This window comes from Zootoca vivipara, chromosome 1, assembly GCF_965207765.1.
Source record: "Zootoca vivipara chromosome 1, rZooViv2.hap1.1, whole genome shotgun sequence".
Classification (NCBI taxonomy): domain Eukaryota; kingdom Metazoa; phylum Chordata; class Lepidosauria; order Squamata; family Lacertidae; genus Zootoca; species Zootoca vivipara.
Window position 1 is genome coordinate 65,314,303 of NC_142582.1, and position 288,358 is coordinate 65,602,660.

Consider the following 288,358-nt stretch of genomic DNA (forward strand, 5'->3'; position numbering starts at 1 on the left):
CTGGTTATATAAATTGCATTTGCACTTATGACCATCATTGTCTTTACAAGAACTTGAGAGGTAAGTATCATGCATTCATTTCTAATGCACTTTACATTATCATGAAAGCACATAATGTCTGTGTTACTGAACCCTGTGACTGGATACCGTGCAGTGATTTAATGACTTCACATAAGCTATAGCACATGATGGAAGAAGACATGTTTTTAGCTCCTTTTCCATTATAGGTGATCTGCCTGGAGCAACTGAAAGTGTAACTCTTGAAAAACTGTAAACTAAATGTCCTGCTCACACTAAGCAAGGCCTTGTGCAGACATAACTCTTAGCCATTGGGGCTGGTGGGGCAGAAGGCAAGGAGCCTAGCAGTAGGTAGAGCAGAACCAACTAATTATATGTTCCCCCCCCCCACAACCTCCGCCCTGCTGAGTTCTACAAGGACAACCCGGTCACAAAGAAGAAGGAAGATGGCAGGCAGTGCCAGCCCAAGGCCGGTTGTAACAAAGGAAAAGGAAAGCTGGCTGAGAGCAGATTGAGTTTGATGTGTCAATGCCCCATTTGTCCTAATGGACCAGCCTCCACTGCTCTTAGCCCTGGTTAGCGCTAGCCATGGTTTGGTGCCTATACACTGGTTAAGATCCACAATGTTCAGTGAAACCATTATTCACCTGGTCAAGTAAGTTTTTGTTTCCTTGGAGGGCTTGCATTAGGGATGTACATACGCCAGCTCTTTCTTGGGGCCAAATAATGAAGCAGATCAGGGTGATTCATTAGTTTCCTCACCCTGAACTGAATCATAACATCAATAATCTTCTGATGAATCAGATTGGGTCCCCTGCAAAGCTCTGTTTCTGTTCTTTTTAGTGCCAATATAGTTATGTGTTTTCCTATGTAATATCTCTATGTTTCTCTAGATCCATGGGCTTTCCAAGAAGTGAGGCTGCCCAAAGGTTGCCCGCAGAGCACTGAACAGTTATGGATTGTTTTTTAATTAAAACACAGCAGTAGATGATTTTTTTAAAAAGTTAAAAGCTTCATTTAATTTCCCCCCCCACTCCAATGTTGCTTTGGTTTAATAACAAACAAACTCCAGTGCTCTTCAGAACTCCATGGGCAGCATTCTAGATACACTCGCATTGCAAGTCCTGTCAGGTGCCTGTAAATCCTTTGGAGCACACAAACCGCCACCGGAAAGAAAAGCTGATGTGAAGCTCCAAGGTTTGAAAAAATAGAAGTAAAAATACACATGAATCAGCAACCTCTTAATTATTCTAAAACAAGAGACAATTAGGCTTTGCCAGACCTACCCATTTGGCCTGTGAGGCTGTTCTGACCAAGTGTCACCCACCTGTCACACATAATGGGACAAGGGTGGTGCTGTGGTCTAAACCACTGTTCCTCTTGGGCTTGCCGATTGGAAGGTCAGCAGTTTGAATCCCCGCGACGGGGTGAGCTCCTGTTGCTCTGTCCCAGCTCCTGCCAACCTAGCAGTTCGGAAGCATGCCAGTGCAAGTAGATAAATAGGTACCACTGCGGCGGGAAGGTAAACGGCGTTTCCATGTGCTCTGGCACTCGTCACGGTCCTCCGGGTGCCAGTAGCTGTTTAGTCATGCTGGCCACATGACCCAGAAAACTGTCTTTGGACAAACGCCGGCTCCCTTGGCCTGAAAGCGAGATAAGCACTGCAATCCCATAGTTGCCTTTGACTGGACTTAACTGTCCGGGGGTCCTTTTACCTTTACCTTTCACCTTTACTCCCATGTAAGTATGGATAGGATTACAGCCTATATTCTATACAATTCTATACATGTCTATTCAAAAGAAAGCTTCATTTAGTTCAATGAAGCTCTATATAGGATTGCTGCCTAAAAGCACAACTATTAGTCATGGCAATGTGACCAAAAAATGCAGGTATAGCAGCAAGAACATAATATTATTACAGAACAATCCCACCTTTTCCATTCATATATCACCTACCCCGGTGGTATGCACCAGTAGCTATTGCCTTATCTCCTTGTTTTTAATATATTAGGCTTAGGAAGCAAACATATACCCCACACTTTCTAGAGTGTCAGGTGGGTGGAATAACCCATGGGAATCCGACAATAACTAAGTAGGGTTTTGAACATTGGTGCCAGCTGTTCCTTGCCAAAGGATACATGCTGTGATTCTAAACAAGATGCATTTCTTCCACATCTGGCTAGGAAAAAGCTCTGCGGTGGTTGGGGGGGGTTTGACATTATCAACCTTTTTAGTATGCAACAAAATATTTTAAGCATCTGACTTTTAATAAGTTAATCCATTCATTGTTTGGAGCTGTGCAAAGTGACATAAAAGCACAATGAAGCCTAATTAGACTTGTTCTGTGAAAGTTAATTTGTCAAACCCAGAAGCATAGTTCAGAGATAAATGCTAATATTTGAAAGTCAAATTAAAGTTGAAAAGGTTTGTAATAACAGTTAATTAACTCTTGTTTTGTTTTTGTCTCAAAAAACTTGAACCAACTGAAATACCGCTCGGTTCATCTTTAACATTTTGGATCACAAAGATAAAAATTCAAAGCTTTGAGAGAAGCCTTTGATGTCGGTATTCTCCACAGATTAGATATTATTTTAAGATCTCTTTGTTTAAAAATTCATTTTTATTATCCCTGCATGAAATGCATGGCAATTCCCCAAATAACTAACCATCAGGGCAATTAACATCTTCGATCGACACCATATTCCTGATAATTAATACAGACTTTGTACCTCCCCTGTGATAGCTGCAAGGGTTTGATTTTTCAGAGCAACTGTTCATTTACAGCATCAGCTTCATCCTAATGAAAATGGATTGTGAAACTTTAATGAACAAGACTTTGCTGTCATTATAATAAAGACTTTGAAACAACACGAAGACCTACATAGCAAGCATCTGACGACATGCATGCTGCTACTGTATATCAAGCCAATTAAGCCATACAATGAATATTTACACCGGTGTGCAGTCTTCTCTCACAATGTGACATAAGATAAACTCATAAAAGTGAGCGTTCCATTCCACCCCGACAGTATCTGACATTAGGGTTTAATAAACTAGCGTCTGTAGAGCGATGGGACTTGATCTGCCCTTCTTTCTGAGGTAAACAATTTCCTTTCTTTTTTTTAGCCAGAAAATCCAATTTACATACTGTACGTATGTTGCTTGTTATGAGAGGTTGGGGGGGGGAGGAGGAGCTCGACAACAATGGAGCGCTCTACATCTACTGTTCAATGTCTGCCTCGAGTAGCAGGTATTTATAAAATCAAGTAATTACAAAAGACATCTGCCAAGGTTCATAAGCTTGTTACCAAAAGGGGTATTTATCCATTGGCATGGTGTAAAGTAAATAATTGATTTGTTCTGAGGCAGACAACTCCAGTGGGAAAGGCTTTGTTTTGTCAGCACTTCTGCACAAGCTGGCTGCAGAAAGTGGTTCTTTAAGCCCCGACTTCACAATGTCTTCGAGATATTTTGGTGGTGATATCATCAGAAAATAACGCTCAAGAATCTCTTCCCACAATAAATGCTGCACTACAGCCAGCTTAATTCCTTTAAAGATCTGAATCAGAGCATTTGGGGGCGGGGCAGGACAGTGTGAAGACTCTAGGCCAGGCATCCCCAAACTTCAGCCCTCCAGATGTTTTGGACTACAATTCCCATCATCCCTGACCACTGGTCCTCTTAGCTAGGGATCATGGGAGTTGTAGGCCAAAACATCTGGAGGGCCACAATTTGGGGATGCCTGCTCTAGGCCCATCTCCTCTTACTTACTTTTTTGATACAAATATCTTTAAGCCTCTCATTCACATAAAATATCAAGGCAATGTACAACAGTAATATGCACAGGTGCAATAAAAAGGTAAAGTGACCCCTGACCATTAGGTCCAGTCGTGACCGACTCTGGGGTTGCACGCTCATCTTGCATTATTGGCCGAGGGAGCCAGCGTATAGCTTCCAGGTCATGTGGCCAGCATGACAAAGCCGCTTCTGGCGAACCAGAGCAGCACATGGAAACACCGTTTACCTTCCCGCTGTAGCGGTTCCTATTTATCTACTTGCACTTTGACATGCTTTCGAACTGCTAGGTTGGCAGGAGCTGGGACCAAGCAACGGGAGCTCACCCCGTCACAGGGATTCGAACCACGACCTTCTGATCAGCAAGCCCTAGGCTTTGTGGTTTAACCACAGCGCCACCTGGGTCCCTGCACAGGTGCAATAAAGCACCATAAAACCGATACAAAATCATTGTTAAAATGACCGGCTCAAAAAAATTAAGCAATTGCATAGAGCCTGTCAGCACAAAAAATGTCTTGCTGGAAGTTAATAGTGAGGATGTCTGCTGAATCTCTGCTGGAAGATTATTACACAGTATGGGACCAGTGACACTAAATGCCTGACTTCTAGTTGAAGGCAATCGGGATTCTGAAACACTGAGACACGGGAGCAAATAACAGGGCTCCTCCAGATGATCTCAGTGACCAAGCTGGGATAGAAAGGCTCAGGCGATCCTTAAGATATCCTGGACCCAAGTTTTTCAGTGATCTATACAATACCTTGAACCTGGCCCAGTAGCGTATGGGCAGTCAGTGCAGATGTTTCAGCGGAGGTGACACATGCTGTTGACCATCTTCCTCTATCAGCAGTCTAACCACTGCATTCTGCACCACTTAGACCTTCTAGACCAGGCCCAATGGCAGCCACACACAAAGCAGCAGTCCAGCATGGATTACAGTGGCCATATTCCTGATCCGAATATGGCTGCTAGTGGCACACCAAACGAAGCTGGTAAAAAGCAATCCATTCAGCCAGCAGGATTCTCCACACAAGGATATACCAAAGAGAAGTGTGAGAAGTGTTAATTTACTTAATTAATTAACAAATTGTATACCACTTAAAACATTTAAGTTACTTCACTGATTTCTTCATATCAGTGGGACCTTGGGATCCATTCCAACTCTAGAATTCTACGATTCCTTGATTCTGTGAAACGCACGTTACCGCTGTATGTTTGCCTTTCAGCAAACATTGTTTGGATAACAGCATCGCAAAATTCGAAGAAGTGCGAAATTTGAAAGATTGTTGTGTTTCAGTTCTCGTATTGTTTCAGAATTGAGAGATTCAGTCTTAAACGTGAACTGGAATTCTGTCCTATCCCTGGTCTGCATATCAGAGAAGAAACAAATGCAAGTCAGGGTTTGAGCAGGAAGTATTCAGTTTCCTCCTGCATTTCTTCCTCCCCCCTTCTCCTTTTTGTTGAAAAATGCCCCCTTTTCTTTAATTTTTTTTTTTTAAGTGTGGCACTTCCTCTGTACAGATTTCAAGTTGTTTCCCTAGAAGGTCTCCACCATAGTAATAATAATAATAATAAATTTTCATTTATACTCCGCCTTCCCCAGTCAAAACCAGGCTCAGGGTGGCTAACACTAATAAAATTACAATAAGACATAAAAGAAAAGAAAATAATTAATTAAAATACAGATTAAAATAGAATATTAAAATTTAAAATTTAAAATGCCGCCTCATTTTAAGTCGTCCATAAATCCAAACCATGAGGGAGGAAAACACAGGGGTCAGACTGAATACAACCCAAAGGCCAGGTGGAACAGCTCTGTCTTGCAGGCACCACGGAAAGATGACAAATCCCCCAGGGCCCTGGTCTCCTGTGAAAGAGCATTCCACCAAGTTGGGGCCAATACTGAAAAGGCCCTGTCCCTAGTTGAGGCCAATCTAGCCACCTTATGGCTTGGGATCTCCAGAATATTGTTGTTTGTGGACCTTAAGGTCCTCCACGGGGCATAGCAGGAGAGGAGGTCCCGTAGGTACGAGGGTCCCAAGCCGCATAGGGCTTTAAAGGTCAAAACCAGCACCTTAAACCTGATCCTGTACTCCATCGGGAGCCAGTGCAGCTGGTAAAGCACTGGATGAATGTGATCCCGCGGCTGGGACCCCATAAGGAGCCTTGCCGCGGCATTCTGCACCCTCTGGAGTTTCTGGGTCAGCTTCAAGGGCAGCCCCGCGTAGAGCGAGTTACAATGATCAAGCCTGGAGGTGACCGTCGCATGGATCACTGTGGCCAGATCAGGGTGGTACATGTTAGCCTATAAGGTAAAAGGTAAAGGTAAAGGTAAAGGACCCCTGGACGGTTCGGTCCAGTCAAAGGTGACTATGGGGTTGTGGGGCTCATCTTGCTTCCAGGCCGAGGGAACCGGCATTTGTCCACAGACAGCTTTCCAGGTCATGTGGCCAGCATGACTAAACCACTTCTGGAGCAATGGCACACCAGAGCACACGGAATGCCGTTTACCTTCCCACCACAGTTTATCTGTTTATCTACTTGCACTTTTGTGCTTTCAAACTGCTAGGTTGACAGTAGCTGGGACAGAGCAACAGGAGCTCACCCCGTCGCAGGGATCTGAACCGCCAACCTTTTGATCGGCAAGCCCAAAAGTCTCATTGGTTTAGACCACAGTGCCACCCATGTCCCCTATACACCCAATCAGTTTATACAAGGTGGGGAAGCTCAAAGTGTGGTCACTACGGAAGACATTTCAATGCTCCTTTGATGTCCTGACTCTGTGGCTGTTGGTACTGGGTCTTCTGACATGCTCAGCAGTTTTTCCTTCAGCATTTATTTTTATTAAGTTATTCAATTTCTATACTGCCCTTCATGCAAAGATCAAGGGGCAGTTTACTATATAAAAACACAAAAATAAATTCATTCAGTAAAAGTTTGCTTACTTCATAGGCTGCAATAAGGTTGTCCATGGCGTGTGAAAACACAGAACACTGAGTTGTTATCCAGACAGATTTTGGGCAGGTTGTACTGAATAAATATATAAGCATGTTCACTCTAATCCCAGTCCCTAAACCACTGACATAAATGTTTAATAGATTTGTACCAAGGGTAGACTCTTGTACATGATTGAAGTGGCATGTATTAAGCTGCTAGGAGTCACACAGTTTGCAGTCCTCCAACTACTTACTCTCAAATAACCACATTGGCCTTATTCACAATACAGACACACCAAGTGTTAGCCAATGAGTTTACTTTGGCACCAACATTGCCCGTGAAATTTATGTTTAACAGATGCATAAAGTCCATTATACACATATTTTGGAACTGACATCAGCTTAGCCAGTGAGACTGGCTGACTCCCTGAAAATACAATTACATAATAAAAGAGTTCAGAATTTTGCTGATTGTATTTGCCATTTCTAGGAAATTACTGTGTGCCTAATAGAGTTTGTTGCCTCTGTTATTTAACATTTCATTTTGTTAATGTTATTAAAGTGTGCAAGTTAAACTATTAGAAAATGAGAACAATTTCCTTTCAGATTACAGCCAATGTTATGGCAAGCACCATAATGGACTGGGGTGCTGTCAGATCAACACAGCTAAACATTCCACCTGCAAAAATGAGCTCATTGTCTGTGGGTTGCAATCCTCCCCACCCTTCACCAGACCAAGAAACCAGACGCCGGGGCTAGTCTCGAACCTGCTGGCTGCACTTCTGCTGCCAAAACTGCAATTTTTAGTTTTGAAAAATTAAAGTGCGAGGAGACTTTCCCTTAATTTTAGAATATATGCAGGATCAAGTCACTGAAAAGTAACTGGACCAAGAGGTTGGTGAAGCAAAAGGAATCAGGGGAATGAAGGAAGCGGTAGCACTCACTTACCTCTTGAGCTATAGCCCGTCTTTGTGGCCTTTCCTAAAGGAGCATCACTAGGGAATTTTGCAAATTGAAAATGCTATATGTCCAGTGTTTTCAGTCTGTTTTGATTGATTGATTGATTGATTGACTTAATTCTGAGTTAGAGATGCAAAGAATTGTGAGGCAGAAGGCCTGTTGAAGTCAATGGGACCTTGAGCACTTTACATTGGCTACACTGTGCTCAGTGTTTCAGCACTGAGAATTACCAGGACTTTATGAAGAAGAGCCAACTTCTCAACATGCAAAGAGAGGGATAATGAGGAATGGAGGCGTGTTGGTGGGTTGGCTTGTGATACTACAAAGGCATTCAGCTCTGCTTCCTTAGACCATATTGCTTGGGGGGGGGGGTATTTCTCTCTCTACAGTCCTTAAGAGAAGACTTTTTGGGAGAGCTCTCGTTGAAACAAAAGGCTGGACAAGTTGCTCAGCAGATGTGCATTGAAACCAGGGCCAGCCCTCCCTGCACCAGGTAGGCTGTAAGCTATCCTGCTGCACTTAGGAACAACAGTGCAGGATGCTGTCTTACTGCCAGTGTCGAAGTAAGATTCAGTTGCCAGTCTCGTCACCTTTTTATTTTACCTGGAATGAGGGTGAGGAGACACCATCTTATCCTTTGCCTCAGGCAGTAAAATGTCTTGGGCCGGCCCTTATTGAAGCATGGCCATAAAGATGGGCCAACAAGTGCTTTATGCAATCCTTTCCTCTTTGGCCCTCTTGCTTCCATCTCCTCACCGTCCCCATTTCAGTATTTCTTCTCTTGGATCAATCCTTAGCTGAATCCTCTGCTTTGGGATGAGAGGGATCAGATAGTTGCCCAGAACATTGTTATCTCACTCTTCTTCATGAAATCAAGTGGGGGTGGGCTGCATCAGCCAGGTCTAACTGGGCAGGATCTGTGTTTTAAAAAGTCTAAGCAGGGTCAGCAAAAAATGTGGGCATCGATCTGTATGAGGATGTATGGGTCTTGGTCCACGTTTTCTGGGCTGTGAACAATCTGTGACAGCCGAAAAGAAGTTAAATGAAATTGATGGGTAGATGGAAAGTGGTTAGCCCTGCAAATTTGAAACACAATGCTGGAATGGCTGGCTGGAGGAACAAAATTAGTTTGCAAGATTAAAACATATTAATACAACTCAGAAAAACTGTCATGTCAGAGATTCTCACTCTAATGCTGAATGACAGCCAAATAATTCCAGTTCTGAACAGAATGTAGTACATCGTGCTTGCAGTCTGCTTCACATCACATCACCCAGAATCCTCCTCTCAGTATATAAAATACTAGAATCGGAATACTTTTTTATTTTTGCAAGACAAAAATGATTGGATGCAAACAAAAAGGCTGGCATAAGTTATTGAACATATATCACTGAACTATTTTTAAGGGTTTCTGGACAATATCATATGACCAGTATGAAGAAGGACCATAGCCAAGTCTTGGGTCATGAGTTTTGCATACAGAAGATCACAGGTACAATTCCTGCGTCTCCAGGTAGGGCTGGAAAACACTCCAATCTGAAGTGCTAGAAAATTGCCCCCAATCCATGTAGAGACTGCAGACAATCGTGAACTAGATGAACCAATGGTCTGACCTGGTATAAGGCAGCTTCCTATGATTGCATGGCAAGGGATTTAAATAGCTATTCCAGAGGGCCAAACATGCAAGGAATACACAAGAGCACAAGATAGCATGGGAGGAGAGATGAAAATGATGATGTGCTTCCTATTCTTTTTCTGCTGAACCCTCTAAAAGTATAGAACTCCATCTTACCATAGGCTAACTAGTGTATTATGCTTCCATGAAGTATATAAATGTATCAAGAAATACATTTCCTCTAACCATCGCTGTATCTTCCTCCTACCTTCCACTCTCCCATCCCTCCATTTAGATCAAAGGTAGTTAACCTGTGGTCCACCAGATGTTGCTGGACTACAGCTCCCATCATGCTTGACCATGCTGGCTGGGGCTGATAAGAGTTTTCATCCAACAACATCTGGAGGGATGCAATTTTGCCAGCCCTGATTCAATAGGCTTGCCTCCTTTACTGCACTTACCACTGCAAGTGCTAATAATAATAATAATAATAATAATAATAATAATAATAATAATAATAATTTATTATTTGTACCCCGCCCATCGGGGCTGGGGCTCCCCAGCCACTCTGGGCAGCTTGCAGCAAAGATTAAAATACAATAAAAGATCACAGATTAAAAACTTCCCTAAACAGGGCTGCCTTCAGATGTTTTCTAAATGTCAGGTAGTTGTTTATCTCTTTGACCTCTGATGGGAGGGCATTCCACAGGGCAGGCACCATTACCAAGAAGGCCCTCTGCCTGGTTCCCTGTAGCTTTGCTTCTCGCAGTGAGGGAACCACCAGAAGCCCTCAGCACTGGACCTCAGTGTCTGGGCAGAACGATGGGAGTGGAGACACTCCTTCAGATATACAGGACCGAGGCCGTTTAGGGCTTTAAAGGTCAGCACCAACACTTTGAATTGTGCTCGGAAACGTACTGGGAGCCAATGTAGGTCTTTCAGGACCGGTGTTATATCATCTCGGCGGCCGCTCCCAGTCACCAGTCTAGCTGCCGCATTCTGGATTAGTTGTAGTTTCCGGGTCACCTTCAAAGGTAGCCCCATGTAGAGTGCATTGCAGTAGTCCAAGCGGGAGATAACTAGAGCATGCACCACTCTGGCAAGACACTCTAGACGGTCCAGAAGGATGTTATGGTCGATGGTGTCAAAAGCTGCTGAGAGATCCAGCAGAACTAGGAAACAGCAAAGATTCCTCAAACTCTAGATGTCAGCCAAAAGACACTGAGCAAGCTGACTTGTAAATGCAAAGTGAAATGTTTTACATTTCCAGTAGATGTCAGTACATCTCCCTCAATGAGCACTTCCCTGCTTACATTGTGAAATTATAATTTTGGATTATTTCTTTTTAAAAGACTGAAGCTGTGCAAATGAAAGCTTTCCTGTTTATCCAGATAAAGCCATTTTTTATAGTTGTCTTTATTGCAGAACAGACTTCTTGAAACAAGGGAAGTGAGTGACCACATTCTCATCTGAGCTCTTTGGAGACCATTAAGTGGAAGACTGGAGTTAACCTGCAGTCTGGGAAGTCCTTCAGCCTCCCTTTACATTTGCAAAAATAGAAGGCTGAAGGAACTACAGTGGTACCTTGGTTCTCAAACGCCTTGGAACTCAAACAACTTGGAACCCAAATACTGCAAACCCGGAAGTTAGTGTTCTGGTTTGTGAACTTTTTAAAGAAGCCAAACATGCTCTGTTTTGAGTGTTACACTTCCAATTTGAGTGCCACACTTCTATGTTGAGTGTTACACTGAGGTCTGTCTGTTTTTGCTATTTATTTTGCGTTTTTGTATTTGCGGTTGTTTTGTTTTTGTGACTGTGTGGAACCCAATTCAGCTACTGATTGATTGATTGTGTGACTACAGTACATTGTTTATTACTTTCATTTTATGGATCAATGGTCTCATTAGATAGTAAAATCCATGTTAAATTGCTGTTTTAGGGATTGTTTTTTAAAGTCTGGAACGGATTAATCCATTTTGTATTACTTTCTATGGGAAAGCGCACCTTGGTTTTGGAAAGCTTTGGTTTTGGAATGGACTTCCGGAACTGATTAAGTTTGAGAACCAAGGTACCACTGTATGCCACAATTAACTGGGTGCACAATAGTGCTTTTTTCCTAGACAAAAAGGTGCTGGTACTGTATAGCGAACAGAGGCCTAGTCCGGCTCTCTCTCTGGCAGGTGCACAGTCCACACAGCAGCCATTATTACCCACCAAAACTGCTTCACTGCTGAGTCCTGGGTGGCGAGAGCCAAAACAAGACTCGGAAGGGAAGGGAGGGGAGAGGAGCAGCTTGTCTTCACAGCATGCCAGCTGCACCCGCCCGGGTTTGAAGTTATGAACATGGCACTAGCTGCCTTGGCAGGGTAGAAGTTGCTGCACCACATGATGCACCTTTGGCTTACCCATCCAAAATGCCCCAATGGGCAGGCAAGCACCAACCTGTCAGGGACTGGGCAGAGGAGGAATGGTGGAGACTGCCTCCCTAGACCCTTCCAAAGAATAAGACAGTTCAGAATTACAACAGTGGGTTGAGGGAGGTCACAGCTCAGAGGCAGGTGAGGGGGAAAGCTGGGAGATAATGGGAGAGGAGGAGGAAGAAGCACCAGAAGGGGGACAGCTGATGGACACAATGTTTTTAGAAAGCATTCCAGACCCCCTTTCTCCCAGAACCCAGTGGCCATTGAAAGTAGGAGAGCAAAGATCTCAAAGGCAGAGGGCACTGCTCAGCACCTGTAGTGATGGCGCATAATAGGAGAGAGGGGGGTGGAGACTCACTCGGAGCAATGCCATTACTCCAAGAGGCGGCATTTCTAAGCTTCTTTCTGTGAATATTGAATAAAAAGCATTAGTAAGAACTTTCCTTGTCTTATCCGTCCTGCCATGGGGGTTGGATCCTCTGACGCCTGACACTACCTGAAGTCCCAACCCACATGAATGAATTACAGCTGGGGACACACACACAAACAAATCCTACACAGCCAGTCCATGACATTTAAGCAGTGCTTTTTTTCTAGAAAAAAAAAGATGCTGGTACCGCATACTGTTGAGTACTGCCAGAAAAAAGCACTGGTGTACATACCCTTGTGTTTGAAGAGTCAATTGATTAAATAAAATCATAGTTCTAATCAAGTGATCAGCACCAATTCATTAATACAATCCTACTCTTGCAATGGGATGCGGGTGGTGCTGTGGTCTAAACCACAGAGCCTAGAGCTTGCCAATCAGAAGGTCGGCAGTTCAAATCCCCACGACGGGGTGAGCTCCCATTGCTCGGTCCCTGCTCCTGCCAACCTAGCAGTTCGAAAGCACATCAAAGTGCAAGTAGATAAATAGGTACTGCTCCGTGCGCTGCTCTGGTGCACCAGAAGCAGCTTAGTCATGCTGGCCACATGACCCGGAAGCTGTACGCCGGCACCCTCAGCCAGTAAAGCAAGATGAGCGCCACAACCCCAGAGTCGTCTGTGACTGGACCTAATGGTCAGGGGTCCCTTTACTCTTGCAAGACTGTTTCTTCAAAATATTCTTAACTTTGTAATATTTGCTAGTACATTCTCCACACACACACACACACACACACACACACACACACACACACACACACCACATTTAGCATGTCCCCATTGTTGGCTTCATCACTGTCTCTGTGTTGGGAAGACAAATGTCTCCAGCGGGGCTGCTTTCTGTGGTCCTTTTTGCTCCATGGAAGCTCAGGTTCTACATCATGCAGGGAGCCTTTGTGAGTAGAAAAGTCTCCCTGCTTCAGAAGTTCAGCTCCCAACATGTGGAAGAAGATGGTGAAGCCATAAAATATAATGGCGTGCGTGCTCCCTGCTCTTCTTCTCACACAATGGGAAACACAGTCAAACAGGGCTATTGTCTGTAGGAATTGCTATGAATATTTCTCCCTATACCATAAATTCTGTGGGTAATGGAAAGCTCCTTCATCCAGTCCCAAAATGGAAAAGGAGCGAGGTCCCAACTAAAGAAGAATGGCAACTTAAGAATATGCACAACTCACAGACTTAACATATAGAATAAGAGAAAAAGAAGAACATGTGTTTAAAGAATATTGGAAACTGTTTATTGAATATATGGGGAATAATTGTGTACAGCTGAAAATGCTGGTGGCATTAAGATAAATTCAACAGTGTAAACAAGTTTTGATGGGAGCAATAATGGAATACTGAATGGTATAGTTTTTGTAAAATACGCAGGGATTTATGATATGGAAAATGGAAGACGGAAAGAGAAGAAGGGAAGTCATTGATATCCGAAGGATGTAAAATGAGTATTTTAAATTGTAAAACAGAAAACCTAATAAGTATTATATACAAAAAAGAAAGAAAGTGCCTTCATCCAATGGAGGCTTCCACCAACAGAATGGTGGATGCCCATTCCTCCTCCCTCAGCAGTCTCCTCCGACCACTTTTCATGCTGTTCTGAAACAGACCCCCAACCCTCTGCAGCAGATACAGAAAGCTGCAGAGAGATAGACAACCAGCAAAAAAAACCCCTCCCTTCCTATTCCACTGATAGAAGCCTCTCTCAGATCAGACACTTCCATCATCACAAGTGACATATTTGGGTACAATCGGCAAACTCTTCCTCTAACTGTGCGGGGCTTCAGATTATTCCATGCATGTTAAGAATGGTGTTCCAACATCCAGAGCTAAATGAGGCAGAAGATTAGCCACATTGCCTTTGAGGTATGGTGTGGATAGAGGCTCAAAGCTTGAAATGGAAGGTCTAGGTTCAAATTCTTTGTCAGCCATGAAACTCGCCTGGCAGCTTGAGGTCAGTCAGTCTCTCAGATAACCTACCTCAAGGGTCTGTCATGAGGTTAAAGTGTGAGGGGAACGATTGTATCCCACTTCAAAGAATAGGATAAAATGTAGCAATAAAATAGGAAGAATCAAGAACAGTTCTGATCAGGGCCACTGTGCTCAAAAGTTCATGTGAAGTAAAATAAAATTTAAAAAGCTTATATCTCAGCACCTTTAAATTAAAAATCATTTTCAAGTGCAGGTACAAAATTAAAGGTTGTTTCCTCCTTGAACTCTCCAGGCAGTTTAAGTTTATTAAATCAACTGAAAGGATGGCACACTGGGGAAACAATGGGAGCAGCCAGCCCTGAGAAAATTGGTTAATTATTCTCTTGAAGGGTTCCCAGAGACATGCATGCAACATAGCTTTTGTTTTTGAAAGAAAGAAGCTAATAACTCCCCTTTACCTGCAACAAGAGGGAAAACCTCAATTCTTTGTCCAGCTTAGCTGCTGTGCTGTGATTTTAAGTAAAGTGTCTACTATGAATAAGCAGAAAGTAAAGAAGATGTCTGTCACAAAGGTCGAAGACACGATGGCTCTGAAATGGGCAAGAGCAGTAAATCGTGCGGAGGAGAAGAGGTATGCCGAGAAGATCAAAGTCCTCCAAAAAGCGGCGTGTCTAAGCTCCTACGAAATGGACCGAGAAAAAGCCACACTTCTGAAGTTTCTGGAAAAAGTTCAGAGGACTACAGGGCACCTAAACAAAGACACTCCCTTATTAAATTCACACGGAGGAGCACAAAACGACCCGTCATCCAAATAACTCCAGACCTACTGGGTACTGCAGCTTCTGCTGAAATTATTTCTTTGGTGATTGGAGAAGTTTCAACCAGATTATTTGCTGTGTAGAAATGCTAGACTGTATTCCTTGAAGAATATGGTCTTAAAGAGATGGTGAATTCTGCCTTGGATGTCAGCACCAATTTAAGTAACTCAGTTTGAATAAACCATGGAACATCCTGGAAAAGGCGAAACATGAACTCTGCTTTAAAAGATTTGCCTGAAATTTGTAGTCTCTGCAGAACTGATGAATCATCTCAGATTCCTGAGCACATCACTAAAATCAGGGCTTTATTTCAACCAGAACTCACCGCAACTCCGTTCCAGCACTTCTTAGGTGGGCGCCATTACCATTATAAGAGAACAAGGGAGGCTTTCACGGTGAGTTCCAGCACCTCTTTTTTTTCTACAAAAATAACACCAACTAAAACCTTTTCAAAACAACACTTCAAGTGCTTGGGGGAGGGGAGAGAGAGAGAGATTTAAAAAGCAAAAGCAACAACAGCATTGTAAGTTTTTCTTTGCCTTTGAGAGTCACTTTGATCCCCCCAACAAGACTGCTGGTAGGATAAGCAAATAAGTTTCCTGTTTCCAGTCGCCAAAATTCAGCAGAAATATTATCAGAATTCCGGATTTCTGGAAGATGACCAGGAAGAATTGGACTATGTGGATTGCACCCATCAGGTGTTTCTTAATACAGAGCTTGCTACCTTCTCAGGCTGTAACCCTATGATCGCTTACTAAGGAGTAAGGCCCATGTAACTCAATGGGACTTACTTCTCAGGATGCTCATACCGTGAAGATATATCAAAGGAGTGTGACCGGGTCAGGAATTTAAAACAAAACTTGTAACTTATACTACTCTTTTCTGATTCAGCCCCTTCTCCTTGCTGTCAATATTCTTAACTATGGATGTTTGGTGTGGGTGGGTGTGGGTAAGGGAAGTTGTTGTTGTTTAGTCATTTAGTCGTGTCCCACTCTTTGTGACCCCATGGACCAGAGCACACCAGGCACTCCTGTCTTCCACTGCCTCCCGCTGTTTGGTCAGACTCATGTTGGTAGCTTCGAGAACACTGTCCAGCCATCTCGTCCTCTGTCGTCCCCTTCTCCTTGTGCCCTCCATCTTTCCCAACATCAGGGTCTTTTCCAGGGAGTCTTCTCTTCTCATGATGTGGCCAAAGTATTGGAACAAGTAGCAAGGTATAAAAACGTTACATTTGACTACAAGCTAAATCAGCAAGACCAAATGTTTGTACCAGATTATCAAAAACTCTCAAAATTCAAAAGCAGTTTTGATAAGTTTTAGAAAACAAAAAACAGGTTTTTACTAGAACTGTATGTATTTTGCCAAGGCATACTAACCTGACAGAAATAGATGTTTACTGCCTTTTTGAAGGGGGTATTATGCTGAGGAAAAGGCAGAAACCTTGCCAAATTTCACCTAGATTTCAGGACAAGGGCAAATTACATTCAAATGCTAAATTATATATAAACCTGTATCCATATCACCTCACAGTATAGCCTTATTGCGTTTTCATGCTTTTTATCTGCAAAAAGGCAGTTTAAAGAATGATGATGATGAAGATGATGATGATAACTAAAACAGTTTGTTAGGATGTGCATGCCACATTTCACTTAGAGAGAGAAAATACTAAGGCAAAACAACTAAAAGTCACCAGCAGTTTAATTTTATTTATTCGGTTTAATTTCATTTTGACCCAAACTGGTATATCTGAACATATGTTTATCTGAGCCAGTTCCTTATGTGGATTCTTTTCATTTTCTTTTCATGACATGTTTCTGCCTTTGGTTCTTAGTTTCATTATTCCAGTTCTATATATAATCAGTTTCTTACATTTTCCTTTTCTAGTCTAATAGAGTTTCCCATCAGTAGAACATAACCTTTTAGTGCCAAACACTTTGAGTGTTACAAAAAGATATAGTTAAAACTGTAGCAATTATTAAGGAGGCATTGAAATACTGAGCCAAAACACAGAGGTCTTGCCAGTAGGAGACATGATACATCATGGAAGAGATAACTACCGGTAGATGGAAGCACAATATTCTCTCTACTGCTATCAAAACATCTTTTAAAATCTCATATCATAGTGCCGTGCCACCCACACCAATTAATATCAAAGGTAAGATGGGTAGGAACCAGAAAGAGATCATCCTTGGTTGCCCTCCCCACCCGCTGCCCACTCCATTTGTGGAATTCACTTCCCAAAGAGGCCTGTCTGGTGACTCCATCAATATCCTTGCAGTGTAGGCAAAGATGCATTTTTGCTGCCAGACTTTTAAATCTACAGTGGTACCTTGGTTTAAGAACAACCCTGTTTACAAACTATTAGGTATAAGAACTCTGCAAAACCGGAAGTAGTGTTCCAGCTAGCGAACCTTACCTCAGTCTACGAACAGAAGCCAAATGGTGGAAGGGCAATGGTGGCAGGAGGCCTCATTAGGGAAAGCGCACCTCAGTTTAAGAATGGTTTCGGTTTAAGAACGGACTTCCAGAACGGATTAAGTTCTCCATGGCTTTTTACTTCTGAGTAGACAGGTATAGGATTGTGCTGCTAATGCATTTGTTTTTGTAATATTTTATCTGTCAATTTCAACTTGTGCTTATAAACCATTCGAGCAGCTTTGCTGACATCACAGAAACACAATCAGTCTCCAGTGACCCTCACCCCAAGGAAACTAAACCCAAGAGATGTGCAAGACCTGTGAAATCTCTCATTACTCAAAGATTGCAGTGCATATATCAATATATTCATTCCCTCTGTATTGTGCATTAATATAATCGAAACAGCTTGGCTCGTGGAATAAAGCTCTTTTAAAACATTGAGACTTGACTCCAGACAAACCTGTTCAGGAACAAGAGAACATTTTACACTTATTTAAACTGTCAGAAGAGAGTCAGAATTGGACTACTGATGTACCATCTCCTTGATTCCACTTTGTATGTTAAAAAAAGATTTACTTCAAATGAGTATTTGACCAAGGATTCTCAATGCAAATCATCTTTAATAATATTGGAGACAAAAACAAATATAAATAGTAGAATTGGTGGATGCAAATATATGTCAGAGCAAATTATTGTTGTTATTATTATTATAATCATTTTTGAAGTAAACATGATTTTACAATTCCCATATTCAACACACATGCCAGTACGTGCAGAAGACTCTCTATCATGCCCGTTTAGGCCAGGCTTGATCAGTGCTTAAATACATGCCTAAAGCATTTCCCATAACGTGACAGGAAATCGCCGATATGAGAATGTTTCTGGCAAGTCTGCCACTCAGAAAACAAGAGCCTAACTAAGTGCCTGGCACTTTGCCACCAATTCTTCTAAACACTGAGGTTGCAATAGTTCTCCCACTTATGCACGCATAATTCCCACTGGCCTCAGAGATGCTGAATACAGGATAGGCATCTAAGGCCCCATCCACTACTTTAAAGCTGTACCAATCATGCCACTTGAAATGATCATGGCTTCCCTCAAACAATCCTGGAAAGTCTAGTCTGTTAAGGATTCTCATATTTGCTGGGAGATCCCCTATTCCTTTCAAAGATCTACAACTCTCAGAGTGGTTTAACCATCAATCCCTTTTCCCAGGGAACTCTGAGAGTATAACTGCGAGGGGAATAGGAATCCTCCTAACAGCTCTCAACATCCTTTAAAAAAAAACTTCCCTTCTCAGGATTATTTGTGGGAAGCCAAGATTGTTTAAAGTGGTATTGTACTGCTTTAACTGTATAGCACAGATGTGGCTTTAGATTCGTAATTTAAGTCTACACACAGTTCTACTGAAGTCAAAGTTTCTTTTCTTATTAAATGATGGGGAATAGGTTGAAAAAGAAGTGGAAGAAATTTTCAGTACAGCACTTGTTCTCGCAAATAACTTTACCAGCATTTAGTCATCACTGCGCTCAAAGAATCACATTTGTATACAGCATGACTGATCCTTCATTTTCTAACGAAATGTATGTTAACATTTACCTTTGGATATAAAGCTTTTCATTTTCCATCATCACATTTTGCAACTGACTTAAATAAGAGCAGGATTGCACCCAATAGCTTGCATTATAGTCTTCTTTGTTTCTATTTCATATGTTAATATAGTTTGATAAATCAGTTAACAATGTAGATATATAAAGTTGTGGTTGTTGTTGTTGTTTTTTAAAAAAGAAATGGTAAACATTTTAACCAGCAGCCACAGATTTTCAACCCAAATGTATTATTGGCAAAGATTCTACTCCAGTCTCAATATTAAAACATCATGATGAATATCTGGTCTGCTGCTTTGCAGTGTTACTCATGTACAGAAACCCCAATTGACATGGTTTTAAATGAAAGGCAACTCTAGAACAGCTCACTTATGAGCAGGTGTGTTATTTAGCCCTTTCTCCTGCTGGTTTCCCCACTCCAAATCCACCCCCATAAACTGCCTGTCATTGCTCAGAGTACATTTCCCCACTTATGAGAATAAACACGCATATTGAACTGGGTGAAGGGGAACATGGTTGGGTGGTAGAAAGAAAAACAGCTACTGTGGGGTAGCGCGGGGGGGGGGAGAGAATCATGACCTCCACTCTCAAAAGCACTCTGCTTTTCATTTTTGGAAGGTGAGGGGAAAGCTGCTGGGGCTTCTTTTCATGATTCTGTGCAATTAGTAGTTTGCCAGTTAGGGAAATATAAAACAGCTACTCACTACACATCAACAACTAACTTATATCCCCCTACATGTGTCTGCATACTTATCCAGCACTATGTGGTCCTACTGTGGGCTAACTTCCCATCCAGCCAAAGTTCAGATCCTTAATAACTTGATGGCTAGGATCCCTTCTGGGAAGAGGAAACTGACTGTGTATTGGAGGCATACACTGACCCCCTATTCTGTGCAATGACCTGCATACTGCTGAACAAATCAAGGGTGTGTGTGAGAGAGAAGAGCACTCTGTATAACTCGATGCTGATCTCCTTCCCTGAGCAGAAATGGCAAAATCATGGAGGATAAGGCTAGTAGCCATGATGGCTATGTATTACCTCCGGTGTAAACTGAAAATGTGCCTGGTACAACCCGTACTTGCCAAGGGGCAATTGGAAGTGCCCTGTAAGGCTCCCCCATTGCTCCTTTGCGACCACACCTTTTCTTGTCCCGTATATGACAGCAGTTGTGGGGCAGGTGAGCAATAAACTTGAGGAAAACAGGTAGTGGGGGGAGGCTAATCTGGTCAACGGCTGCTGATGTAGAAGGTGCAGAAAAGGGCAAGCAAATAATTAAGGAGCTGGAACAACTCCCCTATGACGCAATTCAACATCTGGAGCCTTCTCAGTTGTGTGGGGGGGGGCGGAGGTGAGAAAAGAGAGGCATGATCGGAGTGCATTAAATTATGTGAGGTGTAGAGGAAGTGGATAGAGAGATGTTTCTTTCCCTCTCTCATAATACCTTGGCTTATCCAAGTAATGTGAATGGGGTAGCTGAAGTATGAAATCTGCTCCCACAAGAGGTTAGACAAATTTATGGAACCTAAGGATCTCAGTGGGAACTACCTCTGATATTGGAGGCAGGATGCCTTGGAATACCAGTTTACAAATGGGGAAAGGGCTGTTGTACTTGTGCCTCCTTGCCGGCTTCTCGCAGGCATCTGGTTGGCCACTGCAAGAACAGGATACTGGACTAGACAGATCTTTCGTCTGACCCAGCAGGTCTCTTTTATGTGCCTAATGGCCTCATTTCTTCCCTATGCTCATTTTTAGCACTTGAAATAAATTAATCATAAATAACATTTTAGCTACATTGCCCTATGTAACACTATTTCCTATTATGGGTTATATTTGTGGTTTGTTCATACAAAGCTTTCTTCCATGTTGGTACAGAGCAGGAAGGAATCCACAAGCCTGGGCTTGACCAACTGCTGGAAATCTGACTCTTGAAGGCCATCAGGGCTGATAACAGCAAGTCGCCGCAAGGCTGCCTGAAAGAAAATGTGACAATATGGTTTTAGAATAAAAATCTGGCTTCATGCAATGCTAGAGGAACATCACTTGTTTAGAATGACTATTGAGCTGAGGTTCGGCAGAAATCCCCTTGACTGATTGACTGATTGACACTATCGTAGTGATGTTATTGATTCAATACAGTTACTTATTTGTATACTTGAAAAGCAGTTTGGACTCATATATTGTGTGTGTGTGTGTGTGTGTGTGGCCATATATCTCAAATAGCAAATCAACATTCTAGAATTGATTTACATGTTTGGGTGTACAGGTATCAGAATGGGCAGCGTTATTAAATGACAGCATTCCTGTCGACAAAAGTTTCATCATTTATGTTCCCATATTAGTTTGTGTGTGCCTAATTAAGCTGAAGCTTCCCAATGCTCCCATCCTAAGGATATTTGCAATCTGTAACATTTAGGTTGCGATGTCATGTACTTCTGTGGGAGTAATCCCCGTCAAACTCAGAATAGGCATGTATAGGACTGTGGTATTAAAAACACATACTTTCCCCCTCTTTCTTGTATGTAAAAGCCATGCTTCTGAGATTTCAGCACAGCTGTAATATGGGTGCTTGGAAAGAAAGCTAAGTCTCTGCTAAATTTCTTATTTAAACTAAACTAACTACACTAACCAGGAGTAGACTTTGGTAATATGGTGCCATGAGCAAGGACAAAATTTGTCCAACCCCGCCCCCTCATAATATTTCTTATTTTCTCAATAATTCCTTCAGTTGCTTTCTTAATGGAGCTTCTCAATGGGTTCTCCAGTGCACTATGTCATAGTTGCGGCAACTCACTTGCCCATATGACCGTGGCCTAACTTTGAGTAGGTGCCTGTATGAATATAGGTATCATCATCATCATCATCATCATCATCATTTTGTGCCTGCCTCGGTTCAGTGCCCTGTGTGGGGAGACTGTCCACACTGCCCAAATACGTCGCTGAACCAACCTTGCTAACAAATTGCTTTTGGTGGTGCATGGAACAACATTAGACTAAGTCCCATTCAGGCTTCTATTGAGTGAGGTTGTGCATACTGACCCTGTGTCCCTTGCTTTGATTTTGTGGCTTAATTTTGGTAGGGGAATCTGCTAGTTTCCACCGAATAAACTAAACTGAATCTATGCTTTAAAAGGACTGCTTAAAACCAAGCTCTCGGAAAGCATCCCTTTCTGCAGACCCTGAAATCCCTTTGCTGGCATTCATTTCTATGGGGTTTGTGCCAGTGAAGCACTTTGAGGGTCAGTCTTCATTTTGCTCTCAAGTCCTGCAAAGATTTATAGTGTGACCTCAGGCAAGCCACTTCATCTCCCTACTTAAAACTGTTCAGACTTAAAATTGACATAGGAATTGTCTCTGCCCAGTACTTAGCATACAGCTGCTTCCACCCTGATTGGTGTCTGTAAGCATTACCATTATTTCAAAGAGTAAATCACATGATTTCCAACCATTTGGGGACAGAAATATGAGTGCAAAACTCAGTTGCACAAAGAAATATTGTCCACTTATCAACATTAAAAAAAAAACCAATGTGCCTATTATAGAAATTATTTTTATTGTGTCATCAGATGGGGGGTCACAAAATTCTGAGCATTGCTTATGGCAACCTTATAATCTTTTTATTAAAAAATTCTTATAAGCTAACTGCCTCTGCAAGGAAAATAAAAAATGATTCCAGACTAACAAGCCTTAGTACATTGTAACATTGAAATCCCTTTTTCTGGTAACCTCCTGGATGCAAATTTGTACACAACACAGTGGTACAAGGAACAGAAGATACCTAGATCATAGTAAAGCTTGTATATGCTTGCTTACTGGCAAAACTGGCAAGAGTACCCCTATTAGTGTGTTGTGAGTTGCGGGGGGGGGGGGCAGGCTGCTTGCTGAGACCCTTCTAACCCCTGGGCCTAGCAAATGGTAAAATATAGAGTAGATGTTTGCCTGGGTGATGGGCCATTAAGGAGAACAATTCTTTTAAAAACAATTAAACAGTCCTTAAAAAAAATCATTAAACAGTTCCCATTGCCACTAACCTGCAAAAAGTGCATATTAATAGCATTTAAAATAAATAAATACATACATACATTGCCTAAACTTGGCAGGACGGATCCCTGCAGCAAATCAGTAAACAGACCCCAAAAGCACAAACCCCCAACACCATACAGTTGCCTGCATGGTTCTTTGTTCTTGGGTTTCACAAAGTTCTCATTTCAAGTCAATCAACAGCTACCACGGAGGGGTTCGCAGCATTAACACTCTAAGAGGGTCTTGCTTCTTCCATAGCCACAGCTGTTGGAGTGTTAATGTTTGCTCACTGTTTAAGCACATACTTTGCAAATTAAAATAATAATAATAAAGAGTTTTGTACACCACCCTTTCTCCGTAGATCTCAGCGCCGTTCACCATCACAGGATGGTTCACAAATCTGCAAAGCCAGATTTACTTTATCTCTTACAATGCTATGTGGGTTATCAACTGGGTTCAATGGGACTTACGGTACTCTTTAGTAGTAGCACCCTTTAAAGAAAACTAAATAACCAAACCAGATGATCCCTTAAGGGCACAGGACCTCTGAAGGTCTCCTGCCAAAAGAGGCTTCTCCACTTCAACAGAGGAAGCAACACGTGAAAAGGAAAGTGTGTTCGGGCCTGCCTCTTCCATATACACGAACTGAGGAAAATATATATTTAGAGTTCTATGTATATCAACTCACGGGGTGTGGATTTTGGCATGGAACAAGAGGATTTTGAAGCAATATTTATCTAGAAATTTATACTAACCAGCAACAAAAGGAAGCCTTAATATGCTGTTTAGATATGAGAGAGACTACGAAACACATCCTACTGTGCTGAATATATTTTCAGTGTATAGAAAGCCCATGGGAAAGCTAAAGGAAAATAATTAGATGCACTTACCAAACATGCAACAAGAACAGAATCACTGTTATTTCTTTTGGTAGGAGACCTGCAAAGTTCTATGAGGCGTGGAATACCTATATATTTTGAAAAGAACATTGAAAAGTGAGTAATTTCAAATCACCGCAATTCTCAACGTTGCATCAGTGTGATATACTTTCCAGATTTATCCATTTCGGTGAAAATGATGACGAATTCAGTAAAAAGCGATGTTAGAAAATGAGAAAGGAACTTCCCTTGTGTGTATTATAAAGAGCTGAAATGTGATGTATCAGTTTGACAATGAACTGTAGAAGCATCACTCAGAAAGCACTCACAGTTCTGTTTTCACGACCAGTGAGTCTCTGTAATTTTGGGAATGTCCCCTTAGTTCTCTCTATCATTATTCTATTAGAAAAGGTATAGAATCACCCCACCCCCTGTCCTCCCCATTTTCCCACATCTGGAAGACCCTGCTGGTGTCATTGAATGACTGTAGACCAAGGATGGTAATTTCTGCCTGAGAGTCAAATGTGGCCTCCACCATCTCTATATGGCCCTCAGGACTCTCCATAAACCGCACCCCTCCATAAACCACACCATTATTGGCACCCAGCACCCTCCTCTGGTGGTGGTTTTTTTCCCCCCAGGCCAGAATGTGTCCTTGAACTGAGATATCTCTTGCTTTTCTGGATGGAAGATGGAGAATGGTATGGCCAAACCCACTTTCACAACACCCACCATTGTTTTGCAGCCCCCAGAAGGAAACACGGTCCTCAGGTTGAAAAAGATTTCCCACCTTTCCTGCCTCTAATTGTTTTCTGATAAATACTGTAAAAATAATCACCTGCGTTTTGGAGCACTAACTAAGTCCCATATAAGGTGCACTGTTTGGAAAGCAGAAAATGCTTTAAAAGTAAATGCTGTCATAGTAAGAGATTTAAAAATGAAGAAAAATTGATATATGCACCAGCTGTGATCATGGAAATCATTTAACAGTCGTACACATGTCAAGTCCCTGCTCAGGGCCAATTGAAGATGTGCCACTGTCTGCAGGATTAAGCTTTTTGAACAGTGTTGCAGCCTGTTTCGTTCATTTGGCTTAGCAGGCAAAAAAAACCTAATTCGGCAACAGTTGTGTGAATTGCCCTTCACACACCCAATTGTGCTTCTGCCTTCACAACCAGACTTATTTCCCTGCAAACTAAACATCCATTGAAGTACAGCGGTACCTTGGTTTGCATATGTCTTGATTTGCATACGTTTTGGATTACAAACACCTCAAACTCGGAAGCACGCGTCCCAGTTTGCAACCTTTTGGGGGGGGATTACAGCCCATTTTCTTTGGATTATGAACAAAAAAATTTTGGAGGCCCCACTGGCGAAAGCGCGCCTTGGGTTACAACCTGTTTTGATTTACAAACGCACCTCCAGAACGGATTATGGTTGTAAACCAAGGTACCACTGTAGTCAGGTAAACTGACCCCTCCAGTTGTAATCAATGAGCAACATAGGAGGGGTGATCTGTACAGTACTGTACTGCATACAGGTGGTGTAGACTGGTTCAGAAATGAGTCCATACAGAAGGATGGAAATCCTGTCTGGATGGGGGGGGGGGAGAGAGAGAAGCCTAAACAGTAGCAAATGAACTGGCCCTCTGATGTAGCACAGCTGATAAGAGGGTTTACACAGAGCAGATAAGTGAGACCACTTTGACAATCAAAACAGCTGCTTCCTCACTTTGACGGATGCAGCATTTTGCATATTTTATACAGTGCCAGCATGTTAAGCATTAAAATTCTTACAACTAAGGTTTATGGCTGAATGTGCCACTTCGGGATCACGACTCAGCCGGGCGAGCGTAACCGCGGCTTTTTGCTGAACTCGTTCGCAAGCAGCTACTTCTGGTGAATTCCCAGATGACGATTTCTCAAACAGCATTTCCATTAAAACTTGAACACCTACAAAGGAGTGAAACACTGTTGATAAGCATCCCAGGCTATAGTAAGACTATTCAGGACAAAAAAAAAAAGTGAAATTCAAAAGGGATGCAGCATGGTTTGCATACCATTTCCTTGGATTATTTCTGAGGCACACTGGTCCAGGACAGACATGTTTGCTAATATCGTCACAACCTACATTAAAGAGAAACAACCACTTGAAATATTACATTTCACAACTCTTACCATCACCATGCATTTAAGACATGTCCTTCTAAGCTGCCAATTAAGTATCAGCACCTTCACTTTTCTGAGGTATCTTTTATTGCCACCTTTTCACAGTAGCTCAAGGAAAGCCAGATCATTATTTCCGCCTCCCAACAGTGCTCTGCATTAGCTGAATCTTCCATATCAAACCCCACAGACATTGTAGTAATCCAGCCTTAAAGAAACCAGTGCTTGAACTTTTGTGACCAAGCACTCCAGTTCAAGAAATGGTTGTAGCTGTTGTTGCAGTTGGGAAATGGTTGTCGCAGTTGGGAAAAGATGTTCCCAGCCACTGAGATAACCTGGGCCTCCAGTAACAGAACTGCGTTCAGAAGCACTTCCTGGCTGCAATTCTGCTCTTTCACAGGGAGTGCAACCCCATTCAGGGTAGGCAACTGACCAGCTTCTTGGACATGTGGACCACTCTGTCTTGCCAGGATTCAAGCTCAGCTTGTTCTTCCTCAGCCATCTCACCATTGTTTCTAGGCACTGGTCCAAGGCCTGCACAGCCTGTCCCAATTTAAGTATTATGGAGAAACAGAGCTGAGTGTTATCAGCATACTGATAGCACCTTATACTACATTGTTTTTATACTACATAATGTAGTATAAACACTGACAACTGGGAAACACTGGCCTGTGAGCGCTCCAATTGGCGAACAGCCTTTACTACATCAACTGATGCCTTGCATCACAGATACAGAGCTACAAACCCAACTTTGATCATCACCTCTCGACACTCCCACCGCAAAAGCCCAGCAAGAAAGGAATGTGGCACTTCTGTGTTTTATGCAGTGCACTGCTGCGCTGAAAAAATACCGTAATAATAATGCTAAACTAAGGAGGTGCTTTGCAAACTAGAAAGTGTGAGAATTGTACATAATGAAATGCACAGAAACACAAGAGCATTTGTTGGGGCTCAGGCGATGCTATTGTAGGGCAAATGCACATGTTTGGATAACATAGCTTGAGGCCCTACCCTGTGTATTCAAACAAACAAACCTCACTGATAGAGTCAAGCAAGCCAAGTTGCCATCAATTTGGCTCTCACTAGGTCATTATAGTAACAAAGGATATTTGTTTTGGGTTGTGTGTCACAAAGGTCTCCTGCTTCCTCCAGCAGTGCCACAGTGTCATCTCTCTGAATAAACAGGCCCACTTAGGATGCAAATGACTTGATGAAATGCCAATAGTGACAGGCAGAAAAAAATGGGAACTCAAGACACATCTATGTGTTGATTCAATGTTAATTATTAACAGTGTTTCAGGCATGTGTCCCTTCATTCTAAATGATATCCTGTTAATGAAAATTACTTGCTCCATGGAGAGTCTGCACCCCATGCAGCTTTCTAAGCAAAAGATGAAGAATTCAATTAAGGACAATTTGAATACATGCCAATTATTCCACTCCTTCAAGTTATTTGATTGAATCTTAGAAATGTGTGTGTGTGTGTTTGTATTTGTGTCCTTTGACTGATGAATTTATATCCGCTCAATGACTCAAGTTGCCCCTTATCCAATTATCCCAAACTATTTCCTTATATGTGCAAGACAAGCAGTAACCATCATGGTGCTGGGAGGTGCCACATTTTGTTTAAATTTTAAGAAGACCACCATAATGTACAGATTGGGCAAATTACCCCTACATACATGAGACTTATTCAGTACAAAACCTCATTTAATTAAAACCACAAACTTGAGACTTAGCATATTCAACCAAGCCAGTGGTCCGTAACCCCCAGAATCCTGTGTCCAAACACAACAGTCATGAGTTACCAGGTTGAGGCAATCCTAGACTTGCCTAATATTCATAAAGCCTGGGAATCAGTAACTTGCCACATAGGGTCCAACTTTACAGTCTAATGGTTCCTTAGAATTCCTTATCTGGTCGGAACATTTTCACTGCATTGTGCTTAACAACCATTAGTAGTTCTGCCAGTGACAGCAGACACAGTACATACAGTGAGAAACAGAGGCAGGCAGGGATAAGATAAGATAAAATAAGATAAGAGGCAATACAAACTGGCAGAAAAACAAATAGGCAAGTGCTTTGATTCATCTTCATGGAATGACTTGTAATAATTGCACAATAGTTGTGGGATAAACAGAAGTGCAAAAATTCCAGCAATCTGGTATCCTAGGACAACCATATTATAAAGTCCAGGGTGCGGGACAGTGAAAAGAACAAAATGTTCTTCCTTCCATGCTGCAGCATTTTTTAAAACAACAGCAGCATAGGAAGCTAGTTTATACTGAGCCTCAGACCATCTAGATCAGTATTGTCTACATTGAGTAGCAGCAGCTCTCCAAGGGTCCAGTGGGAATCTCTCCTGGCCCCACCAGAAAATGCTGGGGACTCAACTTGAGACATTCTACATGCAAGGCAGCTGCTCAACCACTACAGTACCTTTACTTGCACTGTGCACATTTAGCTCTCTTTCGTGTTATCTTGGTTAGCATTTTCAGAAAGGGGAGGAGATAGCTGAAGGGGTGGACCTTGGGAATATGCTGTCCTGCGCAGGGCCAATATTTGACGCCCTCCCCCAGACCTCACAGTGCCGGCTTAAACCAGGCTTTGGGAAGGAAGCAAGAGGCTCTGCGATCCTAAATGCACCTATGGGAGCAAGTCCCAATGAACTCAATGGGACTTACATTGAGTAGACATATTGCACTACAATACCATCTCGGAGAGTCTGGGGGGGGAAAGCTTAATTTTGTAGAGAAGAAAATTTGGCAATGACATATAATGGAATTTTCCCCCTCGCTATGCTCTCACCTTTTTAAGAATTAGTGCCCTCGTTTTCTGATGGTCAGCATCTCATACAGCAGAGCTGGGAGTCATTATGCTAATTAAATCTTTAATAGTCATAAGAAAACAGCTTTTCATAAGCTTTATTGCTATCACTAACAAGAATGGGAAAAATGAATCTTAAAACAAAAGTTCCTGTGTTCATTACACTAGGTGGCAAAGCACATAAATATGGAAGTGCTAAAATGAGTGGTTAATTATCATCTAGCTAAGCAAAATTGCTTCCCGCTATGTTTTATTTCACTTCAGTTAATTGCATAAAGTCCAGTTAAGGAAGACTTGCACATGTTTTGTCCAACCTTCCTATCACAGATACGAGGGTTTGGGGAGACTGAGAAAGCAGTTACTGATCCTAACATGTAAATTATAGAAAGACAAAAGGTTCCATCTGAGACAGGAAAAGCTTCTATGCACTATGTGGTCCTTGACTCCAGGTGGTGACCCAATTAAGTCAGCAAAATTAGTTCAGAGGCTTCCTTTATGCAATGTTGATATGCATCCTTCAAAAAACAAATAAATAGGAAAATATATCATAGATTATTAAAAAAAAACTTAATGCATCCTTTTTGCATCATCGTTTGACTTCAATTATCATGTTTGAATAAAATGCAGGATTCTGACAGGGTTTTAGATAGGTTGAGGCTTTTTTTAGCAGACTCTAAAGGGACGCGGGTGGCACTGTGGGTTAAACCACTGAGCCTAGGGCTTTCCGATCAGAAGGTCGGCGGTTCAAATCCCCGCGATGGGGTGAGCTCCCGTTGCTCGGTCCCAGCTCCTGCCAACCTAGCAGTTCGAAAGCAGGTCAAAGTGCAAGTAGATAAATAGGTATCGCTACAGGGGGAAGGTAAACGGCATTTCCGTGTGCTGCTCTGGTTCGCCAGAAGTGGCTTTATCATGCTGGCCACATGACCTGGAAGCTGTACGCTGGCTCCCTTGGCTAATAACGCGAGATGAACGCCGCAACCGCAGAGTTGGTCACAACTGGACCTAATGGTCAGGGGTCCCTTTACCTTTAAAGGGAGCACACTGGAAGCAAAGTAAAGCATTTACTTTACCTGAAAAATGTGTTGAAGATGAAAAACCCTTTTCCCAAGCTTTCTGATACCCTAATCCTATAATTCACTCTGAACAACTCCAAATGTCAGCATGCATGATTTATATTGATTGAACTGTGATTGTAAGTTATTTTTAATGTGCTAGTGTGCCGCTACCTTTTTGGTTTCCTTTATTTCATTACAGGAGGGGAGGGCATTTGTTACCGGGACTGCAGTATGCAGGAAAGCTTATTTCTTCCTTCCCCAGTTGCCATCCGGATGAAAATCCCATTCCCACACCTCCAAGGAACAGACAAAAAGTTCCCAGTGAGGTGTATATCCCCCATGCCAGTAAATTATTAAAGAAAAGTGTATGCTCTGCACATTAAGTGCAACATTTAGCTAGGTCTTCAGAGTGACACTTTTTCTATGCTGCTCCTGCACATCTGGACTAGGGCATTTGATACCATGGGTGTGGGATGGGACACTGGGGCAGACAAGTCACAACAGTTCCTAGAGTGTCCACTAACAGGAACTCACCTGGAGGGACACCTGACTCAGTTCCTGTTCCTCCAGATATGCAGATGAGATGGATTAGCTGGGACAAAATCCCCTAGCCAGCAGTCATTCTCTCTCTTAGCCATTTCTCCTTTGATGGGAACACATCTCCAGAGAATCTCCAGTTAGGATGGTTCTCCCTCTTGGCCTGCAGCCAAGAGAGAGACCAAATGGAGCCTCACTTTACTAAGTAGACTCCAGGTGTATATACTTGTAACTTTTCTACGTAAGCCTGCCTTTCTGAGATTATGCTGTTAACTCAGGATGAAACTGTAAGTAAACTCTATCTTATTTTATAAACACTGTGTTGTGTATTTCTTTTAAGAGGGACAAAGGGGACTTTGCCAGGAAGTATAATATTGTGCAGGTTTTAGCAAACCTGAACGCACATGCTTTGCTGCGCACAAAAGGGGAATGTCACTCTGCTGATATTGGAAGCTTGCTAACACAAGCTTGGATAGGATCTATCTAATAATACCGGTATATCCTAATCCACATCCCTAACATTCCCACAATGGGATCCTCAGAAGGATGGTTCCTCTGCATTGGTTTGTCCTGCATGTTTTGCAGCTGTCTCAAGGTTCTTTCAGAAGTTACTCTCCAGGCATTCCAAGAATGAATGGGAGGAGGAGGAGAGGAGCTACATGCTCTGGCCACGCCAGCCCTACTACCAGACTTTTGTGCACTGAGAAGAAAGTCTGGAGGGGAAATAAACACTTCACCTATCTACCAGGAATTCCAGTTGTGCAGGGTTCTGAATCCCATGGAGGGACCTACATGCATCTCATCAAATCTGTGTAGCCTCCACCTTCAGATCTTCCGCCCCCTATGCCAAGGTCTGTGAGTGGAAGCAACAGGGGAAGGGAAATTGGAACTGGGTCAGCATGTGGAGGGGGGCCTTACCCCACACCCATTCTTAGAGCACAAGAAGAATAACTTCTGCCATTTGTCTCCTGAAAACGCTTAAACTCTTGTAAACAAAACAGGGATGTATATAGCATAGATCAGGCATCCCCAAACTTCGGCCCTCCAGATGTTTTGGACTACAATTCCCATCTTCCCCGACCACTGGTCTTGTTAGCTAGGGATCATGGGAGTTGTAGGCGAAAACATCTGGAGGGCCGCAGTTTGGGGATGCCTGGCATAGATCAACACTTTTATCCAAAATAGGGAAATAAATTATTATGGATTCACAGACAAAAGTCATTAGATAGCTCCACCCTAACTGAGTTGCTAGAGTTCATGAAAGCCCAGCTCCAAAACTCTGCCCTGCTCTTATTTTTATACCCATTACTGGCAATTCTGCCACTTGTTTAATTTCCTAAGTATTTTGAGAAATTTAATTATTGCAATCCATCATATTCAGCTTTGTTAACAGAGACAAAACGATTACCTCACCTCTTGCTATATAAGCAATGCTTCCAAAGTTGTTTTCTAAATGTGTGCTCCGTCACTTCGTAAATGACTGTGCCACACATGCCAGGATGTATTGTGCAAAAGGCTCCAGAGAAACAAAGATGCCTTCAGCCAATAGATATGCTGTGATGTTATAGGCAGAAAAGAAAGAAAAGAAAAAAGAATCTGCTTCTGGTCCCCATTCAAGCTGCTGGTGTGTTGTCCCAGAAAGCCATAAATTGATTGAGCCCTAAATAAATATCAGGTTTGGAACCCACTTTGTAAAGGGGGCCGCTTTGGTTTGGAGCCATGGAACAGCACTGCGTTGCCTCACTTCATTTTCTGACGCTTTGGATGTCTCCCCATTAACTATAATGGAAAACTCAACAAACAGCTATAACTTCTTTTTTTAGTTTTGGCAAGCACCAAGTGCCTATAACTTTCCCAATTCCCCACCACCACCACCACCGCCAAAACTGGATGACGTCTGGGGTGGCAGGAGATGAAGCTTGCCAATTTTCAGATAGATAGGTGCAGCAGGGTGGTTTATGCAAGGACAGCCTTTGAAAGTTTACTTCTTCTTTTTTAAGGAACACCTTCCCTTTCACACCAGTTGCTTGGAATGACAAAAGGTCCTGCCTGTGGGGCTACCCATGGGCATCTGATGGACCAATGGGAGAACAGGATGCTGGACTAGATGGGCTTTGATCTGACGCAACTGGTCTCTTCCTATGTTCTCCCACCCTTTGCTTTTCTGGACAATCTGTTGTGTATTTTTTTGGGGGGGGAGCAGTGCTTGGTGCACACTTTAGCTTGATGCTGGTAAAGCCCCCAGAGAACCAGCACCCCTCTCTTTGGGCAGAAAGGGTGTTTCACTACTATTTGCTCTGTGTTTCAGAGAGAAACTTGGCTCAGACCTGAGACTTTCTTTCAAAGCCATTGTGCTTTGAGCTATCAGCGGCAGTAGGCAACAGCAGCAGTCTTCCACCGGTATAGGTGTCATCCTCCTATTCCACTCTCTGCTCTGAACTGAGGTGCCCAAAGGCACCCAATTCTGACCCTCATTGCTTTCTGGTGGAACGGGTAGAGAATGTGTCCTGCAACCCTTGGCCTACAAGGTAGTTGTCTACCAGCTCCATCTGGTACGCAGGCTGAAACCCTACCTGCCTGTGGACTGTCTTGCCAGAGTGGTGCATGTTCTAGTTATCTCCCGCTTGGACTACTGCAATGCGCTCTACGTGGGGCTACCTTTGAAGGTGACTCAGAAACTGAAATTAATCCAGAATGCGGCAGCTAGACTGGTGACTGGGAGTGGCCACCGAGACCATATAACACCGGTCCTGAAAGAACTTCATTGGCTCCCAGTACGTTTCCGAGCACAATTCAAAGTGTTGGTGCTGACCTTTAAAGCCCTAAACGGCCTCAGTCCTGTATACCTGAAAGAGCGTCTCCATCCCCATCGTTCTGCCCAGACACTGAGGTCCAGCGCTGATGGTTCCTTCGCTGCAGGAAGTGAGGTTACAGGGAACCAGGCAGAGGGCCTTCTCGGTAGTGGCGCCTGCCCTGTGGAACGCCCTCCCAGGAGATGTCAAGGCAATAAGCAACTATTTTACTTTTAAAAGACAACTGAAGGCGGCCCTGTTTAGGGAAGTTTTTAATGTTTGATGCTGTATTGTTTTTAATATTCGGTTGGAAGCCGCCCAGAGGGGCTGGGGAAACCCAGCCAGATGGGCAGGGTATAAATAATAAATTGTTGTTGTTGTTGTTGTTGTTGTTGTTAAGGCACAGGCTGTGAAGCACTAGATTGACCAACCTAGTCCACCCACCACCTGGATGCCTCCTGAAGTGAACAACTTGCATGTGTCAGAGAAAATTATCTTACAAAAGCCAGCAATGATGCCACAAAAAAGAAAGAAAACACAAATTGCAGTACATTTTCTATTAGGAAAATTGCTTTATTTAAATTTATCATCTTTGTAGAAGCCATCATTGCTGTGTTTGAGGAAATACTGGATAACATTTGATCTCAATTAAATTATCTCTCTTCCATTTTTGGCAAGATGACTCACTGGATAAAAACGTCATTTCTATCCATTTGCTCTTTTAATCATTCTAACTTACAATATATTTGGAGCCTGGCATGGCTAATCCATCCATTTTACTGAATGGAGCGATTTGGTCTTTCAAAAAGAACGCTTATTCATATATATATATATATATATATATATATATATATATATATTCACATTCAATAGCAAATAGGGGTCATATAGGTGACATATTTCCTACACCATACTGGAGGACTTTACAGAGAACCCATATAGGTGATCAAATTATTCCAGGACAAGTTCTCGTCCCAAGCTAGCAGGGTTCTTTGAAGGCCAACCAGGCAAGATTTCTCCCATGCAATTAGCAATTGCATGAATAGCTTTAAAAAAAGCAAATAGCAGCTGCAAGACAGGAGCAGTCAAGTCAAATGCTCTAACCCTTTGGCACCTGTTGAGGTTCCACCTTGGATAGGGTGCTGCCCCCTCAACTATTTTAATTGAAAGAAAAGCTCCCATTTGCACCAATGGAAGCAAACGGCAGGTGAGGGGGACAATGATCAGGCCTGCAGCAAAGGACATAGGGTTAAGCCCCTTCTTTTCCTCCCACCAGCATCCCAGTTTGGATTGGGGGCTCTGTGCCTGCTGTGTATTTTTACAAGCCATTCACATACCGGTAGTTGCTACCACATATGTAGTACAATGAGTATTTGCAGCTACCCAGGACCTGACCCCCCAAATTACCTCCTTTTTTGCAAACCACGTCAGCATTGCATAAGAACAAAAGGAGAGCCTGCTGGATCAGGCCAATTGCCCATGTGAAACCTGCAAGCAGGCCCTGATCACCAGAGAATTCTCCCCTCCTGCATTTCTCAGTAACTATTCAGAATCATTACTACCTCCGACCGTCGAGTCGGATCATAGCTATTATGGCTAGTAGCCACTGATAGGCTTATTCTCCACCAATTTCTATAATCCTCTTTTAAAGACATCTAAGTTGGTGGCCATCACTGTCATGAACCACTTGTTAATAACAAAATATCTCTAGATTTCTGTGGCCCTCGAGAAATTCCTAGACTCCAGCTCCCATCTGCCCCAGCCAGCATGGAAACCACCGGGCAGCAGAGTACTCTAATGCTCAGGTCCTACTTATGGGTTTCCCATGGGCATCTGATTGACCACTATGAGAACAGAATGGGCCTGATCCAGCAGACCCTTCTTATACTATGTTCTTATGGCCATTGGTTGGGCATGAAGGCAGTTTCAGGCCAGAACAATCTGAAGGGCCACAGGTTCTCTATCCCTGACCTAAAGGATAGTTTGCACTGTGGTAGTGTAATATTTCACATACAGTGTCATGGAGCTTTATACCAGCAGGGCAGACCACTGTTCAAAAGAAACATGGTTTTACTTTTTCTTAGCTATACAGCCATATACTGTAGAGTAATTTCTCTCATTCCATTTACAGTGCTTCGTTTAAAAAGAAAGAAAGAAGTGGGGCCTTTAAGGAAGAGAATAGTTCAGAGCTGCTGGCTTGATGATTGCCAGCAGAGATTGTAAACTGCTGGCTTCTTGAGCCAGAGTGCAGTGATAGTTGTTAATTAAGCTTCCATAGCATTGACGTCAATGACAGTCATTCATTAAGCTTCAGTGGGGTTTTGAATCAGATTTGTTCAGACTTTTACTCATTTGAGCTACTCTTTAAGCCCAGATCTATATGCTCTAACACAGGTGGATGAGTTGCCAGAACCATTTGCATCAAAACTTTTAAATGATTATAAAGACTTGCAGATAACGAATAACAGGTCAGGAAGAGAGAATTGTATACATCCTAAATATACAAGTTGGAATGGAAGCTTATCCACTCCCAAGCTATCACAGTTTTGCTCCCAAGCTATGCACAGTAGCAAACCCATGTCCCCACTTTTTAAAGAAAGCTGTTTCAATGAGTATTTTTACATGATGTCTGAAATCTTTGCAGAGTTACAGCTGATTGTCACATGTTCTCTAAACCTGCCATGTGGGATGTTATTACACAGAAGTGGGATTTGGTGACGTCCATCAAGGAGTTGCAATACAGTAGACACATCACTTAGCCATGGCCCTGAAAACATTGCTCAGGAAGAAAATGTGAGCCTCGGATTGAAAAAGGTTTCCCCACCCCTGTTCTATAGCGATATATAAATGTGTATTCACTTACCTGATCTCGGGAATAGGGACTATCCACTCTCTGTTTGTCACCACAAGCTGATATGAGAATATTCATTGCATCCAGCTGAAGCAACATCTCACATGCTATTGTATCAAAAAAAGTAATGTTGGCAAGTGCAGCTGAAGCCAGCAGGAAAACCTCTCCAGAGGTGGCCTCTTGGCACAGTTCTGGATATATACAAAACAATGTGATGAAAATATTAAATTAGAACCACTGGATTATCCAAACAAACTTCTACTAATATTTATTAAAGTAGCTAGGAGGGTCAGGTCTGGATTTTGTTTTAGCTTTGCTTTGCATTCCCCTAACCTTTTAGTTTCCACCTCGGTAACCTGATTTACCCTCCAGTGAAACTCAAAGCATGCATATGTGTACAGCTAATCACTTCTCTCAGTTTACTTTGTGTGTTTGAAATTGAAACTGGCTACTCAGCTTTCATGCAACACTGGTAAGGATGAAATCAAGAGAAAGTTAAATCAAAATGCACTTAAATCAGGAGTACCCTAAGTGGTGTTTTCTAGATGTTGCCAGACTAGTGGACTACAACTCCCATCATCCCTGACTGTTGGCCATGCTGGCTGGGCTGATGGAAGTTGTAATTCAATACCATCTAGAGCAGAGTTTCCCAAACTTGGGTCTCCCTCTGTTGTTGGACTACAACTCCCAATATCCCTAGCTAGAAGAACCAGTGGTCAGGGATGATGGGAATTGTAGTCCAAAAACATCTGGAGACCCAAGTTTGGAAACCCTGACCTAGAAGGTACCACATTCACTACCCCTACTTTCAGCAGCAGAGCTTCCCACCACTGGGGGCGGAGAGCAGGCACGCTGCCCCCAGTGACATGGTGTGCATTCTGGGGGCAGGGCGGGCAAGTGTTTGGGGGGCAGGGCGCGCCGTGCACAGTGACGTGGTGTGCGTTTTGGGGCAGGGCGTGTCATACGCAGTGACGTGGCGCACGCAGGGGCGGGGCGTGCGTTTGGGGGGCAGGGCAGGCAGCGGCGATGGCGCCCCTGGAATCGCATTGCTCGGGGCGCACCGCCCCGACCGCCCCTATCTTCCTATGCCCCTGCCTGCTTTAAATGCTTGTCTATGCCTGTAAATTGCACTGGTTTATGTGCAACTTACCTTTACCTGTGGATTGCATCCTTACACTCCAGTCCAATGAGGGTTTCTTTCATGGCTACAGAGTTGCCCTTCAACAATTTACATTTTCTTTTTCAATAGAGAGGGCTGATCTATGTCCACAAAATGTGCAAGCTGATGGAGTCCCCCAATTAAAACAAATGGAAAAAGCCTGAATACTCAGAGAGCTCCATGCTTGTTATCAGAACATGCACCAAACTCTCAAGACATGATTAAGTCTCTTAAGCGCCACAGTCTACTTGTCTACTTTCTCTTCCCCCTACCCATCCCTACCCTAAAATTATCATGATTACTTATATGGAATTTGATTAAAATAAATCACACGCTTGTCCAGCGTTGAAAGCTTTTTGCTCTAAAAAATCTGCCCTGCAGATTTCCTTTTGTTTAACACAACACTTCTCACCAAAAGATTACAACATCACCCCAGAAATCATCCACTACCGTGTTTCTCATATTTTAAGACGTAGCCATAAAATAAGACGTAGCAGGATTTTCAAGCATTTGAGAAAAATAAGCCATACCCCCAAAATAAGCCATAGTGGTGGGCGCCGTTCTGGAGGGCGCCAAGGAAGAGGCGAGGCTGCCCGCACCTATCCGGTCACCTCCGAGCCTCCGGGAGCCAGCAGCGGCAATGCCAGCTGCGGCAGGAGGAGGCGGCTTGCCGGGTCGGCACCCAGCAGCACCATGCGGAGCGCCCCGAGCCTCCAGGACACAGCAGAAGGAGGAGGAGGCTTGTCGGGTCGGCACCCAGAAGCACATGCAGAGCGCCCCAACCCTCCAGGAACCAACGCTCCTGCTGGCTTGGGGCTTGGAGCGTGCAGCGCTGATGGGCGCCGACCCGGCAGGCTGCCTCCGGAGCCCCGACCCGGCGGCAGGACGTGGCAAGAGCCGCAGTGCACGCCGCTCCGAGTGCCAACCCAGCGGGACCCAGCAGCGTGCCCTGCTGTAGCACCGACAAAGTTCCGGGCGCCGAGCCGCGACAGGAAGAGGAGGTAATTTTTTAAAAAAAGTAAGACACCCCCAAAAATAAGCCATAGGCTTATTTTCTTGAGTAAAATAAATATAAGACGGTGTCTTAAATTATGAGAAACATGGTATTTAGCAAACACGTTGCATTATCATTTTCTGAATTGCTTATTAATATTTATTCTAGAAGCATTTCTATTTGTATTGCCAGGAAGATAAATCATGAGCTAAAGTCTCTGTGAGCAGACTTCATTAGTGGCCCTGGGTTACTACACTTAGCAGCCTGCATTGGATGTTGTTCAAGATGATGTTATAATACTAAATAAAATGTGATTGTATGGGCAGATGGGTAAAACTAATTGGTCTGTAAGAGTGTAATTCTGCAATTTATCTTGCTATCGCTGCAGCCATGCATTTGGGATCTAATCCTTTCCCCCACCCTCACTCAAAGTTCTCTTAAAAATGCTGCAGACACAGCTATTGTTATCATAACCTTCTAAGTGCCTTTTAATTCCTGTTACACATTTATTTAACTCACCCAGCAATTGGATTTCACCACAGTTTAAAGATTAAATATATGAGAAAAGTAATTTAATTGTTCAAGCTATAAATATGATAGAGAAATTGGTGATTGATTGGTGGAAATGTTTATCCACCCCACCTCCAGATAAGTTGCAGCCTTTTCTGTCTATCTTGCCTCATCTGTCTAAATCAGGTGTTTCTTGGGTGGGAACAGGGCCGGATGTAGGTTTGATGAGGCCCTAAGCCAGGCATCCCCAAACTGCGGCCCTCCAGATATTTTGGCCTACAACTCCCATGATCCCTAGCTAATGGGACCAGTGGTCGGAGAAGATGGGAATTGTAGTCCTAAACATCTGGAGGGCCGCAGTTTGGGGATGCCTGCCCTAAGCTGATTGTTAACAAACATGGATATATATGCTCAGTGTTTGTTTGTTTTTCTGGGTGGATGCAGGGGTACATTTTGTGAATCTTTGTACTTTTGTCCATTTACTGTATTTATTTTTCCTGATTTGAACTATAAAATGGAGGTTTTCTTGAGTCAAAATGAGAGTGCCCCTAAACATTTTTTTTAAAAAAAACGACTGTATATACTATAATGTTATTGTTTTAGTTAAATAAATTGTTTAAATTGTATTAAGGAAATTATTCTTTTTCTCCTTCCAATACAGTACAGCAGAAAAGTTGTCCAAATATAAACAGTTAACTTATTAAACCTCACAATAATTTCATAATTACCTGTCTATGCATATCTAATAGTATAACCAAATCAGTAACTTTTGATGTAACTGTAAAAACTACTCTGAAACTTTCTTATTCCAAATATGAAACCTTCATTTGGTTGAAAATATTAAAATTATACCAGCAAGAATGATGCTTTCTGTTAAAAAAAAATGATTTCCCAGCACTCTTAACAATCTACAGTTCTCAGGATTCCTTGGGTGGGGGGGGGGGTCTGCTTTAAATGTATGGTGCATACACAACCATACAAATCTAAGAGTGCCCTGTATACACCTAGGAGCATGTCTCATTGGACCTGGTGAGACTTGCTTCTGAGTAGAGGTACAGAGGATTGTGCTGTTAATACAGGGCTGGCCCACTCATGAGGCAGACTGAAGCAGCCGCCTCAGGTGGCAGAATCCCATGGAGCAGCATTCTCTTAGGTGCCCCACCCATCCTTACACCGCTGCAAAATCTCGCCTTGAGATCTCACTGAAAACCATCTCCAGGGACAGCAGACAGGTAGGGGCAGCACCTTCCCATTTTGCCTCTGTTAAGAGCTTAAATTACAAACAGATAAGCCTGCCCTGGCTGGCAGAATAAGCCAGTACTTTCATTCTTTAAAACTGCAGAAGCAGCACGCTAGGAAGCAATAGTTGAGTCAAATCCAAAGGTCTCTATTTTTTCTGGCAGCCTGGACTTGAGGGAGCATTGCTAGCTAGCTCCTACTGAAGACTGGAAAAACTCAAGTAGTCCACATTCCTTAGCCAAAAGCCAAGATTATAGGAATTTGAAACGGATACAATACCAAGCCCTAATTCAAGATACAGTAGCAGGAAGGTGAAACAAAGGGCAATGTGCACCACGGCATCTTCATGGAGGAAAACAGAAAAAGAGCGCTGATGCGTGGTATAACAAAAGATAAAACTGCCACATTTATATGCCTTTCCCACAATTTAACCCTTAACTGCCCAACCCTCCACAAGAATTAAATTCTTATAATCAGTTTCAAAATCAACATCCCTTAAGTTTGCAGCTTTCTTTTCCAAAAAATATTACATTTGATCTCTGACACTCGATTTAGGATTGAAATTACCGAGGCAAATCGTAAAATTGCAAATTGGGTCTATGGAAGCAGGTTCCCTAGTTGCTCATAACCAGCTTGTACAGAATAATGTGAAGCAGTCAGGTATACATACTAAGAAGGGCTGTGACAATCTCTTCCATGTTCTCCAGGAAACTGCTGAGATGATGGGTGATGGTGAGTTGAGGAGATGTAATCTGAGCTATTACTGCTGCTGCCTCTGCATGCGTAGCTTGGGAATGAGTATTGTCCGTAAGGATGTCAGCTAAGCATAATATTCCATCAACCTAGGAAGAGGGAAAGGTAACAAAGCTACTCACAGTATGTTTTAACAACAAAAATAAGTGCCACATTTCTTTGGGGAAAGCCTCCTTCCTTCCTGAAAGCATATGAGCATATGGTGAGATCAGGAATGCCCTTCAAGTCCTATTCAGACATTCAACGCACATGAGGATTGCAGAGATGAGGGTCACACTATGCATGTTGGCAGGCCGCCCCTCTTCCAAACATGCTTGAGAAGGGGCCTGAATGGAATTGGACAGTGGGTGGGTATATAAGTACCATAAGCACAGCCCCACTCTCCTGCTTCAGGTGCTGAACACCTGAATAGGCCTTCAGTTATACGTTTAACTAAAATGGATGAGCTCTTCAAAAGGTTGCTTCACAGTAACTTGAAAATACCTGGGATAATTTATCCTTTTTTGGGGGGGGGGACGATCTCAGATAATTTCTGAGGCCTCTGAAAATATGTACTTATGGTGTCCATCTCCCACATTCTTGGACTTTGCCCCTCTAAAAATCTCACCCCACCCTCGGGGCCATTAGAAAACTCCCATGGTGTGGGAGGGACCTATTCCCCACCCATCCTTAGCAAGCCATGTGCCCCCCTCCCCTTACCCTCAGGGATCCTGCAGGGCTTTCTTTCTGAAGCAAGGTAACAGAGCTGCTTCATGTATTTGAATGGAACCCTGCAGGGATGAAATCCAATAGCCAGCGAGTGGGAACCTGCTTAGTCTTTTGCACCTGAGATTTCACCTCTGCAGTCACCACCCTACCCAAATGCAAACTAATGCCACTCCGTTAAATTTCCCTTGGAATGTGGGGGAGCCATTGATTCAGGTGGTATCAATTCAGATTCTAATCTAATCTAACAGCGGAGAAGAATTTGGGAGATGTCAAAGCTCACGTCTCCTGTGAGGTGGCTTTAACAAGCCCTCAAAAGTTTTGAACTGACTCAGGAAACTTCACCTGCATCTCTATTCTCAACACTGATTTCCCCTCCCCCACCCCCCGCATCTCCATCTTCCTTTGGCACGAAGTTTCATTATGAGCGCTTCATCACACAGCATTCAGTGAGTATGTTCAAAGTGTCTCTTCAGTCCTTGTCAATATTTAATGTTCTGTCATTCATCTCCTTAAATTGTTTGTTTAAAGCGTTTGTTGCTCTCATTTCAGTTATTTATTAATACACAATGACAAGTTATCTTAATTAAATGTCCCTAGCCGGACATAAATTAAAGCATTCGGTTTCTGCTGTCAATAAAAACATGGTATGAGAAACACTATCAGGCTTATGAAAGGAAGTGTGTGTTTTTTCTTAGAGATAGTTATGAATACACAGAAGATAAATATATCACTGGGATATTTATTTTACAGAATACAAATGATGTTCAGCATGGGGTGTTCAGAAATAAAAAAGAAATGTTTCCAGCATTCATTTTTGGAGGGACGAGATTTCAACATCCATCTACTTACCACAAGAGATGTTTCTCTAGTCATGGCAAGACTGGAGGTCAAAGCCAGCCTTTCACATAATTCATTTTGCTCCAATGTATATTTTAAAAAATCTGACATTACAAAATATTGTGTCCTCACAGGCTGATTTATGGTCAGCAAATATACGCACTTAGATACTATAATCACAAAAAGGACCTGGTTTTGTCACCTTGGAGTCCTGAAGTGCCAAAACCGATTCTGGGCCTAAAATGGATGCTCAAGGGTAAGTCAATAACTTGTATTTTTAAAATGGTGCCAAATAAATTGTATTGTTTGTCAATTGGGAAAACTATCGTTGTTGGGTAGTATGCATGTTTCATTAACAAATAAATAATACAACAGCAAAATATAACATGGAACTAAAAATCCTGTTTCAAATCTCAGAGAACTACTCTCAGTCAGTACAAATTGTGACTCTCCAGGCCCCGCAACTCATCCCTCGAGACTTGCCCTAGGCTGCTTCCCTCACCAGCACTGCTCCATTCTCTTCTTGCTTTTGCCTTACGGAAATGTGATAATGACTCTGGCTTTCCTGCTAGAGGATGGAGAAGTGTGTGTATATACTTCCAACTAGAATGTAGCCTACTGTACAAAGGTAAAAGCCATACCTATTGCCCCAGAGACTTTTATCTTGCCCCACCCCTGACATGTGGCCTCCTATGAGGTTTGTCACAAAGGAATCTGGCCCTTGGACTGAAAAGGGTTCACTACTCTGATGTAGACAATCCTGAGCTAGATGGACGAATGCTGTGCCACAGTATAAGGCAACTTCCTTTATTCCTAAGGAAGACATGCCATTGTGGACTAGGACAAATTACATTTGTAGAACTAGGTCAGCCCTGTATAACTTAAGAACCAACAAACTGTAGATCAGTCCACCAGACATGCCTTGCAGCCCACTAGCAACTTGAGAATCTCCTTACTTTTGTAGTTCTAGGCAGATTGCAAATACAGGAGGTCTATTGAAGCCTAGTGGACTACCATACATGCCGGATAGAGACGGATGAGTCAGTTTCTTGATGATCTGGGCCACTTTTGGATGCATTCACCTGTAGATCCATTGTTGCATCTCATTTCTGCATTAGAATGAACCATTTTATGAATATGTGAACCAAAATGGAGCAGAGATGTAGGCAGGGGAGGAGCAAGGCTAAACCAAAGCACCTTGCCACCTGAGGCAGAGCAGCAAACAGCGCTTCCTTCAAACCAAGGTACATAGTACAGGTGTGCAATGACCAGAAGGTTCTGTTCAAACCCCAATTCAGAGTTCAGAAAATAGGCCATCTAAGTTTGAGGCACTTTATACAATTCCTAATTCAGCTCAGGGTCTGTCCAAGGACAAATAATTTCTCTTCTCCCTCCCCTACCCCATTCACTATTGCAAAACCAACCTTTTTCCTTCTGAAGCCTACAGAGATATATATATATATATATATATATATATATATATATATATATATATATATATATATATATATATATAGCTTTTGACAGAAGTGTATGAAATATGCAGACATGCTAACTCCTTGAGTGGTTTACACCTGCCAAATTAGTTCTATTAGCTTTTGTGCTGTGTACCTTAAAAAAGATTCACTTTCTGAGTAAAATTATTCCCTCTGATTGCAAGGTTGTTCTATCAAGAAGTGGTGGAGCTTCCTCTCGCCTTCTCCACACCCTGGTGTTTTGTTTTGTTTTGTTTTGTTTTGTTTGTTTTGTTTTGTTTAAGGAAACATCCATAACTTTTTAATTTTGGAGCAGAAACAGATGGAATCTGCAGGGGAAGTTTTCCCTTCCAAGAGCATGAATTCTTCCACATTTCAGAAGGATCACTGAAGAAGAAGAAGAAGAGGAAGAAGAAGAAGAGTTTGGATTTGATATCCCGCTTTATCACTACCCGAAGGAGTCTCAAAGCGGCCAACAATCTCCTTTCCCCTCCTCCCCCACAACAGACACCCTGTGAGGTGGGTGGGGCTGAGAGACTTCAGAGAAGTGTGACTAGCCCAAGGTCACCCAGCAGCTGCATGTGGAGGAGTGAAGACATGAACCCGGTTCCCCAGATTAGGAGTCTACCGCTCTTAACCACTACACCACACTGGCTCTCTGCAGGGGTTTCCCTGCAAGGGCAGCTGTTGCCCTTTTTGTTGGGTAGGAAAGGGGATCATTTAAGTGTTTTGTGAGCAATTAGTCTGAAAATTGCAGACATCGGGGAGCTTTCCCCAGGTAAGGGACCTGCAACTTTCATTCCCTCTCATTACAAACTTGATGTCTCAGACACAACAGAGCTTTCCCTCTACCTTTCCACTCTGCTGTTTGCTTTCCCTTTCAATACCATCCTACCCTGGCATTATGGAGTTATGATAAGCATAGAGACATTACTTTTGCTTTCAGTACTGTACATGCTTGTCTACAGTATTTTTCAAAATGTCTGGATTGCCAAAGTGCCACAAAGCACTTCAGCGAACCCTGCTTCAACTCGTGCCACTCTTACAGATCTCATGTTGCCTTTGCTAAGCAAAATGTTAGCCCACTTAGCCTTGTGACATTTGTGATCTGATCCAATGTACATTGTACCCAAGGCTAGCCAAGCAATACTGGCATCTGAGGCAGAGAATCCGTCTAGTACCACTGTCCCTCCCTACTTAAATAATTATTAAAATTACTAATAATTTCCTGCCCTTTCACAATACCAAAAACATACTGGGCAACTGCCTCACTCTGCCTAATGGTAGAGATGGTCCTGGCAAGAAGCAACGAGTAGCATCAGGGGCCAACACTTCAAAAGCCCTTGCTGCACTCTTCAGACACAAACTCCTGCCTTTATCTAGTCTGATTCCTCCACCTCAAGATGCTGCCTGCAGGTAGCGTCACCATTGCTGGCCTAGCAATAAGAATAAAGGGGGGAAATAGTAGAGAAATGACAGCACGCCCTTAGAACCAAATGAATCAGTGGCTTGTTCAAATCATGGATGAATAAAGTAGCGCAAAGGCTGCCAAGAAACAAATTAGTCTCACACTAAATGGGTTTATCCTGGATACCCAGGGGATAGTGTTGAATGCTCTGGCTTGCAGGTAAAGAGGCACACTGGGGGAAGTAATCATTTAGGAGAAATGGCTATGTATTCTATGCCATTAAAAATGAAGACAAGAGAAAAGTATCTTTTATGCAGGGGAAACTGATCAAACAACGATTTCACTGGTGATGTTTCAGGATTTTATTGCAGAGGCAAAACCCCTTAATACTTGCTAACATCACCTCTAGGAAGGTCAATGGGGGGGGGGGGCTGGCTGGTCATAGGAACCCTGACTTGAAACATGCACAATTGCTAATGTTGCTAATAGAGCAATGGCAATTCTTATGGTGCTTATTCGTACGATGTCTTATTGTGATCGACAACTGCAAGGAAACCTGATCAAGTAACAGAAGAAAATACATTGGACCCTTCTCCTCCTCCTCTGTCACACACCCCATTTTCAACTTCTGGATATGCTATATCGCAGGTTCACAAAATGGGAAGGCTGATGTGGCACCACATAAGGAGGAGCACTTAAAGCATCACCAGCAATCTTACAACTAGAATACCTCACTACAGACAGAGGAGCTACTAGAATCAGTGAATACCAGCAGCAAGGGGATATATTCACATTCCGGACACTCCAAGAATTTGAGGATGGAAAACACACCTTTATTCAAGGCTGGCTCTGCCATATACTTCCATCATCCATCACAGGGCAACAAGTATTGTACAAATTCTGTGTCCATCTACTGTACCTTTGGCCTCTCTATTATATGTGGAGAAGACCAACTGCGCATGCTGAACAGCTACCTCACACAGCACATAGTTAAAGTAAGGCACTCACTCCCTGTGATGGCTGCCAATTTTGATGGCTTTAAAAGAGGATTCCACAATTTCATGGAGGATCAGGCCATTGGGGCAGTATGTGTCTAAATACCAGTTGCTGGAAACCACAGGAAGAGGGAATGCTCTTGTGTACAGGTCCTGCTTGCAGGTTTTCAGCAGGCATCTGGTCAGTCTGAAAACGGTTCCCCATTCCTGTTATACATCAATAGTAAGATTGAAAGATACACCCCTGAACTACAATTTGGACTCATCATGTACTCCTAGCTATGCCCTACTTCCCGGTGTTATAGATATCACTCCTTCACCAATCATTTCAGACACGTTTTTTATGTTCTTGGGAGTCTAGTTTATTATAAGATTTAGATCTCTTTATTCAACATTCCTGGCTGTTTTACATATCAGTAAGATAAGGGACCCAGGTGGCGCTGTGGTTAAACCACTGAGCCTAGGGTGAGCTCCCGTTGCTTGGTCCCAGCTCCTGCCAACCTAGCAGTTCGAAAGCACGTCAAAATGCAAGTAGATAAATAGGAACCGCTACAGCGGGAAGGTAAACAGCGTTTCCATGTGCTGCTCTGGTTTGCCAGAAGCGGCTTTGTCATGCTGGCCACATGACCTGGAAGCTATACGCCGGCTCCCTCGGCCAATAATGCGAGATGAGCGCGCAACCCCAGAGTCGGTCACGACTGGACCTAATGGTCAGGGGTCCCTTTACCTTTACCTTTAAGATATCAATAACACAGCAATCTCTTTCAGTCATTCAGGGAGATCTCCTTTGCTGACACGCTGCATTTGGAAATTAGGACTTTGTTTAATAGTAAGAATGGATCTAAGAGAATGGACCTTCACTTAGCTACCCAGCAATAAATCAATGCTTCAGGTCCATCCATAACAACTTGCTTTAGGATGCTTTCCCTCTTCCTTATTACAATGATGCAATAAACTAAGGTGTACTTTATACTATTTTGGCCTGATCCTGAAGTGGGGAGGGGGGAGGAACTCTCCTAGGCCACAACCATTTATAAGTGTCCAATAATAAATTTAAAGAGGACAGGAGAACAATCTAATAAAAGCACTTTAACATCCAAAAAGAAATTGCTGTTCAAAGCATTTATATAATTAGCTTTCACACTGAAAGGAACTTTGGACCGCTGCCCTGCTTTCTGTTTAATTCTGGGGAAGTAATCAGCTAAAATGTCAAGCGTGTTCAGTTCTTTGGCAAGACGAGAGAATGGGTCAGCTGGATAATACAAACAAAAGAACTCTATGAATTCAACAGGATGGTACAGAGACTCTGCATTTGAGGAATATGATGTAGGCAAAAACCTTGACTGTAATGCTAGTAATGTTGGTGATTGAGAAAGTACCAAAGGCTTCCATTTAAGAGGGCCCTCTCTGATGCAGTGGGCTGACAGGTACGAGGTTTGGGACATGATCCACCCCACATCAGTCCTGTGTGCCTTTGTCTCCCCAGCATCTCTGACAGAAATGCCGCTCCTGTAGCCACCCAACTTACACCTGTGCTGCTGCAGCTAACCCGGATGCGGATGAGGCCAGGCAGAGTTGATGAGGTCAGGGCTGTAGGCATAGTGACACATGCGATGGGATTGTATTGTAAAGAGGACTGGTGCAGGGTAGGACGGCATTGAGGTTGGGGCTGCTTGGGTACACCAGCAGAGCCAATCTGTCATTCCTACCCGTGTCCCTGCTTATCTGTCACCTAAAAATGAAGTCCTGGCCCATCCCCGCCCAGCTGAGCTTCTGCATTGTCAATTTGAAAACAGGTGTCTGTCTTACATCTTTTGCAATGAAGATATGTGCAAATATCTATCTTTGAGCAGGGGCGGAGGAAGGGGGGTGCGGTGGGAGTGGTTCGCCCCGGGTGTCACCACTGAGGGGGGTGACAAAATGCCGGGCCGCACTCACTGCGGGGCCTGCAGCACAGCCAAGCCACGCGTCTCTCCTGGGAGTGACGTGGTGGCTTGGGCGCCCACAGGCTCCACGCTTCCCCAAACAGTCCACCCACCACCTCCCCCTCAGCTGTAGGGCGGCTGATGGGAGGGAGGCAGGCAGATTCCTCGGAGGCCCCACGGAGTGTCCTGCCCCAGCTTGCCCAGCCCCGTGGCTGGCTCCGCCCCTGGGTGCAGGGCACACACGCTGCCCCAGACACCCAATTGGCTTGCTCTTCCACTGTCAGAGAGAGAGAGAGAGTCTTCCTTATTGTATACTTGCATTACTTTTGCAAAAACTTGCGATCCTTTTTGTTCTCTTCCTTTGGACAAGCCTTCCATTTTTCTGAAGGAAGCTTTTTTGCTTATTATAGCTTCCTTGACTCTGCTCATTAACCATGCTGGCATCATCACGGCCTTGGTGGTATCCTTCCTGTTATGTGGTTTATATTCCAGCTGAGCATCTATTGTTTAGATTATGGAAAAACCTACACACAGACAGGAGAGATTTGAACGTCTTTCCACTCATTTTTGAGAAATTTCCTCTTTAGAAACCTACACACAAACTGGAGAGATTTGAATGCCTTTCCACTCAACCCTTTCCACTCAATTTTTGAGAAATTTCCTCTTTGGAAGGGGCTTAAAATATATTCATGGAAGATAATTCAATCAATGGTAAGTAGAAATGACACCTAGTGGAATCTCCAGGTTCGGAGTCATATGTTCTTCAATAGCAGTTGCTGGAAGGCAAGAGCAGGGACTGTCTTTTGCCTTCATGTACCATGTATCAACCATCCAGAAGCATCTTCCTAGTCACCATAGAACCCGGGATGCTGAGCATTTGATCTAGCCTAGCAAAATATACTTTTGCAGAGCTTTGTATTGTTTTGAAACTTTGCAAACCTTGCTTAACCAAAGTCAACAAATGCCACAAGTGCATATACAGAGCCACACTGGGCTCATGTCACTTTCAACTCTCTTGAGAAACCATTGTCTGACAGCCTCGTGGGTGCTCGATGTACACTGCATTGTCCTGTATTAATATGACAACTTGCTCCCAAATATGTCTAATAGTTAAATCTGTGAGTACCGCATTTGGGATCCTACAGGCTAGAGGGTGTGAGTCTTTTAAAATAATAAATAAGGCTTTGCTTTATATTCCACGTCTGAATTCAAAATATGATGATGCACCACAAATCAACAGAGGAAGCCACAATCAGGAAAAAAAAACCTGTCAGGTAACCCATAATAATGATGGACCTAAAACCTGGGACTCAACAAAAGTCTAACTGTAGCACTACCCACATAGTTCTCATTTTTATTTACCCTGAGGGTTGACAGCCGGGTTAGGCTCATGTATAGCATGGTACCCTTAAAAATGATTTGTGCTCATTAAAAATATATTTTCTGATCTTTTAGTTTTAAATAAATAATGTAACCAACACTCAGTAGCATGAGGCTGTATCATCCAACACCTGGCACTTAAGTCTTTCCAAAGAAGGTTATTGTTTCAATGCAGCTGATTATATTTATTTTGTGAGATTTAACTTTGAAACCCTTTGAGTAAAATATCACATTTCATACTCAAGGAGTGCCTTTTGCTGTGTCCATTGTCAAGAATGGGGGGGGGAATACACACACAAACTAACAGAGGACTCTCTTGGCAAATTATGATTAATGAGACTAGAGAGGAAACCAACTATGCTACAGCTGAAGAAGAAAACATGATCAACAGGTGAAAAAGTGTTTCTATTTGGCACCTGGAGAAAGAAGAAGAAGAAGAAGAAGAAGAAGAAGAAGAAGAAGAAGAAGAAGAAGAAGAAGAAGAAGAAGAAGAAGAAGAAGAAGAAGAGAAGAAGAAGAAGAAGAAGAAGAAGAAGAAGAAGAAGAAGAAGAAGAAGAAGAAGAAGAAGAAGAAGAAGAAGAAGAGTTTGGATTTGCTATCCCGCTTTATTACTACCCGAAGGAGTCTCAAAGCAGCTAACAATCTGCTTTCCCCTCCTCCCCCACAACAAACACTCTGTGAGGTGAGTGAGGCTGAGAGACTTCACAGAAGTGTGACTAGCTCAAGGTCACCCAGCAGCTGCAGGTGGAGGAGCGGAGACGCGAACCCGGTTCCCCAGATTACAAGTCTACTGCTCTTAACCACTACACCACACTGGCTCTCTACATTTTCTCCAGAAACCCAGAACCTAACTTCATTCTTCAGAAACCCAGAACAACATTCCAGATTTTGAGAGTAAAGGTTATGTTTAGATCTGTAACACATAATTTGACCTCTGTGAATTGTTTTCATGTATGGTGACCTGCGGCAGGTGCTTCCCCACTTGTGGGCTGCCCTATACAGTGAGATGTGGCTGTGTTCTCAATATTAACTTTCAGAAGAAAGTTAAAAACATCCCTGTTCAGTGAGGCAGTTAATGGCTGAAATATACTATCCCTGGCAATCTGAAAATTATTAACTGTGAGGATATTATAGATGTCCATTCCTTCTCTTCCCTCCCAACTGCAGTCAAGTAAGTGGGTGGGATGGAGAGGGAGTTGGACAAATTGTGTGCAGTCGTGTGGCTAGTTAGGAGAGAAGGGGAAAGTGAAATTCTTCTCTGGCTCAGATTTTAAAGTGAGTCAGGGGAGAATGTGGAGGTTGCCATATTTACCCTATATTGAGCTGAACATTATTGAACCTCCAAGTCTTGTATTTCCAAGCCAGGAAATATGAGCCTCAACAATCTCTCAAAAGGAGCTAATTCAACTTTAAACCAGGCAGTCATAACACACTCAAAGAATCATGGAAACTGTAGTTTGTTAAAAGTGCTAGAAATTATAGTTCTGTGAAGGGGGAAATACAGTTCTTTGGGGGAAATCATATGCTTTGAATGTACTTCAAATATATAGTGTGATTCTGCACAAAGCTTCTAGTTCTACATTGGTACAGTTTTCGTGCTTAATTGGGGTTTTTTGATGCCACTGCATACAATGGTTAAAGAGAGATTGGTTATTTGTTTATTTTTCACCTGTGTCACTTTTTAGTTTTCAGCTGCATCTCTTGACCATTATCCTACAAATACATCCATTGATCTCTGGATATATATCCCAAACCCTCAACAACTCAGTCTAGTTAAAGGAATTCAATACCCACACATCAATTATGCTAGGTAACAAAGTATTTGATAAGAATTAGTTTCAAAAGAAAACAACCTGAAGTAATTTAGGAAAACAGTTAATACAGTATACTAGACTGTATTCCTACAGCACTTAAATGGCTTGGGTAAACAATACTGACCTATATGAACAAATACTGTAGTCACGCCTAGCATAAAGCAACTCCCTAACAGGCCAAGTCAGATATATATATGAAGAATAGCTGTTGAAGTCCACATATCCACTGGATGTCACTGTTACACAGTCCTGTAATTTGGATGCTACAAGAAATAATTGGCAGGCACAAGATTCTGAATTTTAAGTTGAGGTTTTTCTACTGGATTTTCAATCACTGTTCTGAGAGCTTCATTTCATAGCCCCATCTATTAGCAAGAGTTCCTTGAATGGAATTAAGGCCATTGTGAAATTTGTTACATAGATTTGGTTTGCAACCTTTAGCCTCCTCTGTTCATTTCCCTCCTCCTCCCAGATGTTCTGGTGAGAGGGTGAAAATAATTGGATATACTAGCAGTTTCCCCAGATCCCATCTTACTAGGAGGCTGGTTGGTTTCTTCAGAGACTCCAGATAAGACAGCTTCTCTCATGGATTTAGACATGTGGAAATGTATATTGCAAATGCTTTGACCTCCCTGAACGGATTTAACAGAAAATCCTTAGAGCCGTTTTGGATGTCCCATTGGTTCTCTCTGGTTCTGAAATAGGAATGCTTCCTGTAGCTCTGGGAGACCATTATTTTACTTGAATCAGTGAACTAGAAGAGAGGTGGCCAACATGGGACTCCACAGATGTTGCCAGTCCCCATCACCCACAACCAACATGACCAAGGCTGATGGGACTTGTAGTCCAGTAGTGCAACATCATCTTAAGCAGGCATCCCCAAACTTCGGCCCTCCAGATGTTTTGGACTACAATTCCCATCTTCCCCGACCACTGGTCCTGTTAGCTGGGGATCATGGGAGTTGTAGGCCAAAAGATCTGGAGGGCCACAGTTTGGGGGTGCCTGATCTTAAGGATAACAAATTATCCTGCTCCTGGGCAAGAATTCTAAACATGAAAGTTTCTGCCACATGTAAATATGATATAAATACATTAGAAACAGAGAAACTGCCTAATCTCTGTCTACTGAGGTAGAGGCGTCCTGGCTTTGTAAAACTGTTGCTTTTGTGTCTTGTGGGCTAAACAAATTTTCTATATATTAGTACTGAGGAATTTCTATATTCTACAAATATAGAAAATTTGTTTAGTCCATTTGAAAGTTAAGACATGTACACCCATCTTATGGGCTAAACAAATTTTCTATATATTAGTACTGAGGAATTTCTATATTCTACAAATATAGAAAATTTGTTTAGCCCATAAGATGGGTGTACATGTCTTAACTTTCAAATGGACTTTTGGTTTTGAAAGTATGGAGAGGGTGATGTGTAACAAAAGGGGAGCTAAAATTCCCTAAAGATTTCAGATATTCCTTTACATTGACAATGGCAGCATCCTTTATTTCTTAAAATATTTTTTTATTTAAAAACACACACATGGGGGCTGCTATCTTTCCCCATAGAGGCCACCTCAAAATGATGCTACTTCGCAATGTCACATCATTCCAGCAGCATTATGGGGCAGGGGACGGCAGCCGCAGGAACCTTCCTTATACTGAGTCAGACTACGGGGGTTTCAGAAAGAGTCTTTCCCAGTCCCACCTGGAGATGCCCGAAATTGAACCTAGGATGATGCTCTACCACTGAGTTCTGCCACCGCCTTTCGCAAGCACCAGTGACTGTGTGTAGAATACGCACCGAAGCAAAGCATATGAGAGAAGATCATGCGTGGCCAAAGGGGACACATTTGTGTAAGCTTTTAGGTTTCAGTTGCCCCTCTGTGGCTGAAGATTTTTCTGATAAATCACCAAGTCAGCAGTATGCTTTGTAGTGAGAGACAAAGCCAGCATGTCAGCAAGTCTACTTCATTATAGTAGTGTGTTTGGCTCCAGTACAGAATATGCTTTGGCAAGGATATTTTGTGCCAACTGAGACTGCTTTTTCTTTATGAACTATTTCAATCAGTCCTGAAACACAACGACTGCTATTGGCCAGTGCCTCTAAATGTGAAGAAGCCAGATTCATAAGCCTTCACAAGCTCTGCATACCTTCCTCGTAACCCTGTGTGCAAATGCGTGCACCATTCTTGAGTGCTGCTTAAACCAGCAAGGCAGCTTTGCTTTTACACTCACTGCAGCCCTTTTTGCTCCTTATTAGGCACATCCTGGTGTTAAAAGAATGCACACCTGGCAGGGGTAGCTGGCTCGGCCCACTCACCCTATATGCATTCTATCTCATGTGTGCAACACATAGGGTGGAAATCACCTAACAAACCCTGTCAGTGGAAGCACTATGCAAGGGCTTCTGCTCGCTCAATGGGGCTTTCCACCCTCCTTTTTCTCTGCACCCCCTTAAACTGGCTCAGGGGGGAAGCCCACGGAATGATACATGGAGAGGAGAGGTCAGGTGGTTCCATCTGGTAAGCTGATAATTCTCATGTAGATGCAATGCTTGCAATAGCATGAGGCTGAATTTCATCTGCTACTTGCACACACAGCTGACCCCCCTGGTTTTGCGGAGCTCCCAGTGTCATGGAGAGCTGGGTTGTGCACATAAGAAAGTTGCAGGCATGCAATGGAGTGTATTGCAAGGGGTGACGCTTGCCATAATGCAGCAACCCCTACACACACACCCCATGCAGAGGAGAGCCCACATATATGAAGAGGCAGAGGCAGAGCAGCCCGTATGGACTGGGCATGTGCAGCAGCCTGTATGGTCACCGTGCGCACGCGCAACAGCCCATATGGACAGTGTGAGAGAGCTGCAGCCCGTATGGATGGCACGCAAGCCCTTGGCCGCCCTACAGCTGGGAGGAGGCAGGGGCCATCTTGTCACACACACACCATGGCACCACCCCCTCCACCCCCCACTTCGTATGCCCCCATGAAGAGGGCACCAGTTAGGGTCATGTGTAATGTTGGGGAAGCGGGGTTGGGTGTGTGTGTAGTGCTTAGCCTTATCTTGGGTGCATGTTAAGTTTAAGTCATAGGTATGGATCTTTTAAGTCAGCCAAAAAATTTTTGGTCGAGAGTGTTTTGTGTTCCAGAAGAGTTTGGAAGGCTGATCCACATACCGGTAGTAATCTCAGGATGGCTGCTCTTTGCTTTAAAATACAGTGGTACCTCGGAAGTCGAACGGAATCTGTTCCGGAAGTCCGTTCAACTTCCAAAACGTTCAGAAACCAAAGCGCGGCTTCTGATTGGCTGCAGGAAGCCGTGGAAGCCCCATTCGGCACTCAGGTTCCAAAGAATGTCGCAAACTGGAACACTAACTTCCAGGTTTATGGCGTTCAGGAGCCAAAACATTTGACTCGCAAGGCATTCGGGATCCAAGGTACGACTGTAATAATAATAATAAGTGAGCTGAAATCTTTCAGGCTGTTGAAGGCCATCTGGGGTGTTTTAGGGAGCCATGTTAGTGCTGCTCCACATGCAGAGAAAAAGCACCATGAGCCAAACAACATTGTGTATCTGTGGAGGAATTGCCGGTACATCTGTGGAAAACTCTGCTGGTGTAGATGCCCTATGGGTATGTTGGGGGCAGGTGTGAATCTGCAGGATCCCAAGCTCCCTTGTTCATTTGACTTGTGGACAAAAGTGGCCCCACACTATGTCTGCCCTGGATCAAGCATTGAGTCAACAGGAAACAAAAAGAAAAATTCTGCCCCCACATCTCCTGCCCTGGCCGCAGCAGAGCCATGGATATGGTGGGTAACTTGCTACAAAATCTCTCTCCTCGCCACCTTATCCCCCAATAACAGAAGTGTTCTGCCTATGATACATTCCCCCCCCTTCTTTTTTAGGGTGGCAGGATATAAATATAATAATAAAAATTGTAATTGTTTTGCTGATTACTCTTAGTTGTGATGAATATCCTTAGCGTTATACATATTTTTATTATGAAAAATGTAATGATTCAAACTGAGAGGTGTCTTGTTGAGCTGGGTCTCTCACCTAACTGGCACTAAGAAAAAGAAATGAATATAATATTTTTTAAAAAAAAAATAAAAAAGATCTATTTTCCTTCTTATCTTAATCTCTCTGAGCTTCCAGCACTGTCTGTCTGAAGGGGGAAGGCAGCATTTAAGCCTTGCTTTTCTAAATCTCATCACTGATTTTCATTAAGCACTGCCCTGAGTTTAAAAGCTGAGCAAGCTTTTCCTCTTTCTTCAGAAATGTCAGCTTGCTTGCCAGGGGGGTTTCCCTGAGCTATAATAAAACAAAGTTAGCATTAGTCACATTGGAGATGATTTCTCACATGCTGATTGTGGACCATTTGTCAGTCCTGGTTATTGCCTCCACTTACAAATCCCTAAATAAAATCAAAAGCGTCATCAAATGACCATAGGCTATTTTTCATTCACAATAGTCAATTCTCATTCTCCTGTAATGGTGGGCTTTTCAGCCATAAATCTAGTACTAATATTCCAATTCTTCAAAACGAAATATTTAGCTGAGGTCTAAATGCTAAAGTCTTTCATATAGTACCAGCGGATTTTGGATTCCTTCCCTTCACCATCACCGAAATACAGTTGCCCAAACAGGATTTAGGGAAAACACAGTTCTGCAAAAGATCGCTCCTTAAGACTTTCTTTCTATTCTCTTAAACACAATAGTTCATATTAGAGTTTGTCCCTTCTGCATAGGAACTTCCCATTGGCCTCCAAAAGACACCCCCCCCAAGTAGATCCAGGTCAGGAAAACTTTATTTGTACCTCATTCTTCAAAAAGATTATCAGCTTTCCAGCAAATTTCCATTTCAGAAGGTTGTATTCAAGTTGCAGTAGACCTGGTTTGGATCTTAACATGCTACCTGCCGCACAGTGAATGTAGCCCTTGAGCAACACGATTCAGTCAGGGGCTGACCTTGGTAATATGGCACCGTGAACAAGGACAAAATTTGGTCCGCCCCAACCCCCGCCACCCCATGTCTTATTTTCACCCTGATTCCTTTTGGTACAGTTGCTTTTATATGGATCTTCTCAGTAGGTGCCTGTATAAATTTAGGTATTAGTAGTAGTTGTGGTAGTGGTAGTAATATTTTGTGTCCCCTCAGCTCAGCGCCCTGTGTGGAAGAACTGTCAGCCCTGCCCAAAATCTGGTGCTGATTCTGACCCTGTGAAGAGAATGCTTGGTTTAGACTCAGGAGACAAAGTTAAACAGTACACTCCATTATCTCTTGCTCTCTTTTACTGGTGGTTAATAGATGAGTTTTAGAGAATGTGATCTTTTCAAATGGATTGATTCCGACAGATGCACAAGCCACCAGGCTAGCAGGTAAATGCCTCAAACAAGTTCAAGTTCACCTTGGAGGTGGTACTGACGCCTTTGGATGCTTAAGGATCTCTGTTTTGTCCAGATTCATCCTCAATCCATTAACTGCCATCCATCTTCCAACCACACTCACACAGGACATGCACCACCCACACTGGTTCTGATTTATTGTGCCAAAACACAGCATATTTTCCACTACTAGTTAATTGAAGAAGCCTCTGGGGCCTTTAACATTATCTGATTGTACCACATCATCAAACCTATCCAAGAAGATCAAACCTATCCATTCTTAAGGAAATCAGCCCTGAGTGCGCCCTGGAAGGACAGATCGTGAAGCTGAAGCTCCAATACTTTGGCCACCTCATGAGAAGAGAAGAATCCTTGGAAAAGACCCTGATGTTGGGAAAGATTGAGGGCACTAGGAGAAGGGGACGACAGAGGACGAGATGGTTGGACAGTGTTCTCGAAGGTACGAACATGAGTTTGACCAAACTGCGGGAGGCAGTGCAAGACAGGAGTGCCTGGTGTGCTATGGTCCATGGGGTCCCGAAGAGTCGGACATGACTAAATGACTAAACAACAACCACATCATCCAGTTCTGAAACAAACGGCTTTCAGAAGGAACAAAAACCATAGCCATCATCCTCGAATCTTAAATGCCTCAATATGTTTTGGTCATTTGGGATCCGTCAGTCCCACTCTTCATTTGCAGTTATGACCCATGTAATACTGAACAAAGGAGACTGTGAGATTCGTTCACCAGCTGTAGATGGTAATCAGTGTCTGATGATCAACTAAGATGGCCCAGGTTTGGTTAATGATACCATCATGAAAGAAAATAATGACCTTAGTTGGAATTTAATGGCTATTACATCACCTCTTACTGTTATTTGTAACAGCCCCAGCTTGAATAGTTGATAGTGAGGAAGATCTTCAGTAATTCTATGTGAGGTTGTGTGTAATGACTAATGATCATCAGTACCAACTGTTCAAGCAAAAAAAAAACAGTCAAAGGTGACATTTTACCAAACACACAGAATTTTTAAGAATCACCTATTGATATCTCTTTTGTCTTCAATATTTTGTATGAGTGGAGTTCAATATACTTAGTACAGGAGCAAATGAATTCTGTCTTTCTGACAGCCTTGTGGGAATACAAAGAAAGAGAAATTGATTTTCCTAGCCCAGCTTTATATATTTTCCTGCTATAAAGAGAAGTCTCTTTATTAAGAAGGTTCGTCAGAATAATTCTTATGGCTTTAACTCTCTAACTATCACTGCATACTTTTTCCATCTTAAACCACAACCAACATTTTAAACTGGGAAATATCAAACTACTGGAGCAAATTGCCTCAACTTTTGATATTTTAAACAAAAATGGTATTTAGCAACTTGGGATATTGTCTGTATTCAAAATTGGCTTTTACTTATCCTGAGCATTCAATGGCAGTTACAAAACTTCACAATATAAAAAACCTTCTGTGCCCCGTACTCAAGCTGTGTGTGCTGCTAATGAGTATATAGCAGGCAATCCCAAACTCGGCCCTCCAGCTGTTTTGGGACTACAACTCCCATCATCCCTAGCTAACAGGACCAGTGGTCAGGGATGATGGGAATTGTAGTCCCAAAACATCTGGAGGGCCGAAGTTTGGGGATGCCTGGTATATAGCCACTGAATGCAGTCCAGCATGCTTCTGCCTAGACATATAACCACCCCAAAATGGCCAAACAACCTAAGAATATTCACAGCATTAAAAATTGCTGTTCCTCTTCTCTAATCGCAGTCTGTATTAATCTGAACAGATGCAAGAGCAACTAATGCCATTATCAACCTTTCTGCAGCACACACAATCCCTCCAGTCCATTTCTATACAAATTAATGGGTTCTAGCTATTTGGCTCTTTGTGACATTTTAAAACAAATGTGTTTTGTTTAACAGCAATACCTGCATGGCTATCTGAATAATTATTCCCACGGTGGCATGATGCAGCTTCTTTAATTATTGAAAAGACCATGGCCAGGGGTCAGGGTGATGGGAATTGTAGCCCCAGAAACATCTGTAGGGCGCCATGTTGGCCCTCCCTGGTTGAATCCACTATATTCTGTCCTATAAAGTATAGCTGCTAATTTATATTGCAGCAACTGGTATTCATTACTGGCTTGGTACTGCATTCCTCTTAAACTAATTAGATATTATTTCTGACTTAAGAAATTGTCAGTTAAGCCATACTGGCACCATCCAGGCTCTGTCATGGGTCTATAATGCTCTGGAGAGTTGCCCTAATTTTAGTAATAGGCTTATTGCTTATCTTGATCCCACCTGTCAAAGAGTATTAGAATACCACATCCTTTATTCAAAAATAGCTGCTTTCTTGGAATATGAAAAGGCACGGGACAGGATTCTGTGTGGTAATCAGTTCTTAGCTAATCCATTTAGGGCTGCCTCTGGTGCTCTCCAGTTCAGCACCAAGCTAGAAAACAGGGCAACTTTGCCCAACAGCAATGCAGACATTTGTGGCTTGCTATTCAACCCAAGGCAACCAGTGGCAGCTCCGTGTGGTGTGAGCACATGGCTTAAGGCAGTCCTGAGTGTGGTGAATTAGCATGCTCAAACTATGACTGAAAGAATATGTTAAACATCTCAAGACTGGAATCACCTTCCATATGTATCCACTTTCTACAGGGATTAAAACAATGAGAGCTTCAGTATGGTGAAGTGCAGGGATCCACAAACTGCGGCCCTCCAGATGTTTTGGCCTACAAATCCCATGATCCCTAGCTAACAGGACCAGTGGTCGGGGAAGATGGGAATTGTAGTACAAAACATCTGGAGTGCCGAAGTTTGGGGGTGCCTGGTGTAGTGTATCTACTGTTGATCGTTGACCAGAGACACCCTTGAGGTCGGACTCCGGTTAAACCATGTTTTAGGCACAAACTACATGCAGTGTTGACTATGTGCTTTGCCCAGGTTCTCCCAATAACGGTGAAATCCTTAAGAAGAGCAGGATAATTAAGAGGTCGCTCTCTTGCCATTCTTCCAATTTAAGTTGCTGCTCAATAGCTAACATCTGAATAAGTGTGCATGCACATGAAAGCTCATACCAATGACAAACTTAGTTGGTCTCTAAGGTGCTAAGCAGTTCGAAAGCACGTCAAAGTGCAAGTAGATAAACAGCGGGAAGGTAAATGGCATTTCCGTGTGCTGCTCTGGTTCCTGGAAGCAGCTTTGTCATGCTGGCCACATGACCTGGAAGCTGTACACTGGCTCCCTCGGCCAATAATGCGAGATGAGCGCCGCAACCCCAGAGTCGGTCACGACTGGACCAAATGGTCAGGGGTCCCTTTACCTTTAAGGTGCTACTGGAAGGAATTTTTTAATTTTGTTTCAGCTAACATCCAGTGATGAATACAGGACCAGCATGAGTCCACATTGCCAGCTTTCCATGCTCAGTGCTGGGCTGTCCCCCGAAATTATGCCTGCTATTCCTAGGACAAATCTCACATTTTCAATATGGCCCACAGTGCCCAATTTGCACTGCAGGAAGTTGCAGTCTAGTTACTATCTATTACCTACAGACCAAACTCTTTCATTATGGAAGCATTTCTGTTGGCTCAAGCACACTGGAGTTCTTCCACTTGAGGAACTTGCGCAGGATGTTTCTGTTATCTGTTGAAACTGAGCATTGCAATCTCTTCAGGGAGTGTGCCACTCCAAGTTACCCCAGCACAGCACTAAATATTCCATTAAGTGACGCAGCCTGTTTTATCATTTTGAATGGTCTTGTAGAAACATTAGTGGCTTAGAAAACCAAAAAGGTCATTTTGACCAGCGTGAGCTTAATTTCATTGCTTTGTCCCCAACTCTAATTTCACAAATCTGTTTGCCATTTAAAGTGATGTTTCTGAAGTCTAATGCACCATTAGGTTTCCTATTATGTACTGGGGAACAAATTAACACAGCATAATTATACAAAGGAAAGATACAACAGCTGCCTTTTTAAAAGGTAGGAAGGGAGGTGGCTGCTAATCTCTTCCCGAAAGATGGTCACTTGTATTCAGTTTATGCTTCTGAGAATTTTCACAAGGTTGTTCTACAATGATAGCAGGCCAAAGTGCATTGTATTAGGGGAAACTGCTGTGCGAGAATGTGCATATTAACAGAATTTTACACTAAAATGCTGAAAAATGTTTATGATTAATTTAAAAAAAACACCCACAAACTGATCTGGAATTGAGGATAAATGAACTTTGGTGTTGTCCCTTAAAGCCCTAAACTGTATACCTGAAGGAGCGTTTCCACCCCCACAGTTCAGCCCGGACACTGAGATCCAGCCTTCTGGCGGTTCCCTTACTGTGAGGTTACAGGGAACCAGACAGAGGGCTTTCTCGGTAGCAGCACCCGCCCTGTGGAATGCCCTTCCATCAGATGTCAAGGAAATAAGCAGCTATCCTAATTTTAAAAGACATCTGAAGGCAGCCCTGTTTAGGGAAGCTTTTAATATTTAATGCTGTATTGTTTTAATATTCAATAGGGAGCCACCCAGAGTGGCTGGGGAGACTCAGCCAGATGGGCAGGGTATAAAAAAATAAAATTATTATTATTATTATTATTATTATTATTATTATTATTATACCTGAAAAAATGAGAACTGGAGAGAAAGCAAAACTGGCATATTTGTCTATCCACTACCGGTAATACAGCACAAGACACCATGCCTCTCTTCACCATTTGTATATTTCAACTTTTTGTCTCCTTTACAACATTGCACTTAGATGTGATTCTACACAAAGCAGACACACAAATAGCTCAACACCCCTGTTCTCCCATTTCGTCTTTGAAAAAGAAAAGGTTTGTGGAGTAGGGGAAAGGGTCGTTCTGCCATTATTGCTGCAGAGAGAAAGAGAGACAGCACCAAAGGTTCGTATTGGTTCACCTCAAACAACCTTTCCTGTATGCAAGAATGCAGAAACTACCAATTGCAAACCAAGCCAACCAATTGCAAAAGCACTGATAGAAACCACCTACATGGTTAACACAAGATGCATCTCCATAGGATTCATGCCACGGACACCTCCCTAGCCTTGATAATCTGCTTTTCCAGGGAAATGCTGCTCAAGAAGATCTTATAAATTCCTTCCATTTAAAAATATCGCCATCCTAAGCTTATTACAAACATAGCAGAGAAAGACTTGGGATCTCTTTGCATGAACCCAGCTACAATATGAAAGAAAGAAAAAATATAATCATGGACAGTTCTCACTTACGCTGCAGATGTCCCACCATTATTTGCTTCCTTTCAGGACACTCAATTACAAGGCATGTCATTGTAAAGTACAAATGAAATCATTTATCATTAAGCTGAAGAGGTGCATTATTCAAACGTGCAAGATGTGCTTTATGAAATGTGAAGTATGAGGTCATGATTTAGTGACTGCAATAGTGCTCATTTCCCCAAGTTTAAAAATGGGAAGGGAGGCTATGAGCAATTCAAATCGTAAGTGGTGGCATTTTCATGTTTACTGCAAGGGTTTGCCGAACCTTTGAGAGTTAAAATTAGCCTGTGTAGTACATTGCTGAAAACCTCTTTCAGATCTTCAGCTGTTATATTTGTCTCTGAACCGGTGCTAATTTACCCCTTATGTGTCACCATATCTGAAGTGTTGACAGGAAAAATGACTCGCATCTATTCAGAACTCTCCACATTTCAGTGAATTGGGGGAGGTACTGGGCAGAGCACAAATTTATAAACAAAGTCATATAACCAATTCAGAGAGAATTGCTTCATGTACTTCTTTTCAGGCAAGTCTATATTTACATTCCCTATGTAAAACTGTATATACTTAGGGTTGAATTCAACGTTGCACTAATGCAATTGTCACACAAGCATAAACATTTCTGCTTGCCAAATAGAACAATATCTTCTCTGCTCCTCCTACTGGTTCCCCAGACCATGTTGAGTATTCATAGCAATTTTCATGCATTGTGAGAGCCAGCATTTTGGAGTGCTAAGAACAGCAATGGAGAACATTCAGCCTGCTAGGTCTCTCCTGTCACTGACAGTATTAGAAACTCAGATACCGTGTTTCCCCAAAAATAAGACACTGTCTTATATTTGTTTTTCCTCAAGAAGACACACTATGGCACCCCCAAACTGCGGCCCTCCAGATGTTTTGGCCTACAACTCCCATGATCCCTAGCTAACAGGACTAGTGGTCAGGGATGATGGGAATTGTAGTCCACAACATCTGGAGGGCCAAAGTTTGGGGGTGCCTGCACTATGGCTTATTTTCAGGGGATGTCTTATTTTTAATTACGCGTCCAGCCTCGCCTCTTCCTTGGCGCTCTACAGAACTGCGCCTATCACTACGTTTTATTTTCAGGGTATGGCTTATATTGCGCAAATGCTTGGAAATCCTGCTACGGCTTGTTTTATGGGTATGTCTTATTTTCAGGGAAACAGGGTATATAACCTAGGTGCCATATGGCTCCTTAAACCAGGGTTACAATCACCAAAACGGAATGTCTAGTTGTCATATTGGGGCCAGGCGGCTCAAATGTCATATTTTTCAATACATTTTTTTTTTCGTTCCTGAAATCCATTACGTTTGTGCAGATAATCTATCACAGATAGTGTTGTTAGTGTGTGGAATCGAGCAAGATCCAAGGATCCCCAGGCATGCAGGTCCAGATGGTGGAGACGTCAGACGCCATCCTGGCGAGTGGCCAATAGCACCTGGCAAATTTGAATGCTGGCCATGCTACACTCACTGCCTCTGTAGGCCTATGCTGAGAAAGGAGGTAGAGATGAAATGCAGTGATCTAGGCAATGGGGTGAGTGGATGGGCTTTGCCCCCCCTTTTGATATTGGCCCTGCCTGGGACATTTTCCCTTGAGGGACTGGGGACCAGGGAGATCCATGTTCAAATCTCCACTAGGCCTTGAAGCTCACATCAGGCTAGTCATCACATGCTTATGGCAAGTATGAAATGGGTAGGGAAAGAGCCAACTTATCACCCCTGGGCTCTTTGGAGAAAAGCCAGGAAAAATATATGATTGGTATATATATTATCTTAGCAATTCATGGAACTACTCTGTAAGGTAGATCAGATTCATAATTAGGCAAGAGTTAATCCCAAAGGCTTCCCAATTCACAGCCCAGTTTTGCCTAGATGCTACGCTACAGTGTTCTACTACAAACGAACGAAAGGAAGGAAGTACCCAAAAACATCCAGCAGAGGCTGTTTGCTACTTGCTTTAACTCAGGACTGACTGGCAAAACTGGTCACTTAATAAAAGTGCTATCTGCATCCATTAAAATAAATGGGTGTAATATTTGCAACCAGTACATCGAGCAAAAGTCCCTTTCTGGAAAGAATAAATACTTTCCCTGGCTTGGATTATGCATATAGATACAAAGTCCTAAGGAGAATACTTTCTTCAGCACAGACAGAGTGCTAAGATAATCATACCTTTTCCAGCTGTTCGATTCCTTCCTCCACACAGCAAACAGATGCCAATGTCCTGAGTGTCTGGGGATATAGGCACCTGAAGCAATCTTGACGGCAGATCTTAAAAAGAGCAACAATGCCCCCTTCCTGTTGGGGAAAAAAATCAGGAAACCAGTTGGAATAAATTATCATGCAGTCCAATGCAGTCTTATTTCAGGACCAACTATTACTCTTTTCGTAATTTCTTCTATGCACATACCAGCAGCTCAGCAGAAACAAGCTCCTGTTGAGAACACATATCTTTTAAATTTAAATATGATGCACATATTAGAATTTCCGATTTTTGAGAGCACTATATTCTCCTGAAATATTAAAATGAAAACTGTTCATTTTGCACTTCAACTAAAATTAAGAACACACACACACAAATTATGCATAATTATCCACATTTCTGCTTCCCTGTCTGTAATTACTATTTTCAAATAGGTGTAAATTCTACCCCCCCCCCAAGACAATGTTAGGTTTCTTGAGTGTCTTGAATTAGTTCATTATCAATGTGTTTGCTTTCACAGGCTCCTTGCTAGAATCCAGACCCAAGTTCAGAGGCAATTGCCCCAGGACACAGTATCTAATGGAACAATAAAATGACAGGCCAATGCAAAAATAAACTTAGTTCTGTTTAGCCTTGCTGAAATTCTGGACACCACAAATTTCAATACTGATTCGAGTGAAAATTATCTGCAGATAAGTTTGCTTAAAATCCTCAGCTTGAGTGATTTTGCAGTTTCATGAAATTCTTCCTTTTCCCTATTACATTTGCATTACACAACAATAAGACAATTCAGAAAGCTTTACTGGCAATAGAACAGCCCAAGGAAAGCAAATGAAATTCCATTGATTTATGGAATGAAAATGAAAGGCAAAAGCTGCTCTTGAATAGTCCTATTATCTCCCTGGGAGCTAATGCAGAACAGTGGCACAAGGGTTGCCACCAACCTTTTCTTTGATCCTACATAAAAAGAATATAGTCCAAGAGTTTAATTTAACGTAGAAAAAAAATATTTATTTGTTAAATTTACATTCTGCCTTTTCATCAAGTGGTTCTCCGGTGTTCCACTTAGTAAGTAAATGAATGTGTATTTAACCTGATGGTAAGTAGGAGCTGTATCCACTTTTTCGTAACAAAATCTAACTATATCTTACTGCATTTGCATACCATGGAAAATGCTAATGTTCCAGAAGTGATGCAGACCTCTGCTGCATGCATTTGAATGAGCCTTGCATTCACCATCAGATGTCCTCCTTGAAGGAGGGATCTCTCGGTGGTTGTTCACACACCTTCGGGAAAACTAGCCTGGTACCTGTGGTCTTCCGGGCACCAGATGAAGAATGTTTAGTCACCCAAGGCCAAAGGCACATTGCTATTGCTTGATTTCATTAATAGTATTAATCAATTCTGCTGTGTTCTGCTAACCACAGAGCCTAGGGCTTGCCGATCAGAAGGTCAGCAGTTCAAATCCCCGCAACGGGGTGAGCTCCCGTGGCTCGGTCCCAGCTCCTGTCAACCTAGCAGTTCGAAAGCACGTCAAAGTGCAAGTAGAGAAATAGGAACCGCTACAGCGGGAAGGTAAACGGTGTTTCCATGTGCTGCTCTGGTTCGACAGAGGCGGCTTAGTCTTGCTGGCCACATGACCTGGAAGCTGTACGCTGGCTCCCTCGGCCAATAATGTGAGATGAGCGCTGCAGGGGTCCCTTTACCTTTACTTGAACTTCTCCCTGACATTTCCCAGATTGTTCTTGAGGAGGGGAGGAATCAGCATGCCTAGGTGCTCATCCTACTACACAGGCACTGTGCACCACATCTTGCATCACACAAGGGCTATAGCATCTAGGGCTGGGAAAGACTTCTGCCTGAAACCCTGCAAGTTTATTTAAACTTTCCTTCGCTATTCAAATAGAGCTGGCCATGGAGACTGGCTCTAATCATCCCTCACCATTGGCTGATGTGAGTTGCAATCAAACAACTTCCGGAGGGCCACATGTTAGCCACCCCTGGTTTAAAACATCCTTGGAAGGGAGAAAATTGGCCTCGGAAACACACTTCTTCAGAGGCCCATTCTATCACTCCATCTTCACCTGCAATTTTTAGGCATGTCCCCTGAGTTTCTCAGCTACACTAATACCAGCTTTCCACAAGCAGGAAACCCAAGCTGTGTGTGTCTATGTGTGAAAGCAAAGGAATGAAATATCGGAATGTGACATAGTTTTATAAATGTTTGCACACATGACTAAAAAACAATTACACTGCACTTATCCTAAATCAAAGGCAATATGTACTGTGCAGAGTTTGTCACTGCACGTTTAAAAGCCAGTACAGTTTATCAGTTTACAGAATGGCAGCAGGACCATCAGGCTTTACTGAAGGGCCATCTTTCTTCTCCACAGCCTTATTAAGTGGGAACTTTAAATGGATGACACTGCTCAGTCCCCGCTGACACGAGTGCATTAGCTGGAAACAACTGTGTGACAAAAAGGCTGCATGGCCGCATGCTTTCATCTACCACTGACAGAAACTGAACTATCAGCATACTTTCAGCAAAAAAGCAAAATATATTAACGGCATAATATCATTTGCAGCTTAACACATCCACTGGGAGAGGAGATGCCAGGTTCAGCACCAAATGGTCCCTGCCTCTTCAGTTGCCTTAGTCTGCAAGGGAGACAAGAATGCCTCCGTGGAATAGGAAACATTTAGTTTAGGAAAAAGTAAGGGAGAACATAAGAAAGAGGCGCAAAATTAGGCACAGTGCATAAAGATAATAGACAAAGGTTTTTCTCCCTCTTTCATAATACTAGAACCTGGGGTCATCTAGTGAAGTTGAATGAATTAAATATTTCTTCAGACAGTTCATAGTTAAATTGTAGCATCTACTGCCACATAATGAAGTGATGGCCGCAAATTTGGATGGCTTTAAAAGGGGACTAGACAAATTCTTGGGATATATATATCCACTCTGAGCAGCTCCCAACAGAATATTAAAAACACGATAAAACATCAAACATTAAAAACTTCCCTTAACAGGGTTGCCTTCAGATGTCTTCTAAAAGTCAGATAGTTGTTTATTCCCTTGACATCTGATAGGAGGGCATTCCACAGGGCGGGTGCCACTGCCGAGAAGGCCCTCTGCCTGGTTCCCTGTAACCTCACAGGAAGGGAACCGCCAGAAGGCCCTCGGAGCTGGACCTCAGTGAAAGGGCAGAAGGATGGGAGCGAGACACTCATTCAGGATATCAATGGCTATTAGTCATGAGAGCTACATGACATGAGAGCTACATGACATTGGAGGCAGTATGTCTCTGAGTACCAGTTGATGTGTATCACAAGTGGGAGGCTGCTACTGCACTCATGTCCCACCTGAGAGCTTCCCAGAGGCATCCACTTGGCCACTGTGGGAAAGGAAATGTTGGTCTGGTCCAGTAGTTTGTTATTGTGTTTCAGGAAAAGCATGCAAGCTGATGTGATGTGGAACCTAGGATTAGAATTGACAGCTGGAGCGCTGCACTCTACGGTAATGCCTCTTTGACTTTCATTTCTCTTTCTCTCCCTGATAGAAGGTAAAGCCAGTTGATCGTAAAGCAGTTGGTTCAAATAGAAAGCTATTTGGGTACAGTGGATCGCCATGCAGCTTGGGCAATTTCTTCCATACGTTGCACAGATCACACATTGAATAGGCAGCTGAAGGGGGAGACTGGAAGAGGTTCAAAGGAGACTGGCAATGTGTTTTAAAAAAGAAAGAAAGAAAGAAAGAAAGAAAGAAAGAAAGAAAGAAAGAAAGAAAGAAAGAAAGAAATGTAAAATAAAGGTTGCAGAAGGCAAAGCAGATGGTTTAACAACTTCAAGAAACTGAACATATTTAATCTAAGAGGGAAAGGGTTAAAGGAAGGAGACTGCTGGAGCTTTTCAAACATTCTTGCACCTGAGATTAAATGCTGGACGCAACCCTTTATTTACCACAGGATGAAAAACCTGGTGTGATCGAAGGGCATTCTAAATATCAGAGCTATAGGGCTGAGAAACATTTTAATGGAAATCCACTCAACCTCCTTTATTAAAACAGCATTGATTTTCATGACGTAGCCTGTAATAAAAAAAAAAAAAGGATGAATCTGTTCCGTGGAGGTATGTGCAAGAAAGAGAGATGAGTAAAATGCCTAATTTAAGGTCCCCCTTCTACATCCTCCAGCCATGTGAAAACTGATTTTATATATATATATATATATATATATATATATGCCCTAATAGATATCCAGTTCTTAAGTTTTGACTCCAATGTCACTGGTATGGTGAGCAAGTCGTAAATCATACCCTCACTGCCTCTTTGATGGGCTCAGTAGGTTCCCTTTGGAGAAAACTGTTTACAGGAATCTTAACCATGTTTCTGTGTCTGCCTGTCTTGTCTGCCTGTCTGCCTGTCTGTATTTCTGTCTGTCTGGTCTTGCCTTATTCTTAACTTTGACAAACACTGAAATAATTTAGAAATAATTTGCTTTAATGGAGCCCATTTTCTACAAGTCCAACAAACCATCCTTAAGATGAATAACCCCGCTTAACTGAGGTCTTATTGTGATGGCAAAGCTTTAAAAAGACAGATTGTTTTTGCAAACGCAGTAAGATTTATGGGTCTGGAAGCTGACAGTCCAAAAGGCAGAGCCTAACAGACAAACCATGATAGAGAATTTTCTCTTTAAATCTTCTGGTCAATATGTACGATTTAATGTATTCAAGTACTATATGTATGCCCTGCTTTTTTTTCCCCACACAAAATGAGAGAAATATAAAATACAGATGGGTAAGAGGAGTCCAGTGGAAGGGGCTTTGATTTCCTCTGCAATGTGGCTCTACAGATGAAAGACTAGAACTCTGGGTTATTGAGTAATGGACCAAATGAAGTACTTTGTTACACAACCCACAAGTCACTTAATTATCAGGATACCAGAATGGCCAGGGACTTGCCCTCATGGGTTCCTCGGAGCATTTAGCTGCCTACATGGACAGGAGCACCTTTGGTTTGGGCAGATTATCTCCATGCCTTCATTAACTATGGTTTGTTTCTCTGGTGTGGTTATTTGCTTGGATCATACAGCTTCTATTCATACAAGTACCAATCATTAACATGGAGAGATACCCATCAATTTTGGGATCATAATGGTAGGCACACTTCCAAAGCAGCTTGTCATTTGGATTTTAGGTGAATTTCTTTTTTAGGGTTAGCATAACTTCAGAAAGGATTGTTGTGTCAACAGTTATTAGCCGTAGTAACTTAACAGAAACTCCAGGTTTCTAAAGTATTATATCTGATGTGGATGATGAAGCAGTCAAACAACAAGCAATGGCTCTCAGCATTATGCTTGTGAGCTGGACCCATATCAGAGACAGAATGCTGGGCTAAATGAAATGTTGGCCTAAGCCAATGAGACCATCCTTATGTTTGTAGGCTGAGAACACAATCCTAGAGGCTAAGTAGCTCTTAGCCATTTATTTGCTGCTCTTAAAGCTGCTGCTTATTTTTTTAGTGTTTTTGGCACTCTCTTTTATCTTACTTTGTACTGTATTGATTTTGTGTAAGCTGCCTTGTGTACTTTCTGTAGAAAAGTAGGGTGTGAATTCAGCAACAATTACAAAAATAATATACAAACAATAATTCAAGGAACTCACAGTATTATTCTATGCAAATTTATTTAAATGGAAATTCCACAGTGCTCAGTGGGGCTTATTTTCACATAAATGCACATAGGATTTCAGTCTGTTTCATCTGAAAGAACCACCATAGATTGGCTAATATATTATATTTACTTCTCTTTGTTACCACTCCATGAAATCTTTTATAACTATGAAGAACCCCAACACAATGCCTAAGCATAAAGTTCATTTTTGCATTGAAACCATTCAATCAAGGTGACTGACAGCCCAAACAACTTCTTGTCAACTGACCTTTCGAAATTAAAAAGATGTGAAGAGGCAATCGATTGAAGTAATAGAAAGTTCCCTGAATTCAAATAATTTTTTTTATATTTTTTACAGAAAAAACTTGTTTTGAAAGAACCTTGTATCTCTGTGAAATTAAGACCACATCTTCCGGTGACAAATGTTTCTGCCATTTATTTATTTATTTATTTATTTATTTATACATACATACATACATACATACATACATACATACATACATTACATTTATATCCCATCTTTCCTCTAAGGCAGCCATAGGCAAACTCCGGCCCTCCATATGTTTGGGACTACAATTCCCATCATCCCTAGCTAATAGGACCAGTAGTCAGGGATGGTGGGAATTGTAGTCCCAAACATCTGGAGGGCCAGAGTTTGCTGATGCCTGCTCTAAGGAGCTCAAAGCAGAATACATGACCCATACTTCATTTTGTCCTCACAGCAACCCTATAATGTAGGTTAGGTTGAGAGCTGGCAGTTCTTGCCCATAGAAATCTCATTCTAGAGAAGCCCACCTGACTGCTTCACTGAGTTCATTCTGCAAAGCAGCAATTACCTTCCTCTGCAAGGCAGGATGACGCGTAGTGCCTTGGGCTCCTGCTACTGTTACGGTACGTTGCTAGGCTGGCTTGCTAAACTGCTGCTTTGGTTATTGTGGTTTTAATATTGCAATTGTTTTACAATTGTTTCAACAATATTTATCTTGCCAAATATGAGAGCCCATTTGGACTGACTTGTAGACATTTGTTTAGATAGAGAATGAATAGATAGATAGAGATAGAGCTTACGGAACACTGATTTCCTCTTGGAATACAGAATAGCTTTCATGGTCCTTTCATGTTACAAGACACCATCAAAAGAACACGTTGCCAACAAAGATCCTAAGAAGTTTTCAGATTGCCTGAGTACAAGGGTGGCTTACCTTAGCAATGATGCGGCACAAGTGAGAGCCTTCCTGGGTAAGACTGAACAAGTTGCTGGTAGCTGACTCAGCAGAATACAGATTATCTGATGTGTCTATTTCTCTCACCAGGTTCTGGGCAACAAAGACAAGCATAAATTTCATTTACTTCCACATATATGTTCCACATATATGTCCCAGCTCCTGCCAACCTAGCAGTTCAAAAGCACATCAAAGTGCAAGCAGATAAATAGGTACCGCTCCGGCGGGAAGGTAAACAGCATTTCTGTGCGCTGCTCTGGTTCACCAGAAGCAGCTTAGTCATGCTGGCCACATGACCCGGAAGGTGTACGCCGGCTCCCTCGGCCAATAACACTTTGGTTTTGGAACAGACTTCCGGAACAGACTTTGGAACAGACTTCCGGAACGGATTAAGTTTGAGAACCAAGGTACCACTGTATAAGAGAACAGGGGAGGCATTCACGGTGAGTTCTGGCACCTCCAAACTGCATTTCCAAACCCCAAAAATGAGAACATCAGTGATGAGTCCCAGGAGACTTCAGAGGCTACATGATACATTCATGGGATGAAAACTAAGCAAATATATTAATACTTCCAAACATTTTCCTTATTGTTACATTACATATAGTTAAGAATATTCACTAACCTTTATTTCATGTGTTAAAGCTAGTTCTATCAATTGGCCAAAATACTGTGCAACTGTGGTTAGAGCATCATTAATGCAAGATTTCATAGACTTTAATATCTGCTCATCTTCAATCTGGATGCACCTGAAAGGAAATGTAAGGAAAATAGTGCAATTGTCCCTGTGGTGCTTTAGCCATCATGCGAACAGAAGCTAAGCCTTAATCAAGATGTGAGACCAAACAGTAGCTCTTAATATTAAGGCACCAGTTTAAGATGATGACCCAAAGCGCCAGTTCACTTCTGTTAAGAAGTAGGCTAAAACACAGAAATTCCCCACTATGTAGAACCACCATTCCTCTACTAACAGAAAAAAATATTGTGTGCATCAGAGCCAACAGATTACAAGCACTAATTGAGAGTCTAAAGTGATCCATTTATTTCAAACCAATTATAGCACTCGGCAAAACAAACATTTTATATTACCTTTCAGTAACTGTTGTAAGTTCAGAACATTTTTCCACTAGCATTTTTTCATACTGCAGATGAAAGAGAACAGAGATGTGTTGTTTTAGTGTTATAGTTTGTCTTTGCATTATGGGAAATGATAGAATTGCATTGCTTTAAACAGAACCAAATGATGAATTTTAATTTAAAGTATTTTTTAAAGTAAATTTAATTGATTGTGGCTTAGAGGGGTGATTTAGAGCAGGAAATCAATGGGGAAAGAAGTAGAAGTTTTAAGGACGCTCCTTCCACCAGCCCCCTGTTTCTCTGCTCTAAGCACCCTCGTCTCAAAGTGGCTTTTCTCTAAAACAGGGGTGGGGAATCTGTGGCTTTCTAGATGCTTCTGGAGGGCACCTTCCATCATCCCTGTTCATAGGCCATACTGGTCAAAGCTGATGGGATTTGGAGTCCGACAACATATGGAGGGCCACAGACTTCCCCACCCCTGCTCTCAAAAAAGAGGTTGATTAAGCATGTGCATGTAACATTAGTCTGGCATTTAAAGATGCTAACTTGAGAACAATTCTAGGAGGTGGAAATTAAGCTGTACCCAGTCAGCTGGGTTTTGTTTTGCACATGATTTTTGCGAGACCGTATTATTCAGAGCAGCAGCAGAAAGGGGAGCATACAATTCAGTAGCATAATGAAGAGAGTACATAGAGTGTGTTTTGAATGCAGAAGCTTCCAGGTTCAATCTTTGACATTGCCAATCTGAAACATTCAACTAATGAGCCTTACAAGCAGAAGCCCATGTAACGACTTCGAGTGAACTCAAAGTTGTTGACCTTTTTGGGGGGAGGAAAATCGCTCACCTGTAACAACGATGCAGCGGAAATAACTGCTTTTGTTTCCTGACTCAGGAACATTTGACGCAACGGAGTAATAGAGTGACAGAGGGGGCAGGGCTTTTTGCTCCATTGCTTTTCACTGCTGCCAATCAAGAGGGACTGGTATACAGTAAATATACATTTGGCGCCCCCCAGAATACATTTGCCGCCCCCTGGAATTCGGCACCTGGGTGCAACACACCCCTTGCAACCCCAGGTAAAGACAGCCCTGTTTCCAAAATCCAAGAGGATTAATTGGAAGTTTTAATATGTTTAGAATAAGTTTTATTTTTTTTATAAAAAAAACATGCATGTAAAGTTTTCTATGGGGTCTTTATTTTAAAAAACAAACAACATTTATACCAGCATTCTGGATGCTGTCAATTCACAGTAATCCTACCTGATGCATTTCTTCCCAAGAATTCCTCTTGAATGTATTGTATTCATTTATCATTGAACGGACGTGGCAGTTGACTCTTACTGTCATGCTGTGGACCCTCTGCCACCTGTTCTTCTCTAGTTTTTGAACGATCCTGGTTAGCTCAGTGCTTATAATCCAAGCTCTTTTCAGCAACAACTGCAAGTTATCACAAGCGCTGTGTTCTGATGACAGAGAAAATTCACTTTGGGCATCTTCTTCTAGGCTGATTGGTTTCGACTGAAGAATACACATGCATTCACAATCCGTCATGAGCTTCAAGTCTTCCATCCACCGTTGAACAGAGTCTACCTGGATTAAATGCATACTGAAAAGAAGGGTGGGGGAGACACATGAAAATACTACATATTCGTATACTAGCGCCTATCTAGTAAATCTGGCACAGAGCTTCTACGTTTCAGGCACAAGATTCAGGCACAAAAAGTATATTGACGTTCCATGAGGCATGTGAAAATGAAAACTGGCTGAATGCTAGACATTCCAAGGTTGATTTCATAAGCATTAATTTTCTAGATTCTACTGAATATCCATGCAGGCATACAGTTTCCAACAGTGGACAGGCAGATGTATTGGTGAGTCAAAATTTAGGGTTTGATAGAGACAGCCATTTCCTGTTTTTTGTCCCCAAGATACTATATACTGCCTCCATTTAGAGATTATATTTTATCCATAATCATGGCTAATAGCCATGATTATGGATAAATAGACCATTTATCTCAGTGTGAGAAGAAGGCAACAGAATCTACTTTGTTCCAGCTAATCCACTTTATGAACCACAGCTACACATGGTTTATAATTTGTCTGCATGCATAAACTGCCCAGCAATGTCCATTCCTGCAATAGCTGGCATTTGGCTGAATCGTATGTGCCTGTTTAACACAAAATACCCACAAAATTCCTGAAATTATTCTGCATATTATAGGCACATAAAATATGCACACTAGCCATAGATTTCCCATTCATGGTGGCATATGCATCTCTGCTTAAAGGTTTGGTCTTGAGCACCTGCTCCCCATTCCACTCCCCAGCATGTTAGTAGCTTGTTTTCACTGTGATTATTTAACATGCCAGTCACAATTTTATATAAGCCTGGTGTCAGATTCTAAACATTTGTTTGGATGTTTAGGGAAGCTTTTAATGTTTGACGGACTATTGTATTTTAATATTCTGTTGGAAGCAGCCCAGAGTGGCTGGGGAAACCCAGCCAGATGAGTGGGGTATAAATAATAAATTATTGTTGTTATTATTATATTATTATTATATTACGTCAGTCACACTGATTTAAGTTGATTACAAGTCTAAGTATGTATAACCAGCATTAGAACCCCAGAGCTATTTCATTTCACAATTTCCCATACAACAACTCAAATGGACTTGTTCAGTAATTTGGGGGTGTTGAACTAATCTTGTGAACATTGGACACATGTCCAGACCTTATTGTTTGCAGACAACACAAGAATAAACACACTGCCCCATATGCTCAACTAAGAGATGCTGCATTGTCTTTCACTACAGAGGAGCCATATAGAGAAGTCTACTGACCTTGCTGTGAGGGGATTATTCACAAATTTGATCTGAAGGTACCTTGGATCTGCAAGCCAAAATTATGACTCTAGGAGGATTCCGTGGGGTGTCCAGCAGCTTTCCTGAGCTGACTCCAAAAGTCACAAGAGTTACCTTAAACTCAATCTATGACCAATATTATTCCTTCTCATGGGTTGTAGTTTTCATGTGCTGTAGTCTTCAAAGCTGTAATTTGATTAGTTATGTTTTGTGCCTGTTGCATTTTCATAGTGTAATAGCCTCTTTCACTCATACTCTTGTTCTCAAGATTCTGATTTGTTTTAGTGGATTCACTTATTTTTCCTGGGTTGCCTCCTGGTTAGCTTTGCCTTGGCAGGAAACATTTCAACTTGCACAAGTCATTTTGCCGTTCCCCCTCTAACCAGTTTGACCCTGAGTTGCTCCTGAGGATTACTGGGCCTTCCAGAATATAATGGGGTATGGCCGAGAGGTTGGCAGAATTTGGGTGCCCTGGGGTGCACAAGTAAAAACATTTGCCCCTAAAGCAAAGCCTGATGCAACCCCCTTCTTAGAATACACACACACATACACACACACATATAATCATGGAAAACCACTTCCGCTAACACGGAGGTGGGGTTGTGGGCTTGGCCCGACAGAACTCTCGCGATGGGGGCTGAGAGTCAGCCCTCTCGCGAGGGGGGAATTCCCGCCACGTCACAAGCAGGCTGGCCAATCGGGTCAGCCGGGGCGGGGCTTCCGTCCATTTAAACCAGGACGGGGCGGGAACACGTCCTCTTTCGCCCCGGATCCCAGACCAAGAAGTTCAAGAAGATCCCTCCTCTTGCTCTCCTTTGCTCCCTCTGCCTTCGCTGTCCCCTTGTGTTTGTTCTTGGTTTGATTTGTGTTTTATTTTGCAGCGTTCCAGGTTGCTGCGGAGCGGGACGAGGGATCGTGCAGGAGCTTCCCTGGCTCAGCACTCCGCGATCAGCTGGGAGGCGGCGATCAGCTGGGAGGCGGGGTGTGTGCGGGCGCGTCGGTTCGCTAACCTACCCCGCGGCTTGGGCAAGGATCGTTCAGCCGGCTCGTCGCCCACATCGGCTGCAACAGCAGGAGCGCCGGCTGCAATAGCCACCTTCCGTCGCCCGCACCCCTCGTTCTCTGCCGCACTCCCGGAACTCTCCTGAGGAGCCAGGCTTTTCCGGAGGCGCCTGGGCTTGTTATCGTGCTGGCCACATCGTGCTCCACTTCCTGCTTGCAGTTTCGGGGCCATACCAACCTCTCCAGAGTCGGTTGGGTTGAGGCGGCTGCCTCCCCACGACCAGCCAGCCAGCAGAGCCTGCCTCCCTGTGACCGGCCAGCGGCCCCAGCCTACGTGGAGTATCTAATCGAGGTGGTGAGCTTGCCGCGTGCGCGGCCCCCCCCCCTTTTGCTATTTCAGCATAGGGCTCCCTTGCTAAACAATTCTTCTTTCTCTGCGCCTCCTGTGCTGGGTTATTGTTACTTGTACTGCCTGCACGTTGAATTCTGTCCCCTGCTACTGTGTGGGCCTTGTCCCCACGTGTGCCGGCCTTGGCGGCCATCTTGGGGGTGGCCACGTGGGCCAGCTGAGGCAGCCATTTTGAGTGTCACCAGCAGTGCCATAAAGCCAGGGATCATTTAGTCCTGCTTACTGGTGCCTTACCTGTTTTAACTTCTGTCCGTGGCAAGCTAATTCAACTGCAGAATCGCTTGGTGTGCCATTTTATTTCGCCTAAATTTATTCTTCCCAAAAGTTATTCTTCCCACATTATTTTTGCGCTATCAGGTTTCATATGAACGTTGCTTGGTATTAGTTGTTTATTTGGAATCATCGTGGTAAATTGACTGTGCATCATTCATCTGGGATTTAATCGAGCTTTAGTTGAATCATCTGGCAAATCAATTGCAGTTTGTGATTAACCGGCGCTAGTTCGCAGCGTTACTTTTGCGATTCAGGATTTAATTGGTGAATTAATCAGCAGGGAATTATTTTGCTCTGGTTGAGGCTGGGGGACAATACATAGCAACCCTACTACTTTTGCTTTACATATTTCTCTGGTGAATTTATTCCGCTTGGTTATTTACCTGCGTTTCTGATTGACCCCTTTTAGCTTGGCTTGTTATTACTTAACCGTTACCTACTTCGTCTGGGAAGGTAGTAGCATATTGCGATTTGGTGGTAACTGTGGTTTCGCTCGGGTGGTGCACTTTTGGTTGGCATTACCCTGCTGTGTATTCTTTGTCTTAGCATTGATCCTTGACCCTAGCGTCACTTACATCGGAAGTCTACTGCTTTCAAGGGGTTAGCTCTTGGGGTAGTGCGTCATTATTTACCGCTATTTATACTGCTTTAGTGCTTTAATTCGAACCGCTCGATAGCCTGTAACACCATGGCTGGTCGCAACCTGCGTAACAAATCTAAGGGTGCAGCCCCTCCAGCCAGCACTGACCTTGCGGCTGCAGGCCCTGTCCCGGCTTTCAACCCCGACGCCTTGGCCCAGGTGGCGTCTAATCTGCAGAATATCTGTAATCAGCTTGGTCCACTGTGCAGCACATTGGCGCCATTGTGCGTCTCTCTCGCCTCTGCGAACCGGGTGGCGCAAAACAGTGTTACCGGTTCCCAGGACTGTGTCCTTGAGACTCCGCCAGGAAATAGTCAGGCATCCAGCTCCTCTAATTTCTCCCTTCTAAGTTCACAGACTACCAGCGGGGATGCCCCTGGCCCCTTGCTCACCAGCACGCAGCGGGATGATGCTGGCCGACCGGGCACATCGGTGGCTTTTACGAATAATTTTTCCCTTCTCAGTTCTCAGGCCAGTAGCGTGGGTGCTCCTGGCGCATCTGCCCCTATGTTCCCTGGTCCGCATCAGGACGCAGGATCACGAGCAGGCACCTCTGCCTCCTTCATGCCTAACCCACATCAGGTCCAGGCTTTAGCGCATCCGTCTCAACAGGTTTGTGGACCCTCAGTCATGCCTAATCTGCATCAGGTCCAGGCTTTAGCGCAGCCTTCCCAACAGGTTGGTGGAGCATCGCAGGGTTCATTGGCTTCCTTCATCCATAACTCCCAGCAGGTTACCAACACGGCACAGGCAGTGCAAGCAGGCGTTCAGACCCCCCACCAAGGACCACGTGTCTCCTCGCAGGACGTGGGTTGTGCCCCTCCATCCCCCCTCCTGTCTGCTCAGTCTGTTTCAGATCACCTCAGGTATCAGGCTGCACAGGCGCAGACGCGTCCCGGGCCGCTACCGCTACCGCCGGCTGCGGGATTGCTCTCGGCACCGGAGGCTGTCAGCACAGGGCCTGAGCCCGCCAGTGTGGCCCCAGCCACCGAAGAGGGACATCAAGGTGGAAAAGCGAAGAAGAAGACCGACAAGCGGAAGCGCAGCAGGAAGGACGACTCCGAGGATGAATCAGGTACGTCTTCCGACTCGGACGCGGACATCCCAATGGAGGATTATTGGGGGGTGGCTGAGGACCAAATGGGACTCCTGGCCTGGGTGCATAGGAGGAGGGCTAGCTCCCATCGGAAGTCCTTTAATGGTACGCTGGAATGCCGGGGCGGCGCTGTGGTTCCTGAAGTGAAAGCCTCCACTTGTACTGACACTGACATAGTTCTGGGGTCCCATCTTTCAAACCGAAAGCGGGAAAAGATACTGAACGGGGACTTCATAGATGTCTTCACCCTCCTCCCCTTGTCCCACATGTTAGGAAAAGGGGAGAAGAGGAAGCAGTATGGCAGGCGCAAGTTTAGAACCCCGCGCGCGGAGCGTACTTTTGACAATTGGCACGAGGGCATCCATATTTGGGTGGCCGTGATTTCGGCAGCGTACCCCAAGAGGGCCATGCATTTGTTGGCCTACATAGCGGATGTTAGGTTGGCCTATTCAATGGCGGGGGAGGCGGCGGCACTTAACTATGATGAAGATTTTCGTAGAAACGCCTCTCAAAACAAAAAGACTCGCTGGGACCAGAGGAATCAGCATTTCTGGAGCAACCACGTGGTCCCCTATGTCGAAAAGAAGCAGGCGGAGCCACAAAAGTCTCTCAGGTTGGAACCCAGGAAGGACCCCCGTCGTAGGGTCTGCTGGGAATTTAACAGGGGCCTCTGTCAAAGGCCCAATTGTAAGTACGCGCATGAGTGCGACAAGTGTCTCGGACAGCACGCTGGAGTATCTTGCTTCAAGGGGAGGCAGCCCTTTCGGGGGGGAAGGGGCGGCGGCTCCAACCAGGGTTCCAGGAACACTCAAGGAAGTGCGCAAGGATCAGCCCCTGGCCAGAATAGATACTAACACATCGCTAACGATAGCACGCTCCCCCATAAAGCTCCCCCCCTTGCGTTCACTCCTAGACCTCTACCCCAACACCAGTGCGTCCACCTACATCTGGGACGGTTTCTCTCAAGGCTTCAGAATCCCGGTGCTTTCCCCGCCTTTAACGGGCGACCCGCCCAACCAAAAGTCCCTGCGGGAGAGGCCAGACATAGCGATCAAGAAAATCAAGAAGGAAATAGCTGCTGGTCGGGTGGCGGGCCCCTTCGAAACACCGCCCATCCCCGGACTCCACATTTCCCCTCTAGGAATCGTGCCGAAAAAGGCACCGGGTGAATTCAGACTCATCCACAACCTCTCTTTCCCTATTGGTAAATCAGTAAATGATGGAATCCCGCAGGAGCTTTGTACCGTGAAATACGCTTCCTTTGACCAAGCCGTTAAGTTGGTTAGACAATTCGGAAGAGGGGCCTTGATGGCCAAATGCGATATAGAGTCGGCCTTTCGCCTCCTGCCGGTTCACCCTCAGGACTTCAAATGGTTGGGTTTCAGGTTTGAGGGGGCGTACTTCATAGACAAAGCCATGCCCATGGGCTGTTCGGTTGCGTGCGCAGCTTTTGAGGCTTTCAGCACGTTTCTGGACTGGGCCCTCCGCTTTAGAACAGGATTAGCGGGCGTCACGCATTACCTAGACGATTTTCTCTTCGTGGGTAAGGGGGATAACGCGGACTGCGCTGGCCTTATGCGGGCCTTCGCTGCCCTTACTCAGGAACTTGGGGTGCCCCTGGCGGCCGATAAAACCGAAGGGCCCGTGGTTAGATTAACATACCTAGGGATAGAATTGGACACCGTGGCGCAAACATCGCGCTTACCTATGGATAAGCTCACCGCCCTTAAGGAACTAATCTCGCAGCTCATCCCCCTCAAAAAGGTTACCCTTAAACAAATTCAATCGCTACTTGGCCATCTTAATTTCGCGTGCAGGGTCATTTCACCGGGACGCCCTTTCTGCCGTCGCCTAGCGAGGCTGACTGTAGGTCTCAAGCGGCCATACCATAGAGTCCGCTTGCCCAAGGGAGTAAGAGCTGACCTTGAGGCCTGGCTGACCTTTCTGGATCATTTCAACGGGGTATCACTTTGGCAGGACAGTCTGAGCTTGAGTTCTGATTTCCAGGTGCAGTCGGACGCAGCAGGGTCCCTGGGTTTTGGCGTCTACTTTAAGGGCAGATGGTGTGCTCAGCCTTGGCCAGCAAGCTGGCATGACTCTGACATCACACGTGACCTGACTTTCTTGGAATTTTTCCCAATAGTGGCCGCTTTACACTTGTGGGCCGAGGAATTCAGGAACCGCCGGGTCTGCTTTAGGACCGACAACCAGGCGGTGGTTAGCGTCCTTTCGCGACAATCATCCCGTTCCGACAGGGTCTCCACCCTTCTGCGGGCCTTTGTGCTGCGCAGCCTAGAATTAAACATGCAATTCACGGCAAAGTTCGTTCCAGGGGTAAATAACGATATCGCGGATGCATTATCTCGTTTCCAGATGGACCGCTTCCACTCGTTGGCACCGGAGGCACAGCAGTGGCCAGAGCCGTTCCCGGAGTCCCTATGGAGCCTTGGGAGCGAGAAATCTTGAAGGGAGTATTTGCATCAGTCGCCCCCTCCACGTTTAACTCATATAAGCGCGCGTGGAACGAATTTTTGAGTTTCAGACTTAAGGGTCCCGTTCCCACACCGCTGGACCCCCCCTCAGAAAGGGAGGTGATGCAATATGTGGTTCACCTCAAGGATCTGGGTCGTGCAGCTAAAACTCTCAATTTGCACACAGCGGCTATCTCATTCTTTTGCAAATCACTCTACTCCAGGGACCCCTGTGACAATTTCCATCTACGCAGGGCCATGGAAGGATGGCGCAGGTTGCAGCCGCCGGCTCGTGACCCAAGAAGGCCCATCACGTTCGATCTCCTGTGTCAAATTCACACCCACCTGGGTTCCCTTTGCTGGTCCGACTACGAATCCAGTCTGTTTGCAGCGGCCTTTTCTTTAGCATTTTTTGGGGCCCTAAGGGTAGGAGAAGTGGTGTGTGAGGACCACCCCAATGGTCTCTCCCGGGGGATCAGGATGCAGGATGTGTCCTTATCCAATTCCTTAGCGGTCGTGCACATTCGCCGATCGAAAACTGACCAGCGGGGATTGGGGGCCACCATTCGTCTGCCAGCAACTGGCAGTCACGGCCCATGTCCAGTACGAGATCTAAGGCGTTTTCTTTCCCTGAGGCCGGCTGGCACTGACCCTTTGTTGGTTCACGAAGACAATGCCAAACTCACGCGTACCCAGTTCACCCGAGTTCTTCGTAAAGCGATAGCAGCATGTGGCCTTGAACCCAGCCAATTCTCCGCCCACTCCTTTCGTATTGGAGCAGCCACCTCCGCTATGCACATGGGTTTGTCGTCCGAAAGGATTCAGGAGCTGGGGAGGTGGAAATCGAACGCTTACAAGGGATACCTGCGCCCCACCCCTTAGCCCTCGCCCCCGACTGATCCCCGCCTGTCATCTTCTTCTTTCAGGTGGGCACTCCATCTCGGTGTGGATAGCGGGTCACAGCATCGTCCATTGGGCCCAGAAAAGGGCAGTTGAAACGGGTCTGGGGAACGGTCTCGGCCTCCCAAAAAATGTGAAAGTCTCATGGATTTCCCGGAGGGGAATGCGTTGGAGCGAACTCTTGCCAGCAGTCCAAGCCAGGGCTGCTTCAGTTGGGCCCCCCCACGCGCTGGTCATACAGCTGGGGGAGAATGATTTGGCGTACAGGAACGCCGTGGACTTGAAATTAAGCATCTTTGAGGACTTTGATAAGTTGCTGGCTTCCTTCCCTGGGATGACGCTGCTGTGGTCCTGCCTGTTGCAGAGACGTGTTTGGCGTGACGGGCACTGCCCTAAAGCTTTGAACAAATCCAGGAGGCTTCTGAATTCGTTTGTGATGCGCAGGGTGCTCGACCTTAACGGTCAGATAATCGCTCACCCGGAATTGATACGCACTGAAGCAGCCCTTTATCGCGAGGATGGGGTACATTTATCACCACGGGGAAACGATATTTGGTTGGGGGACCTAGTCAGGGGGTTAGAGCATTGGTTGCGGGTGTGAGGGTATTGGCGGCGAGCCTTTGGGGCTCGATTGGCGGTTAGGCATTGGAAATTTGCATAAGAGAAATGGGGGGGCAGATTGCGTCATCCTCTGCCCGCAATTTGGAGATTTAACCCCGTTAAAGGGGTTCCGGGGGCGGTTGCTTTGTCCTGGGCCTACGGAGGTCAGGGCCTGATGGCACCCCCCAACGGTGGCCACAGGAGGTGTCTCAGTAGATTTACATCACTGGGCTCCTCTCTGGTGGTTAATTTCTCCCAGACTGTAACACACGGGTTACAGTCAGATATAGTCGGTTAGGTTCCAATGCCTAAGCCAATACCGCTCAACATCCGAAACCAATAAAGTTGTGGCCTTTCCGCCCACTTAAATCTATTCACCGTGTCCTGTGTTGTTATTTCCTGGGGAGGGAGGGACATTGCTACACAACATAAAATCCAGCCCTCATAATAGATTTCATAAATGCATTTTGTATTCAGTACAGTGGCACCTTGGGTTATGAACTTAATTTGTTCCGGAGGTCTGTTCTTAACCTGAAACTGTTCTTAACCTGAGGTACCACTTTAGCTAATGGGGCCTCCCACTGCTGCCGCCCAATTTCTGTCCTCATCCTGAGGTAAAGTTCTTAACCCGAGGTACTACTTCCAGGTTAGCGGAGTCTGAAACCCGAAGTGTTTGAAACCCGAGGTGTTTGTAATCTGAGGTACCACTGTATTAGCCTGGCTACATATAAAACAACCTTACTAGCTGTCTTTTATAGTCCAGAGTGGAATCTTAAGAACAGCGGCTACTTTGCCTTTCAAGGTGCACAACATCTCCAAACAAGCTGCAAATATATAGCTCTAAGCATCACTATATTACTTCTTTATTATTCTACATTTATTCCCTGGTTTCAGTTAAAATTAAAATCAATAACTGAACCAGCAGAGAGAAACCTTTACAGGCAGGAAAGCAGCTTAACTGATTTTCCTGAGATTAATAGAAGTATTAGAATGGCAATCATTCTGAGCCCTCACTAACAGCTATAGAAATGGCACTGCACTTACCTTACTGTTCCTCTTGAAGTGTGCATGCACACGAAAGCTCATACCAAAATAAAAACTTAGTTGGTCTTTAAGGTGCTACTGAAGGATTTTTTTTATTTTGTTCCTGTTAGAGATGCTCTTGGTTCAGACCCTATTAGATTTCAGAAATTGATGCTGGGAGTGTTGAAAAAAAGAGGGGGGGGTTGAATGCTTTGGCTATATGTCCGGTAGTGCTAGAACTTGAATGAAAACTATAGTTAAAAGCCATTTGTCTTAAGCTTGAATTGTTGCTGGGCATGCATCTTTCAGCAAATACAGTATAATTATTGTGATCCAAACATCTAAAAGAGTCTCAGGGTACTATAGTAAGAGTTGTGTGTGTCGGAAATAAGAACTGCCTTGAAGAGCAGGGGACAAGAGAATTAGATTGTGAGCATTCACCTTTCACTTACAAGGTTTAATTCATCTAATAGATTTTATCCTGCCTTTCAGTGTATCTCCACTATCCAATCGTCCAAGGCAGTTCATGAATAGAATCCTGGGTTTGAAATACAAGTGCACATTTATGCAAAAATTAGAGCACAAGCTTTGAAAGTAGAAGGTTCTGGGTTTAATGTTCAGCTTTTTCAGATAGGGATGGGAAAGACTCCTGCCTGAAGAGCAATGATATTCAGTACCAAGCGACATGGACCATTGATCAGATTCGGTATAGGACAGCTTCATAAGCTGATATGAATTCACATCTCTTCAATATTATGTTTTCCAATATTCTATAATGCTGTGGGGTTTGCTTCAAAATGTTTCTCTAAAATACATGAAGAGCAGCATTATAAAAAAGCTATGAGAATTATAAATATCTTAGCATTGTAAGTCTTATAGATAGATAGGTGATAGATAGATAGATAGATAGATAGATAGATAGATAGATAGATAGACTATTGTCATTTGTGTAACTGTCTAGAGAGGTGCTCGTTCATGTGTATCAAACCCTGCACAGACCTAACAGCAGGTTGAACATGTCAATCTTTGACAAAACTGATCATCTCTTTAGTGGGAAGAAAAACTTTCAGAAGAGCAGATGGCTGGTGCTATTAAAGCTGACGTTTCGTTGCCGGCAGTGTCAGAAACAATTCTGCTCATCTCCCAGTAGCAAATGCAGAGAGACACCTTTAGCGTGTGCAGTTACTGGTCCAGCCAGGCACACACCATCCTTTCTAGATACAGATGCATTGTATTGTAAAGCCTTCAAAATTTGAGACTTTCCTGTTAATGCCACGCAGTCCAGTCCAAAACACTTGAGATAATAAAGTAAAATACATGGCCATACAAAGTCAGTCACATTTCAGGTGAAGTAAAGTACTATTGATTTTCAATGTGATGAGCTCCTAAGTATTGTTATTTCTTAGAATGATTTAGGCTAAAACTCTGAACTCACATGCTCTTAAAGTATATACAGTAGAGTACAAATGAAATAATGGAGACTAATCCACGTGAATGGCTTGAGGACTTGCATTTTTCTTCTATATCGCTTTTACAGCAATTCAGAAAAATACATGAAAAACATAAACAGAGTCACTATGGATTTAAGGCATCCACAGAAAACCAGCTACTTGATCAAAAGCCAGACAGAAGAGCTAGGGTCTTACAACTCAGGATTAGATTTCAATCATTAATCCAGTTGTGTACACAGTCACACTGAAGGTGACTTGAGCAAATGTAATTAGGTGCACAACATCCATCTTGGACTCATGAAGACCTGATTCATAAACCATAATGCTTGGAATTATGACTGATCTCTTCCATTAAAGACAGCAAGGCTTAGTTGGCTTGTGGGTAATAGCTCAGGTTTAATTGGTATGAATCGTGTGCCATAAATTACTTAGAATATGCATGTGATGCATAAGGCAAAGATGACTCGTCTTCTGTCCTTGGTTACAACCCTACAGTTCTGAAAATCACTTCTCTGAAAAGCTAAGATTCTACATTATTTTGAATGTATCTAAATGCAACATTAGTTGTATTTAGATGTCTCAATAAACCATGGTTATAATGAAGGTTGCAAGCATTGCCTCCCCCGGGTTTGCATTTATTTCTCCTCTTCTGGCTTGTCTACAAGGAATTTGGAAGTTTGGGGTTCCATTTTTCATTAGCATGAGCTTGTCATCTCTTTCCAGTGAAACAAACTATGTTTATTCTCAATATGTTTGAAACAAGCCAACTTCAAACAATGGCTTGTTTCAATGAACCAGAGTTAAGGTTAACCAAAGTTTAAAGTTTGACTGACATGAGAAGTGAAAGTTTCTGATCTCACAACTTTACTAGAGGAGGGTGGGGGAGCATAGTAGCCTGGGAGTGGGGGAGAGGCTAAACTAATTCCCATCACAATAAACCATAATTTATCATGACATCCAAACACAGCCATTCTGTACAGCTAAAGGTGAATCTAGGGTCCTTTCTCAGGTGTGTTCATTCTTTTCAAACCATAATGTTGAGGAATCACAGGGCTCCTGTCCAGCTCATAGAAAAAAGTATGAAAACTTACATAAAGAGAGCTCTGCATACTCTCTCTCCCTCTCTCTGACCTAAATTAACTATGGAGAACTATGAGAAACACACATAGTTCAAAATGAAAAACACTCTGCTCTATTCTTGACGTCTGTTTTTTAAAGCCACAAATATCTGTGACAAACATGGTTTAATCACATTTGACCATATGCCCTAACCAAAATTACATGCTTTCCCAACAGCCTAAAATAATGCTTATTGAGCACTACAGGAGCCAGTGGGAAAGTCTTCCAAATCTGGGGTGAGTAACAGACAGCCCAAACCTACATTAATTCACAGTATGGACCCTCTTAAATGTGCCTACACATTTACCTTTGCATTTTAACTATGCACACACATCAATAATTATTTGCATAGCAGGCAACTAATTAAAGAAATGTAAGAAATTATAGTCATCCTGTCCAGCAGAAATTATAGAAAATGAATTGTCTTGAGACAGGTCATTTAAGCAAAACCAAACAAATCCCTTCTGATTATTCAATCCATTATATATATATATACTGTATATATGCCACCATAAGGCCATTTCAGTTGAGGACCACTTTATGCCACACATCATGCTCTGCTTCATTTGCCTTTTATAACCCATAAGCATCCTATACTGGAGTATTTTGTGAGTAGAATTTATGCAAGTGATCAGAATCTAGCAGGTGCTCACCACCTGCATCCGAACTGTGCTCCCAAAATGTTTGTGTGAGAGCATAGTGGTGCTGTTTTCTTGCTGTAGGATCCTATGATCCAACATAGGATCAGATAAAAGGGGGAAAGCAGCCATTTCGCACCCTAGAAAACAGTGGAGGTCCACAGAGATGGGGCATGCAGCAGTTACTTGTGAGGAAAGCAAATTTACACCATAAACACTGAATCCATTTTCCTACTGCAGGTGAGAGCAGTAGAAATGCCACCGTCCGCAATGACTGTCAACAATGGTAGATCGGTGATCTACAGGTGATATTTAATGCTGTTAGAAGAAGTGTGTGCTAGCTTTGAAAGAATTAGGTCCAAGATGGGTAGATGGACAGAAGCTGTCTCTGAAACACGTATTCTGAGACATTTCAGCTCATCATTACAAACTAGAAGAGAATATGGATTCATTTCAGTGGCACGTTAAATGTCATTTCAGTTGGGGCCATTTTTTACCCAAAAAAATCCATATAAAAGAATGCATAATAAATGAATGAAAATGAGGGCTAATGGATTGTTGCTAGCACTACACAGAAAAGCAATCTTTTTTGAATGAGAAGCACTCGTCAGAGGACATGTTTAACAAGGAGTCATTCTGATAAGTGTTCACGGTGGTTAGACTATGCTTAGTTTTTCTTGAGCGTGCATCCCGATTGGTGTTTGGGGAGGTCACGTGACAAAGATATTTAATGCTGTATTGTTTTAATATTCGATTGGGAGCCGGCCAGAGTAGCTGGGGAGACTCAGTCAGATGGGCGGGGTACAAATACTAAATTATTATTAAAATTATTATTATAAACAGCACTCATCCCAATCTGCAATGTTTATACATTTCCCCGCCAAAATAATTTCTTCATCCCACACTTTTCAGTACAGATTGGTGCAGTGTAGATCAGGGTGGGCTTTTTTCAGCTGATGCTCCAGTACCTCTCAGGTAGGCGCCATTGCCATTCCAAGAGAAGAAGGGAGAAGTTCATTGTGAACTCCAGCACCTCTTTTTCTAGAAAAATAGCACTGGTGTAGATGTACTGGCAAAACCAATCCAGCAGTCCAGTCAGTGCATCTGCACCATGTCATTCTCCACATCGACTTGCCCCTCTTGTCCCACAAGCAGCAGCAGCAACACACCTGCCACAAAGCCAGTGTTGGGGCCCCGCTCCACTTCTGGAGATATGGGGACAAAGAGCTGGGAAGGGAGGGCAAAGCCATGGAAGGCTTTGAAGGTAAATGCGAGGAGTCTGTGCTCCATTCAGGATCAGGCAGGAAACTAATGTGGGGATTTCAGGAAGGGTGCCGTCGACTGTGTGATGAGAATGGTAAGGCATTAACCTTGGAGCTTTTTCAGTTTGCGCTAATTCTATTAAAAGCACAACACATTAAAGTTACCACTGTTAAAAACTCAGAATATATACAACAGTATGGCATATTGACAAAAAGGCCATTTATGCCGACGTAACAATGGGGGGGGAAATAGCTACATATAAAAGCAGCAGTAAAAATTATTCAGGAGAAAAGCACATATACTTCTGCCGGCCAAAGGTATTCTAGCTTAGGTAATTGAAAAGATATATATCTGCCCGTACCTATGAATAACTGTGACTGGCCATACAGTAGCTTGTGGCTGCACCCTTTGCCAAGCCAGCTTTGCGATGGGTGTTTTCTGCAATCCTGATTTTAAAAATCAACTAAATATTAAGTGCATGGATGGAATAATGCCCATGAATTAATGTCACCAGCAGCAACAAATGCTAAATTGGTTGTGCTAAGTTGCATCAAAAGAGTGTTTTTCACTAACCCACTTTGTGCTCAGCCTCAGATGCTCAGCCGTTGGTACAACAATGATTCCTTTGGAAGCCTACTATAACCTACAGTACAGTTTTCAGTCACAGCAGCATCCTACCCACCCAGCTGATCTGGAGCAATGCAGGATTACGTAGCTGACAGCAGAGCAAATTTGGGTTCCCGTTCCTAAATTGGTTGAAGGATGAAAGTTCCACACACAGAGAGGCACACACCTCTTCTGCACTATTATATTAACTGGCTTCAAGATGGGCTTCATATAACTTGACTTTTTTCACTCTGTATGAGTTAGGTCACAACAGACAGATTCTGACTGTGTAAGTTACAAAAGAGCAATGGTAGGGAGCCTCTGACCTGCAGGCCTAATTAGGCTTTGCCAGACCTACCCATTTGGCCTGTGAGGCTGTTCTGACCAAGAGTCACCCACCTGGGACATGGATGGCGCTGTGGTCTAAACCACTGAGCGTTGTTGATTGGAAGGTCAGCCGTTTGAATCCCCGCGATGGGGTGAGCTCCCGTTGCTATGTCCCACCTCCTGCCAACCTAGCAGTTCAAAAACAAGTCAGTGCAAGTAGATAAATAGGTACCACTGTGGCGGGAAGATAAATGGCATTTCCGTGCACTCTGGTTTCCGTCATGTTGTTCCGTTGCGCCAGAAGCAGTTTAGTCATGCTGGCCCCATGACCCAGAAAGCTGTCTGTGGACAAACGTCGGCTCCCTCAGCCCGAAAGCAAGATGAGCGTCACACCCCATAGTCACCTTTGACTGGACTTAACCATCCAGGGGTCCTTTACCTTTTTTCTGACCAAGCCTCACCCACCTGCCACACACACACTGCAGGTGTGGTGCAGGTAAAGGTGTGGCGGTGCCAGAAAGGCAAGACATGGAGGACAGCGGTGAACATTTTGAGGGACTGCAGTTGTGAGGGGATTGTTACTCAAGCCAACCTACTCAGGTTGGTGGCCTAGGGATCTCCTCTTTGGCCTAATTGCCTCTTTTCTTCTTTCCAGGGTGTGAGGTGCCCAATGGCTCTGTGGTGGTAAAAATGGCATTTGACTCCAGAAACTCACCTATATTTCCAAAAATGTTACTAGTGTGTCTGTAAATTTATGCAAAAGGTTAGCTGATGGCATTGGGTCATTTCTCTCAGTGTCTCGTTTTTCCAGTCTTCAGTTCAATAGTATCACTGAGAGCCAGTGTGGTGTAGTGGTTAAGAGTGGTAGACTTGTAATCTGGGGAACCGGGTTCGCGTCTCCGCTCCTCCACATGCAGCTGCTGGGTGACCTTGGGCTAGTCACACTTCTCTGAAGTCTCTCAGCCCCACCCACCTCACAGGGTGTCTGTTGTGGGGGGGGGGAAGGGGGAAGGAGATTGTTAGCCGCTTTGAGACTCCTTCGGGTAGTGATAAAGCAGGATATCAAATCCAAACTCTCCATCAATTTTTTAAAAAACTGAAAATTAAAATTCATCAGCATTTTAGTGCAAATTTTCCTAAAATTTCACCTGATATACACATTTTAAGCAAATATACCAAATGTATCCACATCCATTTGTATCCACAGTTTTTCGAGAACTATATCAAAAATTTCAGAGTTTTATTGGTGCCTGAAGCACATCATTGTTAAACCTGCAGACGTTAGAAGAAAGAATGTCTGTCTGTGTAATTCCTTATAACTGGCATAGGATGCTATTAAAATTAAGTTTTTTTAGGAAATTATTGTTGATTTCACTCCACTGGCATCAATTGTATTGATCATCACAATTGTACGGATGCATATTAGATGCAGCAGTACAGAGTTAATTTTTCTTGAATAAATCTTCATTGTCACCAGTGGTGACAAATTTATAAGTTATTAGTATGCACTTATTATTACAAAGCCTGGATATCTACAGGGTTAATGAAGTGTTGCACCAACACTTCGGAGTATCTGATGATTAAGAAGTCCAGAGTTGTTGACAGAATATTTATTCAGTTGATTGGTATATCATCTAAAAACACGGTCAAAATAAAAAAGAAGCAATTAAAAGGCATGCATGAGGGGCCCCAATTCCAGAATGAAACCCATCTGGAAGCATCCAAAAGAAAATAAGGTTTAGACTGCATTGTGATTAAAGCAATCATACTCCTGTTGAGTATCTTCTACCTGCTTCCAGTATTTGTGCAATCATACAGAACCATTTCATTCATAGGAGCAATACTTTCACATACTTCCATCATGAATACTTTGTGTAAATGTTGGTGCAGCTATGTTACTGGGATTTCATTCAAAGGAAAAGAATACAAATAGTCTTGCCGTGATACGCTTGTTGCAAACCAATTTTTCTAACCCTGGAGCATAGTTTACAGGAAGAGTCCCGAAGTCTTTTATTTATTTATTTTTTTTAAAGTGTGATTCTTCCAAATCTGCCATGGAGAGGCTTACGTCAGAGAGAAGCTGCAAGTCAGAGTCAGCAGTTCAGCAGGTTCATCTTTGAATTCTTTCAGCACTCTTGGGTGAACGCCAAGCGGTCCTGGTGACTTATTGCTGTTTAATCTATTAGCTACATTGAAACATTTCTTCCACCGAAATGTTAATGTGTGACAGCTTTTCGGATAGGCTACCACAAGACAATAAATAATTCAGGGGTGGGTATTTCTCCAGTATTCTCTGTCCAAGGAGGATAGACAGATGTGGAAAATTCATTAACCTTTTACACAGCAGTTTTCATGATCCAAGAGCTTGCCACTTATAGTGGCCCAGTTATCCTTCAAAATACCTGAGAAGCTTCACTGTCCTTTTACCTAAAATACTGATGTTGCAGTAGCACAACTTGTCTAAACGATTCTTCTGCAAACAAAGCCCTGGACCCCTCCTTTGCGAGGGTAAATTTTCCCTTTACGGTGTCCTTCCTTTGTTTCTTGATGTCACCATTCCCTGGGAATACAAGGTAGAATCCAACAGAAGGCCAGAATTGGGGGGGGGGGGCAGGGGACTATGGGAATGAGGAATAATGAGAGGCCTGAGACATTTTGGCACTGGAGACAAGCCACCAATTGGTCCTCACCCCAATCTCACCCTTCCGGGGAAGAAGGGATGAGTGAATATCTACCTCAGAAACAAGAGAGGAATAAAGATCCACTGTACATTGGGATTTGCTGTCACCTGCCACCTAAGGTGGTCCCCTCATCTAACCTTATAGGTGGGCTGGTCCTTCCCTTTTTGCTGATGGATGCCTTTTTGTCAATGGAACGAAACCCACTGAATTCTACCTACAAGACCATCTTCCACAAAAAAAAACCATCTTCCACAAAAGCTGCTGCTTGCCTTCTATCACTGTGCCATACAGAGCATGCTCGCGTACGGTTTATGTGTGTGGTACAGAAGCTGTACTTCCCAGGACAGAGCAGGGCTGTGTAGAATTATTAAAACAGCAGAGAGCATTATTGGCTGCTCACTCACCACCTTAGAACAAATTTACACCACCAGGTGCCATAAAAAAGCACTAGATATATCAAGAGATCCAGCGCACCCTGGTCACCATTTCTTTCAGCTCCTGCCATCAGGACGGAGATATAGAACAATGCAGGCAAGAACGAGCCGTCTCAGGAACAGTTTCTTCTCTAGAGCGATTTTGGCCTTAAATGGAAAGCCTGGACTTTGAAGTCATCTTATTTTACTTGTTATTTTGTATTATATTTACTGTTTTTAATTAGGTTTTTGTCATTTTGGATTATGCGGAATGCTTTATCGGAGTGGATGTAGCAACCGAGTAATTTCGTTGTTCCCGCAAGGGGACAATGACAATAAAGATATCTTATCTTATCTTAAGACCAATTATAATTATTCCTCTCCAACATCCACTAACCAGGTGCCTTCACTGACTGATATATCCACCTAACTACATACGCAATGTAAGCCATATAACATCAGAGAACTAGTCTCATGAAAGCTTGCAGTTTTACTTCTGCTAACAGTATTCATTTGGCAAGTCACCGGGCTCCACAGCTGGATGAATAAGCTAATCACATAAGTTTTGAAATGCATGAATCAGCTAGAAAAAAACCCACCCCAACCCCACCCAAAACACCAATACTTTGCTAACCCTGATCTTACCAACACTTGCAATTTTATCCAGTCTGTTGTGACATCATGTTTTGAAAGCCTAAATCTCAAAAGGAATTGGAATTATGGAAACTCAGAGAATGAGAGGAGGTGTCTAAACAGGTAGCACCAAATAGATTATTAACTGATTCAAGAATATGAAGTCACCCTTCTTGTCACTGAATGAGAATGAAGCTCACTCACTTCCCAGTGAATTTCTAAATACAAATTAGGCACTCAGTATTCCAAGGCATTAAAAAATGAACAATGTTTTCCAGAAAGAGAACACACAGAACAAAAATAAGCCACTTGTTGCTTTGCGCTCAAATAAAGTTCTGTATTATTATACATGAAAACAACCTTTGGGGTTAGAAAACTGAAACAGCAGTGGATGCTATTGTCTTTGCCACAATAGCAATATCATCCTCTCAGGCTTGAGGATGTAACCCCTGACACTAAATATTAACAAGCAGGTAGCTTTTCTTCAGGAGCCAATTTGCAATAGAAAATAAACATTAGAATAAAAATATTGCTCCAAATATATATGTCTCCCTGTTTTACTCTAAGTAAATACAGTATGCACATTTAAAATATCTAGATTCCCCCCCCCAAGAGTATAACAATTTCTGTATTATCTTGCCCTTTTTGTAGAAACAAAAAGAGAGACTTCCTGGCCCATAAAATTGTAAATTAGAAGTCTACAGGCCTGCAGATAAATAAATAAGCAAATAAACTGGCTGGGGTTACAATTAATGTGTGAAACTCAGGAGCTTTACACCTCAGATGTGAACATAATAGCAGCAAAAACCCAGCCCTTAAAACTCAAAATATCAAACTAAAAACAGCAGCAAAACCAACAATCATCTCTTCATGCTCTGTTTCTTCCTGTAAGATATTATAGTTGGCTAATGTTTTCTAATATTGCTTCCTGTCCTGAACCCTGCGGGGAGAATGCACACACACGGCTGTATTAATGAGTAAAACGATCAAAGCATTTAAAGAGCTTGGAAGAGCTGGTTTTCACATCTAACAATCTGAAAAGTGAACTAGCCCAGCCAGCTTCCAAAAAAGAAAATGTCTGTACTGTTGTCCTTTCTGCTCTCTAGCCCCTTAAGTGAACCAGCTTCCCCTGACCAAGTGACACATTGTACAAGATTTGCTTCCAATTTGTCTAACACCTTCGCTTAAAATGATGGCGGGTCCAAATGTTTAGACTCAAAACCACAGAAGTACATATTCTCATACAGTCACAACATCCTGATATCAGAATATAATACATAGGCTGTCAGGATACACAGAACTGATGGTTTTGCCTGGACTTCAGTGCTTCCTGACAGACTTTTGTCTTGCGAGGGTGTATTTTTAATGAGAGTAGGAAGCTACTTTTGAAAGGTGAGCACCTTCTGGAAAAAAGCAATAAGAAGAATCCAAAAGAACTCAGGACTCCAGACACCTGCCATTTTTTTTTGCACCCTCAGTTTACAAGCAGTTTTACTTTAAGTCTGTGGAAGCAGTGAGAAGGCTGGTATATAGAAAAACTTTGGGGCTTGACTATTGTAACAGGGATTCTCTTCAGCGGCAGAAAAAGAGCAGGAGGAGAGACCTGTCGTTTAGGATCTTCCATGAGTTTTGTTTTGCTGATAATTAGCTCCAGTGAGTTGCTCTAAAGATGATGGGGGTGTTGGTTTGGGATACCTGTCCTCTCAAGTCAATTCCCTGATGTAACACAAGCCCCTACCCTGACACTGAGAAAAACAGCATCAGAGTGTCACACAAACTCAGATAGATTCTGTGTGGTTATAGCAGTGGCAGGGCGGCAAGGTGGGATGGTTAGGCTAGACTCCATTATGTCTTCGTGATCAGAAGTAGAAAGGTTGATGAAATATACTCGGAGTCAAGAGTGAATTTCATGCTCTTTATTCAGCTCATAGTCATCAAGGAGGAGAAGAGAAGACGAATCCTCTTTTCCCCAAACCATCTGCTTATATACATTATTTACACAATGGGCCTTGCGTGATTGGCTACTTCAGGGCTACACCTGTGGGCCAATTATATTGTGGATTGACTTCTGCCTGAAGCCTGATTGGCTGCTCCTACAGGCCAATCAGGTAGCAGATTCACTTCTGCCAGCCGCCTGATTGGCTGCCCCAGCAGGCCAATCAGGTTGAGGATTCACTTCCACCTGGAGTTGGATTGGGTAGCTCCCGCTGATTCTGAATCCTATTGTTCTAGGATTCAGCTCAGTACATAACACCCCTCCCCTCTAAGTTCCAGTCCTGCCCGGGAAGTTGCATTCGTAGTCCCCAAGGTCTGCTGGCCGCCTCCGTGTGCGTTGTGGCCTGGGGTGTTCCTTGGTCAGGGGTTCTGGTTCTGGCTCGTGTTCCGAGGCTGCTGGCTGTGCCAGGGCTGTCTTGTCTGGCGCCACTGAACCACTAGGTTGTAGCTCTGGTTCCGGTGTCCTTCCAGCCTCGGGGCGCCCCTCTGTGCCTACTGCTTCTGCTTCCCCTGCCCACCCCTCTCGCTCTACAGGCCTCACTGCCCTGCTGTCCCCTTGGGACCCCTCTGTCCCACTCTCCTCCCGGGTTCCTCCTGGGAATCGTCGCCGTAGCTGGTCGCAGTGGCGGCGCCAACATTGCCCCCCTTCCGTTAGTACCTCGTACGACACGGGACCGGTCACCTTGGTGACTGTGGCGGGTACCCATGCTGGGCCTGCCCCAAAATTCTTTGCATACACTGGGTCCTGGGCCACAAATGTCCGGGGGTTCCTGCCTTTCCCCACCACTACCTCATCCTGAGCTCTGTCGGGGTGAAGTCGGTCCAGTCTAGTTGCAAGGCGCCGGCCCATTAGTAATTCAGCTGGGCTCCGGCCCGTCGTTGTGCTTGGGGTGCTGTGCTGTGCTAGAAGAAATGCGGCAAGGCGGTATTCCCAGTCCCCTTGTGTCATGCGGCGGAGGCTGTCCTTGGTGGTCCGCACCATGCGCTCTGCTTGGCCATTGGTGGCAGGGTGGAATGGTGCTGAGCGGATGTGGCGGATGGCGTTCTGCGCTGTGAAGGTCTGGAACTCCTCTGACGTGAATGCGGTTCCATTGTCCGAGACGAGGGTGTCAGGGAGCCCGTGGGTCGCAAACAGCTTACGTAGTACCCGGATGGCTGCCGCCGTAGAAGTGGATGGTACCAGTGCGACCTCCAGCCATTTGGTGTAGGAATCCACCACTATGAAGAATGTTTTTCCCTGGAAGGGGCCAGCGAAGTCCACGTGCAAGCGTGACCATGGATGTCGGGCGGACTCCCAGGGCTGGACTGGGGCCCTTGGGGGATCCGGGCGGGATTCTTGGCAGGTCTGGCAGTGTTGGACCCAGGCCTCTATCTCTCTGTCAATCCCCGGCCACCACACATAACTCCTGGCAAGGGCCTTCATCCTCACTACCCCTGGGTGTGTCTCGTGTAGGGCTGTGAGGACCCTTTTGCGGAGGGGCTGGGGAACAACAACCCTGCTTCCCCATAACAGGCACCCCTTGTGGGCCGACAGTTCATGTTTGCGGTTTGTGTAGCCAGCGAATTCTGGCCCGGGGCTGCTGCTGGGCCATCCTCGCCACACCCAGTCCAGGACCCGGGAGATGACCCTATCTTTTGTGGAATGGTACGCAACTTCTTGTGCCTGAATGGGTCGGTCGGGAAGCAGCTCCAGGGTCATAACCTCTTGCGCAGGCGCTGGGTCGGGGCCTGTTTCTGGTAGTGGTAGCCTGCTGAAGGCGTCTGCGTGGCCCATCGCCTTCCCAGGGCGGTGGATTAGTGCATACTGGTAGCCGGCAAGGAAAATTGACCACCTGAGGACACGTGGAGACAACACTTGGGGGGTCTGCTTCTCAGGGGCAAACAGGCCAAGCAACGGCTTGTGATCAGTCACTATGGTAAAGGGCCGCCCGTACAAGAAATCATGGTCACGCTTGCACGTGGACTTCGCTGGCCCCTTCCAGGGAAAAACATTCTTCATAGTGGTGGATTCCTACACCAAATGGCTGGAGGTCGCACTGGTACCATCCACTTCTACGGCGGCAGCCATCCGGGTACTACGTAAGCTGTTTGCGACCCACGGGCTCCCTGATCCCATCCTCGTCGCCAGTGAAATATACTCGGAGTCAAGAGTGAATTTCATGCTCTTTATTCAGCTCATAGTCATCAAGGAGGAGAAGAGAAGACGAATCCTCTTTTCCCCAAACCATCTGCTTATATACATTATTTACACAATGGGCCTTGCGTGATTGGCTACTTCAGGGCTACACCTGTGGGCCAATTATATTGTGGATTGACTTCTGCCTGAAGCCTGATTGGCTGCTCCTACAGGCCAATCAGGTAGCAGATTCACTCTGCCAGCCGCCTGATTGGCTGCCCCAGCAGGCCAATCAGGTTGAGGATTCACTTCCACCTGGAGTTGGATTGGGTAGCTCCCGCTGATTCTGAATCCTATTGTTCTAGGATTCAGCTCAGTACATAACACCTGAGCTTCTGACATTTCAACCTTGATGATAACGGGTAAATCCACAAATGAGTATAACTTTTTACATTGTTGAAGGGAATTTGCTAATTTGCATGCCAAGAGCCCGCAACCCACAGTTCCCTAGTGGCTAACAAACACACGGACACAAGCATTTAGGTTTATGGCTTTAAATAGGCCACAACTTTATTGGTTACAGATGTGAGCGGTTTGGCTTAGGCATTGGGTGAAGCCAGGCTATATCTCGACTCCCACCCATCTGCAGGGAGTCCATCTAAGGGTAAGCCACCAATAGGGGGAGCCCTATGATTTACATCAAATAGGGGCAACCCAAGAGGTCCCCATTAGGGTCATGGCATGGCCCTAGCCCACATCCGGGCATAGGACAGGATCCACACCCATGGATCCCTTTAACAGGATACTCTCAATGAGAGTCAGGAAAACTGTTAGCATGGCAAATGAAAAAAAGTGAACAAAGAAATTTCTCATGGATTCAAATTGCCAACCTTCTGATCGGCAAGCCCAAGATGCTTAGTGGTTTAGACCACGGCGCCACCCACTCCTGGAAAAGAAATTAATATGGCCATGCAGCAAAGTGATTTGAGATTACCTGTTCCATCTCAAGAGAACAGGATATTCAGTGATTATATTTGTAAGTATAAGTATATCAGTACAGTCAAGACAAAATAAAAAAATTCCTTCAAGTAGCATCTTAGAGACCAACTAAGTTTGTCATTGGTATGAGCTTTCGTGTGCATGCACACTTCTTCAGATACACATCTCACCCTTTGCTTTTCCTGTGGGACCAATCGTGAACAGTCGTAAATTCTTCCTGTAAGACCAAATGCAGCCAGAAACAGTCCGGCCCCTCCCCACCCTCTCACTATATGTTGGGATCTGGTGACTTCTGTTTCAGTGTATCTGAAGAAGTGTGCATGCACACGAAAACTCATACCAATGACAAACTTAGTTGGTCTCTAAGGTGCTACTGGAAGGAATTCTTTTATTTTGTTTTGGCTATACCAGACCAACACGGCTACCTACCTTGTAACTATATCAGTACAGGTTTCTCACCTTAAAGGTCTACACCAGGCATACCCAAACTTTGGCCCTCCAGATGTTTTAGACTACAATTCCCATCATCCCTGACCACTGGTCCTGTTAGCTAGGGATCATGGGAGTTGTAGGCCAAAACATCTGGAGGGCCACAGTTTGGGGGTGCCCAAAACAGAAGACAAGAAGCATTTCTTTGTCATTACAAAATCCTATGCATTTCTTGCTACACCACTCCTCTTCATATAGGCTATATACACAACAGAAACGACAATGTAATCTTGTGCCTCATTAATAAGAGAAAACATGCATAGGATCGCAGTCTGAAAGACCGAATAGATACCAAATACTTAACAGACACCAAATAATTTGCTGAGGCAAAAAGAAAATTTAAAAAATGGGTCAATAACATACTAGGCCACTAGCCTGTTTGTCAGAAGCTAAGAGCAAATTCACTGACAGAGCTGTGAAGTCGTTCTGCCAGTTCTCTTTTTATCTTGCTTGTTAGATGTGACTGAACAATTGGTTTTTAAGATCTGCTCCTCCATCTCGAGACAGCAGAGAAGCAAATTAAGGCAATTAAATGAGGAGGTAAATGGGAATGAAGGACAACAAATAAGACAGAAATCTGAGTGTGTGATGACAAGCAGCTTCAGCATGAGTAATTTTCTAGGAAGAAGTTATTTGCAAAGAAAAAGTGCACACATTGAAAATATATATAATATGAACAATTGTCCACTGATTTGACAGATTAACTAGTGAAAAGAAGCTCAGTGAGCTGGCTAGATGATGGGGAGAAGGATGTAGTCAATAATAAGGCATGGATCATGGATTTAAAAGGTCCACACATTATATTTTTCACACTCGGCTCAGATTCTGGTCAGATTCAGCCTCTCTAACTAACTTTGTAAAAAAAAAAAATCAAGAATATTATAAACATTTCAATATATTGTTTATTTATTTCATAAAATCTATACACCGCTAGATTGTAAAAAACAACAAGAAGAAGAACTTCAAAGTGGTTTACAACAAAATGATAAAACAATAGAATTATCAATAATAATAATTAAAAACAATAATTTTAAAATGTTCAAAAAGGGTCAATGCTGAATGCTGCAGGGAGGCAAGGTAGCTCATCTAAAACCATCCAGTGACATAAGCAAATGTACAATTAGATTCCCAAATCCCATTATCAGATTCATAGAAAAACAGTTTCATCAACCCACAAGGCTACCAGCAATATGTAATCAAGGAGTTTCTCTTTAGAGGTAAGCGTCCCATGCACATATAGAAAAAAAATCTAGTCTCATGACGTTTAGATATCAGCTTAAAACATTTCTGGCTACCAGGACACTTAAGGACTACAATTTGTACCAATGTTTTAATGAGGGTGGTAGTTTTAATGTGTATCATTTTAAGCTTTCATCATACACCTCTTTAAGAATCTGTACTGAAAACCAGATAGAGCTCTCTTCAGGAAGTCAATAAGGTACACAGGCGTATAAAAATGCTTCAGGGTTTTAATAGCAAATAAGAAGATGAAGCACAATAGAAGTCTTTGCAAGGGTCATGCTAGAATTTGTATTCATGACCAAACAGTCCCAAACAAAGCATTTAATAGACAACAAAGCCAGAAGCATCTGTGTCAGGTAAGTGCGTCATCATCAATATTCAACACAAACCAATAATGAGAAATCTCACGCAAAGCACAACCCCATGCAAATGGGTTAATAACTCAGTGGCAAAACACTGTTCTTAAAATAGCACTCAGAGGAAGAAAACAAATAAGGGTATTCACATTTAAACACCTGTTCAACTTCCGGAGATTTCCGGAAAGATGTCAACAACCTGAAGCAGACCTGAAAGAAATTTGAAGCGAGGAGAAATTATACGCAACATAAAAATAGTTACCAGGGTCAGTTTGAAACTGATGGGGTGCTTCCAGACAAGGGCTTAATTTGCCAAGAGGTATTGCAAGTGAGTTGTTGACAACGGTGTTGGGTTGGGTTGTTTTTGTATACTGCCGGATCCCCCCCCCAAAAAAAGGGAAATCCAAATTAAATTTGGAGGGGAGAAATACAAGCTGGCATTTTGATGCTAATTATGTTGTGCAAAAACTTACAGGCAGGTAAAAGGTAAAGGACCCCTGGACGGTTAAGTCAAGTCGAATTCCACTATGGGGTGCAGCGCTCATCTCTGCATTCAGGCCGAGGGAGCCAGCATTTACCTTCCCATCGCAGCAGTACGTATGTATCTACCTATTCATATTTTTAGAGAATACGGTTGTCTAAATTACAGATAAATTACTGAAGCTGAGAAACTGTTGCATTAGTCACATCTCATAAAACACAACAAAAGAAGTGTTTAAACTACCTGTGGCAATACTTTTTGGTTGTTTTTGTACGGAAGATCAATCCAGTTAAAACCCAATTAGTTCAATATTAACTGGAATTTAAATAACACTAGATAAAACACGTGACGTAAATAAAACTGGTTAAAAGTATGGTGTAAAGAAGCTTACAAATGATTTAGCCCCCTTTGCTGCTCCCTTTTTGGGACTCCCCGATGATTGCTGACCCTTGCTTCAATTTGTGTCCATTTAAGGAGCCAGTTCCGTTGAAAATATAACTATTTATTATTTGAAGGATTTATCCCCCAGCTCTTGGATAAAATTCTCTGGGCAGCTGAAATGCAATGCAATGAAAATGTAGGGTTAATTCAAGTTCTCGACTTGGCTTCATTGAGTTTTCGGAACCAAAATGTGCATTTGCAGGGTGAGGGGAATATGTCTTTGAAGAACTTGATAAAAAGAAATGTGAAATTATGTACATACAGTATCTGGATAGGTTGTACTAAAACACAGTAAATCATACCAAGTGTTCCATAATCATTTAGGTATCAGGTCTGCTCTGCGCATCTGGTCTGCATCTCTCTTCCTGACAGTCCTGTGTCTGTTTTCCCACTGCATCTGCCTGCCAGCCCACTGTGTCTGTTCTGCTTAGTATGTCTATTCATTCTGTCTGTGTTTCAGTCCAGCGTTCATGCTGCCTGTCTACTTTTGACTGCCCTGTGCCCCCTGCTCTGCATGTTGGTATCTGTCTTCTTGAATCTATCCGATTCTCTGTCTCCCTGTCCAACCTCTTTCCACATGCACTACCCTCACCTGCCCACTCACTCATTCTGCCTATCTGCCTGCACATTGGATGCCTCCTGCCGGGGTTAGACTTTAGAAAAATGGCACCCTGAGAGAGGACAGTATTTGGAGCACATACCCCATTTCTTATTTTCACAGGAATTCCTTTTGGTACACTTGGTACTGATTACCAGGGCCGTCTCAACCATGTCAGGCGCCCGGGCGCTGTGGTGCGGAGATCGCTCCGGCGCCCCTGCTCCGACCCGTTTTTGGCTGATGGGCAGACACAAGGCACAGCATGGCTTCCGCGCGACGCCCCCCTGCCGGGCCAGCGCCCCGCACCACCCAGCCTACCCCTAGAGCCGGCCCTGCTGATTACTGAATACTGCTTTCCGAGCCGCAACTCGCGATGTGCTGCCCCAAGACCCACTTACCAAAGCACCCCGCGGCTCAACGCCCTGTATGGGGGACCTTGACTGCACTGCCCTAAATCTGGCACTGATCCTGCCTGCCTGCCTGCCTGTGCATCCCGCCTGCATGCTGCATTTGTCTGTCCAGTATATCTTACTGAAAACTGTTTCCTTCTTTCTGCAGTTTGGGGTGGTGGGCTGCTTGCACATTGTGGAAAATATGTCTCAGTTGGAGGACTGGAAAAACTGCCTGTGCTGGCATCCTATTCGCTGTGCCTGCCTGTCTCTCTTCTGTCTGCTTATTGCTTCTGTGTAAGTCTGCTAACTGTTCAACATGTCTGTCTGGCCAGTGTCTGTCCTGCACACCTTCCCGCTTCATGCCTTCCATCTTTACCATGTCTTTCCAATCTGCTCTGCGGCAGCCTTCTTATCTATCTGCCTACAGGACTGCTCACTGTTTTTGCCTACTGCCCAAATTGTCCTGAGTCCATCCTGTGCCTGCCTGGTATCTTTCTGCCCTGTGGTCTACCCACTCTGCCTCTGCTGGTTGTGACTGCTCTCCCACAGTATCTGCTTTCCTGCCAGCGCCTGCGTACCATGGTTGGATCTACACTGACCTGTTAAAACGTTATTAGAACGATATTAACAATGGCATACTTGTAAATTTAAGCATTTCTTACCTTTGGTGTTTTTTTTCTGTCAGAATGCTGTCTCCCTACTGAGCTGGTTGAGCCTTCTGGTGTCACATTTTAATAATGCATTATTAACATTAAAAGTGGGGCATTGTGTGTCCTTATATGTTATGAAAACCATGCCTTAACGTCAAAAATCCTGAGTGTAGATCCACCCAATATGTCAGTGCCTGCTCTGCATCCATTGGCTCACATACTGACTGGGTCTACGTCCCTCCTCTGGGTCTGTCTCCCCCTCCCTTGCATTTGCCCATGAAGAGACACCAAATTTCAGTAAGATCAACTTTCACATTAGGCCTTTCTGCGTGTTTAAACAGATGGGGGTGAAGGAGCAAGGCTTTCTAAGTCTTAAGAGGGTTGTGGATTCTCTCCAATGCCTGGTATGTGCAGAACCTATTATTCTAAAGGCAGCCCCGGATACAAAGCAGAAAGGTTCCTTTAGAAAGAAAGGGCATTAGGTGAATTTATTAGTTCATGAAGCCATACAACTGCCAGAAAAAGGCCATACATCTTCCTCACAAACACTAAAAATGTGCAAACATGCACACATGGAAGACACATTGAATCACAAGAGAAGTTTTGTTACCTGCGACAAATGCTGGGGTTTCTTTTCTTTTTTTTAATAAAAAAGAACTATTTCTCTCCCTGCACTAATGAGACTGAATACAGCTTCTGGCCCACGATGACCTCCTTTGCAGCTTTATTTCATTACAGAAAGTGTTGCCATCCATTGCATCAGAAGGGCGTGATACAAGGGGCAAGCTATTCAACCATCTTGGTTCCTTCCTATCTCAAAAGGTCCAATTATATTTGGACCTCTGAAGAATGAAAGGAAGGAGAGCCAAGGCGTGGGAAAGAGAAAGAGCTCCTTTTGAAGAGCTTTGACTGCAAAAAGACAACCTCCCCTGTTCTTTTTATAGATCGACTGTTCCCTGCTAGTTGCAGGTCTATTGTACAGCAGTGCTCCACACCTCTGTCAGGTGGGTGAAGAGCCTTAACTCGGCGCATCTTTCCTGAGACTATGTTATTCCGTGGCCATTGGGTAGCATTTTGTAAATATCTTTGGAGAAGCTTTGAGATTTTCTATAAAGGAACGGTGAAGGCTTCTATTATAGAAACCAGTCAAATATCCCTGTACTGAAAGGGACAGAAGGGTATTGAACTGCTTTGTTGTCTAACACTACGCATGGAGTTCCCTCCATATGGAATGCAGATAGGAAGACACACACCCCATGATTTCAGATGGCCTACATGCTTGGTCCCCTTTATTCAGAGGTTATGTTGCAGACAAATCACAACACACACTTCTGCATATTTCTTGCATGAACTTCTATCTCAGTTTGGAACTCACGTCAGCATTCTGAGTTACATATTAAAGTTCCTGTAACCTGCCCTACCCTTATCCTTTCTCAGGGACAGCCTTCGTTCACCATTAACTATTAAACTACCATTATGCTATACTTCCATCAAACAAAACTTCACACTTCAGAAAAGCTCTGATCTGACCACCCTCAAATGTCTATCCTGCTATTCAGACTTCAACCCAGAGTTACGTGCACTATGCTCTTGTGTATTTTGCTAAGTGTTCCAAGTTTGAGGGCCAGCTCTACTCGACAGACAGCAACCTGCCCTCGGGAAGAACAGAGTTACTGTCAGAAAATGTTCCCTTACAACAGGAATGTGCTGTTCTCCAGAAGCTACTAGGGGCTGCCCAAGGGAGGTAACAGCGGCCATGAAGAGGCCATGGAAAGGCCATGGAATGCTCCCTCACTGCCACTGCTGCTCGGGACAAGCACTGGCTCATCCACCTCCCTAAGCTCAGCAGCAGCAGCAGTGGCAGGGGAAATAGGGACATTCTGGAATCAAATCAGAAGCTGGGTTGGCTTTTGTAATTCTGGGACTCTCCCTGGAAAATCGGGACACTTGGAAGGTATGAGCTACTGTATGTGTGCTAAGCAGACTGGTCTGCACCACTAGCCTGACGCCGTCTGGTGTAGTAGAGGATGACTCTGTCCCATTTCCAATGTTTAAAAAAGATTCGTCTTCCAGTTCAGTTAGTTCTTATATGTGGCATGGAAGAGAGGATGGTGTCATCTTGTCCTTTGCCTCAAGCAGCAAAATGTCTTTGCTTTTAGCATCAATAAGGAAAATAAAAATACATTCAAAGTGTTGTACTCCAAAAGACCCATTACTCTTTACTCCAAGAGCCATACTACAACTGCTATAACATTTGCCAGCAGTAATTTATGCACTTAGATTGAACATTAAACACATTCATGTTTACAGTATAAATCTGAGGTAACAATAAAAACCCAGATGGGCACAAAAAAAGAAATATTAACAGGATCAAGTACTCATTCCTAAAAACAATGTGAAACAATACATAAAGCTTTCAGTATTAGCCCAGAGCTATGGAAGTTTTCTTAAATATGGTTTTCTTAGAACCAGGGGTCAAATAGATGTTAATTTATAGGGCAAAGGGTTTAAACAGCTTCCTTACATAGATAAATTATCAGACCATTCCAAGCAGTATTCTGGAAAGCTGTACCAGGCTATAAATATGCATGAGGTGACCTTATGTGGATTGTTCCTTCTGATAACTTACGGGTTTGGTTGAAGCTAACAAAGTAAAGGAAAACAGTAGAACAAAGGGAGGAAAGATTGCAATGTGTTTAAGGCACACGGAATCAGGAAACGAGCATTTATTTCAGGAATTGAGATAGATTTGCTCTCTAGTTTCTACCAGCTCACAAATAGCCATTGATTTTGAACTTGAAGGACTTCATTCTAGGCTGCAAGACCTATTGTCCTCCAAATATTTTAGGGACTCCAACTTCCATCAGCCTCTGCCAGCAGGCTCATGGGAGTTGTAATCCAGCAATGTCAGGACGGCACCACATTCCCCACCCCTTGACTGGCAGGGGTAGCTCATTAACATTCTCTGATGAGGCCCTTCTCCAGCTTCTTTGGCTTGCTGAGATTCAGGAAGTGGGGAAGAATTGACATTTCTGTGGTGGCATCAGTTTAATGTGGTGACACCCTCCCTAGTTCTGGGTCCCTTGCACCAACACTTAATGCCATTCTGCCCCCAAGTAAAGAAACTTTTTTATTTTCCCAGGCTTTTAATTTAAAACTAGTCTGTTCATATACTCATGCTTTAATATTGCCAATCTTATTTTCTAGTTTTTATTGAAACTTTACCCGGGTCTCTGTTTCTGCTACTGCTGCAGTGGTCTAGCTCCTTCTTAAGTGTGTGGTTGCCTAGAGTGCATATTTCATGCTTTCTTTTTGCCTGCTATTGCCAACATTTTTTTTTAAGGGTAGGCACAAATCTGTTAGATATATAAATAAGGTTAGACAGACACAACCACTGAAATAATACAACTGATTTTGAAGAGTTTGTCTTTTCATGAAAAGTCTTCTAACTATTTAAAAAGCAAAGGTCTGGCTTCATCGAACCTGGCACACTAGCCAAAAGCAAGGCAAGGGCTCCAGCTGGCACAACAGGGAACCCCCCCTCCCCCACCATTGCTTATGTGCCTCCCTCAAACCTACTCTGGTGGGTCAGGAGAACCCAAAAACAGGGCAAGGTGGGGGGGAGGGAGGATTGTTCCATCTGGTGAGCAGACATGTGTGTCCTGATTGAATTATCAAAAGCATGTGATGTTGAATTCCTCCTATAGTCTGGATAGGCTTGGCTCAACGAAAATGTTTTAAGCAAGTGCCAAAAAGAGTACAGTGAAGGTTCATGTCAACAGGCAGGGATTTCCAAAGTGTAGGTGCTGTCATACTACAATACTAATTTCTTACTAATGTGGAATAAGTATTATGTGGCACCTGTTAAAACAGGGCCCCAAATGGTTAAGGGCTTTATCTACTTGAACCTGGCCCTCACTCCTGTCAGCCATCGTGCTGCACCATTCTGCACTAACTGCAGTTTCTGGATCAAGCACAAGGGAAGATCCATTGAGTGCATCAAAGCAAGCCAGTCTTGAAGTCAACAGTGCCTGAACTACAGTGGTCAAACTCTCCTAGAGCAAACAGAATTTTTCCATCCAACTATTCCTTTTGCCAAATCATTCCTGCTTAAGGATGATCTGAAGTCCTCCTGTCTCAACTTTGTTGTTCAATGTGTGCTAACCATATCAACCCAAAAGCAGGACCATATGCTATGCCTTCTAATGATTGTGCGGCCAGATTTTCCAGAAACGTGGAGTCATGGGCAATTGAAACACAACTTCAATGCAACCATCCCATTCTACTTATTTCCCATGGTAGGGAAATATTTTTCCAAAGTCACTCATTTGATAAGGCTGCATATTAAAGTTATTCCACTACAGTACTGAGATAATGGCATCTATCCATTTTTCTTTGTTCACATAAAGATATTTCAAGATTAAATCAGATTTTACAAGAGAGCTCTGCGATCTCATTGTTCCTTACAATCAGGTTGTACAGCGAGACACCACAGATATAATGAAATTACATGGGCTTAAGTATAGCAAAGTGAGCAGCATACATAATAGGGCTCCTGTCATTCAGACCATCCATTATCGGGAATTCCTATTTTTAATTTTAAAGCGGGGGTGGGAGAATCCTAATTTTGATAATTTTTTATGTTCCTCCTGTAGTACAATGTAACTTGTGTTCACACACGTATTTATGGCTGGTACAAAAAACTTATTTCTTGATTGTGTTGTTACAAAGGAGCGCTGTGTCTCTTGTATACTGATTAACATCAACACCAACTGTCAAACTGCAGCTCCAGTCACAGATTCCCCCCCCCCTTTCTGGAAATTCCATAGATTTTCCATTCTGGACAAAAGCCATATTGCAAATTAATCAAGAGTAAAAATAAAGGGAGGGAGTTCATGTGCACTTTCATTTCAAAATGCTTATTGGCCCAGTCACATGTATCACTTGCACTGTTATAAGTCAGAAATGCTAAGTGAGGTTTTGCCACAATACGTTCTTCCCCCGACCCCACCCCTGGCTCACTCGCTCTTTTTTCTTTCAGCCATATGTCAATTACAGTTCATAGGTCTGACAGTACAGTACAAAGCCAGTACCAGGCAGAAATACCCAAGAGACTCCCTGCACAACAGCGTAGAGGGGAAGGGAAAACAGATCCATGATACACAATAAAAACAACAGCTGGTAATTCTTAAGCATGTAAACCATAGCTGTGTTGGGAGAAAGGGCCTTCATCATCTCAGTAACAAAACACACATTTTCCAAGCAAAGGGCCCCTGAGTTCAACCCCTGGCATTCCCAGAAATGATCTTTGATATCTTGGAGAGCCATTGCTAGTCAGTGAACACAACACTTTTATTTTATTTTATTTTACCTTACAGTTTGCAGAATAAAGAGTTATTTCAAATACAATAAAATAGACCAAAGGCCAAATTTATTTTTTTCTAGACAGAGAAGGACATTCTTAGAATTGCTTTTTTGCAAGTTGGCAATCATTATGTGTGGCTGAGGGGAACAGAGGCTAAGTGCAATACAGTGGTACCTCAGGTTAAGAATTTAGTTCATTCCAGAGGTCCGTTCTTAATCTGAAACGGTTCTTAATCTGAAGCACCACTTTAGCTAATGAGGTCTCTCCTGCTGCCGCGGCTGCTGCACTGCCAGAGCACGATTTCTGTTCTCATCTTGAAGCATAGTTCTTAACCTGAGGTACTATTTTTGGGTTAGCGGAGCTTGTAACCTGAAGCGTTTGGAACCCGAGGTACCACTGTAATGGTAATGCCTTATTTTATACTCAGACCCTGAATCAGGAGGAACAAGCATGATTGGATTGTATGAGGATATACTAAATAAATTGGAGTCCTTGGAGAGTTGAGAAAATCAAATGAAAAGATTCCAAGAGCGTATCATGAATGGTACGCTTTGACCTTGAAACTATGAAGCTAGAGCTGATGAAGAATAAACCAAAACAGGGCCTTGTCCTGGATTTCTAAAAACTGGATTGCTACTGGAATTTGTCTTATTATTCTCAACTTAAAACTTTATAAAAAATTAATCTACTACCTGGCCAGAGCTCTTGGAATCTTTTCATTGGATTGTATGAGGTTCAAATGATGGGGAAGGAAGGGGGTCATTCAGTTAGAGCAGGCATAGGCAACCTTGGCTCTCCAGATGTTTTGGAACTACAACTCCCATGATCCCTGACCACTGGCCCTGTTACCTAGGGATCATGGGAGTTGTAGTTCCAAAACATCTGGAGGGCCAAGGTTGCCTATGCCTGAGTTAGAGAGACTGGTGACCTCCAAGTCTCCAGCTATGCAAAATCTGAAGTTTCATTCAGCTTCTGTTCCTTTGTGAAGAGGATCTTCATGACAAATTGCAATGTATGTACATAAAAAGGGGGCTTCTTGCCATGCATAAGCCTTTTAGAAGACACAGGACTCTCCAAATTGCATGTATGTTCTGTTTTGCTAATTCAGCCTTTTCTGACTAATTTGAATAATAGGTGGATCAATCTCTGAATAAGAATGGGGCTTTCTTTTTAATCAGGAACCAACATGACTTTTTTGTGTTAACTTTAGAGAAAACATTACAATTTTTTTCCATCAATGCTATATGACTCTACGCAGACTGAGTAAAATTTTACATCATCTGTGGTGCAAAGTGTTGGAGATGTGGACATTTGAAGGCAGATAGGGAACATATTTGGTGGACCTGACCAATAACTAAAATGTTTTGGGAAGAGGTAGTGAAGATACTATCATTAATAACATCTTACACTTTCCCACACTTGGACCCAGAAATAAAACATGAGGAGTTAATATTGAATTTAATAGTAGCTGCTCGCATGCTTGTTACCCAGAAACAGAAAAAATAGGCCACCACAAACTCTGGAACACACACCCCATAGCGAAGCCACCTTTCAGAAAGATAACTTTTGATACTTGTATCAAATATATTTTTAATATGTAGTACTTACCGCTGAACTGGGTAAGCTAGGAAAGCCATACTCATCTCAGCTCATCTGCATGCTTCTCCACAGACCCAAATCTAAAAAGGAAGGGAAAAATATTTTCTAAAGAAGTTTGAAATCAGGCAAAATTTCTCTAGGAAAAAGTTTTATTTTAGGAATTTCTCAACAAGTTCCCAGGCCACCTTCCAAAAAATTAAAAGTAAATTAATCAAAGATACAGATGTGAATTCAAGAGTAATTTTAAAGAGCTCTCAGGAACCATTTCTGGAACAGCAGAGGACACAGTCCCCCAAATATTTATTCATTTGCAACGCTATAGGAAACCTAATCCGGAGACAAATCATTACCTCTGGAATCCACAGCTATACTATAACAACTTTATATGCCACTTTGTATACTCTAATCCACAAATGCTTGTGCCCCATTAATTTGTTTTCTCTCAGGGGTATCACTGGCTCTTTGTTGCTTTTTGCAACAGTCTATGGGACCAATTACATACCATAGTGGGCAAGTAAATGGTCATAAGACACTTTGATGCCAATTTATAATCTAAAACAAAGGAGGGTAGATGGTGATTTAAGAGAAGGATGGACAGGTTGATGGAAGAAAATAATATCCAATTTATTTATATGGTTATAGGCCTATTGTCACAGTGGCCGGATTGGGGCTACTTCAGAGTAACGACTCTACACCGATCTGCATTTTATCTTTTTATTGGTGCTGCGTATTTACAGTGCTAAAGGTAGAGCTATTTACAGAGACACATCTTCTCAGCTTGAATCAGTACCTCCGAATAGCGTTTGGCGCGTCTTGCGCCAGCATAACAACTTGGGGAGCCCCATCCTCTTCCCCCGACGCTTTCTGCGAAGTTCCGGAGTTGGGGGGATGGGTCTGCCCCCCTTTCTTCCTCCTTCCTGTCCCACCTGGGACGCTGGCTCTTCTACCCTGCCAGAGCCTTGGACCCCACTTCCTGTTTCCCCACTTGAGCTGGAGCTTTCCCTGCTCTCAGTCGAGCTCTGGGCTGGGCTGGAACTCAGGAGGGGAGGGGCTTCGCGATACCCCTTGCCCCTCACACCTATTATAAAATGCAGCTGGAGTAACAGGCCCCAAACATGGAATTTAGAACACAGTATGAAGGATAATACAAACAAAAACATAAACAACTTTCTATCCATCCAAAACTTTTTCTGATATAATCTGAGCTCTCATCTTGACGGCTAAACTTTTAAAAATGTCTACCATTCTAGCAATACACTCATCCTCTCCCTTCATACTGAAGTCTAACCACCGTAGGCACCATCTATGTGGGACCATGGGGGCTGTTGGAGATTCATGCCCCGTGTCTGCTGTCATGGGATTGTTGTCTATCACACGATGGTGTATGTTTTCATTCCACAGAGTCGGACGTGACGGAAACAGGATGTTTGTGTTACTGTGTTTCCTGAAGTGGGACTATTGTCCTTTGTTTATTCTCTTTGCTGCCTAGAGAGAGAGGGAGCCATGTTGCAGTGCTCTGTGTGTGTTTACATGTAAATAAACATAGATTAGCCAAATGCTGAGTTTCTGAGGACTGTTGCACAATTGCGCAAACTCTGCGGATCCCTGAGGAGCTTTTGAAGCTCCTGAACAATCAACCAGGAGGGAGGGAACATGCCAGTCAGGCATGTGTCTCTGCCAGGGTCCTACTCATGAGTAGGCGATTCTAACAGGGGCCTGGGCACTCACAAATTAACAATGAACCCCCCCCCCAGGTTTTACGCCATTGGGCTTGCACACGTCAAAATGCCCCCACAATGTGTGAGAGTGGTGTCAGCACACCGGGGAGCCTGCCAACATCATGTGCGGTGACCCTGGCATGCCCCAGACACGGTCTGTCGCAGGGGCGAGGTGACACACCTGCTAACACGCATCATTCTAGCAGGTGAGTGCTTTTAAAGTGGGAAGATAAAGTCATTCCTAACTTCATTATAATATCTGCAATACAGCAGGCCAGGGTAAAGGTTCTTGATACTCCTCATCAGAAGAACATATTCTTTCTTCCAGTTGAGTATGGCACTCATCACAGTGTTCTATGCACCAGAAGCTGTTTAGTCATGCTGACCACATGACCCGGAAAGCTGTCTGTGGACAAACCCCAGGTCCCTCAGCCTGAAAACGAGATGAACGCCACACCCCATAGTCGCCTTTGATTGGACCTAACCGTCCAGGGGTCCTTTACTTTTAGCTTTATTGCACCAAGATCTCCACCACCTAGCACCTTCCCATTTTGATAACCAGCAGCAACACTTGAAGCTGGGAAACCAGCTGAGCAATGCTGCTCTATTAACCACTACTGTCTCTGGATTTCACTTGAAATGTCTCCTATATTGCTATGATGATTGCCTCTACTTAGGAAACATTGCTTAAGTCCATGTATTTCAGTGGATATGCTCCAAGTATGACTAATGTTGGATATCACCCCTTATCCAGAAAGAAAGACAGAAATGTAGAGACAAGTTGGGTGTATTAATGCTTATGACTGCAGAAACAATGGCTAATTTTCTTCTGAGATGTTGAGAGAAGAGTAATGGGGGTCTTGAAATAGAAATATGCCCCTTGTACTTCTTGACATCATTATAATGGTCACTAGTTTAGACCAGTTTACATTATATAAAGTTGGCATGTGAAATTGCTCCAAATGTGGCCCCCAACACAATGACCTTGTTGTTAATATTTTCCTTCCTTTATTCCAAGGTCTGCATATGAGAACCCACAAATGTTCTCTAAATGTGACCAATCTACTTACTCATTTAGCCACTCATTCATATAATAACATGGTTTGTTTGGAAATGTTCTCTTTTTTCCTGGAAGCAATATGCCTACTTATAAAAGATGCATCTCTAACAAAGAAATAATACTGAAAATTGAATGTAATAGTGCCGTCTGAACAGCTCTTGTGGTTTAAAATTACATCAAAGGACACTTTGCCAGTCAGGAAGTGTCCCATTTCATAGTTCGACATTTCAGAAAGTGTTCAAGTTTTGTCCAGCTATTTTTTTTTAATGATTATTTCTTCTAAAGTCATTTGTTAAGCAGGAAAGTGAAATATCTAAATTATGAAATTGCTAGGAGAAGTGGACATCTCATTCTGCATAATTAACCACAAAGTAGCAAATTGCACAAGTAGCAAACAGCTTGCTTTTAAAACACAGGAACTTGGGATAATCATGGGATAATCAAGGAAAGTAGTACCATCACTGCGTTTTACAAACTGCAACGTAAACATGAATGTATATTAAGCATTATGGATTGACAAAAAACTATGACTGTGTAGAAAACGAAACACATTTTCTGAATGCCATGCTCCCTCTTCCAATACATCATCACATTCTCCACATGGAGGGAGCTAATAGTTTACCCATCTACGTTCCAGGCCTCCTAATACCTGGAAGTGGTTTCCCACTTTGGCTGTCCTAATCGCACGTTTACAATGTCATCGCTTACGGTCCCCAGAAATGTGTGGTGCTGATATGCAGGCTGTCCACTTAGCTTGAGGTCATCACTGAGGTGGCTGGGGAAACTCAGCCAGATGGGTGGGGTATAAATAATAAATTATTATTATTATTATTATTATTATTATTACTATATGAGGTAAGTAGATTACAAGTATCATGCACACACACACACACACACACACACACACACACACACACACACACATACTTACTTTCTCAGTGCCTCCAATGTAATGTAATGTTTGTCTCATTAAAACTGGGGCTTGCAGTGATAATTTGGTATTAACCGAGCTAGAGCTATATAAATGCATTACTGTCTATATCTATCTATCTATCATCTATCTACACACACACACACACACACACACACACACACACACACACAACTATACTTTGTTCAGCATTCTTAAAAACAACCCCCTAACTAGTCAGCATCCTCTAAAAAACTCATGTTATATGTTTGTTCAGGGCTTTTTGAAAGAGGTGATAAGTGCTAGTTCAGTTCAATGCACAGCTTGCAGATACTGGAAACATCTCAAAGTGTGTCCCAATAAACAATGGTGGCATTTCACATTATTTTCAAGCTGTCACTAGTATTTCTCATCCCACAGATGATTAAACCTGATTACTGCTTTTGACATTAACCTGAATATTTCAAATCCAGCACTGAAGTGATCAGAAAACATCTTTACTGCTGAAAAAAGTAGCATGGGAAAACAGACAAATGGAAAAGTCTTAGAGCAATTATCTCTCACAAAAGAGTAAACAGGATGGGGTTTATTATTATTATTCCGTAATAATCTTGCATGATCTTTGCTTTTATTTTCTCATGCTCTTTCCCCTGAAGAAGAAAGTAGGAGAACATAGCCAATGGGCAATACTTTTACATTAACAAGGAAAAGACTTATGCAATAGGTGGAGAAAATCACATACCTCTACTAGCTATTAAACATCTGAGCTTAATACAAAGGAGCCACCATTCAGGGAAGCAGATTTAATGACAAGTTCAGGACAGCTTTACCAAGGAGCCCCAGTGAGAGCCTGGGGCTCTCTCCAAGTGAGAGACTCACAATCTCAAAACCCTACTCCATTTCCTAGAAAGTGAAAAATAACATCTCTCATTGTTGGAGTGGCATACCAAGGATGAACAAAATCTGTGATGATTGATTGGGCTAAAGATGTAGGGCATAATATAATGATAGAAGATTGGGAAAGGTTCTGGAAGAATATGAAGTTTACCGCTTGTAATGCATTGAAAGAAAATATGATGAAGATGATGTATAGATGGTATCTTACACCAGTAAAGTTAGCTAAGATTTATCATAAACAGGATAATAAATCTAAGCTAAGATTTATCATAAACAGGATAATAAATGTTGGAAATGTAAGAATGTGGAAGGAACCTTTTACCATATGCGGTGGACATGTCCCCAAGTAAAGAGCTTCTGGGATAAGATTTATAATGAATTGAAGAAAGTGTTGAAAAACACGTTTGTTAAGAAACCAGAAGCTTTTTTACTTGGGATGACCAGAGAGGAATTACCCAAGAAAGATATTACGTTTTTTCTGTATGCCAAAAAAAGCAAGAATTGTATTAGCAAAGAATTGGAAAACTGAAGATATACCCACGGTGGACGACTGGCAGATGAAGCTGATAGAATTCATGGAACTGTCCGAGCTGACTGGGAGACTCCAGGACCAGGGGGAAGAATCGGTGGAAGAAGATTGGAAGAAATTTAAAGTTTATTTAGAAAAGAATTGTAAGTTAGTAGTTCTTAGCAAAAGATTTGGAAGTAAAAGGAGGGTGTAGAAGAGTGATAGTTAAGTTTATTTGGTATTAAGATTTAGTTAAGTGCCATTATTGTATGGAATTTTAAGATTTACTAGTAGAGAATTATATTTGAAGATAAGTATAAGAGATGTATAGTATTGATAAGTCATTAAGAGTGATAATAAGATTGTAAATTAAGATTTAGAAAGTATTAAAGAAGATAGTGAAGTGTAGTGGGAGCGAATGGAGGAAGTCGATTAAGAATGGTGATATAAGATTGATTTGATTTTTTCTTTTATTGTAATGTTGGTGTTTTGTTTTTCTATGTATATTCTATGTTCTTTTTTCTTTGTTTTCTATGTTGTGTTTTTATAAAATCAATAAATATATTTTTTTTAAAAAAAAAATAACATCTCTCCTCACCAGCAGTTTTCCCATCTGCCAATCCTTTATGAGAGCTTATCACATGTTATTAAAATGTACTTCAGAGACACAGAGGAGGGTTGTGAAATCTCTTCTCTGCATCCTTTATGTTAACTTGAGATCTCACATCAAGTAATCTCTGCTATGTGATTCCTTAAAGCAACCCCTGATCTCTTGTTGATTCCTCACAAATTCTCATAAAAGCAGTCCTGGAAGCTGCTGCCATCACTTTTAGTCTCTTTTAGGGTTGTCAATCACATCATCAACCAATCAAAGAATGTCTAGCTGATAAACCAATGACTGGTTCATTTAAAAAAAAAACAAGCGTGGCTGTTGTGGTTGTTTAAACTCAGTACAAATGCCATCTTCAAATACTGAAGAGAACCAAAATTGTTAGAAGGAAAGCCCAACATTTGTTTTCTTTTCCACTCCTTAAAGCAACACACCTCAACTTAAATAACCTCAAATTATAAAGCAAGTGTGTTCTTAAATTGTGTTCCATCAATTAAAATTGGCACCAACCAACTACAATGTATTTTGTTTCTGGAATACATTTCTATTCTACCCTTCATTGAAACAGATTTCAGAGCAGGGTACAATGTTATGGATTATAAATTAATTAAAACCTACTGCAATGCAATAAAGTACTAAGATTAGCAATTATAACAAGAGACAGTAGACAAAATAGTAAAACAGACTAATTATACAAATTAAAATGCTTTAAGCTAAATAAAAATGTCTTAACTTTAGGTTATTGGTACAGTAATGTGTGGCAGGTAGCTTTCTTGGATAAAGTTTCTCACAAACTAAAGATCGAAAGAGTCAGTGGATTAGATCACACCTCAAAATTGCCAGATAAATGACCCTCTCTCTCAGCTGTCTAAATGTTGCTAAATAGCATATGATTTCATGCAGGATTCTAGAGTAAAGCTATGATTATATACATCCCAGTTAACATCTGTGGCCCCATGTTTAAGCACCAGAATGAAACTTCTGGGGTAGAAAAAGAAAAAGAAGCTGTGATTATATATATATATATATATATATATAGAGAGAGAGAGAGAGAGAGAGAGAGAGAGAGAGAGAGAGAGAGAGAGAGAGAGAGAGAGAGATCACTACTGGTACCACTAACAAGCTGCTACAATATAAAATGGACAGGTTTAGGGGGGGGGGATCAGTAGTTTTATTATCTATCTCTGCATAGATAACTTCATATTCTTGCTCCAAGGCATGCAGAACTCCCAAAGTCTTGTCCTGGTCAAGGTACTTGGGATGTGCAATTGTAGAGCGCCAGCTACTCAGGCAAGGCTTTTCACAATGCAGCTACAAGTATGCTCAAAGCCTGGAGAAGGCAGGGCAGGGAAGAGGCAACACTCATGCCCTGCACAGATGACCAATAATAATAATAATTATAATAATAATAATAATTTATTATTTATACCCCGCCCATCTGGCCGGGTTCCTCCAGCCACTCTGGGCGGCTTCCAACAAAACAGTAAAATACAGAAATCCATCAAACATTAAAAGCTTCCCTAAAAAGGGCTGCCTTGAGATGCCTTCTAAAGGTCTGGTAATTGTTGTTCTTCTTGACCTCTAGTGGGAGGGCATTCCACAGGGTGGGTGCCACTACTGAGAAGGCCCTCTGCCTGGTTCCCTGTAACAATCTGTGTGTGATCAACATGGGGTGACAGATGATCAGTGTAGGCCAAAGGTGTTTTGCTGCCTGAAGCAAAGCCCAAACAGCTCCCACATTCTTGCTAGGACCAACACTGTCAAATGTATTCCTGCATCATATACACACCTACTCCCGACCATATAGGTAAAGGTAAAAGTAAAGGACCCCTGGACGGTTAAGTCCGGTCAAAGGCGACTAAGGGGTTGCAGCGCTCATCTCGCTTTTAGACCGAGGGAGCCGGCGTTTGTCCACAGACAGTTTTCCGGGTTATGTGGCCAGCATGACTAAACCGCTTCTGCCGCAATAGAACACAGTGACAGAAACCAGAGCGCACAGAAACAGTGTTTACCTTCCTGCCACAGCAGTACCTATTTATCTACTTGCACTGGTGTGCTTTCGAACTGCTAGGTTGGCAGGAGCTGGGACAGAGCAATGGGAGCTCACTCTATCGTGGGGATTCAAACCGCTGACCTTCCAATCATCAAGCCCAAGAGGCTCAGTGGTTTAGACCACAGTGCCACCCACGTCCTGACCATATATCCTGATTGCAATTAGGGGAGCCTTAGCCAACTCACTTTCATTTATAACTGTTACTGTGAAACAATCTGCTTTGCTACTTCAAACCATGCCACCTATCCTATGATGATCCTTTTCCAACGATGCTACAAAGTTATTCCAACCAACAAAGTCATTCTAGCTACTTGGAGCCTCTGCAGCTTGACTTACACAGTAATTCGTATAAAAGCAGTCACCAGACTTTTTCTACTCCCGAAGAGGGGCAACCAAAATCTAGCATTTAATTTTTGTGTTTTAGTATTAGATCAATAGCATCCAAATTGTTGTTGTTTTCTATGCAAAGAAATTGCTTAGCATTTTATTGTGTTCCGGGGGGGTGGGGGGTGGGAGTGATGGCTGCAAGAGAAGCAGGCTGTGTCCTTACTGCAGTGATAAATATAAATCAGTTGAAATACGCAGCCACCTAGCTGTCCATTAAGACAGCAGAAAACGAGAAAATTCTTCCTTTAATTAAAATGTCCAGAGAACATAAGAAAATAGTAAGCATTACTCATGGTAGAACTTCAGGACTGACTCATCCAATCAATGCAAGAGCAGCATATATGAAGAATCTCAAAAGTTTTAAAGGACAAATAAAATTCATCCAGAGTCTTGAATTTCAGGGCATCTCTTGACCATATTATATTTCATTTTCAGTCATATTGCATTTCCCTTTTGTGCACCCACAATCTTGCTACAAGTAGCCATGTATCTTATATCTAGATTTATTACCTTTCTGCATTTACTCCATTAATTCATCATTTTTTATTTTAAAAAGAGTTCATTTTAATACTTGCGCAGAGTCTGATATTTAGTAGATGTTTCTGCATCTCGGTGACGCTAGAAATACATGAACAACTGTTCTCAATAAATTTTTACATAGGAGGTTTTTCTTTTAAGAATGAATCAATACCGAGGCAGTTCAGACTTCTAAGCAGCCATTTGCCTTATGGCGAGAAAAAATAATATTCAGGCAACTGAAAGCCTTTTTTCCCAGGGCACAAAGGTAGATACAGACAACTTAACAGGTTAAGGGAGGCTACTAAAAATATTTGTAGATTTTACCTGCTGATACACTGTGCTCCTCTTTTGGCAGATACATGAGCATTAGCCCGACTTGTAGGAGGTGGATGGTCTAAGCCACGAGTAGCAAATGTGGTGTCATAAAGATGTGTGGGACTACAGGTCTCATATTTCTTGCCCAACGACCATATTGGCTAGCATGGATGCAACCCCAGTCCACAACATCCCAAGGGCCCCACGTTGACTACCCCTCTTATAAGCAGTAGTCCCAGTTATTGTCACCTGATTGCTCAGCTGTGCCCATAGAATTCAAGCAGGGTCAAAAACATTCTCCATCTCAAGCCTAGAATTACATCTCTCTAGAATTACAGCTATATGGAAGCCAAAAGGAAGCCTTTGGAGAGATGTTAGCAGGTACTGAATGATGTCCTCAATGGAAAACCATTTCACACTGAGTGTCCCTTTAAATCTACTTCTGGAGGTGGTGAACGAGAAGCTTTTTATTTATTTACCTAAGCCTTGAGCTGAGCTTCCAAGGAGAAGTTTCCTTGGTCCCAAACTGTGCTTGCAATTTTGAAAAGGTAAGTAAATTGGCTAGTGCTTTGCGCTGAGCTAATATATAAGCCTTAGTTAATACAAGGCAGCCTCTCTGCCATATACAAATGCAGGCCGAAATTGGGCAATTTAGCAAGGCCAGATGTCCAGGCTATTTTATTACCTGCTCATCTCCACTTTCCCCCCCAGAGAATTCAGCCAATATTACTCAGCACAAGCACTGCTTGCAGGCACTCCAGGGAGGGCTGGCTAATTAAATGAGGGGGATCCGAAACACAGCTACACCTATCAATTGTATTATTATATTCATTAAAAACAAAGCTTGGGATAGAAATGCCATATTTTATGTGAATTCTTGATTCTTTTTTCCCCCCTTGCAGACTGAATATGTAATTTACAAGAAAAGGGACTTGAAGCCTTAAGTGCTTATGGGCTTTATTCAGCTTGCTGTATTGATGGTCCCATTAAGATGATTCCATTTTAGACCCTCAAACGCATTAAAGCCATGACTTACTCACATCCATTTGGCTAATGATACCCTACTCCTCTGAAAGTAAATGACAGCTATTTACAGTAAATTATTCAATTAGATAGGGAGAGAAGTGCTGTGTTCATTTTATATTGTTTGACGTGGCAAAAATAGAAGTGTGCAAGTATGCAGGTGGGGCGTTTTAATCTTACAGAATCAATTGTTTAATCTACAGCCAGAGAGTAAATAAAGACACTTCCACGTGTGGCTGTCGGCATCCAATTACCATAGCAAATATTGCGTTAGATGCTGAAGTGTTATAGGGTCCGTTTGTTTGTCCTTTAATTCTAACCACGCAACCCCACAACATGGCAAAAATAAAGTAAAAGAGGTTTTCATAGCTTCCGCCAGCTACTACTTAATTAAAAGCACATTTTCAAGTCCTGTAGCGCATGTCAAATGAAAAGGCCAGGGCACGTTGGAGAAAACGGTAGAAGTTTTATTTGGCTCGTGAACCAGAGATCAGAGAAAGTTATTCCAAAGCCATTAGATCAAGGTAGGAAAGTCGTGGAGGAAGGGGTTAGAATCAAATTACAAGAGTGATTCTTTAAACTGCGGCCTGCTGAAGATCACAGGTCATGGCTTGCTTTCAGAAAGAGCACAAATCAAGATAAGGGGGAAATGCTGAAGTAACAGGTCTCCTTAGTAGGTAATATGATATTGGGTGAAATTAAAGCTTCAGAACTCAGCCCACAAACCAAATCTATGGCGGTATTATAAATACCAAGTCCACCATCAGTTATATGCTCATAGGCATCCATAATCAAGTTAAATGTTACAGGTAGGTAGCCGTGTTGGTCTGAGTGGAAGCAAAATAAAAAAATTCCTTCAGTAGCACCTTAAAGACCAACTAAGTTTTTATTTGGGTATGAGCTTTCGTGTGCATGCACACTTCTTCAGATACACTGGAAACGGAAGTGTCAGGCCCTTATATATATATATATACAGAGGGTGGTGGGGGTGGGTGGGGATGGGTGATGGGCTGATGGGAGTGGTAAACCTGTGGATGGCTGTTAACGGCTGCTGATGGCTGCAATTAGTCCTGGGGGGGGACAAGGGCTGAGGTGCTAAAGAAAGCTTGATCATGCATAATGAGATAGGAATCCGATGTCTCTATTCATCCCAGGTGGCTCCATGGTTTTAAGCTTGGTAATTAGTTCCAATTCAGCAACTTCTCTTTCCAGAGAAAGAGGAAGACCTTTCATTGCCTACAGACAGCCACCCAATCTTAAACAACTCCTCACCCACAATAATACAACCACCAGACTTAACATGGACACTGGTACCAGAGCCTGCGATAAACCCAGATGCCAACTTTGCTGCCACATACACCCGGACAACATCATTACTGGCCCCAACAACATCCAACATACCATCTCAGGACTATTCAATTGCTCATCTTCTAACATTGTGTATGCCATCAAATGCCAACAGTGCCCTTCAGCTCTCTATATTGGACAAACAGGCCTAACCCTAGGCCAAAGGATAAATGGACATAAATCTGACATCAGGAACCATAAGACAGAGAAACCAGTAGGAGAACACTTCAATCTCCCAGGACATTCTATACAAGATCTCAAAGCAGCTGTTTTATTACAGAGAAATTTCAGGAATAGACTGGAAAGAGAAGTTGCTGAATTGGAACTAATTACCAAGCTTAAAACCATGGAGCCACCTGGGATGAATAGAGACATCGGATTCTTATCTCATTATGCATGATCAAGCTTTCTTTAGCACCTCAGCCCTTGTTTTTCCCCCCAGGACTAATTGCAGCCATCAGCAGCCGTTAACAGCCATCCACAGGTTTACCACTCCCATCAGCCCATCACCCATCCCCACCCACCCCCACCACCCTCTGTATATATATATATATAAGGGTCTGACACTTCCGTTTCCAGTGTATCTGAAGAAGTGTGCATGCACACGAAAGCTCATACCAAAATAAAAACTTAGTTGGTCTTTAAGGTGCTACTGAAGGAATTTTTCAAGTTAAATGTGGGATACCAATGACTTTCTGATGGAATTACAACCATCCTAGTTACCATGGGTGTTGAACCATGGCTCTCTGCACTAACATTCTCCACAAGAAGGTGGACCTCAAGCCATTAGGGGTATATGAGCCCAACAGCAGATCTAGTCACATTTTTTGTCACTTTGTACTTATCCACAAGACATTAGGAGGTTCAGTGTTACCAGTTGTGAACTCAGTTGGGACAAAGGATGTTTATGATGCTATGTGCATTAATTGGCTCACCAATGCCAGAATATCTGTATTCTCATGAGCAACTGAAATGCTGCTGGCAATAATGCTGCTGATGATGATGTTTGTTTGTTTGTTTGTTTGTTTGCTTGTTTCTACCCTGTCCATCTGACTGGGTTTCCCCAGCCACTCTGGGCGGCTTCCAACAAAAGATTAAAAATACATTAAAACATCAGTCATTAAATTAACTATCTGTACTTGCAGTATTTCATATCTCCCTGACCTCACTGCTAACAACCCCACTCAAAGAAACCGTGTGTGTGTGTGTGTGTGTTATTTGTGACTCAGGATAAGACTTCATGCATGCAAAAGAGTAAACTCTAGTCCGTGAAAGCTTATGCCATAATAAATTTCTTAGTCTTCAAGGTGACACAAAATCTTCATTTGTTTTGGTGAAACAGAGTAACGTAGCTAAACCTCTGTAAAATGATACTATTGTCACACTTGAGCCTCTCTTTATTGGTTTCACACTGGTTTAACCAGCATGCATTTCCCTAGGCAATCCTAGGAACTGTGAATTTTACAAAGTCATTGACAATTTTTAGAGCTCACACCAACACCCCCTTCTCAGAACTCCCAGCTAATGTTGTCTGGACAGAAGGAAATGCTTCTAAACCAATTCAGGTCTATACTGTATGTTGTGAGCAGTTGTACCTGGTGCTGATGCTAAGGAAGGAGCAGTTATAGCCTAGGAAGTCCTTCTTTCTGCTATCTGGCATATGCTTCATTTTGTAGACATATAACTAAATATTGTGAAGACATATCTTTTTGTCCCAGCTTTCACTGAGCACCTTGTTATTTCTGATATCCCATTTTTACCTGCCCCCCTCTATATATAATAATTCTCTCTCTCTCTCTCTCTCTCTCTCTCTCTCTCTCTCTCTCTCTCTGATAATTCAGGGGTGTTTTTTTGTTTTTATACCACTTACAGACATTTAAATACTAAATGGTTGAGAAATGTTTTTAAATAAATAAATATCTCAATGTATTCAGCCTTGGGACACTTTCTCAATGGGCTGGGTCATTTCAATGCTCCACTGCTTTCAGATATTTGCTAAGAATCTAGCCCTTTTCCAAAGAAGTTTAAGAAGTAAACTTTCTTGTTTCAAGAGTAATTTGACTAGACCTTTGTGGAATGGACTGTTTTCTTTCAGTCTCTTTAAAACAGATTTTCCCCTCAGCTTTTCTCTTCGTACAATATCTTCCTTGTTCTCTTTACCGTCATCAGATTAACCATATCCAATATCTGCTGACCTTTCTCTAGCTTAGTAGGAAGTGGCTCACTGTTAGCTTTCTGATATTTGATGATCTTCTAAAACTCCCTTCAGCTTACATTTTACATCAAGCTACCTGCCAGCAAAAAAATGCATTGGCTCTAGACCAAATTAGAAAACCACTCTACATCTAGTAGCATTTTCACATCAATGAATGTGTTTGGAGTGCTATAGAGGAAACGCTAACTGGGATGGGTGGAATGACTAAATGAAATTCAGACCGGTACTCACTCTCATATTTCATTAATTTAAAATGCACCAAACAATTGGCATCTTGTATTTAAATCATGACATTAAAATGAGAGCTACTGAGGACAACATAAGATCTATTCAACACCACAGGCTTAGAGCTCAGCCAGTGCACATTTAAGTTACGTTGCTTTCCTCAAAGAATCCTGGGAACTGTAGTTCATTCAGGGTGCTGGGAATGGCAGTTTTGTGGGGAGAATACTAATTCCTAAGATTCATTGGAGGAAGTGAGTTGGATGTGCTTCGAATGTATGGTGGGGACTGGCATATAATATTTGCTTCTGCTGAAATAGAATCCTAGGGTTGGCTTTGTACATTACACACGACATATACGAAAGAGCCTTGGCAAAACTAGGGGTGTTTAGATAAAAAGTGGGACCAAGCTTTGATAGTTCTGTAGAAGGGAGGATTTCTGCAGATATAATCTGACATGCAAGCTACACCTGCTGAAATTCCCTCTTCTGCACACCCATTAAAAGTGCAGACATCCTGAGTTTCTGGAACATATTCTCGCTCTGTCATTCCAAAGAACACAGGTGTGGCTCTGTGAAAAGGGATTAAGAGCCTGCCTTAAGTTTGGACTTTATTGAGTGTGAATCTGCTATTGTCCCTTTAAGAGAAGTCAAAGCAAACTCTGAGGAAAGGAGAAGAGCACAGGTTCCAGGATTTGTTACGAGTTCAGAAAGCGTGTGGCAGCTTGTGTAGGCCTTTTCTTGAGTTTGAGAACATTTTCAACATTAAAAGTTCGATTTTCTCCATCTCTTTGCTCTGGAGTGTAGCGCAATATGTACACGTCGCAAGTTTACTGGACTCTGTAAAATCCTCTGCATGCATCCATAAAAATGTAAAGTCTATAAAGCCTTAAGAAGAGTGCTTTTTCCTCAGCTAATTTAAGATCCTTCCAAGGCTGAAAACTTCCATTATACCTATGCTCGGCAGTTTCCACTTCTCCATGGTGAGATTAGTTTTTTCGCAATAGCTTATCAACTTCTACATCAGACAGTTCTAAAGTATAAATAGATATTTTAACAAACATACTCAAAAAGTGTAGAAGATTGGGGGGGAATCCTAAACACACACTTAAGTTGCATTAAACACACTGGGACTTGCATCTTCGTAAGCATGCAGAGGATTTTCATTGTCACTTTCTATATCACCTTTAAAAATGTCTGAAAGGCTCTATTCCTGCTCAAGATTTCTCAGAAATCGCATTGTTCCAATATCATTCTCTTCTGAGATTATCCCTGGTGGCAAGATAAAGGAATTTTCCAGCCTCGTAGGATATCAATGGCATGAGGTTTCTTCCACGTATTGAAACAGTATGAATCTGGTATAAGAGAGTAGACTTTACCTGTAACAATCACAGAGATGCTTACTAAGAAGAGCAACAAAGTCATTTATTAGAGGAAGTACATAACTTAGACAAGTTTCAAGTTCTAAACTAAACTAAGCTGGAGAAAGCAAAGGTGGCCTTTTGTTCTTTTGGAGGTGTCTCAAGAAGTCCTCACTGCTCTGAAAGAGAAGTGTGGAAGGGAGGCAGAAGTTGGAAAGAGGTTGCAGCCTGACAATCAGTTTAAGATCAAAGGATATACAGAGGCAAGCACAGAGAGCAGATGTACAGAGGTAGTCTAGGGCAGCGTTTCTCAACCGCTGTTCCGCGGCACACTAGTGTGCCGCGAGACGCTGGCTGGTGTGCCGCGACGTGCGGCGACGAGAAGGGCGATTTGCATTGTCACGTGCCTGGCGGCCGCCAATAAACAACACTAACCCGCCGGAAAGGAAGCCGGCCGGGTCACGACACGGAGCGAGCGCAGCTCTCAACAGCCACCACCACGGGAGGGTGGTTTTAGACAAACTTAAAGAAGCTGGCTGGATGAGCTCAACCTGAAACTTGCTGAGCAAAGGATTGTGCTGGCAGAGAAATCAGCGGCTTGTGAAGCCTTATTACAGGAGATTGCAACCAACACAGCAATTGGCAAGTGTTTCTTACAGTCATAATTATATAGTCAATATAGGGCGGCACAGAGTTAAATTTTTTAACTTTTTTAATGGTGGTGTGCCTCGTGATTTTTTTCATGGAACAAGTGTGCCTTGGCCCAAAAAAGGTTGAGAAACACTGGTCTAGGGGATCCAGTGATCCCTTACTCTATCTGTTCTAACCCATGCAAACCCCTTTCTGCAAGCTGAGTTGCACCCAAACTTCCAAACCCACAGTGTTTCTTTTATTTTTAAAAAACATATTTTTTGCTGCAAGCAAGTGGTGATGTATAAAATATATACCTTTACCTCTTTTTTTGTTACTGCAGTCAAAATATTTACAAGTAGTCAGGGTGTGTGATCTTCCCTTATTACATAACATTACTTAGAATGGATCTCATCCTTGGACATTTCTGCTTGGACCTTGGACGTGTCCATCCTTGGACATTTCCTCTGTCCTGAATTAGTCGGGACTCTGCCGCAGATAACATCATATGACTACTCTCTTACAGAAAGCTTCACCCCGTGCAGCACCGGGAGAAAAATATAGGTTTCTAATTTATAAACAGACTTCACTCATTGGAGCTTTAGGAGCCAAACTAATAATTTCATTAGCTGTGTTTCTGTGCCTTCAAGTGCAGTGACTTCTTTTTTAAAACAAAACAAAAAACATAAATTGCCAAAAAGGGGGAATGCTATATGGGTTGCCGCGCGCACAACCCACTGCCCCTACAATTTTCATTAGAAAAAAAACTTCCTTTTGTTTCATTGTTTCCCTCCAATCTAGATTGGGACCATCAATGGGGGGGGGAGTTTAAACACCCTTACTAAGACTAGAATACCAATCAGGATTGGAGTCCGCACACTAGCAGTTTGTGTGGTCTTTTTTCTTTTTAAGACAAACACAAAAATCCCTGCACTTAAAAGCAGTCAATGTAACATCTAGTTTGGCCCCAAGTCTTTTTCCTGTTGTTGAATGTAGTTTAAGTTTAAAGTTTTGTTTTTCATGAGGCATTAATAAATTGTTTCTTTGCAGTGAATTAATGGAGGGGGGGAAATGGCAAGGTTCCTATTTCTACATAGTGAGAGGTCCCTGGGCCCATCACACTGACTGTCTCTACTGAGGTCATCACTCTCATTTGCAAAATAGCTCATTTTTGCTGTTCTTGGTTGCCAATAAAATGCAGACAAAATACCATCAATGCGGGGAAGAGAAAGACAAGAAGGAAGAGAATCTGGATACAGAATGGACCAAAACGTAAGTAGCTCTCCTCACTGAAAAGAACACACTTCACAGAGACTTGCTGTCCTCTACACATGTACCTGAGCCACTTTCAGAAACTGGAGTAGTGCCTATAAAGTGCCAGCTACAGCTCCTTAGTAGGCAGCTGACAGCTAGTACAACTAGGCACATTTTGTTTTTTCATTTTACTCTTCTCTCAGAGTGCCGGACAAATATCATTTCCTGATACATAAAACATAGAGCATGCATCAGTGTTTTTATATATGCTGGAAGCCACCCAGAATGGCTGGGGCAACCCAGTCAGATGGGCAGGTTACAAATAAATTATTGTTATTGTTATTGCTTTACTCACAGACATCAACACTCAACCTGGAAGCTGCCAACAATTTCTACACACACTGAAAATTCTGGTCAGTAAGCATGAGGAAATGACAAAGGTGTGGGCGTGTTTATTTTAAAAAATCAGTCAGAGAAGGTCTGATTAATAAGAGAGAGACTGAAATGAGGAAAGATGGAGGAAGAGACTCTAGTCTATACTGTCCTTCGGCTGAAATTACAAAGGTGCTGGGAAAAGTCTCCTTCCTCTTCCCCACATTCTTTGTTTACTGAGTTACTTCCTGGTTTGAAGCAAGCCATAGCTTGCCAATCAATGAGTCTCAACCAACAAGTTACGGTTTGCACTTGTCCTCTAGGATCAAACCCTAGTTTGCAATCTTGGTTTGAGGTTAAGCACCAAACATCATCTGATGGTTTGGATGCGATAACAAACTATGGTTTACCTGCCTCCAAATCAGGTGGTGAGGGCGGGAATCACTAATTCTCAATACACAAGAGGAAGGAGTGTATAAGCATGAGTTCTATTCCAGGCATTTTTACACAGTGGCAAACCATAGTTTGGCACTACATCTGGACCAAGCCTGACTGTTTTTGATCACTAGTTTCTTTAAAATACTGTAAAATAAAAAGAAAGGTAAAGGTAAAGGGGCCCCTGACCATCAGGTCCAGTCGTGTCCGACTCTGGGGTTGCGGCGCTCATCTCGCTCTATAGGCCGAGGGAGCCGGCGTTTGTCCGCAGACAGCTTCCAGGTCATGTGGCCAGCATGACAAAGCTGCTTCTGGCGAACCAGAGCAGCACATGGAAACACCGTTTACCTTCCCGCCGGAGCGGTCCCTATTTATCTACTTGCACTTTGATGTGCTTTCGAACTGCTAGGTGGACAGGAGCTGGGACCAAGCAACAGGAGCTCACCCCATTGCAGGGATTCGAACCGCCAACCTTCTGATCAGCAAGCCCTAGACTCTGTGCTTTAACCCACAGCACCACAAATAAATAAATAAATAAAATAAAAAGAAGCAGTGTGTAAAAAGGTGTTTTTCAAAACCTTTTTAAGCCCGTTAACTTATGAACATTTAAAAACCAGTAATACAAAACTTCAAGAGTTCCAAGAACTAATACTATACAAATATTTCTGAAGGTTAGTTACTTTGTTTTTAACATATACAGTAATTTAACTCTCAATAGGTACATTATACAATCTGAGCTATTCTGACATTTTAGCCAACTCCCTAGAAAGCACCTGCTTCTACCCTTCCTTTCACTGGAACATACATCCTCAGTCTTGTGTACATCCATGAATTCAAGTACAATTGTTTGTATCAGTGACTATTTAGCCAAACAATTACTTTATTACAAAGCAGGGAAGGAAGTTGTGAAGGCTTTCATATGGTTACCATTTCCAAGGAAACCACTTCCTTATACTAAATTGCTCCATGTACTTGTCTAATTTTGCACGGGGAATAGGAAACTGTTAAATGGGCAGAAAGGGAATTGACTCAGATCAGAAGCAAAGCTTCCATATTTATTTATTTATTTTACATTTTTATTTACATGTTAGACGCTACTCCTAAAACCAGGTTTCAAATATATTCCAATGTTTTTTAACACCTGCATGGCAAAAAACATTTAGAAAGTGAAGCTTCTGGGAAAAGCTGCACCTGATATGATGCTATTAAGGTTACAGAGGGAAAGTCCCACATCATACCACTGGAAGATCCAACCTAAGGGGTTTATTATAAAGAACAATTAGGCAGCTTCCTTTTGCATGCCTGGCTGGCCAGTAAATAGAGGAGCACATAGCCAATTGCTAAGAGAATGTTACTGGAAAGAGCTGTGCATGTAAGCATCTTTGGCACATGGTTTTAAGTGCCACAACAGCAGCAGGACCACAGCTGTCGTAAAAAGGGCTTCACGGCCCAGGAACATAATTATGCTGATCAATTTATTCAGAATGATTAAGATTCTTATTATTGCATTTTTTTATGACTGGAGGTTCACTTGCCATAATGGACTGAGCAAGACTGTTCCAGACCTTAAGAAACCATTAAAGTAGGAACATCTTGTCTGCTCAAGAAATCACAAAAGCAAGTGTCCATGTGTGGGTAGGTTTCAACAGCAGTTACGTTTTCTGGTAAAGTTTCATTTCTCTCATTTCAACGTGAGAGAAAATTTGAAACTAGGCATAAGTTCCCAAGGAAAGGAACTGAGTTTTTACATTACACTTAAGAGACAGTTGTGAAAACAAGGACTCTGCAAAGAAGAGTTAACAAAGAGAGAATGATGAAATGGAATGTGATCATCTCAAAGCAATATTGGGCCATGATAATCAGTCAGTAGGTTTCACTCATTTGTGTTAGGGTAAAGGATGTCCCAAACCAGGTCTGATTTATTAATGTAGGAGCTCAGCAAAGAAGTCAATTTCTAGAGACATTTCACATATTGAGAGGTTCAAGAAGGATACTGATAAGCTGGAACGTGTCCAGAAGAGGGCAACCAAAATGGTCAAAGGCCTGGAAATGATGCCTTATGAGGAACGGCTTAGGGAGCTGGGTATGTTTAGCCTGGAGAAGAGAAGGTTAAGGGGTGATATGATAACCATGTTCAAATATATAAAAGGATGTCATATAAAGGAGGGAGAAAGGTTGTTTTCTGCTGCTCCAGAGAAGCGGACACGGAGCAACGGATTCAAACTACAAGAAAGAAAATTCCACCTAAACATTAGGAAGAATTTCCTGACAGTAAGAGCTGTTCGGCAATGGAATTTGCTGCCAAGGAGTGTGGTGGAGTCTCCTTCTTTGGAGGTCTTTAAGCAGAGGCTTGACAGCCATCTGTCAGGAATGCTTTGATGGTGTTTCCTGCTTGGCAGGGGGTTGGACTGGATGGCCCTTGTGGTCTCTTCCAACTCTATGATTCTATGATTCTAGGTGAAGCCTTAGTTATCTGGTCCACGTGTCACATTCAACCAAAACAAAGGAGAATAAAACCCAACCTCCAGAATGCAATACAAGCCATCAATTGCCACACAAGCAAACCAAACAGAAATGGTGTGAGCACTACTGCTAAAATATTATGAAACAATACTATGGCATTTTAAAACAAGGACTGAATTCAAACTGTATGTCCATATACATAAAGTATCAGTAAGCGCATGTGACAAACAATGGTCTACATCACTCCCCACTGAATTATATATAAAATATAAAATATTGTCCAGTAGCACCTTAGAGACCAACTAAGTTTGTTCTGGGTATAAGCTTTCGTGTGCATGCACACTTCTTCAGACGCTCTAAGGGACCCAGGTGGCGCTGTGGGTTAAACCACAGAGTCTAGTCAGGTTGAGTACACAATCCGTTCTGGAATGCCATTCGCACCCCAAAAAGTACGCAACCCACAGCAAACGCAACCCAAGGTATGACTGTGTGTGTGTGTGTCGACTGCGTCAGACCAACATGGCTACCTACCTGAATCTACTCCCCACTGAAGTTTCCCACAAAGTTCAAGAGATAGGAAGGAATTCAACATCACACGTGTTCTGTCACGTCAAGCAGTTTTACTTGCCAGATAGAACAATTCCCCTCTCCTCCCAGCCCCCTCCCACTGTTCCAGGAGTTCTTCCCCCCCCCCAATAATTTCAGGGGATGAAGGAGGGTTAAGAGGGGGCAAGTCCCATTGCACAAGCAGAAGTCCTTGTGAAGGACTTCCATTCATTAGCTGTATGCCCTTGTTTTATTAAGTTTTGTCTTTTAAAAAAAATGCAAAGATGCAGTTGTGGCTGATAAATACTGCAGCAGAAAAAATAGGAAAACTTAATTCTTTCATTCCCTGCTGAGATCCTGGGGAAAACCACTTCTGGGAAGGTGCAGTTTCTATTGGAAGGAAATTCCTCATTGGCACCAACGGAGAATTTCCCTTAAAGTGCCAGCATTCAGGATCTCAGCAGCAGAAAAAATGTTTAACTCCCTTCCACCACCTACATACTGTACTTGCTGCAATTCCAATAGCACATTTTATATCCTATCTAGTTTGGCCCCAATCTGTCATCTGGACTGCTACTGACTTGTGCAAGCTCATCCATCTTTGGTCAGAAGACTGTTATGTCCCACGTGCCAAAAGCTTACACCCAGAACCTTTGCTTCTAGCCTCCCTCTCTGTCATTACAGCTTTATTGTGGGCTGCCTCAAACATGACGATTTCCCTACACAACTACGGTAGCATTTCAGTGCAGTAGAATTTACACTAGGATAATCCTGGGACAATTGCAAATCACAGACATGCTTCCTCACTGCCCACTACACTGAAGTACTGCTCACTTTTCCTAAAACTTCATTCTGTTCATTTTTCATATTGCATTAGGGGGGGGGTGATTCATGACTACAATGAAAAGGGCATATCATTTGCTAAAACACTCCGGAGTGCTCTGTGGATCGACATGGACATTTATGCCTTCCCAGCATCCCAAAAGCAAGCATATGTCAGTCTTGTGTTACAAAGTTACACACCAGCTTTTAACATTTCATCCTCACAGGTCATGTGAATAACAAAGGCCTTCTGAAATATTCATTATGTATGGTGCCTGGCATCCAACATGTAGATCCCTTCTTCAATAATGTATGCCATGAGAAAAGTTTACAAAAGGAATAAAGAGTGGAGGAATAGATTAGACAAATATGACTGGCAACTGCTGACAGGATATAAAAGCACAGCCACATACTTTTCCTGGCACAATTATACATCCTTTATTAAGGTCTGCGGTTTGTCACAACACTCTATTTGAGTACCTATTGTTTCAAAGAAAGAGAATTGGGGGGGGGTGTTCAATGCTAATTGCACTTTCCTTCAGCTCTTGAAGTATGAAGATTGGGTTTTACAGCCAAGTTTAAAACTTGTGTCTTCTGCCTCTCCAATTGATCTTAATCTTAGAACTGCTTTTCAGAATAATACTAGCTACAGCAGCAGCATAACATATATGCATTGCATTTCATATTTTCTGTACGAAAAACACAAGCCAAAGTACCTCATAGAGGAAATGCACATGGGGTACCTCAGGTTAAGAACTTAATTCGTTCCGGAGGTCCGTTCTTAACCTGAAATTGTTCTTAACCTGAAGGACCACTTTAGCTAATGGGGCCTCCTGCTGCCACCATTTCTGTCCTCATCCTGAAGCAAAGTTCTTAACCCGAGGTACTACTTCCCGATTAGCGGAGTCTGTAACCTGAAGCGTCTGTAACCTGAAGCGTCTGTAACCCGAGGTACAACTGTAATGACAATGCTACATTAAAAATTAGAGAGCAACACAATGTGGAGAAACAGAGCAAAGAAAAAATCAATCCCCACACACATTGACAAATCTCAAGAGGAAGGGGATATACAATGCCTACAGCATTCAAAATAATTGAGTGCATCTGACATGTCAGAAAAAATTTCCACCACCTCAACAGGATCAACCCACAGAGAAGAGGAAATGAGAACCTGGCAAGCAAATTGGAACTGTTTTTGGTATGTTGCGTTCTTCTGTTGTTTTCACATGACATATAAAAATACCCACATATTCCCTGGACTTCTCACTAGAAGGAAACAGTTGACAGCAGAGGATTGCAAAAGAGTCTATGTACGAAAGTGTCAGCGTTGTATGAAAAAGTGGTAGTGACACAACAACTAACAAACACTTGCTTGCACATTGCACTGCACAAGACATTGGGGAGAGAGGTTATTTTTTTTCCAGTATACAAGCTGTTTGGCAAACAGGTCTCTTGATAGCTACGTAGGCATAATAGAACTGAGCATGCAAAAAGATGTAATATGTAAAGTATTTATTCCATTTCTTTCTTCCTTGAGCTGTGGGAAGAGGTGGAACAGAAAATTAAGTTAAACCTAATGGCATGCAAGGAATCTGTGCCAGTAGTATATCCTTTAGAGGAGGGGTCGGCAACTGTTTTGGGCCTGGGGGAACATTTGCAAATGGGAGAGGCAGGCATGGCCCCCACATATGCATTGCAGCTCTTCCACCACCACTCCAGAATAGCTCCCACATTACAATTAGGCTTGAAAAAAGCTTAGTATCGGCTAAAGTTGGCTTTCTCCAAGCCTAATTTCAGAAGGAGGTGGGGTAGGTCTGGGATCCCCTGAGCACTAGGGAAGGCCTCTTTGAGTACATGTGTGCCCACCAGCACTATACTGCTGGTCCACTCTTTAGTGGAAGCAGGGGAGGAAAGTATGCATTTTTCTGTGCCAAGGTCACTGATTCCCCTGAGTGGATTTGTCATTTATATGGAAGATAACAGCAGGTGCAAAGTTTATTGCAACTGGAACGGATGGTGGAAATATCCCATCTTCATGTCTAGTCAGCTCAGTACATCATGGACATAGGATAAAGCCAAGCTACTCATCCATTGACCAACTCACGACAGGCTGCTGGAGTTTTGAATGGGCAGGAAGTCCTAGGAGAACCTGGAATGTGTAGCTCCACCTACATTCCAAAGGGGGGGGGGTGTATGGAATGGCATGTTAGAGATATTTCATGGAAACTTTTAAATGGACCTTTTGTAGAAATAAATTCTCTCCATCACAAGAATGTTTTACTACAGAACAGTCTTAAATACTACTTCCAATAAGATAAATGCTACAAAATAATAAAGTAACATTTCAAGCAAGCAAATGCAATGGGGTCCAGTCCTTTATGTAGTTCAGTAAACTTTTCTCTCTCTGGTCCCAAGATCCTAGGCTTGTTCATCACTGAACTTGTATGCTGCTGCTGCTGCTGCTGCTAGCCAGCCAACTCCGAACCTGTCCAAACTGTCAATACCCTCTCTTAACTAAGGAAGATGGGGAGCCTTTTAAATGGCACCCCTGCTCTGAATGTTGGCCTGTGGTTTTTTGTTTTGTTTTTTAAGTCAACCAGAACTAATTACACATTTCACATTAGGCTTCAGCGGCTTTAGGACAGAAGACAAAAACAAACAATTAGCAATGAATAATTTACTTGGAGCTTATCTTTGGTTGTGTATTCCTTCCTTTCAGGTGTTGAGCACCATGGCTCTCAGCTGAGGTTCGAAGAGTGGCTTAGATTGAGGCACTCATTTATACAGGTATATGGCTATTGGTAAGCAAAGGCTCAGTTTTGAAGATACAGTGCATCCTGTCAACATGACCAAGCACTTCCACACACAAAACCACCAACAACCGACCTATTGGTATATCATGAACACTAAAACATTATTGGGGGCAGGGGCATCTTGCCCATAGGAGCTAGTGGCGCAGGGCACCACAGTGCCAAGTTCTGGAGGGCGACAAGGAAGAGGCGAGGCTGGACATGGCGCCTCCTGGCAACAGCTCGCTGCCCTCCTCCATGCCGCGCCGCGCCCGAGGCCTCCTCCCAGACGGAGGAGCCGCCCTCCAGCCTGCCCACCGGGAGGGAAATGGGGGGCAGAAGGGATTTTTGCAGCACAGCGCTGGATACCCTCAAGACGGCCCTGATTGGGGGTGGGGGGATAAAAACTGTTGTAACATCCACATATGATGGAGAACATGCTGCCATTGTTGAAGCATTGGATCCCAGCCTAAAAGCAATTTAAAAGCTTGGTTATGCCCAGTGGGATGTTTGTCCTTTGCTCTTTGAAAGGCACACATGCCATATAACAAACAACTTTTGAAACTTCCCTCTGTTTCAAAACCAACCACCTGTGCGGCTTACAATGGAGGGTTGTGGGGATTACTGTTTGGAAAAAAAACATACACCTAATACAGAGCTAGTTATGTGGTTCTTTGAATCCAAGACATAATAAGTTTCCAATTGACTAAAAACTTTTTCAGTGCAAGCACATTTGTACGTAACACATTTGTGGGAAATGAGATGCTTTATCTTCCTAACAGGACAAACTATTTGACAAGATAGTCCTACTGAGAAGATACAGCACGTTATCTAACACATAGAGGCAGGATCATTAGCTGCTGAAAGTCAACATCTCTCCACCCATTTGACATGCATCAAATGAGTATCTGGTCCCTTATTATGTAATTGCCAAGTTATCATAAATGTGCAAGCATAAGTAGAATCTGTATGACTTACTATATGAGTAACACAAGGTTAATTAAGAGATGCACATGCAGGCAGTAAAAATTGAATCTAATCTAAAAATAGCTGAGCTATTGACATGGAATCACTTTAAATCATCCATTTAAAAAGAGCCTGCTGTGCAAATGCAAAACATGCTTGTATCAGAAAACAGCCAGAAACGCCACAGATCAAGGCCCAGACTGAATACACAGTTCAAGGAAGAAACCAGATGGATGAATCCAAGCAATTATTCTGCTTATTGAAAGTGGACATGGGATCAGCCAGGGTCAGTCAGGATCAAAAGCTGGAATATTAAGTTAGAGCAGAAGAACTCAGGGGTCAAGGATGAAAGATCTAGCACAGAGCAGCTGAGAACAATATACGCAGATGGCATACATGAATTTGCGATACAGCATACTCAATCCGTTTAGTCCAATGCAACAATGCAACAGAACAATCAAAACTAAAGAAAAATATAATTTCAACAAAGGCAATGGATAGTGCCCCTAACATTGGACTCAAATAAAGCATGGGTGGCTATAAAGGCCATTGAAAGTAGTTCTCTTTATGTGGACCTATGCCACTCAGATGCTTGATGCAACATGTGGATTCCAAGGATCTCTAAGATGATTTGGAGAAAGATCCTACAGACCTGCTGGTTTTGAGGAGCACCAGGGAACAAGACCTCCAGCAAGGGATTGAAGACTAAGACTGGAACAAAGTTTGGGGTTGTAACGAGTTATTGTGTCCTCCCTCAAAGAGGGCACATGCTGTCGTGAGACCTGGCAACCAAACCCTGTGTTGTGGGTGGGTACGATCAGATAGCCACAACACTCTATTGGTAGGTCCCTCGATGCAGGGTTCAATCAGGCCAATGGGACGCTGTCTAAACGAATCAAGGGGCTTATATATACCCATGCACATGACCCAGAGCTTCCTCTTTCGGTGTGTGCATCGGAACACCCACCCACTTCTCCCTACTTTTAGGGCTGTGCCCTTGACCTTGCTATGCCATCGTGTATAGTCTGTCATTGGGACAGGGGCACAGCAGGAATTTTCCCCACTTGGCTGATTGGCTGGTGCCATTTGGGTTTTGCCTGCCGCGTAGCAAATCGTCACAACTTGTAAGGTTGTGGATAGGCTCTGGTTCAGGTGATAAGGATGGGGGAACGCTCTCACCATCCCTATGTGACGGGTATTCTGTTAAAGGAATCCAGGGACTCAATGGTTTGGCCAACCCTGTGAGGGGGCTGTGCCCGTGCCTGAGTCCAGGGGGACATCTGGGTGGTGGACATAGCTTGTTCCCTGCTTTCCACCTATCCGGGTATTCACCCTTGGCTGACTTATGCTGGTGCCCTGGGTCATCACTAGCTGCAATGGTGCAGGGATCTAGTCGAACCAGAGCCTGTGCAAGCACTCACTTGCTGTAATCAATAAAGTTGTGGCCTAAATTCTGCCAAAATTTGAGTCTTGTCTGAATTTATTGAAGAAGGAGGTTTAAAGGTCTTAACACGCAAAATATTGCTCTCCACCCATGGACAGGAAATTATGTTAAAAACTGCAGTATATTGTTGGCATTCTGCTCTAGGGAAATTGTCTTACACGTAAAAGAGCCTTCTCTGGTTTTGCCAGCATTGCAGAGCATGCCACAAAGCATTTTAGCACTTTTGATGGAAATGCCCTTGTGTGGTAAGCTTCTAGTAGGAAGTATTCCCAGAAATTAACACTATATATAACTAAACAAGCTGTTTTGCCTAATCCCACCCTTTGACTTTGCTAAATATCTGAAATGAACCCAACAGAAATCTTAAAAGTAAGTAATTCCTTAGTGTCCTTTGGAAAGCAGCAAGCCTTGTAATTGTGCATTTTGGAAAAAATCTTTGAAGGGTCAATGATAGAGATGTGGCACAATAAACTCTGGTTTTTTGTCATCTCTGAAAACACAACACATGAGGTTCAGCTAGCTAACAGGCAAACCTAATAAGACCCATTCTATGGTGAATGTATAGGTTTTACTATGTATGTAAACCACAAAGACACAGGAAGAACAGCCCTGACAAAATATTTGAAACTTGTGAAACACTAGAAAGTCCCCTCCTCCCTTTTTCTCCCACTTGTGCATCTTTCGTACTAAAGAAAACACTTAAATGACGCGATTTTCTTAAATGTACAATGTAGTATTGTTCTGTCATTGTATAATTTGAGTTATGTTGAGACTTATGGGCATGTCTACCATTCCCTCTGTTTTTTTAAAAAAATAAAATAAAATTTAGGTCCATATATTTAATTACACAAGCTCTAACCTCATTTGCCTATGTTGTAAATGCTGGTTTCAAAACACCAATATAAATGTAACCTGATCCAAGACTCAAAAATCTATTTTATCAATGCTTTTTAAGCCATCTATATTTTAAAAAAAAAATGCATTGCAAAATTCAAATTGGAATCTTACTGCTAAAGTTAATGTATAGTCTCTACTGTGGCCTAAAAATCTTTCCGAATACCACAAAAAAAAACCTTTGCCTCCAGTTACTGAGAATGGAAGAGAGTTGTTTGTCAAAATTATTCTTGACTTTAAGGGATATAGCCATGAGTGTTTGAGAATCTTGAACTAGCAGTAATGTTATTACCAACAGAATGGCTGAAAGACAAATACTATGTCAGCTGTTGTGAGCCTGTATAAGGTTAAGCAAACTGATGAGAGATTGAGAAAGACAAGTTATTATTAGCAAAGCTGAACTTTATAATCAAGAGTGGAAGAGAAAATTACTTCTAAGCACACATCATACACATAGCAGATTGGTGGGGAGGGCTTGTTGCTAAACCATATTTAACAAAAGAGGCAACATGGGCTTTAAAATCAGCCTTCCCCCTCCTCTAACATCAAAGCTCAAGAAATACTCTTGTGCCCTTCCTTGCACAACTGCCTAGTAGAGTAGGCCAGCTGTATCTTAACTAACCAGTTTCTCCTGCCACAACTTCCCTCCCCAAAGATCACTGCACTAATACTCCAACAGTGTGAACCCAAGCGACCAAGGAATACGAGAGATTTCAAGAATCGGTGAGATTGGCAAACACACACTTCAGACCCCAGTAACCAAATTAAGGCATTTTATTAAGAATAGAAGGAAGAAGGCAAATGGACAGAGCAGGTTGGGAATAAAAAGAGCTTTCTGGGCCAAGTCTATCAGCTCTTAAGCTATTTACTTACAACAAAGCATTTAAAAATAAAGCTGCAAGGATGGTCAGTTGTAGGTTTTCTGCTGTTCAGAAAAGGATGAAAGGAACCTGGGGGTGGGTGGGACAGGTAAAAAGGCTGCATACAGCAGCTCACTTTTAAGGGCTCCCTCTCCCATGTTGGTTTGAGTGACACCAAGCTCCTTTGGACCAATCAAAGTCCAGAACTTGTTTGGCAGGTAAAGGAGATTGACACCTTTTGGGGAGTGGGTTGATGCTAGATCAGGCATCCCCAAACTGCAGCCCTCCAGATGTTTTGGCCTACAACTCCCATGATCACTAGCTAACAGGACCAGTGGTCGGGGAAGATGGGAATTGTAGTCCAAAACATCTGGAGGGCCAAAGTTTGGGGATGCCTGTGCTAGATGCTTGGTGGAAAAACTGGGAGTTTTCCAGAATGCACCTTTCCTGTGGTTTGTGGCTTCAGGCACTGACTGAGTACACGTCAGCCTCATTCAATGAAAATGGAGGGCAAGAAAACATGCTTTTTTATTACAAGGCTTACAATGCACACTGAAATACACATCCACACATGACATGACCAGGAAAAAAATCAGCGTCCATTTTTCTATCAACTCTTATTAAATCTACTTGTCTTAAAATCCCCATGGTTCATAGAGTCATCATCTTCCCCAGGTGCCTTCTCACAAAGATTGATGTGACTTCTGTACATTCCTTTCTAAATCTCTTGGCAAAGGGCACAGGGATTTGCAAACCCCTGGACATTTTATGTGACATCTATGTTTTGTTCCAGGTCTCCCACACCTAAATCCATCTGTAAATATCCCAAGTTCTCCGCTGTACAGAAACCGCTAGAAAAATAGCATGTCAAAAGCCAAAGGATGGCAAAGCACCTTACTTTGTATTCTAAGCACCATATGCAGATTGCTTGCTGTTTAAGAAATTAAAGAGCAAAGCCGTGACCTAATGAAAAGGAAGGGATTATTCTTCAAATGCTTTCAGGTGCCAGCATTTTTGCAATTTTATGCTTTGCAAGTTCCATGAAGTCATGCTGTGGATGGAGAGGGCAGTCGCGAAACAGAACACGACACAATCATGCATCTTGTCGATATTGTGCAAAAGGAGAGTTACCACAAGTAAGCCCAATTTGGGGGGGGTTAAGCCTGCTCTCGCGAGGCATGTGGAGAAGAGGAGGGGTGAAAGGCGAGATGGGAGAGTTTGCCATTTTTTGAGTTGCTGGCAGGGCAAACGCAGACCTCAGCAGAGCTCTGAACTGTGACTCTGATGAATGATCATTATGTGCTAATGACCAGTTGTAAATACTGTAAATAAAGGCATTTTAAAAAAGTCAGGAGACTCTCATGGTGATTGTGTGAAGAGAGGAAGCCCATCAGCCCTGACATTCAGCACTTGTCTTTTAACAGAATTTTCATCTAGACTGCAGATCTCATAGTTCCTCATTTGCATTGTTAAGAACGTGTGGTGTTTTGTGTTTTTTTATTATTTTAGAGCCCTGAACTTTAATCTTTTCCAAAAATCGTATTAGGTTTGAACGGAAGAGCAGGATATCTTATTCTCACTTATTTCGATGCCTCTTTAGTCCCAGATAATTGAAGAGTGGATCTGAGGTGGAAAATAGTTTTGTGGAGTTTAAAACTAGAAAGTGTTGTGTGCTCATAAAACCCCTTTCATCTATGTGATTACATAAATAGATGCTCAAATCCACAATGATGCAGAACAATTTATTTATATAGTGTCAATTGCTTCATCCCCCTGCCACTGCCAGTGCCGCCACCATGAATATAGATTAAAGAAACCCAGTGTTTCTATTTTCAAATGAAGTTGGCTGGAGTCTACCTTTGCTAAACAGTACATCAATGCAAGGGCTAATACTTATATTATTTTAACTCTGTAGGCTGTTACTTTGCCACACAGTTTATGAACCTGGCTTTTAAATGCCGATTCAACCTAACAAGAGATTTGTGGAGAAAGGAAAATAATCCAGAGGCATCTGATTGGCCACTGTGAGAACAGGATGCTGGACTTGATGGGCCAAAGCTCTTATGATTAGAATAAATGAATTCTAGAAGCACACTTGCTAGTCAGGTAGCAAGTAATAATAATAATAATAATTTATTATTTATACCCCGCCCATCTGACCAGGTTCCCCCAGCCACTCTGGGCGGCTTCCAACAAAATAGTAAAATACAGAAATCCATCAAACATTAAAAGCTTCCCTAAACAGGGCTGCCTTGAGATGCCTTCTAAAGGTCTGGTAATTGTTATTCTCTTTGACCTCTGGTGGAAGGGCATTCCAGAGGGTGGGTGTCACTACCGAGAAGGCTCTCTGCCTGGTCCCCTGTAACTTGGCTTCTCGTAACGAGGGAACCGCCAGAAGGCCCTCGGCGCTGGACCTCTCCACCTTTGTCTCTAGCCCGCTGGAGATCATCGACCAGTGCGCCCAAGGCAGTTTCAGTCCCATGATGAGGCCTGAATCCTGAATGGAAGGGATCCAAATGGTCCGCTTCTTCCAGGCGTGCCTGGAGTTGTTCAGCAACCACAATCAGTATTGAGAGCTGATGCTTCTCATGGATGCCTTAGGAACATAGGAAGTGGTCATATGACTGAGTCAGACCATTTGTTCAGTACTATGCACTTACTGATGTTGGTTCTTTGAGGTGTCATAGTGGGCTCTTCCCACTTCCTCCACATAATGGATGCCTGGCTCTTTAGTTAGACTTACACATCTTACAAACCTAGAAATCAATTATATGTTTCATTTTGCTAGAGCAAGTAATATCAATACATAAACTTTGAATTTATTTCACCAGTGTTTCTATTACATTTAATGTTTATGAATATCTTGAAAGAAATTGCTTTGATGCTACAGTTATCAATGCAAAGGAGATCTATTGCATAGTGTATTAGGAAATGTAGCTATTTTCACTTAAAATCAGGCTAAAAAGCAATAGTTTCCTAGAGAGAATTGAACAGTATTGAGCATAATGAATAAGCTATCTTCCAGAGACTCGCATGCATATTACGAATTGAGCCACTTTTTCATTTGACATGTTCCAGGATCCATCAGAACTAGCATTCTGCTGACTCCTTTTGCTTGAAGTTACTCATCATTAGAAGAATTGCATCTAGATACAGTTAATTGCCAAATCAACATAATATAATTGAATCAAATTTACTAAAGCATTCCAAAGATATGTTGACTACCCAAGCAGCCAAGGTTAGATTGGATTCTTCTAGTTAAAAACTAAATTTAACCTTAATCCAGTACAGATTTAACCAAAGGGCTTAATTGTTGAAGAAAGGGTACAGAAATTTATTCCATAATTTTATATTGCATTCCTTATTTTTTCTCCAGATCACAGTATCTACTTTTTTGTATCCAGGATACAACATGCATCCCAAAAACTCTTTTCAAGAGGAGCCACAGCTCAATGGTAGAGCAATAAATTCGTATACAGAAGGTGGACCATTGGTCCAACTCAATACAAGGCAGCTTTCCATTTCCTAGCTGCAAAGAATCATCTGACTCTATTCTTAGATGTAATGAAGTCCCATTGATGTGCAAGACTATATTCATACTACCTCTAGCATATCTCCCTAATCTAGCCTATTTGCATGGTTTGGTAGCTTATTGACAAATTCAGAAGGTTGTGCTTTATTATATTCCCACTAAATCCTTGATTCAAATTTTCACAAATTTTATTTTAAATCCTGTACCAAATAAGAGAGGGTAGGTGGAAGACCACACACACACACACACACACACACACACACACACCCTTCATCTTTTAAATCATATGCAATTGTTTCTCAGAAGCACCTATGTCTCTGATTATTAAGGTATAAGGAAAGTAATGACAAGAAATGGTCTTGGTACATCCTGCCTTTTGGCCATTTATTTTAGAACAGTATATCACTTTGCCCCTCCTATACTGAAACTGACACCCTGTTTATACCATGGGGGGGTTAGGGGGAGGAGAGGGGGGAAATCACAGGGATAAGCCGGGGTGGGGAGAAAAGGTGGCATTATAGGTCATGGATCAGGACAGAGTTGGGGGATTCACAGGGATGAGGGAGGGGGATGAGGGGGCAATCAGTGATAAGCCGGGGGGGGTGAGGGGAGGAGTGGGGGAATCACAGGGATACATCATGGATCAGCACAGGGTAGGGGAAATCACACAAATAACCCACAGCAACGCGTGGCAGGGCCAGCTAGTACTTTATAATCATGAAAAAGAACGTTTAACTAAGTGAAACCAGTGAAATGTAGTCAGATGTATGAAGCACATTAAAAAATAAGAAATACACAGAAACACAAACAGAAACCACTAATGTCTGCCGGCACTGTTGCCAGTTAAACACAATGCATCAAATAGCAGTATTGAGCCTCAGACTAACAAAGAGAAGAACCGAGACCTAAATAAACAAACAGTCTGGAGTTACATGTTCTTGCATTGTTCATAACATGCTATTTTCCCCCCAGGACTTAAATTCACAGCCAGCTTCTTATATGCTGCAGTCAAGGTCTTATAGCTCTAAGAATTTCACAGCCTGCAACAGGCATTTCAAGTGGACCATGCAGTGTTCATCTGATCACATTTCAGTGCAAACAGCTAAATAAAGAATGAGAAGTCTTATATAAGTCAGTGTTCACCGAAGACACTTACGTCCATAGCTTTGAATCCATTTTATCTGCTCTCAGTCGCATCAAAGCAAAAAATACTTTTCTATTGTCCTCACTCTTCGGGGGGGGGGACATTTTCTATTTGCCAATTTAACAGATGAAACATTTATTTTCCAGTTGGTGTAAAGTAACAGCAAGCTTATTAGACCCGATACTGATCCTCCCTGGAGGGTTCCAGTGAGCCAGTCACAAAAGGCACAGGTCAGAGAAATGAAGGAATTAAAAGACGGCAGGCAGGAAAGAGAAAGTAGTTAAACCAAACCACACACGCTTATCCTTTTGTTTGATGGGCTTGTAAAGGGAAAACATCAGTGGTTCTTATTGATTCCTTCCCCAGTTTTTAGCTGTTTTGTACAAATTTATTATGTGCACATCTGAAGGCACATATTGCAAACCACATAAGCTCTTGCAAGTTTACATCTTCCTAATTTCTGAAAGTGATTTATAAGAAGAAATAAACGGTATGTGTTGTTGTATGTGTTGTTATCTTTTGTTGAAATAGGGGTGAAACATCTTATTTGCCATTTTTCTTTTATTCTTTCCTATTCACACAATTTGGAGACCTTCACAGACTGCTTGGGTTTTCATCATCCTGAATACTAAGATGTCCTCTGCAAACTTGGGCACCCCACTCCTGATTGTGTGGCAATGACCCTCCCTCCATGTGAAATAAGACACGAGACACAATGAATAAATTTAAGTGGGTGAAAAAGGCCACAACTTTACTGGTTAAGAATGATGAGCGGTATTGGCTTAGGCATTGGAACCTATCCGGCTATATCAGACTGTAACCCGTGTGTTACAGTCTGGGAGAAATTAACCACCAGAAAGGAGCCCGGTGATGTACATCTACTGGGACACCTCCTGTGGCCACCGTTGGGGGGTGCCATAAGGCCCTGACCTCCAAAGGCCCAGGACAAAGCTACCGCCCCCGGAACCCCTTTAACGGAATTACTTCTCCAATTTCTGGGCAGAGGATGACGCAATCTGCCCCCCTTCTTTTATGCAAATTTCCAATGCCTAACCGCCACACGAACCTCTTGAGGCGCGCCGCCAATACCCTCACATCCACAACCAATCGGGTTGGGAGCCGGGGCAGGAAAGGCTGAGTTCCCGCCTCCGGTCGGTTTAAAATACGTGGAGCCCCACCTCCCGGCCGCCCCTATTGGGCGGCCCGGGTCTGACGGAGGCGGGAACTCCCACTTCGCTCGGGGCCCGCCCACAACACCACCTCCGTGGAGATGCGGAAGTGGTTTTCCAATTCGTTATTGAACAGATCTTTGGGAGACTTCACTGCTTATCACCCAGCATTAAAAGGTGTATGATGGGCATATTTATAAAATTTAGGCTACAATCCTTTATCCATGACAGTAAGCTTCATTGAACTAAGAGGACCTTACATCTAAGTACACATGTAAGAACATAAGAATATAAGATCTAGCTGAGCATCCTCTTCTCACAATGGCCAACCAGGTTCCTGTAAGCTGGGCATGAACCCAACAGCACTCTGCCCACCTGAAAGTCCCAGAAACTGGTATTCCGAGGCATGATACCTCTGACAATGGAGACAGAATATAGCCATTGTGGCTAGTATCCATTGAATTTGTTGAATCCTTTTTAAAAGTCGATTCAAGTTGGTGGCTCTCACTGTCTCCTGTGGGAGTGAGCCTTAGGTTTTATTAAATTACTTAGTTACTTACATCTCTTCAGTGGTCAAGCCCAGGATATGGTACATGTTGTTCCTGGCTGGTCACTCATCTAGGCACTAACTAGGTCAGGGGTCAGCAAACTTTTTCAGCAGGGGGCCGGTCCACTGTCCCTCAGATCTTGTGGGGGGCTGGACTATATTTGGAGGGGGAATGAACAAATTCCTGTGCCCCACAAACAACCCAGAGATGCATTTTAAATAAAAGCACACATTCTACTCATGTAAAAACACCAGGCAGGTCCCACAAATAACCCAGAGATGCATTTTAAATAAAAGGACACATTCTACTCATGTAAAAACACATTGATTCCTGGACCGTCTGTGGGCCAGATTTAGAAGGCAATTGGGCCAGATCCAGCCCCCGGGCCTTTGTTTGCCTACCCATGAACTAGATTGTGCTATTACAGTAGAGCTTCCTCCCAGGTAAGCATGGCTGGGAACAGCTCACCTTTTTATCCTCTGGCAAGGCAGTTCAATAATCTGCTTGCTTTCCAGTCTGTCACAGTGTGTCTGCGCCACAGTAATTTGAGGGGAGAAGTGAAAAGGTCAACCAGAAAGGAAGGGTCAGGTCAGAATAGACAGCAGAGGAAGGATGCTTGCATCTTGTGGAATCTAGAGCAAAGGTCACTCAAAGCAGGCAAGCCATAATTCACAATTCAGCTTGCTGCTGACACAACATTGTTCAGGGTCATTAGCACAAAAAAGAACTGTGAGGAGCTTTAAAAGGATCGCTCCAAACTATGGTAGGTAAATGGGCTGTGAAATGGCAAAGGCAATTCAGGGCTGATCCACACTTCCTTCCGCCCTGCCACTTTCCCCTGGGAAAACCCAACAGTTTAGCACTGAATTGGAACAAACAGCAACTGGGTTTTCTGCAGGTTGCCATTTGTTCTGATTTAGCACCAAAGAGCAGATTTTCCAGGAGAAAGCACCAGGACAAAGGCAAAACCACTCAGACTCATGCCTAGAAAATGTGGGGCAGCATGCTCTTCTGTTGTTTAAGGAATTTAAGTGTTGCATATTTCTACCCACAGGGTATACACCACTTACCATTCTTTATTGCTGTAGATTATCTTACATGCTACTACACATTTAGAGTAAAAACTTGCCTTTAAAAGTAAGTCATTCCAAAAAACCACGCTTCATAGCTTTTTTACTTCTTTGTTCCACAGATTCTTGATTTTTCTCTCAATTTTTTTTAATTCCTTGGGGAGAAATGGAGGGAACTCTCCCCACATACTTTCCCAGGTCCCACCCCCCTAGGACTTCATATGTCTTCTTACCTTCAGTTCACATCGATATTCATATCTGACCTGAGGCTTCTATGTGGTGGAGAACTGGCACTCTCCAATCCAACGTACCAATGTACCCTAAAATCTGAGGTGAACTACAAAATGGCACCTCCCTCCCTGCCAGGGGGAAAGGGATGGATGAAGATCTACATCAGGGGCATAAATATCTACATTGGGATTGGCTGCCCGTGAGGTTTCTGCCGTGTGAGGTGGTTACCTCACCTTACCACATAGGTGGGCCAGCCCTGACTGGCGACCTTCAGACAAGTGTCTGATCATGTGGAGACCTGTTCATGTGATATCCCTCTGAAAGAGAGGGAAGGAATTGCTAATGGGTCCTTTGTGGTACTAGCTATTCTGTGAAGACTAGCTCATACGTCATTATATCAAGGCCCGGAAACCTGTGGCCCTTCAGATGTTGCTGGACCCCAACTGCCATCAGCCCTGGCCACTGGCACTGCTGGAAATTAAAGTTCTTCGTCCCTGCATTGCATCACCACTGTTCCATTACCACACAAATCCCCTAAGTATCATATGAACAAGGGCTCTGTAAAGACATGGTCTTCACTCAGAGAAGACAGCAAGTCAAGCTCTCAATGACTTTTCTCATTTATGTATCACTCTTTGTTTCTTTCCATAATTATAAGGAACAGAGGGACAGTTTTCCTGAACAGAGGGCAGACTGTATCAATCAGTGCCCATGGCTTGTTATTGTACAGGTTGCCATATGTAGCCATGGAAACATACAATGGAATGTTTTCAGCTCAAATCTCAATTTCACTTTTGTTATCAACAACAAAACTCTCCACACAATTCAACACCAAAGACTCCATTAGGATGTTTTTGTTTACTGCCATATTCAGATTTTCTACCGCGATTCATTTCTATTCTTTTGCAACCTATTCTCTAGGCACTCCAAAACAATACAGTTATTATTTCTCATTTAAATTTGAGCTGTCTAGTAACACATTAAATTATGCACTCATGACAGATGCACATTAAAGTCATGATGGTTTCTAGGTCATAACAAGTCTATGAGGCTCGGAGTTGTTAATTTCAGCATCTGGATCTTATACTGAAGTAGATGTGTTAGTACCACTCACTCTTAAGTGAATAATAAAAAAGTGTTTAATGGAGTTCATTGCCTGCCAAGTGTGCATAGGATTCTTGCACAATGCAAAGGCAGAATGCATCAGTCCTGGGCATGAAAATGTTTAAAGCAGCTGGCCCTCCAGGTGTTGCTGTCCTACAACTCCCATTGTTCCTGGTCACTGGGCATGTTGACTGGGGCTGATGGGAGCTGAAGTCAGGAGGACTACAAGTTCCCCATCCCTGGTTTAAAGCACTAAAGCAGGCATCCCCAAACTTCGGCCCTCCAGATGTTTTGGACTACAATTCCCATCATCCCTGACCACTGGTCCTCTTAGCCAGGGATCATGGGAGTTGTAGGCCAAAACATCTGGAGGGCCGCAGTTTGGGGATGCCTGCACTAAAGCCCTGATGAAGTCTTTGGTGGGCTCCATATAGCCTTGCACCTATCTGCTTCGGAAGAGAGGTCTTCAGCAAACCATCTTGTTTACATCAGGGTGCCAGGAGAGCTTTACTTCAAATTTCAGCTTGGGGAACTGGTAAAATACCTTGGGTAGAATCCAATGCTGAGCTAATAGCAGGTGCAGGTAAGTGGGTGGTGGCCTGCAGTCGAAGGCAAAGCCAGGTGAGTAGAAGACATCAAAGAAGTAAAGTAGCTGTCTTACTACAAAAGAATTTCAGAAATAGACTGGAAAGAGAAGTTGCTGAATTGCAACTTATCACCAAGCTCAAAACCATGGAGGGACCTGGTTTGAACAGAGATATCGGGTTCTTATCTCATTATACATGATAAGCGATCTTCAGCCATCTCAACCCTTGCTTTTTCATGCAAAACCATTTGCAGTCGTTTGCGGTCATCAACAGCTATCAGTCAGTCAATCACCCATTTCCACCACCCTTCTGAGTGATCCCCCCTCCCCATCCCCACGCCTCCCCACCCCTTCTCTACATAAGTGCCTGGAAACTTCCATTTCACTGTATCTGAAGAAGTGTGCATGCACACGAAAGCTCATACCAAAATAAAAACTTAGTTGGTCTTTAAGGTGCTACTGAAGGAATTTTTTTATTTTACTTCGATCCAGACCAACACGGCTACCTACCTGTAACCAGCAAAGAAGGTGTTGGACAAGACTTGTTTTCTTGAAGAGGAGGAGTGCTTATAGGATTAAGGGCCAATGTCAAGGGAGTCCCAGTGATACATTGCATTCCTATGCCTAGATATGCATGCACAATAAGCATGGGCAAATCTGTCGGTTGCGGTTTGTCTCTGCTTCTCATTTTCCCAATCAATTATTTTTCTCCACATCAACTGGCGATTTTTATTTTTTTTTAAGCAAGTCCTCATGGAAAGTCATCAGCATTTTTGGGCAAGTTTCTCCTGCTATTTATAGTCTCCTGCAATTTTGCCTATACACTTTTTTGCGGAGCAATTCTGCCTAATATCACACATGGAGTTATAGTAGATCATGGAGGAGAAGGCTAGCAATGACTATGAGCCATGATGGCTATGCTTTGCCTCCACAATTACAGGCAGTAATGCTTTGAATACCAGTTGCTGAAAACCACAGAGGTGTGTGCTCTTGTGCTTGGATCCTGCTTGTGGGTTTCCCACAGTCATCTGGTTGGCCACTGTGAGAACAGGATGATGGATTAGATGGGACATCAGACTGATTCAGCGGGCTCTTTTTATGTTCTGACATGGTTGCATGCTCTTTTTGCTAATATACATTTTATCTATGTGTATGCATTTTTGTACACATTACCTGGCTGGAGAAATGTTCTACAGAATTTGTGCAAATTGTGAAGGGTCTGTCTTATAATTCACACATAGGTTTTAGAAGTGTGGATTATCTAGTTTCTTGTTAAAACACAAACAACATTGAACTCTCCTCCACCCCACCCCCCATTCCTAATCCACATAGGTAAAAAAAGTTAGGTAGGTAAAAGACCCCTAGAAGGTTCAGTCAAAGGTGCGGCACTCATCTCACTGAGAGACACATTTACAACTTATTCATACTGAGAAGTTATGCTCTGTATAAATTATCTGAACAGCTATAAAGAAATTGTAATGAGGAAGAGACAGAGGTTTTTGAAAGTATGGTAGTGCTTACTGATGGTCCCTAGGCAAACCAAGTAAAGTCACTGGCCCAGATCACATGCAACACTCAAACCATGACTTAACATGAATTCCCAGACATGCAGCTTCCCAGAGAGAGATAAGATCATGGCTGCTTTGCTCCTTCTCCAATCCTGTTGCTGCCACGTTGCTGTGAGATAAAGCCATGGTTTGGCATTACATTTGAACCTGGAGCAAGATAAACCATGAGTTCATACATAAACGATGACTTGGACCACAGCCACATGCAGGTAGTAGGAGAGAGGTGGTAAAACCAGCCATAATCTCTCCAATGACCTGAGCATTTGTTTGCTTGCCCTAGTGTTATATCCAAACTTGGTCTAGCTAACTTTTTATCTGCTAAGAATTCCTCAAAGGAATGGTAGTTATATATGGCCCACCACATGTAGATTCAAAGGGCTCCTCATGCCACTCTGGGCATCTGGTTTGCTGCTAAACTTGGCTAAGGAATAAAGAACTGGAAAGATATAGCACCGCTGTAGATATTACAAAGAGAGCTCCACAAAAATTTATAGATGTGGGTGTTTTGTATTATTTGTAATAACTTTTCTACACAACCATGTCTCAATTTCACACATAGCCATTCAACCACCTTTAACACACACACAAACTGCTCATCCCTCCCAGTCACAAACTACTGGAGCCTATTGCGCGATGGGTGCTCCTTGTGCTTGTACACTTTTTTGTAGCATCAACACCATGTTGTCAGCATCTAAATGCCAGTCCACTTCTCCCCCACCGCCCCATTTTAATTCAGATTTACCCATCCCACAGAAAATCCAATAAGCAAAAAGCACCCCACCTGTTACAAATGACCCATTTGCGATACCTGAATGACCCATCAACAGTAGTAAGGATTATTAATACTATTAGGCCTATTAATAGCAGTAAGGCTTAGTATTAAAGTATTAGCAGTACAAAAAACACCCTGACACACACACTCTTCACAAATATACACACCCCATACACACACGGCTTGTTTAATTCTTTCAGACTACAGAGGAACTGTTTTCTTACCAGTAACATTACACTGAAATAAATGAAGAAGCAACTATACTGTATATGAAAACATCAATATAGATAAATTGCCTAGAAAAGATTTAAGAAACATCATGACCATATATACAAAGATAGACAGGACATAATGCACAACAGCATTCAGAAAAGATTGTCAGAATTAACTACAGTAAACCTATTCGGTAAAATGAAGCAAATTTACCAGAAGGATTGATTTTTATATCCTGGTGGGCATTAATGCAGTCTCACAGGCACATTAGAAGACTATGAATGTTGATGCATCACTGTAATATTCTTTTGTTTTCATTTTTCATTCTATAACTCACCAGTGAACATCATTTATTTATTTTTTTGCTTTGTTATCTTCATTTACCAACTCGTTTTGTAATTCTTCTTATGCATAAAACTTCTGGCTAAAATGCAGGCAGATGCAGAAAGTAAACAGAATCGCTGTAAAGTAGAAGACTCTAGAGAATCCACATTCAAAACTTTTTCATAACTACTTTTTGAGCTTCTTTCTGCTGCTTGGCTGCATATAAAGCAGAGTTATCATTGAAATGGTCTAAAGAACAATTGAGAGGTCTGTTTTTATGACAACTGTTAGAGAGTTAACAATTTTAGTGCCAAGATCACTAGTGGTGTCTGATATTCTATCCAGCTGCATATAAAATAATAACTTTAAGGAACTAAGATAGTCACTCCACTCAAAACCAAAGAAGTAAATACTCACTTGTTCAGATGTGCTCCATGAATATGGGGAAGCCAAGAAGAAAAACTGACCGAATGATGATAAGTCACAGAAAGTTAGACAAAAGGAACAGTAAACATCAGAGGCTAGCCAGTATAAATCCTCTCTTCCTCCCCTTGCTTGTATACTCTTAAAAACTAAATGCAGTGCATTGAAGAAGGGAAACCCACTTTTCAGCAAAGACTACATCCTTCTGTCAGTCAAACACTGCATAGTTTCAACTAGGCATCTATCCAAAAAGACATGGAATTATTCTATTTTTGTCTCCCATTGCAGTAGAAACATTTTTACAGATTTGTGGCAAGGGCTTGAAGTTTTATGGTGGTCAGCTGGAGGAGGAGAAGCATAATTAAAGGCCCTGATGAGGTTAAACTAGCCCAGAGAAAAGGAGCTGAGCACATTCAAAGAGCAAGATAAACATAGATGTTTTTTCCCCCCAGAGCCTTTAATGGAGGAACCATCACACACAAACGAAAACACCAGATGCAGTATACAAGAAAGATCTGTAAATGCAGTTTAATCACAAAAATGTTTAAAAACTGTCAATAGTCTTTTTTTTCCAAAATGAAATTTTGGACTTTTTATATTTAAAAAAAGACATAGCACTAATATATTTACCATCTGGAGAATGTTACAGATGTTTCCTTCAAAAGTAAATCTTATTTTACTCAATCGCTTATGATAACTAAAGCACATCTTTTCGCACTACAGCCCTATACCCACCTTCTAAGGAGTTTCACTGAACACAATGGGACTTATTTCTGAGTAGATATGTATGTTAATAGTCTTCTCCAAATGGTATCATCATGTGAACAAGCGGCATGCTGTCACATCCTGCTGAAAAGTTCCCAGCTCACTCTTCCCTTGCTTCTGCTATTGACCACTGCTCATGGTTTGCTGGGAGAGAAACAAACCATGGGTTTGCAATGTCACACACAGTCAGCCTCCAGATGCTTTCTTCCTCAGCACAGTGGCAGCAGGATTAGCAGAGGAGTTAATTCATAGAACCATCGAGTCTGAAGGGGTCCTGAGGATCATCTAGTCCAACCCCCTGCAGTGTAGGAATATGCAGCTGTCCCATATGGGGATCAAACCTGCAACATTGGCATTATCACAACCAACTGAACTATCCAACTGGGAACTTTTGAAAGCAGTGTACAGATGTGGCTGGACTCCAGCTCTCATCAGACCCAACCAGCATGACCATTGGTCGATGATGGCAGGAGCTGAAGTCCAACAACATTGGCAAGACCACAGGTTCCCCATCCTTTCCTTAAAGCATGGAAGCAGACCCTTAGGCCAGGCATCCCCAAACTGCGGCCCTCCAGATGTTCTGGCCTACAACTCCCATGATCCCTAGCTAAGAGGACCAGTGGTCAGGGGTGATGGGAATTGTAGTCCAAAACATCTGGAGGGCCAAAGTTTGGGGATGCCTGCCTTAGGCGCTTAGAAGGCAAGAAACCAGGTCACAAGCAAAGGAGGGTAACCCATCATCTAAGTTTCTGCTTTTCCAGGGATGGTTCCCATTTTCTGTTCCCTATCCTCCCCCCCCAAAAAAAAACCTTTTATTTCCATTTGGTCTTTTAAACTATTTTCTTTTATTCTAGCCCGGGCATCCCCAAACTTTGGCCCTCCAGATGTTTTGGCCTACAACTCCCATGATCCCTAGCTAAGAGGACCAGTGGTCGGGGAAGATGGGAATTGTAGTCCAAAACATCTGGAGGGCCGAAGTTTGGGGATGCCTGTTCTAGCCCCTCTCTAGAGTATACTTGGTCTACTTGGTTGCTTTTCTGCTAGGGGACGTTGCTTGCACTGTTACTCCTTAGTGTTATTCTACCTCCCTGCTGGGAAATGTCAATGGCCCATCTAGTCCAGCCTCCTGTTCTCACAGGAGCCTACCAGATAACTATGGGAAGACATGAGTGCAACAGCATACTCCATACTTGTGAGTATCAGCCACTAGTATTCAGAGGCTGACTACCTCTGACAGTGCAGACAAAATACAGCCATGGTGGCTAGCCTTATCCCCCATTAATTTGTGCAATCCGCCCAAGCTATTCCAGTTTCTTAGTGGAAGGAATCAGGCCAGTTCTAAGTTCAGCCTAAGTGAGCAGGGAAATGTTTAAGCATCTCCAAAAACAAATGTACATACCATATTTGCTCCATATTCAGCAGCTAAAAAAGCCAATGCTATTCTGGGCTGCATCAATAGGAGTATAGCATCTAGATCAAGGGAAGTAATAGTACCACTGTATTCTGCTCTGGTCAGACCTCACCTGGAGTACTGTGTCCAGTTCTGGGCACCACAGTTCAAGGAGGATACTGACAAGCTGGAACGTGTCCAGAAGAGGGCAACCAAAATGGTCAAAGGCCTGGAAACGATGCCTTATGAGGAACGGCTTAGGGAGCTGGGTATGTTTAGCCTGGAGAAGAGAAGGTTAAGGGGTGATATGATAGCCATGTTCAAATATATAAAAGTATGTCATACAGAGGAGGGAGAAGGGTTGTTTTCTGCTGCTCCAGAGAAGCAGACACAGAGCAATGGATTCAAACTACAAGAAAGAAGATTCCACGTAAACATTAAGAAGAACTTCCTGACAGTAAGAGCTGTTAGGCAGTGGAATTTGCTACCAAGGAGTGTGATGGAGTCTCCTTCTTTGGAGGTCTTTAAGCAGAGGCTTGACAGGCATATGTCAGGAATGCTCTGATGGTGTTTCCTGCTTGGCAGGGGGTTGGACTGGATGGCCCTTGTGGTCTCTTCCAACTCTATGATTCTAAATACTTGGGTTATGCCACCAGGCAACCCAAAGCAAGCCATATGCAGCCACTACTTCCACTGTTCCTTCATACTCCTCCGATACATATAGTTTAGCCCCCATTAATATCCTCTCATTGCACACCATATGAGAAGTATGAAAAGGCAACCTTGGGATACGATCACAATTTGCACTGCGTGTATCTCACTAGACTAGCAGCACTGAAGAGAACATTGTCCGTTGAAAAGAATTGTCAGCAAAAGAGATCATATCTTTTTCAGACAGCAGAGTTTTTCCTCCCCAATTCTTTTCCCCCCTCTTTATTTCTCAGCTCAGATCTTTGCATATCTTTCTTGATGCCCAAGAAAACAGCATAATGGGAAACCCACACAGGAAATATCCCAAAAAATATGCATGCGAGGAAGCCACGAGAAACTGAGGTGCACACTCAACACTCTGCGCTGGAAAGGTGTGCCTCTGTTTCTTTATCTGGAACAAGATTTCTTTTCAATTGGATTCAAAACTACGTTTGTTTTTTGCTACGTTTGAAAGAAGTAAATGATCCCACATGTGGAAATTCTCTGCTTCCAACATGAAATGCAGACAGGGCACACCCAATGTTGGTTTCCCACCCCCCCTAAAAGCAAGAAAAGCCTACGCTTAAGAAAAGTGAACGGTATATATAATTAAGCAAGCCAATACGAATGCATCAAACAGCATTTTCTTTTCTTAGCTTAGTAATTGTCCCTTAAAAACTAAACTCTCTCTCTACAGGATGTTAGTCTGGTAAATTACAGGTTTTGGCTGAAGTCTCTCTATTTCTCAGAGAACAGAAGGATTCATTGCAAGATCCCAGCAAAGATAGAGTAGACTACACAACTGACCTTGCTGCTTAAAGTTTCATCTTTTCAGAAACTCTATATACTTACAGTTTCTCACTTTCTTAGATTTCTGAAGAACAAACTGCTCAGTTATGTTTTCTCTAAACTAGCCTGGGGGAATAAATCACCACTGCAATCCCTTTTGTAACCGCTTGGATCTATTCTTTGTCTCCTCTTTCTCCTCCCCTCACTTGGCTTTCCTACAAACTTCTGCTCTTTCCTGGATGGGAACATTTACTAGAAGTTCATTTAAAGAAACAGTAACCCTAGGCAGAAAGCAAAGGACTTCTTCTTCCATCCACCCCATGCTCAGATTCATTAAAAGAGAATTGGCAGAAAGGCCTCAAGGATCAAGGCAAACAATAAGAGTGATTGATTGAGTGAATGAAGGAGTAAGGAGTACACGGAAGAAGAACAAGTGTCCTTACTTGAATTAAACTGATTTAATTCAGTTTAATTTTCTTTTCTAGAAGCTGGAAATAGGGACTAGACCAGAGAGAGAGAGAGATGGAGAGAGAGAGAGAGAGAGAGAGAGAGAGAGAGAGAGAGAGAGAGAGAGAGAGAGAGAGAGAGAGAGAGAGGAGGGAGGGAGGGAGGGAGGGAGGGAGGGAGGGAGAGGGAGAGAGATCTGTGCTGCAGCAGATTGATTCTTGATCTCTTTTTCACAGAACTATTCCCTGAAGGGATCCTGCAGACAGAATGGAAAATTTCACAAAGAGGAGAGCCTACATAGTGGCATAATTTGCTGCCTCCATTGCATCCTCATTGGGCCATCCAGCAGAACTTTTCTGGGCAATGCAGGGTCTTTTACTGTCTGGCCAGAAGGAGGGGCAGAACTTATAGTATCTCACTGTGACTCCACTGTTACAGCTGATGAATCTCAAGGGGTGTCCAGAACACTGTCTAGTCTTGTTATGTTGGATGAGTTTCCGTTGGTAAGGCTTGAGGACCTATGTGTTCCCTCTTTTCCTATCCTGGGCTGCAGCTCCTTCTCTACATCGTTCATTCTATTATTATCAGGTTAAGCAGTATTTCCCTTTTGGGAGAAAATAGAGGCAAAGTCTGACCAAACTGCAGGAGGCAGTGGAGGACAGGAGTGTCTGGCGTGCTCTGGTCCATGGGGTCATGAAGAGTCGGACTCTTCAACAAGGTGTTGAAGTAGTTCCTCCATCTCTCCGTCACTCAATAGCATGTCTCCACCTTCTCCACACAGAGGACCAACTACCAGTACTTCCTTGTTCTTCCTCTTGCTTTGAACATAGCCAAAGAACCATTTATTATTATTGTTAACCTCCCTTGCAAACCTGAGCTCATTCTCAGCTGGCCTTCTCCATGCAAGTATTGGCTGCTCATTTATACTCTCCCTTTGTGATTTGCCCTTTCTTCCATTTCTTATTCATGCCTCCTTTTAAATCAGAAAGCTCCTTATGCAGCCACCACAGTTTCCCACTTTTCTTCCTTTCTGGAATTGTTTGTGTTTGTGCCTTCAATATCTCTCCTTTAAGAAACTCCCATCCATCATGAACGCCCTACTCTTTGGGTGTTTCTGGCCATGGGATCTCACCCAGTAGTTCATTTTGCTTCTCCCTCACCCAGAAACTACACTGCCTGCTCTATGGTTTGAAGTGCAACAGTTTTTTTGGGGGGGGCTGGAAGTAGCTATAATACGAAGGAGCTTTCTTTCAGGCTCTTTCCTTTTACTTGTAAAAAGAAGGCATTGTTACTGGTGATCATGCTCGTATTTATTTGTCTGAGATACTGATAATGCCTCCAAGGGGTTCTCATAAGTCTAGACATGTGTCTCAGTATGAATGTTGTGCAGGATATTAAGGTTCCGGGGTCCATCCATCTGCTCAAAGATATAATGAACTCTTCACTCAGCAAACTCTGTAATTATTCTCAGGATAGCTCTGAGGGCACCAAGCATGTATCATGAAGAAAAGGTTTCATTATCTCCTTAGCTTGTGAATAGGATCATTTTACGAGCATCCTCTGGGGAACGATTTCTTATATTGTTCATAGCCCCTTGGGGCAATTCATTTAAAAAAAAAACTTTCTCTAGGATTGCAAGCTGACCAAGGCTTGGCCTGCTCCCTGACTTTTCAGCATTATCTATCTGCATTATCTATGGTGATCTATTGATCCATGTGTAAAGATCAAGCTGTTGTCAAAGGCACAGCAGCAGAGGTCTGCAAAAAAAAAGTTGCTAACCTAACCTTTGTTACAAACGCTATAAAGCAGGACTACTAATGACAGCCTCCCTCTCAGAGCACGTGCACAAGAAGTGTTCCAATTGCTGCTACTACCTCTGCTGAGCCTTGGCAGAACAGGCTGAACTATATATATATTGTTTTAAAATGAAGGGCAATATCCAAAGACTTGCGAGGGGTCCGTGCAAGAGATAAGCACTAACCCAGTTATTTTATCTTATGTTGTGTTTGTGCTCTTTCTGCTCTTTTTTCACGCTCTGAAAGTCAGCATATAAAGTATGTGTGCAAGTGTGTCTCATCTAAAGATACATTTTAATGCTTCAGAAGCACTGTGTTATTCAAAATTATGTAGATTTGATAGATTAATTGGTCAAACAATGAAACTAGTATGTTTGATCAATTACTGTTTCTTTAATCGCATGACAGCCCTGCTGTTCATGTGGTAATAATGATATATTATTATTTCTGAAGTGCTTTTTCAAACAAAGCACATTATAATGAATAAAATTAAAGACAAGCCCTCTCAATTTCTAGTCTAATAATTGCTGCATATGAGTGCGCTTGGGAACAGGTAGAGATCTAATGCGATCAGAATATTTTGTATTGCATTACTGTTGCCATCAAGTGTATTCAACAGAACTTATTTCCTAGCCATTACTGCATAATTTAGAAGCAAATGAATTATTCAATAAAACGATACACTATTTAGTCTGGCATTATTTGCTGTCAACATCACACATTAGATTCTGCTGATAGCTTCTCCTTTTCTCACATAAACAATATTTGGACATCATTGCAGCAACTAAGGAGAAGGCTAGGGTTAGGAAGTGCTTCTAATATTAGAACTGAAGTTCAGAAGCTGCCTTTAGCAGCTGTAGACTAGATAGAAATTCATCAGGGGAAGCTTCCCTCCTCCTTGTTTTGCCATATTGGAGAACATGTGATCTTTCAGATGTAGTCAGATCCCATCAGCCTCAGCTAGCAGCACTAATGGTCAGAAATAATAGGAGTTGCCATCAAAAAGCAGCATATATATCCATGCCAGAGAGAAACTAACCTGTTGAATTTCTGAAAACTGCACAGCTTTGAAGGCACAGATTTCTTTTTTAAAAAACCTATGCAAGAGCAGTTAAAATATCCATGCTCATCATGGGATTCCATGTTTTTCTGGTTTATTCCAACAGAAAAATACTCTGCTTGTACAATTTTTTTAAACTTTATCTGGGTATACATTTGCATCTTACTTGCCCAATTTGTACTATGTTTGTGAAGTAAATCTCTATCTCATAGGGGAAATAGTTCTCCTACAATACTGTACATTCACAGAAGAAAGCTGTATCTGATGAAGTGTGCATTCACACGAAAGCTCATACCAAAATAAAAACTTAGTTGGTCTTTAAGGTGCTACTGAAGGAATTTTTTTATTTTGTTTTGACTCAGACCAACACGGCTACCTACCTGCAACTAGAAGAAAGCTGTGTTATCCAAGGGATAAGTAACATCAGTGCTATTTTTCTAGAAAAAGAGATGCCGGAACTCACCATGAACGCCTCCTTTGTTCTCTTAGAATGGCCAATGGTGCCTCTCTGAGAGGTGCTGGAACTGAATTCCAGCTGGGGGGAAAGCCCTGAGGAACATCAGTGCCATGGGATGCATTTAGCCCTCTGGAATTCCATGACTGGTCATCAAAACTCTCCCCAGGCCACACCAATAACGCCCCCTGCTTCTGCACCCTCCTTGAATGCTTTTCACTGGCTGGAATGTGTCATTGAACTCTGACAATGCTTCTGAATTGGGTGGAGGATAGCCCTTAGAACTAAACCAATCAAACATTTCCAGTGTAACAATGAAACAGACCACCAAATGTACACTCTTGAGAAGATCAGTCTGATCAAAAAATGTTTTCCATGAATACTTCCAAGGGCAATTTCCCTCGCCTTCAAAAAAATCCCAAGATCCTAGTTGGCTAGGCTGCTGCACCCTCAATTCCCAGATGGACCTACCTGAGAAGGGAGGAAAATGTCTATTAGACCAGGTGTGGGGAAAGTTTGGCATTCCAGATGTTGCTGAATTAGAGGCTCCCATCCTTGCTGGCCACTGGCCATGCTTGCTAGGACTGATGGGGTTGTATTTCAGCAACATTCAGTGAGCCAAAGTTTCCCACACCTGTATGAGACTAAGAAAAAAACAGGTGACCTGGTCCTTTCTTTCCAAACCTAGAGTGCTTTTTAAAAATGTCCCATGCTAAGGGGTGGGGGGAACAGGTGGATTGCTGTCTGCTTCTCTCCAACTTGCAAGCCTCCTATTTGTCCCTGGACCGTTGCTACTGAAAACCCCATTCAGCCCTGAAAAAAGCAGAACAGATTGGTAGCAACTGCAACCCCCTCCATGCAAGCTATTCCCATTGAGAGAACCCACAGAGGGTGGGGCTTTGTAGGGAAGGGTCATGATGGCTCAGTGGTAGAGCAACTGCTTTGCATGTAGAAAGTCCCATGTTCAATTCCTGGCATCTCCAGGTAGGGCTGGGGGAGACCCTGGTCTGAAATCCTGGAGAGCCGCTGCCAGCCAGTGCAGACAATATTGCACTAAATGGACCAATGGGTTTGACCTAAAGCAAGCTCAGCTGTGAGGCATCCACGCTGGGGCAGAAAAAGGGCACAAGGCAAGATTTGGCATCTTCCTCCTCCAATTGTCCCACTCAAACCCCACATTGTGAATATTTATATGTCTGTACTTGTGGTTTAGAATCTCTATTAGACAGCATCTTAAAAGCAGAGACATCACCTTGCTGACAAAGGTCCATATAGTTAAAGCTATGGTTTTCCCAGTAGTGATGTATGGAAGTGAGAGCTGGACCATAAAGAAGGCTGATCAACAAAGAATTGATGCTTTTGAATTATGGTGCTGGAGGAGACTCTTGAGAGTCCCATGGACTGCAAGAAGATCAAACCTATTGATTCTGAAGGAAATCAGCCCTGAGTGCTCACTGGAAGGACAGATCCTGAAGCCGAGGCTCCAATACTTTGACCACCTCATGAGAAGAGAAGACTCCCTGGAAAAGACCCTGATGTTGGGAAAGATGGAGGGCACAAGGAGAAGGGGATGACGGAGGACAAGATGGTTGGACAGTGTTCTCGAAGCTACCAACATGAGTCTGACTAAACTGTGGGGCGCAGTGGAAGACAGGAATGCCTGGCGTGCTATGGTCTATGGGGTCACGAAGAGTCAGGCACAACTAAATGACTAAACAACAACAATTATATTCATGGACCACATCAAAACATTGCTGCTGCTGCTATTGTCATTACTTTCACCATTTGCATATGGAAAGCTCGTTAAGATTCTGGAAAGGATTTCAATGCCTGCTTCTATGGAAAAGGATATAATCAGTCTGAACAGTGCACTATTGTGTTACAGCATGAATGACGTATTGTATAAGATGAGAAAACGACTGTAAACAGCCATCTCATATTTTTAAGTAAATGCTACACTCGTACATTCCATGTCTCCTATGCCCTCTAGCTTCAAAAACTTGCATTTTTCACTCCTTAACTTGAAAGTGTATACAGTCCTCCACTGCTATTTTTCAGTTTCATGGGATTGTTGTCTGGAGATACAGAGCAGGGCAATTGTCTCACTTTGCTTCCATGTATATAGAACTGCAAGTAATTCAAACATGCATCAGTTGAAGTGGTCCAGTCTTCTCAGGAAATGGTTACCACCTCACTATTGGTCTGGAGGAAGATCAAATGCAAAGTGCCCATGTCAAAAACTCCCTCTGGATGGGAAACTTACGTATCAAGGAAAAACTCCTTTGTTGTATATAAGCATTGTTATAAAGAGGGGGTGGGATAGCTTCCAGTGTAAAATTGGACCATGTCAGCTAGCACAATTTTAAATTAGTTCTATCTCCGATTTACAGTATTGTTTTTATATCTTCCAACTCTTTTTGTCAGGGAGAGACAGCAAGCTAAAAACTAATACTGAGTATTGTTACTCTGAAGGAGTGGGGAACCTGTAGAGTCGAACAACATCTGCAGGGCAAAAGAGTTTGCATACCTGTATTAAAAGAACCAGTAGCACACACCCTCTTAAGGAATAATATTTATTCCTGTAAAACACCACCAGATATGTGTAGAATAGTCACCAAATACACTTCCCCAAGTGTAGGTTTCAGAAGACACAGTTGAATGTCTAGTTTGCAGAACAGATGGGCCAAGAAAAATAAATGAGCCATGCATAGTGGATCTGTTCCGAAGTGAGTCCCATGGAGTCCTGTTGAACTTACTTTCAGGTGCATGTCCATCAGATTGCAAACAAAGCTAACATTCCTAGTACCAGAGGCAATGTGATACACAGAGCAAACTTACCCAGAAAACTAATTTATTCAGAAGTACCTAACATCGAATATGATTTGTGGCATAAGCTATGGAACCGACATATAAAGTTTACAGCGTGTACAATATTAAAAGAAAACATCATGAAAATGATGTACCGCTGGTACCTGACACCAGTCAAGTTGGCAAAGTTTTACAAAAAGAAAAAGAAAAAGTGTTGGAAATGTAACCAAAAAGATGGAGAAATATCTCATATGTGGTGGCAGTGTGAAAAAGTAAAAACATTCTGGGAATCAACTTATAACGAGTTTAAAAAGATGTTAAAATATACATTTCCCAAAAAACCAGAAAACTTTCTATTAGGACTAATGGGAAATGAAATCAAAAAAAGAAGATCAAAGATTATTCATGTATGCCACCACAGCAGCCAGAATGGTGTTGGCTCAAAGATGGAAAACAACAGAAATTTCAACAATTGAGGAGTGGAGGGTCAAAATGATGGAGTATTCAGGGTTAACTAGAATGACAGGAAGGATAAGGGAACAAAAGGACCAGAAGTTCCAAAAAGATTGGAGTAAGTTTGTGGAATACCTAATGCAGTACTGTAAGACTATAAAAACACTAACAGGATTGACATAAAACCTACAACAGAAACAATATAGATATATTCAAAATATGGTAATGTAATTAAGAAAATGACAGAGATATGGATGAAGAAAGTGTGATATATATGATGATAACTTAGAAAACCGAAGTGGTAAAAGGAGGAAGTCGTGTTCGGCAGAACAATAGAATGTATATAGTAAACAGTAATAGAATTGTAATAGCTGAATTCATTTACTGATTATCATTTTTCCTCTCTGTATTTTGCAAGTTTGTGTTTGAGAAAACAATAAAAAAAAATTTTAGAAAATTTATTCAGAAGTACCACATTTGGCATATGACTCCTGCATTCCAAGGGGTTGATGACTACAGAAGATGACCCTTTTGGTTCCTTGCAACTCTACAATACTAGATGATTCTGTGATTCTAAATCCCACAGTGTTCAGTGGGTCTTACTCTAAGGTGAGTGTTCCTAGGAATGGAGCTCCCAGAATGTCCTTTGAATCTTTTAAGACAATTTTCACAATTGGGGAGTTGCTTTGATATTGATTATTAAATGAGAATTTCTTCTATTCTATTCGAATCAATGAATTGTATCTAAGGGAGTCCATGGATCTATGGTCCCTTGTTAAAGTATAATTCACCAACCTTCCACAGTGTAAAGATGAAGTGTGGCACCAAAGTGGGGAAGTGTCTGTGATATATACACAATTTTGTTTGGCTTCTGGGATCAGCAACTGTATAATAGACGTATTAGCTATTTGATTACATGTGATTGGTTTCATGAGTATTTTGTATATTTGAGGTGTTTTTGCAGATGCATACTATGCCCTATGGCACTTGTATTTTATTTATATATTTTATTTAAACTATTTCTATCCCACCTATTAATTTATTAAGTCTGACTAATCCTATTTTTTAATTGTTTTTGCATAGCCATAAAGCCTCCCCCCTCCCGATGAATTAATGAGGCTTAAGTGGATCTATATTGCTTTTTAATCCTATTTTCTGCACTATCTAGAAAAGGGTACATTAAGATACAGTAGTTACATTGCTCCACTAACATTAAAGTTAATGTATTAGTCAGTATTTATAAAGGACATGCATTGCAGAAGGTTTGGAAACAAAACAAAAGATCAGAACCTTATTTAATTTCATTAGGATCCCAATTTCTTCAAAAAGGTTCAAGGCAGATAAGAACTGAGCAACTCTTTGGCATTAAAAAGAAACAAGATAACAATTAAATGTCAATTGCAATCAATCTGGAATAAGACACAAACAATTCAATTTCCCTGCAAATTTGGTTAAAAGAGAAAGATAGGCGCACTACTATCTTCACAGAAATGGAACCTGGGCCAAAAGATTAAACAAGGGCTTGATCAATTTAAACAATTAGGAGCGTCCTTGGTTGAAAATGCTTAATAGTTATATACAATAACTTCACTGTTCGCAAACCATTTTTGTTTGATCACAGGAGATAACAGGAATCCAAATATGCTATGCTGGGGGGGGGGAGATATCGTGAGGGAGGGAAACTGCTTCATGGACCATCATTCACAGAAATATTGAAAAGAAACAACTACCGTAGGTGCATTCAGAATATCTGCTGAGATGCTCAGAAGGTCCACCTCCAGGTTGGTATATGCAACATATGGAAAGAGAAGGGAAGATATGGAGGGCGCAATGGGAGCCACACACCTTCCATCTCTGGCCTCCTCACACTTCCAGGTTCCACCTCCAATGTCCACACATTCAGTGCAGCATCTGAAAGGAAGAAACAGTGCACACAGAGATGGGGGTACATACTCCATCATATGATTGGGAATCCTGCACAATCAGGGTTTCCGGCTACATGGAATACGTATACATAAACAACTGCATTTGTATGAGCTCCCTTTCAGACATCACACCAAATATGCAGAGATGATGATCTGAGGCAAGGCTGAGAGGCATGTGTGCATTAGGGGCTGGGTCACAGGGCTACTTGCCCCTCCACACAGGTTGTGGCCAGAAATCTTCTGAACCTCCATGAAACAGTACTGACCTTAGGGCAGGGAAGCCTATGATACTGAAAGACTAAGCTGATGTCACAGCATGAAACATGTCTGAGCATTCTGAGTTTTCAGGAAGCAAACCCACTTTTGTGAGGGAAGGGAAAGTTGTCAGTTTAGCTGGGATTGAATTTCATACAGGTCATACAGCTTTGTAGGGCAGCCAGAAGGAAAATATCTGATGAGGGAGGGAAGATAATGGGAGGGAAGATAAAATAGAACACCGAGGGTAAGTGAAGAAGGGTTGGGGAAAAGCAGTGCTTTGAGACCATAGATATATCACCAGGCAAAAGGCCTTCTCAGTAGTGGTGCCTGCCCGGTATAATGCCCTTCCATCAGATGTCAAAGAGATAAATAATTATATGACCTTCTGTAGACATCTGAGGGCAGCCCTGTATTGGGAAGCTTTTAATGTGTGATGTTCTGTTGTGATTTTTGTATATTCTGTTAGAAGCCACCCAGAATGATTGGGGCAACCCTGCCAGATGGTGGGCTACAGAAAATAAAACTACTATTATTATTTTTTATTATTATTATTGATTTTGGCAGAAACTGTACTCCACATTTGAGTTCTTTATTCTCCAGTGAGAGCCAGGGCAACAGGCTTCCTTCACATAGTGAAGTGGTGAGTGGGCCACAGCCAGGCATCCTACACTGTCAAGGCATGACTCCTCAGAATCATAGAATTGTAAAGTTGGAAGGGACCCTGTGGATCATCTAGTCCATCCCCCAGCAATGTAGGAATATGGATCTGCCCCATATGGGGATCAACCTGCAACCACACTCTAAACAACTGAGCTATCCTACTTTGCATACCTGCTGGTCCAGCCATGTCTTCTAATAAGCAGAACCCGGATGGAACTTAAGGAATCACGGAGTAATGTGCTATGCGCAGCACACCTCCCTACTCTCTCTCCCCCAGATTGTATTGCCATCAGGGCAGGATGCTGTTTTAATGCCCTCCTAACAAACCAGCCGGGGCACATGCCCTCCCCTTGCCCCCCCCCTCGATCTGGGCCTCGTTTTGCAGAAGTGCTACTAATACTTACAGCTCAAACAAAAATAAATGTGAGCCACTGGAGAGCTGCCTTTCTGAAATCCAGGCTAGTAATATATTCTCAGCAAAATCTGTCACCCTGTAAGTGGAACCCTGACCCCATTAAGGCAACGGCAAAATATCCATGGATTTCAGAGGCTGCGATTTTCACCTTGTGGCCATGGTAATTATCTATGCTCATGCAGGAAGGAATAAAAAGTATACATAGCCTTACATTATCTAAATAGTTTTTTAAAAAAAATAATAATATAATATAAAAATTACCCACTCCGCATGCAGACATTCCATCTGCTAATTATACATGACAGTGTTGGATGTGATCGCTAAAACCAGAATTTACTGCTGTCTGCTAAATTTTGCTTTTGGCAAGGTTCTGTGACAGAAACAATAGCATTAGCCCAGCTTAGTTCTTGCATAGAAAGCTAGGAAGGCTTTCACAAAGATAAGTTCAATTCATCCAATGAGAGATAAGCAGAGAGACGCAAATAATGAGAATTACCAGACAAAGTGGATGAAGGTGGGTCCTTGAGTTAATTATGTGAGCAGCATCATATTGCATAACAGATGCTAGCTTCTCTCCCACATCTGCTTTACCATCAGAGGACCATCTGGTGTGATTCTGTGAGTCAAAACATGCTTAGGTTTCCATCAGTTGTCTTATATAATGAGAGTTGTTTGGGTGCTGCATATTAGAATCACCTAGAACAGCCTTCTTCAACCTGGTGCTGGACTAGATGGGCTGCTGGCCAGATCCATCAGGCTTTTCTTCTGTTGTGTGAAGGTTTACTACACGCATCCCCAAACTTCGGCCCTCCAGATGTTTTGGACTACAATTCCCATCATCCCTGACCACTGGTCCTCTTAGCTAGGGATCATGGGAGTTGTAGGCCAAAACATCTGGAGGGCCGCAGTTTGGGGGTGCCTGGTCTGGAGCATGGAAGAGTATATGGGTAAAAATTGTAGGAGAGGGAAATTGTAGGAGAGGGAAACAACAGTGACCTTATTGTGGGTGTCTGCTGTAGGCCTCCAAGCCAGACGGAAGACTTGGATGATGCCTTCCTACAGCAGATTAGCAAACATTAAAAAGAAAAAAAGAAAGATATAATAGTCATGGGAATCTTCAACTTCCCCAATATCTGTTGGAACATAAACTCTGCCAAGAATGTAAAGTCCAACAAATTCCTCAATTGCCTCGCTGACAATTTCATTTCCCAGAAGGAGGGGGGAAATAAGGGGGTCATCTATCTTGGATCTCACCAACAGGGAGGAACTGACTGATGAAGTGGGAGTACTGGGACCCTTGAGAGGAAGTTATCATGTCTTCCTGGGTTTCATGATACAGAGGCAATGGAATGCTGAGTATAGTTGGACGGGCTCTCTGGTCTTTAAGAAGGCTGATTTCAAAAAACTTAAGGACCATGGTCAGAAATACTCAATGAGAAGTGAGTCCATGATGGATAGGTGTTTCTAAATGGTGAAATATTAAAGGCACAAATGCAGGTGATTGCAACAAGAAATAAAAGTAGGAGGCAAAGTGTGGCTGAATAAGGAGCTTACAGATGAGTGGAGGTTTAGGAAGGGCATGTATAAGAAATGGAAGAAAGGGGAAATTGCAATGGAGGGGTATACACAAGTAGGCAACAGCTGCAGGGAGAAGGTCAGTTGGACCAAAGCTCAGAATGAGCTCAGACTTGCAAAAGAGGTTACAAATAATAATAAAGGTTTCTCCAGCTATGTTCAAAGCAAGAGGACGAACAAAAAAGTAGTAGGGCCTCTGAGTGGAGAAGATGGAGAAATGCTGTTGGGTGACAGAGAGAAGGCTGAACTGTCCAACACCTACTTTCTGGAAAAGGAAAGCAATGCCCAACCTGGTGATAACAGAATAATGGATGTAGGGAGGGAGCTGCAGCCCAAGATAGGAAAAGTGGTAGTAAGGGAACACCCACCCAGCTACTTTAAATGAATTCAAATCTCCAGGGCCTGAGGAGCTGCATCCAAGGGTACTAAAGGACCTTGTGGATGTAATTTGAGAAATCTTGGAGAACAGGCGAGGTTGCTACAGACTGGAGACGGGCAAATGTTGTCCCCATCCTCCAAAGGGGGGGAGAGAAGACCCAGGTAACTAGTGACCAGTGAGCTTGACATCAATACCAGGGAAGGTCCTAGAACAGATAATTAAATGGCTGGTCTATGAGCACTAACAAAATGATGCTTTGATTACTAAGACCAGGGCAGTCTCGAGCAGGTCGGGCGCCCTGGCGCTGAGGCGCGGAGATCGCTCCGGCGCCCCCGCCCTCGCAGCACGGCTTCTGCACGGTTTCGTCGTGCAGTGCCCCGCGCCACCGGGACTATACCTAGAGCCGGCCCTGACTAAGACCCAGCATGGGTTTCTCAAAAACAAAGAAGAGTCTCATGCTGTGGACATAGTGTATCTTGATTTCAGTTGGCATTGGACAAAGCCCCCCCATTATATTCTTGAAGAGAAGCTAGTCAAATGTTGGCTGGACAAGGTACCGTAACTGTTTGGTGCATTTGTAGCTGGTTGACTGAACAAACCCAAGGAGTGCTCACTAATGGTCCCTGACTATCGTGGGGAAAAATGGCAAGGGGGTGCTGCAGGATTCTGTCCTGGGCCTGTTATTTTGTTCAATGTTTTTATAAACAACTCGGATTAAGGAATTGAGAGGATCCTCATCAAATTGGAGGTTTTAAGGAGAGGTTGGGTGGCCATCTGCCATGGATGCTTTAGCTGAGATTCCTGCATTGCAGGGGGTTGGACTAGAGTCACTCGATGACCGTTGAGGCACCTTCCAACTCTACAATTATATGATTCCATAATGGTCTGCCCTGAGTTGACAGAGGTGACTTTAGAATCAGGTTTCATTTGCGGTGAACTAAACAGCATTAATTTGACATTCAGTATTTTTAAAAGCAGGGGGGTTCGTTTTCTTTCTATAAAACACTTTGTTTTAAATATAGCTTTAGCCAAGTTTTCTGGTGATCATTTTCCCAGTTTCCCACTCCTAACCAGAAAACCTCTTTCCAGGAAAAGACTCAAAGTGACAGCCTGGTTAAATTGATTTCAGAGGAGACTGGTATTTCAGAGCCTTACAGTCTGAAATGGCTTCTCTGTGTATTCAGCATCTTTGTTACAGCAGATGCAGAGCTGACCCACCTATGAGGCAAGGTGAGGTTGCTGCCCCTGGCAGCAGGATCCAAAGGGGCAGTGGAATCTGGCCTACAAGGAATGTGTTACCCACTGCTGTTGCCATGCTGGCACTGATGGTTGAGGTGAGCTCTTTAGAGGCCAGACCTGCTGCCTTCTCAACACCTGGATGCCACCTCTACAGCATCCTCTCTGCAAATAGGAGGTGTTGCTGGTTTCCTCCCACCCTTACTCCCAATGTAGATCTTTATCCCCCCCACCCCTCTCTTCCTGATTTAGATCTTCATTCTTTCTTTCTTCCCTGGCTGGGAGGCATCATTTTGGGGTTTGCCTCAGATGCCAGCCCTGAGCAGATGGATGTCTTCTGTTTTGTGCTTCCTTATGATACCCTCGCAGCATGTTTACTCACAAAATCTCTTTTGCCAAGTTCATTGTGTGCTAAGGATTGGAGTTTAAATATCCTTAGAGCTCAGTCCTATACATGGAATTCACTGAATTGAATGGATTTGCATCCTGGTAAGCATGCCTAAGATTGTAGCCTAAAACTACCCAACAGCTAGGAATGTATGTTTTCTGTGATCCTTGATAAGCCGGCAGGTTCTCCATCTACATCAATCAGCCTTTGTGAACCTGGTGCCACCACCCCCAAATTTTGGACTACAGGCTACAGCATGGAGGCTGATGAGGATTGGGCCAAAACATCTAGAAAGCAGCTGACTCAAGAAGGCTGATGTACATCCTCACTCTCAGTAACAAAGGGAAATACTGCATGGAGAGAAAAACATTAATTTCTCCATCTTATCTATAAGAATGTACACACTGACTTGCTGTAACACACAGTGGTCATAGCCATGACTAGGGTTCCATTGGGTTGGGAGCAGACATGGAACCAAAAAAAATTGGCTTTACATATGAGGGTGTCTGCAAACAAAAGGGATTTATTGGTTTTGAACATTCAAATGGTTGCTTTCTGTTAATATTCTCTAGCATCAGACATTAGACAGAACATCCAAGTGCCGTGTTGAAATTTAGCAAAGCTCTGTTGAATCTGATATCCAACAGTGACCACCGCCAAGGGTTTCAAATATCTGCATGGTGAATTAGCAATAAAGAAAATGTTTAAATGAAAGATCAGTTTCTCAATCCATGTGTATCTAAAATACTTTTTTTAATCTTGCATAAATTCACAAATGATACAATATTGTAAGTGTATTTTTTTTAAACATACTGTACAATCATGTCAGTTAACTGTTTTACATCAAGGCACAGCACACCATATCTTACAGATATACCTTGATAGGCAGCAATTTAGTGTAATCCCCGAGATTTGGCAGTATTGCCAAGATAAATAGCATGGGTCATATTTCACAGATATGCTAGAAGATAAATAAGTAAATAAATAGATGCTGTCACATTTTATTTGAAATAGAACTGCATATAAAAAGGATATACAATAATTTAATTTGAATAATTATCTTGAGATATATATATATATCTCATATATATATAACAGAAGTGCTTCAATTTAATTTCAAAACAAAAACATTTCTTCAATATTAGAAGGATGCAAAAATGAGTCTTTTATTCGGCCATCTTGATTTATGGAAGAAAGTTGCTTTCAAGAGAAATTAAAAGGCGTTTGCTGCTCAGTTTCATGGCAATCTGAAAGAAATCAAATTAGATGTTACACATATTTGATAGAGCAATCCTGTGGAGAGGAGGGTGGTCTTTGCTGGAGCTACTTATGCCCAGCAATAAGCTTTACTTTTCCTGCGAATTCTTTGGGGAGGGGTTGGGGGAGGAAATGAGGGGCTTGGGGGTGCACAGCCTTTCTTGTCACACATGCCAAACACCCTGTGCCAGACCCCAATGCCAGTACAGCAACATTGGTGGTTGCATTTTTTTTCCCACTGCATCAGGTAGACCTCTGGCAATGCTGGGAATTCAGGGAAGTCCATGGCATCTTGGCCATCTTCTCAGGGAACATTGGACTGCTTCCCAAAATTTTATATTTCCAGTTGCCTGAGCATTAGATGGAAGGCAGGACAAGCTTATCCATATGTCCCAGAAATGACCCACTGAGTAATTAGGAGACTGGATAACGGATTGCCATGCCTCATACAATGGTTGTTGGGTTCAAAAAAAAAACCCCAAAAAACATCAAAAGGGTTTGTTTTAGGAAGCCTTTGCTTGAAAGGTATTAGGGCAGTTATGATATGCCTAAGGATGACCAGATTCATTTTTCAGCATTTAAATTAGAAAAAAATTCATTAAAAATGTACTATCTCACAAGTCATCTGTTCAGAGTGGTGAGATATTAGAATCTCAGGCAACCTAAATGATGAAGAAAACAAGGTGATCCACTTCTACAATATCTGAGCCATCTCAGGACCATCCTTGACAAAAGTGAGTCAAATGGCCTCTAAGGATGGGAACAAGAACTCAGAACTTGTTTGGGTGGCCTGAGAGTAGCACTGTATTCTTACTACTTTTCTGCACTGATGCCAACTCACCCCATGCTATTATGCTAGAGGAGAATCTTAAGTCAAGGCCAGGGATCTAGAGTGTCCATTCCCCACCCTTCAACTTGGGAGGAAAAGCTGGAAGCATTCCAGGAGAAACACAGCTAGCCAGCAGTGCCAATTCAACATCCATTTCAACCCAGTGGGGCATAGGGTTGCCAGACTCAATAGAGGTCAGGACTTCTGTGCCTTTAATTGCCCTGCTTTCTTTTGAGTCTGGAAATCTTAAAGAGAAACCAGCAGACCCTTTGCTTGGAAATTAAACAAAGGGTCTGCTGGTTTCTCTTTAAGGTTTCCAGACTCAAAAGAGAGCAGGGCAATTAAAGGCACAGAAGTCCTGTCCTCTATTGAGTCTGGCAACCCTAGTGGGGCAATCTCCATGCAGAAACACACAATGCAACATTTTAAACACTGGTTTAGGAAAGCAAATCTAGACATACAGAAGTAACAGGTACTTTCTCTCTTTTCTTAGCTATTGCTTATTTTAATTCATCTTTTGAATGCTTTTATATACTTGTTTTTAACTGTTTTAAGCAAGAATTTTAATGTTCCATATTACCGTATATATATTTTTAAACTGCTTAGAGATTGTTTTAACAACAAAGTGGTATGCACTTGTTGTTAAATAAATAAAACAAAACATGGGGAAAGTGGTGGGAGCTTGAAGCTTTCTCCCAAACCCAACTCTAACTCCAGAGGTATGTGGAAAGACTAGAGTATAGGGAAGTGAGACAAGAGGATGGAGTCTCACCGCCATCTTGACCTCTAAAAGAAAATCCTACTGTTCCCATGACATTTCACACATTTCATTCACTAATCATTAAATGGCAGTACAGTAGTTGGACAGACTGAATGCATGGCAAGTAACACAAGGATTCTATATGAAACCCCAGAATGCTTACATTGCATGTTAAGATGTACATGTCAATAAACAATTCATTCTGTTTTATGATTGGTAATATTTGGCTTCCATGAAGCATCCATTACTTTGCCAATAAATTTCAGTTCTTATAGCTGGACCATTTCAGCTCCAATCCTAACCCCCACTGTACACAGCCTGGGGCTCACTTTTGAATACCGGTAGGAATGCATATGATTGCACTGTTAATCTGTGTACTGTAAATATCAAGCACAACTATAAAGATCTAGTTCTGTTATGTTTATTCCAACTAAATGTTGCCGTAAGTTGGAAAAATGGCCATCTACATACTTCCTCCCTAATATCCTCCATAATTTGTAAAAATAAAAAAACAATTTATTGATGAGAAGGGGTAGTTCTTTTCAAAGAGAGATGGAGAACCTGTAGTCTTTCAGAAGCTGAACTGCAGCTTTGATCATCCCGAGCTAGCATGGCCAATGCTCAAGGGTTACAGGAGTTGGTGACCAACAAAGTTTAGAGGGACACAGGCTTCCCATCCCTGCTTTAAAAATAGCAGGTGAAATCCTGGTTCTTAAGTTGATTTGAGATTTTGCCTTTCATGCTCAATGAGGTCCAGAATTCATATGACATCTAGCCAAGCACTGAAATTTATATAAATCAGTAAGACATTGATATTGCTCAACTATGTCTATAATGCACTTACCATATTCCAGGGGGTCATTCAGCAGATTACATTTGAACATTTCTTCTTCGCCTGCCAAAACCTTTTGATCCAACGTTGGTGGGTACAAAGTTGTTCTTGCCCACTCCTCCTGACCTACTCAGGAAGTCTGCCAAACGATGGGTCACACAGGTGGCTGTGTTGCATGCCCTCTTCTGAGTTGTCACACTGTTTTCCGAATGAAAGAATTCAGATCTGAGAAACAGAGCACGTCTTTCAACAACACCATATTTTATAAACAAATCATGGAAAATGCCTGAGAAGATACAATTGTGCTGGTACTTTATATCCATATTTAAAAAATTTCTATATTCAGTTTGCTCAGGCTTGAAGTAATGGACTTCTGTAGTGCTATAATGACAGACTGCATTTCAAAGAGACCTTGACATTTGCTCTATGGCTTCCCAGATATTTCTAACAATCAGAGATTGTAATCCTCAGCCTGATCGCTCAGAAGTAATGCTTTTGGATTCAACAGATCGTTTCTGTAGTCAGGCGATGCAGTGGGCAGATGACTGCCTCTGAAAATGCAGTTAGACCTACTGAAACAGAAGTGAAGCACATTATCTCAATGCTAACCAGGAAGCAAGTATCGCTAGCCTTGCAGTCCTTATAATGGAATTCTATGCACATCTGTTCAGAAGGAGGCCCCTCTGACTAAAATGAGTCTTACTCCCAAGCAAATGAGTATAAGCTTGCTGCCTTGGTGTACTGGAATTCAGCCAAAAGGCAAATCGTAGCATAGTGGCACAATGGAGCAAATGCCATCTTATGGGAGAGCAAGGGTGAGAGAAAGATGCCTTCATTTCCTGCTTGTGGGCTTCCCAGAGACATCTGATTGGCCACAACAGGAAACTGGATGCTGAACTAGATGGGCTGTTCTTATGTTCTTATCCTTTCAAAAACCAATTACTTTTAAGTTCCATTGATTTCAGTGAAAAATAAGTTCTGCCAGGGCTTAAATTTGTCTGGATTACACTCAGTACGATAACAATACTTGGGGTGTTTAAATTACAAACAGACACACCTTGTAAATCAAGGCAGTCTGTACAATGTAGCCACAAGGGATATAGAAGAAGGCCCCATTCTCCACATGTTGTCAACCAATATAAATTACTCCTGCACCTTACATAGCTTCATGCAAAATCAATAAACAATGAAATAGAAATGAAGTATTAAAGTTCTTACCTGGATGATTTCAATCAGAATATAACTTTGGTAACTGGCTAATATTTCTAATATTTGCAAACTATGTATTTTACTGCTACAAAGAGTATAATGGGTGACCGATATATATAGTCAGTGTGAAGTTTCGCACTGACTTCACTGGAGAAAAATTGTCACCCTGTATATTCATCCTGCACTGAGCAAATACCTTGCATTTTTAAAAGACTTATTTAAACATGAATCTAAAGCAGCCATATTGTGCTACTTCTCTCCTGAGCTGAACACCATTAAAACCATGCCTAGAAAAGCCGTCTTTTTATTTTTATTTTTATTTTTAACTGATTTGCACCTTTCATAATTAGAAAATAGACCTAATCCTTATAGAAAAATAGGTTTATTGAACAGTTGCATGGTCAGGCATGAAAGGAACATTTATTTAATTTTACAATGCGTAGCCAGAAATCAAAGGATTATTATTTGTAAAATAAACATCTAAGAAAATCAGTTGAAAATTCAAGGCAATGCTAGTCCTTACTCATTTTAATTTGGCATATGCTATTCCCCAGTTTTAGCCAAGTCCCATCCCACCCCACCCCAATATATGTGTTATATTCTTAACAGCTGCAACCCTAAGAATGTCTACTCAGAAGTCAGTCCTATTTGACTAAATGGGATTTACTGCCAGGTAAGTGTGTGAGTGTGTGTGTATAGGATTGCAGCCTGAATTTCCTAACTTGAAGTTGTTTCATTCCATATTCTCACTCAAAAATAGATTTAAAAGAACATAGCAAAATTAGCAATCAAGGTTAGATCCACATGCATCAAAAAAGAGGAGGAAAAAATAAAAGAGGAAGAGGAGATGAGAGCCAATCTAGTTGTTTCCGATGGCTTCCTCATAGTTTGCATAGCGTTCGTTTTCCAGATCATTCAGCACATTCCTTTTCTTGCCAGGAGTTCCAGCCCCGACGTCAGTACGAGGGTAAGTTTGCAATTTGTGCAATTCTTGAGACAGTTTGCCCAACACACAAGTGCTCAGGTTGGCACAGCGTTTGGAAATAGGTCTATCCAAGCTGCAGGGGGGAAAAACATGCCGAACAAAGTAACAGAAAACCATGCGCAGTCATCATGCCTTGTTATATCCCATCCCCACCCCTAGCCCAGACTAAACGAAAACCACAGCAGGAGACCAAACGACGAACAAATAGGTACTGTATTTAAAAAACAAGACAATCTCGACGCAGTGCCGCCGCAACAAGGTCCATGCAAAAGGGCTATGTCGGAAGGAGGATCGGGCTGTAGTAAATGGCAAATGATTAATTGCTTGCTTGCTTGGGATGCTGACAGTTAGCGGTCCCGGAGGGACGCGGGGAGGGACAGTTCAAGATCATCCGGCATGCATGGTGAGTCTCATTCATCAGCATGCTTTGCAACCGGAGCTCATTACGGAAGTGCAGGTGTAATAGCAAGACTCGGCCTGGAGAGGGAAGGGGGGCGCTGCGTGCACTGGAAGGCCGCCTCGCCTCTTCTCGACTGCATGCACTGACTCGGGCGAGCGCAGAAGCTGAGTTGTGATGTGCATTTCTAACGGGGGTGGAATAAAACCAAGACGTACCTCTTGCTGCCCCACTTTACTCTAACCCCCTCTCTTTCAACTTGCAAGGCCTCTCTTTTTTTTACGAGAAGAAAAGGTAACTCAAGAGTAAGTAACCCAAAAGAGAGCAAGTTAAAAACCGGAGAAGAGAGCAATCCGATAATCTGATCAGTTAATGGCTATCAGAGTGGAATCATCAGGATGGCGGGACCCGTCTCGCAGGAGCTGGGCCTGCTGCACATCCCAGGGAGGAAAAGATGTCCGACCGCCCATCAGCTGATCTGCCAGGAAAGAGTCCGCACTCCCCGAGAGGAGAATCCCCCGCCCCGATCCCTGCGACCACCCCTTCCTACCTCCCCGTCGACCTGTCGCTCTCCTTACCTGTTCCCTTCGCTCGCCCGCTCCAGCTCTTCCCCCAGGTATTCCTTCACCAGAGCGCTTAACAACCGCCGGGCTTCGTAGTCGCCAAGGCTCCCTCGGTCTGTGACAGGCTCCAAGCCAGGTCTGTGGGGAGGGAGCGAGGGGGGGGGAAGAGAGCTCAAGGTGAGCGTCGCTCTCTCAAAGTGAAGGATGCTCAGGGGGAGGGGGAGGGAGGGTCCTTTTTCCAGCCCAACTAATCGATCTGCTGGGGGGGGCGGAGGGATCACAGCACCGCACACGTGTAACTCGTCCATACATACGAGGTCTCGCTGAGCTTGTTAACTGGGCGTAGATTGCCTTCCCGTGTTCCTCGTTAACGAACACAGACGAGTGTCCCTGTTACACCACGCGCTGAAAGGCGTGGGAGGTGGGGGAAGCCTTTTTCCTTCCCTGCATCACCCCCACCCACCCCACTAGGCTAATCCGTGTCGTGGAATCTTGCCCAAGCGGGCAATCGCGCGCACTCGCGTCCCTCGGCGCCAAGCTTTCCGTTGCCCGCCCCCTCTGCAGAACCAGAACCGGCCGCGTTTCCTTTCCAAAGCCGCCCCAGTCGCTTTTCTGGCGATCGCCAAGCCAAAGAGGCTTTCAAGAGAAGTCTCTGCAGACCCTTGTCCTCCCGTTTGCTGCCTCTTACCTTAGCGGGACTGCCCGGGAGCTGTCCATCAGACACACCACCAAAGCATAGACAGCCAGGAAGGAGCACATCTTCACCATGGCCATAGCGTTGTCTCTGCAAAATCAACAGGACTGGCGTTTAAAGAGGGGCCCTTTCCCACGCTTTGCATCTTTCCGGATCCCATCCGGATCCGAGGAATCCTGCGCAAACTCACTTGGGAAGAAGCCCCCCACTGGATTAAGGCCAGCTCTGCGTTAACATGCCTAATAGGATCAAGGCTCTAAAGGATGCTTTAATTTCCTAGGGTTTTTTAAAAAAAAAAATTAAAAAATGGGAAGGGTCTTGGGGTCGTCTGCTATTTGCATCGAGGTGTTCCCCCCAAAAAAAAAATTGGTAGGATTTGTGTGTGTTTTGTTTTGGAAGTTTAATCTGCAAAGAATGTATACCTCGCCAATGCTCAGGTAGGAGGAAAATTGGGAAGTTTCGCAGAGTTGATATATAGCTGGAGGACGGAAGGCATCCAGGTCAACTTCATCAACAGATGGGGACCAATACTATCAAATCGTTGATAATATTCACGCAATGCTGGGAATCGTGTCGAGCGCGAAAGATCAAGGGAAACGAATAAAATGCGGCCAGATCTGCATTTATAACTGCATATAGAAATTTCGTGTATTTTGTTTTAACTTGAAAAGAAGGTGGGGAGGCATAATCCTTTGCTCTGAAATAAATGATTACTTGAAAAATCTGGGTGGGGGGTTGTCTTCATTTAAATAAATAGCCCTGTTATGAAAATGAGGATTTAAAAATTGTTTCTGAAAAACAAAATCCAGAAATTATATGGAATATAATAAGCCCCGGTCCTCACATTTCCATGGCTTTTCAGAACAGACATTTGCATATGCAATACTTTTGTTTAAAGAGCTCTGTGGCATCTTAAAGAAAACTAATAAATTATGCCAGGAGTTATGTCTCTAGTGTCCAGATGAGTTCATTACGGTGAAATCCTCTATACATAGCTACTCCCATTGAATTCAATGGAGACATCTTCCTAGTAAATGGGTATAGAAATGCAGCCCTACTCATTTTGTAAAACGGTTCCTCTCCCCCTCCCTACCATGCCTCTGTGTCCAACACCTTCCTGCACCTGATGGAAGCAAACGCTTCCCTTTTATTGCTCATACTGCGATAAAATAGTTTGAAGGTGCCACGAGATTCTCCTTTGCTGCAGCAGAGTTACTCTCGGGGGCGGTCGTAGCCAGAGGAGTATTCCCAATTACACGAAATAAGGTTTCTTGAAGACATCTCCCACGTGCCATTTTTGCACGACTCTTATTTAACAGACGTGATAAAATACTCAGAATTAAACGGGCAGTCTCTCTAGTCTACACGAACGAAAGGAGGATTTTCCCCTTGCAGAATGGGAAATGGTTTTAAACGGCCATTCTGCAACATAATACCTGTCAAAACATATCTGGGGGGAAAAGTCGTTCTGCTCAAGAATCCAAGGAGAGAAGCACGAAAACGCCACAAGACCCAGCCTAACATCCTCCAGTGAGACTCCCAACTTGAGGAGTTGCAAGTTCTCCGCCACTGAGAAGCCTTTTCAGCACTCCCTGGACTGGAAAGTCAATAAAAGGAGAAAGCACTTACCTTCAGATGCAAAGCTTGTTGAGGAAAGCGTAGTGCAGGTGGCGGCCTCGGTGTGCGTTTCCCAGTCGTGATGGTCTTCCGTGCCCAACGACCCCCTTTTATATCTACCGCCAGGGCAAAAGTGTGTAGGCGTTCGACGAGCTGCCCGCCAGCCAATCAGCACCTCGGTTATCAACTATAAAACCAATCCACGATTGACCACGAAACCCCAGCTCCCGAATTACGTCATCCTCCAGTCACTGAGTATTCCATTCACAAAAAAATTGCCAGTCATTTAAGCACATCTGATAGGTTTATTTGCATTGAGGTCATCGGACGGAGAGAGAGAGAAGGGGGGACGCGGGGAGGGGGGAGCGGGGCATATCAGACGATTAATGAAATGTAAGGGAAATAGTCTCGAGTCATTAATAATATCTAGGCCACCCCATACTCTCATCCCTACAAAATCTACCGTATCTTTTTAATGAACAAACCCAAAGGGCAGGTTATTTACTTATTAGAGGCGACATCTACTGCAAAAAATGCTGCATTGCAGAAAATGGAAGTTGGCAGCTTTCCTTTTTAAAAACTTCTTTGTATCTTACAATGGCCATTGTGGTGCTAGTGGATGTGTAGAGAATTCGGCCCTTGACGTTTATTACGGAGTTGGCATCCATCCCTGAGTAAGCGCAAGGCTCTCTCTTCCCCCAAACCCAGCCGAGCATTTCTCTGGGGAACACTTTTACAATGCACAGTGACAGTCCCTTTTATTCCACACATTAAACAATGTGCATCTCAATCCTATGCATGTTTACTCGGAAGTAAGTATCTCCGTGCTCAGCGGATCTCACCCCCAGCTAAATATACATAGGATTGCTAACCTTATTTGCAAATGCGATCCGAAGAACAGGGAGGGGATATTTAGGATTACACATAAAGGCCACACCGTTCCTATACCTGTGAGCGTGACAGTGACATATCGCCTATCCTGCTTCGCAGAATACCGTAGCTAGCCTATTACAAAGCCTTTATAAAGGTTGACATCCCATGTGAAGTTACTTGAGAGTAAGACCTCAGTGGTGACTTACTTCCGAGGAAGCATCCTTAGAATCCGACTGCTCCTGTATATTTCCCCGGGACACCGAATTTAACCATAGCTGCCAAGTTTTCCCTTTTCTCACGAGGAAGCCTATTCAGCATAAGGGAAAATCCCTTAAAAAGGGGGATAACTTGGCAGCTATGAATTTAAAGTTGCGTTTCCGGTGTAAAATACTTAAGGTCTGGTCACTTTAGTAAGGGCGGCGGGGGGGGGGGGCTAAGGAAGAAGTCTCCGGGTCGATGGGAGGGATCAGCGAAACTCCATTCAAACACCCAAGTCAGGGGAGTCGCTCGTGTTGCCTTCAGGTTAATTTTTGCACATGCATCAAAGGAAGCTGAGGTGCTGAAACCTTTGAACATCCTGCCCCGGCATCTAAATCACACTAGGCAGAAAACCAGAGGCAGCCTGATGCTCCATAACCCCACTCCAACCATTGAATAAAAGGGGATTGAGTCAATGGGGGAGGGGGTGCCCTGGTGCAAACGCAGACACTTTGCCTGTTTCTCACGGGAAGATAGGGGCTATTCTCCGTATTTTTGAACAAGCATCATGATAGGTGTTTGTATTTAAGATCTCTGCAATGCATTGTGGAGATCCTCCGCCAACACTTCGAGCGCGTTTGCCTTGCTCGCTGCAGCAAGTCCCCCTAGAGAGAGGGGTGCGGTGCGGACGGGAGGCGCGCTACTGCCTAGGCGCCCCTGAGGGCAGCGCTGCTGCGCGCAGGGACGGGCTCAGGGGGCGTCCCGAGCCAGTCAGCCCGGAGTCTGCTGAAGAGGACCGACCGCCGCTCGCCTGCTCTCTCTGCCCAACGCAACCTTGGTGCCAAGAAAGAGCCCCCGGCGGGGCATCGCCTTGGCCAGGGCCCCCCGGGGGGGCGCAGCTCCCCGCGCCTCTTGCTGCAGGAGGTGGCAGCGGACAGGCCTCCGCCCGCCCGCCCGCCGGACCACACGCACACCAACCAACCCCCCGCCCGCCCGTGTGTGTGCCTGTTCCCGGCTTGAAGTGGTCACGTTCCGCCCGGCAGGTCTCCAGCTGCTCGGCGGAGCCTGCGGGCACTTGGAGCGAAAAGCGCCGCGTCCGCAGCGGAGGTGGAGGAGAAGCGGCGGGTGGCGAGGAGCGACAAGGGGCGAATCAATCACTCTCCAGGGGACTCTTAGTCATGGCCTCGCCGCCGCCGAGTCGTGCCTGGCGCGGGGACACCTGCTCCTCCCGGCAGGATGTTTGGGTTCCCGGGAGGCGCTAGACATAGCAATAACAAGCCCCGCGCGCGGACTCCCACCTTCGCAAGGAGGAAGCCGGAGGGGGAGGGTGTGTGTACTTTTTCCCCTTCGAGGGGTGTACTTTTTTTTCTCGAGAGGGGACTCATTCAGGAAATCTCGTAATCCGCGGAAGATCCGTCTCTCATCGGTAGCCGGATAGTTACAGGTCGCCTCGGTTCTTATTTGCGCCTACACAGCAAAGCTTGCGTGGCATCTTCACTTGAGAATTAAACTGCGTTTCCTCCCCCACCCCACCCCCGCTCCCCTGTAGGATTAAGAGGATTCCTAGTTTATCAATCTTCCTTGGCAGCAAGAGAAGCCCCGGCTCCGTCTCGAATTTGCTACTGGCACGTGGGGGCGGGGCCTAAAGAGGGCGGGGGAGGGGAGGTTGTTGGGTAGCTCGCCTCTCCCACCAGCCCGGTTTGTTTGCAATAGCTAAAGTCCAGAGCGCATCCTATTTCTCTCTCCTCTTAAAAGCTTAGCGGGGGCTCCCCGCTGTCCTCGGGGCCAGCGCGAGTCTCTCTCTGCTTGGCGCGAGGATGATCCCACGTGCAGGTGAACCTGGGAGCGGGGGAAAGGCGCGCAGGCGGCTTTGGAAGCGCCAGGGAGGCGGCTTGTGCTCAAACAACCCGGCCTCTGGTAGTCCCCACCGGGGAGATTCCTGAGCTCTAGAAACCTACCTTTCCCTGCCTTTCACGGTTTGCGTTCTCATTTGTGGCTAGGGGAACAGATACAGGCTGGGCAGCAGCAGATAGCTAAGGTGTGGAGCAAGGATCGTCCCTGAGCATCATTCTAAAATAAGGTGGGTGGGGCGGGGGTGGAAAGACTTTCTCCTCAGCCACCCCGGCCTCCTGCCACCTCTCCTCCCAGTCCAGACCTAGCCGGGTAATTTCTTTTCCAGAGGGTGGTGACCAGAAAGACATTCAAAGAGTAATGCTGGATCCGGCCAGCGGCCCATCTAGTTCTGCACCCCCTGGTCTCCCAGTGGCCAAGCTGGATGCGCATGGGAAACCCTTGTGCCGGACCCCTGAACGCTCTCCCCTCCTGGGGGCCAAGGGATGGATGGGGGGAGGTAAGTGACGACCGCGAACCAATCTGTGGCCGCCACAGCCCTGCCAAGGAGGACGTGGAAATGCCCTCCTCCTGGATAAAGCGAAGGGTTGAGCGAGCGCCGGTTCCCTGCTCTGTCGCTATTCAGACGTTTTTCCAAAGCTAGTGCCGCTCTAACAAGAGAGCGAATCCTATTCTCCTGTTAATTTTCTCACCGGCGGTCGAAATGAAACCACCCGTGAAAAAGCAAAGAAAAATTCCCATGGATATTATTTTTAAAAAGAAAAGAATGCTTTTAGGTTCAGAGCAAGATCAGATTGTGGGTGGGAAGGACGAAACATTACACCTGTAACGTTATGGTCCTGAACATTTCCTTCTCTGCAATGTATGGCACAGTCAGAGTAGGCGCTCAGTCCTCTGCTTGGGGAACGAATTAGTGAAGTGGTTTGGCGTTTCTAGCGGAATTGCTAGATGTCCAGCGGTTAGATGGAAGAAGTAGTCCCATTGGATAGCTGGGTTTTGATCGTCGAAGGCTGCGAGTACAATTTCTTGGGAGTTAAGTCCTGCTGAACCGATTGTTGTTGTTGTTGTTTAGTCGTTTAGTCGTGTCCGACTCTTCGTGACCCCATGGGCTGAACCGATTACTGAACCGATTACTGTACAGTATTAGCAACTTCTGAACAAATGCACATAGGATCGCGCTGCCCATTTTGTAGGCGACCACTTGAGGCACGCTTTTTTGACAGAAGTATCAATGAGCACCGAGGTCTACCTCTGAGCAAACATACGGGTTTCCCAATTCAGTGGATTTGGAAACAGGAAGGAAACAAACATTTGGCACCGTGTGCTCAGCATGGAAAGACTAATAAAACAGAAGTCTCCAATTGGCAAAAGGTAAAAAGAGAATATTTTAAAAGCTCTGTATGAGAGCCCCCAATTTCCCCTTACCCTTTCGGGGGCTCCGGTGCCTTTAAAACTTGATTGACAAACAGAAACCCAGCCGGTTAATACTTCCTACCATTTCATGTGCTCAGCTTCAATATGCAAACTTCCCTGGCTGTTTCTGGCCAAAGGAAATCGGTCCTTTGGTCTCTTACGTCACAGCGCAACCCTAGCCCTGTTTACTCAGAAGCTTGTCCTATTGAATCCAGTGCGGAATTACCGCCCAGGGGTGTGGGGTTAGGACTGCAGCCTAAACTGGCAAAGTAAAATATGGTGAAGGATCGTAGCTCAGTGGCACAGCATCTGCTTGGCATGCAGAAGGTCCCAGGTTCAGCCCACAGCGGCAGCCAGGAGACACTCCTCGCCTGAAACGCTGCTGCTTATCCGTGTAGAGAAAACTGGGCTGAATGGACCGTTGTGCTGCTGTGTGGAATCGTCTGACAGTTCCCCCGTTGAAGGTCTGAGGGCTGCAGGCATAGTGAATCACAGGAAACTTTAGCTCACATATATCCCATTCCTCTCTTAAGAGGGGTTTATTTCTTCTTTCATTCATTCATTCATTCATTCATTCATTCATCAGTCTCGTCTGAATCAACAAACGCCCTCTGTTTAGACACGGGATTCAATATCCCTAGAACAAGCAGCAGAAAGTACTGTAGTCTGGTGGTGACCAATCCAGGACTTGCCTGATTTCCTATAATGTTAGTATTTGATTTTCAGGCACCCGGTCGACAGCCTGGACGTGGGTAAAGCTACTGTTTAGAATCCCACTTAAAATGTCCAAAGGAGTGTCAAATTTAATCTCAGGGAGTGGTTGGAAGGTGAAGGAACCCCCTAAATCTCTGACGTGCACAGGGATTGGGTCAAAGCAGTAGTAAGGAGTTGCAGTTGTCTTGGGGGGACACAGGATTGCTGGGTCTGAAAGAAATGTTAAAGCAATCTTGTAGGAAGAGTTAGCTGCCCTTTTCACAGAATCATAGAATTGGAAGGGATCCCCAAGGGTCATCAAGTCCAACCCCAGGAATTTACACACACACACACACACACACACACACACACACACACTTTAAGGAAGGAGGGTGGGGGGAAGAGCAACTTGTGTGCTTGCTATTGAAAGAATCGGTGGGATACTCCTCAAACCAAGATGCTCTTGAGCCACAAGGGTTGAGAACTGTTGGGTCCTTGCGAGGGTGACCAGTCCTCAGAAAGGAGCAACAATGCCTAGTGGTTTAATAGGATGGGGATGTTAAGGATGCCCTGGTAGTGTGGCTAGTTGTTCAGCAAGTGATGGACCTGGGGGCTGCTGTCTAGGGCCTCACAGCCCAGGACAGCCCAAGGGACCACCCAGACAGCGGGGTATGATGGAAGCAGCTGCAAACAGGCCCTGCTCGCCACAGCATCTTTCCTTTTTCCTTTCTCTCTTAAATTTGCAGGGAGGACATGGCCAGCTGGACATGTATGTGGCCCTCATCCAGATGTTGCTGAACTACAAAAACAAATTTAGACAAGACTTATAAAATATATTGAAACAAACAGGGTTTGGAGTCTTTCGAAACTTGGTTCAGAATGTCTCACCAAAAAATGAATTCCCCCATGATTCACAGCCATTAAGAAAATTAGTGTCACTGTGGGCTCATTCTAGCTTAATACCTCTGGGACAAGTGAACTGTTCCTTCAGCCAAAACATTCCCCCTAAAAACTGAAAGAGTTAAAGAAGCCAGCTGTCTTTTATAGCAACTGGCTGCTTTGCAATCAAAATGAGTCAAGGAGCATGCAGATACTCAATTGGGTTAATCCCAATTTCCTGCTCAGCCGCAGCCAACAAATGTTTTGGGCCAACTCTGATGACATCAGTTGGGGCAGATCTACCCCACAAATTTAAAGCATATCTAATGCATATTTAAAGTGCATGCCTTATCCCAAATAAACCTGGTAAGTGTACTGTAGTTTGTTAAGGGCACTGTGAACTGTAGTTATGTGAGTTGGAAACTACAGTTCCCAAGACCCGTGGGGTGGGGTGGGGGTCATGTGCTTTAAATGTATGATGTGGATCTGCCCTTAGTCTGTTGAGATTAGGGGTAGATAGGAAACAGTTCACAAATTGCTGGATTAAAACTCCCATTATTCCTTTCCATTGCACATGCTGGCTGGCGTGGATGGGAACTAGAGTTCAACAGCATCTAGAGGGCCATAGGTTGACCTGATGGAAGAGATTACATATGGACTACATCTCAGGGCATGCCTCTGATCCAAAAGCCCTAGGGTTCCTAGACATATTCAGGTGTGCAGTTTAACCCATCTCATCACTAATGTGACAACTTTTTGCTCTGAGTTATGATTTGTTGACAATGAGTTAGGTTGATGATCTACTCACAAAAGTCCAGGTAAGAGGAGAGGAGAGTTATTTCCGATCTAGGAGTATCATCAAGGTAACAAGCCAGGGAATTCAGATGGGAGAAGTGAGAAGTTTGTTCTGTCTCCTCCCCTTGAGTCACTATGATCCCTTCTGCTATTCTGTTGGACTCACCTGGAGCTCCCTCCACCCACCTCATTTTCTGCATCCATCTTTATTTCCTGACTTCACCACTTAGGTATATAAGAGTTCCTAGAGCAGGTGGAAGTGCCAGGTGGATTTGTGTTTCTAAGAACAAAAAAAATGCATTTCTAGATAAATGTGTTGACTATATTATATCTGTTAAGCAATGAATTATTCTGTCTCTAAGCACAGTAACTGTAAACACAGTAATTTAGCCATGAATGTAGATAAATGCAGGTAGGCATGCTTGTCCATAGGAATAAATCCAACCGTAAAAACAGTGTAGCGCATTTTATTAGGACCAGAACACTGTCACGAAGTAGTGAGCAAGCTTCCCCAGAATCTTCTTCAGTCTGGAAAATGTAATTATAAACATAATAATGACTTATTATGACATGGTAAATTTAAGCAACATGGTTGGTTGAACTGACTCAGCTTACAGGATCATTTCCCTTTCTTTTCTTTTCTTTTCTTTTCCTTGAAAAGGGGTGGTTGTTTTCCCTTTAGTAGCTGAGAAATTTAAGATGAGCAATTTTGATGAGCAATATTTGTTGCATCCTCTTCCCCTTCCTCAATCACTGTGGCTATAGTTAGTGTATCTGTTGCAAACACACACACACACACCTAAAGTTGTGTTCTAAATGCCTCACCTAAATCACCCTGAAATCAACTGAGATATGGCCCAATTATTTAGTTATCCCTTTATTTATTATTACAGTTCTATCCTGCATTTCCTCCAAGGAGCTCAGGTTTGTATACATAGTTCTCCCCTCCCTATTTTATATTCACAACAACCCTGTGAGGTAAGTTAGGCTGAAAGACTATGAATGGCCCAGGATCACTTAGTGACTTTCATGGCTGTCTGGGGATTTGAACCCTAATCTCCTAGGCCACCGTCCAACACTCTAACCACTACACCAAACTGGAACATCTCCTGCTTCTTGTACAATGTGGCCCAGCTGTCACTGTGCCATAAATGCCCTAAACCTACCAACAGCTATTTAGTTTCCTACATTTTTATTCTTCACTTTGCCCAACATTTCCTCCATGGGCCTGTGGACAGTGTTGTGAACACAGTCCCTGACTGATTGCCACAGGCTGTGCTTCTGCTCTTTCTGTCATTTTAATAAGGTTTTTTTCTATTTCTCCCCTCTTGACCTGAGCACATATAGGAAACAGTAGCCATTCTCCTGCTGTAGTGTTGGAGTACCTCCCCACTGGTAGAAGATAGAATATAGAATTGTTCCGTTCAAAAAGTAAACCCTCCTTGAAATATTATCTCATTTAATGTACATTTGGCTCTTTGTTTACTTAATATAAAAGTCACACCATTTTTAAGGATTTGAAAAATTGCTGCCCTGGAATGAGGGGGGTGGACTCATGACAGCACAAGACTCTAGCCAATCAGTGCATTGGGAAGTGCTGTGCAATGGACTCAGACAGGTGGGTGAGACAACCTGTCAATCATCTAATGCAGGCATCCCCAGACTCGGCCCTCCAGCTGTTTTGGGACTACAACTCCCATCATCCCTAGCTAAGAGGACCAGGGCCATCTCAAGCAGGTCGGGTGCCCTGGTGCTGAGGCGCGGAGATCACTCCAGCGCCCCCGCCCTCGCAGCATGCAGCATGGCTTCCTTTGCTGCGCAGCGCCCCCCCCCCCGCCGGCCCCGCGCCACCAGGACTACACCTAGAGTCGGGCCTGAACAGGACAAGTGGTCAGGGATGATGGGAATTGTAGTCCCAAAACAGCTGGAGGGCCGAGTTTGGGGGTGCCTGATCTAATGTCTAAGGAATTGTTCCACCACCTGTCAAAGTTGACCCATGGTGGGGGGAAAGGCCAAAAAGGTCCAACAATGTTTCTTCTTTTATGCTGCTATGTAAAATGGTATAAGGAGGTAATGAATCCAGCTCCATAATCAGTTCCCTGCCACTGGTTGTTCCTGTATAGAACACCATGTCTGTATTTCTTCAGTAGAAATTTATGACCTCACTGAAAATGTGCTAACTTTCCTAACATAAATTTAGATTAGTATCTCATGATACACCCATGAATTCATAGATGCCTTCATAATTTCTCATTTAGATTTATTTGCAGATGGGGGAGGATGTTCCCTTGTTTAAACCATGCTTCACACTACCATGGAAATATTTTTTCATCAGTTATTTTCAAAGCATATAAAAGGATCTGCTGTTTGTAGGTTTGTCTGGGGACACAAATTTAATAAGATGTTAAATGGGGGCTGTGCTTAAATTCAGAAGTATACCCTGTCATGCAGATGTGACATGATTTGGTGAACAGTCAAGCCAGTCTAAACCAGGCATCCCCAAACTGCAGCCCTCCAGATGTTTTGGCCTACAACTCCCATGATCCCTAACTAACAGACCAGTGGTCAGGGATGATGGGGATTGTAGTCCAAAACACCTGGAGGGCCGAAGTTTGGGGATGCCTGGTCTAAACCATACATGAAAGCTGTTCAAATTGTATAGTCCAGGGGTCCCCAGACTACGGCCCGGGGGCCGGATGCGGCCCAATTGGCCTGCCAATCCAGCCCGCGACGGCCCCCGCCGCCCGCCGCCTGCTCTTACGGCACACAGAGGTCATTTCTGGTGCACTTCCGGGTCGGGGGAGGCCCATACGCATGCGCACAACGGATTTTCGGCGCTTTTTCCACCCTGGAAGCGCGCCGCTGCGCCAGTAAGCTCCCGTGCGCATGCGCACGGGCGTGCACTCCCCCGCCCGCCGGCCCACACAGGCGCGCGCTCCCCTGTCCTCCGGCCCACCGCGCGATCGGCGTGGTGGGAACCGGCCCAAACGCCGGTAAGTCTGGGGACACCTGGTATAGTCTTTCAAATTACAGAATCTAGAGTGGAAGCACTGTAAGTGGAGCGCACTGTAAATCATTTGAAAGCACAATGTTCCTACTTTGAACATGAGGCTCAATTATCGTGAGATAGATTTAGATCCCCATATGGGGGAATTCTGCCCCAATATACATTACTTTACATTTGCTTGCATTGAATTGCATTTCCCATTTTACTACCCATTCACCCAATTTGGAGAGGTCCTTTTTTTTAATGATCCTGAAAAAATGGTCCTATCAGAAAACTTGGGACCTCACTGCTCACCCTAACTCCAGAACAGTTATGAACAAGTTAAAAAGCACAGGTTAAAAATAATATACATAAATAATAATAACAAAAGGTTAAAAGGTAATAAAAAGAAAGTATGACAAAAACTGATACCAAGAATTTTGCATGTACTGTTCAGAAATTTCCAAGGGGATTGCCATGTTGCAGCAAAAAGTTCTTGCCACCAAAACATTTTAATTAAGATAATAGTAAGTATTTCTGATAGTATCAACATGACTTATGATTAATCTTCCAGATAAAATCTTCTTGGCACCTCATCTACTAAAAGTCTTATGAAACAGAGTCTCATACTCCAAATGAAAAATTAGCATGCTTATTCAACATGTTTTTCCTTAATGGGAAAAGGAAAAGAAGTTTCTCTAAAGTTTATTTTTTTTAATTGCAGATTTATGTAATATTTTTTATGGCTGTTCTAAACTAACTAGTACTGTGCTGAAAACTGTCCTCCAGTTTCCTGAATGTTTTCTTTCACTATAAAAGAGGCATTTTAATTGATTGATGGGTTGGTTGATTGATTTATTGATTTTGCCTCATTCTCAAGGCACTTGAGTTTTTTTCATTATTCCTTTAGTTTTGTACTTAATTGATTTGTAAAAAAAACCCAAACCAAACCTGGGTGGTGGTGGTGGTAGGAATGCTCTGACGGAATTTATCTTGAAGTTAGCAAAGCTTTTAACAAACTTTTCCAAAATATTTTGATTAGCAAACTGGTTAAGTGTATGCTAATGATGATATTTCTTAAGGAAATCAGCCCTGAGTGCTCACTGGAAGGACAGATCGTGAAGCTGAGGCTCCAATACTTTGGCCACCTCATGAGAAGAGAAGATTCCCTGGAAAAGACCCTGATGTTGGGAAAGATGGAGGGCACAAGGAGAAGGGGACGAAAGAGGACGAGATGGTTGGGCAGTGTTCTCAAAGCCACCAACATGAGTCTGACCGAACTGCAGGAGGCAGTGGAAGACAGGAGTGCCTGGCGTGCTCTGTTCCATGGGGTCACGAAGAGTCGGACACGACTAAATGACTAAACAACAACAACAACAACGATGATGATATCACCTGATGGGTTGATAGTTGGTTAGAAAACTGTACACAAAGAGTGCTCATCAAACTGGAACAAGGTTAGGAGTGAGATGCTGCAAGGCTCTGTCCGAGGACCAGAGCTCTTCAACCTTTTGTATCAATGACTTTGATGAAGGGGTGGAAGAAATCCTTATCAAATTTGTTGATGATGCAAAACTGGGAGGGATAGTAAATGCCTTAGAAGGCAATAACTGTATTCAAAATTACCTGGAGAGCATGGGAAACTGGGCTGATGCCAATAAAGGAAATTCAGCAGAACACCAGGCCTAAAATAAAATAAAATGCATACAGTAGGTATAGGATGAAGGGCCAGCCCCAGATATTGGCGCCTGAGGCAAATAAAAAATTGGCATTCTCCCAACTGTAGATTGTTAAGGGTGCTTTTAAAAATGCAGCCAGGGCTCCTCACCCCCACATCCCAATGCTGATCTTTTCTCTCCCCTTATTTCCCCTCAATGCTGATCTTCATTCGTTGCTTGTTTCTGATCCTAATCTTCACTACTCTGTCTCTGAATGTCCCTCTCCCTGAGAGAGAAAAATGTGGTGGCTGTGAACCAATTCCCTTGAGCACCTTTTCCATCACCCACCCCTCTTGCAGCAGCAGCACACAGGGGGGGGGTTGGCGGGCACAGACCTGCCACCCATCACAGCTCTCCAGAGCAGGCATCCCCAAACTTCGGCCCTCCAGATGTTTTAGACTACAATTCCCATCTTCCCTGACCACTGGTCCTGTTAGCTAGGGATCATGGGAGTTGTAGGCCAAAACATCTGGAGGGCCGCAGTTTGGGGATGCCTGTTCCAGAGTCTGCTACCTAAGGCGGCTGCCTCACCTTGCCTCATGAGCAGGCCGGCCCTGGCTTGGCAATAGCACACATGAAAACAAAACAAAAGCAAGCCAAACATGAGCCAGAGAAGTGTGATGTGGCGAAGAGGAAGAGGAAAAGGAAAAAGTTATTACTGTAATTTAGGTTGTGGCAATAAAGACTTCCAAACAGTAGGAAACAATAGTTCCACTTTACGTTGCTCTAGTCAGACATCATCAGTACTCTCTCCAATTCTGGGTAGACAGCTTAAAATAATTATTTCTGGGTAGACAGAAAGCAGCTTAAAATAATTATTATAACATGAAATCTCACACATTCAAAAATGATTTTCACATTTATTTAGTTATCCGAAAATCAAAATTACCCACATGTAATTATTAAAGCCACTAAAAACAGTTAAGATTAGTTTTGATCATCCCTTGTGACAAATTTTGAAATATGAAAACTTTATATATGAAATGTGTTCAATTATTGTTCAGTTATAGAGGGCAGGGCTAGATCTAATGGGCTTAAGTGTGGGGTATAAATTAATAATAACAATAATTGGGTATAATGGGGTATAAATTAATAATTTATAATTATTAATAATTTTATAATTATAATTATAATTATTATATTTAGCTGTGGGCTAAACCACTGAGCCTAGGGCTTGCTGATCAGAAGGTCGGCGGTTCGAATCCCTGTGACGGGGTGAGCTCCCGTTGCTTGGTCCCAGCTCCTGCCAACCTAGCAGTTCGAAAGCACATCAAAATGCAAGCAGATAAATAGGAACCGCTATAGCGGGAAGGTAAACGGCGTTTCCATGTGCTGCTCTGGTTTGCCAGAAGCGGCTTTGTCATGCTGGTCACATGACCTGGAAGCTATACGCCGACTCCCTCGGCCAATAATGCGAGATGAGCGCGCAACCCCAGAGTCGGTCATGACTGGACCTAATGGTCAGGGGTCCCTTTACCTTTACCTTAAATTATTAATAATAATAATAATAATAATAATCCTGTTGACAGGAAGAGCAGTTGTACAATGGAAGGGCTCTCTCTATGTGTACATTCAGTCAGATGCTGGACAGCCTTCTGTTGGCCACAGGAAGCTGCAGAGGATCGCTGAAAATCAGGCAAAGAAACCTTCATTGATCTTAGGATCCAAGCCAATGTTTTTTGTTGGGGTCTGTTCACACATTCTGTTGTTTATGATCAAGCATACAGTAAACTGAAGTAGTACATTTATATGTGAAACAGCCCTTTTCATACCAACTGGTCTTGGTGCGGATTCTACCACAAGGAAGTAACAACCGTGATTCATGTGGTGAGTCACTACTTGCAAATAACTCACCACATACTGGGAACTGCTTACATGAAATAAGTTAAAATGCTCTCCATGCGACAGCCACGCTTTGTTGTGGCATCAAGTACACACACTGCAAACTGCAAGAACAAGGAGTTTCAGGTTTGACAACTGGAAATGCTACAAATTTTTTTTTTCAAAAAAAGAGCGTAGAAGTGAGTTGTTCTTTTAACCTTTGCTCTGAGGATGGGGCAGCCGGTGGAAAGAGCTTAGCGCTGAAAGGACGAGCTTTTGCCGGGAATTCTCAGGATTTCAGAAACGGGGAAATCCCTTATCCCTGCTTGTTTCCGAATGCCACCCCTGCTGCTGCCCCTGACCTGAATTTGCTATCGTGTGAGCCTTCCCCGCCCCATTCAAATCAGTTTGCAGCAATTGCTGCCTGTTGTGCAAGGAAGAGCCGCTGCTTATGATGAAGCAAGCTTGTGTGGGGAGATAAACGCGAGTCTTTACAGGGTGGGGAAGCTGCGGCGGAAAACGGAGGCGCAGCTGCTCCCATGGGAACTCCCGACCCCCAGCATCCCACTCGCGATCTGTCCCCAGGCGCAACTCCAGAACAAGCGCGGCGCGAGAGGAGAGGCCGGGGGGAAAAGAGCGCGAGGCGGCGCGGAGGCTCCACCAATCAGGCTCGGCTTCGCTTGACGAGCGCCGCCGGCGTCCTATAAGAAGACGCGGCAAGCGGACCGAGGGATGTTGTTGTTTTTGCGTGTTTGGAGAAAGAGGAGAAAGGGAGCGCGAGAGGAGAGCCGGCGGTTGGCTGGGGCCGGCAGGAGCGGGAAATGTGGTCCGGGGTCCCGGGAGTGGGCTCGGCCGCTGCGGCGGCTGTGGGCGCCTGCGTCCTCCTGCTGCTGTTGCTGCCGCTGGTGGTGAGGCAACTGCTGAAGCAGAGGCGGCCGGTGGGCTTCCCGCCCGGCCCGGCGGGGCTGCCTCTCATCGGCAACATCCACTCGCTGGCCTCGGAGCAGCCGCACGTCTACATGAAGAGGCAGAGCCAGCTCTACGGGCAGGTACTGCAGCCCCGGGGGCGGGCGGGGGGGGGGGTCCCGAGGAGAAGGTGTCCCTGGGGAGACCAAGCGCCTCGGCCCTTGCCACTTCCAAGACCCCTCCCTTAAGTTGTAAGACGAGGCTTTTCCGATTCATGTCAATAACTTCAAGCCCGGATCTGAACTCTTTCCACATCTTCACTTTCAGATCCGGGTTCAAGTTTCGCTACCTCTCTGCCCAAGACTGTGCTTTCCTGCCCCTGCAAGACAACCATATCAATGTCTACTCTAGAGTTGGAAGGGGCATGTAATCCCATGGCTGAGACCTTGAGGGTCATCTAGTCCAACCCCCTGCAACGCAGGAATCTCAACCCCAGCGCCATCCCATTTGAAACCATACCGGACCCTGCTTAGCTGTGCTAATGTACTACGGTAGTTGTTTTATTGCTAGAAGTTGTTGAGCCCCATTCAGTTAAATGAGCTTCCTCTCGGCAGGAGAATGCAGTTCTCCACTCTCGTAACCTAGGAGTAAATCCTATTAAGCCTAAAGCTTATTTCTGAGTACTGTAGATGTGTACAGGATTTCACTGTTAGCCTAGTGGCCAACTTGCAAGAGCTGTTGAAGGCAGACCTCAGTTAGGAAAGCACTTTACAAACAAAATAATTATATAAGACTCACCTTGTAAGTGAGGAAGTCATAAAGGCTTTGTTACATTGACCAGCTTTTATGTCAGGAAGGTTTAGGAGGCTATTCTAAGCTTAGTTACTTGGGATTAAGTGTCACGACACTGAAATCAACGGGAATTTATTTTAAAGTCATTTTACGTTTGGGCTGTTGCAAATTTGAACTGCAGTAGCAGGATGTGATTGATTTGCCATTTTGTATTGAGTCTTGTGTTTGGCACAAAATTCTTAAAATATATAAAGTTTGTAGTACAATCATGAGACTTGGTTGCATCATAGTTATTATTAAATACCATTTTGTAAAGGTGTGCACCCACTTTTTACAGAAAGCTGCCTAACTTGTCAACCAAGCATACCAGTGCAGTATGTTGTTAATACTGTCTGTTCATACAGCTCCAAGTTCAACATTTTAAAAAAACAAACTTGCTTTACATAAACCCTGTGAACCCTTGTTAAAGCGGGCTGCACTTTGTGTCTCAACTCTGCTAGATATTTAAGACGCCAGAGGAATATGTGTTTTTATTTTACATGTTGGACTATAGTACCAAACTAACTTCACCTCAAAACTGCTTTGGTTTGAGATGTGAATTAGAGGGCTTTCTTATTTAAATTTCTAAGAGAATGTGGCAACTTTTAAAAAACTGTTATAGAACAGGAGAAGGAAGTCATCAGTAAAATAAACATGTCTTCCCTTCGTGGGGTAACACTGGACTTGGGGCACTCTCAATTTAAGCCTCATCCTGCATGCCATCCAGATTATTAAGTACATCACCAACATACACCATGAAGCTGCAGCCAATGAGGACTCTTAACATTTATTCCTGATGTTTGGGGACTTAAGCCTGTCTGCCTTTCATATTTATCGAGCGGAACACCAGCACAGCCACAACTCAAGAGTTAAATATACGTACAAGAAATGGCAAAGTTGTCACTGCTGCATAGTGATGACATGCTGCTTTATAATACAGAATGGCATCCAACACTGCTGCTCCATTAATGGAACTTTCTCCTCCTTTCCCTGGCAACACCCTGCATGCCCTCAAAATCAACTTTGGAGGGTTGGAAAACTCCACTGATGCTGCTTTGGAGACAACCAATAATCTCCCACCTTTTCGTCTTAAAAAATTTTTTCTCTCCAGGACAGCTAGAAAATCTTGATAAAAAACATTTACAACAAATTAAAATGTATCAACAGCTGCTAGAAGCAAAAACTCAGTTGGAATGTTGACAGTTTACTATCCTACAGGCTCGTTGCCAATTGCTGTAAAGAAAGGACATGTTTTTAGTACTCTTTGGAAGACAGGATGTTTTCTACTGCAGGGATGCAAAGAGGACAGTCACGGTGCCTTGAGTTTCTTGTGAAAAAATATCATTATTCATAGGAACAGGAAAAGGAGTGACCACTAGGACATTTCTCCTTAAAAGTTTCCCTTTAATTGTTTGTTTCTTTAGTGATCATATCAATCATAATGATTCACAAATAGAAACATTTCCCTTTAGCTTATGAAAAGGAACATTTGCTGACAAAAACTGGAGACCGAAATCAGAATTTTAAGCTTTATGCAATTTTTTATTAATTACAAAAATAATTATTCCATTTGATCCGTACAGAAAATGATAAAATATACTTTCTTGTATGGTATACAATTAAACCATGGTTTCCCACTATATGAATAAGCCTGCATAAGTCTTCTCCTTCAAATACCACAGAAGTAACCACAGTTCCCTGTGACATCTTAAGTGTGGCTTGTCTGGACCAGCCAACTTGCCTGGTAACCTTAAGGTAAAGGTAAAGGGACCCCTGACCATTAGGTCCAGTCGTGACTGACTCTGGGGTTGCGACGCTCATCTCGCGTTATTGGCCGAGGGAGCCGGTGTACAGCTTGCAGGTCATGTGGCCAGCATGTCAAAGCCGCTTCTGGCGAACCAGAGCAGTGCACGGAAACGCCATTTACCTTCCCGCTGTAGCGGTACCTATTTATGTACTTGCACTTTGACGTGCTTTCGAACTGCTATGCCTGGTAACCTTAAGTGAGCAGAAATTCCATGAAAGCAAGAGGTCTGGCTCACTCTTAATCTCAGGGTCGTGGGTTTGAGTCTCACACTGGGCAAAATATTCCTGCATTGCAGGGGATTGGACTAGATGACACTCGTGGTCCCTTCTTACTCTACAGATCTGTGATTCTATTATTCTAAGTCTGGCAGAGGCAGCACAGATTGCCCCATGCCTCCTACAATAGTCTACTGCTAGCAATGGAGGAAGGAGCAAGGATCAGTCTGTCCCTTCTGCTTGTAGAAGTAATTTTTTTAAAAGTACTGTAGCTAGTATGGAAATGTGGACTAGGTACACATGCTAGTAATTTCTGGACTTATTTGCAAAACTGTTTTAAACTCTGGTTAGTGAAAGCAAGTTTGGATCAAAATGTGGTTTCAGACCCTTGCTTGCTCACTATAGCTTAAATTGAACAACTGTTTTCTAGTTTGGATGTCTTCTAAAGATAGTGAGGCACCTGTTGCGTAATCTTAACAGTCAGAAGCATGCCTCCTACTGCAGAGTTTCTTTCATCTTCTGCTCAGGGACACTTTGTTTGTGACGTGTCATACCTACTGCCACAGAAACATAATTGCCAATTTATGTTTATCTCTTGTGACAGGTAATGCATTCACTTTAAGAAGGATGCGGACAATGGTCCTCCTGCAAAGGGAAGTAATAAGTAGGAAGCTCATGTGTCTGACAGTAAGCCTAGCCAACATGTTGGACTGGAAATATATATTGATGTTGTATGCAGAGATGAATGAAGGCAAACTGTGATATTGTTATGCAACTGTAATCTTTCTACATAGCCCATGTTGCATATTTGTGAGCATCATGTGGTGTTAGAAGCATACCTGTTGTGCTGCCCATGGACTAATCAAGAACATTTCTGAGGAAAAGAAACTAGTATTTCTCTCTGCCCCTTTCTGCCCCCCCCCAATTCTTGAAAGTGACATGTAATTTTTTTTTAAAGGTATTTAGCCTTGATCTTGGAGGGATATCGACTATTGTCCTGAACGGCTATGATGCTGTAAAAGAATGCCTTGTTCAGCAGAGTGAGATTTTTGCAGACAGGCCATCTCTTCCTTTGTTCAAGAAGCTGACAAAAATGGGAGGTATGTGTTGTTGTTGTTGCTGCTGTTGTTGCTGTTTTAATAGAGGCTTATTAGTGTATTGGGTATATGCTTTAAAAAAAAAAGTTGCCTGCAATTCTGTCTTCTTACTAACTTTAAAGAAACAACCCTGTGAGCATTTTTCATTTGTATGTGCTTTTTGACTTGGTCTGCAAAATTCCACAATCTCTGTTCCAAAGGGCAACGTTGGGAAATCAAACTTGAAGCTGGCTGTTGATGTGCACTGTTGGAAATGTTGTCGTTTAGCCAGGGAGAATAAGATGGCTTCATGCTGCATTTGAACTGCCTCAGCTGCCACCTTTAAGTTTTCACATTGCTACGCTGTTCATACTTAGGCAGGCTATATTTCTGATCATTCCATCCCTTGAAGCCCGCCCCCCTCAAACTCTACCCACCTCATAGGCTCTTTCAGTAAATAGTACAGCAAGAGTACAATTTAAATTGACAGGACTTTATAAAAGTGCTTAAGTGCCTGACTTGTGCCCTAGACTTGTCCCTCTCTGCCCCCACTCACCGCCTGCAGAATTTGGAGCACATTGATAATCTCATGGGTTGTTTTTTCTTTCATTTTTCATTTGTACATTCCTTAAATGTTCCTTAAAAGATATTGCTGAATTGCATTTAATACCTTTTATAAATGCCTTTCATCAATTAAAAACAAACCTATTCTGTAAAGTTTATGCAACAGTGATTTGCAGTTGAATTAAGCTAGTAATATCAAAATGGGTGGGCTCAAATTTGTGTGGCACCCAAGTAAACTGTCATCCAGAACCCCATGTTGGAAAACACAGATGATATTGAGCAGAAAAACTAAAGGGGAGAGTTTTCTTCCATGACACTTCTCCACTTAGAATTCTATCTTCCTAAGACTGCTTATTAGCTTATGACACTCTGTTTATTGGCATGTTTAGTGTACCCTGCAAACTAGATTGGGAGACCAAGATACATAGCTAAGTAATACTCTGATGACAAAGAAGTACCTTCATGTGGTAGCATGCAGTTATGGCAGTTGTGTTTGAAAATCATTGCTTGTACATGTTCAGTGCTGTAGACAGTTAAGAGCTGAAAACATACCCTTCAAGAAGTAAAAATGAAATATATCTTCGACACTAAAATGAAAAGCATCCCAAATTACTAAGTGCTTGAAACACTTCAAGGTGATGAAAGCTCCAGAGATTGAGTTTAGTTTCTTTTGGGCATGAGAGCATTGGGGAATTAATGTGTCCTTGTAAAACCTTATTTACAATCATAGAGTTGGAAGGGACCCTGAGGATCATCTAGTCCAAACCCTTGCAAAGCAGGAACATGCAGCTCTCTCTTATGGGGATCGAACTTGCAACCTTGGCGTTGTTAGCACCACACTCTAACCAACTGAGCTATCCAGCTAGCAGGCAACTTAGTCACTAGTCCTGCATCAAGTTCTCAAAGATCCTAACTGCACCCTAAGGGATACATAAGTTTTAGACAACCCTATATATATATATATATATATATATATATATATATATATATAAGATTTTGGAAGATTTAAAAAATTGTATGTAAGTCTATTTATCTGCCTTCTGTAATTTTACAGCAATTCAGAGTTCCTCAAGCATAATCTAAATTAAAAATGTCTTTAAACAAGCTTTGTCACTCTAGTCTAACTCAATCTGCTTTTTTAAGTCACACTGTTTCAAAAGCTGTTTACCTTGTGGGATAGGTGGGAAGGTATACTGGTTTGCTGTTAAGAAACACTCTCCTCCCACACACACACACACAAAATATTGAATGTACAGAAATAGTTGGTTGATCTTTATATCTTTGCCTAGCACTGCCTGTCTTGGTGCCTGCCTTCCCCCCCTGCTTGACTTTTTGTATTTGTAAATAAGCATCTATTGCATAAATCACCAGTATACACTTTACAAGGAAACTGGCTTAGCAAAAGGTTACCTCGAAACGTCAGAGAAGTGGAAAAGACAAATTGGCATTAAAACAACATTTTTACACATGCAGTTCCCAAAGTGCTATAAGCAGGTTGCATTTGAGTAGGTATAATGTTGCATGCACTTAAAAACATAGGACATAATTCTGAAGTCATTAACTCTAGAAAGATAACAGTAAAACTAATTCACTATGATGAATTGAGGATACTCTTTTTGTTTGTACGTGTGTGTAACTACAGTATGTGTGTGTAGTTGCAAATCAAAGAAAGAAAGAGGAAGTAAGATCCTGGGCTAAGCATATTGACGCTCATATATTTCAGGTTTATTGAACTCAAGTTATGGCAGAGGTTGGACAGAGCATCGCAAGCTGGCTGTAACAAGCTTTCGTATTTTTGGTTATGGTCAAAAGTCCTTCGAGAGCAAAATATCAGAAGAATCAGTCATTTTCCTTGAGGCCATTGATACCTATAAGGGCAAGCCTTTTGATCTGAAATACTTGATAACAAATGCAGTTTCAAATATTACTAACTTGATTCTTTTTGGAGAACGGTTTACATACGAAGACACTGAATTTCAGCATATGATGGACATATTTAGTGAAAACATTGAACTGGCAGCTAGTTCTTCTGCATTTTTGTACAATGCTTTTCCATGGATTGGTGCCTTGCCCTTTGGAAAGCATCAGCAACTCTTTAAAAATGCATCTGAAGTCTATACTTTTCTACTCCACCTTATTCAGCGTTTCTCGCAAAATAGGAAACCTCAGTCACCAAGACATTTTATAGATGCATATTTTGATGAGATGGACAAAAATAAAAATGACCCCGAGTCTACATTTACAACAGAAAACTTAATTTTCTCTGCTGGAGAAATTATAATTGCTGGAACAGAAACTACAACAAATGTTCTAAGATGGGCAGTGTTGTTCATGGCTCTTTATCCTAATATTCAAGGTAAGTTATGCCATATGCCATGATGTGTTTTGTCTTTTTGATTAAGAATGTGCATTCCAAACAGGCTATTAACAGCACTTGTTAAATCTTTACCCGATCTGAATACCTTAGGTTGAAACTAGAGTTTGGTCCCACTGGAAGTTGTATCCCTTGAGCAGAGTTTGTTCATGATGTGTCTGCTAGTGGGAAAGGGGCATATTTCCCAACTTATCCTTCCCTGTTACTGACTCCATGCTGTTCTAGAGAGTTCCGCAAGACTCCAGAGTAGATTTTAGCAGGGAAAGTAGGGGAAGGAAACTGACAAAAAAAAGTGCTGCATCATCTAGCTAGCTAGCTAGCTGTATTGGAGTACAGTCGTACCTTGGAAGTCGAATGGAATCCATTCCAGAAATCCATTCCATTTCCAAAACGTTCGAAAACCAAAGCCAATCAGAAGCCACGGGAGACCCGTCGGACGTTTGGGTTCCAAAAGAACATTAAAAAACCGGAACAATCACCTTAGGGTTTGTGATGTTCAAGAGCCAAAATGTCCGAGTTCCAGGGCATTCAGGATCCAAGGTACGACTGTATTTGGTTCAAAGGTCACATCTGACACCATAAAGTATTCCTATACCACTTCAACAGTCATGATTTCCCCCCAAATAATCCTGGGAATTGCAGTTACCCTTCACAGACCTACAGTTCACAGCACCCTTAACAAACTACAATTTCCAGGATTCTCCATGACTAGTGGATGTGGCTAATGTACACAAAATCGGAGGGGCTACAAATATATTTAAAGGTTTCATAGTTAAATGTACTGTAGAATGAACATGTCTACTTATTTTTGCCAGACCTTTACTTAATAAACTCAAAGCTTTTTCTCCCAACAGGGCAAGTTCATAAAGAAATTGATTTAATTATTGGGCCGAACAGAACACCTTGCCTAGAAGAAAAGTGTAAAATGCCATACACTGAGGCAGTACTACATGAAATTTTAAGATTCTGTAACGTAGCTCCACTAGGTATTTTCCATGCAACTTCCAAGGATACAGTTGTACGTGGCTATTCTATCCCTCAAGGCACTACAGTCATCACAAATCTCTACTCTGTACACTTTGATGAAAAGTACTGGAGTAACCCTGAAATGTTTTGTCCTGAGAGGTTTTTGGACAGCTCTGGACAATTTGTCAAGAAAGAAGCATTTGTTCCATTTTCACTAGGTAAGTGTATGTACTTAACCAAAAATCTAGAAGCAACAAATTTGTTACTAGAGGCAAAATGGTTAGCATGCTCTATCTACCAACCAAATATTCCAAAGACACTGACTTCATAGACTAATTCATTTTAAATTTCAGTTGTTAATCATCAACTAAACCAACTATTTTAATACAAAGGTTGTCATGAAACCAAGGCAGCGAAATCGTGAGCTTAGACTCGGGTTTAGCAGTGTCATAACAGTTCTTGTCTGATTACTGTACATGAAACAACCCACTTCCAGTTTAGAAAGATTTTTAAAAATGGTATAAGCTAGTGGAATCTTGGCAACAGCAGCCTTATCAGGCTCTAAAGATTTCACTATCCTGCTTATCTGAGGGGGAAATAACATGTGGATCTTGCACTGTGCTGGTAGGACAGTGTGTTCTTAACAGGAAAGAGCTGCTCTCTGGAATGTTTGGACATCAGCCATTAGTTTTCTCATACTTGGGCCTATATGTAGTTTATGCAAAACTGGTTTATGAAAATCATATGTTCAAAAAAATTAAATGCCATCAGGCTTTTAACAGATTGGTAGTAAAGTAACTTGGGAACCATGTTTTTCCAAATTGTCCCTCTTTCGTTGCCTTAGGTTTAGAATGGTGCCTAAACCTTTAACAGCATGGATTAATTAATGGCTTACCAGAATAGGATTTGATTTTTAAGAGATACAGTACTTTTTTATCATAATGGCACCTGTGCTTTTGATAAACAACAAAAAAACCTCCAGCTATTTTCTTTTAAAATACTATTTTCCTTCCTTTTTTTCCTTCAGGGCGAAGGCACTGTTTAGGCGAACAGTTGGCCAGAATGGAAATGTTTTTATTTTTCACCTCATTACTTCAACAATTTCATCTGCATTTTCCTAGTGGTTGGACTCCCAACCTTAAGCCAAAGTTAGGCATGACTCTGCAACCTTATCCATACCTTATTTGTGCAGAGAGGCGCTACTGAAGACACACCTAGTGCCAACAGTTCAAAGTGCGAGGCTTTGGGGCCAGAGGCATGGGAATATAACGAGAAGAAATGCTTTTGTTCCACGCTTTCCTCACTCAAATGCCCAAATCGTTCCCTGCGTTGTTGTATTTTTAATGCCTGTTGTCCATCTTAAAAATCCTTCAATGATGTATAAGGACATTGAGAGAGTTTTTGAGGGCAAGTGATGGAGAATGAGTAGAAGGTGCTCCACCGTATTCTAATGTGTGGTGAATGGGATAAGAATATAAGAATGGCCTGTGGAGACAGTAGCCATTGACAGCCGCCTCCTCCATGAATTTGTCAATCCTCTTTTGAAGCCATCCAAGTTGATGGCCATCACTGCCTCCGGAGGGAGCAAGTTCCATAGTTTGACTATTCTGTCTTAAATCTTCCAACAGTTACCTTCATTGGGTGTCCACAAGTTCTAGTGTTATGAGAGAGAGAGAGAGAAACTATGATTTTCCCTCTGGGTAGCAGTTATAGCCTAGCAAAAACTTTTCTGTACCTCAAGCTCACCCTATTTTATTTTTTTAAAGGCTTTCAAGCCACTTTTTCACTCCACCATCTCATTAGTACTTGCCCTCCAACTTGTACAGAAAGCTACACAACAGTCTTCCATAGCAGAGAGTGTCCCATGAGTCTGGGGTTCTCGTTGGGTCAAAGATGCATGTACGCAAAACCTATGAAAATGCAACCTGTGTGAGGCACTCCATTCTGAAGCACTGGCAAAAGCCTTAAGGCGACTTTGACTAGGCTACCTAGTGGCTCCTAGAGCACTGATGCGTTACATAATGTAAGTCTCTAGCTATAAGCTGGGTAATTTCTGATTCAGGTATCCTTTCAGCAATTCCTTTAGTGCTGAATCAGTTGCGTCACTTTTTATTTAAAACACACTGGTTTAGCAATGAAGGGTGGAGTTTAATTACACTACTGGTATGCAGGGGACCTGAACCCTTCCTGAAGGCTGCCTTTTAGTAGCAGACACAGGATAGAAGGGAAGGACACACACCAAAGCAACAGAATGTGAGACGAGGAAGTGGAGATTCACATGCCCTTTTAAAGTATAACCCATCTTAACAGGTGAACATCCATTTAGTAAACATGCAGGTAACTAGTTTGGCCCTGAATGAACCACTGCCCATCTGCTACACTTTGATTTGTATTTCACCCTCCAATTGTTGTTGTTGTTTAGTCGTTTAGTCGTGTCCGACTCTTCGTGACCCCATGGACCAGAGCACGCCAGGCACTCCTGTCTTGCACTGCCTCCCGCAGTTTGGTCAAACTCATGTTCGTAGCTTCGAGAACACTGTCCAACCATCTTGTCCTCTGTCGTCCCCTTCTCCTAGTGCCCTCAATCTTTCCCAACATCAGGGTCTTTTCCAGGGAGTCTTCTCTTCTCATGAGGTGGCCAAAGTATTGGAGCCTCAGCTTCAGGATCTGTCCTTCCAGTGAGCACTCAGGGCTGAATATCCTTCAGAATGGATAGGTTTGATTTTCTTGCAGTCCATGGGACTCTCAAGAGTCTCCTCCAGCACCATAATTCAAAATCATCACCCTCCAATATAGGGCAAATAATGCTTCCTCTGCCTTTCCTGGCTGTTGAAAAGATTACGGAGGCAATAGAAATGAAGTGTTGTATTATATAAGTGCCTTAATTGAGAGCGGGTGTGGTGTTGTCATGGCTGAGAGAGTAAACTAACAGGAAGCTTGTTCCTACACCCATTAAGAAAATAATGCTGACCTACTTTCGTAGTTGTACTGTTTATTAAGATATACGTGAGTTGCTTTGAGTGCTCTTGTGCTATACAGATGGTGTTGGTACAGCCTAAAACAATGCCTTTTGAACTATTATATCAAGTTGTCAACGCTTATAATAGGATTCTTTCCTCTTCTTTTTTAAAAACTTGTAAATATTTTGCAGGTCCAATTTACTTAAGGGTGTCTTGCCACATGCATGCTTATTCAGCCACTTGGATCTGCAGAACTTGCACTTCTGCAAATGCCACATGAGGTCCTTTCCTCAGTTGTGGGGAGCTGATCAGTTAGTGTGGTGGCACCTGTGTTTTTAGAGGCCTGCTGAAAGCTTTATGTTTTGGCAAAACAACACAGCAATTCAATTATTATTATTCAATTACCTTTGTTTTTATATGGCTTTTTTACATATTTTATCTCTAAATGATGGTTTTGTGGCATTTTAAAAAAATTATATTGTGGATTTTAACTGTGAGTTACCTACAATTTTATTGTACACTGCTTAGACCTCCTTAAGTGTGTGGTTTTCTTTTAGGTTTTTTAAATAAATATTTATTTGTAGATTGGCCTGGTCATTAGTCAGTATGGAAACTTTTTGCTTTGCTTATTATATTTGTTATTTTAAGCAGCTAGCTAGCACAGACACATGATTAATTTTATTTTATTTTAAAGAAAGTCACTTGCAGCCTGCAGAGCCTCCAAGGAGAGGGAAACAGAGAGAGATTCCACTGTTAAACAGAGTACATGTTCATACTTAACCCCACCCCACCCTACACCCCTTCACTGAGAAGAGAAAGAACAGAAACAGCAGACATTTTTATGTATACATCTCTATTAATCTGCAAAATGTCCTTGCTTCCGCAACAGCCTCCAGGTCTAGTTCATTCAGAACAATAACTATTAAACATATCTGAAGGATGCCATATGTCCAACTTAACAGCTTCTTGGAAGGCAGCCATAGCAGAGAGAGGGCACAAGAACTTGGAATGTTCTTTCCTACACTATTTCCTCCAAAACACAAAATGAAAGCTTTTGATTATGTTCATTGTGACAGGTAAAGGTTAAGTCCAGTCCTGGACGACTCTGGGGTTGAGGCGCTCATCTCACTTTATTGGTCCAGTGAGGCAGCGTACAGCTTCCAGGTCATGTGGCCAGCATGACTAAGCCGCTTCAGGCGAACCAGAGCAGCGCACGGAAACGCTGTTTACCTTCCCGCTGTAGCGGTACCTATTTATCTACTTGCACTTTGATGTGCTTTCGAACTGCTAGGTTGGCAGGAGCTGGAACCGAACAATGGGAGCTCACCCCATCACGGGGATTTGAACCACCGACCTTCTGATCAGCAAGCCCTAGGCTCTGTGGTTTAATCCACAGCGCCACCCACGTCCCTCATTGTGACAGTAGGGATTTGAAAAAACCAGGCTCCTGTCCTGGATAAACAAGCACCCTTTACAAAAAGGTGAAATGGACTGGGGGCTAGGTTGAGCTGCTCAGCTACCTAAGTACTGAGGAAACAACCAATGAGTCAATTAATTCCTATGAAGAATCTGGTGGCAAAAGGTGAGAACCAAGGAGGGCATTATGCTACCCTTTTCCTTGCTATTTCCCCTTGTTTTGTAAGCAGAATTTCAGAAGCAGTGGCTCTGGAACAGACTCTGCTACAGAAGAAACATTTTGGCTAGCTTCCATGCAATAGCTTTACCGTGCCAGCACTTTTCCCTGAGCAAGTTGGACCCATTAAAATAATGGATCACATTAATAGAACAAACATTAATGTTCAGATAACTATTCTCATGACCAATGCAAAGAGCCTCTCCGATATAACCGCATGCCCCCTTCACACACTCGACACGATCATTTATGAAAGGTAATGGAAAGCAAGTCACCATGTTCACAATTTCACATGTTGCTATAAATAAAGTTAAATGTTTATCCCCACATGACTCAGTAAGGACAATATATAATAGCTGACTACTGGCTTTCTACCAGAAAGAAATGTTGACTCCTTAAAGTAGGACTAAAGCATTGACTGTGTGTATATTACACAAATAACTCTTCATTGCATCCAAGAGATGTCACCCTCCCCATCTGTCCCCCCACTTGCCGTGCCATGTACAATAATTGCGGTTAAAAATGCACCTACAATAATGACATTTAAAAAGAAAGGTCTTCTTACATTATTATTACCTGGTGGGCCAAGCTATTCAAAAGTCAAATAGAATGCTTCACACAGTGGTGGGGTTTTTAAGCAGAGGTTTTTAAGCAGGGCCAATTGGGTGGTGTGTGTGTGTGTGTGGACAGTCATTTGGCTCAGGACCTCAAGCTCGAAGAAGGGCTCAAATTTAGACACTTCTTAATTTTTTTGCATTTGATAAGCTTTACAACTTACAACTTCAGACCAAAATGTGACGCACTCAGCTAGAAAAGCGGACTTTTTTGTTTTTGTTTGTTAAATTAAAAATAAAATTGAATTGTGTCTCATTGTGTTTTGGTGCCTTGTTTTGTTCATTGGTATTGTCAGCCTGAGAGGTCATATTTTCTGCATTGGCAGCTGGTAGGACCAGCACGGGTGGTGCTGTGGGTTAAACCACAGAGCCTAGGGCTTGCCGATCAGAAGGTTGGCGGTTCGAATCCCCGCGACGGGGTGAGCTCCCGTTGCTCGGTCCCAGCTCCTGCCAACCTAGCAGTTCACACGTCAAAGTGCAAGTAGATAAATAGGTATCGCTACAGCGGGAAGGTAAACAGCATTTTTGTGTGCTGCTCTGGTTCACCAGAAGCAGCTGTGTCATGCTGGCCACATGACCTGGCTGGAAGCTGTACGCCGGCTCCCTCGGCCAATAACGCGGGATGAGTGCCGCAACCCCAGAGTCTGTCACGACTGGACCTAATGGTTAGGGGTCCCTTTACCTTTACCTTTAGGACAAGATGACCTTTGATGCCCCTATGATTCTGTGTCCTCTCCCCACCCCGAGAAGAATTATAAAGAACATAGCAGTTGTGCCACCAACAGGGATGCATAGTGAGATTTCACACTGAATTGCTTATGCTCAAAGTGGTTTTCCTGTGCAAGCTTTTTTTACTTCAGCAAGACGGATTGTGCCTCTGCAGTACTTTGGTGTGAGTCATGCCAGTAATTTACCTACCCTGTACCTAACAATGAGTCATAAGAGAGCAAGGTAATTTTTATTTCATACTATCAATATTTCAGATCAGCAACCTATTCAAACTGGAGTAAAGAAGATTTACAAACAAACGGAAAGGCATTAACAGAATCTGCAGAACTGTAAGGTGGCTACAAAAAGTGACAGTGGCCATCCATATAAGAAACGGCAATGAAAACTGGGAAAACCATTGGTGTCAGCATTTTTCCCAAGCAAGAACAGAGTTTTGATTTCAGCCCCACCTCCAGTAACTAGTCCAGCTTCTCTTGGTTGGCATTGATTACCAACGATACATATAGAATCATAGAATTGTAGAGTTGGAAGGGACCGTGAGGGTCATCTAGTTCAACCCCCTGCAACGCAGGAATCTTTAACCCAACGTGGGGCTCAAAAACTCAACCCTGAGATTAAGAGTCTCATGCTCTGCCGACTGAGCTGTCCCCCAAGATGTTATTTTCACCAAAAGAACTGAAGTCTGAATGAGTGTCATTTTTCTCTTTCATAGCCCAATTTTCCTCCTGACTGACATCAAGTAATCAAAGGGTTTTGAGAAACCAGGCTCTAGCATTATGACATTACTGCAAGATCTTAGAGTATGAAAAAAGCAGATCCTACTTGGCAATACGTAATCTTGAATATTAATAATAAGAATAAATAAGAAGAAGTTTTTATGCCGCCCATCTGACTGGCTTCCAACAAATTAAAACACTCTGTGGCATCAAACATGAAAAACTTCCCTCAACAGGGCTGCCTTCATATGTTTTCTAAAAGTCAGGTGGTAGTTTATTTCCTTGACATCTTATGGGAGGGTGTTCCACAGGGTGAAAAGGCTCTTTCTAACGTCCTTTATAACACAACTTCTGGTGAAATCAAAAGCTTCCCCTGGATTTCTACAGTGGAACTGCAAGTGTTCTTAGGAGTATTACCAGGCGGTACTCTTGGTACCTTGAGCCACTGAAGAATGGCCAGAGAAGCAGGGCCTTTCCAATGGTAGCACTCTTGTGGTATTTCCTGCCCTGAAAAGCTCACTGAGATCCTTTCCTGCTAGCCTTCAGGAGACTGATGAAAACAAAGTTTGTATATTAAATATAGAACGCTGAATGATTTGGATGCTCTTTTTACTGGTTTTGTATTTCAGCTTTTCCTGTTCATCTTTATTTTTCTTCTTTAGCTGGGTTTTCTTATTTAGATGGCTATGCTAAGTGGCCTTTTATAGCTTCGATTATTATTATTATTATTATTATTATTAGAATTTCTATACCGCCCTTCATCTGAAGATCGCAGGGCAGTTTACAATATAAACATACAAAAATGCAAATCAAAATAACAAACAAAAATTATGTAAGAGATAAGAGAGGAAATAAATCAATACTTCGAAATAATTGAGCAGGTATTCAGAACAGGATGTGTGAAAAAAGAACGGGAAGTTTTTTTTGGGGGGGGGACATATTGGAGTGCTACGCATGTAAATTAAAAGAGCAAGCGTTGTGTGTTTCCATTTCCTTGATTATCCCTTAAATAGCCATCTATGTGCACATCATCACTTTTCTTTTAAGTTCAGAGCAATCTGGGGAAACTTGGTTGATCGCTCGATGGACGAAGTTCTGTTTCCTTCAAACTGAAGCACGTGCTTCTCCAGCCCACAAAATAAAAGACAAAGCAGCCTGGTGATTCTAGTTTGAGATTTTGGTACAATCCACACGGATTCATCAACTGCAAGACATACCTTGGGATCCACCTTGTTTTTTTATGATAATGAAGCAAAGTAAATGTTCTTCCTGATCTCATCTAGCACAGCAAGTGATTCTGAGGATAGTGCTGATCAGCGGGGATGAGTCAAATGTCTGAGTCATTCTGTCTCTTGGCTGAAACCCTAGAACACAGGGAAATCACAAGGTGAGTGGCAGGGGGACTGTCTAAAAACATTATATACTGGGCTGTGGAACTGGTGGTTTTTTTGTCTTTTTTTTAAAGCTCATTGGGCTCAATGGCTCTTGTAATTATTCCTGCATAAGTTAAAGATTCTCCCCTCGTGGTGTTTTTTTTTCCCTTGAGAAAGATTAGGCAGAGTAAAACCTTGCCTGAGAAATACCTGAATTTGAAATATGATTTCTTATGTGCTGTATTAACATAGCAAAGTAATAGGGGAAATGACTCTCATTTTCATTTTTTATGCCCTGTAATTTTTCTAGATGGTATGGGGGAAAGTCCAGGGACAAACACCTCCTTTTGCTAGCAGATCATCATAAATGGTTGCACATGTAGCAACCAATACACCCTACACCAATGCTATCATATTTAATCAGGTCTGGAAGTGAACACTTAGGAACGAATGTGGATATACAGCAGTGAGCAGCAACCAACATTACTGCTGTCTCAAAGCACAATTGAGTGGCATAATTGTGCTGAGGAAGTTAGGAGCACAAATTTTCAATGGTGAGCTTCAAAAACCCTGCTCATTCTGCAAGCGCTCTCCTTTGTACATGCCACCGTTTTGTGAACAACTTGCTAACAGATCTGCAGCTACAGCAGAAATATTTTTTTGGAAAAGACAATGAAATTCCAAAACTTTAAGTTCAAAACAATATAAATTCCAATGTCATTTTTTAAAGGAAATAATCTAAATGTGTAATCAGGTGGGATTCAATTGATGCCCTTGTGCTCTGTGGCAAGGATTGGGGGTTATTTACTGTGCAATAACAAAACCCAATGCCTGCTTCAATGGTACTCCTAAGCCTTGCATACACAGTGGCGCATTTTAGAAATGATTTTTTCACAAGATACGACCAGAATTGGGACTGGTTCTATGTGTTTTGGGGGGGCTTCCAATCATTAACTCATTCATGGTTGTTGTTTTTAATAAGCAATCAAATAACTTCACCAAGGTTCCAAGATGGGATCTTCTGTGAAGCTGCCCAGCCTTGCCGATTCTTTGTGAGTAAATGTGAAGAAGGAGTGTAGAGAATAGGCTACGATCAGTTCAATTTTGCCAGGGACCCAGGTGGCGCTGTGGGTTAAACCACTGAGCCTAGGGCTTGCTGATCAGAAGGTCGGCGGTTTGAATCCCTGTGACGGGGTGAGCTCCCGTTGCTTGGTCCCAGCTCCTGCCAACCTAGCAGTTCGAAAGCACGTCAAAGTGCAAGTAGATAAATAGGAACCGCTACAGCGGGAAGGTAAACGGCATTTCCATGTGCTGCTCTGGTTTGCCAGAAGCGGCTTTGTCATGTTGGCCACATGACCTGGAAGCTGTACGCCGGCTCCCTTGGCCAATAATGCGAGATGAGCGCGCAACCCCAGAGTCGGTCACGACTGGACCTGATGGTCAGGGGTCCCTTTACCTTTACCTAGTTCAATTTTAGAGCTACAGGGTTCAGTTTTATTTTTGTATTCTGTTTGGACCTCTGCCAGCTTCTTTCCTACCTTTAGTCTGAATAATTTGGCTGTTTGCCAGACTCAGGGTTTTCGAATCCCCATGTGCCAAGATGGTTGGCATTGGGGCTACTGGGAGTTTAGGACTGGAGCTGTGAGTAACCAGTGTACTCTTCTGAGGTCTGAGAAAGTGTGAGCTGCTGCTACTAAACCACAAAGGTGCAGGTTGAACTGAGGAGTGCTGGGCCACTTTTAATAAGTTATTGCGTTAATGTGCCTCAGCAGCAACTACAGGAGAGTAAGACCCACTGGTAGCAGTGCAGGTCTGTTGTGGTGCATATATCACCCTCCTCTCACTGCCAACACACTCCTGGGGCTCAGGAGGGACCATGGTATGAAATAAAGTACTTATATAATAAATAAAATAAAATAATTCCCACCTGCGATGTTCAGAAGCTTTTCAGCACTAAGGAACATCCAGAGGTGTTACCCGCATTTTGACTACATGTATTGATTATATTAAAAGCCCTCCTTATAACAAATGTCCAGATATAAAATCTGCTTGAGTATGGTGTACATATTTGGTTATTATTCTAATTAATCTTTTAGCTAGTGAGGCAGCAATGATATTAGAAACCTGCTTCAGAAGAGAGATCAGTCAGCACAAAGTAGTCTTATATATCAAAGTAATGTTAGCATCATTCAGTGAATCGTAAAGTTTAAAAGGCCATCAGCATTTCTTAAAGAAAGGTATCTGTGGGATGAAAAGTGACTAAAGTGTCTTGCTAAATACTGTGAGGTCATCATCTGAACCAAGTAGTTTATAAAGTTTCTGTTTTTGAGAAATATGTTCATATGTTTATTAACATATTTCTCAAAAACAGAACGTGTTTAATAATGGTCCATCTTCCTGAGTGGCACCCAATCCAGTGCTCAGAGTTGCTCTGATCTGATCCAAGGTGATCCAGAGCCAACGTGACCCAGATTCACACTTCAAACCTATTTGAGGCCTGCACAATCATGTGTCCTTCTCCTCCCCACCAACTGTTTAATAAGGGGTTTAAACCCTAGTTAGAAGTGGTCAGTGGTAGGAGATGCTGGTCTCTTCCTCCTTCCTCGTTGCCAGACCCTTGTGACAGTCCCAGATCACTCTGGGTGAACCCAATCCACCCTGGGGCTGCCACAAGCTGATCTGACCGACTCCCAGATTGAACCAAATTGGTCCAATGTGGTTTGGGATCCAAGATTCAGACAGTTCACAGCTGTAATATCTAACATTCTAATTTATCAAAAGCTTTTTCAATCGTGCGGGACAAACCTATTCAGTCTTGGAAGCAGGTCCCACTATGTTAACAGAATAAAGGGCCAGTGGGAAGCATGCCAGGTTGGGTGCAGCTGCTTGAAAGGGACCCCCGTTTTCTGGATGCTTGAAACCACCCTGAGCATCTTCAAGGAAAGGCTGCTCCCAGTTTGGCTCTGAATGCCCAAGGCTCTTCCGGGGTCTTGACCATGCAGCTACCAATCCCCCCTATGTCGGTGGGCATGTGTGACTCAGGTGAGAGAAGAGACCACGACATCCTTTTGAAATTCCAGGTGTGGCCACAGACCCCAAAGATGGCTGACTACTTCACATCCAAGGGTAACTAATGAAAGCTTCCATTTTCTTTTTCCAAGCACATATCCTTGATATTTTTAAACCCTTCTGATTCTTTCCTTTTTAAGAAAAGGATAAAAATCCTAATGACACTCACAGCCCTCTTGCCATACCCTCAAATAGCAGGTCCAAATGTCCTTTTTATTTATATCATACACTTTATATAGGATTACAGAAACAGTTTTTGATCATTAATCTCTGTTTTATTGGAGGAGTTTGCACTGTTTAAAAAGCTGCCCTTTTCCAGCACAGTGCTCTAGGAATTCACTACCGTAAAGCTGGCTTTCATTCTGACTGAGCTCAGCTCTGAAAAACAGAAATGATTATAAATGCAGGTTGAGCTATATTAATTGTTATTAGAGGGTGAGTTGGCATTATATTTCAATAGTTTGGAAAGGCTGAGCAAAATCTATCTAGAGTGCAATTCAGTTATCACTTACACTTAAGCGTTCTGACAATTTTTGTCTTCCAATATAAACACCTGAAAGTGTTTATGTTGGTGTTAAGGTATTATTATTACTAGGTTGGTCTTGCCCTTAGAGAAGGCAGAGAAACTTATTCACAATTTTGGGGTGTGTGTATGTGTGCAATGGGTCTTGCCCTGATTTTGAAACAGATTAACAGAATTAAGGCAGGATGTGCAGGGCCACTTATGTTAGAGTTTTGCTAGTGACTTTTAATACATCCATAATTTTAATAAACACAATTATTGTTATTTATTAGATTTATATACTGCCCTTCATCATTAGATCTCAGGGTGGTTCACAAAATCTTGTTTGGATATGAAATTTAAGATTTCAAATAGGGCTATTGCCCAGCCAACAGTAGTGTTAGTTGATTGGCAGAGTAATGCAACCCCGCCCCCTTGTCCTGGGCTCCAGGGGGTGGGGCTGGATTGGACAGAGCAGCCCTTCCGGCCATTGCCCGCATAGTGCTGTCATCACTCCAATATGTGGATTCCACTTCCAACTGCTGAACAGGTGGGGTAGAAGTGGTAGTGGCAGGCTTGGAAACAGCAGCAGCCAGCAAAATGCCACAAAATGGGTTTCTTTTCTGATGGTGGGAAGAGGCTGAGCTGCCTCAGAACCCAGGCCCAATCTGGGCCTGAGCACTGTACCAACTCCAGGCTATTAGTGACCTAATCTGCCCACCCACACATTGGTGGTTGTTCCATTAAACCCAATCAGGCAGCAAAGATTGCGACCTAAACATATGAGTTTTAATTGAATAATTGACTCTGCATAGATTTGCTTGTAAGCAAAACCAATTATTTTGAGATAGACAGTGGTACCTCGGGTTACAGACGCTTCAGGTTACAGACTCTGCTAACCCAGAAATAGTACCTCGGGTTAAGAACTTTGCTTCAGGATGAGAACAGAAATTGTGCGGTGGCAGCAGGAGGCCGCATTAGCTAAAGTGGTGCTTCAGGTTAAGAACAGTTTCAAGAACGGACCTCCAGAACGAATTAAGTTCTTAACCCTAGGTACCACTGTACTGTATATAGTTTGTTTCTAGACACACAGCAGGCAAAGGAACATCTAATCTAGTATTGTGTACTCTGGCTGACAGAAACTCTCCTGGACTTCGATTACTAATGTATTTTCATTAGTTTTTTTAATCTACTGTGTGGTTACTGCAAGCAGGGATATTTACCGTGTGCTTGTTATTTTGCAAAGTGAGGAACAATTGTTTATAGAAAACCATCTTTTAATTCTTCAAAGGTTTACATACAAAGAAAAAGTAGACTCTTTTTTTAAATGAACACCTAGCATTAGCACAATATTGTAAATATAAAATCTGTTGTGTCATGTTTCTAAACATGACTCCTGAGTAAGAGTGGAACATATTTATAATATTATTGACTAAAAGAATACAGTCCCTTCATTATCAAAAGTGAGATAGCTTTTGTGTTCTATTACAGAACAATGAAAACAAGGCAACAGGTGTATATTTCGCAAACTAGCCTGGATATTCACTGCAAACCTGAACATTTTCAAAAAAAAATAAAATGGCAGGTTGTGCACCACAGTAAAAAGCATCAAATAGATGCACATGGGATTAAATTTTAACCACAAAATCCAGAATTTAGCTATTCTGGTTGCAGTCATCAAATGGTTAAATCAATCCAATAAAACTTCATTAATAAAACAATTGCAAATCAAACAGGTGTAAACTGTAACATTCAAACTGACAGATAAGACAGTGATTTTTGAATCCACATTAAAAATAAAATACAAATTCCAAAACATGTATTGGTATTCAGCCCAATTCGGTCCTATAAACAAAATACTTCTGGTGACTTTGTAAAATAAGGCAGCTAATTCCCCCCCCTCAAAAATGGTATATACTACTTTAATATTAAGAAGCTGTTTTCAGACAGCAAAACAAGGTATTTGAACATCAACTTGGGAATAAGTTCTTTGCATCACGGAATACAATATTCAACCTTTGAATAAAGTTTTCAAATTCCATGTGGTAAAAGTGCATAGGAGTGGGATACTGTTAAGAGAAAATATGTCCTTTCACAGTATTCAAATCTCTCATAGTTATGTTAACTGTGTCAGTCTAAAGTCAGCATTATGAGAAATAATACATTATTTTTGGAGCAGTACTGTACATCATTTTGAAGGCTTCTTAAAATGTTTTTTCTTCTCATTGATGTCGTTCCTCTTCTTCATCTGCTTCTTCAATAACCTGAATTTCATCTGCTTGACACAAGGATGTGTTCTCTGACTGGTTACTCTCTTTGGATTTATTTAGGTCTTCTTCTTCAATTACTTTCTTCCATACTTTATGATTTTCATTCAAATGGTGTATCAGCTGGCAAAATATTCGCTGCCTGCTTTTTCTTCTCTGTAGTTCTGCAAAAGAGGGAAATGCCACTTTTCAAAAGAGAGCTAAACAAGTATGAAACACTTTCCTTATGCTTATGAAAGTGGTAATACTGAACCAACCTGAATGGCTACCGTATGAATACGCCTTTGTTAGGCATTCTAGCTGATTAAAAAGGGAACAGGATACGCTTAAAGGAGAATATCCTGTGTGCTCAGAATGATGAAAGCCAAGCTTTGTGAGATGGCAGGAAGAAAGGACCTTGGGGGTAAAGGGAACCTGTAGTAAGCCCTGGGGAGTTGGAGATGGAAATATGAAGAAATTTGGTGCAATGTTTGAATAAGCAGCACAAATCCGAGGGAATTCTGCTGGTGAAATGGGGCTTTCCCCTCTCACCTGCAGCCTCACATACACCCCCAAAACATGTTCCAGAGGGTCAGGGGACTCTATAAAACAGATTTCTGGTATTCAGGGAGGAAGAGAAGATGGGGAAAGTTCACCCAAGCAGCTTTGAACTTTTCCCTTTATAGATACTTGTAATGGTGATATTTTACTATGATATCTGGATAATACAACAATTTAATATTTATATGCCTCCCATCTGCTACTCTGGGCAGCTTCCAACAAATGTAACAAGTTAACTAGATCCAAATCCATTTAAAATTCTGTATGTAGTTTAAGTATTTAGTCTTACTTGTGCTTAAATCTTCCATCTCATCCTCTTCACTGTCCAACTCTTCTTCATCATAATCTTCAGAGCTTTCCATATCATCTTCTTTTTCATCAATCCACTGGCCTGGAAGCAAGCCAGCTGCATCATAAGAGTTACAGAGAGGACCAACAATATGAGTAATAAAAGATTCTTGTAGTTTTGCAAGCTGAGGAGAACGTCTATCCATAAAAGGGCTAATGGGTAATCCCAGACTTGCTTCTTCATCTCCCTGTAAATTCATAAATACAAACACTTAGAAATGATTGGGTATCAGTGCAAAGTTTGGTAACTGGAGCACATAAAACAAAAACAAACAGCCAATATTTCAATAAGGAGTTGTGTTACATTTGTTCTAGTCTTATAATATAGAGCATCACAAAGAGCACACTATCAGCAGATATTTCATGAAACTACACTGTAATCACACTTTCTAAGCAGCAGTCATGGAATATATAAAGCTGATTTGTGCCATGCCCAGCATGTAAATGCAATATTTAGATAAGTATTGCTACAATATACAACTGCCATATACTCATAGCCAGTAATCATTGGTCATGAAAACAGACTTTTGCATGATGATACAACTGGATACAATGGGACGTGGGTGGCACTGTGGGTTAAACCACAGAGCCTAGGGCTTGCCGATTAGAAGGTCAGCGGTTCGAATCCCCATGACGGGGTGAGCTCCCGTTGCTCGGTCCCTGCTCCTGCCAACCTAGCAGTTCAAAAGCACGTCAAAGTGCAAGTAGATAAATAGGTACCGCTACAGCGGGAAGGTAAACGGCGTTTCCGTGTGCTGCTCTGGTTCGCCAGAAGTGGCTTTGTCATGCTGGCCACATGACCTGGAAGCTGTACGCTGGCTCCCTCGGCCAATAATGCGAGATGAGCGCCGCAACCCCAGAGTCGGTCACGAATGGACCAAATGGTCAGGGGTCCCTTTACCCTTACCTTACAACTGGATACAGTTACACTTTTCCCACTAAGCTATAGTTATTCCAATAGCCAGTGTTAGAAGCTAAGAGAGCCAGTGTGGTGTAGTGGTTAAGAGCGGTAGACTCCTAATCTGGGGAACCGAGTTCGCGTCTCCTCTCTTCCACATGCAGCTGCTGGGTGACCTTGGGCTAGTCACACTTCTCTGAAGTCTCACAGCCCCACCCACCCACCTCACAGGGTGTCTGTTGTGGGGGAGGAAGGGAAAGGAGATTGTTAGCCGCTTTGAGACTCCTTTGGGGAGTGATAAAGCGGGATATCAAATCCAAACTATTCTCTTCTAAGATATGAAAGCTAGGAGCTAAATGGCACCTTAAACCTCAGTTATGGGCACAACAATGGAAAGTCTAGGCATGCTGTTTTATAACAAGAATACAAAGATGAAAATGAATGAACAGCAGCTAAAATATTATGTTCATTTTTTACATGGTTTAGTCCTTCCCCTGCCCACCCCACTAATATTCTTAAGAGGGTCTCTTCTCCAGTTTTCAAAGAGTAGCTGGAAGTGTGGAGGCAGAAAAAGGTCCTCCTTTCCTTCCACTCTGCAGTTTCAATCTGAAATCTTAGGTGCAGTACTGCGCCCAAAGCTCAGAAACTGCTCTCCCTAATGAAATTCCGTTACCATCAGGTGCTCGGAAGTTCCCAACAGCCTAATGCAGCTGCTTGGGAAAAATTAGCAGGAAAGGAGGAATGTATTTTGTCTTAAAACCACCAGCATCCCACCAAACATAGTGGCCTTGTCCACACATTAATGCTAAGTCAAGTTTTGTTTCGGCAAAGTGCCGAATATCTGACTAGCCCAACCCAGCAGACTAACCACAGTTTGCTTTCTGGCAGCAAACTATGATGTGAAGCTATGGGGTGGAATCCAACACTACATGCACAGTTACAGGTAGGTAGCTGTGTTGGTCTGACGTAGTCAAAACAAAAAATAATAAAAAATCCTTCCAGTAGCACCTTTGTTGTTGTTGTTTAGTCGTTTAGTCGTGTCCGACTCTTCATGACCCCATGGACCATAGCACGCCAGGCACTCCTGTCTTGCACTGCCTCCCGCAGTTTGGTCAAACTCATGTTTGTAGCTTCGAGAACACTGTCCAACCATCTTGTCTTCTGACGTCCCCTTCTCCTAGTGCCCTCAATCTTTCCCAACATCAGGGTCTTTTCCAGGGAGTCTTCTCTTCTCATGAGGTGGCCAAAGTATTGGAGCCTCAGCTTCAGGATCTGTCCTTCCAGTGAGCACTCAGGGCTGATTTCCTTAAGAATGGATAGGTTTGATCTTCTTGCAGTCCATGGGACTCTCAAGAGTCTCCTCCAGCACCATAATTCAAAAGCATCAATTCTTCGGCGATCAGCCTTCTTTATGGTCCAGCTCTCACTTCCATACATCACTACTGGGAAAACCATAGCTTTAACTATACGGACCTTTGTCGGCAAGGTGATGTCTCTGCTTTTTAAGATGCTGTCTAGGTTTGTCATTGCTTTTCTCCCAAGAAGCAGGCGTCTTTTAATTTTGTGACTGCTGTCACCATCTGCAGTGATCAAGGAGCCCAAGAAGGTGAAATCTCTCACTGCCTCCATTTCTTCCCCTTCTATTTGCCAGGAGGTGATGGGACCAGTGGCCATGATCTTGGTTTTTTTGATGTTGAGCTTCAGACCATATTTTGCGCTCTCCTCTTTCACCCTCATTAAAAGGTTCTTTAATTCCTCCTCGCTTTCTGCCATCAAGGTTGTGTCATCTGCATATCTGAGGTTGTTGATATTTCTTCCGGCAATCTTAATTCCGGCTTGGGATTCATCTAGTCCAGCCTTTCGCATGATGAATTCTGCATATAAGTTAAATAAGCAGGGAGACAATATACAACCTTGTCGTACTCCTTTCCCAATTTTGAACCACTCAGTTGTTCCATATCCAGTTCTAACTGTAGCTTCTTGTCCCACATAGAGATTTCTCAGGAGACAGATGAGGTGATCAGGCACTCCCATTTCTTTAAGAACTTGCCATAGTTTGCTGTGGTCGACACAGTCAAAGGCTTTTGCATAGTCAATGAAGCAGAAGTAGACGTTTTTCTGGAACTCTCTAGCTTTCCCCATAATCCAGCACATGTTTGCTATTTGGTCTCTGGTTCCTCTGCCCTTTCGAAATCCAGCTTGCACTTCTGGGAGTTCTCGGTCCACATACTGCTTAAGCCTGCCTTGTAGAATTTTAAGCATAACCTTGCTAGCGTGTGAAATGAGCGCAATTGTGCGGTAGTTGGAGCATTCTTTGGCACTGCCCTTCTTTGGAATTGGGATGTAGACTGATCTTCTCCAATCCTCTGGCCATTGCTGAGTTTTCCAAACTTGCTGGCATATTGGGTGTAGCACCTTAACAGCATCATCTTTTAAAATTTTAAATAGTTCAGCTGGAATATCATCACTTCCACTGGCCTTGTTATTAGCAGTGCTTTCTAAGGCCCATTTGACTTCACTCTCCAAGATGTCTGGCTCAAGGTCAGCAACCACACTACCTGGGGTGTACGAGACCTCCATATCTTTCTGGTATAATTCCTCTGTGTATTCTTGCCACCTCTTCTTGATGTCTTCTGCTTCTGTTAGGTCCTTACCACTTTTGTCCTTGATTATGGTAATCTTTGTACGAAATGTTCCTTTCATGTCTCCAATTTTCTTGAACAGATCTCTGGTTTTCCCCATTCTATTGTTTTCCTCTATTTCTTTGCATTGCTCATTTAAGAAGACCATCTTGTCTCTCCTTGCTGTTTTTTGGAAATCTGCATTCAGTTTCCTGTATCTTTCCCTTTCTCCCTTGCATTTTGCTTGCCTCCTCTCCTCCGCTATTTGTAAGGCCTCGTTGGACAGCCATTTTGCTTTCTTGCATTTCCTTTTCCTTGGGATGGTTTTCGTTGCTGCCTCCTGTATAATGTTACGAGCCTCCATCCATAGTTCTTCAGGCACTCTGTCCGCCAAATCTAAATCCTTAAACCTGTTCCTCACTTCCACTGTGTATTCATAAGGGATTTGATTCAGATTGTATCTTACTGGCCCAGTGGTTTTTCCTACTTTCTTCAGTTTAAGCTGGAATTTTGCTATAAGAAGCTGATGATCTGAGTTACAGTCAGCTCCAGGTCTTGTTTTTGCTGACTGTATAGAGCTTCTCCATCTTTGGCTGCAGAGAATATAATCAATCTGATTTCGATGCTGCCCATTTGGTGATATCCATGTGTAGAGTCGTCTCTTGTGTTGTTGGAAGAGAGTGTTTGTGATGACCAGCTTGTTCTCTTGACAGAACTCTATTAGCCTTTGCCCTGCTTCATTTTGAACTCCCAGGCCAAACTTGCCAGTTGTTCCTTTTATCTCTTGATTCCCTACTGTAGCACCTTAGAGACCAACTAAGTTTGTCATAGGTATGAGCTTTCATGTGCATGCACACTTCTTCAGATACACTGAAACAGAAGTCACCAGACCCTATGCATAGTCAGAGGGTGGGGAGGGGTATTACTCAGAAGGGTGGTGGGAATGGGTGATTGGCTGATAGGAGTGGTAAACCTGTTGACGACTGTTTATGACTGTTAACGACTGCAACTGGTCTTGCAGGAAAAAGCAAGGGGTGAGATGGCTAAAGAAAGATTTATCATGTATAATGAGTAAGAATACTGACATGCACAGTATTTCACTCATGCTCTGTGACATCCCCTTCCTCTCCCCGCAAATTTCCTCCCCAACCTCCTGGATGACATTTTGAGGGTACAAGTGGGGCTGCAGGGAAGAGGAGGGGGACACTGCATTGCACAAGTGGAATCCTGTTGCAGTAGCAAAACAGCAGGGTTCGAAACAAAGCAATGCTGCTTATTGACTTATGATCCAGGTCTTGTTTTCATTCTGGTTTGGCACTATGTCTGAACTCAACAGCCTAGCTGAACCATGATTTAACTGGCCCACCAAGTCAGATGCTCATCAAGTAACAGAAGCACAAGGCAAGAGCAGCTGGAAAACAAACAAAGGCTTTGGAGAAACAAGCTATGGCTTGCTTGCTCATCTGTGAGATTACTTGTGGTATGTTGGAACACCACATGGTTAGAAAAGGCCATGGTCTAGCCACTATTTTTGACAAGTATTGGGTGACTTCTCTGTCTGTCTTATGAATTCACTGAAAGAATATAGGATTATTAGTACATTTTCATATGCACATATCTATAGAGATAACTAAAACCTATGAACAGAATTCTTTAAACTGTACAAATCTTTCAAAAATTCTTATTTCCCAGGCCTACCTGCTCATAAAATTCATTAACAATGCCCTCTGTCCATTTCAAGTGCAGATCTCTAACTTTTGCTGGACCATTGATATCTGCAAGCTTGATGCATATCTGACACACTAATAAACGGTCACTCTCATTACTCCATTCTATACCATGACTGTTTACATCAGTAGCCTGTTTGGAAGAAAAAACAGCTTTTAGTATTTTGGTTTATTAATGTCCACAGTCTATTTCTTTCAGACTTAGATTCAGTGGACTTGCCACTCATCATAGAAGGAAGAGCATTATTTATTTTACACATTGTGCAGCACAATCAATACTACTCATGACTTCTCAAAAGCAAATCCCAGTTCAATGGGTCTCACTCTCAAGTAAGTGTATGGAAAATAGCAGCTTTAGGCTCCTGTTGTAGACACACTTGCCTGGGAGAATAATATTCCCTCATGTACCTACTTGACTGCTTGATCTGCAGTTTTACAAGTGCCATATAATGTTTGTTCCATATCTATGAGGAATAAATTTTTCAGTGTGGCATCCATGCTTTGGAATTCCTGGCCTACGAATACTATTGTTATAGTATTGCATGCTTGCAAAAAAAAAAAATTCAGCAAATTCATGCAAATGTAAATTCTGTTAAGCTTATCTGCATATTGTTGATAATTATTCTAATTATGTACATCACTTAAAATATTTTTTTGACTCGGGGGTTTAAAAAACTTACCATATTTTTCCATGTATAAGATGCCCCCTATTTTTGGGGACTCCAAATTAAGAAAACACCCCTCAGTGCTACCCGTGTATAAGACAAGCCCCAATTTTAAACCTAAGCTTTTGGTAAAAAAACAAAACCCTAGTCTTATACATGGAAAAATACAGTAACTAAATACATAAGGCTAAGTTTTAATCATTATGGTATATAGTCTGCATGCAGACATAAACTTGGGCTACAAACCTTGGCATTAAATTCAGCAAGAAAATCGAAATGTTTCTTAAGATCTGTAGCAAGGATTGCTTCAATAACCAAGAATCGCAATCGCTTGAATTGTACATGATCAAGATTAGGCAAAAAGTTATATTCTGGCAGAGATAAGAAGAGGCTCCATGCAGAGGCAGCGTGATGATTTTCCAAAACTGATCTGTCATTGTACAGCACAGCCTGCAAAATTAATACACATCCTTTAAAGACTGACATTTCACAAAAATGTATAGACCAAATAAAATTTCTGACTCCAGAGATAATTCAGAACAAAGATAATGTACAAGCAGGTCCATGTTTTACAATTAACCTGCCAGCAGTTTGTTGTACCTGAAAATATTGGGAAGAACTGTGGTTGTGACATTTCCTCCAAATGTTTTTAAAATGTTTAAACAGTCAAACCAAATAACCAAAGGATGGTCCTATTAATCAGTTATATTTAATCCAATATTACAAAATCAAATCCTAGCCAGATACAGTGGTACCTCGGGTTACAGACACTTCAGGTTACAGACGCTTCAGGTTACAGACTCCGCTAACCCAGAAATAGTATCTCGGGTTAAGAACTTTGCTTCAGGATGAGAACAGAAATCACGCGGCAGAGGGAGGCCCCATTAGGTAAAGTGGTACCTCAGGTTAAGAACAGTTTCAGGTTAAGAACGGACCTCCAGAACGAATTAAGTTCTTAACCCGAGGTACTACTGTAATTCCCAAAGTTGATATGATGAGGTTTTCTGCATCAAGCAACAGGAGGAACAATATTAAGCACTTGGCAGTGTCCTGGTGCCCACTGGGGAAAATTCCATTCCAGGCAATCAAAAGCTTTCTTGAGCAAAACTATAATGTAAGGTTTATCAGTTTTATTTATGCTATGTATTGCATTTATAGGGACGTGGGTGGCGCTGTGGGTTAAACCACAGAGCCTAGGGCTTGCCGATCAGAAGGTTGGCAGTTCGAATCCCTGCGACGGGGTGAGCTCCCGTTGCTCGGTCCCAGCTCCTGCCAACCTAGCAGTTCGAAAGCACGTCAAAGTGCAAGTAGATAAATAGGTACCACTCCGACAGGAAGGTTAACAGCGTTTCCGTGTGCTCCTCTGGTTCGCCAGAAGTGGCTTTGTCATGCTGCCCACATGACCTGGAAGCTGTACGCTGGCTCCCTCGGCCAATAACGCGAGATGAGCGCCATAACCCCAGAGTCGGTCACGACTGGACCTAATGGTCAGGGGTCCCGGTCCCTTTACCTTTCGCATCACATTTATAACTTTTCTTATGTTTGAGTACAATTTTCATTTATGAAGCCTGCTTGGCTATTCAGAATGGAATTTCCTATTACAATGTTTAATTTTTTTGCTATTACATCCACCTATGTTTTAAAATCCTGTTATAAAAGTGCAGGAAGACTATATAATTGGAACACTGATGAGGTGTATGTGTATTACTATTAATCTTGTTTGTTCTGATGTGTTTGGGAATATATGATTTTGCATGATTTCCTTTAGCACAGTACCCATATATCGAACACATTTAAAAGTCAGCAAATATTAATGCATGTGTCTGCTAAATCTTAGGAACTGAATTGAATACCAGAAACTTTCCAGAAGACAAAACATCCTACCTGAGGAGCATTTGTAGCTACCAGAAAAGCATTTGTACGGCCAGGATGATCATAATCATGCATAGCTGCTGCGATATAAAGAGCCATTAATTCCAAGGCTGGAATATTTGAGGCTAAGCATCCATAATTTTCATCAACCATAGCACAACTCCTGGAGGAAATAAAGGCAACTCGGTCAGCTGAAATACCATCTTCTGTATCTGGGGGGGAAAGACATGAAGTTACATTTTAAGAATATTCAGCGACAGCATCTTCATAAGTATTTATGTTAAAACCCATCAATGAACAGATTTCACTGTGTTAAGTTTAAATTTTAAAACATTATCTTTAAAAAGTAAAAAAAAACAGAAATGACTATTCTTCAAGAGAAAGAAATCACATATTACATATTTCTGGATTTTGAAGCCCCTGAAAGTGAAGTCTACCACTGAACAGCCAGAGAAATCATATTTAAAGAGGATAAATTGTAATGAATATTTATATATGTCAACAAAAATTGTATTGTACAGTTGTCATTTAAGATGAATTAAAACGCCTAGTGAACAAAATCAGATGATATTATAAGCAGTGTGTAGCAAATGCCTAATTCACGCATATCATTCCCTATTAACTATCTTAACTTCAGGTGTACATTTCCAAAAATGAAATGGTATTTCTCTGAACAATTTTTTAAAAATTTTATTTCCAAAAATCATTTTCTCTGTGCATGTGGGTGTAGGAGAGAGAGCCAGGCTTCAGGAAAGTTTGAGCCTGCTTTTTCCCCACATTGAATGCACTATCACTTCTGTATTTAGGTGGTGAGGCACTTTTGTGGTAGGAAGAGATATTTAAAAACAATATGGAAAAAGCAAACGCACCCTCCTCGAAAGGAAAAGGAAAATATAATCTGTTCCCCACCTTCTACCTCATGGCAGAAGCCCAGCAGAACTTTAAATTTGGTGCTTCCCCAACCCTGGTTTTCTTCTGCTTTACCAGTTTGGTTTGCGCTGCACTACATTAATGTTATTAAAAAATAAAATATTTCTCTATTCCACTGAAAGAATGACTGTTCACTTTCTGTTCAATGTTAGTGAAAAATGTACAAATTTCAAGCAGGTACAATGAAGATTCCAGCTGTATTTCTTGCATCTGAATGATCCCATGTAATTGCAATGCATCAGAAATACATACTTCCCTCTAAGACACACATGCGATTCAAGTCCCCCCCCCCAAAAAAAAATATTATGATGCTTTTATTATATAAAGAACACATACTTAAAAAAAATTACCTTACTATCACTATCACTATTGTGTAAAACTAAGGCTAAACAATTTCCTTTAAGTCATACTGGGTTAAACTTAACAGAACATTTTAAGATGAGTATATATTAATTAAAGTAAGACCTTGAATGTTCAGGACTATTTCATTTTTACATTGGAATAATTAGGAAAAGCTCTAATTAAGTTAAATAGTTTAGCCTTAGGTATTTTTAGTCTGAGATGTTTCATTTCTTAATTAAATAAAGAAATATTAGCCTAATGTATTTTAGTTGCTAGAAACATGCTGACCACTGCAGGAAGATATAGGTCTCATTCTGGATAAGAGATCTAAGTGAAACAGTTTCCTTGGCTAGGAAGCAAAGCATGTCAGCAATTATTCAATCAATTATCCTAAAACCAGACACACAGTGCTTGTAAATGACATAGACTGTTAGTTCTATCTTTCAACCATGAAATCTACAAGTAATAAGAGGAAAAAAATAGGAGACATTTCCTCCACTTCAAATATATTCATTTTATATTAGGGGGGGGGGTGTCCTCTGTGGAAGACCAAACAAAGTCACATACCAATGTCTGCTCCAGTTATAGAATCACTATATATTTGCTGAAATCCAGGAATTGGTCTTGTTGTAAGATACCAAACAGCATGAAGAACATCTGTTGCATGTATTCGATTGTGATCTAAAGTAAGATTTTTTAAAATTCAATCCAAATGTTATCATAATATAAACTAAACATAGCAGAGAAGCACTTGGAACACAGGATGGAAAAGGAAAAAAATGTCTTAGGAATTTAGACTGAACAGCTTCTGTAGATTTGCCTGTGCAAATCTGAGCCCCATATAATAACTGTGCTAGGGGTTTAGCTAAACATTTTAAGTGCTGAAGGTATGTGATTGCCACCTTTTGTATGGGGAAAGTGTGTCAGAATCTTGGCACTCTGAGATACTTTTTCCTTTGCATATTTCTGATGTGCTCCCCATGACCCTGTTGACTGAAAAATAAGGCCAGTTGTTCGATCAACTGATTATCCATATACCATCTATGGGCCCTATAGTTTCTTGAAAACACCATGACTTTAGTTTTCTTGTAATTCATAGCAAGCTGTTCTCTGAAAGTTCATATACTTCCTTACTGATGGGGTAAAAAAATCTGGCCCTTTGACAGCATTGCCTGCACACAGGACTTCTTCCTTTTACATAGGGCTTTCAGACATCCTCCCCACCCCGCTACACCGGCATTTGAGGCAACTGGGACTTCAAATCACCAGATGATTGACAGATTGATGGTCCCATGCACCCTCCCCCAGGGGAGATAAGGATCTGGCCTACTGGCCAGAAAGGTTCCCCCACCCTCTAATGACAGTACAGAGGGGAGTGACAAATGTGTTAACATTCTAAAGCAGGCATCCCCAAACTTTGGCCCTCCAGATGTTTTGGACTACAATTCCCATCTTCCCCGACCACTGGTTCTGTTAGCTAGGGATCATGCGAGTTGTAGGCCAAAACATCTGGAGGGCCGCAGTTTGGGGATGCCTGTTCTAAAGGTACTCAAACCCCACAATTATGTACCAAAAAAGCTCAGCATGGGGTATATTAGTTGCTACAAATAAGCTATTTGAGCTATTTCTCAAAGTATCTTTCACACAAGTTTTTCCAAGAATATTTCAACAATGTTGCAGACAAGCATAATGGCATGGTAGAGTAAATGAAGAGTTAAAGAAGCAGGTAGGAGTTGTTTCAAAATTAAAGTTTGTCTGCAATAAGAGAAATAGATATGTGAATGCTTAAGGTGGCTGTTGGTAATTCTGTCAGAAATCCCCTTGCATTCTACCACCAGAAAACTAAAATTCCTTGAATGGGAGGACATTGTTCGAAACTAGCAAATGATTTACATACATACAGTTCATTTTGTCCATTTTTTATCACAATATTAGCAATTTAAATCTATTTATTGTTATTATTCCATAATGTATGAAAAAAACATTAATAAAAGAAAACCAGCCATCAATATTATAGTATTACATTGTAGTATCAGATACCTGAAAATAGGACTAACATGATAAACTATGCAGTGTGGCTTAAAGGGGGGAAAAATTAATCCTAATGTTGTAAGGTATTACTTACAGGGAATGTCTCGATAACCATTTTCTAGTGCCTGAAAGTAGTTCATGAATTGCTGAGTTGGAATTTTGAAAATTTCAAATAAACCAGTGTCTTGAAACAATGTGAATGCAACCTGAACACAGAATAGAAGAAGAAGAAAAGTTTGGATTTGATATCCCGCTTTATCACTATCCGAATGAGTCTCAAAGCGGCTAACATTCTCCTTTCCCTTCCTCCCCCACAACAAACACTCTGTGATCTCGGATCAGTTCCTTGCAGACGAATGTTCTGTTTTACCTGGACAGTACTACAGTAACTGACAGTTGAAATATATTTTCATTGTAAGGAAAGATAATGTACAATTATTTATGCTTTATTTTTTAGGTTTTACATCTTGTCTTTTAAAAGAAAACTAGATTTTTAAAATTAATAATTAAATATGAGTCTCAAATATATTGAATACTAAGAACATTAGGATGGATTATATAAATATATAAGAAAGTGGATAAAGCTGTTAGGTCTGCATCCCAAAAAGCACAAGCACTAGCAGAACAGACTTTCTCACTCACTCCTCAACGTAGCAAACCCCTCTGTCCTCCAAAAGCTGCTCCTGAGGGTGAAGAGCCTCTCTAGAATATGGGATGTGGTTCACCTTATGCAAGCAGATCAAGCTATGGATATCTTAAGTTAAAACCTAATGCAATTTTACTACTAACCAATTATTGAGGTTTCCTAACCAAAGAGGTTTAGTTATTAATTAGTAAAAACCATCTAATTCCTTCTCTCTAAAAGAATTCTGTGTATAATTCACAAGTATGTGTGTTATTTATTAGGTTTACATGCAACTATTTATATTTTAAACATTGCATTGAATCTCCTCTGGCAACTCCCACTCCATTTTCTAAGTTCCTGACTACAGTATGGCACAACATCTACATGAACATTAATGAAGTTCACTGTTAACCAGAGCTCTCTTAAGGCAATTGGAACTGTGACTAGCTCTGCCATCTCCTTGTGTCATTCTGCATCCACTACATCATTGGTAAAAGTTTCAGTGATGCAGAGTGCTTTTGATCAGCTTTGGCTGAGGACCTAGCTATGGCCCTATCTGGACAGGCTAGCCTAACTTCTGTTATTTATGCTCTGGTAACCTCTAGATTAGAGTACCATACTACAACACATTATAGGTGGGGCTGGCTTTGAAGACAGCTTGGAAAACTGCCACTTGTGCAAAATTTTGCTGACTGGAGTAAGACGGTCTGAACAAATAACACTAATTCTGGCACTACCTCAATGATTGCCTAACCCCAGGTGAACAAACCCACACCCTGCATTCTTCACCCAAGGCCCTCCAATGTGCCATCTCTAAGGAAAGGGGGGAGGTGACCTGAAAATGGGCCTTCTCAGTGGTGGCACCCCTATTTTGGAATGCTTTCCCCAGAGAGGCAAGCCAGGCATCTTCAGTGTCTGTTTTTTTGCTGCTAGGTAAAAACATTTTTATTTGCCCAGGCCTATGGAATTTAATTCTCTGCATATTTTCACTGGAGTTTTTATTATTGTTTTACCCTATTTTTTAATCTTTGTTTTTGTATTTTGCCTTGATTTAATTATTTGAAAAAGTTGACTAATAACTCCACAAGTACAGGAAGCTGAATGTTTACTATATACTATACACAGGTGGCGCTGTGGGCTAAACCACAGAGCTTAGGGCTTGCCGATCAGACGGTCGGCGGTTCGAATCCCTGCAACAAGGTAAGCTCCGTTGCTTGGTCCCTGGTCCTGCCCACCTAAAAGTTCAAAAGCATGTCAAAGTGCAAGTAGATAAATAGGTGCCACTCCAGAGGGAAGGTAAACGGTGTTTCCATGTGCTGCTCTGGTTCGCCAGAAAGCGGCTTAGTTATCATGCTGGCCACGTGACCTGGAATCTGTACGCCGGGTCCCTCGGCCAGTAAAGCAAGATGAGTGCCGGCAACCCCAGATTGTCTGCGACTGGACCGGAGTCCCTTTACCTTTATATACTATACTATACACAAGTTACAGAATGCACGAAGAGGGCTCTCTACTTTCCTTAAAAGTAGGGTTGCCACCTTTTAAAATACAAGACAGATTGGGCAAAATAAAGGACAGGTTGGGATTGGGATGGGGAGGCGCACACAAACTCTTATGGCACCAAATTCTCCTTCCCCCATTGTGGTATTCCAAATTTCTCTTACGGCAAACAACATTTCCTACATTTAACATTTATCCACATGTAAGCTTAGAAAAATATCATACTGTATATTTCGGCGTATAAGACGACTGGGCGTATAAGACGGCCCCCAACTTTTCCAGTTAAAATATAGAGTTTGGGATATACTCGCCGTATAAGAAATACGACCCGGCATATATGACGACCCCCGACTTTTGAGAAGATTTTCCTGGGTTTAAAAGTAGTCTTATACGCAGGAATATACAGTAATTCTATAGTAGCAGTTCCTAGAAGGTGTTCATGTGTAACAAATTACATATATCTAGGAACAACAAACCTGACTAAGGATTCTTCCAGATTTGTTTCCCATTTTTTCAACAAGATCAAATATTTGGAAATTCCAGTTGTTCAGCTTCTCCATTAATGAATCATGGTCTTCTGTTAGAATCAGTTCTAATGAAGGAGCTTTCTCCATCTGTGTAAGAAAAGTATAATATATAAAAATACTAATTTATATGCATTTAGTTTCATATTTAAATAAGTCCACAATCTTCTGAGATTGCTAGTTAATGTAATCACTTTGCATATGATTGGACACCATCCAATGTCCAATCAAGCTAAACTTAATCAAACTAGGTAAGTTAGTGTATACAAAATAGGATTTACAGTGGTACCTCAAGTTACAAATGCTTCAGGTTACAAATGCTTCAGGTTACAAACTCCGCTAACCCAGAAATAGTACCTCAGTACTTTGCTTCAGGATGAGAACAGAAATCGTGCTCTGGCAGCACGGCGGCAGCAGGAGGCCCCATTAGCTAAAGTGGTGCTTCAGGTTAAGAACAGTTTCAGGTTAAGAATGGACCTCCGGAACAAATTAAGTTCTTAACCAGAGATACCACTATATTTAGCAAAATTTATACCCCACCCATCTTCCATCATACAAAAGAGCATACATGTGGTGCCCATATGATCAACCATTCAGGCACTGACCAAATCGACTGGCCTAGATTCAGCAAGGCGGTTGCCTCCTGTGCCTACAGACTACTGGCCTGCGAGCGCTCCAGTTGGAGAACAACCTTTACCAAAGGTGTCATAGGCTTTGAAGAAACTTGATCTCAGGATGCAAGGGAGAAACATGCTAAGAGGAAGGCACGCTTGGCAAATCCACACCGTGATCAACTCCCGCCTGGAAACCAATGTCCCCACTCACTGTGGAAGGACGTGTGGATCCAGAATTGGCCTCCACAGTCACTTACCCATTGTTAAAATCGTGTTTATGGAAGACAATCTTACTCGGCTACCAGTGATCACCAAAGAAGAAGAAGAATACCCAGGGACAAATTTATGTAATCTGAAGCACTCTGTTTTTAACAACCACAGAGTGATTATTCACTGTGCAGGAACAAATGCCCAAGAACTCTGGCTCAATTTTTTTGTCACATCAGAATATTGAACATGAGCCAAATCTGTGGTATCTAAAATAATTTCAGGAATTGCTCTATTATCATAATGCATAAAACCCTGTTAGCTTTGCTTTCCCAGCAGAATCCCTAAAATATTCCCTAGTCTGCCCCATTCATTCAAGCAGCTATTCTGACTGCCAAATTGGGCTTAGAGGAGTCTTTAGCACAGCACAAAACTGTAGTAACTCTTAAGCACTATTTGGCAGCTAACATCTACTCTTGGCTGTTCAAGAACCTGTGGATCTAGTATTTTATATTTTTATTTGGCTTCTCTCTCGTTTCGTTTTCTGTACCCTCATGCTCATATCCATGATGCAGACACCACTGCCAAATGAGGACTAACTGTCCAATAGTGATCTTTGCCTATGTTAGCAATGCTAGTGCAAAGATACTGATATTTGTGTAAAACATCATTAATTATTTTATGGGAAGATAGCTATCATATACTTAAAAGGAAATTGTACTTCTTGATCATGTTGACTTCTGGTATGAGTGTATCTCTATTTCCACTCGCCTTTGCTTAAACTGGAAGGTGAGATGGATGTAGAGCTAAGTCTTCCCTTTTCACTTGCTACACACAATCTTCCCTAATGGGCACAGGTTAGAAAGGTGGGGGGGGGGGGCTGTACCACAGCAGGCCCAATAGGAACCTCATGAACACAGCTGTCTTTCTGTCACCTGGGTTTCTGCTGGTGCAGAACTAGGGAGAAGGGCCAAAAAAGAAGTATTTGCTCCATCAACAAAACATAAACAGATAATATACTATTGCTGCAGAAAAGTGCCTATACAGGGCATCAATGATATGTGTAGAGTTTGGAGGAGCTCAGAGATCTAACAATAATTGTTGATGGGAGGAGGAGGAGGAGGAGGAGGAGGAGGAGGAGGAGGAGGAGGAGGAGGAGGAGGAGGAGAAGAAGAAGAAGAAGAAGAAGAAGAAGAAGAAGAAGAAGAAGAAGAAGAAGAAGAAGAAGAAGAAGAAGAAGATCCCACCCATCCCCCTAACGGGACTCAAGTCAGCTTACATATGAAAACAAGAATCCCTTAAAACATAGAAAAATCAATCATTAAATTACAATTAAACACTGGTAGAATTAACCCTATACAGAATCATAGAATTGTAGAGTTGAAAGGGACCACACGGATAATCTAGTCCAACCCCTTGCAGTGCAGGAATCTCAACACGCAGCCGCCCATCCAATGTGAGACCATACTGGACCCTGGTTAGCAGTTTTATTGCTGCATAAAATATGTTTAAAACAAACCAAGAATTATAATAAAAACAGCAGGTCTCAACCATGATTTTGGTTGTGCCTGGTGGTCACTTGGAGAAGTCATATCTCCACATGCTGGGTATTAGAATGTAGAAAATAAAAAGCTACTTTATGTTCTGAATCCTATATTTATCATGCACTTAACCCATGTTTTTATGGAGTTTTCACATTTTGAAAGTTAATTCTACACCTGTTCAGAATCATAGCTGTCAAGTTCTCCCTTTTTTAAAAAAGGGAAATTTCCTTATGCTGAATAGGCTTCCTCGCGAGAAAAGGGAAACCTGACAGCTATGTTCAGAATATTGTATGTGAAGCATTGATGTTATAAAAGAAATTAAATATAGCAGGTTGCAATAAAATAGTACGTCTCTAATAAAAACACGAATTGCATCACTACGGTATTACTGCAATATGCTTACATTAGTTTGATCCATTTGATGACTGTGATTTTCTGTATCATCCTGCTTTTTCTCTATAAGGTGAGCAGAGTCTTTTGAAATATAAATATTTGCATCTTCACCTTAAGAAATGTAAACAATACAGTGAGTTTAACTTAAGTAAATTTAACAACAAAAAATTCATAATGCTATTTGATTTTTTTATGTGAAGCAACTCATAGATGGAATCAAATGAATTTCAAAAATTGTTCTTATTAAATCTCGACCACATTTCAAAGACCAGCTATAGTAGCTATTCCATTAGCCTATAGGAGAGAGCCGTTCTATGTGCTCTGCTGAAAGACTGGCAACTAGGCTCCTGCACTCCTTGGAATACTTCCATTCCAGCTTTTCTTTTTTTTTCTTTTTTTCCATTTAAAAAGTAAACTTTATTGAATCATCTTTAAAAGCATGTACAATAAAATTATATGTTCACAAAATCCAAACAACAAATATGAAAATAAAACCACTTCCCAACTCTTAACGTGTCGCTTATTTCTCCTATTCACTATATTCTTGCGTTGTCATTTCTCCATTTATATCATATTAATATAAATCCCTTTCCTTTTCACTTGATTCTTTTAACAAAAAACCCCTATTCTCTTCTAACCTAAACAGACCCTTAACTCCGTTTGGATATTCTTCTTCCTAAAATATTCTTCCACATATTCCCACTTTTTAATCAATTTCTGTTTCGATACATTTCTAATTACGGCAGTCATTTTATCAAGATTCATAAATTCAACTAGCTTTATCTGCCAATCTGCTACCCCTGGTGCCTCTTCTTTTTTCCAATTCTGACCTATCAATAATCGTGCTGCTGCACATCCATAAAGAAAAATGTCTCTTCTATCCTTAGGGAGGTTTTCTGGAAGCAAACTTAATAAAAAATATTCCGGTTTTCTTTTAAAAGTAACTTTCACTATTTTTTTTAATTCCTCATAGACATCCCCCCAAAATTTTTTAATTTTTATGCAACCCCACCAGCAATGCATATAATCCCCTATCCTGTTACTGCACTTCCAACAATTTTTATCGGTATTTTTATATATTTTGGCAATCTTATCCGGAGTAAGGTGCCAACGATAAAGCATTTTCAGCATATTTTCTTTGATTCCTTCGCAGGCCGTGAATTTCATTGTTCTCTTAAACAAATTTTCCCATTGTACTTTATAGATTGGTTTGCCCAGATCCTGTGCCCATTTAATCATAACACACTTTATTTCCTCATCTTTTAATTCCCATTCCAAAAGATATTTATAAATTTTGGATAATAATTTGGTCTTATTGTCAATTATTAATTCCTGAATCTTGGATTTCCCTTTAGGGAACCCTTTGACTTTATGCTCCTTAAAAAGGCTTTGAACTTGGATATATTGCAGCCAACTAGCACAATTTGACCTAATCTGCTCATATGATTTCAATATTAATTGGTCTCCTTTCTTTTCTAATACATCTTGATAAGTTAGACAATTTCTCTTTTGGATTTTCCCTCCCACTGCTGTCATTTCTAGTGGGGAAGCCCACCACGGGATTTGAGGTTCCAATAGATTCCTGAACTCCAACCAATTTTTAAATAAAGTTTTCTTTAAAACATGATCTGAAAATTGTTTAAATTTATTTCCCTCTCCCTGAACCAGGTAAGTATGCCAACCAGATGTATTTCTAAATCCCTCCACCGTCAATATTTCCTCATCTTCCAATACAAACCATTCCTTGAGCCAGCAAAGGCAGGCGGATGCATGGTAAAGCCTAAGATCTGGAACCCCCCAACCCCCTCTTTCTTTAATATCCGTAAGCAATTTATACTGTATCCTTGGTTTTTTCCCCATCCAAATGAAATTACTTAAATCCCTCCTCCAATTATCGAAAATTTCCTTTTTACCTACTATAGGCAGCATCTGAAATAAGAACAGCATCTTTGGGAGTATTGACATTTTAATTGCCGCAATTCTTCCTGAAAATGAGAGTTTCAAATCTTTCCATCGGTCAATATCCTTTTTAATCTCCTTCCAAACTCTTCCATAATTATTTTCAAATAAATTTATATTATTTATGCCAATTACAATGCCCAAATATTTGAATTTTTTTACTATCTCCCATCCTAAAGATTTCTCCAAATTATCCAATTCATTTCCCTTTATATTTTTGACCATCACCTTAGTTTTTTTCCCATTGATTCTAAGCCCCGATATCTCCTCAAAATTTTTTAGAACTTCCCTCAAGCCTTTAATCGTTTCCTCTGGATCTTCTACCATTACCAACATATCATCCGCGAAAGCGCTGATCTTATATTCTTTCCCCTTAACTTTAATTCCTTTAATTTCTTTGTCTTCCTTGATATCAATTAACAGGAACTCAATTGACAGGACAAACAGCAACGGGGAGAGGGGGCACCCCTGCCTCGTTCCTCTTCCTATCTCAAATTCCTCCAACACCTCCCCGTTTAAAATTAACTTTGCAAATTGTTTACTATATATCGAATTGATTCCTTCAAAAAATCTCCCAATTATGCCATATGTCTCTAGCGATTTCTTCATAAACGTCCAACATAATGAATCAAAGGCTTTTTCGATATCAAGGAAGACAAAGCCCGCTTTTTTCCCTGGGGTCCAGTCTAGGTATTCTATCAGATCCAAAAGGGTTCTTATATTTCTAGACATCATTCTTCCTGGTAAAAATCCTTGCTGATTCTTCCCTATGATTCTGCTCAAAATCTTTTTTAATCTACAAGCCAAAATATCCGCATAAATTTTGTAATCTGTATTAAGAAGAGAAATCAGCCTGAAATTTCCTACCTGCTTAAATTCCTCCTCATCTTTCGGAATCAAAGTCACATATGCCTCCTGCCAAGTCCTTGGCACCGAGCCTCCTTCTAAGATACCATTCACCAATTTTTGATATACCCCTCCTAGTTCTTCTTTAAAAATTTTATAATGCTGGCTTGAAATGCCATCTGTCCCAGGGGACTTGCCTGATTTAGCTTTATTAATAGCATCATGTATTTCCTGTAATGTCACAGGGTTATTAAGTGCTTCTCTTTCTTCCTCCGTGATTATTTCTCTCCTCCTTTCCCTGAAATAATTATTTAATTTTTCTTCATTTATCCTGCCTTTATCATATAATTTTTTATAATATTTGATAAAGCATTTTTGAATATCTTCTATTTTTGTTAACCTTACCTCACCATCCTTAATCCCACTAACTATCCTTTCCTTTTGGATCTTTCTTAATTTCCATCCTAATAGTTTCCCCGTCTTATCTCCCCACTCAAAATTTCTTTGTTTAGCCCATTTAATCTTGTTTTCTATTTCCTGGCCTATCAATGCAGAGAGCTCCTTCTGTAATATTTTAATTCTCACCCCCAACTCCTTATTATTTGGATCGTCAACTAATTCTTCCTCTTTCTTACCAATTTCTTTCTTTATCTCTTCTATGTTTTTCTCTCTTTCTCTTTTTATTCTGCTCTTTTGTTGGATATACAGTCCCCTAACAAAGGCCTTCCCCGCATCCCATACTGTTGTTATATCTACTTCTTCTGAAATATTATTTTTATAGAATTCTTTTAACAATTCTTTCATTTTTTTTACGAATGCCTCATCGTTTAAAATCCTCTCATCCATCCTCCACCTATTAAATTTCATATTTTTCCCTTTAATTTTTGTCATAATTGGGTTATGATCAGTTATTGATTTAATCATTATTGCGCATTTATTTGCTTTCTGAATTAAGCCAGGTGTTAGCCAAATCATATCAATTCTTGATGCTGATCTTCTAGCATGGGAAAAATAAGTAAATTTCTTCTCAGTCGGGTTATCCCTTCTCCAGATATCTACAAATTCATAATTCTTAATCAGATTTAGAAAATTTTCTGGTAACTTCCCTCTATCCTTTTTCCTTTCCCTTCTATTTGATCTATCTAATTCTGGTTGTGTTACCCCGTTAAAATCTCCTAATAAGATTATTTCCTCATCCATAATATACTCTCCCATCTTTTCTCCCAATTTTTTAAAGAAATCTTTTTTACAACCGTTTGGCGCGTAGATATTTATCACTACTACATTCTTATCTGGGATAGTTAGTCTCACTCCCACCATCCTACCCTCCTCATCCTGAAATAATTTCTCCGATTTGATATTTTGTCTGACATAGATTACTACCCCCTTTTTCTTTTTCTTATTGCATGAAAAAAATTCCGTTCCTAATCTTTTATTGACTAATATTCTCTCATGTTTTTTAGAAATATGGGTTTCTTGGAGCGCAATAACATTCCAATTATTTTTTTTCAATATGCGTTCTATCTTGTTACGTTTACACTTATTATTTAACCCGTTGGTATTCCAAGAAACAATATTAAGATCCATTACTTTATTAAATTTCACACAAAAAAAGATTTCTAAAAAATATTTCTACATAGGCAGATTATTCTCTCGAAACAGCTTTAATACAAAGTAGAATGAGTTTTTCTAAAGAAGAGGTTATGATCCAGTTTGGCACTTCTGCTATTACTCTCAGGGTTACTTGTACACCTAAACTTACAAAGAAGAAAATTCAACAGATCAGATTATCAGTTCAGACTATTTTTGCTAATCTCCCATTCAATCATTCAAGTTCGTCTCCCCCTTCCTCCCCTTCCTTAAAGAGCTCTTTCCTGTTTCTATTACAGAATCTCTCCGCTTCTTCCACCGATCGGAATGTTCTTTTTCTACCTTTAAATACAAAGGTGAGCCCCTCGGGATACTCCCAAGCAAACCAAATACCCTGTTTTGTTAGGGCCTCTGTCAAGTCTTTGTCAAGTCTTTGTAAGCCTGTCTTTTCATTCTGAACCTTCTGGGTATCTCCCTAAATATAGCTATTGTCCTTCCTTCTATAGTTAGATTTTCCTGTTTTTTCTTTTGGAAGATTTTATCTTTCAGAAATATGGAATTCAAAATTAACATGCAGTCTCCTGGCCCCTTAATATTCTTTGCTCTATCAATTCTTATTCTGTACACTTTCTCAATATCCATTGCTAAGTCCTCCTCCTTCACTTGCAGCCATTCAGCCAGTCCTTTAATTATCTTCTCTTCTACTTGTTCACCCGCAGTCTCCGGTACGCCTCTCATCCTCAGATGCAGTTCTTTTTGCTTCATCTCCAGAAGCGCAATTTGGTCCGCTAAGTCCTCCTGTATCTTCTTTCTCTTTTTTTCCTCTTCTTCGTCTTTTTCTCTTGCGGCCTTCATTTCTTTGTTTTCCATTGTCACTTTCTTTATGGCTTCCTCCTGTTTGTTCATTTTAACACTTAAGTCCTTAACCGCTTTATCCAGCTCTTTGTTTTTCCAGCTTTTCATTACAAATATTCTATAGCTAAGTTTGCTTTTCTCTTCATCCTTCCCAATGCCACTCCCTTTAGTTTCATGCTTTTAGATTGTAAGCATGCTACAAGCACTTGGATTGCCATTCTTCTTTTTTAAAAAAATATTATTAATTATATCATAACAATATATAGCAAACACCATCACAAACATCCTTGCTTCTGATACAAGAAAACAAGTGAAGTAATAAAAAAGAAAGGATATGACATATGAAAATGGGAGAGGGACAACATAACAAAAACTCTGTAATACCATGAATAAATCAAAAGGAAAAATATAATCATTTACTTTGTCATTCCAGAAATGTGAAAATAATGACATCTGTAAGTTGCTCTGGGAACTTCTTTTGACTAAAGAGCAAGATAAAAATGCTTTGAAGAACTACATAAAATAGTTCTTACTTCAGACATGTATAGCTGTATTTTTTTAAGTATGGCTAAAGTTGTGGCAAAATAGATAAGAATATTTGCACACAATTTTCATATCTGATTGAAGTCAAGTTCACTATTTCAACAGTTCTGGAATATTTACTCTTATTACAAGTTCATTTTTTGGAGGAAAAAAAGAAACAAAGACTATAAATTATAGGTGTAATTTATAATCCCACCTGATTTTTGACTCTGATGTTCTGTAGCAGATTCAGATAATGAGGCTGCAACAGACTTGAATATCTGTCGTCCACAACTTAAGAAAAATAAAAAGCAGTTATTTCTAATTTCTATTAAGTATTTTGGAATACTTTTCTTAAGTCTTGTGTTCTATTTCTATTAAGTATTTTGGAATACTTTTCTTAAGTCTTGTGTACACAAACATCCATTAAACAACTAATAGAATATCATTGAAGCAGCTTTTATACAGTTTTCACAATCATGCAATTTTAGCTGTATCCAAGAAGAAGGCTTAGAGGTCCAGGACTCTTTTCTATCCCCCCCCCAAGTGTCAGTGTCCCACACAGATTCACAGATAGTATACAGGTAGAAATGTCTACAAAACAGGAAGTTTCATAAAAAGCAGTCATGCCATCTTTTTTCTTACAGTTGGCTGCTAATATATAGGGTCATCATGGTGGAAAGATTAAGCAGGAGGAAAAACAGCCCCAAAATACAAAATATTGAGAGTGGTGAGAGCACAACTCAAATATTGAGATAAAAGAGTACTTAAGAAGCAATTAGGAAATAATGGCCCCTCTCAGTCTTCTACGAAAGAAATATCAAAGACAGAATATGATAAGAAATTTTATTCAGATGTTGGTATTCATACACATGAATCACTGATTAAATAAAAAGAGAGCATTACCTACTACATGTATAATTTGAAGATGTTCTAAGTTGTTGCTGATAATCTGAAGGACTAACTATGCATCCCACAGATTTATGCATATTAACACTCGACTTAGTAAGGAAATCGGCAGTATCAGGAAATTCTACAGGTGACCGGTGGTACACACTTGACAGAAATCCATTACTTGATGAAGCCACAGGGCTTAGATTTGGAGAAGTTCCTAAAGGCAACAGAGGCATAAAATGTTGGAAGTCATAAATATATTTTAAAGTGCAACTTGTGCATATTTAAGAACAGTGCCTTAAATTTTGCAGAAAATAAAAGATGACTGACAAAAATGAAAATGTATCATATCTCATAGCTGTTGCAGATAACAGAATCACACATACACTGGAAGTAATAGGCTGCAGAACCTCTCTGTTGTCTATTGGTTAACCAAAAATCTTAGATTCTCTTCTTATAGGGGTGAAGCAGATGTCTATGAGAAGCCCAAATGCAGGATAGATTTTCTGCTTCTAATCACCAGCAACTGGTATTCACAGCCTTATCCTCCATGAATCAGACTAATTCACCTTTAAAGCTGTCCAAGCTGGTGGCCATCACATCTTGCGGTAAAAAAGTTTGTAGCTGAATTGTGCACTGTGTAAAATAGCATGTATTTAGTCTGCACTGCATCTTCCGACATTCATTCAATAACCCCTGGTTCTAGTACAGTAAGAGAGAAAACTTACACCAAACATAATTTATACACCTCTATCATGTCTTCTCTTACTAGCCTTTTTGCTAAAATGCACAAACATTGTAACCTTTTTTCTTAGATGGATTGCTCCAGTTCCTTGATAATTTTCATTGCAGTTTTCTGCATCTTTTCCAGCTCTACAATATAATTTTTGAGGTGTGGTGACCAGAACGGTAAGCAGCATTTCAACTTTAGCTGCTCTATAGATTTGTAGCAGCTTGCTACTCCAGCCTGGTATGCAACTGGTATGCAACTGGTAATACAAGTTTTTTGGATAACTGTCATTATTTGTAATATGCAGGACAGATATTATACAAGTGAGACCTTCAACAAAATGTTGCAGTGTGAAGTCTTCTTGTTCAGAGTTCCAGCCAATCGGCCATGCTCTATTCTCTAGTACTCCATTCTACTCCCTCCTCTCATCCAATGTTCTGCCCTCTCACCTTCCCAACATAATCATAGAATCATAGAATCATAGAGTTGGAAGAGACCACAAGGGCCATCCAGTCCAACCCGCTGCCAAGCAGGAAACACCATCAAAGCATTCTTGACATATGCCTGTCAAGCCTCTGCTTAAAGACCTCCAAAGAAGGAGACTCCACCACACTCCTTGGTAGCAAATTCCACTGCCGAACAGCTCTTACTGTCAGGAAGTTCTTCCTAATGTTTAGGTGGAATCTTCTTTCTTGAAGTTTGAATCCATTGCTCCGTGTCCGCTTCTCTGGAGCAGCAGAAAACAACCTTTCTCCCTCCTCCATATGACATCCTTTCATATATTTGAACATGGCTATCATATCACCCCTTAACCTTCTCTTCTCCAGGCTAAACATACCCAGCTCCCTAAGCCGTTCCTCATAAGGCATCGTTTCCAGGCCTTTGACCATTTTGGTTGCCCTCTTCTGGACACGTTCCAGCTTGTCAGTATCCTTCTTGAACTGTGGTGCCCAGAACTGGACACAGTACTCCAGGTGAGGTCTGACCAGAGCAGAATACAGTGGTACTATTACTTCCCTAGATCTAGATGCTATACTCCTATTGATGCAGCCCAGAATTGCATTGGCTTTCTTAGCTGCTGCATCACACTGCTGACTCATGTCAAGTCTGTGGTCTACCAAGACTCTTAGGTCCTTTTCACATGTACTGCTCTCAAGCCAGGTGTCACCCATCCTGTATTTGTGCCTTTCATTTTTTTTGCCCAAGTGTAGTACTTTACATTTCTCCTTGTTAAAATTCATCTTGTTTGCTTTGGCCCAATTGTCTAATCTGTTAAGGTCATTTTGAAGTGTGATCCTGTCCTCTGGGGTATTAGCCACCCCTCCCAATTTGGTGTCGTCTGCAAACTTGCTCAGGATGCCCTCAAGCCCATCATCCAAGTCATTGATAAAGATGTTGAATAAGACTGGGCCCAAGACAGAACCCTGTGGCACCCCACTAGTCACTACTCTCCAGGATGAGGAGGAGCCATTGATGAGCACCCTTTGGGTTCGGTCAGTAAGCCAGTTACAAATCCACTGAATGGTAGCATTGTCTAGCCCACATTTTACCAGCTTCTTTACAAGAATATCATGGGGCACCTTGTCAAAGGCCTTGTCAAGCATTCCATGTTGACTGCTAATTCCTAACTTTGCTATTGGGGGGCTGTTTTCCCATTCACGGTTTTTTGCATACTTCTGCAAACCTTGGGGTTTCACCAAGCATGCTGATACCTCTCTCTTGTTCATGAGCAGTGACATTTTGGCTACACAAGAATGGGCACTTGGATAATTTTATCTACATTATTGATATTTATTTATTAAATTTCTATACCACTCTTCATCCAAGGATCACAGGGTGGTTTATAATATTATGAGTTTGCTGTTAGTATAGATGATAATATCCAGTGTTTCCAAGTCATTTGTAAAACATGCACTATCATATATGAACAAGCAACTAGATAGATGCTTAATGATAGCATGCTTATGAAAATCTTAACAAAATGAAATAATCTTATGTGAGATATATAGTGCTGTTATTTTTAAAAAATCGTATTACTCCAGAGACACTTCAACAAATTATCTATCATAAAATATAAATAACTAGTGTCATTGAGCCCGTTAAATAAACGGGCGCTAGAACATATGTGAGAGGAGCGGCGGGGCCGCGGCCTTCCCTCCCTCTCTGCGCTCGGCCGCAGGGCGCGCCGGGAATGCAAGTAAACGAACTCGCTCTCCTGTCGTGCCCCGCGGCCGAGCGCAGAGAGGGAGGGAAGCCGCGGCTCCGCGGCTCGTCTCACGGGCCAACAGGCGCTAGAACACATGTGAACTCGGCCACGGGACGCACCGGAAACGCAAGTAAAGCCGCTCCTCTCACGGGCCAGGGAGGGTTGTGAGGAGGAGGCGGCGGCGGCCCAAGATGGCGGCATTGGGCTCTGGGGCCGCGGTGGCGGGAGCTGGACTGGGCTCGTCCTTGTCATCGTCGGGTGGCGCAGCGGCCGCGGGGGGCGTCGTGGCTGCGTCGTCGTCCAAGTGTCTCTGTGTTCCAAGTCCCAACAGCTGTCCGTGGGGCACATGCGCAGTAGCGCAAACCCAGGAACACAGGGACTGGACGCAGAGACACTTGGACTTTATTATATAGGATTATAAAGTAGTAATATGTTTTAATCTTACCAGCTCGTCTGGAGCTTGTATTATGAGTCAGGGTCACTGAAGATGATCTTTGTTTTGGTATTGTCAACAGGTTCATGTTGAAAGGCCCATTTGGATAAGATCCTTGGCTAATTGAAAACAGAAAAAAGTATTATTATACTCAATAAAAGGTAGGTACACGTATTTTAATCTTCTAATTAAAATATAAACAATCAAAGCAAAATTTGAGTTAAATGCACCATGTGCACAAGGATCTCTAGATGCAGGTACAGAATCAACGGCTATAATAAAGAGCACTTAAAATTAAGAGGAAGCCTTCAAAAATTAGTTATCTTAACTTGCATGAGTCTTCTTTAAAAACAGTTAAAATTTTGAACAGAAAGATTGCCAAGTATCTAAGATGGCAATCACATAAACCTGAAATGTGAGATACACTGAAGACATTGTCATCCAGCTCTCCAGAGTCACCAGGAGTGATACTCTGCTCACAGGATGCTCCAACTAGAATAAAGTTTTATCTGAAGGATTTAACATGAGCAACACCAGAACTTAATGCCACTTTTAGCAGCTCATCCCAGAAAAATGTGAAATGTGACATTAATGTATTTGCATCAGCTTCCTCCTACTAAAGAAGCTTCTTTTAATCCGCAGTAGCACTCTTTCAGAAAAGAAATGGGCAGAACAGTCCAAACGCCTGATCTACTGTTTTGGAAGGAGTTTAGATGGAACAGAAATGTCATTAAGAGTACTCAGTGGAAACCCCCAAGATGGAACACTTTGGGGACAGGGCTGGCACAGCATCCACTGGATCCTGAGTCAGCCCTGCTACCTACATGATGGCAACAGGCCAAACCCAGTAAAGGGCTATATTTCCCCTCCCATTTCACCCCTCCCTGGCCAACGCCAGCAGTGCTGATGTGGATGTGGTGCTGGCTGTGGCACTCCATCAAGCCCCTCCAGTGCCAACCAGGGTTTAGAAAGTTGTTCTTTCAGTTGAAAATTCTGAATAGGTCATTCCAAAGCATATTTAGCAAGATCTAAATAGGTGAATAGGTATTGATCAATGCTATTGCTGATTTATTCAAATGTAATGCTACATAGCATTAAGGAAATACTCTTTTACGTTCTATGCTCAGTACTTTTCACCTTTGATAACTGACTATAAACTGACACTTATGTTGCTAAAGCATGCCATCTGCTGTTTGAAAGCTTGAAGATACATACACAGCACAATATTTAATATACATGCTGTCTAATTCAGAAAGCATTCAGAGCCTGCTATTTTATTTTCTGGGTGGAGAAAGCAATTTTAAAATACATTTTGCATAAACCTCAAACAGCAATTTCCTTCCCTTATTTTTTTATTTATAAAAATATTTACAGACCATCCCTCATATAAAATAGCAGGGTGGTGTAGAACAAAATTTGTAAGTGCAAAAAACAAACAACAACAACAAAAACCACATAAAAACAATACAGAATGATCACAGAAATGATTGGTTCTTTAAAAAGCTTAAACCATTGAACAGGCCTGCCAACATATTTTAATGGTATCTGCATCTTAACGGTCTACTGGTTAGCCCCTTGATCATCTACCTGTAAAATAATAAAACAGGTAACACGTTGTGAAAAATCTTGTCATGAAGTGTGAGGGTTTAAGTTTACTTAGGATAAAAGATATATACTATCAATTACTTGTTTATAATGAGTCATATGTTGTCTCTTATGTAACTGGAAAATTTAAAACTGGTTTAATTTATTGCTTTCACTAAATAATATGCAGAGTCTGGCACTGGAGGGACATGCTCCCTAAAATGAACAAATGGGCCTTAGAAACTAGACCATCTTATGTTCTGGAGACAATATCAGGTTCTAGCAATGGAGAAGAAAAAACCCAGAAATAAATGACAGCTTTAATTTCCTCCTAAGATCTGTCAAAATCTGCCCTAACTGGTAGGACAAACATGGCACATATCCTCAGCATTTCAACATCTTCTCTCCCAAGGACAAAATAGTGGGAATACAGCAATTCTCTACCAAAGGTCTTGCAGGCAGCTGTCTTTCTAAGGCCCAGGGGCGGATACGGCCCAATCGCCTTCTAAATCCGGCCCGCAGACGGTCCGGGAATCAGCATTTTTTTACATGAGAAGAATGTGTCCTTTTATTCAAAATGCATCTCTGGGTTATTTGTGGGGCATAGGAATTTGTTCATCCCCCCCCCCCCAAATAATAGTCTGGGCCCCCACAAGGTCTGAGGGACAGTGGACCGTCCCCCTGCTGAAAAAGTTTGCTGACCCCTGGAGTAGAGTAATGGAGCTGGAGTGCATGTAGCTATGATCTCTCACTGCTGCCTACCTACTTGCAGCAGCCAGGCTTGTTTCTTCTTTCCTGAATGTGTTGAGTCCCTGAATCTGCCATCATTTCCCAAACTCTCTTCCAGGACTAACATCTCTGAAACAGCAGTTGTCCCATCGTATAACTACAGTCAAACCTCGGTTGTCGAACAAAATCCGTTCCAGAAGCCCTTTCGGCTTCCAAAATGTTAGACAACCGAAGTGCGGCTTCTGATTGGTTGCAGGAGCTTTCTGCACTCAAGCGGAAGCCGCATCAGATGTTCGGCTTCCAAAAAACCTTTGAAAACTGGAGCATTTACTTCCGGGTTTTCGGTGTTTGGGAGCCGAAACATTCAAAAACAGAGGCGTTCAGGATCCAAGGTTTGACTGTACTATAAATGGCTACATTTTGCACAAACCACCAGCAGCGTTGGGGAATATAGCCTATCTGCTACAGCTGGCCACAGCTAGATTCGCAGGCAAGCTGCACAAATTATAAAGGTAGCTACAGGAGTCTAGATTCTGAATGTTCTCTTTGTCTTGAGACTGGGATGAGATACCAAACAAGGTCAGTGGAACAGTTTTTAATCTTCATATGATAGCTCATAAAAGTGGTGCATTTTTAGCTTTACAGGAGGCAGGAAGACTGTTATCAAGCACTGCAGTGCTCCAACCTCCTACTTTCTTTGCCAGTGCAGAGAAAAGAACTTCTCCTATACAGTATATATGGATCTCAAGGTTAGGAACAAATTATTATCTGTTGTAATATTTGGGAAAAGTGTAAAAACTGATCTAGTTACTAACTACAATTCAAAACAAGCAGAAAACCAATAAATCTGTGATGATTACTGCACCATAAGACTTTCAAGAGCAAAACAAAAGTAGAGCAGTGTGTTATTGTCAGCCACTCCTGTTATATTACTGTATTTTCCTATGTTTCAGCCCAAGAGAGAGATGGATGGATGGATCTTCTTTCACTATCTCATAAATGGTGCCTATACAGAATGTTACGATTTATCTTTCATCGTAATTTCCTTTAAAACTTTAAGTTCAGAATTAGTGGTTGCCATCAAATATTAACTGCATATCCAAGTGCCATACTTCAAATATCCTGGATGAACAAAGCTATACAAGCATACTTTATTAGTTTTAAACATTTGATTGCAGCACTTATGCAAAATTAATTCAATTCAATTCAAAATATTTTATATGAAAAACATCGTCTGTCCTTCTTCCAAACCCAACTCAACTTTTAATTTCAGTACTTAAGAAATACTTCATAATACTGTGAATTCTATAGTGATAAGATATTTACCTTGAAGAATTATACTCATGATGCAATCTTTTACCATTATTGCGTTCCCACCTAGAAGATGGTTCCATGGGCAGTGAGACCAAAGTTCCTGAACTCCGCCTTAACTGTGGTGTTGGTAAGCTATTTCGGCTGTTTAGCCCCTGTTGAACAAGTTGATAAAGTTTACATTATTCTGATAAAACAGGTTCACAGCTGTCTTCTTCACTTCCGTGGTAATATACACTTTTACTAAATTTAAGTATTGCTCAGTTTAAATCAAGTGTATTAAGCTATATTATAAATGGCTGAACTGATTTAACTTTAAACAGCTATATAGAAAAATATATAGTTGAATCCTGGATAAATGTCTAGCTCTTTTGTCCCATTTGCATTGCTACCCTGTTCCCTAAAGGAACGGTTCGCAATAATAATTCTATAGTATAATGAACTTTTGGTAGCAAAGCCTCTGATACTGATTGGTTGAGCTGGAAGGATACATAATATTGTTCAGTGTCTCAATAAATTACTGTATTTTTCCATGTATAAGACTAGGTTTCCCCCCTAAAAAATAATGTCCAAAATTTGGGGGTGTCTTATACAGATAGACTTCCCCCCCCCATTTTCTTAAATTGGAGTCCCCAAAAATAGGGGGCATCTTATAGACAGAAAAATACGGTTTGTTTTTTTAACCCAGCATCTAAAAGGAATAGAAATTTGTCAGTTTGAATAGAATTAACTATAATTTACACTAGAAGAATAGGAAAACTACCACATATGGGGGAAATTGCACTTAGAGGTATTCTGATATATATATTGACCTTATGCAGTTTACGGTCCCCTCTTTCAGATGAGTCTTCCATTTCTGGACAGGTATAAAAGCCCGGAAAGGAGGTAAACATGTTAGCCTTTGGCCTGCATGAGCCTGCAAAAGCGCTTATCAAGCTATTGATGTTTCGGAGGGAAGAAATCACATGTGGAGGAAGGACTGGATCATTCAGAAGGTCAGCCATCATGTTGCGAGTCTCATTTAGTACAGAAAAATCAACTCCAGTTCCACTGCAAACATTCTAAAACAGAGAGACATGCTGTTAGCTATCAACAACAAAAGGCTTTTGTTATTGTATGGTCAATTTATCAAAATATTAAAAGAAATTGAGATATGGATTTCAGTAAGATGCACAAACATAATACATTAAACTGAATGGATTTTTAGATACACAGATATCCACAAACAATGCTCATCTAAGTATTCTGTAATATTAAATTAATTAATACAGACCATTTGATGTAAGGTCATTTATTTACAATTTAGCAGAAAAATAATTTCAAATTGTACCATTTATTCCTTTCTCCACACATAGACTGAAGAAAAGGTGAATTTCCTACATGTAGGCTTATTACTTAAAAGAGTTAGCAAATCTCCTGCTGTTCTTTGTTGAAATAATACCATATTTTCTGAACAAAGTACAATATTTTATACCTGGGAAAACAAGATACTTAACCCCAATATGCTATATGCACTGCTACTCACTATGTGGGGAAATCTTACTGTTTCTTTTTTTCATTGCATTGTAATAAGCAGTAAAGTTTTACACCTCCCTCTGAGACTGTGCCTGTGTAAGGCTAACTTCTCCTCCGCCCTCTTCATGCTTCTCCTGGTTCTTGGGAGAGCTGGGGGGGGGGGGCGGAGAGCTTGTCTCAGTAGGACAGGGAGGCACCTGTCCCTCTACACTAGCTGCTCTTGCCTCTTGGCCTCCCTCCTCTCCTGCTTCAGCTTCTACCTCTGATTCTGGACTGCTCTCTGCCACAGACTCCCTCTGCTCACTATTACCTTTACAGCTTCTGACACCTCCCCTTCCCAGGCTTCTCCCTTTCTCACTCTGATGACTTATCATTGTCCCCAAACTCTGAGCTTTCTTCCCTGGGTGGTTCCCTAGCTGGTTCCTCTCATCATTTCTCTGCATCCAACCAGCCCATGACAATGATACTTGGGTACTGTGCTAAATGAAATCACCAGGCCCCAGGCTCTGAGCCTTCTTTCCTTGGGGGCTCCCCAACTGGTTCTTCCCTCTGCGTCCAACCAGTCTGTGACAAGGTGGTACTACCTCTAGCACTGGTTTGTGCAGTTCTACTTGGAGTCCCTCATTCGCCTTTTCAAACTGAGTCTTTATGTATAGGAGGAAGAAAGAGCCCAAGCCTGATGCTTCCACAGTGTCTCTCTTGTGCAAAATTGCAAAACTGCATTACAGAGGGAGAGGGAAAGAGAAAGAACAGGAGGAGGCAAGCCAAGCACAACTGTCTCTCTAGAAAGTCCATCAAGCCTAGAGTACAGCTTTCAGAAGTGTAGAACACAGAAGTGTTTCCTCCTTATTTCTGAAAAAGAAAGAGGTAGAAGAGAGGCAGCCCCACCACGTAGCCTTTCAAAAACAGCCATTTTAAAGCCGGGCTCTATGTAGAAGGTAGAGTACATAGTGGTTTCACTTTCTGGAGGGGAAGGCTCATCCTATCTAAATGCTATGACTGAGTTGGTTTGAGGGACAGAATATAGGGAGGAAACAGCTAGTATAGCAAACACAGAGTGGCTAGCTTGATTTGCATTCTTTCTCATCTCTTCTCCAACCTAATCCGCACCACAGGAGGCTAAAGTCAGAAAAACACACTCAAATCCAGCCAACCTTCAAGATAGCAGAGCACAGATCATCTCCTTTCCAGAATAAATAGGGGAAAGCCACAAATAGCTAGGGTAGCCAGAGACAAAACCCAGAGCAGGGCTCCTCTTTTGTGTAAAAGAGGGAATTGGGGTGCATCAGGTATTAGGGGAGGGGTAGTACCTCTGGAGGGGGACACATTATTCCTTCTGGGATAGTTTGTCCACCTTTAGTCCCCACTCTGCACTCAGCTCTCACCTGTGGCTCCTAAAACCTGCCAGCATGCAAAAGCAGCCACACCCCAGGAAATGGCTTTGACTGGCAGCTAAACCAGGTGAGGGGAGATGATGGTTCTCAAACCCTCAGTGAGATAGGGGCTTCCCTACATGTAAAGACAGGCTCCAGCAGATTGAGTGGGCAAGACCAATAGTGGGTCCAATGGTCAAAAAGACAGTTTCTGCATGTGCTGTAGTGGAAGAGAGGGGCAGATAAGACCTGTCAACCTGGGAAGAAAGCCCATTTAGGAATAGGAAAACTCTGATCCTAAACCTCTGCTGCCTTGTGGGACACTTTGGAAGAAATGGCTAAGGAGTAAACCCTGCCCAAATTCAGAGTCCTTAAGACGGTTGGATGGCGCATTGTACACCCCATTCAAGCAATTCCTGCAGCCAAGCTATTTCCAAATGTCTTGCTCTGCTTTCCTTTAGACCACATCAAGACAGATGGATGCAAGAAGAGGGAATTTCAACATTTGTTCTGGGTTGTCCTTCCTCCTATTCCAGGGAGGGGGAGAGAATCTACCCCATGCTCTATACCAGGGTAGGGGGAATGAAATTATTTTAAGTAAAGTTCTACTGTACTCTGAAGGATGTATATTGGGATCCTCTCTCTTCCCCTTCTAAGAAGGGGAGTGTTCACAAAAATGAGTTGTCTGGCTGGTTGCCCGGAGGGAATTTTCATTCACCCCAGGCTCCCAGATGAATGATTATTTGCTAGCCTGGTCTAAGGCTCTCCAACTCTCTATATTCCTTTTGTTGTTCATTATGTTCTCCTGGATGGAGAAGATGCAGATAGGACTCAATATTCCCTTTTTCTAATGTACGATTATGCCCATTGTAGGCCTGTCTATGTGCATCCCTACATGATCCTGAAACTACAAACTAATGATTGCCTTGACGGTTGCTTCTGGGGAAAATGAAAGATACAGATTGATTTTTCTTTTAAATCTTAGTACAGTACTAGTTCTGCCTCTTTAAACATTTTAAACATTACACAATTATTATTCTGAAACAGCTGGCCTACGTACATCACCTTAATGTCCTGTCTTATGAAAGTGGGATGACAGTTCTTATTTCAACTGTGCATCAGGTCTCAAATTTAAATCAAAGTTTGTGACCAAACCCTGGAATTAGGGACTAATTAAAAAGTAAGTTTACATTATTCTGGGCCTATAGTCTATAAATATTCACTCCCATCTTTGTGTTTGAAGTGGGGGGAAAGTAAAATAACACACCAGAGATATGTGAGTGGATCTCCCAACACACACAAACACACACACACACACACACACACACACACACACACACACACGGGGTTAGAGACAATTTATTGGATCAGAGATGTGGTCCTGGGTGAGGGGAGTGTAATAACTCCTATAACTTAATGTATTTTATTCCTAGTACATTAAACCTTGTGAGTTAAATGTAATATTTCTATCGGACAGATGAAAAGCCCACCAGCGTCAAATGTTGTGAGAGGCAAGGGAGCATTACCATCTCACACCAGACACTGAATGTAGATGTTGTTGTTGTTTAGTCGTTTAGTCGTGTACGACTCTTCATGACCCCAGGGACCATAGCACGCCAGGCACTCCTGTCTTGCACTGCCTCCCGCAGTTTGGTCAAACTCATGTTCGTAGCTTCGAGACCACTGTCCAACCATCTTGTCCTCTGCCGTCCCCTTCTCCTAGTGCCCTCCATCTTTCCCAACATCAAGGTCTTTTCCAAGGATTCTTCTCTTCTCATGAGGTGGCCAAAGTATTGGAGCCTCAGCTTCACGATCTGTCCTTCCAGGGAGCACTCAGGGCTGATTTCCTTAAGAATGGATATCAGCCCTGAGTGCTCACTGGAAGGACAGATCGTGAAGCTGAGATAGGCCAGGACAAACCCAGACCTGCCCTGGGAAGCCCAGACTTATCTGGCTATATATCATATACAAATAACCATTTCTAAATCAGTTTGTGCCATCACATCTATTTCATGGCCAAGTTTCCTACAACAGACAGCCAAGTCCTGTGTCAGAGGCCTTTAGTACAATTTGCAGAAGCTCTACTCTTCTGCCAAGTTAGAAAAGAGACTTTGATTTCTGAGTCAAAACTACTGTTTTTGGCATGGATCTTCTGCGCCTACTTAAAATACAGCCTACCTGCTTATTGCTTGGGCAAGTATATGACAAAAGAACTCTCCTGCTCTTTTTATTTGAATGCAAATCTATGCTGTTTTAATGAAAAGCTGCACCTCCTGAAATCCTGTTCAGCAATTAGAGATGTAGGAACCCTGTTCTCTTATGCATCTGGTAATCCTAGGGGAGATTATAACTTCTCCCATTCCAGATTCATGTTTGCTCTGGATGGGTTTACACTCCCTCTGAAGGAGCAAGTACAAAGCTTAGGGGTGCTTCTGTATCCATTATTGTCTCTTGAGGCTTGAGTGGCCTCAGTGGCATGGAGTACTGGTACCTTTCATCAGCTGCACACCTAGCTGCACGCTTATCTGGACTGGAACAGCCTTGCTTCTGTTGTCTATGTTCTGGTAACCTCTAGGAGAGATAGCTAATGGATTCCAAGTGCAACTGCCAGCTTCCAGTCTCTAACAACTTAGATCTTTGAGGCTGGATGCTGGGCCTGGGTGAAAAAGGGAAGGACCAACACATTTTCTGGATTGTCAGAAATGTCTACACATTCTGGAAGAGAGAGAGACAGTAACAGTCAAAGTACTTGGAAGAATAATAACAGATGAAAGAGATAAGAGAGTTTTATGAGGATGAGTGCCTGGAAGAGTTGACATAAATAAATCACAAGTTGAAATGTTTCTACATGAAATAGCAGAGGTGAGAACAGATAAAATGAGAATGCAGAGCAAATTCAGAGATGCAGTTCAAGCAGCCTTGCCAGAGAAAGTGCAGGAACTATAGCAGTTTAGTTTAGAGGCTCCAGCTACACCTAAGAACCAATGTGAGACTTTTGAAAGTCAGTGTAAAATCACTGTTTAGAGAATCACTACTCCACAGTTTTCTGGTTTGGATAGAGCAGTAAACTATGGCTTGCTCAATCCAGGAAGTTATTGATTAATTGGAACACATGAGGGGGAAGAGAGGCGAGGGTGGAGGTATGCTACCCAAAGACCTGATTGTGCAATATCATATACTGGTTATATTTAGATATACTAACCTGATAATGAGGTTTATACCACTGCTTTAAGTCCCAGTCCCAAAGGATCATCTGTAAGACAAGAAAACAGGAAGTTAAAAACAAACAATAAATATTTTGCAAATAAAAAACTTGTTACTACTGTATCTATCTATTATTTATTTCAAAATGACTAGATTAACAGTATAGCATTCAGTTGCTGTAGTTACACTCCAATAAGCATAACCAAGTGAAAAAGGAACTGTACGTAATGCACTTAAGTCTGCTTAGCACAGTTATTGAAACTTAATTATGTGGTAGTAGCAGTATTATTATTACAGTGGTGCCTCGCTAGACGAATTTAATTCGTTCCACGGGTCTTTTCTTATAACGAAAAATTCGTCTAGCGAATCCCATAGGAATGCATTGAAATTTTTTTGCCCATAGGAACGCATTAATTGAATTCCAATGCATTCCTATGGGAAACCGCGATTCGCTAGACGAATTTTTCGTAAAACGAATTTGTCTAGCGAGGCAACCTCTGCTAGAAAAAACATTTCGTCAAGCGGAAATTTCGTTAAGCAGGGCATTCGTTAAGCGGGGCACCACTGTATTCCTCTTCTTGTGAATTTCCCTATTTAATGTGCCAAACCAAGCTTTCAAGTATTAGAATACAAATTATAGCTATAATTAAGATACTTCTTACTGAAAAACCCACCAAAAGATACAGGCCCCAATTTAGCAAGAGGCAATTACCTTAGGACACTTCCAAGAAGCTGCTGCAGGAGGGAGGGAAATCCCCTGCATCTGGCAGCCCTGGGAAGAGAATCCAAGCACTGTGCTCATAAAGTTCCCTCATCTATTTGCCCATACAGTACAGAAGGAAACAATCCAGAATGTCTTCCTCAAACCTACTTCAGAGAAAGGAAAACTATCTAAATCGACCCACACAGCTCCTTTCAAACTTCTGCTGCATGGATTATTTGATTTCATATAATACTTAATTACTTAAAATTCAAAACTATATTAAAAATTACAGTATAAATTGTTCACAAAAATGTCAACATTGGTACACTTAGATTTTTAAAAAATACTTAGTACTAATAATCACTAGCCAGGAGAAGAGAATATATCTCACTGTAGGTACAAGTCCCTCCACTATGATTTAGCCTAGACAAGTTGAGAGATGGCTCAAATTCAAATGAAGGAAAACTCTAGTTGAATGCAACTGAACACTGGTGAGGGCTCATCACCAAGCCTATCTGGTGGCAGTGAAGGCAGCAAATAACGCATACTTTGCTGCCTCCAATGCATTCTCATTTGAGTTGTCCAACAGAGCTTTTCCAGGTATTGTGGAACCTTTTATAGTCTGGCCTGAAGGAGATGACAGAACAGATGGTAGCTCCCTGTGACTTGTTTGCAAAGCTTTGTGAGAATCAAATTGCTTGCATCCACTGGGACCCTGACTCCACTGTTACAGCAGATGAATCTTGAGAGGTGCCCAGAGCACTCTCTAGTCCTGTTATGTTGGATGGGTTTCAATTAGTAAGGCTCAAGGATGTGTTCAGAAATATTCTTTTAACATTTTACAACATTCCACAAGGTGGCACTCAAATCTAAAATCTTAAGAAAAGCATTTTTTAATGCAGAGCAGCAGAGGAAAATTGCAGATTCAATGCACAGTACTGAGTATTATTCACTGTTGTAAAATTAGTAAAGGACCTCCCTAGACGGTTAAGTCCAGGCAAAGGCGACTATGGGGTTGCGGTGCTCATCTCGCTTTCAGGCCGAGGGAGCCAGCGTTTGTCCAGACAGCTTTCTGGGTCATGTGTTCAGCATGACTAAAGCACTTCTGGCGCAATGGAACACCGTGACCTTCCCACCACCTATTCATCTATTTGCATTGGTGTGCTTTTGAACTGCTATGTAGGCAGGAGCTGGGACAGAGCAACAGGAGCTCACCCCATTGTGCGGATTCGAACTGCCAACCTTCTGATCGGCAAGTCCAAGAGACTGCCTTTGACTGTATGGAAAGCATTTATTTATTTTTTGTTAGATACTGAGCAAGATACAAATAGGTCCAGCAATGTTGCATGCCATTCAGCAATTTTTTTGCTGCTTCTACCTCCTTCATACAAATTAATAATATTGACTTCATGCCAATGAAGATTACATGGGAACAAAGCCCTGAGATATTTTGATGAAGGGTGGTATATAATTCTAATAAATAAAATAAAATAAAATCTATATATATATAAATGTAGACTGACCCTGTTTGTTCCACATGAATGGTCACAAAAACCACTGGACCAATACTCCTCAGCTTTGGCCACAACCTCACTTGCCACTATGAGAGTGACACCATACCCTTTCCGTGGTCAGATGCCATACCTGTGTCGAAAAAACACCGTTTTGGGCAAATTTTGGAACCCACCACTCAGATACCCGGGGAAGCTGGGAATTATTCCAAAAAATCTGCATCTCCGGGGTGGATACAACTGACCACACCCCCACCCAAACTCCACCGCAAACCTCACCAGGACGCCATTTCCAACCGTCAGAGTCACCATCACAGGCCTCAGAACAGAGGGCTCTCCCCTCCCCCACCACACCCACCTCGGGAAACACACTACCCCAACATCGTCGCCGAAACCCCCACGGCCCGACGACACAACTGTCGACACACGGTCACTCAAAGGCAAGCGGGGAATGAGGGGAGGGGAGGACATGATACATGAAACCACTGGAGATGGTGTGTGTGGGGGGAACCGGGAATGACTCAGAGGGAGAGGGAACGGAATACTTCACACCTCAACACGGGGAGGAGAATCACAAGGAGGACCTGCAGACCTGGGAGAGGAGGAGACGGGAGACCTTATCCATCGGACACCCCTGGGGAGAATGATATAGATCACCCACACCAACCGAATGGAGTGGGGGTTTACCTGGGGGTGGGTGGGGTCCGAATACCTCATGGTTCACTACAGGATGACCCCAATCACAGGGATGACCTGAGGGGTGGGGGGAAGAGGGGACGGGATAACGAATGGATCGGAACAAGGTGGGGGGACTCACAGGGATACCCCTGTTTAAACGTAACACCTGTAAAACAGGGGGACTCTGATACTCAGGGGATCTGAAAGGGGGCTATTACCCTCCATTTGACAGACTAATGGACAGCAATGCATGCCAGGGCCAACTAGTAAATAAATAAAAGCAAGGTCCCTTGTTACCATTATTGTTTGTTGGAATCCGTACCAGAGGCATTAAGATCCAATCCACTTCACGTAGCAGCCCTGCAAAAGTCTTACAGCAGAACATTTAAAGAATAGATGCCGAGGCTGCTGCTAACCTAACTGAGTGAGATGAAATACTAATAGGCGGAGTAAAATGCAAACATGCGTAGATGAATGAAATACAGGCTTTAAGCCATCAAGCTAACATTGGAACCTTTTTCCCTAAGGAGAAAGGGTGGAAAGAAAGTGTGTTATGGAGAGCCAGTGGAACTTAATGTTGACCAGTGATTTTGCCTTCCATTGCTAGAGGATGCTACAACCCATTTGAGGACATCTCTCTGACATCAGTAAACTTCATTATCAAAGGCACCCGGTACAAGTGAGAAGTTGCAGCACTCTATAGATCAGTGAAATGTCAGAGATGAGACCTCAACCCTCTGTCAGTTCTTCCATGTGTGCTAGATTACTTGGGGTTACTAGCAGCAACCACAAATAATGGGGACTCTCCCAGATCCATTTTTTGGGGGGGGGGCACTGGGAGGCAAACTCTGCACAAATGCAAACACTTGACAGAACTTGTTAGTTGAATCCTGCCCTCTTTCCTCAACAGGGTTACAATTTAAGAATATAAAATGGTCTGGGAGATAAAAGGGACCACAATAACAATTACATTATAAACTTCCTTAAAATAAAAGATAAGCCTAAATGCCTACTTCTTATGTGGTACTGCAAAGGAGGCTGAGCTGGGCAGAGAGCAGAGCTCTATCCCAAGTGTGGTGGTATCTCTGGAGCTCTGCCCAAGAGGTAGATGAATTTCTCACTCTAAGGTCCTGGAATGCCTCTTTTTAGCAGTAAAGGTAAAGGGACCCCTGACAGTTAAGTCCAGTCGCGAACAACTCTGGTGTTGCGGCACTCATCTCGCTTTACAGGCTGAGGGAGCAGGTGTTTGTCCGCTCCGCAGACAGTTTTTCCTGGTCATGTGGCCAGCATGGTCATGAAATCGATACTCACCTCCCCCCTCCCGTGTTTTCCAGTGGTAGAAAAGTACCAATTCTAATGTATGTGGAAGACGCTGTTCTTCTTCTCAAACGAAAGTTGGTTTGAAACAAGCCTTAGGGAAGTTTAGCGACCAATGTAACACTGAATTGTTAACAATTAACTTTGCTAAAACTAAAATTGTTCATTTCGACCGCTCTTTCAAGAAAGACAATTGGAGTATGAAGGGAAACGCCATAGAACAAACTAAGATCTTCCAATACTTAGGCATAACCTTCTCTTATAATGCCAAATTTTCAACACACCAGACCGCATCAGCTACTTCAGCAGGAAGAAGTGCAAATGCCATCCTTAGATTATTCAGAAGGAAAGGCGCCGGCTTCCTTCCTATGGCCCTAAAGTTTTTCAGGAAAAATCTTTAGCCCAACTCTTGTACGGCTCTCAAATTGGACTTTCTGCCAATCTTAAGGCCCTTGAAACAGTACAAAAATTTTAAGATCGCTATTTGGTACCCCAAAGTGTACACCTAATGCAGTGTTAAGGCAAGAGGCAGGACTTCCCAGAGTGGAATTAAAAGTCTGGGAGCAAGCAATAGCCCTCTGGTTGAAAATTCATTACAATCCAAAGGGAATGTTACCTCACTTCCTGGCCGCAGTTCCCTATCCACCCTGGCTTACGCAAATAACTAATAAGATCAAACAAATTGGCCTAAATCCTGAAGATCTTTTTAATGGAACTTTGAACAAGGCAAAAATAATCATTACTCAGAGACTTCACGATGTTGAATTACAACAAGAAGATGCCTTCCTCCCGGAGAATTATAGATGTCTAAAATCGTGGCATAATTTTGCAGCTGCCCCTTACTTATCAAACATTACTAACGGAGCCTATAGATGGGCCTTTTCCAGAGCTCGTTTTGAGGCAATGCCCTCAGCTGTGCTGTACGGCAAATTTATGCGGGTACCAATTCATGAGCGCCTTTGCCCCTGCATGTCTAACAAGGTAGAATCTGTCACTCATATCCTTTTATTTTGCAAATTTTATAGTGAAGAACGAGCTCACCTTATTTTACCCCTTTTATCAAAATTTACACCCTTACAATATTATTAGGATGGATGGATCATGTAAGGCTGCCTGGTGAACTGGTACTTCCATTTGTTCTAGAAACAAAAGGATGGGAATCCATAGCAAAGAAGTAGCATTTTTTTTCAGATAAAGTTACCCTGAGATAGAGGAAATAAGCTCAAATGTGTCTATGATGGATTTTAGAAACAGTAAATATATTCATGCATTGTGTAGACAGGAAAAAATTTTTTGGGGGGGGGACTGTAAGGAAAACCTTTATTTTTGCAGAAATGAAGGATCAGCCTTTTTGTTTTTCTCCTTCTCTGGAGGCTTGTTTGCAATCAGAAACTTGCTAAACAGGTGAAAGAGGATCACTTGAACATCTAACTCCTCCCACATTCCATCTACCAGACAGTTGTAGGCAAGGATGGATGGCTTCCTTCCCTCTGCACATTTTACCGTCTAGCTTGATAAAGAGTTCTGGGAACTCAAAAGCTTACATTCCATTTTGTAGCATTTTGGTTGGCCTAATAAAGGAGATATTGCTTCAGTAAGGATTTTGGAATTTCTACAGAAAAGGCTGCCTCCTAGTGCTCAGAAGCAGGAAAGCATACAGATTACAGCTCCTGAATGGGTTCTAAATGTAACTAAGTGTATGTTAAGTGATTCTGTCACTATCATTAATAAAATGCAGATTCAAAATTCTTTTCAAAGGGAATTGCAGAAACAGTAGTAAAGTTTATGTTTACAGAAGTTTTTAATTTTTAATAGAAGCAGGTCATCTAGGCAAAAGAGATGCAAATGGTGCAGTCTGGGAAAGAAGCCAGTCTGGCTCATATACAACAGTATATCCAAAAAAGCATTAATAAATCATCCAACAATACCTAAAATAAGCAAACATTTTAGGTCTGGGGCTCCAGACAGGATCTGGATATTACTGGTATGACACTATCTGAAGAGACTCTGTAAACAAAAATGAACTGGAGATAGATAAAAAGACTGTTCTTCTAGAAATAACACTTATAAAAATAACAGCTGAAGGGAAGTCTCAAGAAAATTGATTAAATCTATATGCATATATAAAAATCTATAAAATCTATATGCATATATAAAAATGTAGGCATTGCGCACGCGGATGAAACAGCCTTTCTCCATAACCGCTGAACCAAATTGAAACAAATTTGGGCAGAACGTACCTTGCCCATCAGGGAGGGATCTGGCATTAAAAAATTATCAAAAAAACACACCTTTCACACCTAAAATAATTAAACACAAAAAGTGGCGCCCAAATTAGACATCACCAGCAGAAGGTCTGAAGACTCCAGCAGCTGCGCTGCCTGATGACATCACAAAATTCCACAGCAACCAACTGAAAACAGTCCTTTTGCAGCAACAAGGCCCAGCTTTTTCAATAGGCCGCAGCATTGCCAAGCAGGGAAAAACAAACAGAATAGGGCCTTTCACAATGGGGGGGGGCACAGGGATGAGGCACAACAAAGGGAGGGGGGACACATAGCCATGGGGGGGGAGGACCCTGAGTCAGCCAAAGCAGTGGGGGGTGGGTTGGGACAGGGAAAACTGAATAGGCCAACCGCCAAAACGGCCATTCCACCTCCAAAGCCCAAGCCCAAAGCCTCTCCGGCTGCATTAATAAACGCCTGGCAGCATTAGGCAGTCGTTCATCATTTCCCCTAACACGCACTTCGGGGCACGGTGAGGGGTTTTTGCTTTTTGATTTAGCGGGCGTTGTGTCGCATGCGAGGCTACGGTGGCCATTTTAAGTAAGGGCAGTCATGCTCCTTTTAGCCTAGGCTTTATACCAGGCATCCCCAACCTTCGGCTAGGGATCATGGGAGTTGTAGGCCAAAACATCTGGAGGGCCGCAGTTTGAGGATGCCTGCTTTATACTATGACTGATTGCCAGCCTCTGCGTCTTTAAAAAACAACAACAACCATGCACTTTCTCTTCCCAGTTTAAGCCCTCAAACCAACACCACATCCTACATTCAAAACACCTACTCCAAAATTAGAAAATCCAAATAACCAAAGCAAGCAAACAAACAAACAAACCACAAAACACACAACAACGCTCAAATCATACAATACCCACCAAAATAAATGACAACCCCAAAAATAAAATAGTATTTTCTGCTTCTCATGTTCTCATTTCTTTTTTTCTCTTTTTTCTTCTTCCTCTTCTTTTTTTTTTGAGACAGTGATGACTTTATTGAGAGGGGAGATGTTACTGAAACAGTCAAGTTTCTTCCAGCCTCTCCACTTCCTCAGAGGCAGGTGGAACAAGAGAAGGCCTCTTACTGCAAGATACAGAGCCGAGTTGTAAGAAAATAAGAAATGGAACTCTGCCTTTACTCCTTTGATGCCATGTGAACCAACAAGTCTACCACGCGGTTGCTGTATCCATATTCATTGTCGTACCAGGAGACCAGCTTCACAAAGTGGTCGTTGAGAGCAATGCCAGCAGCAGCATCAAAGATGGAAGAGTGGGTATCACCATTGAAGCCACAGGAGACAACCTGGTCCTCAGTGTATCCCAGGATACCCTTCATAGGGCCATCGGCAGCTGCCTTCACAACCTTCTTAATGTCATCATACTTGGCCGGTTTCTCCAAGCGGCATGTTAAGTCCACGACAGAAACATTGGGAGTTGGGACGCGGAAAGCCATCCTTGTGAGTTTTCCATTCAGCTCAGGGATGACCTTGCCAACAGCCTTCGCCGCACCTGTGGATGCTGGGATGATGTTCTGAGCAGCTCCTCTGCCATCTCGCCAGAGTTTCCCAGAGGGACCATCCACAGTCTTCTGTGTGGCTGTGATGGCATGGACTGTGGTCATAAGGCCTTCCACAATGCCGTAGTTGTCATTGATGACCTTGGCCAGGGGTGCCAGGCAGTTGGTGGTGCAAGAAGCATTGCTGACGATTTTCAGAGAGTTATCATACTTCTGATGATTGACACCCATCACAAACATGGGAGCATCCGCTGATGGGGCGGAGATTACAACACGCTTGGCACCACCCTTCAAGTGAGCGCTGGCCTTCTCAATGGTGGTGAAAACACCAGTGGATTCAACAACATATTGTGCACCAGCATCGCCCCACTTTATGTTGGCAGGGTCACGCTCCTGGAAGACAGTGATGGCATGTCCATTGATCACAAGTTTCCCATTTTCAGCCTTCACTTCACCATGGAAACGGCCATGAGTGGAGTCATACTTGAACATGTAGACCATGTAGTTCAGATCAATGAAAGGGTCGTTGATGGCCAAAACCTCAACTTTTCCAGAGTTAAATGAAGCCCTGCAGACCAGACGGCCAATGCGGCCAAATCCGTTAACTCCGATTTTCACCATTTTCAACTCTGGAAATTGTGATCCCGAGGGGTCCCTGACCTAACTCAGCTCCGCAGTGCAGTGAGGAGGTGAGCCTCATGTTCTTATTTCAAAAAAAATTAATCTATACAGTGGTACCTCGGTTTATGAACATAATTGGTTCCGGAAGTCTGTTCATAAACTGAAGCGTTCATAAACTAAAGCGAACTTTCCCATTGAAAGTAATGGAAAGTGGATTAATCTGTTCCAGACGGTCCGTGGAGTACTTAAACTGAAGCGTTCATGAACTGAAGCAAACTTTCCCATTGAAAGTAATGGAAAGTGGATTAATTTGTTCCAGACAGGTCCGCGGAGTACTCAACCTGAAGCGTACTTAACCCGAAGCATGGGTGTAATTGGTTCCGGAAGTGTTCATAAACTGGAGTGAACTTTCCCATTGAAAGTAATGGAAAGTGAATTAATCCGTTCCATATGGGTCCGTGGCGTTCGTAAACCGAAAATTCGTAAACCGAGGTGTTCATAAACCGAGGTTCCACTGTACAGTATATATATAAATGATCACGATGCGTGCACAGTAGGCAACGTATGGAGATACAGGGAGAAGGGGACAACAGACAAAAGTAAATACTGGGAAATAGAACCCAGAAACTGACAGTTCCTTCTCCAAGGGTGGGGGCCAATGTAGGAAGATACCGGGGGAGGGGCCAACACTCCCCGGAGACAACAGAGGGCTCAGACGGGGGGGTGGGGGAGGAGGGGGCTTTATAGCTCATGAGTCAGGACAGGGTGGGGCCAGTCACAAGGATGTGCCGGAGGGGTGGGGGAAGGAGGGGGCTCGATAGCTCATGAGTCACGACAGGGTGGGGCCAGTCACAGGGATTTGCCGGAGGGGTGGGGGGAGAAGGGGACTCGATAGCTCATGGGTCGGGACATAGTGGGGCCAGTCACATGGATGAACCAGGGGGTGAGGGGAGGAGGTGGTAGGATAAGTCATGTCTCCGGACAGAATGGGGGGAATCACAGGTAAAGAACCACAGCAATGTGTGGCCAGGCCAGCTAGTAATTAAATAAAATTAGAAACTTAGAAAGCATACATACTTCCTTTTCTCTAACATCCAGAGACAACATATAGATATCACCCTCCCTCCATTACACACATACCACAAATACATCTCTCCTTCTCTTACACAAATCACACATGCATACCTCTCTCAATCAATCTCACACACACTACTTTAGGAACCCCACCCCCAGTTTAGAAAAGCTCCTCCCTGGGGCAAAGGATGCACCCACCACAAGGTCCACCTTGCTGGTTAACAATAGCATCCTGAGTGTAAAAGTAAGCTTCAGAATAGGGAAAAAGAGGTGCCTCGGCAAAGATGCCGGGACAAAATTCTGGAGAGGTCTACCAGAAAAAATGCACTGGCTTTGACAATGTTTAATAATTTCAATAGATGGATTTATAAAACAGTCACTTTTTTGGGGGGGGTGTATTTTGTTCCATTTGCTTTGTTAGAAAAGTAAGTCATGCATAGATTCAATACCTTGTATACCTGTACCTATTAATTTAAACGTAGATATTTTCTAGACAATTTTAAAACACATTTATTCTGAGCTGTTCATCTAAACACTTTGCTTTATGGGACATCACAAGAACCCTGCTGAATCAGACCACAGGTCTATCAAGTCCAGCATCTAGTTTCTAACAGGGCCAGAAAGCCTACAAGCAAGACACAAAATAGTAGCCCTTCCCACTACACCCAACAATTGATATTGAGAAGCAGTATTTTTCTGAACCTGGAGGTTCCATTTAACTACTGCAGCTAATGGCTACAGATAAATTACTATGGATGATAGGGCTCTGAATGTTAAAACCACAACACTTGGGAGCCTGCATCACTTACTCCATGTGTCAATGCAGAAGTGGCATTGACTAGTAGTCCACCAATACAGAAAAAAAAATCAAACATGTTAATTTCCCCTGGAATTGAAAATTTCAAGCAGTCTCCACAGCTGTGTGCTAAAGGCATTTCTCCCATTGCTTGCCCTTTCAATAACAATCTTAAAACCACAGTAATTTTCTGTCACTATCTCACCAAGAGTGAAAACTACTTTCATATTTAAAGTGGGCAATTCTATGATTCTCTGACCCATACATTGAAGGAAAAGGTACTGAATGTAAAATTACAAATACCCACAGATGAAAATGTAACTGTTCGCGTACAGATTGATTCATACACATTATAAAGCACAAATAAATTCTTCCTTTCCCAACCTCCTGAGAAATTGCTTTGGAATAATGTAAAAAATATCTGGGTGGAAAAAGATTTAATTTCAACCATACACTTCTGTAAATTTCATAACTGGTTCAAATAAAAATGTGGAATAACAATATTGTTGGTGATGAGAAGGGAATTTATGGAATGGTACAGAAATGGGAGAGCATGAGAAAGTAGGAGGGTGACAGAAAAAAGGAAAAGAGATCTGGGAACCACAGAAAAATATAGAATGACAAACAGCAGTCAATTTAAGGCTGCTATTCTATGAACCTCTAAGGTTGCAACTCTATACCTGGAAGTAAGTCCACTGAATTTAAAGGTGCTAATTTCTGAGTATATATGTACAGAATTGCAATGTAAGGAAGCATGTATTTCAATTAAAATATTATAACTGCTGGTACATTTTTTAAAACAAACAAACAAACAAGAAATGTCATGTGTTGAAAGAAAAGTAAAGCTACTGAAGAAAGCTTTTATAATGACACCAGATATGAGCTACAATTTCATAAATGAAGGCAATGTTTTAACAACAGAGAGCTGAAATCAGGATGATGGTCAAATGCTGGTTGGCTCACAATTAAAATACTTAGGATACAGTCCCATGACTCCATGAAGATGAAAAAATCTATTGAGACAGAAGCTTTGTCTGAAATGCTCGTGTTACAAAGATTTATAATGGACTAACTGGCCCTGCCCCTAGAGGGACCCAGGTGGGGCTGTGGGTTAAACCACAGAGTCTAGGGCTTGCTGATCAGAAGGTCGGCGGTTCGAATCCCTGCAACGGGGTGAGCTCCCGTTGCTCGGTCCCAGCTCCTGCCCACCTAGCAGTTCAAAAGCACATCAAAAGTGCAAGTAGATAAATAGGGACCGCTCTGGCGGGAAGGTTAATGCCGTTTCTGAGCGCTGCTCTGGTTCGCCAGAAGCAGCTTTGTCATGCTGGCCACATGACCCGGAAGCTGTCTGCAGACAAACGCTGGCTCCCTCGGCCTATAGAGCGAGATGAGCGCCGCAACCCCAGAGTCAGACACGATTGGACCTGATGGTCAGGGGCCCCTTTACCTTTTTAACTGGCCCTGGCACGCGTTGCAATGGCTAATCCCTGTGACTGCCCCCCCGTCCCGATCCATGACCTATTCTGTTCCTCCCCCCCCCCGACTCATCCCTGTGAATCCCCCAACTCCCTCTTTTCCCCCCACCCAGGCGAGTCAGTGCCTCCATTCGGCCTAGTCTGTAAAGCCTTCGGCCTAGGAGGTAGAGGAGGAAGAGGAGTGGGCAGGATTATGGCAATATTTGCCGTCTGTTCCTTTGATGTCCACTTGAGGGCAGTATATTTTGCCTTTTTTAAAAGAGAAAAATCATGTTTTTAGGTGTGTTAGGGGTGGGATCCTAACAATCTAAGGTTCTGCAAACAGTCTTGTATTGGCGAGGAACGCTGTGTCCAAATTTGAGCGGAAGCTTCCATCATTCTGAACATAGGATGTGCTGGTGGAAAAAGAAGACCTGTTTCTATACTTACTACTTCTGTACCTACGCAAAGATGATTAGTTTTCAGTTGTAACATTTGCCCACATGCTATAGTACAGCTGGGTGGTTCAGACAAATTCAAACTTATGCTACATACAACCTTATAAGTTCAAATAAGTAGATATTTATGTCAAGAATGCAATCCTAGACACATTTACTAGGCAGTAAGTACCTCGCTACACAGTGGGACTTTAATTTTCATAAAGATATATGTAATTACACTATCAGACTATGAATTTGCAATTTAAAAATGCAAATATGGACTTCCCATTTTCATACCACAGCAATGTATAATTCATTTGAACATGAAAAATGTATCACACTATTTGCAAATTAGAACTAGTAATAATATGTATTTTCAATATAGTATTTTAAACTGCTTTTTAATTTTTTTATGGTTTTAACAAAAAATCTTAATAATTGATCTAAAAACAGATCAGAAAAACCTTTTCATTTATAAATTAATAACTTAGTTTTCATTATTAATGGATATAAAATTCTATTATGTTTTTAATATTTATATTTTATTACCATTTCCCACAAAAGCTACCATGTTTTTCTGTGTATAAGACGCCCCATGTATAAGACGCCCCCTATTTTTGGGGATTCCAAATTAAGAAAACACCACACACACCCCAGCATTACCCATGTATAAGACGAGCCCCAATTTTAAACCTAATTTTTGAGTAAAACAAAACAAAACTAGTCTTATACACAGAAAAATATGTTATGCCTTCAGAACTGTAACAGTACCATCAGCCTTTTCTTTACAAAATAAAAAAATTCCGTCCAGTAGCACCTTAGAGACCAACTAAGTTTGTCATTGGTATGAGCTTTCGTGTGCATGCACACTACTTCAGATACAGTGGTACCTCGGTTTATGAACACAATTGGTTCCGGAAGTCTGTTCATAAACTGAAGCGTTCATAAACTGAAGCGAACTTTCCCATTGAAAGTAATGGAAAGTGGATTAATCCGTTCCAGACGGTCCGCGGAGTAACCGTTCATAAACTGAAGCGAACTTTTCCATTGAAAGTAATGGAAAGTGGATTAATCCGTTCCAGACGGGTCCGTGAAGTACTTAAACTGAAGCGTTCATAAACTGAAACATGGGTGTAATTGGTTCCGGAAGTCTGTTCATAAACTGAAGCGTTCATAAACTGAAGCGAACTTTCCCATTAAAAGTAATGGAAAGTGAATTAATCCGTTCCAAATGGGTCCGCGGCGTTCATAAACCGAAAATTCATAAACCGAGGTTTTCATTAAACGAGGTTCCATTGTACACTGAAACAGAAGTCACCAGACCCTTATACAGTGGAACCTCGGTTTATGAACACCTCGGTTTATGAATTTTCGGTTTATGAACACCGCAGACCCATCCGGAACGGATTAATTCACTTTCCATTACTTTTAATGGGAAAGTTCGCTTCAGTTTATGAACGCTTCAGTTTATGAACAGACTTCCGGAACCAATTACACCCATGTTTCAGTTTATGAACGCTTCAGTTTAAGTACTCCACAGACCCGTCTGGAACGGATTAATCCACTTTCCATTACTTTCAATGGGAAAGTTCGCTTCAGTTTATGAACGGTTACTCTGCGGACCGTCTGGAACGGATTAATCCACTTTCCATTACTTTCAATGGGAAAGTTCGCTTCAGTTTATGAACGCTTCAGTTTATGAACAGACTTCCGGAACCAATTGTGTTCATAAACCGAGGTACCACTGTATATAGTGAGAGGGTGGGGAGGGGTATTACTCAGAAGGGTGGTGGGAATGGGTGATTTGGCTCTGGTGACTTCTGTTTCAGTGTATCTGAAGAAGTGTGCATGCACACGAAAGCTCATACCAATGACTACTGGAAGGAATTTTTTATTTTGTTTCGACTACGGCAGACCAACACAGCTACCTACCTTTTCTAGCCTTTTCTTTGTTACAGTCAACTTCAGCTTACTACACTATCAAAAATAAAAGCACTGTAAGCTAATTGCTGGGTGGAATGACGCAAACCGTTTCCTAGACAACAGCCCATACTGGAGTGTCAGCCCTAGCATTTCCTCATCTGTTTGCACTCACACCAGCAGCCTGACAGTAATGTCACTACATCCTGTTTTACTCAAAAGACACTGAAATGCAGAATTTAACCCCTGACTATCATTTTAAAAGTTCTCATAGATTCTTTCATACCAGTATTTTGATGTTCCTATTTATTTTTTCATTACATCAAATTAAAACTTTTCTTCAAAACAAAACTATGCATATATTTGAAAAAAACATCTCTAACCACAAGAACAAGGGTGAAGATATGGAAAAGATATATCTACTGGGAGACAAAGAAAATTAAATAATTTTAAAGTTAACACAAACCAATGATTCTAGTTACAGGTAGGTAGCTGTGTTGGTCTGCCGTAGTCGAAACAAAATAAAAAAATTCCTTCCAGTAGCACCTTAGAGACCAACTAAGTTTGTCATTGGTATGAGCTTTCATGTGCATGCACACTTCTTCAGATACAAACCAATGACTACAAATTTGCTCTAAATTATAAATAAAACTTCCTCTAAAAGAAATAATTGCTATTGCTAGAAGAGGGGTATTTCCCTCACATTGTAATGTATTTTGCTTGCCTGGATAGAGGATTAAGTAATTATATGGGTGGGACAGTGTAGAAACCTCTAACGGTTGCAATGCTACAATATAGTCTACGGCAGGGGTCAGCAAACTTTTTCAGCAGGGGGCCGGTCCACTGTCCCTCAGACCTTGTGGGGGGCCGGACTATATTTTGAAAAAAAAATCAATGAATTCCTATGCCCCACAAATAACCCAGAGATGCATTTAAATAAAAGGACACATTCTACTCATGTAAAAACATGCTGATTCCCGGACCGTCCGCGGGCCGGATTGAGAAGGCGATTGGGCCGCATCTGGCCCCCGGGCCTTAGTTTGGGGACCCCTGGTCTACGGTCTGGAGGAAAGAGTTACATTCATTTATTCACCTATTTTTGCCTCTGGTCTCCTACATATCACTTGCATGTGGGCCATGGAAGGCTCACCATGAGGAAATGTGGACCTTGGGTTGAAAAAGAATAGCTTTTTGTACAGGATATCTCTACAAACTAAAATGGCACAGGCAATTTTTAGACCACCATTCTTTCAGACAGCAGTAGTGCATATGAGCCCTTATAGCAACGGCTGCTACACTAAGGATGCATTCCAAGATTCAATATTGAAGTAGGGACATCCCACGATGCACTATACCCACTTTTTCTCTAGCTCAAATGAGCCCTAATGGGAGTGAGAAAAACCCAAAATATTAGCAATTCTATGGAATGGGCAAATAATTCAAACAGAGGAGTCCTCTTGGTTCAGGCCAAATCCCTATCTAGTCTACCATACTGTTCTCACAGTGGCCAACCAAATGCTTATGGGAGGCTTGCAAGACAAGCTCCATCAGGCTCTTCCCTCAGGCTTCCTCCACCGCTGCATTTTTGTACTACGTTTCTGGCTTGTGGGAAACTACCGTAATTTGTTTCAGCATGGAGAGAGAGAAGTTTAGTATGGGATTAAAAGAATGGGATTAATTCAAAGGAAAACTGTGAAAATTGGATAGCACATGCTGCTTTACATAAACCATAATCCACACACTATTTAAAATGTAAACTACTGTTGCAGTGTTACATCTAGGACTCCTTTTAGAAAGGTTCAGTTAATTTCACAATAATCCAGTTAGCTTGTACAATGCCACAATTCCTTTTTATTGACCACTCAACTTCTGGAATTTGAGGGGTGGGGGGCAGAGTAAACATAAGCCCCAGCTAGAGAGCAGGAGGGCAGAGGGAAGCAGAAGCGCAGCCACATTGTCCCATATCCTGCTGCTTGCACCAGCCAGGGCAGAAGCTGGAGGTATTTTCTTTTATTCCCACCCCCACCACCTCACTCCACTTGTATCAGCTACAGAGGAACGGCAAGGCTTTGAACCCACCAGTACCAAAGCCACATGCCCTGTGCTGTAATATCCTGTCAGGGCCTTTTTGGAAGAGAACAGTGGCAATGGGAAGGTTCTGAGGGTTCTGCAGAGCCATTCCCACTGGTCGAGTTCTGATGGAGAGTTATCTCCACCTTATACTCGTTCCCTCCAGTGGCAAGATAAGGGGTTGGGATTGCACTTTTAAGTTCTTAGCAAGTGTCACAGGCGTGGTGGAGGCTACTCTAGAGTAAAGACTCCTCACGACGTTGCCTTTTCATTCTTTTATTCAGTGCAAACTATTTACAGTGCAGAGTCAGTACTATGTACATGTTGTCAGTCTGGGTCAGAACCTCCGAATGGGGGTTCCCGCGTTTTCCTCCAACAAAGTAGCCTGGGAACATTGAATCTCCGCCCCCGCCGCTTTTTGCGCAATTCCGGCGTTGGCGGGAGCGGTCTTCTGGTCTCCCTTTCCCTGCTTCCCATTTCCTCTCCTGAGCGGAGCAGTGGCTCTGATACCCTACCTGAGCCATGCCCTCTACTTCCTGATTCCCCACTGAAGACCTCCCCCTCCCCGCTCCCACTGGCGCTGGGGGAAGAGCTTGATCTTAAGATGAGAGGAGGCTGTCTGTAGCTGCTCTCCCTCACATCCAGCAATAAATACAGGCTACAAACAAGAACTATGTCTTCTATTTAGACAGCAAAAGGCTGGCATTCAAGCTAGAAGCAAGTACCATGTTGATATTGTGTGTTTTATCACTTATTAAATTTGTATAGCGCCCTTAATCCAAAGATCAGAGTGATCACAGGCAAGCCTCCCTGGGGAGAGCATTCCACAAACGGGTAAGCACTGCAAGGAGACACATGAAGGAGGGCCTCAGGTGATGATTGCAGGGTCCAGGTCAGTTCAGGAGGTCCTTCAGGTATTGTGGTCCTGAGACATTTAACGCTTTATAGGTCAAAACTAGCACTTTGGGCCCCGAAACTGATGCACCCTACCTAATTGGCAGCTAGTGCAGTTGAGCCAGGATTGGTGCAATATGCTCAAACAGTCTTGCCCCAGGGAACAAGGGGCAATTCTGCACCAGCTGAAATACATTGCAATAATCTAATCTAGAGGTTACCAGATGACAGAAGTTAGGCTATCCCTGTCAAGGCAGCAGCACAGTGCGGTCACCAAGCTGAAGCTGATGGAAGGCACTCCTTGCCAATAAGGCCACTTGCACCTCAAGAGAAAGCAAAGAATCCAGAACTGCCTCCAAGCTATGTACCTGCTCCTTCAGAGGAAGTGTAACCCCATCAAGAGCAGGCCACCTCCCATCCCTCTGCTCTAGGGAACCACCCACTAATAGTGCCTCAATCTTATCTGGATTGAGCTTCAGTTTGTTGGCTCTCACCTTACTGAGGCAAAACAATGGCCAGCACATCCACTGCCACACCTCCAGATATAAAGGAGAAGCAGAGCTGGGTACCATCAGCATATTGCTCACAACATACTCCAAAACTCGGAATAACCCCACTCAGAGGTTTCAGCTCACTCAAATATTGAACAGCATAGGAAATAAAAATGAACCCTGATGAACCCCACATTGAAGGCTTCACAGGGCTGAAGAGTGCTCCTCAAGCATCACCATCTGGAAACGATAATCCAAGTAGAACCAGAACCACTGCAAACCAGTACCAAACAACTCTAACTCAGACAGCCACTCCAGAATGATGCCATGGTTAATGGTTTGGAAAGCTGCTGAGACATTGGGGACAATTAACATGGACATGTTTCCCCTGTCTCTCCCCCAACAGAGGTCATCATACAAGGTGACCAAAGCAGCTTCTGTGCCAAAACTGGGCCTAAACCCTGATTGAAAAGGATCTAGAAAATCAGTTTCTTTCAAAAGCACCTGGATCTGGTCAGTGACCAGCCACTCAAGACTTTCCCCAAGAAAGGAAGACTGGCATAATTACAGTAAATTACAAATACTACATTTTCTTTTGATGGAGAGAAGAAGCATAATTCATGAGTGAGATGTGCTTCCTGTTTTGCCACAATTAGTGTGACATTAAAAAGGGAACTTGCACTGGGGAGATAAACAAGTAATTTCCTCATCTGAAACTTGCACACCTCTTCCATACAGGTTCCTTTCCAAACATTACACCATTTCTGTATCAGGGAAATGCACACGGCTGCTCTTACCACATAGCATCATGTATATACAGTGGTACCTTGGTTCCCGAACGGCTTAGTTATCGAACAAATTGGCTCCTGTATGCCACAATCCCGGAAGTACCATATTTTTCCATGCATAAGACGATGCTTTTTGCTAAAAAGAAAATTAGGCAAAAATTGGGTGTCGTCTTATACATGAATAGTGAATGCAGAGGGAGGACGTATGGCAGCAGCAAGCAGGAGATTGGCAACGATTGGGCAGGTGATTGGTGGCTGCGGCAAGGCCTGCTGCCGATTGGCTGTGGTTGTGGCAATTGGGCAGGCGACTGGTGGCTACGGCAAGTAGGTGAGTGGGCTGTTGGTGGCAGCAAGCGGGCAGACAATTGGTGGCTGCAGCGAGATGTGCAATTGGTAATGGCTGTGGCAAGAGATCGGCGGTGGCAGGCGAACGATTGGCAGAAGTGACCTCCCCCACCCCAAAAGCTAAATTTCTTAATTTTGGGTTTTTAAAAAATAGGGATTGTTTTATACATGGGGGCGTCTTATACATGGAATAATAAGGTAAATGTTCTGGTCTGCAAATGTTTTTTGGAAGCCGAATGTCCAACACGGCTTCCGCTTGGCTGCAGGAAGCTCCTGCAGCCAATTGGAAGCCGCACCTTGGTTTTTGAACGGTTTTGGGAGTTGAACCGACTCCTGGAATGGAATAAGTTTGAGAACCAAGGTACCACTGTAGTCTAATAGTGCAAACAAATACTTTTTAGTGCAAACTTCCAGTGTTCAAGAAGCTTACAAATAACTTAATGGGCACATTCCTGCCCAAATTGGTGCATATAATATGTGGTTGTTTCCATCTTGTTTGATCTGTGCTTTGGAACTGGCACCACAGAATTACAAGGCACCATAATAATGTACCAATTATGCAATTTTAAAGCAAGTTCCTAGATCTAAAATTGTACTGACAGACTGATTTTCTTGCATTTCTACCACACTCCCCCAATGAAAGAATTTGATTTGTTTTGTGTTTTCTGAAAGTGAAAATTCAAGTGCTATACGTATGAAACAAATTCTTTAAATGTTCAAATAAATTAACTCTTAGACAGCAGCCCCATGCCCATTTATTTGACAGTAAGCCCCAATGAACTAAATGTGATTTATTCTGTGTAGATACATACAGGATTAAACACACAGTGTACTGCTTTAAGAAGAAGAAGAATTATTGCTGTTATTATTATTATTATTATTATTATTAATGCCCCACCCATCTGGCTGGGTTTCCCCAGCTGCTCTGGGCGACTTCCAACCGAATATTAAAAACACAATACAGCATTAAACATTTAAAACTTCCCTAAACAGGGCTGCCTTCAGATGTCTTTTAAAGGTAAGACACTTGCTTATTTACTTTGACATCTGATGGGAGGGTGTTCCACAGGGCAGGCGCCACTACCAAGAAGGCCCTCTGCCTGGTTCCCTGTAACCTCACTTCTCCCAGTGAGGGAACCGCTAGAAGGCCCTCGGTGCTGGACCCCAGTGTCTGGGCTGAACAATGGGGGTGGAGACGCTTCTTCAGGTATACTGGGTCGAGGCCGTTTAGGGCTTTAAAGGTTAGCACCAACACTTTGAATAGTGCTCGGAAATGTACTGGGAGCCAATGCAGGTCTCTCAGGACCAGTGTTATACAGTCTTGACTAGAAAGCTAGGAAGAGATATTTGCACCATTAAGATTGATCATATGTATATAATATATTATTAAAAGGATTTTTAAAACTTGCTTGAATCTCCCTGCAGAAATAAGGGAGTGTACTTTTAAAAACTACATAAAACTGGTTTAGCACAAATGTCTGGCATAATAAGGCCATGATCTGAATACTAAGGTAATGGGCTATATTAAGAGTTACTAACTGATATACAACACCTATTAACTCCTTTTGAGCAATATGAATTGGCTTTTTAATGTTGAAAGGTGTGAAGGTGTGAAAAGTAAAATATTCATGTTTCTCTATTTGCAATGTTTTATGCTAAAAAAAAAGCCGTATATACAAAGGGCATTTACTATTATTATATACATTGCATTATTTACTAAATATAATTAGTAGGCTACTTCAAATATCTGACTACAAAACTATTTCTGAAAGCCTACTAATAATCCTATGCTCCATAACAAAGATGATACTTTCAGTTAATTTCTAATTCATTTAAAATAAAAATGCAATGTAAATTTCCTTTATCATAGTAAACATGAACAAAGAGTTTTAGAAAACTAAGCAGTAAATCTTAGACCGTGTTCAAGAACAGCTTGCTGGAGACACACAGAACTTAAGATTTTAATCAAAAAATACAATTGCATTACAATAAAACAAACTAAGCAGCCATACAGTACATTTCTAAGTTCCAGCATATCCATATGCTTTTTCACTTCACAGAAAACCTCAGTATAGAAAAGCTTCTGTCTGAGAACTAGACAGCCCAACCTTATATAGTAGGAAACCTTATATAGTAGGAAACCACTCTCACTATTTGTGCATAGTTACAGGTAGGTAGCCGTGTTGGTCTGAGTCGAAGCAAAATAAAAAATTCCTTCAGTAGCACCTTAAAGACCAACTAAGTTTATATTTTGGTATGAGCTTTCGTGTGCATGCACACTTCTTCAGATACTTCTTCAGATAGGAACATTTTATGTTCCTATGGAGCATGCAAGTTTCCAAAAGGGGTAGAATATCAGGAAGTACAACAAATTTGTGCATAGAATTGCAGCCTTAGGATAAAAACACATTAATAAGAAGTTTATTGATGCAACATAAGGTGGAGCCAGTTCAATAGAAACTCCTCAAATGCTGTCTTAATTTGTTACTGGCCAATTTTTGTGTGATAGTCAATTTTTCCAATTAGGAGGAAATTCCATACTAGCTGTCAACTCTAAAGTTTTTCCAGTGTCTGACTATTTCTATTTGGGGTATTCACACTTTGCTTACGCAAGATAATGTACTGTATTATGCACAAGATAAATTACAGAAGAATATTAGAAAAATGTGCCCACTAATAATCCATTCAAGCACAATTCCTGCTGAGAAAGATGGCTTGATTCAATCACATATACACACTATATATGCCAGTTGTTTCCTATGACAATACAGCCAGTAAATGCTTTGTGTCACTTCAGAGTTGAATTTCAGCTTTTCATAGAACAAATGCTATTAGCTTAACGTATTGAAACCCTATCTAATGTTGATACAGGATTTGCAGTATTCTTTCCTCAGCCTCAGCCTTGTTTCTTGGCACCATATGAAACCGTTATTAGTCCTCTATGTTATCAAAGCATAACAGGTTGCCTCTCAAATTCTGGTAACGTGCTCCTTTGTTTTTTTAGTAAGTGAAGCTTGCCCAGTTTGCTGGATTTCAATGAATCAAATGATAAGCAATGCTGCATGAAAAACTGTGAACAAACATCCTCTTCGTTGGCAAAAGAATTCTGTTTGCATGTTCAAACTTTCCCCCGTCCTTCTCCATGGCACTACCTGGCTAATTCCAAAAGCTCCATGGTTGCGTGGAAATTCAGTTTGGAAAAATCATACAGTACTAACTTTGCAACTGAAAAGTCTTTCTTGCTGAAAAAGTTACATCACTTCACCATTTTTGCTGTCCTGATATAAAGTCCTAATAAGGTTTCATTTTATGTTCCTATGGAGCATGCAAGTTTCCAAAAGGGGTAGAATATCAGGAAGTACAACATATAGAAGTTTATACCAGGAGACTGGAGTTCTTAGGACACTAAACAGTACAGACCAATCGAAATGTTCACTTTCACCCCGGATTTAAGATAAACCTAAAACATCAAAATAGTGCCTGAGCCCCTAGCAAGCAAACTGCGATCTTCTTTCTCCAGCGTCTCTGGCCGAGGCCAAAGTTTTCTGTTAGAGAAAACCTACCCTTCATCTCCCTGCCGGAGGAAGGCTTACCTGTTCTCTGGAAATGCAAGGCAACGAGGGTCTCCTGAACATTTTGCAGCTTCCATAGTAACTGGTGGACGTCTCCCCCAAAGACACGCAGCTGGATCTCCTCCGGGGTCGTATCACAGGCACTTTCTCCTCCGCTGCGCCGCTCGGCGACTTGGGGTAAGGAGACTGGGGGTGGTCGTGCGACGACGGCTGGTGCTGGTGGTGCAGCTGCGGCTCCCGCCCGGGCGACCAACAGCAGGAGGAGGCGAAGGGGCAGCGCCGTCTGCCCAGCAGCGCCAGCAGACACCCCGCCACTCCGACGGCGCCGGACAGCAGGAGCCTAAGGGCCGGGGCCAGAGAGTCCAGGCTGGAGAGCGACAGCAGCCACACGAGGGCGGAGAAAGCCAGCACCAGGAGTCTCTTGCGGTGCCCGAGGCTGCGCTGCGCCAGGGTCAGCCCGGCCACGGTGCTCAGCGTGGCCAGCAGCCGGCCCGCCAACACCTGCAGTTGGGCCGTCGGGGGACCGGGTGCGCCCTGTTCAGCCACCTCCTCTCGGCGGGGGAAGAGCAGCGCCGCCAAGTCCCCCGCTTGGCAGCACAGAGGCAGCGCCAGGAGCCACCGGGGGCCGCCGGGCTCGTCCCGGGCCAGGTAGCAGGTGAGGAAGAAGAAAGCGCAGGCGAGGGTGAAGAGCGGGCTCAGGCACTGGCCCAGCCCCGCCAGCAGCGCCCCCGGAGCCGCCGCCGCCGCCGCCTTCCTCTCGCCCTCGCCCCAGGCGAGCCAGCCCGAGAACAGCAGCGCGGCCGAAGCGGCAGCCAGGGCGCCCAGCCCCACAGAGAAGGAGCCCCGCCGGCAAGCGGCCCGGAGCAGCGAGACGGAGCCGAGCGGCGGGCTCTGCGGCAGCGGGGTCGCGTGGCCCTTCACGTAGCCGTTCCTCAGGCTGGGCTCCGCGCCGGCCGCGGCAGGAGGCGGGCTGGCAAGTTTGTTGTTATGCCTGTGAGGAGGGAGGGAGGAGCAGGAGGGGGAGGCTTCTTTCTCTTCCCTCATGGTGGTCGCGCGGGAAAAGCGGGGAGGCCGTCAGCTTCTCTTCCCTCCCGGCTTTGCCTCGCTCATCTTCGTCGAAAGAAAAGCACGCGGAGCAGAGGCGGCGGCGGCGAGCGGAGCCCAAACGGCGGCGGCGGCTTAGAGTCCGGACTCGGAGCATGGTGGGTAAAAGGGGGGAGGAGGAAAAGAGAGAGGGAAAGGTAAAAGTATCTCTTTCTCCCTCGCTCGCTGCGCTCCCTCAGAGAGAACTCGCGGTCGCCTCCCAGAGCTCAACGGCTGCAACGGTCCGTTCGTGCGCGCTTCCACGCTCTGAGAAATAACGACTTTCAGGAGGGTTCGGTGTGGCGAACGAAGTTTGGCGCCGCCGCCGCGTGAAGTCACGTGGCAGTAGGTGCCGAAGCACCGACGAAGTCCGCCCCCCTCACCCGCTCAAGGACAGATGGATCCTAACGGGGCGGCGGGAGGCCGAACAGCGCGCGATCTCGGAACATATTGGCAGTAAAGCTGCAGTTCTCTCGCCCTGCTTACTGAGGAGTAAGCCCCGCTGATTTCCGTAGGACTTGCTTCTGAGTAGCAGGGCCAGCATGAGGCAAAGTGAGGCGACCGTCTCGAGTGGCAGGTTCCACGGAAGCAGCAGACCCGGGAGGGAAACAGGGGCTGCCCTGTGGAGTCTCCTGGTCTATCTGCACCCACCTAGCATGGTTCAGAGTGGGACCCTTTTCCCTTCCTGCCCCATGACTGCCTTTGATTCCCAGTTCAAATGACGGGTGGGGTTGATTTGATTTTCCACTCAATGTAGATCTTTACTCAAACCCCTTCTTTCCTGGCGGGTGGGGTGGGGGAGACCATTTTGTGGTTCATCTCAGAATGATGCCAAAAAGATTTGGGCTGGCCCTGCTGAGTAGACATGGATAGGCTTTTGTAGTTCATCCCACTGAGTTCAGTGGGGCATAGATCCAGGGTAAATGAGTACAGATTTGCAGTTTAAATGTTGGATGCAAGATTTTTCGTCTCAAACCTTCACATTGGATGCTTCTCTTGTTTATCCCAGCACCTTTTCTTTCTTTTTAAACATGCAACTTTTAATAGCTTAATATTTTTGTGTCTTAAAAGTGTGGAACAAACGGAAGTTCTTACTATGAAAAATAATTGATTAAAATTGATTTTAGATTAGGCCCCCATTAAAATAGCATTTTAGACACAGTAAGAGGTCATTTTCACCATTTTGTTCTATCTTTAGGTCTAATCTAAAGCCCAATAAATTATCAGGATTCAAGAATGGGTAGGGCTATGCAACAAGTCTAGGGGTCATTCGCCATAATTTTTTCCCCATCTAATTATAATGATTTTCTACTTTTATCAATCATGATGCATCCACCTTATATGTTCCATATGTTATCCTCCCATTTTATGGATTCTGTGCTTTCCTCCGTAGGGATTTAGTGCTATGCAATTCACAACGCTGTGCAATTCACTGCCCATACTCACAGAGATGATAGCTCCTTGTTCCACCCAGCTACCTCCCTTCCCTAGGCACATAAACCAACATATTCCAAAGATGGGGACTCAAAGACCATTATCTTAATGCTCTTAATGATATTCCCAATTTGAACAAGATGTTATTTTCACTTCTGCAGGTAAATTGACCCTACCAGGGAGCTCAGCTACACTACCTTCTCACAAAGAAAAAATGAGAGTGTTAAAAACAAAAACACCCTCAATATACACCTAGCAACAAATTCCACAATTCCACCCCTATGGGTATAAAATACAAACTACAAACATTTTAGTAGCACAAGTCATCTTCTCTCATGGTGTAGCTGTAAAATACAGCCTATGTACCATTTAACAGTGTTAAAAGTTGAAATACATAGATTTTTTAAGGTTTCTACGAAGTTCAACAACAGTATTCCTAAAGTACAAAAACAGTGCATAAAAAGTGCCTATATTTCTCTGTCTGCAAAATAACTCTTCCCCCAAACTGCCCATGCTTAAAACTTGATTCTGTTGATACACACCCCATTTAGTAAAGCAACCCAGAATTCCTGCAATTTTAGCAGCCAAGGTCTGCCAAAACATAGACATAACTCTTCTATTTGGTGTCCATAGTATACAGTACTGCAAGAAATCCTCTCCTAAACTCACCTCTGTGTGTCAGTTTGAGACTGGACACAGTACCATTATCCCATTTATGAAAAAAATCCTGATCCTTTGGTGTCAGTCACCTAAGTCACACATCTGGCTGGCACCCATGATATTCAGCTGAAAATGTCTCCAGAATCAACAGCCATACAAGTGTCTGTTTCAGGAAGGGCACTGTGCCAATCTCTTTATGTAAACTGCCTGGTACACCTAGTACCCAGGCAGCCATGGTGAAACACATAGAATATAACTGTTTGAAGGCACAAAATCTTTTTCAACCCTTCCAACAAATGCCCATTCCAGAGAGGACACTCTGGCCCCCTTTCTGTTTGTAAAGGCAGCTCAGAATATCTTGCTCCTGGACTATCTTTGAGTGACCACTATTGGGAAAGGTTAAGTTTTACTTATATAACCATTCAATGCTTAATCTCAGCCGGGGTGGGGGCCTCGAGCAGCGTTCAGAAAAAAACACTTTCTATTGGGGTTGAGTTTTGGCAGTCCTGGGAAATAGCTGAGGTGGCCGGGGGGGGGGCGTATTTCATGCTTATCTGCTTTCCATTTTATAACTCCACTTCTTCCACCAGCTCTATATTCACTTTGGGCGAGAATGTTAATCCAAGGCTGCAAACTTAAATGGTGGTGTAGGGTGCCTTCAGGCCATTAGCTTTTATGTAAATACAGGAGGTATCAGAAGCCAGCAGACAAGTGGTTCTCACCTCTTAGGCCTACTCTAAATTCTCTGCAACCCGCCCCCCTTTCTCTAGCCCTTGTCTGAAGATAGCATAAATCCAAAGGGGATTACTCTTACAAGGTGACCTTTTATTTACACACACACACACACAAACTACCTTTTTAAAAGAACTCTCTCAAAACTTTAAATAATCTAGTCAAAACTGTTAAAAACAAGTCAATAGTTAAAAACAGTAGGAACTAATATATTGAACCAGTACAATCTTCATTACAATACATGGCAGGAAAAAAATGTTCTTAAGGTTGAAGAAAGAACGATGAGAAGACTATGAACACCTCCCAAGTAACAGGATTCCATAACTGATGGACCACTACTAAAAAGATAATGGATATGTTGTATTGCCTATTTTTTTCACCTTTTTAATAACTTAATGTATATATTTCTATGTTTTAACCCATCCTGAACATTTGGGGTGGGATAGGCTTGAAATGTAAGTAAAATATTAATAATGTTTGCATTATATTATTTTTTTACCACTTTTATATATTGCTTGATTGTAAAGTGTTTCACAGAAAGAGTATGACAATAAAACTGACGGAATATGCTGTCTTATGGTGTTTGATCACCCAGGAGATTGCAGCTGCAGAGATAAGAAAAGAAGAGTCATTCTGCTGTCTGGAGAGGTCACTTCCTGGTTTGCATGGAGAAGCTGCTTCCAACTCTACAATTATTTAAGTCTATGAAATCGTATAATATCTATGAGCTATGAATGGTGACTTACCGAAGGCTCAGTACCATACTGTAAAGCTATTTTTGTTGCAGGTCTGGGACAACAAATGCAGAGGAACTGTCAATCACTAGTAGTCTCCACTAGTGGGGTCTAGTTGCCTTGAGGAGTCTCAGGTTCTACAGGACTGTTGTAGACATTTTACCATTGCCTACATGGAACCAATGTTCCATGGACATAGAAAAAAATCAAATACGCTGTTTTCAGAAATGTCTTTACACCAGTGAAATCTCTAATAATGTAGGCATTGTGCATTATGTACTGTCAGGAATCTGTAAAAACAATTGCAGAGGAAGGATGTTTCATTGCCAGAAGCTGTCTCGCTGTTGTCAAGGCAGGATCATATTTCTACCTCCAAAGCAGATGGTCTTGGAGCAGAGGTGACTAAGATGGTGCTGCCAAAGAAAATGTTTGCTGTACATAATGTTGAATTGAATTAACACAAAGCGGTTAACGCCAATGCATTAATCGGCAGGTTGGCAAACTGTAAATAGATGTGAATGATGTCAACAGGACTCCCAAAACTAAAATTCACTCTGAAAAATATTATGAAGTACAATAACTTGGCTGGGTATATTGTACCAAAGTCATTTCCTGCATTGTAAATCAGAAGTTAAATAGTACCACAGACCTCATACATCTACAGCTATTATCTTATGCATATAGCTATTTCTTATCAATGGCAGATACATTTTAATCATCATCCAAACAGTCTCCCAGGTGCCTTCTCCAGTGTTTTAAAACATTCTTTAGTGGATGATGATATACAAAAATTCAGAACTGTAGCCAGATAAGCTAGGATGATTAATTTTTCAATATTTACATTTCGTCCACAATTATATTTAGTCTATCTAAAGCCTACCTTTTAAAAAAAATCCAAGGGGAGCAAATTTTGGACTATTATTCTTCAATAAATTTGTATTGAAAGTCATACTGGAAATTCTCAATAACAGAGAAAGGTCAGATACAGGTTAAATCTTCCAGATTTATTCCAGAAAAAAAACTACAGTATTATTGGCTGCATCCTTCACCAAACTCAACCATACTCTTAGTGTACTGTTTACTCCAGATAATTGTGTCACAGTGGTGTCAAACATTAAGAATGTGGAGTAGTTAAGCTCTGCAAAGGCCTCAGCTCAAGCCATTATACTGCAGTAGCGCTGTCATTTAGGTTTTGCTTCTGAATTGTATGAAGAGTGGGATTCGCTGCTTTATTCCACTCAATACGGTATTCAGAGAGATGAATGAGAAACCAAAAATAGGAGAAAACCAATATCCTTTTTATTCAGCATTCATTATGATAATTGCTCATGGAGCAACAGGATCACACTTCAATATCATCTGTACCTGCAAAAGTTTTGTGGCAATCATAATGTTTCATTTGCAATATTTTCATGTCCTGTAGTTTCTTGGTAAGCTCCTGTAACTTTTCATACGGCAAACATATCAGGGTTGTGGAACTTTTTTTTTTTTGTCCTGCTTTTGATGTGCTATACCAATAACACAGTAACATTGGGAAAGCATCAATGAACATCAATGAACATCTAATAAAGCAGAAAGGTGTATGGACAATCTAATCACTATTTCATCACTAATGCACTATTATTGTGTCAAAGACATATTCACAATACAATCGCAAAGAACAGCTTGGTGGGACCCTGAGGCTGAATGCAGTGGTGACATATAATTATCTGATCTTTACACAAATCAGTTGTATGTATGACCACATTGTATAGTTCTGACTCTCCAAAAATGATGTTGGGAGAGCAGGAAGTTCCAAAAAGTGCATCCACTTGGGGCTTTACAGTTTAGAAAAAGGTAAGAGGTGTTTAAATGATGCTTTATTTGGAGAAAGAAGAAAGCTTTTCTCCCACATAATACTAGAGTCTGGAGCCATCCAATTAAGCTGAAGGTTGGAGAATGCAAGCCAGACAAAATCCAGTTCTTCCTGCAGCGCATAGTTAAAATTCACTACCACAAGATGTACTGATAGCTACCCGTCTGGATGGCTTTCAAATAATATAGACAAATTTAAGGCAGATAAGGGTATCAATGGCTGGTTACTAACCAGGATGGCTCTGTACTACCGGTACCTCAAGCATCAGAAGCAGTATGCCTCATGAATACTAGTTGCTGGGCAACATGAGAGTAGGGAGAGGGCAGTTGCACTCATGCCATGCTTGTATGCGTCCCATAGGCATCTGAGAACAGATAGCCCTTTGGTCTGATCCAATACAGCTTGTTTTAAATTCCTGAGGCAGATAAGAAAAACACTGATTTTATTGCAGTCTTTGTAAAAAATGTTTTTTCCCATGGCCCATGCTCTTCTGCTATTTGCACTACACCTTGGGCTTTGATCCTACAAACATTTCTGCTTACCATTTTCATTTATTTGAAGTGCATTGACGTGTTTCAGAGAACTGCTACAATGAACTGAGCTATGCATACTCCACTGTAGAAGCATAACTGAAATATCTATGGGCCTCATAAATATATATCTTAGGAAGAAAAATAGAATTATTGATCACGATCCAGGCATGCTTCCATGCTAAAAAGTCTTGTGTGCAGGTAGTTCGATAAGAGCCTGCTGAATGAGGCCTATGGCCCATCTAGTCCAGCATCCTGTTCTCATAGTGGCCAACCAGAAGCCACTGGGAAACCACAAGCAGAATTTTAGCACAAGACCTGTATCTATATCTATCTGAGCTAGATTTGCAAATGTACTCCGAAAAGCTGCTCTGCTCCCATTCCTTTCACAGCAACATGATCTGAAGAAATCAGGCAAGGTTTTTCACAGTGGGGTGGTTGCTCAATTAAAAATCGGCAACACTTTTTCTGAGCATTAGTTCAATCTTCATAATAGGTAGATGTTTCAAAGTGAAAATCAATACCACAATTATACAAAAAATACAAAAAATGAAGCCATAAGATAAGTTTGAGAAATGCTTGTTGGTATTTCAGTGATAAGTATATTCTTGGAACCAATATAAAGTTCTAAGAAATGACTTTTCACATTTTATGCAGTGGAAAGTTTTCAACCTACTGCAGAGTAAAATCTAGATGTATTAAATCATTTGGGTTTTTTTAATGTGACATACTGTGCATACTTTATCATCATGTAAGCTTAACCACAACCTTTCCAAAGTTTGTTTTTGTAAATTAGCAGTCCAATCCTATGCATGTTTTTATTGATGGGTCTTGAATCTGAACCTGTTTTCTTCTGAGTTTAAGACAAAGTAAAAGCATATTCTTGCTTCCATCAGTGCAGTCCTATTCCTGTTTTCCTAGCAGAAAGACCCATTGAGTTCAAAAGGCTTAAGGTAAGAATGTATAGGACTGCCCCCTAACTCCCTTTCCCCTTGAATAAAGGTTGCGATCCTATACATAACTACCATAGATATAAGCATCACTGAACCCAGTGGGCCTTCTGCTGCAAGGCTACAGCGTAGATTAATTGATTTCATTGGGACTTATTTCCAAGTTAAACCACAGAGGATTGGGCTTTATAGTTCTGATCACCTGATGCTGACAAGCCTGTTCAGGTCTAATGCATATTGTGATACAGAAGGACTCCAAGGCAGAGGGGGAGAGAGATCTTGGCAGCAATAACATTTTAAAAGTAAAAAAGGGCTTTAATGTTATTTGACTTTTTAAATGGTTGCTAAAGAACAACATGAAAAGAACTTTATTTACATTTTGATCTTTGTAAAGGTCAAGTGTTCTATTACAGAGTTACCAAATGAAAAGAGCTGAGGAAACAAATTTAAGAATGAAAGCAACTCTTTGTTTCACAGCAGCTAGACCATCTGCTGGGGTTCCTTAGATGGCTTTTGGTACAGAGGATGCAGTTTGGGTGGTTGCTGCTTGACAACTAAAGAGAAAAATGGATGAGTAAACACAACTGGCAAACAAGATATGAAAGACAGAAAAGATTATTTGCTGACCAAGGCTGCCAACTCTGAGAGTGCATATACAAAGGCATAATGAAAATAATAGATTAAATAAATAACAATTGAAGCAGTAGTTCCCATCTAGTCGTGTAGTAGGGAATTACAAGGGTAAAAGGACACAAGCCTCACATATAGCAAAAGGGACTCCAGACAAATTTGTATTAATGATAAGTTTCCATATCAGAACTATTCTTTTGTGTTGGCAGTCAAAATATATTGTAAACTGCCTTATGATCCTCGGCTGAAGGGAAGTATGGGAATTTAATAAATAACTAAAACAAATATAGCAATGAGCTAATAATATCCTTGATCACAACAGCCAAAAATGTAGCAAAACCTCCTTATACATAAGGCAAAAATGTAACAAAAATGCTTATACTTTGGGACATAACCCGTGACAACTAGAATCTGTTACTATTCTGTGAAGATGAGCAAGAATAATTTTGAAAGTCTTTAAAGACTCTTTAAGTAGGGTGGCCAGGTTCCTTCTGTACTGTATCTTTAATACTTGTGCAGAAGAGAGGATTTCAGCAAGTGTAACTTGCGTAACAAGGTACCTTTACTGAAATCTCCTCTTCTACTCAGACTATTTAAAAGGGCAGAAATCCTGTCCTCTTTCAACAGTCCTCCTACCCTGAAGTGATGAGATAGTACCTTTCAAACGTGAGAGCACAGAAAAAAATAATTATGTGCCCATTCTTCCTCATACCCCCGAAAGAGTGAATATGTGTTACGGCAAAAAGGAAGGATATAACAGGTGCTTGTATCTTTCTTCACAAGAAGACCTTGAGAAGGGTGCGCAGACAGGAGGTGAGGGTGAGGGATGTGCACAGTCAACCCAAGGTCCATGTTTTCTCTCATTAGATATGATTCAGACTGTATAGGTAAGATAGTAGTACCGATACCGGTAGTAGAAAAATCCTGACGTCCTGGTTTTCGGGTGTAAAAATGGTGTTGGGTGAATTTTGGTGAATCAGGATGTAACAATCACCAATCCTTACAGATGATCAATACAGGCCAACAGCATGATTTATTAACTACACTGACATACTACTTAGAATGAGGCATGCCCAAGCTCCATTGATATGCTGTGCAACTTCTTTCTGGGAAGTTACTACAGTGTAGCAACAGAAGGGGTAACTGAGATGCATACAGGCGAATTAAAGCATGTGACCTTGATGTAATTTCAGTGCCAGGCAAAGGCCTTGACATTTTCCCGGGCTGCTTAATCTTCTGTAAATTGCTTTGGCTTGAACTTTTGCCCCATCTCATTTGTTTTGGCCCCACCCATCAACGGAGTGCACTTGCCCTCGTGCAAGATTGGCCTAATGCAGGTATGTACCCCCAAACTCGGCCCTCCAGATGTTTTGGGACTACAATTCCTATCATCCCTGACCACTGGTCCTGTTAGCTAGGGATGATGGGAGTTGTAGTCCCAAAACATCTGGAGGGCAGATTTTGGGGACGCCTGGCCTAATGCCTTGCTCTGGACTCTCTGTGCTGCCCAGAGTGCCACCTGATTGCTTCTATAATTCCACAGCTTTTTATGTTCAGGGAAGTTTTTAATGTGTGACATTTTAATGTATTTTAAATTTTTGTTGAAAGCTGCCCAGAGTGGCTGGGGAAACCCAGCCAGATTGGTGGGGTACAAATATTATTATTATTATTATATTATTATTTTTATGTATACCAGTCTTTACCAACCTGGTGTCCTGCAGACATTTTGGGTTACAATTCCCACCAACTCGCCTAGCTCTGTCAATCTAGGCTGCAGTCCCACACTAATTTACCTGGGACTAAATCTCATCATAGCTGTCAAGTTCTCCCTTTTTTTAAGGGAAATTCCCTTACGCTGAATAGGCTTCCTCGCGAGAAAACGGAAAACTTGACAGCTATGAATCTCATTAATGGAGAAGGAACTGGCAACCTACTCCAGTATTTTGCCATGAAAACTCAATGGACATAAAAAAAAGGAGAAGCTTTGAGAAGGAAGTGAGAGTTAACAAGGCATGCTCTGGTTCATGGGGTCACGGAGAGCCGAACACGACTAAGACGACAAAGCAACAACAAAATCTCATTAAATTCAATGGGACTTACTTTTGAGGAGACTCATACAGTATTGCATTATTAGTATTTTAAAAGGGGAAAACCAACAACAGCTAAAGAATGGGGAACGTCTCTATTATTATTATTATTATTATTATTATTATTATTATTATTATTATTATTATTATTATTATTATTATTTCATTAAATGTGTATACCGCCCTTCATCTGAAAATCTCAGGGCGGCTCATAGCGCGAAGCGGCGAGTATCCGACCTGAACGCAGCCGCGCCGACGACCTTTCGCTGTTCCATGGGGAGCCTGGAGCCTTTTGATCGGGGGTTTAGCGATCGGCTGCGATTCCTCGCCAGAGACGGAAGGAAGTCCCGAAGCCCGCACTCGACGCTCGCCGAGCTATCGATCTCCTTTTTCTCCAAAGCCACCCTCGCTGGTGCAGCCGCTCGTGGTGGTGTTTCTGAAGCAGCCGACATGGTGAGACGGGTGGGGATCGGGGGCCGGTGGGAGGGAGGGAGAGCCAGAAGGAGCCCGGGGAGAGATTGCGGGGAGGCTGCGTCTCCCTCGTCCGAGTAGGTGGGTGAGTCAGCACATCTGAGTGGTGGTGGTTGTGTCTGCGGCCCAGGTTGCGCTTCTTCTCCTGCCGCCTTCAGGAGCCTGAAGCCTCCCAACGCTGCCTCCGCATCTCTTTGGCTGATCCCTTCGCCTTCTCCCCAAATCAAACTTTCCGGCGATCCCAAGTCTTCTTTTTCGCGCCTCCCCTCCGAGCCCCTGTATCCCTCCTCCGCAAGAAAGGGGCGGCAGCAGCATCAATCCCTCCCGCACCGTTTGTTCAGGTTTTTTCCCTTAAAAGAAGAAGATAATCCACCTTTCTCTAAAATGCAGGAACTCTTATGGCTGCCGCAACACCTCAACCCGATAATAATATCAGATTCTTTCATCCTTAACCGAAAGCGAAACTCTCGTCCCTTCGAAATCGCAGGCTTGTCAGACAAGAAAAAAAAATGTCTGACAAGAAACTGGTTGCCGTCCAGTTTTTCTGTATAACCTCCAGAGGAAGCATATACCCAGTTTGCACAAAGAGCGAATCATTCACCATTACTCAATGATGCAGCATTTTATTCTGCTTCATGACTCCATTGTTCTCCTCTGTATGGCTTTGGGGCGGCGGGGGAGGACCTTTCTCAGGGTGAAAGTTGAACATGTATGTGGCTATATCAAATATCTTAGAGCCCCGGTGGTGCTAGTCCCCAGTTTTACTTCTTCCGGGTATTTTATGGGCAAGAGACATGTACTTCAGCATGACTTCTTGAATTAAATATAGGCCTTTATGTAACCCTCACACGTACCTTCATATAATCAAATTTTAATTTGCAGGTTTCTTGTTTAGAACACATATTAGAATTTTCTTGATTCCCACTAAAATAGCAGAAAAGTGTTATGTTAAAATTTCATTCAAGTAGGAGTTTTGAATTTGGTTTAAAAATGCCAGAGTGCTGTAATGCAGCCCTTCAAATAGAAGTGAAACTATTCAACATGGCTAGTGTGGGGCAGAAGAGTCGGACACGACTAAACAGCAACAACAAAGTGTGGGGCAGTTAATGGTGTAGAAAGCTGTTATTCTGCAGCTGTCTAGTGTGTTGATTCATGCTTTGATCAGCCAAAAAAGGCATGATGTTGCTCTTACTGTAATCAAAAGCAAAACTTATCTTGCTTTTAAGGAAGCAGGATTGTAGTGTTAGACTTCAGTATTTATGTCGGACTTGTTTCTGTGCAGCATGTTCAGGATTGGGTTACTGATGACGAATATTTTTTTTAAAGCTCCTCTCCTTAAAAATGTTCTTTCTTACCCCTAATCCATGATAACATGATTAGGCCAAGTGCCTGGGCTACTTACTGCACTGTTTGCAATAACTTTGAGTAATTCTGATCTCTTCCTTTCCCATGTTGTTGTTTAGTCGTTTAGTCGTGTCTGACTCTTCATGACCCCATGGACCATAGCACGCCTTTCCCATACCTAACCTTATTCCTCCCTCCCTATGCCTCGCTTTACATTCCGAGCTTCTTAGCAAACCTTAATAATTGTGAAGTGCGTCATTGAAACAAACAAACCTTCAGTCTTATCTTGAAAGTAAAATTTGTCCCTGTCTGTATATTTTTGTGGCTACTGGCCATAGGTAATAGGTCTTTGAACAGTTTCTGGGCATCACAAGTGGGCAGTGTTGCTTGTGTGCTTCCTCTAGGTGTTGCTTGTGTGCTTCCTCTAGGCATCAGGTTTGGCCACTGTGAGAATGGACCAAACCTGATGGGCCTTTGGCCTGAACCAACAGGGCTGTTCTTATGTCTTACTTTAAAATGATTTAAAGCATAATGTTGTACCTTTGTATCTGATAATGCTACTCATGTTAATAGATTCTATTTTGTGCACTTTAGTTTCGCAACCAGTATGACAATGATGTCACCGTTTGGAGCCCTCAGGTATTATTATTAATATTATTAATATTATTATTTATTTATTTTTCTGACCTCATTGCAGTGGTATGTACCTAACTTTAATAGCCAAAGGAATATGCTAGTAAACAGTTTTCCACAGGAGTTTGATTGATTGCCTCGACATTGTGGAAAGTGCAGTCATTTTTTATAAAGGGAAAGTTGTAGGAACTAGTGTGTACACAGTTATACCAATTACTGTTTTGTGTGTATGCATGTGCTGTTTGTGAATGAGCAACAGAGATCCTTGCCAAATGGATAGTAATTCTTCAGGTATTTTATATTTTACTTGGGGTGAAAAGTATTTAGGGTTGCTTGGTCAGAACATAATTGTGTCACTGTGCCAAACACTGTCTTGTGAAGCCATCAACTCCACTTGAACATAAAAAGGCATTTGTTATATTCCATTGGCTGGTAAATTATGGAATTATAAAAGGTATATATTTGGAATGAAATATATCTGGCAGCCCAAAGTAAAAAGACTTCCTGGGAAGGTTGTGGTGCTGGGAGAGAATGCACATACAAGCCAAGCTGCAGCGCTTCACTATGTTAGTTCAGAAGTTCCTTGTTGTGTATTTTTTCTCTCTCTTTCACCTTCCCAGTTGCAATGGTGCCAGAAGGTTGCTTATTGCAGTATGCAATATGATCAATGTACTTCAGGAGTCAGCACATTTTAAAAGAGGTACATTTTAATCTGTGTTTTCTTCTTTAGGGGCGAATTCACCAAATTGAATATGCAATGGAGGCTGTGAAGCAAGGCTCTGCAACTGTTGGACTAAAATCAAAGAACCATGCTGTTCTAGTTGCTTTAAAGGTAAACATTAGGGTAAAGCTTGGCGTTAATCCCCCCCCCTTAAAAAATGAGAAGAGGATGCATGCAATTCTTTCCTACTATGTCAGTGGTAAGAGGGACTATTGTATAGGGCAAGTATCTCTGGAAGTGTGGGTTTGAATCCCACCGCTACCAAGCATCCTTGTAGCTGGTAGAGCTACAATAGGCTTTTTACTATTCTCATGTTCTTATTTCAATTTTTTTTAATCTAAATATATAAAAATGTTCACGATGCGTGCGCAGTAGCCAATTTAGGAAGATACCGGGGGGAGGGGCAAACACTCCCCAGGGACAACAGAGGGCTCAGACAAAAGTGCATGCTGGGAAATAGAACCCAGAACCTAACAGTTCCTTCTCCAAGGGTGGGGGCCAAGGTATGGAGATACATGGGGAAGGGGCCAACACTCCCTGGGGACAACAGAGGGAAGGGTATCCTACCGAAACACAGGGAGGAGGAGCGGGATACATCATGGATCAGGACAGGGTGGGGGGAATCACAGGGATGACCCACAGCAACGCGTGGCCAGGTCAGCTACTGTGTTCATAAGAAGGGATGGATAAATCTATAAATTTAAATACAGTAACTAAAAGACTCTCCATTCAGTTGTTACTATAACCATACTTGCCATTGTCAAAATGTTTGTTTGACTCACAACTATTTTTTGTGTGTTTAGAGGGCACAGTCTGAGCTGGCAGCTCATCAGAAAAAAATCTTATATGTCGACAACCATATTGGTATTTCAATTGCTGGGCTTACTGCTGATGCAAGACTTCTATGGTAATTTTGCAAATTGGTTTATTTCATATATAGGGCACAGAGATAAAATTACACATATTTTATTTAGTACATTTCAAATATTTATATGCGTCCTTTTAAGAGTACATAAAATTGCATGTAAACCCCAGTGGTACCATTGACTGGAATTAAAGCAAATTTATAAACACATTGTCGGGGATTCAGCTAAGAGGTGGTCAGTATTGTGAGGGTGCAGGGGAAGGGGCTGAGATGGGCGGAACATTGACTTGCCAGGCAATGTTGTGCATGTCTACTCAGAAGTAAGTGCCATTGAGTTCAGTGGTGTTTGTTCCCAAGTACTGTAAGTGAATATAGGATTGCAGCCTGAATAAACACTATGTCTTCTTATTCTATTATATTTATCCATTGCTTTTCACATGAAGAAGAATGTCCCAAAGTGATTTGCAGCATAACTAACATTAAAACCTTGTATAAAACACAGTGGCTAAACATACTCTGTCCAGTAACTTTTTGGCTGAGGTGAGATTTGAGCACTGCTTGCTGCTGCGACCCCCCAAGCAATATAATTCTAGCTGAACAGCTTGCCTAAGCTGGTGCCCTCTAGATGGGGCTACTGCAGGGCACTCCAGTAATCAAAACAAGGAGCAAAGCTACACATAGAATGAAACCTGTGCATAACAATCCACCTACTGGTGTATTTTTGTCTCTCTTTGAATCCTGCAGCAATTTCATGCGCCAGGAGTGTCTGGATTCTAGATTTGTATTTGACAGACCTCTTCCAGTGTCTCGACTAGTATCTCTGATTGGAAGTAGTATCCTTTTTTGTGATTGTTATCATGAGATGCTCATAGTTGTCAAGATTATACTCTGCTCTTGACCAATGTTCTTACTACTTAAATAAGTGTAAAGTTGAAGAGTTGTATTCAACAGTGTTACTCAGCTGATGGTAAGGCTTCTATCAGCAAAACTGGGAGGGAAGTAATTTTCTGCAGCTCCAGCCTACCCATCACCCTC

General features: G+C 42.5%; 5 protein-coding genes, 1 long non-coding RNA gene and 1 pseudogene across 12 annotated transcripts in view; 3 read left to right on the forward strand and 4 right to left on the reverse strand.

Annotated features, from left to right (window-relative positions):
* Window positions 1-14,912: 14,912 nt before the first annotated feature.
* LOC132592320 (uncharacterized) lies at window positions 14,913-42,292 on the forward strand. 2 transcript variants are annotated; one of them, XR_009557766.2, is made up of 4 exons: window positions 14,913-15,310; window positions 23,896-23,956; window positions 40,675-40,825; window positions 42,179-42,292. It is a non-coding gene; the product is annotated as an uncharacterized LOC132592320 (long non-coding RNA). The 2 variants fall into 2 exon arrangements; XR_015949165.1 differs by lacking the exons at window positions 40,675-40,825; window positions 42,179-42,292 and adding an exon at window positions 32,731-32,853.
* INSC (INSC spindle orientation adaptor protein) lies at window positions 15,621-154,315 on the reverse strand. 2 transcript variants are annotated; one of them, XM_088666762.1, is made up of 13 exons: window positions 154,238-154,315; window positions 109,247-109,317; window positions 73,368-73,713; window positions 72,120-72,172; window positions 71,656-71,779; window positions 71,010-71,123; window positions 64,105-64,230; window positions 40,638-40,809; window positions 36,078-36,256; window positions 25,899-25,965; window positions 25,636-25,791; window positions 23,852-23,928; window positions 15,621-20,911 (listed from the first exon to the last, which is right to left on the reverse strand). In XM_088666762.1, the coding sequence occupies exons 2-13, from the start codon at window positions 109,279-109,281 to the stop codon at window positions 20,783-20,785; spliced, it is 1,578 nt and encodes a 525-aa protein (XP_088522888.1). In that variant the 5' UTR covers window positions 109,282-109,317; window positions 154,238-154,315; the 3' UTR covers window positions 15,621-20,782. The 2 variants fall into 2 exon arrangements, with proteins under 2 accessions (XP_088522888.1, XP_034975776.2); XM_035119885.3 differs by lacking the exon at window positions 154,238-154,315 and adding an exon at window positions 150,535-150,855.
* Window positions 154,316-168,762: 14,447 nt separating this feature from the next.
* Window positions 168,763-177,477, reverse strand: CALCB (calcitonin related polypeptide beta). Of its 2 annotated transcripts, XM_035123116.3 has the most exons (5): window positions 177,184-177,477; window positions 175,549-175,644; window positions 174,876-174,998; window positions 171,719-171,904; window positions 168,763-169,275 (listed from the first exon to the last, which is right to left on the reverse strand). In XM_035123116.3, exons 2-4 carry the CDS (start codon window positions 175,632-175,634, stop codon window positions 171,745-171,747), a joined length of 369 nt encoding a protein of 122 aa, XP_034979007.1. In that variant the 5' UTR covers window positions 175,635-175,644; window positions 177,184-177,477; the 3' UTR covers window positions 168,763-169,275; window positions 171,719-171,744. The 2 variants fall into 2 exon arrangements, with proteins under 2 accessions (XP_034979007.1, XP_034978915.2); XM_035123024.3 differs by lacking the exons at window positions 168,763-169,275; window positions 171,719-171,904 and adding an exon at window positions 173,279-173,973 and having other exon boundaries at window positions 177,184-177,385.
* A 12,624-nt stretch (window positions 177,478-190,101) lies between these two features.
* Window positions 190,102-221,762, forward strand: CYP2R1 (cytochrome P450 family 2 subfamily R member 1). 3 transcript variants are annotated; one of them, XM_088666815.1, is made up of 6 exons: window positions 190,102-191,447; window positions 195,116-195,257; window positions 197,521-198,153; window positions 199,026-199,355; window positions 207,073-207,176; window positions 221,637-221,762. In XM_088666815.1, the coding sequence occupies exons 1-5, from the start codon at window positions 191,220-191,222 to the stop codon at window positions 207,126-207,128; spliced, it is 1,389 nt and encodes a 462-aa protein (XP_088522941.1). In that variant the 5' UTR covers window positions 190,102-191,219; the 3' UTR covers window positions 207,129-207,176; window positions 221,637-221,762. The 3 variants fall into 3 exon arrangements, with proteins under 3 accessions (XP_088522941.1, XP_088522945.1, XP_034975762.2); XM_088666819.1 differs by lacking the exons at window positions 207,073-207,176; window positions 221,637-221,762 and adding an exon at window positions 206,837-206,983; XM_035119871.3 differs by lacking the exons at window positions 207,073-207,176; window positions 221,637-221,762 and adding an exon at window positions 200,165-202,680.
* PDE3B (phosphodiesterase 3B) lies at window positions 211,990-277,067 on the reverse strand. The gene is made up of 16 exons (XM_035128201.3): window positions 272,616-277,067; window positions 250,128-250,178; window positions 244,850-245,098; window positions 244,053-244,192; window positions 240,426-240,532; window positions 237,057-237,261; window positions 236,368-236,444; window positions 230,389-230,489; window positions 227,573-227,710; window positions 225,069-225,180; window positions 223,511-223,624; window positions 221,684-221,883; window positions 220,046-220,249; window positions 219,106-219,267; window positions 213,830-214,076; window positions 211,990-213,164 (listed from the first exon to the last, which is right to left on the reverse strand). Exons 1-16 carry the CDS (start codon window positions 273,636-273,638, stop codon window positions 212,956-212,958), a joined length of 3,339 nt encoding a protein of 1,112 aa, XP_034984092.3. The 5' UTR covers window positions 273,639-277,067; the 3' UTR covers window positions 211,990-212,955.
* Window positions 257,549-260,364, reverse strand: LOC118087317 (glyceraldehyde-3-phosphate dehydrogenase pseudogene; annotated as a pseudogene). Its single transcript, XR_015949179.1, has one exon. The product of XR_015949179.1 is annotated as a glyceraldehyde-3-phosphate dehydrogenase pseudogene (transcript).
* A 6,430-nt stretch (window positions 277,068-283,497) lies between the features above and the next one.
* Window positions 283,498-288,358, forward strand: part of PSMA1 (proteasome 20S subunit alpha 1) — a 10,423-nt gene continuing 5,562 nt past the window's right edge. The window contains exons 1-5 of the mRNA XM_035119852.3: window positions 283,498-283,742; window positions 285,699-285,743; window positions 286,468-286,569; window positions 287,262-287,365; window positions 288,068-288,156. Coding sequence (XP_034975743.2) covers window positions 283,563-283,742; window positions 285,699-285,743; window positions 286,468-286,569; window positions 287,262-287,365; window positions 288,068-288,156 — 520 coding nt within the window. The 5' untranslated portion in view covers window positions 283,498-283,562. The remainder of the gene's footprint in view (window positions 283,743-285,698; window positions 285,744-286,467; window positions 286,570-287,261; window positions 287,366-288,067; window positions 288,157-288,358) is intronic.

Bases quoted from the DNA above. Each gene is read 5' to 3' on its own strand.
- PDE3B (XM_035128201.3), bottom strand. From the start codon at position 273,638: ATGAGGGAAGAGAAAGAAGCCTCCCCCTCCTGCTCCTCCCTCCCTCCT. The intron at 230,490-236,367 runs GTGGGATTATAA...ACATTTCTTAAG, and splicing joins ACATCAGAGTCAAAAATCAG to GTGAAGATGCAAATATTTAT. The intron at 219,268-220,045 runs GTTTGTAGCCCA...TCTTCCAAACAG, and splicing joins TTGCTGAATTTAATGCCAAG to GCTACTGATGTAAACAGTCA.
- CALCB (XM_035123024.3), bottom strand. From the start codon at position 175,634: ATGGCCATGGTGAAGATGTGCTCCTTCCTGGCTGTCTATGCTTTGGTG. The intron at 174,999-175,548 runs GTAAGAGGCAGC...CCCTCCCCACAG, and splicing joins TCCCGGGCAGTCCCGCTAAG to ACCTGGCTTGGAGCCTGTCA. The intron at 173,974-174,875 runs GTAAGGAGAGCG...TCCCCCCTGCAG, and splicing joins CGGGCGAGCGAAGGGAACAG to CTTGGATAGACCTATTTCCA.
- INSC (XM_088666762.1), bottom strand. From the start codon at position 109,281: ATGAGTATGGCTTTCCTAGCTTACCCAGTTCAGCG. The intron at 64,231-71,009 runs GTAAGCCACCCT...TTTCCCCAACAG, and splicing joins TGTGCCGCATCATTGCTAAG to GAAGGGGGCATTGTTGCTCT. The intron at 23,929-25,635 runs GTAAGAATTTTA...CAAAATATATAG, and splicing joins TTCAGCCATAAACCTTAGTT to GTATTCCACGCCTCATAGAA.
- CYP2R1 (XM_035119871.3), top strand. From the start codon at position 191,220: ATGTGGTCCGGGGTCCCGGGAGTGGGCTCGGCCGCTGCGGCGGCTGTG. The intron at 198,154-199,025 runs GTAAGTTATGCC...TTCTCCCAACAG, and splicing joins TCTTTATCCTAATATTCAAG to GGCAAGTTCATAAAGAAATT. The intron at 199,356-200,164 runs GTAAGTGTATGT...TTTTTCCTTCAG, and splicing joins ATTTGTTCCATTTTCACTAG to GGCGAAGGCACTGTTTAGGC.